General features: G+C 42.0%; 1 protein-coding gene and 1 long non-coding RNA gene across 2 annotated transcripts; one reads left to right on the top strand and one right to left on the bottom strand.

Annotated features, from left to right (window-relative positions):
• Nucleotides 1–144,430: 144,430 nt before the first annotated feature.
• LOC117355475 (desmocollin-2-like) lies at nt 144,431–244,393 on the bottom strand. The gene is made up of 16 exons (XM_033934103.1): nt 243,620–244,393; nt 234,704–234,785; nt 214,360–214,556; nt 205,143–205,262; nt 202,466–202,621; nt 201,721–201,865; nt 186,283–186,449; nt 182,303–182,437; nt 179,068–179,253; nt 165,599–165,852; nt 163,515–163,657; nt 161,930–162,157; nt 161,115–161,351; nt 153,569–153,693; nt 149,308–149,520; nt 144,431–147,016 (listed from the first exon to the last, which is right to left on the bottom strand). The coding sequence occupies exons 1-16, from the start codon at nt 243,665–243,667 to the stop codon at nt 146,816–146,818; spliced, it is 2,637 nt and encodes an 878-aa protein (XP_033789994.1). The 5' UTR covers nt 243,668–244,393; the 3' UTR covers nt 144,431–146,815.
• Nucleotides 244,394–250,780: 6,387 nt separating this feature from the next.
• Nucleotides 250,781–256,546, top strand: LOC117355476. Its single transcript, XR_004538378.1, has 3 exons — nt 250,781–250,917; nt 252,390–252,522; nt 256,419–256,546. It is a non-coding gene; the product is annotated as an uncharacterized LOC117355476 (long non-coding RNA).
• Nucleotides 256,547–288,358: the final 31,812 nt, after the last annotated feature.

The raw sequence follows: 288,358 nt of genomic DNA, 5'->3' as shown, positions 1-288,358 counted from the left end.
AGGTGTGTTTAGGGGAGGAGTTGGCCTTAGGCATCACTAAACACTACTAGGCACGATTCTATGACAAATCTAGATGCCGTAAATGTAGGATTTTAAAACCCTGGCCTACATTACCAGTTCGTCATTAAGTGCCGGCAGCCCCGATTCTCTAAGTGGCGCCTGAACATTATTAACAAGCGGCAGACACCATTTTTCTAGGTGCCTGCCATTTCAGGCACCATTTATAGAATCAGCCTCTGTGTGCCGTGTTAAAAACAAATTCTTTTTGTAAACATATGAGAACAATATCCTTGAAATCTATTTAGGAACTTGATGGAAGGTACACCATCGAAGAGTGCTTGAGCTGACTGCTGATATTTCAATTACTGCTAACCAACAACCAACTGGAGGCAAAGAGAAATAACAGCTGGTAGCTTATTAGAAATAAGAACAATTCATAGCTTCCTAAAAATAGAAGACTGCACTAGAGCAATGCCTCTAGTAATTGAATGAGGATGTTGGTTTTAAGGGAACAAGAGATGAATCATAGTACTAGCTGGTGAGATTGCTTCTTCCACTGATATTTTCATATATGATTATATATTTTGAGGACAATGTAAAATATGCTGGAAATCTCAGTATAATGGTGTTTTGTATGTCAAAATCTGGCATGATGTAGTAGATATTTATACATTTTTGTGTTTATGATTTCAGTACGTATGTATATATATATATATATATATATATATATATATATATATATATATATAAGTGTGATTTCCTGCCAAACTTCTCAATAGTGCGTTTTGGTTTTTCATTTTTGATTATTCTGTAATATTTGTAATCCAGTTTGGGAAAAAGCAGAAGAAAAATAAAGTATAAACTACATATAAACAAGCATTATGTGGGGTTTTAGCATGTGAAATGCTATTTGCAAATTTTTTTTGCCTTTGCAGTGGTAAAATGTCAGGAGCAGCTTTTCACATATGAAACTGCAGTCAAATCGATAGTTATTGAATTCTAAATACAAAATCATGCAAATCAACTCATTAATTTATGTATATAATATTTTGTAAACCGTCTAGGTTTAAGATGGTATAGAAATTTGTAAAATAAAAAATTAATACATTAAAAAAATTAAATATTACTACTTAAACTACAGGCAAAATTAACATTGCAAAGCTCATGACTCAAAAATAATAGCTACACCTTAATGAGGGATAGCAGTATTTTTGACTAAAAGTTTTGCAAAATTTCAGGTGTTACTTTTCTTCCTTTAATTTGTAACTCTAATTTACTTGCAAGTAAATTCCTATGAAAACAATAGGGTGCAAAGTGTTAACTGCTGCTTGCAAAACTGCATTGTTTGGTATATCAGTATCTCCTTTTTTATTTGTATTCAATAGCTATCGTTTAATTATTTCAGAGATTTAAAGAAAATTCTACTGAGAATGAAAATGCTAAACATCCCATATGTTTGAACCTTGAGGAAAAACACCCAGTTGAGCCCTATATGCAAGAAACACACATGAAGGACAATTCTACTGTATAACTGTGCTCCTTTATAAAGATGTCGAAGGGAACCTGATTGGCACATATTCTATAGGGCAATGTTTATTGAATGGGTCCTAGAGTACCCCCTTGCCAGACAGGTTTTTAAGATATTCCAAATGAAGAGGCATGAAATTGGTTTGCATACATTGCCTCCACTGTATGCAAATCTTTTCAATACATATTCATTGTGGATATCCTGAAAACTTGACTGGCAAGGGGATACTCCAGGATCAACTTGTGAAACACTACTATAGAGCAGTGGTCTCCAATGTGTAAGCCCTAGTGGAAAAATGTGGCCCCCGAAATCCTCTGTGGTGACCCTCAAACATTTGGCTGAAACGTTTCTCAAGTCCTGCAAATTCATAAACTACTTCTCCCACCCCAAACATTTCCTACGAAAATATGAACATGCAGAAACTTTTTTAAAATCATTATAGAATCATGCTTATAGGAGTATTTTCAAAACACTTTGAGGTTCATAATCGAAACAGAAATGCTTCTAAAAATCTGCCTAAATCGACACTTGGATGACCTAAAAGACAGGTTGTCCAAGTGCTGATAATCGAAATGGGTTTTTAGGCGGACCTAGAGGCATTTTAGACCTCTGCCTGCTGCTGTGCGTCCAGAGCAAAAAGTAGCATTTTTGAAGGAGTGGTTAGGGTGGGAGGTGGGCGGGATATGGGCCGACCTAGACTTAGTCGTCCTGCAGGGATAATTGAAAGTTTAATGAGACTGCTAGATGGAACTTGTAATAAGACTGCCTAGACCAGTGGTCTCAAACTCAAACCCTTTGCAGGGTCACATTTTGGATTTGAAGGTACTTGGAGGGCTGCAGAAAAAATAGTTAATGTCTTATTAAAAAATGACAATTTTGCATGAGGTAAAACTCTTTACAGTATATAAATCTTCCTTTTAAATGTTAAAGGAAAGATTTATATATCTATTGTCATTTCTTTAATAAGACATTAACTATTTTTTTTCTGTGGCCCTCCAAGTACCCTATTTTCTCTGCGGCTCTCACAGTTAAAGTTTAACATCTTTACTTTTTCAAAACTGACACATTTCAAACACTATATTATAAATAAAATCATTTTCCCTACCTTTGTTGTCTGGTGACTTTATTTTTCTGTGCTTTTAACTATGTTTACAGGGCCTCCTTGTCCATTGACTGTTCTTCTCTCCATCTTCACTTTCTGCCTTGCATCCATCTTTAATAATATAATAAAGAAAAAACTGACTTATAATGAATGCCACCTCCAGAGAAGTGATTATGCTTTTAAATACGCTCAGAGAAGTGAAATTCTAAAGAGAGAGACAAGCTCCCTCTTGGACAAGAGTTTACCGTCCAGTCATAGCATACTCAATCTTGAATGAATCACTCTCTGGAAGATGGAAACTTCATTTCTTGCTTTTGAAAAAAGATATTATAATTCCAATATGTAGGTTCTTATGTTATAATTTTGTTAAAGTGAGTGTCACTGGGACATTTATACGATATCACTTATCTTGTGAGGAAAATCCTAAAGGGTTCCAACACGGCCTGTTTCGTTATCTGCTTCAGGAGACCCAGCTGTATCAATGCCCCACAAATTTGCATGCAATGAAAAAAATGTACTTTATTTATCGAGATTTGATTGTTTTATACATATATGATATACACTCACGTATTATTAAACTTTAAAACAATGTTTTAAAAAAACCCTCCTTTTTTATGCAAAAAGCAATGGCCATTCATTATAAGCAATGGCCACTCATTATAATTAAATACTCATTAAATACCAATCATCTTGTGCAAATTAAAACAGATCTACTACTACGACGTTTTCTACTACCATTACTACTATTACATCTACTCTCTCGTTATCTGCGAGAAAAAATCAACAGTGCTGGGCTGTATAGTGAATATAAATGTTAATTTTTATCTGACCCTCACGCTCCCCCTGAAACCCATCCATGGACCCCCAAGTTAAGAACCCCTGATTTAATGTGAACCCACTAGGACAGATAGGGACAAATGCTTAAGTTATACACCAAAAAGGTCTTTGCGTTCTGAGAATTTAGCTTTACTGTGAACCCTAGACTTGTTGAGACCAGTAAAATGACTTTCTGCTGTGCAGGAGTTAAGTTATGGAACTCCTTGGTGGATTAGATACAAAATTGCTGTGAAAAAGGCAGGTTTGGAAAACTCCTTAAGACGCAGCTATTCGTAGATGCCTTTTTTAGCCATTTCTGGCAAAGTCAATGAACTATCCATGCTCTTTATTGTCTACATTATGGTATTTTTCTGAGGATTGTTTGTATGTCCATTTTATCACATTTATTTTATTATAAACTTGTTTATTAGGTGTTTATTTTAAATATTGTGCATGTAAATTATGTAAACCGTTTAGTGTGGTGGAGAGGAAAATGGTGATGGAGTTCAAAAAAGCATGGGATGAACACAGAGAATCTAGAATCAGAAAATAATAGTAAATATTGAAGAATTAAGGCCAGTATTGGGCAGACTTGCATGGTCTGTGTCTGTATATGGCCGAGCTGGGGATGGGCTGGGGAGGGCTTCAATGGCTGGGAGGGTGTAGATAGACTGGAGTGAGCTTTGACAGAGACTTCAGTAGATGGAACCTAAGAACAGTATCGGGTAGAGCTTTGGATTCTTGCCCAGAAATAGCTAAGAAGAAAAAAAGGAAAAAAAAACCCAACAAATTTTTAGATTGAATCAGGTTGGGCAGACTAGATGGACCATTCTGGTCTTTATCTGCCATCATCTACTATCTTAGTATGTTACTATGTATGTAAATTTTTAAAATAAATAATAAATACCTGAATGTAAACCACTTGGGTTATAAGTGGTATATAAATACTGAAATAAATAAAATAAATCATACTATAATAATCAACAGGTATAAAATAAATTTGTTAATGTAAATGAGACAATAAATTAAAAGTATGTATATTTGAAATATACTCCCCCCCCCCCTTTTACTAAGCCACGGTAGAGGTTTCAACTGTGGCCCAGAGCACTCAATGCTTTCATACTGCTCCGACGCTCATAGAATTACTATCAGGTTCGGAGTAGCATTGAAGCATTTAGCACCCTGGTTCACAATAGAAACCTCTATCATCCAAACAGACAGACAAGACAAGATAATTAAGGGCCTCCCCCTCCCGCTTTCCCCAATGCGAGAGACTAATGGTAGGTGAAGAAATGCTGTCCGCAAGGCTTTATAGGCCTGGATATCAGTATTCAGGGTAGATTTGTAATAACATAATTCAAAGCGGGCCACCTCCACCATTTGATGAATCCATGGCTCAACAGGCACATCCCCCATCCTGCGTCCAATATTGCAAGATGGTGCATGATTGTTGGTGCCCTCCTGGCTGGACATGCAGACCAGCGAGGTTTGGGGATATAATGCGCAAAAAATATAAAATAAGGAATTGAGGGGATTGGATCGAATCTCGTTGTGCGCTGCTTGTGCAGCTTTTCTTACTTGCTTGGCCGGGAGCTTGTGACACTTACCACTCTGTATTGTGCTTCGCACCACATGCCTGCGAGGACACGTTCTCTGACATGGACTGCTATTCCTCTCGTCTGTATTCTATTGCATTGGTTGTAAGCTGTTATGCCTTGTTTATTCCTACCCATTCCCTGATTCCCGAATAAAAATAATAATAATAATTTAAAAAAAAAAGAAACCGCTACTGTGGATTAGTAAAAGAGGGCCATAGTAATTTAGATAAAATTACACACAACAAAATCTAAATTCCAAAAGTAGTTAGTACATATAAATGTTAATTAATATAAAAGTATGAATACAAAGAAACCAATCATTGCTACAGTACACAGTATATAAATATGTAGTAATAAAAATGCTGAAGAAGAAACCACAACCTACCCAAGTGGTATATTCAATCCACATATGTGTTTGAATAGGCTACAGTAGGATTTGTAGAAACGGTATTCATGCTTTAAACAATGATGTCCCAGCAATCATTTTGTCATTAAAATAAGATAAGAGTTAATTTCACATTATTTTGGCACTTTTGAATTTTCATGATTTTGAACACATTGGGCTCCTTTTACTAATGTGCGCTAGCGTTTTTTTAGCGCGGGCTACATTGCTGCGCACTAAAAACTAACGCCTGCTTAATGGAGGCATTAGCGTCTAGCACGTGTGGCAATTTAGCGTGCACTAAGTGCGTGCTAAAACCGCTAGCGCAGCTTAGTAAAAGGAGCCCATTGTGAATTTTCAAAGTGTTTCAGAGAGTTTTTTTTTTTTTTAGGCAGTGAAGTGATTACCTTATCTAGTCTGGAGATTTAACAGTTCATCTCTGATTGGGTTTTATGTTTTATGATAAAGTATTTAATATTTTCAAAATAATCTACTCATATTTTGTGCAACTTTTTTTGATGTGTGATTTGGATTTTTGTTTCACAGTCCTTTACTTTCTTTTTTCTTTTTGATTATTTTTATTCATAATAGATCCCTAAGGAAGTCTAACTGGGATTCATGGATACCAATGAGGAGATCGACTATGAAATATGACAAAATTAAAACAATTTCTATTTTGCTAATGATAAAATAAGAACATTGAAACATGCTGTAGGGGATCTTATGAGATGAAATATTCTCAATTATTTCAAAACACAAGCACAATAAATCATACCTCTAAAACATTACTTGGTAGCCTTCCTGACCAGGGAAAGTACAAAGTGGGAGATGTCAGCTGTGTGGTGGCAGTGTATGTTATAGAGCATCTGACAAGTTGCCTTTCAGATCTGCAGTAGTCTGTAAGGATGAGGGTGTGGGGGAGCCAAGATACGTGCCTATGTGAATGCAGATGTCTCAGCTCTCATTACAATTACAATTTACAATTTATTATTTCTAGTCTGCCTTTGTCCAAGGTGGATTACAAAATACATGCATAATAAATTAGTAAAAATACATGCAAACATACTCACAAAACATGCATTTAAATTCATGTAGGTTTGTCAGACATCTTAAATACACAGGCAGCTTATTCCACTCTGACAGTCCTACACATGAGAACATACTGTTTCTTATAGACTGATAATGCAAACTTTTCTGAGAGGGAACAGCCAAGCCTGCCTGTGTAGAAGATTTCATCCCCTCCCTGGTGGAGACTATAAGGTCCATGATCTTGTGGATGTGCTTAAAGGCCAGCAGTAGATCATATTCCAAAGGGATCAAATTGCTGTTGGATTTCTCACTTCCACTGTGGTTCTAGGGATTCAGGGTCATCACCATGGGTAAAGGGGAGCTACTGGCTCAAGGGGGCATCAGCTGCAGGGGTAACCAAGGCTAGCAAGTCTTTGGACTGGCCCCTACAGTTGATGTCCTCCTGGCTCCCCTGCAGGATCTGATGGAGATAAGCTCCAGGCCCAGCATCAGTCCCACACCACCCATTGCCCCTGCATCCCCATTTCCCTTCTCCTTTTCATCGTCACTGCTCTCCTTAGTGCACGACACTGGCTCTTGAGGTGAAAGAGACCCAAAAAAAGGGTTATAACAACTTAGTAGGGTGTTCTAGGACTCCCCATTGGTACCAGGGTGCAGTGGCTCCCAGCCTTTCTTCTTCTTCATATTCCTTCTCTTCCTTCAGAAGGGTTTCCAGCCCCTCTTCCAACAGCTTATACACAGCCAGGTGCCCTGTGGGAGGACGGAATTGCAATTAGTCTCAGCCATAGGGTACTTTTACATTACAGGCAGGTGAAAATTCAATGGACAATAATGGACAGCTTCAAAATACTTAATCATACCTCTGGAAATACCTCCTCAAAATCCTTTCCTAGAGGTATTCATATGCTGCTACTACTACTCAGAGGTCATGCTTCCTTAAAAGAAAGTTGCATTCTGAGGTTTAAATTGTAGTGAGCTGTATTAAATGCATTTGCAGGTTTTGAATCTAATTACTATGTAATCCGTAGTGACTTAAATATCACTACAGTAGGGCAAGACAAGCTATGTTAGTGCCTTTTAAGCTACATTAAGGGGCATATAGTGTGACTCAAGGCCCTAATAACTTTCCCACAGAATATTGTCACTAACCAGGTAACTTCTAGTTCCACCTTTGACATCCCAACACTTCCTGGATCATTCTGAGGTAGTCTGACTTGATATTCAGTGGCATTATCTGGAAAATATTGCTGAAAATCCAATTATGGACCCAGTCATTGCGGCTTTTCAGGTAGGTGACATTCCTACCAGGATAAGTCCCACTGAATATGGAGGAGTAGCTTAATGGTGAGTACAGTGGCTTGAGATCCAGATGTGGGTTTGATTTCCACAGTAGTTCTTTGTGACTCAGTTCAAGTTGTTTAACCCTCCATTGACCCAGAAACAAAATAAATACCTGAATATAATAAGCAAACCACTATGGCCTAGATTCACTAAACTTACCAATCTGGATTGTTGGGCGATTCGTAGCCGATTTTTGCCGAGCAACCAATTCACTACAGATTCTTCATGCAAATGATCTGATCGGATGCATGCCCTACAGCGATCCCACAGATTGCTGTAGAATGATTGAGACACATGCGCAGATTATCCTTGTTGGTTGTAGATGCGATTTGCGCATGTGCTGGCTCTTCGCACAAGCGAAGTCAAAATAAAGGGAGAGGGATGGCTGCAGTTTACTTGCTGGCCTACGAGTGGACATTTTGAAAGGAATCATTTCAATTTGTGCAGCCAGATTATGGAACAGAACACGCTTTAAACTCACGGGTTAGAACCGTAGGTTAAAACCACAGGCTCGCACTGCGCTTTTTGCAGAATATATAAAAAGGGAGTTCGTATGCATATGTACAGTTTTATTTTTTATTTTGATGGTTGTTTTGTAACCTCGATACTGGGATTTCAGGGCGGCAGAGAGCAGGAGAGTCGGCAAGGGCAGTAAGCGACTGGTCCTCAGCAAACCCAATCGGTGTTTCTTCTTCTGCTTAGTGAATCGATGGCTTCCTACTTATGCAAGCCATTTCCCCTCATTTGCATGAGCAGATCAGATCGGGTGGGAGATTGATTGGGCAGAAGGTTAGCGAATCGGGTCGGGGAACGATCGCAAACTGGTCGAGACACGATTGGTGAGTTTAGTGAATCTGAGGGCCTGTTTTACAAAAACGCGTTAGCAGCTGCTGTGCGGTAACGGCCCCGAAGCCCATAGCTAGCGCGGCTTTGTAAAACAGACCCTAAATCTTGGATTGTAACTACGGAAAGGCAGTATATGAAATCTCATCCCCCTTTGTAATTCTCAATACTTTTCTACATACTGTTGATTAGCTTAATCCTCTCCGGTTTATATTTTCCAGATCCTGCCAAAAAAATTAGAAAAAATAACCCCTCTAGGTAATTACTTAACAGAAGTTTAATCAGCAGTACCATTTCCAACAAATTAAGCTACCACTAGCCTATAAAAATCCCTATGAGCTCATGGTAATGGCAACAGTCTAGAATATGTGACTAATGCAGGCACCAGGTTATTTGAACTTGCTTTTCACAATGAATGGTGTGAATCCTGTATTGAAAAGAAAGAATTTGCACCTCTACATATGACAATGCCCAGAATAGTTCCTGTTTCTGTCTAATTACACTGTTCTGCTTGAATAATGGGGAAAAAAAAAGTAATATAAAAAAATTCTATGAAACTAACATGCCCCAGGACAGGTTCTGTTGGATGTAATTACCTGTGCTTCACTAGTTGGAGCAATGTGCTGAAAGAAAGGCTTTTAAGGTGACAGAAGTTAATTGCACAGGTTTTAGGTCTAAAGGAAAGAGAGGGGAAAGGGCACGGATGCTGGGGAGGGGAGGGGGGTAGTTATATGTCTGAAAAGTAAGAGATCAAGGGCATTGTTAAATTATAAATGCCTATCTTCCTCCTCCTTCCACGCTGCATCATGTAGAGAAAATAAAAAGGAAAATTATACTTCCTGTATTTGGAAATCATTGCATCTCTAAAACTTCTGTCAGATATATTGTTCTTGTTATATGTCTGAATGCAAAACACAAAAGGCAGACTATAATATTTTTCTCAGTGGCCCTGGCCTGAAAGGCAGCATGGTTTAAAAATGTTTAACAAAAGGAGATAGTTTTCTATAAAATCTCTAGAGACAATATCTAACAGATCTAGCATCCAGGACCATTTACTGGAAGGCAGTGTCCTATTCTCATGTCAGAAAGCACACAGTTGTAAAAAAGGAATGGATGGAGTTTCAGTAAATAAATGTAATGGTGTCAGTTGATTATTAAGAAATGAAAAAAAAAATATTCAGAGATTAGGGTCATGAAAGTGAATTTAAAAAAAATGTTCAGACTAACGGTGGATGCATTTTTTAAGTCAAAATAGCGTATTAACATAAGAGCTGCCATACTGGGACAGACCACAGGCCCAGTGTCCTGTTTCCAACAGTGGCCAACCTAGGTCACAAGTACATAACAAGATCCCAAAGAGTAAAACATATATTATCCTAGGGCTCTCTATTCTAAAGCTATCTATGATATGTTACTCTGAATTCTCCGTGTGCATGAAATGTTCGTTTCTTATTAGTATTTAGGAGGCCAATTTTTAAAAAGAGTTCCAGAGGAGATCCAGGAAATTACAGACCAGTAAGCCTGATTTCAGTGCCAGGAAAATAGTGGAAACAATTCTAAAAAATAAAATTATGGAAACATAAGAACATAAGAATTGCCACTCCTGAGTCAGACCAGTGGTCCATCATGCCCAGCAGTCCGCTCACGCGGTGGTCCTCTGGTCTCAGACCAGCACCCTAACTGAGACTCGCCCTACCAGCACACGTTTTTGTTCAGCAGAAACTTGTCTAACTTTGTCTTGAATCCTTGGAGGATGTTTTCCCCATAACAGCCTCTAGAAGAGCATTCCAGCTTTCTACCACTCTCTGGGTGAAGAAGAACTTCCTTACTTTTGTACGGAATCTATCCCTTTTCAACTTTAGAGAGTGCCCTCTTGTTCTCCCTACCTTGGAGAGGGTGATTTAATGGGACAGAGTCAGCACAGGTTCAGCCAAGGGAGGTCTTGCCTCAGCAATTTGTTTGACTTCTTTGAAAGTATGAATAAACATGTGGATAGGTAAGCCGGTTGATATAGTGTATCCAGATTTTCAAAAAATATTTGACAAAGTTCCTCAGAAAATTTGACAAAGTTCACGAGAAAATTCAAGAGTCACAGGATAGAAAGCAATGTTTAGTTGTGAATGAGGAATTTGTTATTGAACAGAAAACAGAAGTTAGGGTTAAATGGCCATTTTTATTAATGGAAGAGGGTAAATAGTGGAGTGGTACATAGATCTGTATTTGAACTAGTGCTGTTTAACATATTTATAAATGATCTGGAAATTGGAACGAGAAATGAGGTGATTAAATTTTACACATGACACAATGTTGTTAAAACACATGAAGACTATGAAAAAATGCAGGAGGGTCTTAGGATATTTGGAAGACTAGGAGCTTCTTTTATTAAGATGTGCTAGCGTGTTTAGCGCGTGCTATATTGCCATGCGCAGTAACCCCATGCTACGCGCCAAAAACTAACACCAGCTCAATGGAGGCGTTAGCCTCTAGCGCATGCAGCATTGTAGCGTGCCCTAAAATCTTAGTAAAAAGAGCCCCTTGTATCCAAATGGGAGATGAAATTTAATGTGGACAAATGTAAAGTGATACATATTGGGAAGAATAATCCAAATCATAGTTACCTGATTTGTGTGTTCTTGTAGACGCTATGAGGTGCATAATCAAAATGGAAATACATCTAAAAACCTGCCTAAATTGCTATTTGGAGGACCTAAAAGACAGGTCGTCCAAGTGCCAACAATCGAAGTGGGCTTTAGATGTATCTAGAGGCATCTTAGGCCTTTACACTGCTGCTCTGCGCCCAGAGTGAAAAGAGACCTTTTTGGAGAAGTGGTTAGGGTGGGAGGTAGGCCGATGTGGGCCAACCTAGTCTTAGTTGTCCTGCAGTGATAATCGAAAGTTTAACGAGACTGCTTAGACGGAATTTATACATTATGACTTAGGCGATCTAAAAACAGGTATAAGTGCCCAGAAAGTATCCAAAGTGACCAGATAACAACTGCAGGGACAAAGTAGCGACCTGCACACACTCCCCCAGTGATCACTGATCCGCACACCCCCACCCCACCATAAAAATTGGAATAAAAACATACATACCTGCCTCCAGAATATCAGCACCTGGCATAGGAAAGCCTAGTAGAGCTGCACAGAGGTGGTTTAAGTATTCTAGGGGGTGGGCTAGTGAATCATAGAAAGGAGAACCCAAGCCCATAAACCACTCTAATCACTGCATTCATGATGAAACATGTGCACCCACCAAAACCCCCCAAAACCCTATTGAACTGCCATATAGGTGGCACCTGCAGCCATAAGGGCTATTGGGGTAGTAGACAGGTGAGTCTAGTAGGTTTTGGAGGGTTCAGAGGGAACGTGCTACTGATGTGGAGGGCGGCCTGTGAGGTTAGCTACAGCCGGCCGGCAAACCTCAGCAGGCTGCTTTGTTGAAGAAGAACAGCAGCTGCGGCAGCGGTTCATGCCAGTGGCCCAAAGACACCAGGAACCATGGATGGAGGGAGGGGTAAGAACGGGAGGGGAGGAAACAGAAGGAAGCCATGGAGCAGGCAGGCATGGCACAACAGGGGACCAGAAGCCATGGAGCAGGCAGGCATGGCACAACAGGGGACCAGGGGGGAGAGGGAAAGGGGGCTGCTTTGGGGGGAGGGGTATGCTGGGGGCAGACAGCAATCATGGGGAGAAACAGAAGGTGGCCACAGAGCAGGCAGGCATGGCACAACAGGGGAGAGGGAAAGGGGGATGCTTTGGGGGAGGGGTGTGCTGGGGGGGCAGACAGCAATCATGCTTTGCTCTGGGAGGGGTGGGCAACAGAAGGGGGCCACGGAGCAGGCAAGCATGGCACAACAGGAGGCAGGGGGAGTGGGAAAGGGATAGGGGGCTGCTTTGGGAGGAGGGGTGTGCTGGGGGCCAGACAGCAATCATGCTTTGCTCTGGGAGGGGGGGAACAGAAGGGGGCCACGGAGTAGGCAGGCATGGCACAACAGGGGAAAGGGGGCTGCTTTGGAGGGAGGGGTGTACTGGGGCACCCAGCAATCATGTGTACCATGCTGGTAAGAAGAGGAGGGGGAGATGGAAAGGGGGCTGCTTTGGGGGGAGGGGTGTGCTGGGGGGGCAGACAGCAAAAATGCTTTGCTCTGGGAGGGGGGAAACAGAAGGTGGCCACGGAGAGACAGGCAAGCATGGCGAAACAGAGAAATACAGGCAGGCAGGGGTGCCAGGGAGAAAGAAAGACAGACAGGGGGCCAGGGAGAGACACAGACAGAAAGAATGACAGACAGACAGACTGACAGCATCCAAGGAGAGAGAGACAAAGAAAAAAACCAGACAAACAGATATCTACTCTAGCACCCGTTAATGTAATGGGCTTAAACACTAGTGTACTTTTATAAGGGCATAGAAGCAAGTACATCACTTTTACCTATAGTGCTGCAGTTACATACGCTGGATTTTACTAAATGGTGTTAGAAGTTTTTAGTGTAGTGAATGTTCCAATGCTCACAGCGAGGTAAATGTTCCAATGATCACAGGAATTCTATGAGTAAGCAGCATTTACCTTGTCAGCTTGCGCTGAAAAACTCTAGCATCATTTTGTAAAAGAAGCCCATAATGAGTACATTTTTTTAAGGTACAGAAGTGAGTGTATCACTTCTTTATGTCTATAGTGCTACAGTTACATAGCGAGTATACTACTTCTGGTTTTAGTAAAGCTGTTACTGCCACCTCTAAAGTATGATTGATTATATTTGTTTTGTAGAATCTATCACTTAGGTGATATAATATTCATATACCATGTGAGGGGTGAGGGATGCACCATGGGCAGAAGGGCCTGGGTCCCTCTGCCCATATTTGAGGGGGTAGGGGGTTTGGGATGCGTCTTCGGCAGGAAGGCTTGGGATCCTTCCTGCCAGTATTCGTGGGGGGGAGGGGGGAGTTATGCCTTCCGGCAGGAGGGCTTGGGATCCCTCCTGCCGGCAATTGGAGTTTTGTCGTGGGGATCGCAATTGTGGCAGGAAAGATTAGGCATCTCTCCTGCCGCAAATATTGCAGTGCGGTACGGCAGCCACGATCAGCTCAGCGGCCCCTATTCGGAACTTATACCTGTTTTGACTTGGTCTAAGTCAAAACGTATAAGTTCCAACTGGGCAACCTCGTTAAATTTTTGGTTATACTTGCTGTACGACTAAGTCTAGGTCGGCCCACCTCCTGCCCTTTCCCCTCCTCAAAAAACGTCTCTTTTTGCTCTGAGGCAGGGGAAAGGCCTAAGTTGGTTTTAGATATGTCTAAAACCAGCTTTGATAATTGGTATTTGGACAATCTGTCTTTTTGATCGTTCAAGTACCGATTTAGGCCACTTTTTGAACTGATTAAAAAAATTATAGGCTATAGGGAAATTAGGTCATATTAGGCTTTGCTATATAGCTGTCCAGACAAGGCTTCAACTGTATTTTATTAGGAGATGATATTCTAAAGAATATTGCAACATAAAGTTGGATTGTTTATTCTAGGTAAAATCATGGGACAGAAGAACCATGGTGCAGGGTGTCACAGTGTCACCCCTATGCTGGTAAAGGAAACCCTGCAGTGCACAAGAAACAGGGATGGAGGCACAAACTGGACTGTAGGAGATGCAATACCTGTCCACAGAGTTAGTACCAGCAGAATCCTTTACCCACCAGTTCTAAAACTAAGTTCTAATCTCCCTAAAAGGCTAACAGGGAAAGAGCATGGACTACCAGTCCCAGAATGCCCCAGGGTTGGAGCAAGTGTTTTCCCTAAGCAGCAAATAAAAAGGAAAAGGCAGGAACTACCAGTCCCAGCATGCCCCAGGGTTGAAGCAAGGTGAACCAGGGCTGGAAGGGTTAGCTCAATCAGCTCAGATGCAAGCAGTTGTAATCAGGCCAAAACAACCCAGAGAGTGAATAGCCTGAGCCAGGGGAGCTCAGGTGATGGGAATGCTAATCAATCCCAGAGAACTGAAAAGGGAATGGTTAGGAGAAAGCAAGAAGTTTACCAAGGGAGCTCATCCCAGCTCCTAACTATAGACTGAAGGATCATGAAGGAAGTTTATTCCAGCACAGGGCTGGAAAGCAGCAAGCGGCCACCCCACCAAAGGCTCAAGTACAGTCCTTTAATTTTGATCCTGGTTTTTGTTATGAGGATAATATAATGGAGCCAGAAGTTGGGGAATCCCCAGAAACCTGCAGCATGGAGTTTGCAGAATGTAGGGAAGGGGTGAACCTAGGAGATACGGAAGTCACCTAAATGCTGCCAATGCTGGAATAGAGCTTGCTGAATAGAGAAATAAGTTGGATTGTTTTTTCAGCTAAATTTTTTGTGGAACTGATTAAGATCCAGATATTGGTTTTGGTTTTGAACTGTGGTTTTCTTCTGTTTGTAAATCTCAGGCTTGGGGAAGAGTTTCTGTTCTTCCTATATTAATTGGACACTGGGCACAGCAGCTGAATTACAAGCCATCAGTGGCGTACCTAGCATATGTGACACCCGGGGCCCATCATTTTTTGGCACCCCCCCCCCCATCTGTATGAAAAACATGATTTTTAATAACAAGCCACATGTCATACATGAATATCTAGGAAAAGGTAGCATCTTATATATGCAGTGAGCAGTGCAACATCAATATACCCATTGTAAAACTAAACAAGCCAGACTAGTACAGATCAATCCTGCAGTCAATCCTAACAGAAAACCATGTCTTTCGAACACATAGAACACAGAAAACACCTTCGCCTAGTATGAAATATGTCATCACAAACTAACCCCTCCCCCTTTTACAAAACTGTAGTGTGAATTTTAGCCAAGGTGGTAACAGCTCTGAAGCTCATAGAATTCTGAGCATCAGAGCTGCTACCACCACGGCTGGCACTAAAAAACGCTCTACAGTTTTGTAAAAGGTGGGATAAAATAGAAATACATAGACAAAGGTTAAATTGAAACAGCAAGAAGTTGGACTCTGCATACAATGCAACACCACAGAAACTGACACATGTCTCCTAAAGCAATAAATAAATAGAACATTTTTTTCTACCTTTGTCTTCTCTGGTTTCTGCTTTCCTCATCTTCTTGTTACTCTCTTGCTTCCATCCACTATCTGCCATCTCTCTGCCCCTATATGGAATCTTCTCTCCTTCTATGCCCCTTCCATCTCCCCTTTCACCCCCATTGGTCTGGCATCTCTCTCCTCTCCTTCCCTCTCCCACACCTCTCTTCTGCATTCCCTTTCTTCCCTCATTTTCCTTTTCAATTTATTTTCTGCATCCATCTAGATTACATTCTTACTACCCTCTCATCAATTTCCTTTTTTACTGTCTACCTACAGTTCGCTACCTCTTTCCCTCACCCCCTCCAGTATTTCCCTAACTCAATCATTTTCCCCCATCATGTGCCCTCCTTTTATTTATCCCCTCCTTCCATCATGTGCTCTCTTTCTCTACCCCTTCCATCTAGTACCTTCTCCTCTCTCTGTCCATTTCAATCATCTGCTCTCCTCTTTCTCTCCTCCCATTTCCTTCCTGCATTTGCTCCCTTATCTCTCCCATCTGCACTTCCATCCAGCATAGGCTCCCCAATAAAGCACTTTTTCTTTTTTCAATTTAAACACCTGTGTGTTGGCTGCCTTTATTCCTCTTCACCTACTCCAGGTCTCGCCTTACCGCTCGGCCGAGGCCCGTGTGCTCCAGGTGAGGCCCCAGCTAAGGCCACGCCCAGTCACAAAGGTCATAAGGGTCATAATGATCATGAGCAATTATGCCCACCCATGAAGGTAATCGCAGGGTTAGTACAACCGACTGCAGTCACTCAGATTTATCAGAAATAAGTAATAGAAGCAGTAATTACAGAATTATCTTATTATTCACTCAGTTGTATAAAATTCTGTACTCGCAGACTGTCTTCACCAGCGCTCAAGGCAAATAACCAAGGTTAAAGAGAAAAGAAAAATCACCAAATTCAAAAGTATTACAAGTAATTTGTCAGCTACGGCTGACAAACCACAGATTTTATTTTCACCAGAGCACCTGGGGTTAAACAGCCTCAAAGCCCTACAGGTAAATTTTTTAAAAAAAAATTAACCTTGGTTACATTAACATAAATTTTTATTTATATATCGCATAAGCCTTGTGGTTTATGTGGTTTAGAAAAGATAAAAAAACTGACCAGTGTCATTGAGCTACAGTAAGACTTGGGAAGGAGATTAGCAGTGGAGTTACAAAGGTGGTTAACAGTATGTATTTACAAAGAGGTAGAAAGATTAAAGACAAGGCTGCTATATAACTTGGCAACAGCGGTAAGCTATATGGTTCAGAGGTAGGCAGTTGAGTGTTACAAAGGAGGTGCAACAGCTCGGTATCAGTGAGCTATGTCATAAGTGACAAGCTAGGTTAGCATTTGAAGTAGCTTCCGAGAAGGACTGAGAGTATCTAAGAAGCTTATAACGGATTTGATATCCAGACTGCCCATGTTCTGTTCTAATTCTTTTCCTGAGAAAGCCTACTGTAAATGTACACACTGGCTTATACAGTACATACCTTTTAGGTATAACCTATTTTTGTAAGTCTATTTACACTCCTAAAAAAGTGCTTTTGTTGTGAAAATTGTTCATTAAATTAGCCTCCATGTGCAAATCATTACCATGCTTTAATAAACAGGCCCCATTTCTTCTATGAATTAATTTTGATACTTACCAAGGAATATACTCTGGCTTTTACACAGCTATGGTAGAGATTTCTACGTGGGCCCTTGAGGTAAATGCTCCAACGTTCATAGGAATTGAATGAGTGTTGGATCATTTAACTTTGCTGGCCCATGGTAAAAAGCTCTTCTGTGGTTTAGTAAAAGGAGCCCATATTTAAATTCATGAAACAGAAAAAGAGGCTGAACACTATATCGGTGGTACTCCATATCTTTATTAAGCATGTATATCAATTCAAGCAAAACATTAGCAACTAAATTGCAAACGTTATTTTTTTTATGAAATAAGGTAGATCAACTAGGATATATAAATGATAGATTTTTCATTGGATTGTATCTTCAGGCATCACATTTATAAAAGTCCCACTCTTCATTGCTATATTTCTTTCTATTGATACATAAAATGCATTTGATAGGGTTGAAAGGTCCTATCTAGATTTTGCCCTCAATCAGTTTGGTTTGATATTGGATTTAGAAAAAGAATGAGAACCTTACAAGCAAAATTTCTAGTTGCTATTATCACATATCAACTGGTCTTAGAATATTTCCCATTAGAGAGGAGTAAGATAGAGCTGACTGCTTTCTCCTTTACTCACAGCAATTGTAATTGAACCTTAGGCTATTTCTGTCAGACCAAATTTACAATTTGAAGGTAGTCATGCAGAGGCTAGGGTTCATAAACTGTTTATATGGATGGTATGATACTCTGCTTCTCCTACACAATGTAGATAAGATAGTTAATCATATCCTGGAGATGGCAAATGAGCTTGGATGCGTCTCGGGATTTAAAATCAGTTGACTATAATTGAATTATATTCCAATAAAAGGTAATCCAATTTCAAACCGTTCAATCAATTGTTCTGTTACGACATTCAAAGAAAAACTAAAATATCAGTATATGTACAGGGCATTTCAAAAGCCTTCATATCTTTCTACATTTTACACATTCTGCTGTGTAAAAATATAATTCACAGTACATTAAAATAGAAGCTTGCATCACTGATCTAAATAACATGCACTGTACTTTCAATACAAAAAAAAAAGATTTATAGAACTATTGGAAAAATAACTAAGAATAAGATTTTCCTTGCACTGTCACAAACGAGCGAGCTGTCACTGACAACTAAGTTTGAACTCATCCTAGAAAAAGTATTAAATACCTCATTGGTGAATATCGCTACAGTCACTTTAGAAGTACTTCCTTTGGGAATCTATGCAATGACGCCAGCACCTAGTCCACCCTTCAAAGCAATTTTTGAACCCTTTTTCTGGAACGCCCATCAGCTGTCGTCGTATTACCTTTGATGTCCTGAATATTATCATAATGTCTTCCTCTCAATATTTCCTTTATCGTCGGGTAAAGAAAAAAGTAATTGAGGGCCAGATCAGGTGAGTAGGGAGGGCGTTCCAATACAGTTTGTTTTTCTGGCTAAAATCTCCCTCACAGACAGTGCTGTGTAAGCTGGTGATTTGTTGAGATGCAAGAGTCATGAGTTATTGGTGAAAAGTTCAGGTTGTTCTCACGTAGCCTTTTCAGCACTTCTAAATAGTAAACTTGGTTAACTGTTTGTCCAGTTGGTACAAATTGATAATGAACAATCTCTCTGATATCAAAAAAGGTTAGCAACATTGTTTGACTCTTGATTTGGACTGGTGGAACTTTTTTTGGTCGCAGAAAATTAGCTGACTTCTATTGTGCATTTTGACGCTTTGTTTCAGGATCATATTGGTACACCCATGTTTCATCACCAGTGATGAGACAATGTTCCTGAAATGGACTTTACTGAGAATATCAAAGTTCCAAAAGTACAATTAAGTAATCCACATAAAAATCTAAAGGACCTAGTCCTCTGAAAGCGTAGGACCCAAAACGGTCTGTGTTTTGACAAGATAGTCTTCTTCAGGGGTCTCTGAAAGGCCTATGGTAGTAGAAACGTGGAGTAACTAGTGTGTGCAGAATCGTGAGGAAAGTGATGCTTATTCAGTGGACTAGGTCCTTTAGGTTTTTATGTAGATTACTTAATTGTACTTTTGGAACTTTGATATTCTCAATAAAGTCCATTTCAGGAACATCGTCACTCCACAATGTTTTTTGGTTTCTCTTGGACTTTCTTCTCTGTGGATTTCTTAGGGTCTTTTTTTTTTTGTTTTCTCTTGATTTAATCACCAGTAATAACATGGCCCAAAACATTGCCTTGCCTCTCCAGAAGGTCTTGGAAAACTTCGACTCTCCTTTGCTTTTGTTCATCGGTGAGCTCCATCGGAACCTTTTTGCGCACATCTTTCTCATGCAAAGATTTTCAGTTAAGATTTTCCTGTTTCTGTGTATCAATATTTACTTGGTCTGCTATGCTTCTCATAGTCAGCCGATGATTCTGATGCACAATTCGACAATTTTTGCAGTTTTCATCACTTCTGCTTCCTATTGGCCACCCTGACCTTCATCAGTGCTGCTATCTCTCGCTTCAGAAAAGCATTTAATCCATTTTTACTTTGCTATTTTCTTCTTGGCAGTGTACCCTTAAACTTAGACTATCATGTGCCTGATTTTACTTCCACTCTTGCCAAGTTTAACAAGAAATTTAATATTTGTTGCTCTAATTCAAGCTCTGACATTCTTGTGACAGTATGCAATAACAATAATGAATGCCACTCAGCAAGACAACATCACATATCAACATGAACACAGCTGTGAGACACTGATATACCTAAGTTATGAAACCTTACCGAGTTTGTACAGTACTGCCAATGTAAGCGCACGGAGGCAAATTTGCGAACTTAATTGTCAGACCTTGAATGTATTGATATGTATGATTTTCTTTTATTGAGGTTGTTGTGTCAAAACCACCAGATTATGTGACTCCTGGTGCAGGTGGTGGTTTTTTGTTTTTTGTTTTTTTTGTTCTTTTTTTTTTAAACACAGACCTGTGTCATGTCCATGGCTTATCTGTTGAATACAGAGCACAAGAACATTTGTTTATTTGAGAGATCCTTTCTCTTCTGTTGGATATGCAGCCCGAGTTCATTTATCCCCAAATTTTGTATATAGCAACTTACTGCATAGAGCTGATTAGCACAAACCAACTTAAATATTTAATAGATGGTGGAAGCTATGATCAAAGACGGTATTTGCGAACACATCGAGAGATATGGCCTACTGAGAACAAGCCAGCATGGATTCTGTAAGGGAAGGTCATGCTTAACGAACCTTCTGTACTTCTTTGAGGGAATAAGCAGTCGGGTGGACAATGGGGAACCTATACACATCATTTACCTTGATTTTCAAAAGGCTTTCGACAAGGTGCCACATGAAAGGCTGCTTAGGAAGCTGTGGAACCATGGGGTGGGAGGGGATGTGCACAGATGGATCGAGCACTGGTTGTCGGGTAGACTGCAGAGGGTCGGAGTAAAGGGACAATACTCTGACTGGCGGGGAGTCACGAGCGGTGTGCCACAGGGATCGGTGCTGGGGCCGTTACTTTTCAACATATTTATCAATGACCTGGAAAAGGAGGCAAAGTGCGAGGTTATAAAATTTGCAGACGATACCAAACTGTGCGGCAGAGTTAGGTCCAGGGAGGAGTGTGAGGACCTGCAAAGGGACCTGGACAAGCTGGAAGACTGGGCAAACAAATGGCAAATGCGCTTTAACGTGGAAAAATGCAAGGTCATGCATATAGGGAAAAAGAACCCGTTGTTCAACTACAAATTGGGAGGGGCATTGTTGGGAGACAGCAGTCTTGAGAGAGACTTGGGTGTGCTGGTGGATGCATCACTGAAGCCATCTGCACAGTGCGCAGCAGCCTCGAAAAAAGCCAACAGGATGCTGGGCATCATAAAGAGGGGCATAACAATCAGGACGCGGGAAGTCATCATGCCATTGTATCGAGCGATGGTGCATCCACATCTGGAATACTGCGTTCAATATTGGTCGCCGTACCTCAAGAAGGACATGGCGGTACTTGAGAGAGTCCAAAGGAGAGCAACGAAACTGGTAAGAGGGCTGGAACACTGCCCATACGCCGAGAGGTTGGATAGGCTGGGGCTCTTCTCTCTGGAAAAAAGGAGGCTCAGGGGAGATATGATAGAGACCTTCAAGATCATGAGGGGCATAGAGAGGGTGGATAGGGACAGATTCTTCAGGCTGAAGGGGTCAACAGGCACGAGGGGGCATTCGGAAAAACTGAAGGGAGATAGGTTCAGAACAAATGCAAGGAAGTTTTTTTTCACACAAAGGGTCGTGGACACTTGGAATGCGCTACCGGAGGAAGTGATCAGACAGAGTACGGTACAAGGATTCAAACAGGGATTGGACGGATTCCTGAGGGATAGAGGGATCGTGGGATACTGAGAGAGGTGCTGGGATGTAACACAGGTATAGAAAGCTAACCAGGTAATAAGTATAGAAATCCAACCAGGTCGTGCATGTGCAAGACCGGAGGGTTAGGACTTCGATGTGAAGATAGGACTCAATGGGAAACCAAGGTGGCAAGGGGGCCCCTTCTGGTGACTCAGACAGGCCGTGACCTGTTCGGGCCGCCGCGGGAGCGGACTGCTGGGCGGGATGGACCTATGGTCTGACCCGGCGGAGGCACTGCTTATGTTCTTATGTTCTTATGTAATAAGACTAATCAGCACCAATAATTGGGAATTAACACCTTGTAATTCACACAAATTGGCACTAATTAAAAGTTACACGCACAACTTGGAAAGTAAGATTCTATAAATAGTATGTGATTTGGAGTCGTCTTCGATTCTGACCTCTCATTTTCTACATACGTCCAACAAACTGCTAAGGCCTGTCATTTCTATCTCTACAATATCACCAAAATTTGTCCCTTCCTCTCTGAGCATACTACCCGGACCCTTGTCCACACTCTCGTAGCCTCACGCTTAGATTACTGCAGGGGTGTCAAAGTCCCTCCTCAAGGGCCGCAATCCAGTCGGGTTTTCAGGATTTCCCTAATGAATATGCATGAGATCTATTTGCATGCACTGCTTTCATTGTATGCTAATAGATCTCATGCATATTCATTGGGGAAATCCTGAAAACCCGACTGGATTGTGGCCCTCGAGGAGGGACTTTGACACTCCTGGATTACAGCAACTGGTCTCCTGCAGTGTCGCCTCTCCCCTTTCCAATCTGTGCAAACTCTGCTGCATTACTTATCTTCTACCAACATCACTACACTGATGTCACCCCCTCCTTAAATCACTTTACTGGCTCCCTATCTGCCTTCGCATACAGTTCAAGCTCCTATTGTTGACCTATAAGTGTATTCATTCTGCTACCCCTCTTTCTCTCCTCTCTTCTCTCTCCTTATACATCTCCCAAAGAACTCTGTTTCTCAGATAAGCCGCTCTTAGCTATACCCTTCTCCTCCACTGCCAATTCCAGACTTCATTCCTTTTATCTAGCTGCCCCCTATACTTGGAATAAATTACCCGAGTTTGTCCACCAAGCCCCTTCCCTTACTTTGTTTAAAAGCAGACTGGAAACCCACCTTTTTGATATAGCCTTCAATCCATAACACTACTCCTCTGCCTACCAAGCCAGCCAGCCAGCCAGCTGATTAACCGTTCCCCTTAACTGTATCCTTGACATCATGTTTGTCTGATTAGATTGTAAGCTCTTTCAAGCAGGGACTGTCTTCTTTGTGATTCTGTACAGCGCTGCGGTAAAAGCTCCAAAGCTCATGGGAATTCTGTGAGCGTCAGAGCTTTAACTGCCGCTGACTGATATAAAACCCTTATGCAGTTTGATAAAAGGGGGGCCTATATTTTTGTTGCATGATCATTTTATGGCTCTATCATTGGCCTATTTATGCACCCTTCTTTTTAAGGGATTAGTTAAAAAGGTGCAGTAAAAGTTGGGCTTAACATAAGCTTTTCATTGGCAATATTTGGAATTAAAATATTTTAAAAGTAGAGCAATTCTAATTTTAAATTTTGAAGCAAGGATTAACATTTTAAGAGATCTCTTTTCTAGTTCACTCATTATGGATAAACAGATTAATGCATTAGTCAAAAAAGTTGTTTTTACTATTGAGAAAACTAAGAAGTATTCAAGGGATTTTAGATTTCTCAATTCTTTACCCGGTGGTGCAATCTCTTGTTTTGACTTCCTTAGATTATTGTAAGGTACACTATGCAGGTTGTCAAAAAAATTTACTAAATAAACTTCAAACAATTCAAAACACAGCAACCCAACTAATTTTCTCTGTTCATAAATATGAGAGAATTACCCAGTTGTTTATTCAATTGCTACAACTTCCTGTAGAGACTAGAATTCAATTTAAATTGTATATTATGGCTTTTAAAATCTTGCATGGTTTTGGCATCTGACTATTTAATATGTTTTCCTATGCAAAATAGACTACTCCAGGACTCGATGTTTTTAAAGTATCCAACTTCGAAGGTCAACGTTCCAAAACTTTTTTTCTATCAGACAGCTTCAGCATGGAATGTGCTTCCATTAGATATCATTCAGAAACCCTTTAAAAACTTTTTTATTTAAAAATATATCTTAAAGGAAGGATTCTGGATTTTATAAGTTATATAAGGACAATAGAATTTTGATGTACACATGGAAGACATTAAAGTGTGTCAATAATTTAACACCCATTCCGGTATATAAATCCACTTGTCAGTCCCTATGGCTGAACTCCAAGATTCAAATTGGTGAGTTTAAGGTCATCTGGAAGCATTAGATGAAGGCAGGTATATGCACTTTGGATGATGTAATATCAGACGGTAAGCTGCTTGACTTTTCACAATTGCAACACACATTTGGTCTTAATCACAAAATTCTAGATAGTTTCATACGCTGAAAGATTAGAGAGACTGGGGCTTTTTTCACTGGAGAAGCGGAGACTTAGAGGGGATATGATAGACTTATAAGATCACGAAGGGCATAGAGAAAGTGGAGAGGGACAGATTCTTCAAACTTTCGACAACTACAAGTACGAGAGGGCATTCCGAAAAATTAAAAGGAGACAGATTCAGAACCAATGCTAGGAAGTTCTTCTTCACCCAACGGGTGGTGGGCACCTGGAATGCGCTTCCAGAGGAAGTGGTAGGACAGGGTACTGTATTGGAGTTCAAGAAGGGATTGGACAGTTTTCTGAAGGAGAAGGGTATAGATAGAGGGCTAGTATACAGGTCCTGGACCTGATAGGCTGCCGCGTGAGCAGACTGCTGGGCATGATGGTCTTCAGGTCTGACCCAGCAGAGGCACTGCTTATGTTCTTATGTTGTTCTTATGCAGTTGAAGCAGGCCATTCAGGAGGGGTTCCCTGATTGAAAAAATTTTAAAAATCAATATAGCTTGCCGGTCTTATGTTTTCAGACAGACTTCTTGGGACTTCAGTGGTATAAATTAATATCAGGATTTGCACTATGGTAGTTTGGAAATTTAATAAAGATTTAAAAAAAAAAAAGTTATTATTCTGTCATAAGGAGTTTTTTGTTATATTAATGGGGTTTCTGTAGTTTTTTAATTAAATTTTTAAATATTGGTTCTTTCTTTGGGATCCTTTTACTAAACTGCGGTAAGCACTAGCACATGCGTACTGCACATTAAAAAGGCTTATGGAGAGATGTATGCTGTCATCCAATGGTACGTAAATGTGCATGTTTGCATGTGTACACTGCACGCTAAAACAGTTTTCTTAATTTTCTCCTAGGAGATGTGTTTGGGATTAGAGAGTGGGTGTGACAGCACTAACCAGTTAGCACATGAGGCATGGGCAAATGATGATATAAACAACATGCTCAGTATTGCAATTGCTACTAAAATTTAGATTATATGTCTTTCTTGTGCGTGGGTGTGTAAAAGTTGTAACGCTCATTGAATGCTTGCAGACTGAGCATGACGTGCAAGGTTGATGTCCTGTGTGATGATGCTGAACATTTGGAGCTGTCGGGAGTGCGGAAGGCACTAGTTTGTCTCTAAGATTTGTGTTGCGTGCTAGGGCAATCATGGGTATCTTGCCTCTAAAACACGGATGTAATTCCAATATACGCCAGTGATCTTTAATGATGCGTGATACTTTTCCAGAGAGATGTGAATGTTTCAGGACACAGGTAAAGTCTGGTGGTTTCCGTATTTTATTACCTGTCCGAAGTAAGTTTTCCCGGTGTTGTAATTGTGATCGTTGGTAGCATTGAGAAACTTCAGTAGGAGGATAGCCTCTTTGGACAAATCTTTGTGCCATATGTGGGACTTGTCTTTCAAATTCGTCCTGTGTAGTGCATAACCGTTTGAGTCTGAGAAATTGACTGTATGGTAGATTCTTTTTGAGAGTATGCTGGTGGAAACTTGAGTAGTGTAAGTAATTATTCTTATCCGTAGGTTTCTTGTAGATAGTGGTGTGGAATCCATAACGTGTTTTTGAAATCATAATATCTAAAAATGCAATGTGATCTTCATGAAATGTCATTTTAAACTTCAGATTTCGATCACAAGTATTTAACCATTCTAGGAATGAATGAAGTTTTGGAATACTACCTTTCCATAGAATGAAAATATCGTCTATGTATCTTTTATAGAGTCTAACCTCATTTTGGTATTCATATTCGGTGAAGAATTTCTCTTCGAAATCGGCCACATATAGATTAGCAATATCAGGGGCCATAGAGGCACCCATGGCTGTTCCTTTGGTTTGACAATAAAATTGTCCTAAAAAACAGAAATAGTTTTGTGTAAGTGCTATTGTGGCAACAGTTATAATAAACCTATTCGGTATACGTTCTAAAGTATTCCTATTGCTCAGTGTTTTGTTGATAATGCTTATTGCCTCAATTTGAGGGATATTCGTATAAAGCGATTCTATGTCAAGTGTAACAAGGATAACATCTTCGAAATCTCCATCAAAGTTGTCTAAGATATTAATCATATGTGCTGAGTCTCGAATGTACGAGGGTATTTGTGGTACGTGTGGTCGAAGAAAAAAATCTGTAAAATCTGACAGAGGTTCCAAAACAGATCCAATAGCTGAAATAATCGGCCTACCAGGAGGATCTACAAGGGTTTTGTGAATTTTGGGCAATATATATATAGTAGGTATGACAGGATGTTCATTAATTAGGAAATGCTTCTCTTTAGAGGTAATATAGCCTGCACTGTAAGCTGTTTCTACCAATTCTTTAATTTCTTCCATAAGTAGGGGCGTAGGATCATGGTCCAGGGGGGTGTAATAAGAAATATTAGTAATTTGTCTATGTATCTCATTTACATACTTATCCCTATCCATGATAACTATACCTCCACCCTTATCTGCAGGTTTGATGACTATATCTGTGTTTTGTTTAAGTTCATTGAAAGCCCTAAGTTCTAAGGGATCCATATTTGGTTTGTATTTTATAAATTTGTGATCTTCTTCCATCTTAGCTATATCTCTAAGGACACACTCATAAAAGGTGGTAATAACTGGATCACATGTGCCTTGAGGGATCCATTTAGACTTCTTTCTAAGAATGGAATTATCTATATATGTATTAATTAGGTGATCTTTGTTAAAGAAATTATGAATTTGTAACTTCCTCCTGAACTTGTAGAGATCAATACGTGTCTGAAAAGCATCATAGCGGGTGGTGGGAACAAAAGACAGGCCTTTCTGTAGGACATTAATTTGTGTAGCTGATAGGGGATAGGTAGATAGATTCATGACAGGTATCTCCTCTATCGATCCCTATATTGATGGTTGAATTGTCCCCTCCCTCTGTAAGGGCCTCTGTAGCCGCCCCTGTATGGCGCCCTGTATTGGTCTGTGTCTCTCTGATAACCTCTGTTTCGACCACCATGATTGTATACATTGCCCGGAGTTTTGTGTTGTTGTATGCCTTGATTTGTTGAACCCCAAAGGAGTTCTAAAAAATGGTTACTGTTATTTTGTAAGGGTCTATGTAATGGAATATCTTGAGGCGGACTGGAGATTATTGGTATATTGGCATTAATAGGACTCGTTACCGTTGATGTATATTCTTCATCAGAACAATTTCTGACTCTCTTTCTACCACGGTCTACAACTTGTGGTTGAGTTGAAACTTTAGAACGAAACTTATTATCTTTGTTAGATCTAGTTTGTGATCTAGAGTTATAGGAACGAGATCTATTTGTTGATCTTTTTCTTTGATATATTCTAGACTTACCCCATGGTTATATATTACCATTCTGGTAATCTAAAGTATCACGTTTCAATTTATCTAGTTTATTAACTTTAATGTCTTTTCTATATTCTGTCATTTTGTTATCTACATCCTGTATTATAAGATCAAAATTTGAATCTTCCTTCTTTACGTACTCCAATTTGTCTTCAATTTTAGACCTAATGGTCTCAGACTTCTGTTTTGAAGTTTCGATTAAGAGGATCATCAAATCTAATGAACACTTATTAAGAATACAACACCATTTGTCTAAAAAAGCCTGATCATCATTGTACATTGTAGGTCCTTTCATAATGCGCAAGCCTCTGGGAATCATCTGTTTGCGGCAGTATTCCAAAAGAAAGGCAAAGTGAAGATCAGCTCTAATAATTTCTCTGTTCATGAAAATGATGTCTTTCCAAGTGTCCAATAAGGATATTGAATTATCTTCCTCCTCCTCGATGGGAGGTTGTTCTTCCAATAGGTTAGTGAGTCTTTCTTCTGGATAGCTCAAGATATGATCCCAGGCTGGAAAGGCCATGTTGGAACCAAGGAAAGCACAAAGCAACAAAACAAAAAGAAAAGTTCCAACCTAAACTGCAGTAAAGGAACAACCAAGAGCAAACAAGACAAAACTGCAGATCTGTACAAGACGCAGGCAAAATTTATTTGTGACAAAAAATAAAAAATTAAAACCCTTTACCAATCAGGGGACCCGACCCGACATTTACCAAAATGTGATTAATATTACCTGCATTTATGGTTTAGTGTTGTGCCGATACATCCCCACTTTTATTCTGTCTGGTCCTCACACAAGTTTTATAATATGTTTTAAAATATGTTCACTATTATAATTCTTTTTATTTCTATTTAGATTTATAATTGTGTGATGTATTGATTTTTATTAATCAATATTTATTTGTGCATTAATCCTTGTATGTAAAGTTGTCTTAAATATGTTTTAATTTCTTTAGTTATTTTATAATATGATTGTGGTCTTTTATTCTTACCTCATGATATATATAGTCTTCTTAGGATTTCTAAGAACTTATAGTACACGGTTGTTGTTTATGTATATTATTTTATACTCTTATGACTATTTCGCTTTTTTATCTTTATTTTTTATTCTATAGCTGCCACTATACAGTTTTTTTGTGACTTTTTGTTTTTTCCCTCTATTTTATCCATGGTATGTACCTTATTACTTTTTATTTATGGTCATAGTATTTATGTTTTCTTTCTCTTTCTTATTCCTCTTGCTCTATTGTCCTTTTCCTATGGGTCACGCTTTCTTTGTGTGTCAATCCTTGCCTTTAACACATATCTTTTCATATATTTTTGGTATATTTTTATAGTTTATTAATGTCACTTATTTGATTTTTGCATGTATTTTATCTCCACGTTTGTTCTTTTTATTTATATATTTTTCTTCTTGTGCACATGCGTACTTTTGTCATACTTTTCACAAACTTTGGTATAAGTTTGTTCGATACACCATCCTTTTGTTATAATGAATTCTCAGTTATTTGTTATGTATTTTTTAATTATAATAAATTTTATGTTATATTTGTACTCTATTAGGACCCCTGACGAAGGTTTGTCCGAAACACGGACCGTGTCGGGTCCCCTGATTGGTAAAGGGTTTTAATTTTTTATTTTTTGTCACAAATAAATTTTGCCTGCGTCTTGTACAGATCTGCAGTTTTGTCTTGTTTGCTCGAAGTTAAAATCAAACCACTAAACCACAGGGTGTCCAACCTTTTGGCTTCCCTGGGCCACATTGGCCCAAAAAAATGTTTCTGGGGCCGCACAAATGAGCAAACGCTGCAGCAAGACAGAGGAGGGAGCCGGCAAGATGGTAAACACCCAGGGGCAGCAGAGGAAAACACTGCATCGCCCTCGACCAGGGCCACACAAAATCCTTCATGGGGCCGCAGGTTGGACACCCCTGCACTAAACTTTTGTTCCATTTCCCTGCCTGAAAGGATAGGGTCCTATCAAGAAATCTTTTATATAAGCAACCTTTTGTTGAAGGGAAGGTAAACAAAGTAATACTATGTGTAAGACAGTTAGGGCTCCTTTTACTAAGGTGCGTTAACGCGTGGAATAGCGCTCGCTAAATTGCCCCGCGCGCTAGACCTTAACGCCAGCATTGAGCTGGCGTTATTCTAGAAGCGTACTGCACTGTGTAGCGCACGGTAATTTCATGCATGCGCTAAAAACGCTACCGCACCTTAGTAAAAGGAGCCCTTAACTGTCTGCTAAATCAAAATGATTTATAAGCTAACAGAGCAAAGCCAAACAATTCCCCTCCTTTATTAACGTGTAGCGCGGATTTTAGCACCGGCAGCGGTAGTAACTGCTCCGACACTCATAGGAATTCTATGAGCGTCGGAGCAGTTACCGCCGCTGCCAGCGCTAAAGCCCACGCTACACATTAGTAAAGGAGGGGGAATGTTTATAACATAGACAAGCAAATTAGAAAATTATTCTCGCCTCAACTAGAAGCTAATGCAACTTTTGATAATAAGATGTCCGATTTTTTTCAGATTGAAAATTAAATGCACTGCCGTATTTAGAATAATTTGTCCTCTTAATATTTTTTTTGTAAGAACCTAGTCTAATGTACAATAGTCTAATGTCCCTAAAACTAAAGATTGCACTATCTAAAAAACGAAAAATCAAAATATGATTTTATGGTATGAAGCTTCCACAGTGTGGGAACTTTTTTTTAAACTAAAGTGTCAAGTTGAGCATCGAAGGACTGAGTCTGCTTTAAATAGACTCCTAAGTTATTACATATCACTGAATACCATATTTCATAATGCAAAACAAATGCTGTTTTAGCATTTGCTTAAATTCCTGCAGGTCTTTCAAATGCATGGAATACAGTGGCAAAATAACACTTAGCATTTAGGAAAATTGTTTGGTTGGGCTGAGAACTTTTCAGCATCCCCTTGTAAGGTGACTTTTGCTGCGGCTTTAATAAAAGTTGCCATGTGTAATTTATCCCCTCTTTTACAAAACTATATTGTGATTTTTAGCACAAGCCACAGCGGTAACAGCTCCAATGCTCATAGAATTCCTAGGAGCGTTGGAGTTGTTACCGTCATAGCCGGTGCTAAAAATACACTACAGTTTTGTAAAAGGGGGGGGGGGGTTAATCTAATACAAATATTATATTTCCCAATGTGTACTTGAATTTCTCTTATTGTTATTCACAAAGAACCCTAACAAGCTTTTGTGGAATACAAGAATAATTATATTATATTAATTAAACATGGGAGTCACCAGTCTGTGGTAGCTCAGTACCACAGGCTACTGACTCCCATAGTATTTTTATGTTTTATGCTTGAATTATGTGAATTGCTTTGATATCACAGATTTGTGGTATATTAAATAAAGTTGAACCTTGAACCTGCTTATGAGCCACCTTGCACATTATATCTACTGGGTAACTGTGAGAAAACAAGTCACGCGATCCACCATGGAATAAATTGTTAGACAGTCTGGAGATACTGTCAGATTTATTCAAGGTGCTCCCAGCAACAGTGCCTGACATATTTCACCAAACAAGGTTGCTTCAGGGGCATTTAACTAGGCGGGATCAGAAACAGATGCCACAAGAAAAGAAAGCCAGCTGATGCAAAAGAACAGTTTACTCCAAATATGCAATGAGTCTACCGATTTGTTTTACTCCACTGGATAACTTACATTGTCATTAGATAGATAGATAGTTAATCTTACAATCTGCCTGTCCTTTCTGAATGAAACCTCCCACCTCCACCCCACTCCCACTGGCAGATGAAGCAGCCAGGAGTGCAGTGGTATTCTCATCCATGATGAATATATCTACATTGGTATGATATACAGGCCTCCTTCACAGATGGAAGAAGTGGATAAAGATTTAATAGTAGACATTTAGGCCCTGATTCTGCAAAGTGCCGTTCCGATTTTAGGCAGCTGTAGGCGTCCTACAGCTGTCTAATCAGCCAATCGGGATGCACATTTTTTAACAAAATGCTCCCCAGCAGTGGCGTACCTAGGGTATGTGGCACCCGGGGCCCATCAATTTTTGACATCCCCCCCCCCCCCCCATGTAAAAAATTTTTTTTTTTTTTTTTTTGCAATAACCATGAAATGGAATAAATGGTCAGAATAGAAACAGGCAGTGAAAATTTTCTTTTATTGAACCTCATATATGTAACCATTATTCCAAACATAACATAACATAAATTATGTCTAAATTGTCATGACATTAGAAGTACATATGGAGTAGTTGCAGGTGATGCTTGGGACAGTTCTGATTGTGTTAGTTCGGTTTTATGTGTTTTTTGAATAGAAGGGTTTTTATTTCTTTTTGAAGGTTTTGCAGTCTGTGGTTGATATCAATTGGTTGTAGAGTTGGGGGTCGAGTGTTGCAGCTCGAATGGCTAGGAGGTTGTCGAACTGTTTTTTTTCTTTTGACGTTTTTGGTTGGAGGGTGTGTGAATGGTGCACAAGTTCTCCTATGTCTGTTTGAAGTGGATTGAATTATTTAGCTGAAGAAATTAGTTACCCCCCCATTCCACACACATTAATTCTCTTCCATTTTTGTTCCCATTATAAAAACACTGATAAGTTCCCAGAAAAAAAATACATTAAAATAAGAAGTGAAAACAAAGGCCCCTACAGATGAGAACATAACATAAGAATAGCCTAACTGGGTCAGACCAATGGTCCATCATGCCCAGTAGCCCATTCTCATGGTAGCCAATCCAGGACACTAATACCTGGTCAAAACCCAAAGAGTAGCAACATTCCATGCTACCGATCCAGGGCAAGCAGACACTTCCCCCATGTCTTAATAACAGATTATGGACTTTTCCTCCAGGAATTTGTCCAAATCTTTCTTAAAACCAGCTACACTATCTGCTTTTACCATAACTTCTGGCCACTTCATTTTTAAGTTTAGATCTTTCCTTTCAAACAGAGACCTTGCTAGATGTCAAATACAGCACAAGGTAACTTCACATGGACTTAGCTGTGCAGGAAATGTGAATCTCCTCATACACCCACCATATAGTGCAAAAATGTGCAAAGGTCTGTTTTTTTCTTTCGATCACTACATAGCCTAATGCCACACAAGCAGCGCTGTTACAAACATATTCTGTAGGTCAATGCTAAGGATAACAAAGTTTCCTTCCTTGGACCAGAAGGAGATAAACCACTGGAAGAGATCCCAAAACAACACCCAAAGACCCACTCAGTGTGTGAATCAGTTGAGTGGAGTGGACTAACTGGGGGGTGGAAATGGGCCCGGAGTTTGCTCAGCAGAATTTCCCAGACCACCTCTTCCTCTCAACACATTGACACGCTGCCACCATCACCACTAGGAACACCTCACTGGGTAGGCCAGCTATGCTATAAACTTTATAAAACACATTATTATATTTTCTTATAAAGCACATATTTTAACTGACCTCTCTGACATCCTCAGCCTTTCCATTCACAAAAATAGAAGGAAGAAAAGTTCCCATTTCCTGCTGTCTCATGTCCCCGGCCTATACAATATTTTTTTTTCTGCATACCCTTCAAAAGTCTGACCAAATCCTCGTTTCACTTGCATTATAAAGTACTGAGGATGCCATCTCTCCCCAATCCCAGGTCCTAAAGTCTAAGACAGTAGCGCAAACTAATGCTGCCAGATACAGGAAAAAAAAATTTTGATTCGATTCAGCCCTATTGAATTGGTTTTTCAATTCGATTTTCCTGCCCAGTTGGGTGATTTTTTTTCAAAACTCCTGGTGGGTTTTATAGCTTTTTCACCCCCTTTGGCTTCTCCTAACCACACTGGCGCTGTGGTGTAAATAAAATAAAGAAACAAAAAGGACTTTTCCTCTTTCTGTTAAATCCTAGCTCACGTTTGCAGTCCAACACCAGCTCTGGCAGGATACACATTTCAAATCTGACATGTTATAATCACAAAACAGAAAATAAAATTAATTTTTCTACCTTTTGTTGTCTGGTTATATTTCAAATCTTGTTGGTCCAAGGCTCTGGTTTTCTTCTGATAACTTGCTTGCCAGGGTCTCCTTCTTTCTGCATGCTAACCCTCCATCTGCCAACTCTGTCCTCCCTTTCCATTTCCCTTCCCTTCCCAGGAAGTCTGGTATCTTTCCTTTTTTTCATCTCCCTCCACAGATCCACCTTTTCTTAAATACCCTTTCATCCGGCATCTCTCCCTCCTTCCCCACCATCCCAGAGTCCACCATCTCTCCGTTTCTTTTCCTAATTACCCTCCTATCCAGTATCTCTATCCCTCCTCCACACCATCCCTTGTGTCCAATTTCTCTCCCTTTCTGTTCCTTCCCTCCCTAAATCCCATGGTCCATCATCTCTCTCCCTCTCCTCTATTTTCAGACCCATTATTTCTTCCCCCCCCCAAAGTTTGGCATATGCATGTCTCTTTGAACACCCCCTTCCCTCCGTGTACTTCTAAATCATGGTCCCCCCCCAAAGGCCTGTCCCCCCTTAAAGGTCTGCCTGTCCCACCTTGAAGGCCTGCACCCCCCTTGAAGGCCTGTCCCTTCCCCTTGTAGGCCTGTCCCCCCCTTGAAGGCCTGCCTGCCTGTCCCCCCCTTGAAGGTCTGCACCCCCCGACGGCCTGCACCCCCCCGAAGGCCTGTCCCCCACTTGAAGGCCTGTCCCACCCCCTTGTAGCTTCTCCCCCCCCCCCTTGTAGGCCTGTCCCCCCCTTGAAGGCCTGCCTGCCTGCCTTTCCCCCCTTGAAGGCCTGCCCCCCCTTGAAGGCCTGCACCCCCTTGAAGGCCTGCACCACCCCCCTCGAAGGCCTGCACTCCCTTGAAGGTCTGCACCCCCCCCCCGAAGGCCTGTCCCCCCCCTTGAAGGCCTGCACCCCCCCCTTTAAGCCTGTCCCCCCCCCTTGTAGGCCTGTCCCCCCCCCTTGTAGGCCTGTCCCCCCCCCTTGTAGGCCTGTCCCCCCCCTTGAAGGCCTGCCTGCCTTTCCCCCCCTTGAAGGCCTGTTCCCCCCCTTGAAGGCCTGCACCCCCTTGAAGGTCTGCACCCCCCCAAAGGCCTACACCCCCCCCGAAGGCCTGCACCCCCCTGAAGGCCTGCCTGCCCCCCTTGAAGGCCTGCACCCCTTGAAGGTCTGCACCCCCCCCCGAAGGCCTGTCCCCCCTTGAAGGCCTGCCTGCCTGCCTGCCTGTCACCCCCTCCCCCTTGAAAGCCTGCTTGCCTGCCCGCCCGCCCCACCCTGAAGGCCTGATGCCCCGACCCACCCCGAAGGACCGCTCGCCCCCCTGGCCTCCCCGCACCACCTATGAACAGCCGCAGCAGGATCGCGAAGTCAGCGTCAGCGATCCCTGCGCTGCTTCCTGCGCCACGGTCCCGCCCCTCCTCTGACGTCAGAGGAGGGGCGGGATCGCGGCACAGGAAGCAGCGCAGGGATGCTGACGCTGACTTCGCGATCCTGCTGCGGGCTGCTTCACAGGTGGTGCAGGAAGGTCAGTGGGGCGAGCGGTCCTTCGGGGGTGGCGGGGGACTGAACGGCAAGGCCGGGAACACCCCCTTAGGGCTGGCACCCGGGGCGGACCGCCCCCCCCCCCCCCCCCCCCTAGGTACGCCACTGCTCCCCAGGCAGGCCGCCTATATTGAAGGTGCCTCCAGGAATCTAGGGAAGCCCGCAAGACGCCTAAGCTCACCTAAGGGCCTTAGGTGAACCTAGGTGGCCTTACGCGTCTCCCTAGTAGAGGAAGAGACGCTTAAAATGTAGGCCAGCAAAATGCTGGCCTACATTGTAAGTAGACGCGGCCGCTATACTTATCGCGGCAAAGGATCTCCCTGCCGCAATAAGTATAGCGGCTGCCTGTCTGATCATCGGCAGGAGGGTGCCGAACCCCCCCAAACTCCCAATCGCCGGCAGGAGGGTGCCCAACCCCTCCTGCTGGAAAGCCGCCCCTACCCCCGAAACTGTAGATCGCCGACAGGAGGGTGCCAAACCCCTCCTGCTGGAACCCCCCTTCAAACTCCCAATCGCCGGCAGGAGGGTGCCCAACCCCTCCTGCCGGAAAGCCGGACCCCCAATGCTAACAACCTCCCCCCCCCCAGATGACTCCCCTAACCTCCCCCCCCCCCAACTAACCTTTAAATTTTGGCCGGCTGGACGGGTCTTCCTGCCGTCCAACCAACAGGCCCGCCTTGTCGAAATGAGACTGGCCCGCCCCTTCTCGGCCCATCCCCGCTAAGTCTAAGGCCTGATTGGCCCAGGTTCTAGAAGCCTGGACCAATCAGGCCTTAGGCATAGCGGGTCCGCCCATCCTCACTAATCCTAAGGCCTGATTGGCCCAGGTGCCAACGAGCCTGGGCCAATCACACCTTAGGATTAGTGAGGATGGGTGGACCCACATGCAAAAAAGCTCTTACTATGAGACGAGTTAATCTAGCAGACCTATTAGCTGGGAACCAGAAAATGAATGCTCATATTTGTCTTCTCCCACTGGTTCTCAGCATGATCCTGGGCAAATAACTTTATCTCTCCATTGTCTTGACTATCAACTCAAACTGCAAGATCATTGGGGGAGGTATTTTATGAGGTTATTCCATGCTACCTATCCCAGGGCAAGCAGTGGCTTCTCCCAAATCTGTCTCAATAGCAGACTATGAACTTTTCCTCCAGGAACTTCTCAAACCTTTTTTTAAACCCAGATACATAATCCGCTGCATACATCTGGTAGCGCTATAGAAATACAGTGGAACCTTGGTTTACAAGTTTCAAGTTTATTAGGATTTTATATACCGCCTATCAAGGTTATCTAAGCGGTTTTACAATCAGGTACTCAAGCATTTTCCCTCTCTGTCCCGGTGGGCTCACAATCTAGCTAATGTACCTGGGGCTATGGAGGACTGAGTGACTTGCCCAGGGTCACAAGGAGCAGCGCGGGGTTTGAACCCACAACCCCAGGGTGCTGAGGCTGTAGATCCAACCACTGCGCCACACACTCCTTAATTAATAGTAGTATTAGTAGTAATCACTAAACTATTCTTCCACTCAAGAGTATGAAATGTCTATTTGCTTAACCTTAGGACTAAGCCTCTCCTGAAAATCTGCTCACATTTCCATTCAAAAAAAGAGCCCCCATGCTTTTAATAGCAGCTTTTGCATGGGGAAAGGTATTTAGGGGCTGATTCTGTAAGCGGTGAATGCTATGTGTCAGTCAAAAACCGATGCTACTTACAGAGGACCCTAGGCAATGGAAATGTACGCCAGGGTTTTATAGGCCTACATTTCTGGCACCTAGGGTCCTTGAAGAATCATAACCAGTGGCGCCTAGTGACGCCAAAGTCCAGAGCTGCCCCTAAACATGCCCATTTCTGGGTTTCGGTATCACTAAGTACCATGGACCCAGGCATCAGTCCCAGAAGGCGCCTAATTTCTTTTCAAAATGAGTTTTTAATTAGTTTTTAATGGCACAACCAATTATCATGCACCTAAAACACTTAAGTTAGGCGTCAGTAGATGCAATCTATGCGCATACCGGCACCTAGCTTTGGTGAATTTTTTTTGAGAAACCACTCCTCAGTGTTTGTAAACAGCAGCAGGGTATGAACAATTACTTTTATGTAGCTTTAGCTAATTAGATTTCCTATTTTCCTATAACAGGAAAAATAAATGTCAACGGTGACTACGGTGAACATAGAAACATAGAAGATGATGGCAGAAAAGGGCTACAGCCCATCAAGTCTGCCCACTCTGCTTACCCACCCCCTGTCTATGCCCTAATGACCCAATTTCCTTATCTTGACCCTCGTAGGGATCCCACATGGGTATCCCATTTATTCTTATAGAAACATAGAAGATAGTGTGTATCAATAATACTACTTTGGCTAGGAAATATTTTAGCTTGAAGCAGGATAAATATAGTTGAGTTTAAAGCATAAAGAAAATAAATGAAAACTGCATATGTGTGTGGGTGAATAGGTGTTTGTGAATAGGTCCACGGGCAGAACAATTTGCATAAGTAAACCACTGTAAAGTGGTCCAGTAGCAGGAAAATCAACTGGAAGCACAGTCCTTCACCTCCTCTGCTCAACCTTCTAAGAACTGCAGTAACCAGAAATGGGATTAGAATCCCCACGAGCAACTGGTGACACTGCTATGGGAAGGAATTTGGCTCACACCTTTTTCAATAGTTGTAGTCAGGAAGTTTTTCTTTACACAACGTGTGGTGGACACTAGAGAGCTGCACGGGAACGGGGACGACGGGAATCCCGCGGGACCCGCGGGCATCCCGTGGGTTCCCCCTTCGGGTCACGGGGATCCCGTGGGGATGCCCCTAGGGTCACGGGGATCCCGTGGGGACGCCCCCTAGGGTCGCGGGGATCCCATGGGGACGCCTCCGAGGGTCGCGGGGCTCCTGCGGGGCTGGATGTACTCAGTCACGCGGCTCTTCTTCTCCCTACCTTCTCTGCTTGCAGCACAGAGCCGAACGGAAGTCTTCCCGACGTCAGCGCTGACGTCGGAGGGGAGGGAGGGCTTAAACAAAGCTTAAACAAAGCCCTCCCTCCCTCCGACGTCAGCGCTGACGTCGGGAAGATTTCCGTTCGGCTCTGTGCTGCAGGCAGGGCAGGTAAGGAGAAGGAGAGTAGCCTCAAGGTTCGAGTGGCTACCAAGGGAGGGGGGCGGTCCGCCCCTCCCCGCCCCGGTTGCAGCACAGCCGGCCAGGTCCCCTTACTTTTGTGGCACTTCCCCGACCGACCGATAACAGCCCGGGTCCGACAATCCTCCCTGCCCTGTAGCCGCGAATCTAAATTACCTTCTTACAGCAGCTGTAAGAAGGTAATTTAGATTCGCGGTTAAGGGCAGGGAGGTTTGTCAGACCGGGGCTGTTGTCGGTTGGTCGGGGAAGTGCCACAAAAGTAAGGGGACCTGGCCGGCTGTGCTGCACCCGGGGCGGTAGAGAAGGAGGGGGGGGAGAAGGACGCTGAAAGGCCATGGTGAAGACAGGAGGAGGGGGGAAGGACTCTGAAAGCACTTGAAGACAGAGGAGGGAGAAGGACGCTGAAAGCACATGGGGGAATACAAAGGGGTGGAGAAGGACGCTGAAAGGCCATGGGAAGGGCGGGGGGGAAGGACTCTGAAAGCACTTGTGGAAGACAGAGGGGGGAGAAGGATGCTGAAAGCACATGGGGAAGACAAAGGGGTGGAGAAGGACGCTGAAAGGCCATGGGGAAGACAGAGAGGGAGAAGGACGCTGAAAGGACATGGGGAAGATGGGGGGAGAAGGACACTGAAAGGAAATGAGGAAGAGAGAGAAGGGAGAAGATGCTGGCAGGGAAGAAGACAGATGCCAGACTATGGGGGGAGCGGAGCGAAGAAGATGGGTGCCAGACCAATTTGGAAGGGGGAAGAAAGGGAGAGGCACAGTAACAGAGCAAATGGAAGATGCAGAAGGAAGAGAGACAGTGGATGGAAGGAATTGAATGAGAACATGAGGAAAGCAGAAACCAGGCAACAAAGGTAGGAAAAGAATTCAATTTCTTTTTTTCTTTTTTTTTGCTTCAGGATAAAGTAGTATATTAGTTGTGTTGATAAAAATTTATAAACATTAGAGGCTCTGTTAGAAACCCGTTTACAAAGTATGTATTCTTCCCAATTAATATTTTCAAATTAATAAAGTCTTTTTGCTTATTTGTAAATGGGTTTCTACCAGAGCCTTTAATTCAGTAGCATAATTAAATGAAATAACTATTTCTGAAGTTTATAGAGACGGGCGGGGATGGAGGGGATTCCTCGCGGGGACGGGTGGGGACGGAGGGGATTCCTCGCGGGGACGGGTGGGGACGGAGGGATTCCTCACGGGGATGGGTGGGGATGGGTGAGATTCCTCGCGGGGACGGGTGGGGACGGGTGGGACTTTGGCGGGGACGGGTGGGGACGGGTGGGATTTCTGTCCCCGCGCAACTCTCTAGTGGACACCTGGAATGCACTTCCAGAGGACGTTATAGGGCAGAGTACAGTACTGGGGTTTAAGAAAGGATTGGACAAATTCCGGCTGGAAAACGGGATAGAGGGATATAGATAGAGGTTTACTGCACAGGTCCTGGACCTGTTGGGCTGCCGCGTGAGCGGACTGCTGGGCGCGATGGACCTCAGGTCTGACCCAGCGGAGGCATTTCTTATGTGACCATTTATTCTTTTCATCAAAACGGAACATCTATTAATTTTCAGACCTGCCCCAGCCCCGCCCCCAATTTCTTCCCAATTTTTAAAACACAAAGCACACTGTACACAGAGAAAATGTTAATTATCATTTACAAGTTTCGGTTTTTTTTCAAAGATGTCAAAGCAGATGACTTTAAAATATGCAATGTCACCTCAGTAACTATAGAAAAATAGACAAATATAGTGCAAAATATAGACAGCAGATATAAATTCTCAAAACGGACACATTTTGATCACTAAATTGAAAATCAAATTATTTTTCCTACCTTTGTTGTCTGGTGATTTCATGAGTCTCTGGTTACACTTCCTTCTGACTGTGCATCCAATCTTTCTTTCATTCTTTCTTTTATCCAGCCCCATCCCCTTTGGGTCCAGGTTTCTCTCTCTTTTCCCCCTGTTACCCTCCCCAGATCCACAGTGGTAAAATCTCCAACACTCATTGAAAGGAGGGTGTAGTGCTGTGGTTAGATCAACAACCTCAGCAGCCTGAGGTTGTGGGTTCAAACCTCATGCTGTTCCCTGAGACCCCGGCAGATCACTTAATTCTCCACTGCCCCAGGTTCATTAGATAGATTGTGAACCCATCGGGACAGATAGGGAAAATGCTTGAAGTACCTGTGATATGTAAACCACTGAGAACTCGGTAAGATTCAGCGGTATATCAAAATTGAATAAACATATGAGCGTCATAACTTTTACCGCTGCAGCCGGCGATAAAAAAATGCTACTGCGGCTTCATAAAAGGGAGGAGTAAGTTTGTACCTGAGATAAAGGAAGGTTAAGTGATTTATTCAAGATCATATGAAGAAGCAATAGGATTTGAACCTGGTTTTCTTGGTTCTTAGTCTGATGCTCTGCCATTAGGCTACTCGCCCACTTTGTTTCAACGGCTGTATTATTTGTTTATGTACATATTTTCTTCATTTACTGCTTTTTAAAGAAATTCCACCCGACATGCTGTACAGCAAAGTGGCTTGTCAAAAGAAGAAAAAAAAATTGAAATCTTTCATTAATGTTTGCATCGTCTTTGACAGCACTGTGTTAGTCACTAGCTCCATGCTAGTCCAAATATGCTGGGAAAGAGTAACATTTTTCTCTCTTCACTGACTCAAACATGTAGATGAGAACCCCCTGGGCAGCCGGTCCCTAATGAACACGGTGTTGATGTTAAACTTTTAAGATGTGACAGTATGACAGACAAAAGCATACAGAGCTTGAAGCAGTTTTGCTACCTTTCACAACAAACTGGTAGCGATGAATGAATAATTGAAAAGAAGGGAGAGTTGTGCAATGGAAAAAAAAAGTCATCTGAATTCTTGTTGTCTCACATCTCTATAAGAATTCTGTTTAGCAACACTTGAAAATCACACATGGATAATAGTTTGCTGCACAATGACTCACTAATACTATATACAGTATAGTGCTCAAAACTGAGTGCATAAATTTGGGTGTGCACCAATGTTCCCTCTAAGGATTGATGAGGTGTGTGCAAAAAAAAAATATGCATGAGCGACAAATTACATACTCCACAAATTTATGAGCAGGTGCGGAGGACGCATTTTTAAACAAATGTAGTTTATCCTTGTACTCCTTATGTATTTTTAATCATCTATGGATATATTTGTATGTTTATTGTTCAAATGGTTTTATTTATTTCCCCAAATTTATTTTTGTTATACGCATTGAAAATATTTGATATTGCGTTTAAATCAAAATCTCAATAAACTTGAAACGAGTGCCCGTGAGATTGTGGAAGGGTTAAATACTCAAAACTTAGAAGAATAACAATTTACTTAAAGTTTTTGCTTCGCCAGCTTTCTGGTATCTTTACATACAGTGGCATACCTAGCATATGTAACACCCGGGGCCCATCATTTTTTGGCACCCCCCCCCCATCTGTACGAAAAACATGATTTTTAGTAACAAGCTACGTCACACATGAGTACCTAGGAAAAGGCAGCATCTTACATATTGCAGTGAGCAGTACATCAATACACCCATTGTAAAACTAAACAAGCCAGACCAGCACAGATCAATCCTACACCATCAATCCTAACAGAAAACCATGTCTTTCGAACACACAGAACACAGAAAACACCTTCACCTAGTATGGAATATGTCATCACAAACTAACCCCTCCTCCTTTTACAAAACTGTAGTTTAGCTACGGAGGTAACAGCGCTGACGCTCATAGAATTCTGAGCATCAGAGCTGCTACCACCACGGCTGGCGCTAAAAAACGCTCCACAGTTTTGTAAAAGGGGGGATAAAATACAAATACACAGCTTCAACGCTCTAGCTCAGGGTTGCCCAAACTTTTTGGGCTTGCGAGCTACTTTAAAATGACCAAGTAAAAATGATCTACCAACAATAAAATTAAAAAACACAAAGCACACTATACGCTGAGAAAATGTTAATTATCATTCCTATTCTGGGTTTTTTTTCAAAGAGGTCAAAGCAGATGACTCTATGCATTGTCACCTCAGTAACAACCATACAAAAATAGACAAATATACCTCCCTTCCTTTTTATTAAACCACAATAGCAGTTTTTAACGCAGGGAACTGCGCTAAATGCCCAGCGCTGCTCTCGACGCTCATAGGCTCCCTGCGCTAAAAAACACTATTGCGGTTTAGTAAAAGGGGGCCATAGTACAAAATATAGACAGCATATATAAATTCAGCCACATTTTGATCACTAAATTTAAAATAAAATCATTTTTCCTACCTTGTCTGGTGATTTCATGAGTCTCTGGTTGCACTTTCATCTTCTGACTGTGCATCCAATCTTTCTTCCCTTCTTTCAGCCTGTATGCTTCCTCTCCTCCAGACCTCATTCCCTCCCCCAACTTTTTCTTCCTCTCTCCTTGCCCTTTCTTTCTTTTTTTTCCTCTTGATGCCCCCTTTCTTTTTTTCTGTTTCCCTTCTGTCTCCCTGCCTGCCCCCTTTCTTGCTCCCTACCCTCCACAAAGCCACTGCTGCCATCATCGGGGGGAAACAGGCCCCAAAGCCACCGCCGCAACCATCGGGGGGAAACAGGCCCCAAAGCCACCGCCGCAACCATCGGGGAAAACAGGCCCCAAAACCACCGCCGCAACCATCGGGGGGAAACAGGCCCCCAAAGCCACCGCCGCGGCTGCCCCAAGCTCTCTCTGCTTCCCCCGACGTCAATTCTGCCGTCGGAGAGGAAGTTCCGCCCAGAAAGGCAGCGATTGGCTGGCCCGAACTTCCTCTCCGACTACAGCCTTAGGGGATGTGCACAGCCGGAGCGGACCGCCCCCCCCCCCCCCTTGGTAGCCACTGAAGACGTGGCAGCGGCTTCTCTCACGAAGTCCGATGCAGTCGGGGATCTTGAGAGGAGCCGCCACTGCATCTTTCAACTTTGGAAAATACAGGCCGCTGCCGCCGCTTCCTCTCACCTCCCTCGAATGAGCGACAGGGGAAAGCGTATGAGCGATGCCACTGAAAATAGTGAGCGATCGCTCATGCGCTCACCTTAGAGGGAACACTGGTGTGCACTCAAATAGTGCATGCGATGGCATAGCAAGAGTTGGAGACACCTGCGGTGGAGGTGGCCCCTGCTCTTTCTCTGCCTCCCACACCACACTCATGCCCTCCCTTCCCCCATACCTCTTTAAATCTTTGCCAGTGCGAGCAGCTTCTTTGGCCTGCTACTAGTGCTGGCGTTAGCTTTCCCTCTGATGTCACTTCCTGGCTCCGCGACCAGGAAGTGATTTTAGAAGGAAGCCAGGCCAGTGTGAGCAGCAGACCAAAGTAGCTGCTTGTGCTAGTGAAGATTTAAAGAGGTATGGGGGGAAGGGAAGGTGTGAGCGAGGTGTTGGGGGGGGGAAGAGATGATGTGCACCCACCAAGATAGCACCTGCGACTATCTGTTCCCCACCCCCGTCACTATACCACTGAGTTCATGCAATTCAAAAATGCTTAATGAGTTAATTAGCACAAAAAATTGGGTTCTATAATCAATTATTGATGCTAATTAGAAATTATGTGTGCATATTTATAGTCCCTATTCTATAGAGATGTGTATGTATTTTTTCTGCATGGATCTAAAAAGGGAGGGGCATGCCTTGGGAGGGGCATGAGCAGGTTGGGACATTTCTGGAATTTGCATGCAGTGTTATAACATTTGTGTGGATTTAACCAGGGATCTGTTGGTGTAAATCTTCATACCCAAAACTCAGCATTGTGACAGAGAGTCCTGTCATGCTGGAAGAAACCCTGCAGTGCTCTAAAACTATCCCTAAATCTGCTCCTAGAAGCAGACAGGTTCAGGAAACTGCCCTGCAGAATTTATCCCCAGTGAAAGGCAGCCTAAAAGTGACCCGATTATACTTGCCTAGTTCTAGTGTAAGGAATGCTAAAGGCAAAGAACTACAAGTACCAGCAGGCACCAGGCCGGTGATAGAAAAACCCACAAAGGGATTAACTCCAGCAATCAGCTCTGCTGGGGGCAGGGCTAGTCAGCAGGGAAGCTATCCAGACTCATTAGCAAAACATCAGAGAACCACAGGTGAACCCAGAGACAATCAGCACAGGGCTAGAGAAAATGGTGTGCTCTCTAGGCCAGAGAGGCAGTCACCAACCTTCAGCCTGCCTGAACCCTTGGACAGAGACAGACCAGTGCAATCCAGGGGACATAAGCCACAAGCCAGCATTTCCCACAGGAAACAGGGAGAAAATCTCAGGATTGAATCTTGTAAGCAGTCTTCTGAAGGTAACACTGTTTTGGATGTAGAAATGTCAGAAGAAATGTATACAAGTGATTATGAAATGGAACCTGTAGAATCCTGTTTGCCTGAAGCCATGCTTACTGATTAAAAGCTTGGGGACATCATATGCTGTTTCTAGAAAGGTGGAATTGCCTCACATACCCTATTAAAAGAAGGGTAGAGAATCCCTGCTTCTGGTTAAATTGAAGTTAACAGAAGAGTTGGAATAATTGTGTCCTGAATTTGCACAAACACAGAAGTACTGTAAAAGAACCGAGCTGAGCAGTCCCAGCACTGTGATACTGAAAGTTTGGCTTTCTGTTTTTGTAATAAGGACTAGCAGAGCAGAGCCTGTTGAAAGCACATGTTTGTAGAAAATTGCCAGATTGTGAACTGTACAACTGTGGAGCCTGGTTGGGCTAACAAACTGTTTAGCCCCAGAGCAAGTTTGTGGTTTGTTTGTTTTTTTTCTTTCACCAAAGTAAAAGCCAGAAAATAAAGACATAATAATTCACACTAAACACCTTTTTTATTTAATGCAGACACCCCTCTACTCTCTATGCCTCATTCAACCGCTCGGCTGAGGCTTGGATGACCCAGGTCAGGACTCTGGCTAATCCAGTCCAGGTCTTACCCGGCCACAGCATGGATCGCAGCAATATGTTTCCTAAATGGTGCCCAACTTTGAGTGCCATTTTTAGAATTGCACTCAGTGTGCATTTTCTTTGATACCCAGTTGAGCCCCATTTACAGAACTGAGGGACAGATTCTCAAAACTAAGATCTACTTTTTAACATGCTCACTAAACCGGTTCCAGCCGGTTTACTGTGCATGTATTTTAGGGGCGGATTATCAAAATGGCTTACCAAGATCTTTTCTGAGTTTTCTAGAAGTCTCCGATACTGCCATGCAAATGTAGTACAACGAGGTCATTAATATTAAAATGATCACTCCAATAATTCTCTATAATCGCCGAGTGATTCTCTAACCACACTGTGCTACATTTGTGGCAAAAATTTGCCAATAGGTCTGAGCTATCATTGCCTTACTTTCTGATCAGTGCCTAAGCACTGACACCCGCATGCAAATTTTTTAAAAAAATTGACGATCAGAAGGAGAGATGCCCTCTCTTGCCTGCTATGTTGCACAATCACGCGACACTGCTAACTCCGCCCCACATGCAGTGAGAAAGATGCCCACTCTCTCCTACCACCAACATCAAGTGCCCCCCTACCTGACACCCTCCCGACAGCAGGAGAGATGCCCATTCCCTCCTACTACCACACAATATCTCCCGACAACCCCCTGCCCCTTCCCCCTTACCTTGCTTATGATGGCTGGCCGGAGGGTTGCCTATTCCCTCCAGCCAGTGCATCCCTCCTAAAAAACCTGGGCCAGGATGTACTGGGGAGGGGAAGGCCCACCATTTTGAAGAGGTGGGGCCTCCTGGCCAGAGGGAGTAGGCATCTCTCTTGCCATCTATTATAAAGAAGGTAAGAGGGAGGGGTTGGGGGTCATCAGGGGCATGGGGGTTATCAGAGGGGTTATGTGGCTATGGGAGGGAGTGGGCATCTCTCCCACTGCCAGGGGGAGTGTCGGCTGGTGCATTGTTTGTCAGCGGGAAGGAGTGGGCATCTCTCCTGCTGCCAGGAGGGGAGGGTTGGGGATTACTTGATGGCAGTGGGAGGGAGTGGGCATCTCTCCAACTGTAGGGGGGGTATTGAGGTGCTTTTCTTGGTGGTAGGAGGAAGTGGGCATCTCTCTCATTGCTGGGGGGAATTGCTAGCAGTGTCAGGTGATTGTGTGATGTGGCAGGAGAGAGTGGGGGGGTTGTTGACTCTGTATGGCTGGGAAACATTGTGTCAACAAAGTTGTTGCAGCTTTGGTCTCTGTGCAGACAATGTTACCCAGCATAGGGAGTGGTCCCATGTGCAAGCTATCTTCAGAATGAATCCCTCATGAAGGAAGTAAAGGAACTGAGAGGAGGTGGCAAGACTGAGTAGCATCCATGAGAATTAGAGGTACACCGATGAAGTGCTTCATGAGGCATCAACAATTTCCAGCAGTGGGGAAGAAGAGACCATGCTGAGGGAGGATAATTGGACTCAGATTATGGGACCCTGTGATTCCATCTGTCCTTGAACTGAAGTACTGGTATGCAGCCCTGGAAATGGTGGAGATGAGAGCATCAAAACAACAAAAAAAATTGTGGAACAGAAGATCGGATGTGCCTGTTTGTAGTTTAATAAGCGTCCAAATAACTTAAAAACAATAATCATAAAAACAATCCACAAAGGATGTATACAGTCACAAGTGACCCACAGGATAGAAATCAAATAATGTATACAATAAAAATGACCCAACACGGGCTGTGTTTTGGCAAAACAAAAATGGATTCCTTACGGGTCCTAAAGGGTCCTTGGCTGTTTTAAATATAAAAGTCACAAAAATCCAAGTAGTTAAAAGGCTACAAAGCAGCAAAGTTCACAAGACTACGATGTAAATGAGAGTATTCCAGGGAGAGGAAAGACCAAAGCTTGAAATCTCCAAAGTTGCTAGATCCGTGACCACTAGGAGGTGAAAGGATGTGGTGATTGGTGATTTCCTTCTGAGGAGTACAGAAGCATCCATCTACAGAATAGACATGATGTCCCGGGAAGTGTGGTCTGCCTGATACCAAAATCCAAGATGTTATGGAGAGCTTGCCAAGATTTATCAGGCCTAATGATGCTGCTCATCCATGTTGGCACTAATGATATTTCTGTGTATCCCTCCAAATGTATCAAAAATGATTTTGTGGCTCTGGGAAAGAAGGTGAAGCAGTCAAATGTGCAGGTGATATTTTCATCAATCCTCCCAGTCAAGAGTAAAGGCCAAGGCAGAGAAGCTTGCATCCTGGAGATGAATGTGTAGCTGAGTAGATGGTGTCATTCAGATCATTTCGGCTTCCTGGACCATGGGATGATTTTCCAAGGGCTGCTGGACAGGGATGGTGTACATCTATTAAAAAAAGGAAGAAGTGCCTTCAGCAGCAGACTAGGCTAACCTACTGAAGAGGGCTGTAAACTAGAACTATTGAGGCAGGGTGTCAAGCAGCCAGATAAGCTTGTAAGCCCTCAAGTGAATGACTAAATAGCTCTACACAAATGGGATAAAGGGGGCAATGTCTGGAAAACAATATATACCAATGCTCAAAGTATGGGAAACAAGGTTCTTGATCTAGAGGCTGTGTTGGTAGAGGCTAAGTTGGGTTTAGTGGTGATCACAGAGACATATCTCATGGAGAACCATGACTGGGAAATAGTTATACCGAGCTATAATCTGTTCAGGAAAGAGAAGGAGCATTTTGTGATTCTACCGTACTTGACTCCCTTGGGTGCTAGCTCCATATCTGAGGCTTTTCCTACCTCAAACAAAGGAATCGGTATCATTATATGTTAAAGATTATATTAAAGCCATACACTTTGTGACAGGGAAGCTCCTGTTACATCTAAAAGGACTGCTAGCAAAAGTATGGAGATCAAACAAGTTTCAAGTTTCAAGTTTATTATGGGACTTGATAAATCGCTTAATCGGATATTCTAAGCGATTTACATTTAAAATTTACAATATAAAAACGAAGAACAATAACAATGCAATACATTACAATACATACAATTTAAATAATGGCTAAAAAACTCTAAATTTGAACATTGTTAAACAAAGGGAAAGGAGGGATGAAATACAATTTTAAAGTAAAGAAGAAACATTGAGGGAAAATACAAAAGGGATATAGTTAAAACAGGTTTAACCAAATAAATAACCATGTCTTCTTAAAAATTTGCCTGTACAGCCTGCCAAAAGCCCAGCTTTCATACAACCAGGGAATAAGGAGAAAAGGCAGGTGATGTCACAGCCAGGAATTCAGGCAGGGAGGGCACAGAAAACACAGTCTATCCCCTATTATTCATTTCCCAGAGCTATGGAGAAACATAAGATCAACCCAGAGGGGAGTGGAGTTAGCCATGGAGTTCTGTAGTCACATAAGCCTCAAGCAGGAGGACTGCAAGTGAATAAATTACTTCCAGCTGACTTATCGGGAGAAGCAGAATAAGGCACAGGGAGGGCAGTTTCCAAAGTTCTCCTACCCACCATAAAAAGGGGCTTTCTCCAGGCCCACAAGGAAGGGCAGGAAGCCTGGCTCCAGAAAGATACTTTAGCTACCCAGTTGAGGGTGATCACAGAGACATATCTCATGGAGAACCATGACTGGGAAATAATTATACCGAGCTATAATCTGTTCAGGAAAGAGAAGGAGCATTTTGTGATTCTACCGTACTTGACTCCCTTGGGTGCTAGCTCCATATCTGAGGCTTTTCCTACCTCAAACAAAGGAATCAGTATCATTATATGTTAAAGATTATATTAAAGCCATACACTTTGTGACAGGGAAGCTCCTGTTACATCTAAAAGGACTGCTAGCAAAAGTATGGAGATCAAACTATGTCTTCCTAAAAATTAGCCTGTACAGCCTGTCAAAAGCCCAGCTTTCATACAACCAGGGAATAAGGAGAAAAGGCAGGTGATGTCACAGCCAGGAATTCAGGCAGGGAGGGCACAGAAAACACAGTCTATCCCCTATTATTCCTTTCCCAGAGCTATGGAGAAACATAAGATCAACCCAGAGGGGAGTGGAGTTAGCCATGGAGTTCTGTAGTCACATAAGCCTCAAGCAGGAGGACTGCAAGTGAATAAATTACTTCCAGCTGACTTATCGGGAGAAGCAGAACAAGGTACAGGGAGGGCAGTTTCCAAAGTTCTCCTACCCACCATAAAAAGGGGCTTTCTCCAGGCCCACAAGGAAGGGCAGGAAGCCTGGCTCCAGAAAGATACTGTAGCTACCCAGTTGAGGTAGGGCTAGAAGTTTGCTCAGACCAGGAAGAATCCTGCTTTGAAACTGTCCCAAACATTCAGGGAGGGGTCTGGGAGGTGGAGAGTGAAACAGGAGAACTAATGGACTTTAGCTCAAGTCCAATAGTTTTTATTCTTTGAGGACCTTGCTAGTAAGGCTACAAATGTTTTCCACTTCAGACACTGCTGCCTTGCCACTTCCTGCAGCTTTAATTATACCTCCCCCTGTAGGGGGAGGTATAATGAGGCTGAACCAAAATTCTGTGTGCTCGAGGATGGCATGGAGATATGATTTGAAAGTAACAAATTACTACCTTCCTCCAAGAAAAGTCAAGCCTCTTCCCAGAGATGCCGGAGCCTAATTAAAGCTGCAGGAAGTGGCAAGGCAGCAGTGTCTGAAGTGGAAAACATTTGTAGCCTTACTAGCAAGGTCCTCAAAGAATAAAAACTATTGGACTTTGGGGAAAATTGGGAGGGTCTGAACAGCTGAAATCAAAGGGAGGCTTGCTTCCACATAGCCTGCAAAGCAGGGCTGTGAAAGTCCTTATAGTGGACAAAGTGCTAGTGAGAAAGAACAGTGGCAGAGAAAACATGTTTTGTTTTTTTTTCCTCTGTGTGTGAAAAGTGTTTGGAAGAAGGGCTGGCACCAGCAGTGCTCAGCCAGTGCAGGCAAGAACTGTTGCTAGTAGAAGCCAGCAGCCCTAAGGAGGGAGACTTGGGGAATTTGAGAGACTGAAAAGCATGTTTTGATTTTGGTTCGCATTTTGCTGACAAGGACTGTCCAGTCCATGAACTAAATTACTGATAACTTACACTGGACCTAAATGGAAGGAACTGTATAAGTGGTGACTGTGAGAAACTACATTATGTTTTGGAATTTTTCTTTTGCCTTATAATAAAATAAACCCAGTGAAGTTTATTTACATTAAATCCGGTGTCTGGGTTTTTCCTTACACCAGCCATATAAAAGGCGCATTGAAAATCTTACCTGTGCTCTGAGCCGGGTTTCCCCACTCACTCGGGGCCTGGCCCTGCCACAACTTAAAGGATCTACAGGCACTGTGGTTCAATCAGGAAAGATGGAATGAAAATGTATTTATATTGGTGTGATATACAAGCTCACTTGACAGACAGAAGTGGACAGAGATTTAATAGTAGACATTCAAAATATAACTGAAAAATGGAAAGTACTACTAATAGATGATTTGAATATGCCAGATGTTGATCAGGATATCCCTATTGCAGGGTCTCCTAGAAGTAGAGAGATCCTGGATTCTCTACAAGGAGTACTGATCCAGCAGTTGATAATGGAACCCACATGGAATGGGGCCATATTGGACTTAGTGCTTACAAACAGGGAAAGTATTTCTGATGTTATTGTGGGTGATCATCTGGCATCCAGTGATTACCACATGGTACAATTTAATATTAACTCCTACTACTAGCCAAACCACCAAAGTTTATTGAAAAAACACTAATTCACCCCACTGTAGCCTCCATTTAAATAGCCGCTGTGTCGGTTGGTGGAGGAGGGGCTCTGAGGCTTTTCCTACCTTGATAAATATATACTGGAATAAAGGCTGTTTGTGTGCTGGCCCCTGATTTTGAAATAACTCCATGCTTTTTGCTTTCTCCGGAGGGTTGGGCTGCTCATCGGGAATATATGTTTACTGTGCGTTGATATTTTGAGAGTGTTGTTCATTGTATTTACTCAATAAACTTGGGTGGTTTGAAAATGTAATATTAAGACAGGTATAGAGAAGGCTCATTTTACAGTGAAGGTTCTAGACTTTAAAAAAATATGTCACGGAATTACCTGGATGGGAACATATGGAAGAAGTAGGAAAGCAGTTGGCAAAATTGAAAAGAGCTATTGTAAGGGCAGCAAACCATTTTGTAAGGAAAGAAAGTAAAAGTAAGGGGAAAAGAAGGCCTTTTTGTTTCTCAAAAGTAGTAGCTGAGAAGGTAAGGAAAAGACATTTGCTTTTATAAATTACAAAAATTCACAGAAAGAGGAAGACAGGCAAAAATATATGGAAAAGTTAAAAGAGGCTAGTCAAGTAGTCAGGAAAGCGAAGATACAAATGGAAGAAAAAATAGCCAGCATGGTAAAACAGGGGAACAAGACATTTTATAGATAAGAAGAAGTACAAAAGTGGCATTGTAAGAATCAAAGCTGAAGGGGAGAAATATGTACAGTAGAAGCAGGCTTAATTGCTTAACCAACATTTCTATTCTGTATTCACAGTTGAAGCACCGGGAGTGGGACCATAGAAGATAAATGCAAATAGGAGTGGAGGGGTGGTAGACTCTGATTGATTTTCAGAGGATTGTGTTCATGAGGGGCTAGCTAAACTAAATGTGGACTTAGGCCATCTTTTACTAAGGTGCACTAACTGATTAACGGGCGCTAATCAATTTAGTGTGCGCTAAACGCTAATGTGTGCATGTTAATCTATGGATGCATTAGTGTTTAGTGCACGCTAATTCGATTAGCACTTGCTATTCAGTTAGCGTACCTTAGTAAAAGAGGGGGTAGGTGATGGGGCCAGATGGTGTACATCTGAAGGTACTGATGGAACTTAGAGAAGCTCTGGCGGCTCCACTGGCTGACCTTTTCAATGCTTCTCTAGAGTCAGAAGTGGTACCAGAAGACTGGAAAAGGGTAAATGTGGTCCCTCTCCACAAAAGTGGAAGAAAGAAGTAGGAAGCTACAGGCTAGTAAGTCTGATTTCTGTGGTAAGTAAATTAAAGGAAACACTTTTAAAAATGGTGACATTCCATTGGACTACAGGACCTAAGGCAACATGGATTCACTAAAAGCAGGTCTTGTCAGATAAATCTATTCAATTTCTTTGAATGGGTGACAAAAGAATTGGATAGAGGGAGAGCACTAGATGTGGTGTATTTAGATTTTAGCATCTAATAAATAAACAGAGTGCCCTTATGATGGACTCCAAAGTAATGGACTGGAACTGGTTGAGTGGAAGGCGACAGAGGGTAGTGATTAATAGAGCTCATTCTGAGAAAAGGGATGTTACCAGTGGTGTGACTCAAGGTTAAGTTCTTAGGCCTGTTCTTTTTAATATTTTTGTAAGTGATATTGCTGAAGGGCGGTCAAGTAAGATTTGCCACTTTGTGGATGATACCAAAATCTACTATAGAGCAGACACCCATGATGTGAATAACATGAAGAAGGAAGGACCTAGCAAAGCTTGAGGAATGTTCTGAAATTTGGCATCTAAGATTTAATGCTAAGAAATGCAAGGTCATGCATTTGGGCCACATAAACCCAAACTGTACAGTTTAGGGGGTGAAGAAAGAGGAGCGAAAGGATATGATGATCTTAAGGTAGCCAACAGGTTGAAAGGGTGACGGCAAAATCTAGAAGGATGCTAGGGTGCATAGGGAAAGGTATGGCCAGTAGGAAAAATGAGGTATTGATGCCCCTGTATAAGACTTTGGTGAGACCTTATTTAGAATATTGTGTACAATTCTAGAGATCGGACCTTCATAAAGATATAAACAAGATGGAGTTGGTCTGGAGGAAGGCTACTAAAATTGTCAGTGATCTTCGTTATAAAGCATATGGGGACAGATTTAAAGATCTGAAAATGTATACCTTGAAGGAAAGGCAGAAGAGGAGATATATGATAGAATACCTATGTGGCATAAATGTGTATGAGACAAGTCTCTTTCATCTGAAAGGAAGCTCCGGACTGAAAGGGCATAGGATTACGTAATCTAAGGAAATACTTTTTTACAGAAAGGGTGGTAGATGTGTTAAACAGTCTCCTGGTAGAGATAGTGGAGAAAAAGACTGCATCTGACTTCAAGAAAGCATGGGACAGGCAGGTGGGATCTCTTCAGGAGAGGAGGAGATAGAAGATGCTACAGATGGGCAGACTGGATGGGCCATTTGGCCTTTATCTGCTATCATATTTTTATGGTTCTGTTTCTATATCTATTCTACTTCCTGGGTAACTGACCCAACCTCTTGTAATATAATCTGATCTTGAACTTTATAGGTAAAAGCAGAATTAAAAAAACCTGAATACCATAACATAAATTCAAATTTTTGCCAATTAGCACTGATAATTGATTAATTAAATTGCACATGCAAATTGGGCATGTGCCCAAATTTGTATGTGTAATTTTGATCACCATATATAAAATTAGGAGGCATATGTCTCTCTATTACACACCTCACCATCTCTCTACAATCCCTCCCCCATCCTTGAACCATTATCACCATGACATTAATGCAGTTGCCACATAGCATTTTATAATGCAAGAGTTATTGAGAGGTGTCGATTTAAAATTGCTATTTGGACCAAAAAATGTCAAATCTTTACATTACTGTGAACCCCCTGCAATACTTTCAGCTTGCAATTCTCACAGTGTCCTAGCTTCAGTGGAATGGGGGTCTCCATCCTGGAGTATAGGAAATTAGTTTAGAAGGGTCTGCATACCTGCCAATAACATTGAGCTGATGATGAAACCAATGTAGAGGTTCTGGTCTTTCACTTTGTGTTCCAAAGCTGAAGAAATAAACCCTAAGGAGAAAAAAGATGGCTCTTCAAGCCTTGCTGAAGCAACTATCTTCACTCCTATAAGGCTGGCAGCTTCACTTTTTTCCTTACCTTTTTAGTTGCTAATTTTGAGAATTAAACCAGCCTTCTTTTCTTCTTATTTTTACTTCCCTTACAAAATGGTTGCCACTGCAGTATCTTTTTTTCAGTTTTGCCCAATGCTTTCCTACTTCTTCCAGATGTTTCCATGCAAACAACATTCCTTAGCATAATTAGATGCGGGGACAAATCCCCATGGCTCTCTCCCCGTCCCTACCCCATCCCCACAAACTCAGTCCCAATCCCTGCCCCATCCCCACGATACTATCTAGGCATAAGAACATAAGAATTCATAGTATTCTTACTAAATTTATTTGGCTGGGTAAAACTGTGAGAATTGCTTTAGTATCTTTACAAAAACCAATTGAGATGGGTGGGGTAAATTTTCCCAATTTTTATAGGTACCATCAGGCCTATATACTGCGTCAGGGTATTTATTGGATCCTTCCTGAGCTCATGGAACATCTCTCTGATTGGCTTTACTTAGAATGGCAAGTCATGTCTCCAATGCGATTGTGTCATCTTTTAAGTATCAAGTTACCCAGATATGTTAAGGACAATAGTATTTTATTTGACACCTGGAAAACTTTGAAATTTATTAACAACTTAACAGATGTTCCAGTAGAGAAGTCTACATGTCAGTCCTTATGAATAAACTCCAAGATTCAAATTGGCGAGACTCTAAGATCTTCTGGAAGCACTGAATGCAGGCAGGTATACGTACACTAGATGATGTTTTATCAGATGGGAAAATGCCTGATTTTTCACGACTGCAACAATCATTTGGCATAGCAAAGTCTCAAGTTTATAAATGGTTGCAGTTGAAGCAAGCCATTCAGAAGGGGTTCCCTGATTGGCAAAATCTTAAAAATCAGTATAGCTTGACGGTCCTATGATTCCAGATGGATTTCCTAGGACATCAGGCTGCCCAGTGGTATAAATTAATATCTGGTTATATGAATAAGAAACCAAAAACTAGTCTTAGAGACATTTAGGGCTCCTTTTATCAAGTCATGTTAGCGGGGTTAGCGCGTGCAACTTTTAATCACACACTAACCCCCGCGCTGGCCAAAAAACTACCGCCTGCTCAAGGCAGACGTTGGCGGCTAGCACGGCTGGTGATTTAACGCACGCTATTACGCGCATTAAACCACTAGTGCGGCTTGATAAAAGGAGCCCTTAGAGTTTTGAGATAAACCAGCAGATTGCTGCGTCTCAATGGTCACGAATTTGGTCTTGGAGGATGAGATGTACAGCGTCGGCATTTATGAGACAAACGTGGTTTTTTGTTTTTTTTTGTTACCTAGATCTTTTTGGACCCCTGTTAGGTTACAAAAAGTAGATAGTTCTAGGTCAAATAGATGTTGGCACTGTCATTTCAATGTAGGGACAATAGATCATCTGCTTTTTTTTTTTTTTTGTCCCTTGATACTTGAATTTTGGGATCCATTTGGGATTAAATAAATAGAATTCTGGAAAATCTAGTGGCATTGTCATATGATACAGTGCTATTTGGCACGTTAATGAGGGCTAAAAGCCCAATAACTTCCCATAACAACAAACTTCTCTTTATCATGACAGGAGTTGCCATACAACTTATTTTGAAGAACTGGAAAAACTGGGACAGATTAAATTATAATTTCTGGTGGGAATCTTTATTCCACATTTTTAAAATGGAATGTATGATTGCCATACAGTGGGGACAATACAGGAAATTTAAGGATGTTTGGGAACCATTGACAAAATTCTGTAAGGAGTGATTTTTGGATTTAGCCCTTTGATTATACACGTCAAGGGCAGGTGGGGGGGGGGTGGGGAAATACCTTTAATTTATTTTCTTGTTGATTTGCAATTTTGTGTGTATAAAAGGGGTGGGAAGGGTCATGTATTTGTTATGAAATATAATTTGATTGAATTTAAATGCTGTTTAAAGTGTAAAATGTGTGTATAATATGATGCACTTATTGTTAACTTTAAAATGAATAAAGATATTTAAAAAAGAACATAAGAATTGCCATACTGAGATAGAGTGAAGGTCCATGAAGCCCAGTATCCTGTTTCCAACAATGGCCAACCCAGGTTCCAAGTACCTAGCTAGATCCCAAGTAGTAAAACAGGTTATAATAAAATCATCCATAATCACATAAAATCAAATATATACAATATTCAGTACACTATAAAATAATAGTCATAGCTATTCGATAAAGGGCATCTATTTTTTAGCTACCATTTATAGAATCAGGGCCATTATGCCACCTAGTGATCTTAATTTTTATTATTTGCTGAATTATAATTTATGTAATATGCAGCGAGTTTCTATATGTTGCCTACAAGGTGCAGTCTATGCCCAGTCCCCATTCCAAGATAACACAAATATTGTAGCATGATATGATTAATTTTTGTTGGATTTAAAGTGTAAGTTTATTGTCTGAGCTAACAAATAATTGGATTTTAGTGAATTTAAAATAAAGTGTATTTCTAAGTTGTCTTCTCAGAGACTGAGGCATCAGTCAGTGTTAAGTACAGTTAAGAACATAACATAAGAACATAAGCAATGCCTCCACTGGGTCAGACCTGAGGTCCATCATGCCCAGCAGTCCGCTCTCGCGGCTGCCCAACAGGTCCAGGACCTGTGCAGTAAACCCTTCTATCCCCTTTTCCAGCAGGAAATTGTCCAATCCTTTCTTAAACCCAAGTACTGTACTCTGCCCTATAACGTCCTCTGGAAGTGCATTCCAGGTATCCACCACACGTTGGGTAAAGAAGAACTTCCTAGCATTAGTTTTGAATCTGTCCCCTTTCAACTTTTCCGAATGTCCTCTTGTTTTTTTATTTTCTGAAAATTTGAAGAATCTGTCCCTCTCTACTCTCTCTATGCCCTTCATGATCTTATAAGTCTCTATCATATCCCCTCTAAGTCTCCTCTTCTCCAGGGAAAAGAGACCCAGTTTCTCCAATCTCTCAGCGTATGAGAGGTTTTCCATCCCTTTTATCAAACGTGTCGCTCTCCTCTGAACCCTCTCGAGTAACACCATATCCTTCTTAAGGTACGGCGACCAATATTGGACGCAGTATTCCAGATGCGGGCGCACCATCGCCCGATACAATGGCAGGATAACTTCTACCGTCCTTGTTGTAATACCCTTCTTGATTATGCCTAGCATTCTATTTGCTTTCTTAGCGGCCGCTGCGCACTGTGCCGTCGGCTTCATTGTCATGTCCACCATTACCCCCCAGTCCCTTTCTTGGCTACTCTCATTCAAAAATATCCCTCCCATTGTATAGTTGTACCTCGGGTTTCCGCTTCCCACATACAATACTTTACATTTCTCAACGTTGAACTTCATCTGCCATCTCGCCGCCCATTCCCCCAGTTTGTTCAAGTCCCTTTGCAATTCTTCACATTCCTCTTTAGTCCCAGCTCCACTAAATAGTTTTGTATCGTCCACAAATTTTATTATCTCACACTTCGTGCCTGTTTCTAGATCATTTATGAATATATTAAATAGCAGCGGCCCGAGCACCGAGCCCTGCGGAACACCACTCGTGACCCTCATCCAGTCCAAGTAGTGGCCCTTTACCCCTACCCTCTGTTTCCTACCCACCAACCAGTTTCTGATCCATCTATGTACATCTCCATCCACTCCATGGTTCTTCAGTTTCCGGGGTAGAAGCTCGTGAGGCACCTTGTCAAAGGCTTTTTGGAAATCAAGGTATATGATGTCTATGGGGTCTCCTCTGTCCATCCGTTTGTTAATTCCTTCGAAGAAGTGCAATAAGTTCGTTAGGCATGATCTCCCCCTGCAGAAACCATGTTGGCTTGTTATCAGAAGTTCGTTTCTTTCCAAATGTTCATCGATGTGTTCTTTAATCAGTGCTTCCGCCATTTTCCCCGGAACCGAGGTCAGACTCACTGGTCTGTAGTTTCCCGGGTCACCTCTTGATCCCTTTTTAAAGATGGGTGTGACGTTGGCTATCTTCCAATCCTCTGGGATCACGCTTGTTTTCAAGGATAGGTTGCAAATTTGCTGCAGTAGTTCCGCTATCTCTTCCTTTAATTCCTTCAGAACCCTTGGATGGATTCCGTCTGGACCCGGGGATTTGTCAGTTTTAAGTTTTTCTATCTGCCTGTGTACATCATCAAGGCTCACTTCCATGGATGTTAATTTTTCTGCTTGATTTCCATTGAAGTTTTGCTCAGGTATGTTGGTTGTGTCTTCGTTTGTAAATACAGACGAGAAGAACATGTTGAGTCTTTCTGTGACTTTTCTCCTCCTTCACCGCTCCCTTCCTGTCTCCTTCGTCCAGCGGTCCTACCTCCTCCCTAGCTGGCTGTTTCCCTTTAACATATCTGAAGAATGGTTTGAAATTTCGTGCCTCCCTGGCTAGCCTCTCTTCATACTCTCTTTTGGCTTTTCGAACCACACGGTGACATTCTTTTTGATACTTCCAGTGCTCCTTCTGGTTCCCTTCAGTTTTGTCCTTTTTCCATTTCCTGAATGAATTTTTCTTATTGCCTATCGCTTCCTTCACTATTTTAGTCATCCATATCAGGTCTTTTGTTCGACTCTTTTTGCACCCCTTTCTGAATCTGGGGATGTGCAGATTTTGCGCCTCGCTCACCGTGTCCTTGAAAAAAGACCAGGCATGTTCTACTGTTTGCCATTTTTTGGAAGTGTTCCTAAGTTTCTTCCTTACCATTTCCCTCATTGCTTCATAGTTTCCTTTCCTGAAGTTGAATGTTGTTGCTATGGTTCTCTTTCCGTTCGGTATTCCTACTTCAACCTTGAACTTGATCATGTTATGATCGCTGTTTCCCAACGGTCCCACTAATTTCACTTCCTTTGCAGGTCCCCTTAGTCCATTTAGGATTAGATCCAGAGTGGCATTTCCTCTCGTCGGTTCTCTAACAAGCTGCTCCATGAAGCAATCTTGTATAGCCTCCAGGAATTCTGTCTCCCTAGCGCATCTTGAGCTTCCAAGACTCCAGTCTATCCCAGGGTAGTTGAAGTCTCCCATAACAACTGTGTAGCCGCTTTTGCATTCTCGCTTCATCTCGGCATCCATTTCTTTATCGCTATCTCCGGTTTGCCCGGGTGGACGATAGTATAGTCCCATCTTTATTTCATGCCCTTTCCTACCCATTATTTTAACCCATAGCGATTCCAGTTTGTTGGTCGTCTCCGCTGTGTCCATTCTTGTCGATTGTATGCTTTCTTTTACGTATAGGGCTATTCCTCCTCCTTTCTGTCCTGACCTGTCCTGGCGATAGAGCTTGTACCCCGGCAGTGCCGTATCCCATTTGTTTTCCTCATTCCACCACGTTTCAGTGATTCCAATGATGTCTATGTCCTCGCTATTGGCCATGGCTTCTAGTTCCCCCATTTTGTTTCTTAGGCTCCTTGCATTAGTATATATGCAGTTTAGATCCTGGCATTTTGTGGTCTTCATTTCTTTTCCCTGTGCTTCGGTCTTTGGTGTCTTCTCTTTTGCTACAATCTTTCTAACCTCCTCTTCTGGGTTAGTTGACTCCTGTAATTTGTCCCTTGTTTCTTCCCAGCCTTTTTTCCCCTCAGTATCTTCACTGGATACCTTCTTCCGAATCATCGACGCTAGGTCGACTGTCGGCTTTCCCCTTTCTCTTAGTTTAAAGCCTGTTCTAGTCCTCTCTTGATGTTGTTTGCTAGAAGTCTTGTTCCCGCCGTGCTCAGGTGCAGTCCATCTCTCCTGTAGAGCTTGCTCTTGCCCCAGAACATTGTCCACTTTCTCACGAAGAGGAACCCTTCTTCCTCACACCATCTCCTCATCCACGCATTTATTGATTGTAGTTCTTCATGCCTTTTCACAGTTATTCAGGGGATGACAACGGAATGGTCAGGTGCAGCTCACTATCTTCTCAGACCAATCAACAAAGCAACAGTGTGACTAATAAGACAATATATAGCAGAACCTAAGCCTCAGAACTCAGGCAAAATTCAATCAGATGACATTATACACTGAGAAACAGAGGGAAAAGCTGGAATTGAAATACTGCTCTGTGATTGGATGCAATGCCAGCCTCAAGGAGTAGATATAGCCCCCGAGTTCCTGCCTTGGGATTGGACAATTGCTTCTCGGTTCATGACTCATTGGACGAAATTTCAATTCACAAACATCCATAAAACTAAAAGATTCACCCGTGCTCTTTCTCTTCCCTTTTGGACCATCGCTGGAACATGTGCTGTGCTCTGGACAAACAACATACCATGTGCTCTTGAACTTTTCAACCAGCAGGGCCTGTATCATTATGAGTAACTTTTGAACCCAGCTAAATTAATCATTCTGCTTTAGCAATATTTTATTTTGTGGCAATTTCCCTTGTTTTTAAAGATCATATTTGTAGCTGCATCTACTGCATTGCCTGTTTAATTTTATAATTAATGCTAAGATGACCATTCTATAAATAGGAGCCTACTATTAAGCATCAGGATGCTGCCTACTTTGAACATCTTCTATAAAGAAAATCAGGCATCTACTTTTCTTTACAGAATAATAGCATGAGTGGGTATATACATCTGTATATTTTTAAGCACAAGCACTTATGCCAGACAAAGAGCTGATGTAAATGCGTGCATGTAGATTGGAAAGATCCATGACTAAATCTTAGCATTCTATAATTTGCATATGTGCCCATGCGCCACCCAGACTCCACCCATTTGATCCATCTTCAGGGCTCAGACCATAAATGTCTGCCCTGCACTAGCCCTACTTAGAAACATAGATACATGACAGCAGATAAAGGCCAAATATCCCATCCACGCCTCTTTTACAAAGCCGCGCGGCAACAGTCCTGAAGCCCTTTAAATCTCTATGGGCTTTGGGGCCGTTAGTGCAGCGCAGCCGCTAGCACGGCTTTGTAAAAGAGGCCGCCAGTCTGTCCATCCACAGCATCCACTATCCCCTCCTTTCCCTAAGAGATCCCAGCTACCAAGCTACCATCAAAGCCTACTCCAGCCCATCCTTCTCCATCTTGCCACATATGGGAAACAGACCGTAGAATTGGCTTCACTTCCCTGTGAGTCCATCTTCAGCATTAACTGTTATCATAGTAGTGCCCCAACTGTTAGCTAGCACTAATCCTCATATTGAATACTTAAAAGACCCCCATAATGTTGTTAAAGAAATTTGCTGTTTCAGTTTAGATGAATGAATAATATCTTTGTGTTACAGTATCTTAGTTTGATATGTGGTATGTTTTGTTTGGATACTGGAGAGTGATTCTGAAATCCACAAAATAGCAAATGGTGAGGCCCTTGTAGGAAATTGTTAAATACAGTATATCCTCCCAAAAAAGTAGAGCTTTTAATATACTAATACCATAAGACAATTAACGTCACCATAACTATGTTCAAAAAACTACCTCAATTGTGATGTGAATACATACATATAGATAGATTTGAGGAAAAAATCTTTATAAAATACTATAAGTATAATTTAATAAGGAGTTCTATACATCACAGAAATTTATTTTTTTACTTTTTCATGTCTCAATTTCTTCCATGTTAATATTTCCAATGTATTCTGCTTTTCCAGGTGGCTGATGCAATGAAATGACTACAAATAATTATTAAACTGCTCAAGTACAGTACAGAAAAATAAAGCTCACATAATATATATGTGTTCACTGAAAAAAAAATGTATTTTCCTGGCTAGATTAGCTTCAACACAATATCTCATCAAAACTAATGCACTTTGTGGATAAATTGCTTTACTAGACTTATAATTCTAACAGCATGATTAAACTATGCTCTCCTATCATTTTGAACATGACTAATTTTAAAGTATTCAGAGTTTTCTAGGTTTTGAAATGAGAAAACAAATTTATCCATTATACAAAATATAAGATATAGATGTCCCCAATTACACTAGGATAATAACACAACTGCAGTAGTTGTTTCTATGTTAATTAAGTGGTGATATAGAGCCACCTTGTGGCAATGTGTTTTATAAATGTCTAGTTCAGACAGCATCTCATATAGGTTACTGATTCCAAACACACCTTGAAGTCAAAGCAGCTATTAAACAAGATTAGATGTATTATAATGTGAGGTTGATAAAGTTCAATGTTAGCTGCATTTCTGACTTGGAGCTCTTCATAATTTACATGTAAATCAGTGCTATGTATATCAGAAACTGCTTACTGTAACTATGGAAAAGATTATTCTATTCTACCCTAAACCTCATACATATCCATATTACCCAACGAATGAACCCTAAGAAGCTTACTTTCATGTAGAATAAATCAGTAGAGTATAGTAAAGAGCATCAAAAATAATGTAAATGAAGCCAAATGTGTCCTTACTCATTCACAACTCTCACCAGGGAAGAGTGATGAAAATGATAAAAGGGATGGAACTCCTCTCATGTGAAGAAAGGTTAAAGGGAAAGGGATTGGAACTTGTATACCATCTTTAAAGAGCTCTTCAACTTGGTAAAGAGATGGCTGACGACATAGGCAGCGGAACGCTTTTTTTGTTTAAAGTGGGGCCCAAAAGCTCCGCCCCAGACCTGCCCAAACTCCGCCCCACATATTAAGAGTTCTTGTAAATGCCATTTCTTACATTCATTTTTCATATAATGTACACACAATATAATCCTATTAACAATACATAATAGTAACCACAAAATTAAACTGCACAAGGCACAGTCATTTTCCCCTCCCCACCCCTGCACAGCATTTCTTCCTCTCTCCTCCACCCCCATATGCAACATCTCCCTCTCTTTCACTGTCCATCATCTCTTTTTCATTCCCTCCCTTGCTGCAAAAGGAATAGGGAGAGAGAGAGGGAGGGTTCCAAAGTGCCTTTCTCCAACTCCCTTTACTGCCACATTCAACATTTCTCCCTCTCATATCCCCCAAACTGTGTGCAACATTTTTTTGCCCCTGCCCACCAGCTCCATGCCCATCATTTCTCCTTCTATCACCCCTCTCCAGTACCATGCCACATTTTTCCTCCATTCCCTCCACCACCATTCATGTCCAATATTCCTCCCTCATGCATCCCTTTCCATCTGTCCCACTGTTCCCTCTCCACCACAACCAACATTTCTCTGACTCAACCTCACTCCTTTCCCACCACCATGTCCAACAATTCTCCTCTTTCTTCCTTTCCCCATGTACACCATCTCTTTTCCTCTCACACTCATGTTCAACAATTTTCACTTTCTATTCCCTCCCCAACTTCAGCATCTTTTTCCCTCCCTCCCGCCATCCAATGTCTCAAGGTCATGCCCCTCCCTCCCTCCCTTGTCCCAAATTTGGCCCCCCTCTCTCCCTTCTATGCCCCAAGTTCATGCCCCTCCCTCCTTTGTCATAAGTTCACACTCCCTTCCTTGTCTCAATGTGCCCTTTCCCTCCCTTCTGTATCCCAGAGCATCCCTCTCCCTTTATCCCTCCCTTTTGAGACCCAACACACCTCTCTTCCTCCCTTGTCCGAAGTTCATGCCCCCGCCCAAGAGTGTGTACCTGTGTTCTGGCTTACTCTAAGACATTCAAGTAGGCCTCCTCCTCCTCCTTCCAGCCGCACTTCTTTCTTCACAAAGCCACAGCAGCAGCAGAGTATGGCCAGAGGTCCTGGTGTGCTGGCTGTGTGCCCCGCTTCCAAAAGGTGTGGGGTCACGCAGCTTAGAGGGAACATTGCTTTATTCCTTTTCACTTTTTATCTAATCAAATTTTTATCTCCTTCTCTCACCCCTAGCTTTCACATTTCTCATCCTCCTATTCCCTTTTACCACATTTCTATCCAAATATACTCATTCTGCTCATTCATCTCCTTGACAACTCTCCCACATGGATCCACCATTTCTAGCATCTCCCCTCCTTGTTGCTTACTCCACCCTTGTAATCCAGCATTTCCTTCCTCTCTTTCTTTCTCTCTCCCTCCCACAAGTCCAACATCTCTTGTTTCTGTCCTTCCACTCCCTCTTCCCAAGTGTGACATCTCTCCTCCCGACCCCCAGTCCATATCCCCTCTGCTTTCCCTGTCCATCTCTCCTCTTCCTCTTCTGCTCTCCCTGAATAGTCCATCTTTCCTCTCCCTTCTGCTTCCTCCCCTTACCACATTTTGCCCTCTCCACCAAATCCATTTCTCCATTTTACCCCCATATCCATCTCTCCCTCTCCTTCACCCCCTTTTACCATCTCTCCCTGATCCCCTCTCCCTTCCCCATGTCCTTCTCTCCCTCTCTTGCTCCCTCTGTCATCCTCCAAATCCATGTCCCATTGTACCACTTCTACCCCCCCCTCTGCCACCTCTCCCTGTGATCCTTCTATCCTCTCTGCTGTCCCTGTCCATCTCTCCCTGTCCCTCTAAATATGACATCTTTCCCTCTTCACCCTATTCCTGAGTGTCACATCTCTCCCACCTTCCCTCATTTGAATCCAACATCTCTCCCTCCCCCAAGTCCTATATTGCTTCCTCATTATCTTCTACCCCTCCCCCAAATCTGGCGGCACCAGGAAGCACTCTTGTGAAAGCGGCATCTTTCTGCCGGCCAGCTTACCTGCTGCTCGGCTCTCTCTGCCGCAAACCATTCCCCACCATCTATTCTTTCTCACCCCCCACCCACATCTACTTTACATTTCTTGCAAATGTTGCTAGGCAGAGGAAATGATTCTCAACGCCACCTTGCAGGAAGATGCCACTCCCAGGAGTGCCACATATGTAGCTTTACCGTCGGCCCTGTTGCCACCAGCAATTTTGGGGGAAGCCATGGCCCCTGAGCTCCCACCCCCTTCCAGCACCTATGGCTGACGATGAGATTTGACTGAGATCTGCAAAATCCCGAGTAGAATGGGTACAAGTAAATCAAATTTTACTCTTTCAAAAAGTACAAGACCAGATGACACTCTAAAGGAAGTTATATGGAAATACCTTTAAAAGTAATAGAAGAAAATATTTTGTCATTCAAAGAATAGTTAAGCTCTGGAACTCATAGACAAAGGATATGATAACAGCGGTTAATGTAGCTGGGTTTAAAAAATGTTTGTATAAGTTCCTGGAGGCAGGGAAAATTAAAGGGTAGGCCAAGTAGGCATGTGCCTCAGGCCCAAAGAGTTCAGGAATGCTGACTTCAAGAGGCCACAGGCAGAGGTTCCTCCACTCTGCTTGCGTCTGACCTGGAAGTCTTTCCTCTGATGCTGGGATTTTGCATCTGAGAGAAGGCTTCCTGGTCAGCCGTGGACAGCATGTAGAATCCACTGCCTATGGTCTTTTGAAGACTGTGAGTGTGGCTGCACTGATTAATTAAGAAAGAAGGAAAAACAGCTACTTGGACTTCTGGAGCAGGGCCTCACAGGAGAGGAAACATGATGGGGGGCAGGGGGGCGGGAGGGCCCAGTGTACCTGGGTGCCTAAGGTCCACTGAAGAATTAATCCTGCCCTGCCTGGAAGAAAAGTCCATAGTCTGCTATTGAGCAGACATAGGGGAAATCATTGCTAACCCAGGGATCCATAGCATGGAATGTTGCTACTATTTGGGTTTCTGCCAGGTACTTGTGACCTGGATTGACCACTGAGGGAACAGGATAGTTGGATAGGTAGACCACTGGTCTGACCCAGTATGACTATTCTTATGTTCTTATATCACACAACTACATTCCCTCACGAAGGGTCTGTGTGACCATTTTTATACAAATGATGCCAGACGTTTATGTGACTGGTTGTTTTTTGTGGGGGGTTTTTTTTGGGGGGGGTTGCTTTGGACATTTTATTTTGAACATTTTCAGTACAAGAAAGTCCTTCTCACATATCTTCTAACAGGAAATCCCATTTTCCCTGTTTGAAAATGACTGTGAAATGGACTGTGTTTTGCACGTTATAAGCAGGACATCCCAATTCTGACATGGACATTCCTTTGAAAAATGCCTCTCCAACATGTTCCACTTCTCCCCTTTGTTATGTATTGTTCTAATATGTACTGTGTTGACAGAGTGGAAGAGTAGCGTCCAAACTAAGTGGTTAATGAGCGTTAAACAGGACTTAGGCACCCTTTAGCTGCCCTTTATAGAATCAGGGCCTAGGTGTGTAAATTTATTCAAGGGACTCACTCCTAAACTTTACACATAAAATGGAGAGATCATGTGAGGATCAGGTGCATTCTTTTAAGTTACTTGCAGAATTACAGAATAAGGGCATGCTTTTGTCAGTAGAAATGACCACACCTAAAGTTAGGCACGGTTCCCTGGCATAAGCACTATTCTAAAAACTGTGCCTAACTTTAAGCGTGATTTATAAAATAGCGCTTTTTTTCAGCACCAATTTTTTAGGCACCATAGAATTTACCCCTAATTGCCTTTCAGCTTTCAGGCATTATCTGTATTTCTTTACTTTCTTGTGGGAGTGTGTGATGCAGTGGTTAGAGCTACAACCTTGGCACCCTGAGGTTGTGGGTTCAAATCCAACACTGCTCGCTGTGACCCTGGGCAAGTCACTTAATCTCCATTGCCCCAAGTACATTAGATAGAGTTGGAGCCCACCAGGACAGTTAGAGAATAATGCTTGAATACCTGAATAATTGTAGGATATGTGGAATATAAATTATTTTTTTTAAGGCAGTAAATAATAATATTGAATGATGTTTCAATACCAGTATCAGAATTTTAAATTGGATTATCCAGACAATGGAGAGCCAGTGCAACTCGTAAAAGACAGTAGAGCAGGACGCCAGTATGTGTGCAACTGTGTTTTGAACTACTTCTAGAATAAACAACTTAGAGGCCATTATCTGCAACCTACAGTAGTTTTTTGCATATGTAAGCACCACTTATGTTATGGGCTAAAAATATAAAATTTAATTTTTAGCACTGGGGGCGTATATGGGAGAAGAGAGTGGGCATGGCACTGCTAATCGGATAACACATGAACATTGCCACACCCTAACTGATTAGCACAGGATTACCTCATGAGCCCATAGGCCCAGTTTCCATAAACAGCGCCTCTCTTGGTAGGCGCCTTGAAAAGCATCATCTACTACACTTCAATCAAAGTTAAGGGCCAGATTCTGTAACCCGCACCGATATCGGTGGCAGCCTTAAAAACAGCTGATGAACACGTGTCAATCACTCATTGGAGTTGGTTTCAGAAGCACGCCTACGGGAAAGATATACACTGGAAATATAGGCCCTACATTTCCGGAGTCTATCTTTGCATGAATCATGCCTTTGTAGGCACTTTAGGCCACCTAATGCCATTTCTAGCATTGGCCATGGCTACTTTGGTATTCGGCAGCCTAAAGTGCCTACATAGGTGTGATTCCGGTACCTTTTATTTAGACACCAGTAGGTGCTTCAACCTCACCATTTTTTGCCGTTTCTATTCAGGTGAGAATCAACCAGTACATCATAACCTTTTACTGATAGGGTTATCAAATAGCCCAATCATTAACCTTAAATTGGGTGGGAAAAGTGGGGTTATTTTCTTATCCACATATAGAACTTCATTTCTTTTTAAGATATTCAGTGTTAATGTGATGAAATATCCAATTCCTGGTGGTCCAAATACAAATATAGTTTAAAGCATAATTGAGAGATCTATGAATTGTAATTTAAAAAAAAAAACCAAAACTTGATGTCATTGGTACAGTGAACAGTTTACAAATCAGTGCTAAGCAGAGGTTATAAAGCAGTGCAGAAAATGCAGATTCCTGTGGAATACCTATTGGTAAGGAGAATCAGGAAAAACTGCTATTCTCAATCTTAATTTGTGACTTCCATTTAATAAGGAATAATTTGAACCAATCTATTGATCCCAATTTAATTCCAATAAGAAATCATGGTTAACCCTTTCAGGACCAAGGGACATATTTGTCCCATAACTTTAAAATCCTATAAATTTTGATTGGGATAGTCTACAGTTCTAAATTTGATATGTACGGATTCCATATGATACTGCCTTTATGTAAACAAACTGGTTCCGACATTCATTCATTAGCGTCGTTGCCAGATTGACGAGAAGATTCACTTGCCACACTGTCCATAAGCCAGAAGTTTGATTTAAAAAAAAAAAAAATAATGATATTTCACAAAAAAAAATCAATTTTTTGGCATCTGCAAGCCCTTTTTTACCATAAAAATGTCATCAAAACCACAAAAATTGGCCTACGATCCTTATGGTCCTGAAAGGGTTAAGCATATCAGAAGTGACAGTAATATTAAGTAGCACTAGTATACAATGCAGTATAATACAACTTCTTGTATCCCCCCATTTTCAACAGAGAATCAATGCGACTCACAGCAAGATGATTTTACATTAGTGACTCAAGGTTAGAGATAAGAGAATTTAACACCCTGCTCAAATCCTGACAGAAACAGTCAAATGTAGTCAATAATGTTTCAGTCCCATGACTGAAGTGAAAACCAAAGTGATATGTTTTTTGGTCTTAAGACATTCTTCAAGCTAAACTAGCTCCCTTCCTATACAAAGCCACACTCTCATTTTTAGCACTGGCTACCATGGCAACAGCTCCAACACTCATAGAATTCCTATGAGCGTCCGAGCTGTTACCGCCATGGCCGGCGCTAAGAACGCTAGCACGGCTTTGTAAAGGACAAGGTAGGGCTAATTTTTCAAGTACCTTTGCTTAAAAAAAGACAAGGAAGAAATTGGACATTAGTTAAGGGGTCAGTCATCCATTGATAAATCTTCAAAGATAGGATGAATGCTTCATTTATTTAATTCTGCAGGATTAAACTCTGATAAGGATTTACTAGCAAAAGTTCTTACAACCTCACATAGAGCCTCATTCGAAGATTTAAAGGCACTAAAGTCCAAATTCTATAAATGGCATCCCGATTGGCGGTAGGCATCCTACCATTGTCTAACCAGCCTATTGGGACGCACTGTAGGCGTTTTTGTGAGCCTAGAGAGACACGAAGGGCCGCTTAAGCTTACCAAAGGCAAGGTATGGGTGTGGTTTCACCCAGAAGTGGCCTTAGGCAAGCTTAGGCAGCCTTAAGCATCTCCCTAGGGCCATGATAGGCACCTGAAAAGTAGGCCAGCAAAATGCTGGTCTACACTTCAAATAGACACGGCCGCTGAGCTAATCGTGGCAATGGAATCTCCCTGCTGTGATCAGTTTAGCGGCCACAGCAGGGAACCTGTCTCCCCCCTCGCAAAGTCAGCCAGCAGCAGGGATAACCACTCCCTCCTGCTGGAACCCCAAAGCCCACCACCACCACAAAATGTCCACGGAAGGAGGAATGCCCAATTCCTCCTGCCACAACAGCACAGTGGTTAAAGCTACAGCCTCAGCACCCTGAGGTTGTGGGTTCAAACCCACGCTGCTTCTTGTGACACTTAATCCCCCCATTGCCCCAGGTACATTAGATAGATTGTGAACCCACCGGGACAGACAGCAAAAAATGCTTGAGTACCTGAATAAATGCATGTAAAATGTTCTGAGCTCCCCTGGGAGAATGGTATAGAAAATTGAATAAATAAATAAATAAAACACAGTCCAAGTCAGTAGGGATGCCCACTCCATCTTGCTGCTGGCTCCAGCATCCCCGAACCCCCAGCAAACACTCCCCTACTCTACCCTGACACTCCCTGACTCCACCCCTGACATTCCCAACACCCCAACATCGCCAGGTGGAGTCAGTGAGTGTTGGGGGGATGTTGGGGTGTCCGGGAGTTCCAGGGTGTACAGTCAGTACGTGTTGGAGTGGAGGGGGAGTGTTTGCTGGGGTTCAGGGGATGATGGGATCAACGGCAGGAGGGAGTGGTCATCCCTCCTGCTTCAGACTGTGCCGTGAGGGTTCGCCATTGCGGTAGGAGGAATTTGGCACTACTCCTGCCGCAGACATTCAGGGAGGATTTGAGGGTTCCAACCAGAGGGAGTAGGATCCCTTCTTCCAGTTGACTTTGCGGGGAGGATGGGTTCCCTGCTATGGCCGCTAAACTGATCGTGGCAGAGAGATTATCTTGCCGAAATTAGCTCAGCAGCAACGCATTTCTCTAACCGGTGCCTGTGACATGGATGCCAGTGAGAATTGGGGGGGGGGGGGGTTAGGCGGGGTTAGGTATTTGTCCATCAGGACAGACGTGATTCTTAGGTAGCTGCTGAGACCGGGCATCCTATACAGAATCAGGCCCCAACTGCACAAGATTCCAAAGGATTAAAAGTACAATTCAGTGAAGAACTCATCATTATAACTTGTTCCACAGAGACAAAAGTGAATGTGTTCTATGAAAGGTCATTTATACCAGACATTGCCTTTGTCTTGACATTTGAAAACTAGAGTTAATGTGGTATATGTTATCCTGTATCAAATCAGCAAACATTTGAGATCAAATCATGCTAGATTCTGATTATTTGGTTCTCTAGTGAATCCATATACAATTAAAGACAGATTAGTAAATTTAGCTGAAATAATTAAATCATGATAGGACATCAAAGCATCGTAATATTGTGCTTGAATAAACGAATCAGGAATAGAATACTAACATCTCTTATTCTGATGTAATGTTTACGAAATTTTAATTGATGTATCTGATGAAGCTTGGTAGTGTCTGTTAATCTTTAAGGCCCGGATTTTATAAACTGCGTCCCAATTGTAGGCAGCTGTAGGCATCCTACAGCTGTCTAACCAGCCAATCGGGATGCACTTTAAAAAAAAATAAAATAAATACTCCCTAAGCATGCCGCCTGCATTGGAGGTGCCTATGGGAGCCTAGGGAGGACCACATGTCCACCTAAGTTCGCCTAAGGCTAGCCGTGGACATGGTTTGTCCCGGAAGTCACCTTAGGCAAACCTAGGCAGCCATACACATCTCCCTAGAAGAGTGGGAGACGCTTACAATGTAGACGCAGGCGATATAGTTATCGCGGCAAGGAATCGCCCTGCCACAATAAGCATAGCAGCCGCAGATGCAGCTGCCAATCCCCCCACCCCATCCCCACTCCGAACGAATGAGGCAGGAGGGATCCGAATCCCTCCTCCTTGGAGGACCCCCAACTCGGCTGACGATCGCCGGCAGGAGGGTGCACAATCCCTACTGCCGGAAGACACCCCCTCCCCCAAAGATTGCTGGCAGGAGGGAGCCCAAACCCTCCTGCTGGAAAGCCTCCCGTGACCCAATGTTTATGTTAACTTATATACTGAACCTGTGTCACTTCATAAAATGCCTTCGTGACACATATTATCTAATATGTGTTATGAAGGCATTTTATCCATATTATCCAATATGTGTCACGAAGGCATTTTACGAAGTGACACAGGTTCATTATATAAGTTAGCATAAACATTGAGTCACTGGATTGTAACATAAAAACAAATTTAAAAAACCCCCAGAAAACACACCATAACCTCATTCTTAACTCCCCCATGCCACTCGCTCAATGTCTCTCTCACACACTCACTGTCTCTCTCTCTCTCTCTCTCTCTCACTCACTGACTGTCTCTCTCTCACTCAGTCTCACTCACACACACCATAACCTCATTCTTAACTCCCCATGCCACATGCTCACTGTCTCTCTCTCTCTCTCTCTCTCTCACTCACTGACTGTCTCTCTCTCACTCAGTCTCACTCACACACACCATAACCTCATTCTTAACTCCCCATGCCACATGCTCACTGTCTCTCTCTCTCTCACTCAGTCTCACTCACACACACCATAATCTCTTTCTTAACTCCCCATGCCACACGCTCACTGACTATCTCTCTCTCTCACTTATAGTCTCACTCACTCACACACACACCATAACCTCATTCTTAACTCCCCATACCACATGCTCACCGTCTCTTTCTCTCTCTCTCACTCACTGACTGTCTCTCTGTCTCACTCACTGTCTCACTCACTCACTCACACACACACCATAACCTCATTCTTAACTCCCCTATGCCACACGCTTACTGTCTCTCTCTCTCTCTCTTTCTCACTTACATACAACCCATACAATCACACCTTTGTGTAATGCTTAAAGATTACTATCTTATCTTATCTTCATTAAACGTTCTTGGTGTTTTTTTGCTAATATGTCTGCTATGGAGAGAGGTGTTAAATCACTTTGTCTATGCTTCTAGCATTGCGAGTATAAAAATATCCAGCATAATGGTATAATTCACTCTAATCATGAATGAGGGAATCATCACTGAAGAGCACATATTAGCAAATAGTCCATTTGCTTAAAAGAAGACCTGTAAAAGCAGATTTTAAGAAGTTTGTTATTAGATCTATTGTATAGATATAGATCACCAGAAAGCAATGTGAGTTGTTGTTATTTTGGGGGGAGGGAGTCACATTTGGTCTACATTAATTTTTCAGTATCGATGTCATTTTACAGACTAAGGGCTCCTTTTACAAAGGTGCGCTAGCGTTTTTAGGGCACGCACCGGATTAGCGTGCGCTATCGTGTGCGCTACCTGAAAAACTACCGCTTGCTCAAGAGGAGGCGGTAGCAGCTAGCGTGAGTGGCATTTTAGCACGCGCTATTCCGCGCTTTAAGGCCCTAATGCACTTTTGTAAAAGGAGCCCTAAATGTTCCCTATAATTTGTGTTGACACTAATACACAGTAGTAGTTAGCAGTTACGGTATTCTATAAATTGCGCACATAAATTCCAGAACATGTTTGGTATATGTGGTAATCGCACATGCAGATTATAAAATACAAAACTACTTGTCTAAAATAAAGCTGTTCTAAACTACACAGACCTCAGTAGTGCAGCCCAGGAACCAATTTATCGCTGGGTACGTAGGCACTCGCTTCTTCATCAGTCTCTAATATTTTATCATTTTGTTATCAAAATGCCCAAATTTCAAAACTTTACCAAAATCTTTTATAACATTGTTATTACTTAAACACTGATCTTCAATGCACTTAGCTTTATGTCAGCAGAGGCACCTTCTGACATGTTTCACCATCAGGCTTTTTCAAGGAAACACCCCCTGCAGAAGAAAACAGTATCATTAACAGAATTAAAAGTTCCCAAACTGATATCAAGGTTTTAACTTATATTCTTACCCTATTTCACCTGCTTGTCTTTTTGAGCACGTTTCTTCTTTTAATCAAACATGGCAGCGGTGTTTTTTTTACCCTGATTTAAAGGGCTAATCATATGCCAATTGGTGCACAGAATCCATGGACTGTATAGGATCGTAGCCCATTCAGTCTCAAGATTTAAAGCATTTGGCTGAATGGAGTTTATTTGAAAAATCCAATTTTGTTCTTTAAAGTTTAATAATTGATTATAATCACCACCCTCCCACTCGACTGATACCTTATCAATAATTCACCATTTTAAATCTTGCACCAAGTGGCCTTTCTTCAACTTGTGCTGAAATAATGGTGCCTCACTATTCTTGATTTATGCTCAGTTAGTTTTAATTTCAACAGATGTTTACTGCACCCTACATATATTAAAGAACAAGGGTGTAATATCGTGTACCATATTTTTCATTCTGCACCCTGTCCCCCCACCCTGCCAGGCTCTGTACCCTGTCCCCATTCTGGTGGTCAGTGGTAGGCCGGGACAGGGCAGGCAGGGACAGGGCAGGCAGGCCTATTGGCTGGCAGGCAGGTAGGAACAGGGCACAGGGCAGGCAGGCCTAGCGGTTGGCAGGCTGATAGGGGCAGGGGACAGGGCTGGCAGGCAGGCAGGCAGGTCCCGGCATCTCCCCTCTCCACCCCTCTGGGTACCTATTTTTTCCCAGGCCCGGCCCCCGGTACCTTTTAAAATTCTGGCACTCTCCCTCGCTGGACACGGCTGCCTCTCTTCCAGCCCCTAATGGCTGCCAACCTTCTCCCCACGAGAACTGACGGCTGACACGGCTGCCTCCTCTTCTCTAGCTGCCTGCCTGGTCTTACGCCACTTTCCGCAAGAGAGGCAGCCGCGTCCAGCGAGGGAGGGCGCCAGAATTAAAATAAGGTAACAGCGGGGGGCAGGTGATCGAGGTTGGGTATTCGCTTCATAAGACGTACCCTCATTTCCACTCACTTTTGTGGGGATAAAAGTGTGTCTTATGGAGCACTAAATACAGTAGATCACTTAAGAATTATCATAGGTAGTAGCCATTTTAGAATAATATTTAAATCCCATAGAGAGACACATCAATTCTTTCTCTGAGATTGTGAGCGTGCACCATTGACAATGTCCACATGGTTCATGATTGAGCATTGTTGCTGCTTATAAAATACCTGCAGTTATCCAGCTAACTGCCTCCAATATTGTGGGAAAAAGAGCAGCAATGGATATTTAAATGACAGACCGTTATACACCATGGGGTCTCAATAAAGAGGTAGATTGGTCAGCTTTATTACACCATTAGAGGGCTTTTTTTTATTTACTTTTCCAGTGGCTGTTTTTGTATCTTTTTGTATTATTGGAGCCGAGAGTCGTCTCTCTCCCCCCCCACCCCCACCCCTTTCCTCTGTACTGTCTTCTGAGATCTATACAAAGACATGATCCTATAGTGTTTGGATCAGTTTTTTTGAATTTCCTGGGTTAATGATGTCATTTCCGGAAAGGTATATAAATGAATACCGGGTGTAGATGGCATCTGACTGTATGAAGAGTGAAGGAAGATGAAGAAATTGAGGTAGCCTGCAATCTTTTGTTAAGAAGCATATTTTGAAGAGATTGATTTTGAAGTTTGAGTGAGTGTTTTTACTTATTACGTTCATTTATTTTTTATAGACCAGCACATTTGAGAAGATAGTGGATATTGGGTTCTTTGAAGCAACTTGTCCTGAAACACGTCAGAACCCACAACATGTTCACTTTAATAGCACTTTTTTGATGAAGCAAGAATGGAATCACTGGTTATCACTAAAAAAAAATTCTAAGTGCAATGATTGGAAAAGGTGAGACTTTGGGGTTAAAACTCCAGTCTGGTCTCTTCTATACTTTTTCTGAGTGCTGTGAAGTAAACATAAATAATTAGTGTTATATTTTCCGGGGTTTCTCTGATAAATCATACAACAATTAACCCGGGTGCAAATAAATTTTGACCCCTTGTATTGTTGGGTATCCAATATGGTGCAAACATTTACCCTTATTATTTGGCTAGCAAAAGAGCTTGCACCTTAAGTTAAGAGCATAAATGTGAACTTGTGCTAGTATTCTATATAACAGCATCATCAAAAAAGTGCTTTTAAAGTGAACTTATCTTGTTGTTTTATCTATGTGGTTTATAACAAATTCTTAGCGGGTTCTGACATGTTTCGTGATAAGCTGCATCAGAGAACCCAATATCTGCATCCTGGCATCCAAATTAAGGTGACTTTAGGAAAATTACCCCCTAGGAGAGTGTGGTACATTGGTTAGAGCTAGAGTTATTTCATTGTCCTTCTCCTTTTTAGTTCAGTACTCTGCTTTTACAGCAAAGTCGGTTTAGGCAATAGTGTAGCCTTTAGAGCAGGGGTGTCCAACCTGCGGCCCTGTGAAGTATTTTGTGCGGCCCCGGTCGAGGGCGATGCAGTATTTTCCTCTGCTGCCCCCGGGTGTTTACAGTCTTGCCGGCTCCCTCCTCTGTCTTGCTGCAGCGTTTGCGTGTTTGTGCGGCCCCAGAAAAATTTTTTTTCAGCTAATGCGGCCCAGGGAAGCCAAAAGGTTGCACACCCCTGCTTTAGAGTCTAGATTAGTATTTTATGTTGCATTTCAGAGCATAAGATCAGATTAAGGCACAGATAGCAGTTGAGGACAGTCTTGTTTAATGTTTAACTCCCACTCACCCTCCCCTGCTTCTACCCACTCCTGGTCCTTTCTCTGATTTATAGTTCCTTGAACCAATTAGAAGGCTACAAACATAATTAGCTAGTAATTAGCTCTTAAGAAATTGTCTGAGAAATCCTTAGAGCCTGTGGGTTCAAACCCCGCGCTGCTCCCTGTGACTCTCGGCAAGTCACTTAATCCTCTACTACTCCACGTACAATGAGAGGCTAGAGAAACTGGGCCTCTTTTTCCTTGAAAAGAGGAGACTGAGGGCTCCTTTTACTAAGGTACACTAGTGTTTTTAGCGCACACACAAGATTAGATTGTGAGCCCACCAGGACAGATAAGGAAAATGCTTGAAGTACCTGTATGTAAACTGCTTTGAGAGTGGTTGTATAACGACAACAAGGTTGTATACAAATCCCTCTTCCCCCCCCCCCCATTATGTCCTGTTAAAATCTAGTGCCTGCTGTAAAATTATACACTTTAACATAATGGTGCATAAATGGCCAGTAGGTGTGTACAAGGGTGGAGTTTGGGCAAAAGATGGTCAAAGCATACATGTATCTGCATAGATTATACTATTTATTTAAAAAATTTCTTACCTGCTTAAACCTAAGCAGCTTACAAAATAAGATCATAATTATAAAAACATACATATATAAAAAAACCAACATGGTTACAATATCCTCATAAAAATATCACTGCTCATTCAATTAAAAGCCTTCAGAAATTTAAGAAAATATACTAATCTATACACATACACAAGAAACAGAGGGCAGACATAAGTCCAATGCATGTATTTGATTTTCATGCTGAAATTGTCTTATTAGTGCACCCATATTATTAAAATTGCCTTATCTTCATTTAAAGCTATCTTATTGCTAACTCAAAATATGTATTTCATATTTGAGGACCTTACTCCAACTATCTTGTTGCTAACCTATATTATGTGTGTAAACTTGTAACCCATTCTGGGCTCTTTTGGGAGGACAGACTAGAAAAATTGAATAAAAGAGGTTTAAAAAAAGGCTTGGATAGTTTCCTAAAAGAGAAGTCCATAGGCCATTATTGAGATGGCTTGGAGAAATCCACCGCTTATTCCTAGGATAAGCAGCACAAAATCTGTTTCACTACTTGGAATCTAGCTAGGTTCAAGTTTCAAGTTTATTCGTTATTTGATTGATCGCCTATCACAGTTACTAAGCGATGTACATAAACTATAAATATAAGGTAAACAATAACAAGAATATATAAAAAAATATAAAAATCTTTTAAAAATAGACAGATTACAACAGGAAACACTAGGATAGAAGGGAACGAAATACATTTTATGATAGGTAAGGAAGAACATTTAAGGGTAATATACAAAGGGAAAGGGAAAACAAAATAGTTTATTGGGAGTATAATACACAATTGAACAAAATGAACGGCAGTTATAAAGAGCAATTGGCATTTCAATTAGATATTGAAAGCGTCTTTAAAAAGAAAGCTCTTAAGTTGGCTTTTAAATTTATCAAAATTTTTCTCCTGTCTTAAGTAAAGTGGGAGAGAGTTCCAAGTTTGTGGTGCTGTAACGGTAAAAATATATTGCCTTCGTGTATTAATCATTTTAAGGGTGGGAATAACCAATAAAAGTTGTTCATTCGATCTTAAAGTTTTTTGAGAAGAATATGGAATTAAAACTTTGTAAATAAATGATGAAGTTTTGTATAGCAATGATTTAAAGGTGAGTAAAGATAATTTATAAAGAATGCGGTGTGCCACAGGGAGCCAATGTGCCTTTTGAAGTAACGGGGTGACATGATCAAACTTTTTGGCCCCCATAATTAATTTAATGGAAGTGTTTTGGATAATTTGTAATCTTCTAATTTCTTTTTGGGCCATTCCTTTGAATAAAGCATTACAGTAGTCAATTTTTGAAATAATCAATGAATGAATTAATGTATTTAAAGATTTGGGACAGAGGAATTTTGAAATAGAGCGGATTTGACGTAACCTGTAGAAAGTATTCTTGACCACATAGCTAATGTGGTCATGATAAGTAAGATTTTCATCTAAAATGATACCTAGTATCCGGATTTTATTTACTTGTTTGAGCGTAATTCCTTGTATATTAATAGAAACCGCTATTTTGTGATTTTCTTTCCAGGGAAAGAGTAAAGTGTTGGTTTTATTAATGTTTAAGGACAATCTGTTTTGGTCCAGCCATAGATGAATCTGTTTAAGTTTTTCATTAATGGTGGCAATTTCTGACGGATTATTAGGGTCAAGGGGGTGTAAGAGTTGTACATCATCAGCATAAGCGAATACTGAGAAACCAATAGATTGACAGAGAGTCATAAGGGGAGAGAGGAAAATATTGAACAGGAGAGAAGAAATTTGGGTCCTGGGTCAGCTACTGTTGGAAACAAGGTACTGGGCTTGGCAGACCTTCAGTTTGTCCAAGTATGGCAGTTCTTATGTTCTTAAATAAATAAATTATGTGTTCATACCCACAATGTAGGCATATTTCAGCTACTTATAAAGATAAGAAGGTGCTTACTTGTCTTGATAAAACTGATTTAAAATAGGTACCTGAATATCAGCTTAAACTAGGGTCCCCTTTAAAATTACTCTATAAAAATTCATAAATGCTGTAATAGTGTTGCAGGCTTCATAGACAAAGGGGAATGGGCCAACAATACGGCCTGATCAATTAGTAGCTAAAGTGATATGCTTATCCTAACCAACCAATGACCAGGTGATAAGATCGGTCCCACCAATCAATGACTAAAGTGCAGGTTCAATCCAGCAAATCAGCAGATGAGAAGCAGGTTTAGTCAACCACTGTGCTTAGAATTTTTCCCCACTGCCACTGTTCAAATTCTGAAGATTCACAGGAAAAAGGGTAAGGAAGAAAACAACTGTCAAGTAATTGTTCAAGAATTTTTTGTTTAAATCCTTATCATGTTTTCAAGTTTAATACAAGACTCATTTAGTAATGTTCACTTTAGTTTTTACAGATAGTACCCTAAAGCAAGTACTGTACTATTTATCATTTGTGAAGTCTGTAGACACTTCATTTGGTTTTCCAGAGCCAGCAAATATGCAAAATATAGTTTCTAATGAGCAGTTTATACATTATCCTCCCCCAGTGACTCTGACGTTGGTGCCAGGCAAAATGGCAGAGACTATTATAAAGAACAAAATGACAGTGCAGTGCAGTGGAAGCAGCCTGCACTTTTGAAGGAGCTGATTAAATTGTTTTTGAGATAGACGTCACTTTTAAAATCTTTATTTGAATCTTGCATATCGGTTCCCTGACGTAGGAACGAAACAGGCCACGTTGGAACCCTCGATAAAAGATAATTCTTTTGTTATAATTCAACTAATTACATATATCATCATTTAGACTGCATAAGCAACGAAGAAAGTACGTTTTTTAAAGTTTGCTCAAATATATGCAATGATTGGGTGGTGAGATGACATTCTTGGGGTTCACCCCTTGTTTTTGCCTCTATGTCTCTGAGCATATTTTTGACTACATATGAAGATATCTCTAGCATTTTAAGGAGTTTGAATGTCTTATAGGAGAGTGATTTTTTTTTTTTTTGCAGTTTTCAGATACCTTTCTTCAATCACTCCCAGTGATACTAGAACAAATGTTTTTGGTTTCCCTAGTATTGTTAGAACATATACATAAGCATGGATTAGTGAGAGAAAGCCAACATGGATTTAGTCAAGAGAAATCTTGCCTCACTAATCTACTCCATTTCTTTGCAGGGGTGAATGAACATGTGGGTAATGGTGAGCCAGTTGATATTGTGTATTTGGATTTTCAAAGGGCATTTGACAAAGTACCTCATGAAAGATCATGAAAGAATTCTGAGGAAATTAGTGAGTCATGGGATAGAAGGTAATGAGGTGATACTCAAAGGGGTTTACGAGGGCTGGAGAGACTCTTGCCTACTTAAACCCTGCTCAGCAGGCTGGGAAGGGACATTTGGTGGCACTTAACTATGCAATGCTGCTGAATATCCACTCTGACTGCCAAGCCATGGCACTGTCCAGTTTATGGAGATGGTGAAGCTGGCAGGTATGCAAGATCTGGTCATATTCAATGTTGATGCCTGCATAGCTAGCCAGGCATATATGTAACCCTGGATCCACTCAAAAAGTCAATTAAGTGGTAGTTTCCTTTAGATTCCCTCACAGTTAGGACTAGATTCATGAACCTGGCCAGTCGGGCCCGATCTGGGTCTGATCCGGGCAGGTCCGATGAATTCTGCAAACAAGAATATGCAGATGGGGGCGATCGGAGGAACGCCCCTATCTGCCTGCCCGGATCGCTCTATAGCGATCCCAGCGCATGCACAGACCATCTGTAGATGGTCTGTGCATGCGCTAGACCTCTGAGCCAGTAGAGGTTTTTTTTTTTTCTTTTTTTTTCACTTCTTTTGGAGCCCGTGGTTTTAACCCGCTTAAGCCCGCGGGATAAAACCATGGGCTAGCACTGCGGGGAAGGGTGTGAGAGTCAGGGCAGGCAGGAGATCCAGGGCAGCAGGAGAGTCGGGGCATTCCACACAACCACCACCCTTTCCAGAGAGAACTCCACGGGGCAGTTGAATGGGGAACCGCGGGAGAGTCGGGACAGCGGGAGGCATTCGGGGCAGGCAGATCAGGGTTGCAGGAGGCATTTGGGGCAGCAGGAGATCGGGGCTGACAGGGCAGAGAGCAGGGAGACAGAAGGCAGGGCAGTCGGAAAGGGCTTGAGCAACTGGTCCTCAGCAGTTGCTTGTTTGTGATCGGCCTGCCCAGTTGGTGTTGCAGGGTTTTGCTTTGTGAATCAAGTCCCTGCCTACTTTGCATGCCGTTGCCCTCATTTGCATGCGCGGATCGGAGGATGGTCGGCAGAGAAGTTAGTGAATAGTGCAGGAGGGAAATCTGGTCACAAACCGATCGGTACACGATGGGTTTGCTTTGTGAATCTAGCCCTTAGATGCTTCTATGGTTTAGGGGTTAGGACTGAGGTACAGCAATACAAGAGTTTTTTTTTGGGGGGGGGGGTTGAGACCCACTGTTGATGTTTGTAGGGGCTGTATTTGTTTTTTGCCCTAGCTGCTGATAGATGCTAGATATGAGTGCCTAGCATGTTGTGCTTTTTTTGGATTGCTTACTGCTGGTGGGCAAATGTCTTTCCCTTTCCCCCAAGCTGTACCATATCATCTCATTGTTAGTGGTTGGTGGGGTTGCAGACACATTGAAGGCAGGGTAGCTGTGCACTGAGGACCTGATAGGGGGGGACAGGGGAGGTTGCAGGAGTGCTTTGTGTGGGGTACTTATGTTCCGTCTTGAGGCAGTGTCTTGCACACCGGATGAGATTGGGATCCTTATGGTGCACATGCCTAGAGCAGTGCCACAGTGACTTCTTGCATCCCAAAGTACCTGCAAGAAACAAGTTGTTGGAGAATGGGATCAGGTGATGGGTAAGTTTACCAGATTTTACGGAAGTAAAATCCGGACCCATGGCCATGCCCCCCAGCCCTGCCTTGTTCTGCCTGAGTGATGCCCTAGCCCCACTCCCTCAACCTGTTCACTTGTTCAGAGCGGCATTTGGAGGGCATCTGCGTATGCGCAGATATGACGCGACTTCACATGCATGCATGCGCGTGATGTCACCGCATTGCATCCGCTCATGCGCAGATGCTCTTCCGACACTTCTCCCAGCTGAAAGCTTTTCAAAACCCGGACAAAGTACCGGGTTTTGAAAAGCCATCCGGATGCCCAGACCTAATCTAATCTAATCTAATCCTTCAGTTTGTATACCGCATCATCTCCACGTTCGTAGAGCTCGGCGTGGTTTACAGTAGAAGAAATAGGAAGGAACTACAACAAAGGGTTAGAGGTCAAAGTATGAAGAGTTTTTGAGGACTTGAGATACCAAAGTTGGAGAGAGGCTTACATTTTTGAGAAAAGCCAGGTTTTCAGATGTTTGCGGAAAACTTGGAGAGAGCTCAAGTTCCGAAGAGGGGAGGTAAGGTTGTTCCAGACATGTCCGGGTAAATCCAGACATCTGGTAACTCTTGTCATGGGCCTTCTTGGCTTCACATACATGATTGTTTGTTGGGACATTCTGTGCAATGCTCCTCACATGGCGTGGGACCGATGACAACAGGCTGCTTGCAGGGAAGGCTGATGGGGAATGGTTAACACAGCCCAAGTAGGGTGTAAGCTGAGGTAAGTCTGGTGCCTGAGGGTGGCGTGGTAGCCTTTGTGTGCAGCATTTGCACTGTTGGTGGTAAGTGGGATGGACATTGTGGACGGGCAGGTGTGGTTTAGGATGGCTCACTGTACTTTAGTGAGCTGCCCCCAACATTATTATGACAATATAGGCATGCGACAGGAGGGGGAAGGAAGGGGGTCTTACATCTGTGGGGCCCTTCATGTTATCAGGGCGCAGGTGGGGCAGGGGGTCCCACGATCTATAAAAAGGTGGTGCTTGTGCACAACAAATATTTTGTTTGTTTAAACATTTGCCTGCATCTTCTACAGTGGTCTACAGTTCTGTTTTGTTTTGCATCGTTTGTGCATTGGAGTCGCACGCTGCCCGTGTCTGGCGCTTGCACACGAGTATTTCGGCGATCCTGGAGGACATAGTTTCATACTAATCTAATCTAATCTTCTATTTGTGCATCGCGCATACCTGTTTAGGCTCAAGGCGACATCAAGAGAGGAAGGATCGGGAGAAGAGGGGAGGAGAGGGAGGGGGAAGGCAGAAGGGTGGAGAAGAAGAGGGGGGAGGTAGGCTGCTGGGAATGGCTCGCCAAGCCTTCATGGACAAACTAAGGGGGGGGGGCAGATGATGGTGATATTTAAATATGTGCCTCCTGTAGCAGAGACATAGTCTCCCTGGGGAAGTAATTGGGCTTCCTCCTTATGGACATGCTTCAATCTCTCCTCTCTCTTGTTCCTTTCTCTATCTTCTATCTCTCCTTCTCTCTCCTCTCACACTCTTACACACACTCTCTCATACACACACACAAACTCTCTCTCTTTCACATTTTCTCCTCTCTCTCTTTCTTCTCGCTATCTCTATCCTCTGATTCCTCCTCTATCCTCTCACTCCCACAAAGAATCATTTTTCCACATATAATGTTCAGCATGTCAAGAGAATGTCATTTTGCTAACGTGGTAATGTGTTGACATCAAAACTGACATTCGCTGTGCACGTTAATACTGCAGATGTTTTCCATGGTGTATTTTCAACTTGCAGTGACGTTTATCTATGAACAGTGATACTGTCCCTAGATATCAAATTTGCAGCCATTTATCTCACCAATTTTTCAAACACAACAGACGTTTCAGGTGTTTTTTGATTATAGATGTTAAATTTGGATATCCTCCAGTAGACATCTCTTCCCATTATATCAAAAATGCCCCTCCACATGTCTCATCATCTTAGTTTGAAGCAGGATTTTTTTGTTTTTGTTTTTTTGTGATCTATAGAACCGTGCTGAAATTTAATAAGTTCATGTTCCAATTTATTTAATATACCACCTATTTAATAAAAATTTAAGCAGTTTACAGAGATCATGAAAAAATAGGGAGGGGGGATTAAGGAGTGTCTGGGAGCATTAGGTCCTCAGCAAGTTGCCTTTGTTTATATCTACCTGCTTTTCATTTTTGTTATTTTTTTCCTGTTTGATTGTCATTGTGCTGTGAACGATGGAGATGGACTGTTATCACAATGCCATGTGGTTCTGTACAAGTGGATCCAGACAGAATATTTGACTATTAAAGCATGATCTGTAATTAAAGATGACTGTTCTGAATGTTTTGTCTCTTAACATTAAAGAGCTCAGTTATCCTATTAAGAGAAAGAAATGTTCTGTTTTTGTTTTAATGTATTGTAAGAAGTTCAAACCTACTGTAGTGTTCTTACAGGTGACACATTTGTCAGCTTATGACTCAGTGAAATTTAAACATGCCTTAATTAATACGCCATTTAGTATAGCTAACAAGAGAGACTTGGTACCGTGCTGATGTCTAAAGCCTGACTGATGACTGTGAAGTAAGTGGTTTTTTTCTCAACAAAATTAGGCAATTGTTCTAAAACAGCTCTTTCTAACACCTTGGATAGTTTTGACAGATTGTAAATAGGGCAAAAATTTAAATTACTATCATATGTGCTTTTTTTCCTTCTTCAAGATTAGTGTGATAACAGCCTCTTTCAGTTTATCAGGAAAAGTTCCTCTTTCAAGAGACACAGTAGATTAGCAGTGGTTGGATCTACAGCCTCAGCACCCTGGGGTTGTGGGTTCAAACCCCGCGCTGCTCCTTGTGACCCTGGGCAAGTCACTTAATTCTCTATAGCCCCAGGTACGTTAGATAGATTGTGAGCCCACCGGGACAGATAGGGAAAATGCTTGAGTACCTGATTGTAAAACCGCTTAGATAACCTTGATAGGCGGTATATAAAATCCTAATAAACTTGATTTAAACTGATTTAACTTGATTTAAACTTGATTTAAACTTGATTTAAACTTGATTAAGCCAAAAAATAATAGAAATGCTTTGCTATATGAGTCAAAAGAGAAAATGGGATCCAATTGAGCATGGGGGAGAATGTGATGCAGTGATTAAAGCTACGGCCTCGGCAACCTAAGTTGGTGGTGAGTTTAAATCCATGCTGCTCCTTGTGACCTGGGTACATTAGATTACATTAGAGATTTCTATTCTGCCATTGCCTTGCAGTTCAAGGCGGATTGCAAAAGAATCACAAAAACGTATTACAAGAAGAAGATATCTGGTAATTTCTAGAGGAGATAAAGAGTAGATGAGGTTGCTTTGGGGAATCAGGAAGGTATTGGGAAGTGGGAAGGAGCTAGCGGTATTAAGTCGTTTGCAGGAATTTCTTGAAAAGTAGAGTCTTTATTTCTTTTCTGAATGTTTTGTAGTCTGGGGTCATAATTAGTAGATTGGAGATTTGGTTGTCGAGTTTTGCTGCTTGTGTGGCTAGGAGGCCATCATATAGTTTTTTCCATTTGACTTCTTTGATAGGAGGGTATGTGAATGGAGTATGGGTTTTCCTATGTTTAATTCAGGGGTAGGCAATTCCGGTCCTTGAGAGCTGGAGCCAGGTCAGGTTTTCAGGATATCCACAATGAATATGTATGAGATGGATTTGCATGCACTGCCTCCTTGAGATGCAAATCTATCTCATGCATATTTATTGTGGATATCCTGAAAACCAGACTTGGCTCTGGCTCTCGAGGACTGGAATTTTCCTACCCCTGGTCTAGTTCATGCAGTTTGGATGAGGCGGTTGTTCAGGTAGGTTGGGCTGTCGCCATTTATGGTTTTAAATAGTAGATAGTCGAATTTGAATAGTATTCTTGCCGGAATTGGAAGCTAGTGTGAGTTGAGGTATGCCTTTGTGATGTGGTTGTGTTTCCTCAATGAATAGATAAGTCTCAGTGATGTGTTTTGGATTGTTTGTAGTTGTTTTATCATTGTTGCTGGGTAGGGAAGATAGAGAATGTTGCAATAGTCTAAAAGACCTAGGACTAGGGATTGTACTGAGAGCCGGAATTGTGTTCTATAGAAGAATTTTTGAACTTGTCTTAAGTTTCTCATAACTGCAAATGATTTCTGTATTGTTTTATTGATTTGTGGTTGCATGGTGCAGCATCTATCTATCATCATTCCTAGTAGTTTTAGGGTGGGTTGAATGGGGTAACAGATTGTAAGCCTGCCCGGACAAACAGGGAAAAATGCTTGAGTACCCAAATAAATCCATGTAAACCATTCTGAGCTCCCCTGGGAGAACAGTATAGAAAATTGAACAAATAAAAGAAATTGCAGAGGAATTGAAGGTTTGAAGATGTCTCAAAACAGCTGAATCGATCATAACTTGAAATTGATCCTACAAATCATCAGACAAAATAAGGGCTCCTTTTACTAAGGTGCGTTAGGGCATTGACGCGTGGAATAGCGTGCGCTGAATTGCCGCACGTGCTAGACCTTAACGCCAACATTGAGCTGGCGTTCTAGGCGCGTAGCGCACGGTAATATCCTGCGTGTGCTAAAAACGCTAGCGCACCTTTGTAAAAGGAACCCTAAGTAGTTGCTACATAATTGATGTTTAGTAGCTGTATGTTTGTATTTGTGTAACAACTACTTTATATATATTTTATTGTAACCTTCATAGGTTTGAGATGGACTAGAAATTTTTAAATAACTAAAATAAATCAATAGCATTATTATTACACCTATCTAATTTTGAAGGAGTTTGGGTTTGCTGTTTTACTTTCAAAACAATCGGCAAATCCTGAACAAATTAATGATTCATCATAAGAAACAAACAAAATGAACTGAGATCATGTAATATCTTAAAGAACCAATGAGGATTGTTATCAACTTCAGATAACTAAATCACGAAAGCGGTTATTAGTGCAGGGAGCCATGCTTAATGCTCCGCGCTGCTCCCGACGCTCATAGAGTTCCTATGAACGTCGAGAACAGCGTAGAGCATTCAGCATGGCTCCCTGCGCTAATAACCGCTATTGTGGTTTAGTAAAAGTTGGGGGGGGGAGTTAATTCATTTTATTTAGAACTTCAGGGTAACAAAATTTATTCATAGCTTTACATTTCTTTTTAGCTCTTCAGATGGAGGTTTTCACCATCTGTGCTCTAATTATTGCATTTGGCACCTCAAAAGTGATAAACTTTAATGATACCACTGATTTCTAAAAGAAAAAGATCAAGATTCTTTTGAAATTTCAATAGCTCATGAGCTGCAACATTGAGTAATTAAAACTACCTATGAAGTCTTCCTAATTTCCCTCCCCCCCCTCCTCCTTTTATAAAGCCACGCTAGTGGCTGCTGCACTGCAAAAGCCCTGAAACCCCTTAAATCCCTTAGGGCTTCAGGGCAGTTACCACAGTGGCCTGTGCTATTGGGCTTTGTAAAAGAGGGGTTGATGAAGATGGAATAAAGGAAGTAGCAGCATCATTCAAATCAGTATCAATTAATTATTTCTTCAACCTAACTTTCTTAATCTTTTTCTCCAAATCAATTTTTGGAAAATTTGTCTGAACCTTAATGATTTAATAATAAAATGATAATCTGACCAAGTCAGAGGACATATAAAAGAGCATTTTCAAAAAACAAAAACAAAAACCAAGTAAGAAAAAAAAAAATCCTGTTCATAATGTTAAAAAAATAGCCATCTCACAGCCATAATCAAAAAGGTTTTATGTTCTCTTAAGCTTCCTCGGCTGGCATCATGCTTATTGCAGTATGCCAGGTCTCGCCCCGTCTGGTTAGGCAGAACCGATGTTTCAACCATCATTCTGTGGCTTTCTTAAGGGTATGCTGTAAGGTGTACAATTTGTCTTTATATATAGTGGGTCCTTAAACTCAGTTGGTTGAGGCTTGAGGTGAATGAGGCAAGAAAAACCGCTAGTCAACAATTTGAATTTTGGTGGGAAAGTCCATTGGTCACAAATTTAAATTTTGGTCGGAAAATCTGCTAGTCTCTTTTTCCCGTAGAATGGAAAATTCACTGGTAAATTTAAAGATATTCTCCTCATGAAGCTGGGTTTTATGTTCTTCTCATCCACACTTAAATCACTGAAAATCAGCCGGATGATTTCCTTCCAGCAGGAAAGAATGGAAACTACAGTATGTGGCAAAAGCAAGGCTGCTTAAACTCCTCTAAAAAGGAATAAATCTATTCAGCATAGTAGTCTTAGGAGGCAAATAAAAGTAGTGAATAATGTTATGTTATGTTATGTTATATCCTGCTGAATCCTCACAAATTGGAATTCTGGATACTGGGCTTGATGGATGGGTTACAAGCTGGATACTGGGCTAGGTGGGTTCCAAGCAGCAGCCTTAGGCCCCTCCCCTGCCTGGTGCATTCTGGGATAGGGAGGGATCATAAGCACCTGAGCCAATCAGGGCCTTAAGCCCCCTCCTAGCGCATCCTAGGATGCACTGGAAATGTGAAGGCCCGCCATTTTGAAGAAATGGGCTTGCTGGCTAGAGGGAGAGGGCATCCCTTCGGCCGGCCTTTGACATAAAGATACAAGGTGGAAGGGGGATGTTGGGGGACCCCATTGTCCTGCCAGTAAGAGGGAGAGAGCATCTCTCTTGCCATCCTTCAATTTAAAGGTACAGGGGCATAGGGCTGTCATGGAATTGTCAAGGTGAGGGCAGGGGCTCCAGCAGCAGGAGGAAGTGGGCATCCTTCCTGCCAAGGCATGGAGCTGTGTGTGGAGGTCCAGGCAGGTTTGAGTAGTGGCAACTGAGGCAGGAGGGAGTGGGTATCTATAAGTTTGCAAAGTATACAGTATAGCTAATGAGTTAGGTGTAGGGGGGATCTATGTTTGAGGCAGTCATCGATGAGCAGTCTGTCATTTTTATCTGAATTATGAACATCTTCCATATCTGGTTTGTCTACCCAATCACATCTGAGTAAAATTTGCATTTGTGTTGCTTTATTTATACGTTATAATGTGCATATTTTTTCCTCCATTTGTCGCTATGCAATTGATCTGACTTCCTCCAAGCTCTTTCGAGTTTTCGGCATTCTCTTTTTAAGCTTCTCAGTTCTGCTAATTACCATAGAGGGTGGAGCCAAAGGTAAAGAAGAATCAAGAACTCTTAATATAATTACTTTAAACTATTCTGAAATAGTTTTAAGTATCTTCAAACAGCATGAGCAGCAGTCAAATATCCCATTTTGTCAACTGAAGGTTTGTTTGTTTATTTCTCCCCCGCCCTTATCCAGGGCGAGTTACATATTAACATAAAAAATAAGACATTACCATTTGCTGTACAAATCAATACAAAAACACACTATTACAAATTACACACTTATATAAAAGTCAAATTGCATATGACATATACATCACATCAACGACTAACATCATTTAAGGCAAAGGTATTTGGAAAAACTTGCTCTACTGAGTCAAAAATCTCTAGGGGGAAGAGAACCCTTTTTTTTTAAGCTCAAATTTGATTGCATCCATTTTCCACTGATGATATATAATTTAGCTATTTATTTAAATATAGCTGTTCTCCTAGCTGAAACAAATTGTGATGGATAAGGCACCAAAGTGATTTTCAGGCTGGCTGCAGACAGGGAACATATCCTGATGATTGGATTAGACTCAGCTATACTGTATTGTATAGGCACAAGTTTTACAAAACAGAGTTAAAACTTCCAGAGTGTTGGCTTGCTGCTTTCAATAACACATGTTCTGTCCTAAAGTCCTCTGATCTTTGAAACACTTTGAGTCTAGGCCCCTGAATCAATTAGAAGGCTAAAAAGTAATTAGCTAATCTCTGTTAACTAGTAATTGGCTCTTAAGAAATCTTTGGAGGGTAACCCACCAATTACAACATTACAAAATAATAATAAAAATTAAACATTACCATAGCCTAACATATAACTAGCAATCTTAGGGGACCTTCGTGTACATATTCCAACCCCTATAGCAACTTAACAAAGAAATCACCAATATTAAAATGAAGGCAGCAATCCAGCAGCAAGATGGGGGTCATCCAGTCCTTTGCACTGAGTGTCACATGTTTATCTCGCAGTTGGTGAAAAGTCTTTTGTGTATGCTCAGTGCAAAGAGCTTCTAGCACTCAAGGAACGGATCCGATCTCTTGAGGCTAGAGAAGCAGACTTGGAGGAGTTGAGGGAGACAGATTGTCCTTGGTGAAGTAGGGGGCAATCCTGTAGCCTGGACTTGCCCACCAGGGAATGCAATGTCCTCTCACACCAAGGATGTGTCTCCAGGGGCTTCTGCCCAGGAGGAAAGGTTAGGATGGCTGTTATAGTGGAAGATTCGATCTTTAGGCATGTAGATAGGTGGGTGGCTGGTGGAGATGAGGATCACTTGGTTACTTGTCTGCCTGGTGCGAAGGTGGCTGACCTCACGCATCACCTTCATAAGATTTTAGACAGTGCTGGGGAGGAGTATGCTGTCTTGGTACATGTGGGTACCAATGACATAGGGAAATGTGGTAGAGAGGTTCTGGAAGTCAAATTTAGGCTCTTAGGTAGGAAGTTAAAATCCAGAACCTCCAGGGTAGCATTTTCATAAGTGCTCCCTGTTTTATGCGCCTACCGACCCAAGAGACAGGCAGAGCTCCAGAGTCTCAATGCGTGGTACAGAGAGGAGGGTTTTAGATTTGTTAGGAACTAGGCGACATACTTGGGAAGGGGAAGCCTATTCTGCAAAGATGGACTCCACCTTAATCTGGGTGGAACCAGGCTGCTGGTGTAAACATTTAAAAAGGAGATAGAGCAGCTTTTAAACTAGAAACTCAAAAAGGCATGGTTCAAAGCAAGGTATCTTTAAAGATATCATCATAAAATGGAAGACAGAGCATCCCAATAGCGAGATTATAATACAAACCAGAGTATACCATATTTCCTTAAATATAGAGCAGGCTAATTTTAAAGATTGCAAAATATCCATGCCAACTACTGGGTAAATAGATATGACATACATTGTTTGAAAGCAAAGGCCATAAGCCTAAGAAACAAGATGCTCCTTGTGACCCTGGGCAAGTCACTTAATCCCCCCCCCCCCCCATTGCCCTAGGTACATTAGATAGATTGTGAGCCCACCAGGACACAGGGAAAAATGCTTGAGCACCTGAATAAATCCATGTAAACTATTCTGAGCTCCCTTGAGAGAATAGTATAGATAAATGTTACAAAGGTGACACAGGATAGGAGAATTTCTTATGAGAGATGAAGTAAAAAAAAAAAAAAAAAGGTGGTACTTTTCTATTAGCAAACCCGTGCAAATGTACTGCTCACTCCTTAGAAACAAATATATTTTTCCTACCAGAGCAACTGAGATCTTTCTTGGACTTAAAAAATCTCTCCAGAAATTGAAAGTTTTTTTTTAATGTATATTGCAATGGAGGTAGTCAATTGAAGGCCTGTTCTTCTTGAATTCATACTTTCTTTTTTCTCCCTAGTCAAATATGCCTCTTAACTTTGTGGTCTAAGGAAGGCTAAATTTAATTCTTTATTATTGTTTAATTGCCTGGTGATAAGTGATGGTCTGTATTTCTGGATCAAGTGTTATTATTTGTATTATATTATTGTTAAACTAGTATTTAAGCCCGTTAGGAATAGATGTGTGTGTCTATCTTTCCTTCTCTTTCTCTCTGCTTGGCTGCTTTCTGCCTGTCTTTCTTTCTGTCTCTCTCTTTCCTTGGCTGTCCACCACCACCCCTTGCCTGCTCCCCATGTTCAGCAGTAGCCCTTCTCCTTTCCTTTTACCTCCCCCATGTCCAGCAGCACCCCTTACATGCTCTCCCTGTCCAGCAGCAGCCCTTCTCCCTTCCTTTTACCTCTCCCCGTCTAGCAGCACCTCTTCCCTGTTCCCCCTGTCCAGCAGTAGGCCTTCTCCCTTCCTTTTACTTCCCCTCCCCCCCCACTGTCTAACAGCACCTCTTCCATGTTCCCTGTCCAGCAGTAGGCCTCCCTTCCTGTTATCCCCTCCCCCCTGTCCAGCAGCAGCCCTTCTCCCTTCCTTTTACCTCCCCCCCTACTGTCTAACAGCACCTCTTCCCTGTTCCCCCTGTCCAGCAGTAGGCCTTCTCCCTTCCTTTTACCTCCCCCCATATCTAGCAGCACCTCTTCCCTGTTTCCCCTGTCCAGCAGTAGGCCTTCCTTCCTGTTATCTCCCCCCTGCTCCCCCTATCCAGCAGCACACCTTACCTGCTCCTCCTGTTCAGCATTTGGCTTCCTGGTCATTTGTGTCTGCCCTCCAAAAGCCTACTGAGGATTGCAGCCGGCTGTAGCAAACCTCGCAGGCGCTATACACCTCGGTAGCATGTTCCCTCTGACACGATCCGGTGTGTCAGAGGGAACGTGTTACTGAGGTTCAGAGCAGCCTGCGAGGTTCACTACTTCCGGCCGCTATCCTCAGTAGACTTTTATGAAGAAGAGGGCAGACAGAAGAGCCACTTCAGTGGACTGGATAGAGGACTGCCGCTCGATGCCTGGAGGAGCTGGAGACAGTGGCGTACCTAGGGTATGTGGCAACCGGGGCCCATCATTTTTTGACACCCCCCCCCCATGTAAAAAATATTTTTTTGTAATGACCATGAAACGGAATAAATGGTCAGAATAGAAACAGGCAGTGAAAATTTTCTTATATTCCAAACATAACATAACATAAATTATGTCTGAATTGCCATGACATCAGAAGTACATATGGAGTCGTTGCAGGTGATGCTTGGGACAGTTCTGATTGTGTTAGTTCGGTTTTATGTGTTTTTTGAATAGAAGGGTTTTTATTTCTTTTTGAAGGTTTTGCAGTCTGTGGTCGATGTCAATTGGTTGTAGAGTTGGGGGTCGAGTGTTGCAGCTCGAATGGCTAGGAGGTTGTCGAACAGTTTTTTTCTTTTGACGTTTTTGGTTGGAGGGTGTGTGAATGGTGCGTGAGTTCTCCTATGTCTGTTTGAAGTGGATTGAATTATTTAGCTGAAGAAATTAGTTACCCCCTCATCCCACACACATTAATTCTCTTCCATTTTTGTTCCCATTATAAAAAACACTGATAAGTTCCCAGAAAAAAAATACATTAAAATAAGAAGTGAAAACAAAGGCCCCTACAGATGAGAACATAACATAAGAATAGCCTAACTGGGTCAGACCAATGGTCCATCATGCCCAGTAGCCCATTCTCATGGTAGCCAATCCAGGTCACTAGTACCTGGTCAAAACCCAAAGAGTAGCAACATTCCATGCTACCGATCCAGGGCAAGCAGACACTTCCCCCATGTTTTAATAACAGATTATGGACTTTTCCTCTAGGAATTTGTCCAAATCTTTCTTAAAACCAGCTACACTATCTGCTTTTACCATAACTTCTGGCCACTTCATTTTTAAGTTTAGATCTTTCCTTTCAAACAGAGACCTTGCTAGATGTTAAATACAGCACAAGGTAACTTCACATGGACTTAGCTGTGCAGGAAATGTGAATCTCCTCATACACCCACCATATAGTGCAAAAATGTGCAAAGGTCTGTTTTTTTCTTTCGATCACTACATAGCCTAATGCCACACAAGCAGCGCTGTTACAAACATATTCTGTAGGTCAATGCTAAGGATAACAAAGTTTCCTTCCTTGGACCAGAAGGAGATAAACCACTGGAAGAGATCCCAAAAGAACACCCAAAGACCCACTCAGTGTGTGAACCAGTTGAGTGGAGTGGACTAACTGGGGGGTAGAAATGGGCCCGGAGTTTGCTCAGCAGAATTTCCCAGACCACCTCTTCCTCTCAACACATTGACACGCTGCCACCACCACCACTAGGAACACCTCACTGGGTAGGCCAGCTATGCTATAAACTTTATAAAACACATTATTATATTTTCTTATAAAGCACATATTTTAACTGAACTCTCTGACATCCTCAGCCTTTCCATTCACAAAAATAGAAGGAAGAAAAGTTCCCATTTCCTGCTGTCTCATGTCCCCGGTCTATACAATATTTTTTTTCTGCAGACCCTTCAAAAGTCTGACCAAATCCTCGTTTCACTTGCATTATAAAGTACTGAGGATGCCATCTCTCCCCAATCCCAGGTCCTAAAGTCTAAGACAGTAGCGCAAACTAATGCTGCCAGATACAGGAAAAAAAATTTTGATTCGATTCAGCCTATTGAATTGGTTTTTCAATTCGATTTTCCTGCCCAGTTGGGTGATTTTTTTTCAAAACTCCTGGTGGGTTTTATCCTTTTTCACCCCCTTTGGCTTCTCCTAATCACACTGGCGCTGTGGTGTAAATAAAATAAAGAAACAAAAAGGACTTTTCCTCTCTCTGTTAAATCCTAGCTCACGTTTGCAGTCCAACACCAGCTCTGGCAGGATACACATTTCAAATCTGACATATTATAATCACAAAACAGAAAATAAAATTAATTTTTCTACCTTTTGTTGTCTGGTTATATTTCAAATCTTGTTGGTCCAAGGCTCTGGTTTTCTTCTGATAACTTGGGGTCTCCTTCTTTCTTCTTTCTGCATGCTAACCATCCATCTGCCAACTCTGTCCTCCCTTTCCATTTCCCTTCCCTCCCCAGGAAGTCTGGTATCTTTCCTTTTTTTCATCTCCCTCCACAGATCCACCTTTTCTTAACTACCCTTTCATCCGGCATCTCTCCCTCTTTCCCCACCACCCGAGTCCACCATCTCTCCCTTTCTTTTCCCAATTACCCTCCTATCCAGTATCTCTATCCCTCCTCCACATCATCCCTTGTGTCCAATTTCTCTCCCTTTCTGTTCCTTCCCTCCCTAAATCCCATGGTCCATCATCTCTCTCCCTCTCCTCTATTTTCAGACCCATTATTTCTTCCTCCCCCCAAAGTTTGGCATATGCACGTCTCTTTGAACACCCCCTTCCCTCCGTGTACTTCTAAACCAGGGTCCCCCCCAAAGGCCTGTCCCCCCTTAAAGGTCTGCCTGTCCCCCCTTGAAGGCCTGCACCCCCCCTTGAAGGCCTGTCCCCCCCTTGAAGGTCTGCACCCCCCCCCGAAGGCCTGCACCCCCCCAGAAGGCATGTCCTCCCCCCTTGTAGGCCTGTCCCCCCCTTGTAGGCCTGCCTTCCTGTCCCCCCCTTGAAGGTCTGCACCCCCCCTCGAAGGCCTGCACCCCCCTGAAGGCCTGTCCCCCCTTGAAGGCCTGCACCCCCTTGAAGGTCTGCACCCCCCCCCGAAGGCCTGCACCCCCCCTTGAAGGCCTGTCCCACCCCCTTGTAGGCCTGTCCCCCCTTGAAGGCCTGCACCCCCCCCCCGAAGGCCTGCACCCCCCCAAGGCTTGTTCCCCCCTTGAAGGCCTGTCCCACCCCCTTGTAGGCCTGTCCCACCCCCTTGTAGCCCTGTCCCCCCCCTGAAGGCCTGCCTGCCCCCCCTTGAAGGCCTGCCCCTCCCCCTTGAAGGTCTGCACACACCCCCAAAGGCCTGTCCCCCCCCCTTGAAGGCCTGTCCCCCCTTGAAGGCCTTCCTGCCTGTCTGTCACCCCCCCTCCTCCTTGAAAGCCTGCCTGCCCGCCCCACCCCGAAGGACCGCTCGCCCCCTGGCCTCCCCGCACCACTATGAAGCAGCACTACCTATGCTCCCGGCCTTGCCATTCAGTTCCCATCCCCACCCCCACCCCCGAAGGACCGCTCGCCCCACTGACCTTCCTGCACCACCTATGAAGCAGCCGCAGCAGGATCCCGACGTCAGCGATCTCTGCGCTGCTTAGTTGCTGCTTCCTGCGCCGCGTTCCCGCCCCTCCTCTGACGTCAGAGGAGGGGCGGGACCGCGGCGCAGGAAGCAGCGCCCAAGCAGCTCAGGTATCGCTGAAGTCGCGATCCTGCTGCGGGCTGCTTCACAGATGGTGCAGGAAGGTCAGTGGAGCGAGCGGTCCTTCGGGGGTGGTGGGGGGGGGAATGAACGGCAAGGCCGGGAACACCCCCTCATGGCTGGCACCCGGGGCGGACCGCCCCTCCCGCCCCCCCCCCTTTAGTACGCCACTGGCTGGAGAGCAGGGAGGTCGGCGCTTTACAATTTATCTGCCAGTAACGAGCATGCACACTCCTGCCTGCCACGGACATACGGATCACGGATTACACAGGTAGGAGTGCGCATGCGCCCTTAGCGTTTTATTACTATAGATAATAAAGAAATAAAATAAATCCTCAGCTCAATGTGTGGTGGCAGCTAAAAAAGCAAATAGAAAGTTAGGAATTATTAGGAAAGGAATGGAAAACAAAAATGAAAATGTTATAATGCCCTTGTATCGCTCTATGGTAAGGCCGTACCTCAAATACTGTGTGCAATTCTGGTTGTCGTATCTCGAAAAAGATATAGCCAAATTAGAAATGGTACAGAGAAGGACAACAAACATGATAAAAGACATGTGACAAATTCCCTATAAGGAATGGCTAAAGCAGCTAGAGGTCTTCAGCTTGAAGAGATGACTCTTCAAGCTGAAGACCTGACTTGAAGGCCTGACTTGAAGAGATGACTTGAAGAGAAGATGTGAAATACTGAGTGAAGTGGAAAGGGTAGATGTGACTTATGTACTCTTTCCATAAAATACTAGGACTTGGAGGCATGTGATGAAGCTATTAAGTAGTAGATTTAAAACAAACGGGAGAAAATATTTCTTCACATAACATGTAATTAAATTCTGGAGTTCTTTGTTGGATAATGTGGTAAAATCAGTTAGCTTAGTAGGGTTTTGAAAAGGCTTGGATAATTTCCTACAAGAGAAGTCCATAGGCCATTATTGAGATGGCTTAGGGAAATCCATTGCTTATTCCTAGGATAAGTAGCATAAAATCTGTTTTACTACTTGGGATCTAGCTATACTGTCTACTTGGGACCTGGACTGGCCACTGTTGGAAATAGGATACTGGGCTTGATGGACCTTTGGTCTCTCCCAGTATAGCAAATCTTATGTTCTTATGTTATGTTCTTATAAGCGAGAATGGCTGAATTAGTATTACCGTAAATGTTCTCAGTGCAAGAAGTTGGCATCCTGAATCTGACCAGGATATATGATGAAAATGTGTTGTTTTTTTGGCTTTCCTGTACTGGTAGATTAGAATTTGCATGCCTGCTTTCTGAATGTCAGGCTTCTTGTTCAGATTTCATGCATAAGTTAGATCAGTTTACAAGACAGAAAGATAAGACAGGAGTTTGAAGACCCTCGGGAGAGATGGAGCTCATCTGCATGTATTCCTGCATTTCCCCTGAACGTGATATATTCCAATTTTTGTTCTAGCAGTGCAGCATGAGACAAAATGGTGAAGTTCACTCTCTGATCATCTTTTCTGCTGTATTTAAATGTATCGCTCCCCTGTCCTCCCCCAGCTACAAGCTCAGATGTGCATAAGAAATAGGTGTTGCCTTGATTTCTGGACTCAGATCAAGAACAGTCCTTTATCGTTTTCTTTTATGCTTTTATTTATCTCTTGCCTATGAAATGTGTCAGTGTTTGAAAAGAGGTTTGATCTGTGATGTGATGGCTCAAAGAGATTTAGAAATAGGCTCATTGCTAGATCTGTGACTTCTGGATGGAAGGGAAAGGGCAGAATCTGATGCAAAAGCCGCACAAAGAAAATGCATTAACCTTCAGCATCATAAACATTTGAAAATGCATTATTCATTTTTTATTCTTGTGCAACAAATACCTAAGGATTAAAAAAAAAAATAGCCTAGAAGGAAGCTTTTATAACTCTTTGTATTTATTTAGTAAACATGAATTTCTTAACAAATAGGATTCAAGAAGGTTGGCTTTCTTTATAAAGAATCAGTTTTAAGAACTGGTGTGCTTCACAGTCCCTAAAGCTATATTAATAGCTACAACTTTGGGTTCAGTTCTCATTAGCTCAGTATTGCTACTGACCTGTTCCTCCATTAAAGAGAGAGGGAGGGAGAGTCCACTGCTCTTTAAATGACTGCAAGTCAAAGGTTACAGCTATCTGTGTACCATGGTGACTGTTTCTAGAGCATTCCATCTAAACTAAGATGAATCTCTCAAGTAAACAAAACACTTTTCTGCTCTGTATTTTCCTACAGCCAAGGCCAATGTATCTTTCTTTCATTCTTTAGATGCCTATTACTAGAAATTAAAATATATTTTATTTTTTCTTCTGTGACATTAAAAATGCATGGTAGTGAATAATATAACAGGGTTGCATATAATCCTAAATTTTCAATAGCCATTTTAAGTGTTTGTTCTTCAGTATAATCTCTCCGAAGACATCGCATTAAAAGGTGAAGTAATTTAACTTTATATCTGAGGCATTAGTGGCAAATAAAGGACAAAAGTAAGTTTTGAAGCTGAAACTGGGGATAAAATATATTTTGCATGAGAAAACGCTGCATCCAAACTGACCGTCTGGCAATACATATTTAGTATTCAGAGCAAGGAAAGAAAGAGACTGAGAAACTAGCAGTAAAAACAAAGTCTTGCTTAAGTCATATGAAGCAAACACTTCCAAAATTCATACCGGGATGGTTTTGCATAGGAAGCAGAGTCAAGCTGTTATGGAAAATGAGGATGCGGGTGCATGCGACATGCAGTACCACTTTTTTATAATATCAGCCCCTAAGTACCTATGACTGCCTGCTAAAACTTAGCCACCCAAATTTGCATTTGAATTGCCTCAAATCCAAGTTGTCTAGATTTAGCAGCCTAGATTTAGGACCCCCTTTTGTGCACTGCAAGTCAGCAGTTAAACTTTTATAAGCTTATTTGCATGTAAAGGGATGAGAATTTAAATCTTTTCATTTTGTTTTTCCTATCGTTCCCATATTTATAGAACATATTGTTTTGGTTTAACAAGTTTTTTGTTTTGGTTATTTTTCTTAGCACAACCGCGTTAGCGGTTTAATGCGCGTAATAGCGCATACTAAACTGCCGGCCACGCTAGTTCCTAATGCCAGCATTGAGCTGGCGTTAGTTCTAGCCACGTAGCGCGGGTTTAGCATGCGCTAAAAAGCTGCATGTGCTAAATGCTAACGCGGCTTCGTAAAAGGAGCCCTAAGTAGAAATAGCATGCACCGATGGCATAGCTGCAGGGAAGTCTGGGGCTTAGGCACCCAACCTTGGGCTCAGGCCCCCTTCCAAACTATGGCATCGTCTTTGCTACAGTGGAAGAATTTCTTCTCAAGTGCCAGAAATTCTCCAATGTTGGCATGCAGAGACACTTTCCATGGACCGCCTTATTGTCACCCCCACCAATGTTCCCTCTAAGGATTGGCTGGGTGCATCCACATTTTTTTCCATATGAGCAACAAATTCTAAAAGCCAATAATTTTCCAGATTTGCAAGTATTTTTGTGAGCAACCATGTAAAATCTGTGAGCGATGCTCCTAGAATGTTTCAGCTAGTCCAATGTTGGTCTTAAAACTTAATCTGCCCAATGCTACGTGAGTTTTTAAGGATTAAGGGAAGGGAAGGAGGATATGGTATAGATCAGTGGTTCCCAACCCTGTCCTGGAGGACCACCAGGCCAATCGGGTTTTCAGGCTAGCCCTAATGAATATGCATGAGAGATATTTGCATATAATGGAAGTGACAGGCATGCAAATCTGCTCCATGCATATTCATTAGGGCTATCCTGAAAACCCGATTGGCCTGGTGGTCCTCCAGGACAGGGTTGGGAACCAGTAGTATAGATGATTATACATTGAGAATAGAATGTGGACTTGGGATAACATATGTTATGCGAGGTCCTTTGCACTGAGAATCACCAATAATATATGATATACCTTCCTCCTAGTATATCAACTAAGATATTAAGAAATATTTTATCTTCAATAAGGGTAAGTTAGGATTAAAAATGGAATAATTAAATTGATTTATAAATTGATAGGCATGTGGAGGCCAATTTTGATTATATAACAGATTATTTAACATCCGGTAACCCTATTAGCTTAGTAACAAAAACTGTGACAGACCCAGCAAAGGGAAAGGAAAGGGCTATCTAGACACATTAAAGAGGAGAGGTAGGGGGAGTTTATGGACACCTTGGGGGGGCTTAAAAAATAAGAGATGCTAAATATATTGGCAGGAGAGAAAATGAGGAAATGCTGAATATCTCTAAGGGAGGGGCTATGAAATGGGGGAGATGCTTAACACATTGCGGGGGGGAGAAAAGAGGGGAGATGCTGGACACTTCAAGTGGGAAGATGCTGTACACCTCCTGTTCCAAGCAAAGCAATCTGTAAGAATATGTTTGTTACAGAGAAATGATCAGAATTTAAAAGCAACTTCAAAGAAATGACTTTCTAATTGCAAAAGTTTATTTTGAAAAGTAATAAAATTATATATTGTCATACAATATTCCTTATTCACAGCAGGAAATGGCTGTGGGCTTGGAAAGAAGAAGAAAAGGCATGGAGCCCATTTTTCCCATTAGGATTCTATGGTATATTTCTATGTGACATACCAATGTTCAAGATGGAAGTGACTAAACCTTTTCTTAAAATTTCATTTAGCCATAGATTAAACAGGAGAATGAGACAGGGTCTGGATGGACAGAAAACATATTATGAAATGTAACTTTGTAAACATTAAAGTACTTTGAAAATAGTTGCATTCCTCGAGGATTACTGATAGGGAAGTTCTGAATCCCATATGACATGCTGCAAAGCTCCCTCACATACTCAGTCTTACCATTCAATGCTTTCCAACCGTATTAGCCCTCTTGTGTTTGGAATTGCACTAGAAAATGGTGTAGATATCTGATTAAAAAAAAAAAAGGAAATCCACACATCTTTGAGTACCTGAAAAAGTGACTGTATACTTTTGTTGAGAAACCTGCTTAAACTCATTCATCCTTGTAGCGTTCTGGGGTTTGGTCTTTTACTCTGTCACAAAGGAACAATTTTACTGGTGCTATTCATTATCTGCCTTGTGTTTTAGATGCCATAACAATTATTCATCAGGACCTGGGAGAATATGAAAATAGTTATGGAAAAATATTAAAACATTGACGCATCAAATCTTGTCTAGTACACAATTATAGATACATGGGTCCTTTGATGGCTGTTTTCAAAATATTCCATTCCACAGAGTCAGCAGGGATTTTCCCTGAAAGAGCAGGTTTTACACAAGCACTGTAATATAAAGCAGTAGGAATTCTCTGGTTTAGAAGTGACTGATTGATGCTTTAATACCAGTCATTCAAGCACACAATGCAGCTTCATAAATGACAAACATCTACGGGGGGGCTTTTCAATACATTTGCTCTCTTTTGCTTTAAATTTTCCGGTAACACAGAATTATGCACAACATGGCACTGTTTGTTTTCCCATGGTCAGTTTTTGCTGATTTACATGTAAATAGAATACCATGCAGAAAGCACTTTGTAGGTCACCGTTAAGTCGCTATGTAACAATCGTCAAACAGTGGAATAAGTTCCAAATGGTTGATTCTTTAAAGTTCAAGGCAGAATGGCTGCGGTGATAATAAATTGATCATCCCTTTGTGGCAGAAGTTTTGAGTCATGGTGGTGTCAGACTAATCCACAGCACCACCTTCTGTCTGCAAATGGCAAGATTATGTGAGGGAGTGTCTTGCTGGGCAAAATGATAGTTCAATGCAAGCAGTTTCATGCAGATCACAAATCCTGTTTTCATAAAAACCCAATAACCCCAAAGATTGCGGAACAGCCTCACTAGATAAGTGCATATCATATGAATGACAACTACAAGTTCAATGGCCTTTTCATGTATCATTCAATTGCTTGGAATTGTATTATTTATTAAGATTTATTAAGTGCCTTTTAGAGGAGATTTACCCAAAGAGGTATATATTAGGTTTAGGTGGAGACAGATAGATGGATAAAACCCATCAGAACAGAACTTTTTTTAAAGGGTAGGAAAAACCTCAGACTAGGGGGTCATATGAACTTCCAGACCCTCCCCTTTTCAAAAATGGGCTCAAAACCTCCCTTAGTCCATTTTTAATTTTTCTTTTCATACAGAACACCAATTTTGGTTGCAGCAAAATAGATTAATATGAAGAAAATTTCTTCACTTATCTTTGAAAATCAGAAGCGGCTCTCTGCACTCCAGGCAATCTCTCTGGTACCTAAAAAGCAGAACAAAGTAATATGACATGGCCAACATTTCATGCCAATTCAGCTGCTCCAACAGGACAATTAGAGTTCAGCTGCTTTTATACTGAAAATAAATGCAAATATTGGTTAGATATATACCGGTCTCTGTTCTGGGAAAGCGTCTTATAAGATACAAGATATGCCAGTGCAACATTCTTTTGACATTTATCGATTCTGCTTTAAAAATGGCAACTCAATTTTAAATAGATGCTAGCAGACAAGAACTGTCCAATAAACATGTGCCATGTACAGAGCAGTCATTAGTATGTACTGTAGATTACTCATTCAGACCAGTAAAAAATGATGCCATTCAATGCTTGTATTTATTTTTTTGTTTAATTCTTTATTGATTTTCAAATTTTGACAGTACAATACAACTATATTAAACATGAGCATTATACATAATGCACTTAAAATACACAAAATTAATACATTACCAATCCATTCCTCCCTCCCTTCCTCACATAACTATTATACTGCATATGCATATATTATTGCAATATTATAGATAAATACCTTTAGCAATCCCAAATACCTTCCCACTCCACCCCCCACCCCGGATGTGTAAGGAATCTGTAAAAAGGGAGATACCTGACATTCATTGCAATGCTTGTATTTAAATCATCTGGTTCAACTGACTGCAATAAGTAAATACAACGCTGTTCCTGCTGAACAAGCAATTTTTTTAGAGTCCCCTCCGCTGCTGCTCGCAAGTCCGAAACATCATGACAACAATGAACACAGTGTTTAACTATAGGGGTTCCCAAGTTCTTTTGTTAATATTGCTCTTGTGCTCAGAAAGTCTATATTTAGTCTCTGTGAAGACTGTCAAACATAAATCTTGTTACCCAGACATCTAAGGCTATAGACAACATAATCAGACCTACAGGTGGTGGTCTTCCTCAGATGATACATCCGTTGATCTTTACGATTTATTTTGTTTTCTCTTTAAGTGGCAATAACCTAGTTAACACCACACAGTGCATACTACTGTAAAGTGTAAATTAAAATGTGCCCATTTTTACAGAATTCTTGCTAGGGCAGACACCCGTTAAATCAAAAATGCAATTTATTTTGTCTATTATTATTTTATTATTTATTTATGTAAAGCTAAGTGGTTTACATTCAGGTACTTTATCATATTTCCCTATCTGTCCCGGTGGGCTCATACTCTGTCTAGTGTACCTGGAGCAGTGAGGGCCCATAAAAAGGGCACTGAGTTTATTAGTTGTGCATGCAGAACCATGTCAAAGGCTTTGTGAAACTCTAAGTACACCAAGTCTAACACTCACCCTCGATCCAACTTTCTGATCGACCAGTCAAAGAAATTGAACAGATTTGTCTGACAAGACTCATCTCTAGTGAAACCATGTTGCCTCGGGTCCTGTAATCCATTGGATTGCAGAAACTTCACTATTCTCTGTTTTAAAAGTCTTTTCGTTAATTTACTTATCACAAAAATCAGTTTTACAGGACTGCAATTTTCAACGTCTTCCTTACTTCTGCTTTTGTGAAGAGGGATCACATCTGCTCTTCTCCAGTCCTCGAGGACTACTCTCAACTCTAGAGAATTATTGTAAATGCCAGCCAGTGAAGCCACTAGAACATTCCTAAGTTCCTTCAGTACCCAATTTTAGAAAGCCAGCATTTGTACATGCAAATCATGAATATGTATAAATGGCAAGAGGATGTAGTTTGGGCATGGTTTGGTCAAGACTAGGATAGGACTAGAGTTAGGTCAAAATGTGCACATGTGTTTTGCATTTCAGAAGGGGAATGCCAGTCTATAAGCACCAATATCTGTTAGGATTTACACCTATTCCAGGGCACATCTAGGTTTCATAAAAGTGATTGCCCCTTAATGCCCCTGCTTTTGTTTCTCCCATGAATGCAATAGTGTTGCATAATTACAGCCTCTGTACGTAATTGGGTAAACATAGAAGTCTAGGTTTCCAAAATGACAGACATACATTGTGTTGGCATACCAAACATACACATATAAGTGTCAACACTTAGATGTATATTGCCTAGTTGAATTTGTTGATGTTTTCGACATTAACATTTGTAAAATGGGTGCAGCCGCCAAACATAGCTGGCACATACATGCTAACAGATTGACGTACCCCAATCTGGTTGTCTCAATACCGAATTGTACGTTCATTCTAAAATCTGCCTTAAAGCTAGATTTCCATATGGAAATGACTTTTTATAAAATTTACATGTGTAATATATACAAATACCTATAGGACTTTATGCCATTAGGCACATACTGGATGTAGGTATGCCTTGGCACAAAAATGAATAGAGTGGAAGAAAAGTAGCAACTTAAGGACTATTTATTTTTTGTAAATCTGAACATAAGAGTTGCTATACGGGACAGATCAAATGTCCATTAAGTCCAGTATCCTGTTTCCAACAGTGGCCAATCCAGATCATAAGTACCTGGCAAGATCTCTAAAAAGTAAAACAGATTTTATGCAGTTTATCCTGGAAATAAGCAGTGACTTTTCCTTGGTCCATCTTAATAATAGCTTATGGACTTTTCATTTAGGGATATTAAGGGCTCCTTTTATCAAGCCACACTAGCGGTTTAATGCGCGTAATAGCGCGTGTTAAACCATCGGCCGCGCTAGCTGCTACCGCCTCCTCTTGAGCAGGCGGTAGTTTTTGGCCAGCACAGGGTTTAGCGCGTGATGAAATGTTGCGCGTGTTAGCCCCGCTAGCGCAGCTTGATAAAAGGAGCCCTAAGTCCCATTTGATCTAGTCAGAGTAGCTTAGTCTTATCAGCATTCAGTTTAAACCCATGTGCTATATTTAAAGTTTCTAATTTCCTTATGCATGATAAAATCTGATCTAATGATAACTGTAGTATTTCATGGATAGTTAGTAGTAAAAGCATGTTGTCAGCGTATGATAAAAATATAGTCCCAAATGAAGAAAATTGATCACAGAAGGATGACATATATGTTAAATAGAATCGGAGACAATGGTGAGCCCTGAAGATCTCCACAGGGTGGTTCTCCAGCTTAAAGAAATCTGATCTAACATTTTAACTCTATAGTGTCTAAGCATAAGAAATCTTTCTATCCAAGTTAAAACCTTCCTTATGATCCCTAATGTGTTCAACTTATATAATAATATACTACGATCTACTGCAGTAAGATCAAATTATAAAAGAATAGCAGCTTTATCATGCACATATATATATATATATATATATATATATATATATATATATATATATATATATATATATATATATATATATATATATATATATATATATATATACAAACATCTGAAAACCTGGCTTTTCTCAAAAAATGTAAGTCTCCCTCCAACTTAGGAATCAAGGAAACTCTTATATCTTGGTATCCTAAGTCCTCTAAATTTTCTTCACACTTCTACCTCTAACCCTCTGTTGTAGTTCCTTCTTATTTCTCCTACTGTAAACCGCGGCGAGCTCTACGAATGTGGAGATGATGCGGTATAGAAACCTAAGGATTAGATTAGATTAGATTAAGAACTGAATCCAAATTATAAAGAATGTAGACAATCAAACTTATAAAATCTGATAAGAATTCTGCTACAGAAGGCTCTATTAATTTCACAACCAATAGTATATATTTGCCACCAGCCTGTAACTTGATGTAAGACTTTTTTAATACATTTTTAATAAGTGGAGTCAAAATGATACCCCCTAAAGATTCATTCATTCAATTATCTAAACTGTTATCCTAAGGGAGCCCAGAATGGTTTACATGAATTTATTCAGTTACTCAAGCATTTTTCCCTGTCTGTCCCGGTGGGCTCACAATCTATCTCATGTACCTGGGACAAACGGGGAATTAAGTGACTTGCCCAGGATCACAAAGATCAGCATGGGTTTGAACCCACAACCTCAGGGTGCTGAGGCTGTAGCTTTAACCACTGCACCACACTTGAAGAAAAATATTTTGAATGACTATAAGCCATCGGATTATACAGGCTAGAGGACAACTGTCCAGAATACAAAATTTTAATAAGTTTTTTAAAATAATAACTTGACTGTATTACATGTAATCAGTGGAAATGATGACCAACATCTATCAGCAAGGACTGGCTCAGAATCAATATGATTAGAAAGATTAATGATAGTCTCCAGATTAGGAGGAATTGAAAATCTTACTTTCTTGATCTTATCAGAAAAATATTGAGCTGAATCTCCAGCTGAAGGACATGAAATATGTGGATTCTCTCTAATGAAGTGGTTGTTAATGAATGGAAATGCTTAAACAATTTTCTTTGATTCAGATGAGTATCCTCAATCTGTAAAGCATAGAGTTTTTGTTCAGCTGAGTGAATTGCTAATTTATATCTTTTAAATGTAGACTTCCCTTATATTTTTGTATCAATATCATGAAATTGCTTCTAAACATATTCTAATTTCCAACAAGATTTTTTTCAATTCTGCTAAATCTTTATTTTACCATTGTACTTGATGTCTTATCAATTGTTAAAGAGAGAACTCTATGCCATGTATCCAGATGATTTGTAATATTTCCGAAATCTACTTGTTTAAGAGCCTCATCTGAAAAACAAGCAGAATCAATTCTTTGTCTAATCTTAGTAACAACCTTAGGGCTTCTTTTACAAAGTCGCAGTAGAGGTTTCTACCCCAGGCCAATGAGGTAAATGCACCAACGCTCATAGGAATTCTATGAGCGTCGGAGCATTTGCCTCACCAGCCAAGGTATAAATCTCTACTGTGGCTTTGTAAAAGCTGGCATTAATAGTAGAAGACAAGGACATAGAAAGAGAGGACGCATTCTGCTAAATAATGATCAGTCCAAAAAAAAACTCTTTCCAAATTAAATGATCTGCATATGTTATGAAACAATCTAATGAATGTCTTTTCCCATGAATAGGTTTAATAGTAGGTAAGGAAAGAGAGAGTTCAGCATTGAAAAAGAAGTCAATAATATCCTCTAAATGAAGATTCACATCCACTAATAATACCAGAGAAACTGATCTAATAATATGCTGTGATTAAAAAAAAAAATATCAATAAATGAGTGCTGCACCTCTTTCCAGGGATTTGAGGGGGTCTATAACTTACAATCTAATAATTTACAATAAATAATTTCCAACCCAGAGTTAATCAGAGGGTAAAAAATCTTCTAAAAACTAAGACTACACCACCACCCTTCCTCCACATCCTAAGAACAATTAAAACCTTATACCTTGATGGGTATCAATCATTCAAAACAAATGAGTCAGCTTCCGTAAGGCATATTTCAGTAATAAAAGCAAATTCTACCTGAGATCCCTCAATTAATTCTCTAACTATAATGCTCGTATTACATACTGATTTGGTATTGAGATATAGATACGGTTCAGGAAATGTTGAACAATCTTTCAGGCTTGGTACTCGTAAAGGGTACTGAAGAAATCTAACATTTCTTTAAGGACTCGTTTTATGAAGACGCATTAGGGCCCTAACGCGTGGAATAGCAAGCACTAAAATTCTGTGCGCACTAGCCGCTACCGCTTCCTTTAGAGCAGGCGGTAGATTTTCGGCTAGCGTGAGCTAATCCGGTGCGTGCGCTAAAAACGCTAGCGCACCTTCGGAAAAGGAGCCCTAAATGTAACTGTCTTCCTATTTCTAATATATGGTCAGTGTCCTATAATCATCTATATTGATTTAAAAATAGAAAAGCTATGTTGTAGTAAATTGTAAGATGGTGGTATTCCGTGCGTTAAACCCCCTACCGCACCTTGATAAAAGGAGCCCATAGAATTTTGTTTCTGCAAATCAGCATTTAATGAAATAAGATAACACTCTTTTCAGCTACAGTGGCAAAGTAACGCTCAGAATTTAGGAAGTTGGTTGATTGGGCTGAGAACCTTTCAGCACCCCCTCATAATGGTGCTGTTGTGTAAGCCTGGGTCCCTAAGGTCCAAAAATGCAAGGGTCATTATTTCAACAAGCATTTAAGGAGAAAGTTTTCAAGCTATGTTAGGATTTTAAATCACAACTTAATGGGCCCTAGGGCAGCTTGACTTCTGTTGCAGTACTTAGGTAACTGCAAGTTCTATAATAATGAGATGCAATACATGATTTCACTAGAGGCAGGTCTTATCAGACAAATCTGATCAATTTCTTTGAATAAGTAACCAGAGAGTTGAATACAGCGAGAGCGCTAGATGTGGTACATTTTAGATTTTAGCAAAGCCTTTGACACTGCTCCACACAGATATCCAATAAAATCACTAAGTGTCCTTGGTATGGACCCTAAAGTAACAGATTGTTAGGAACTGATAGTGGATAGTGGTAAATGGAGATCACTCCAAGGAAAGGAATGTTAACAGTGATGTGCCACAAAGTTCAGTTCTTGGGCCTGCTCTTTTTAACATTATTGCAAGTAATATTGCTGAAGGGATGTCTGGTGAGGTTTGCCTCTTTACAGATGATACCAAAATCTGCAATAGAGTAGACACCCCTGATGGTAGGGATGACATGAGGAGGACCTTGCGATGCTTAAAGAATGGTCCGAAATTTGGCAACTAAAGGTTAATGCTAAAAAAATGCAGGGTAATGCATTTGGGCTGCAAAAACCCGAGAGAACAGTACAGTGGAGAACCTTTGTACATGAAAGAAGAGCAGGATTTGGGTGTGATCATATGTGAAGATTTTAAGGTGGCCAAACAGGTAGGAAAGGCAACAGTGAAAGCTAGAAGGATAATTGGGTGCATAGGAAGAGGAATGTCCAGTAGGAAAAAGGAAGTAATGATGCCTCTGTATAAGACTGGTGTGACCTCATTTATAATATTTTATTGATTCAGGAAACCACAAAAAGATATAAATAGGATGAAGTCAGTGCAGAGGAAGGCTACTAAAATGTTTGGTGGTTTTCGTCATAAAGCATATGTGAACAAACTTAAAGATCTCAATATGTATACGCTGGAGGAAAGGTGAGATGTTTAAATACCAACATTGTATAAATGTACATGAGGTGAGTCTCAGCTGAAAAGAAACACTGGAATGAGGGGGCATAGCATGAAGGTGAAAGGGAATAGACTAAGAAGTAACCTCGGAAAATACTTTTTCACGGAAAGGTTAGTGAATGTGTCGCATGACCTCCCGGTGGAGGTGGTAGAAATTAAAAATGTATCTGAATTCAAAAAAGCTTGGGATAAGTTCATTGGATCTCTAGGGGAGAGGAAGAGAAGTAGATGGCATGGTTAGCCATGTGGAGAGGCATAATCGAAAGGAACGTCTAAGTGTGTTTTCGTCTAAGCCACAAGTTGTCCAAAGTAAAAAAAACAGCCTAGGACAAATTTTTGAAAAATACGTCCAAAATTTTTTTTGTTTCGAAAATCGTCTAATTATAAGTCCTGCTGATCTGATCGTCCAAGTCTATCTTTATACCACATTTTCGTCCAACTTTTCATCCAAATCAAAAACGCCTAGAACAAGCCCTGTTGGACGTGGGAGGGGTCTGCAAAGTGATGGACTGAACACCCAGACATGGCACCTAAATAGTGGGGTACCTTACAAGGCACTGCTGTGAACTTCACAAAAAGGGTGCCATGTCTTTTCCTCACTACAGCTCCCTTATAGGTCATGGTGAGCCTCCCCCCCCCAAACCAACTACAGAATCCCCTAGACCCACTTATCTACCACCCTAATAGCCCTTATGGCTGCAGGAGCCACTTATATGCCAATAAAAAAGGGTTTTGGGGGTTTATAGAGGAGTGCACATGGTTAAGTATCAATGCAGTGATTACAGGGGCTTATGGGCATGGGTTCTCCTCTCCATGAGTCCCTAATCCACCCCCAAGATGGCTTAAGCTGCCTCTGTGCTGGACAACTAAGCTTTCCTATGCCAGGTGATGATAGTCTGGAGGCAGAATTTTAAAGGTGTGATTATGATTTTTAAGGGGGGGGGGCAGTCGGTGATCACTGGGGTAGTGTGTGGGGGTCTGTATTATATGTTTGCAGTGCATATTTGGTGACTTTAGGTGTTTTTTTTGTGACTTAGACCATGTTTTAAATGGTCTAAATCACAATGTCCAAGTTCCATCAATCCTGGGCTGTATATCTTTCGGTTATACTTGCTGTATGACTAAGTCTAAGCTGGCCCACGTCCCGCCCAACTCCCGTCCTCAACACTCCTCCTGAACCGTCCCGTTTAACGATGGTCGTTCAGCGGCACTATGGAGGCATAGGTCGTTTAGAAATACGTCCAAAACCCATTTTTATTATCGGCACATGGATGTGTTTCGTTTATGATTGTCCAAGTGCCGACTTAGGCCGGTTTTTGGACTTTTTTCCTTTCGATTATGAGCCCCATAGTATTTATCTGCCTTCATTTTTCTCTATTTCACATGTAAAATGCATTTAAAGCATCTCATTCCTTCGTAAATTCTGAAACATGGCTTTCCGTGTGTACTGGTGCATACCACAAGTTGTCTAATCACCATTAAAGGCAAAGGGTACAGAATATTCTTTTCTTGATGTAGCCATATTGATTTAACCTTTGGATTCTCATAACCAAACCATAGGGCTCCTGATCTTAGTATAATTCACTTTGGGTACCATGATAAACTTGATGGTCTCAAGTCTACTCCACCATAATAGAAATAAAGGGGGGTCTTTTACTAAGGTGCGCTAGCCGATTTAGTGCATGCTAAATATTAGTGCATACTAAATGCTAACGCATCCATAGAATATAATGGGCGCGTTAGCATTTAGCGTGCTAATATTTAGTGTGCACTAAATCAGCTAGTGCGCCTAAGTAAAAGACCCCCAAAGAGTACTATTTAGATACACCATTTAGATATATTTATGCATTGAAAATGCTATGCAATTCATGTCTGCTTTTGGCTATAGTAGCTTCCAAAGTAGTGCTAAACCAGGCACACAAATATTTTATTAATCCTTATGTCCATCTAAAAAGAATCAAATGATTATTTTCTTGGTGGTATATTTGATTAGAGGTAAGATTTTAATTTTTTCCCCAGTTTAACTTGTAACCTGAGAACAAAGAGAAGTTTACAACAAATGTCAGCAGGCAAAGGATGGAGTTGACCATGATAAAGGACATGATGTCATCAGCATATATCAAAATCTTATAGTGTACCTAGAATGCATGAAGTTCCCTTCTCTTTTTATCTCTCCAAACAGCAATTGCCAACAGTTCTAGAGCAATGCTAAATAAGAGTAAGGACAGGGGACAACTTTATCTCATACCTTATTGCAAGAAAAATCAGTTAGACTGGAGGCCATTAACAGCAATTCAGGCTGGGGTTATTTTATCATGCTTGTTGCATAAGGCCTCAAAGCTGCAGCCTGGTACTCCCAGGCCCCATCTGACAGAACTATTAGAGATCCTCAGACCCTGACACACATCCATGATCCATGACATAAGAACATAGGAACATAAGAATTGCCACTGCTGGGCCAGACCAGTGGTCCATTGTGCCCAGCAGTCCGCTCACGTGGTGGCCACCAGGTCAAAGACCAGTGTTCTAAATGAGCCCAGCCTTACCTGCATACGTTCCAGTTTAGCAGGAACTTGTCCAACTTTGCCATGAATCCCTGGAGGGTGTTTTCCCCTATAACAGACTCCGGAAGAGCATTCCAGTTTTCTACCACTTTCTGGGTGAAGAAGAACTTCCTTACGTTTGTACGGAATATATCCCCTTTTAATTTTAGAGAGTGCCCTCTCGTTCTCCCTACCTTGGAGAGGGTGAACAACCTGTCCTTATCTACTAAGTCTATTCCCTTCAGTATTTTGAATGTTTTGATCATGTCCCCTCTCAGTCTCCTCTTTTCAAGGGAGAAGAGGCCCAGTTTCTCTAATCTCTCACTGTAAGGCAACTCCTCCATCCCCTTAACCATTTTAGTCGCTCTTCTCTGGACCCTTTCGAGTAGTACCGTGTCTTTCTTCATATACGGCGAACAGTGCTGGACGCTGTATTCCAGGTCAGGGAGAACCATGGCCCGGTACAGCAGCATGATAACCTTCTCCGATCTGTTCGTGATCCCCTTCTTTATCATTCCTAGCGTTCTGTTTGCCCTTTACCCCTAATCCAAGACCAAACTCCCTAAACAAACCCCCACCCCCCATCCAAGCCTCACCCTAGTTTAAGCCCCAGTCTCCCTAAAGGGACCCCACTCTAGAGTTACCAGATGTCTGGCTTTCCCCAGACATGTCCTCCTTTTCGAGGTCAAGTCCAGGGATCTGGAAGGCTTTTCAAAACCTAGCACTTTGTCTGGGTTTTGAAAAGCTTTCCAGGTAGCAGCAATGTAGGGGCAGCATCTGTGCATGCACAGATGCAATGCGGTGATGTTGAATGCATGCAACATCACGTAATGCATGCAACATCATTACGTTAGAACAGTGCATGCGCAGATGCCCTCCTGACAAGCAACCGGATTGAGGGGGTTGGGGCTTGAGGCGAGGCTGGGGTCAGAAGGGGGTTTGACTCAGGTGGAACAGGGCAAGATTCGGCAGAATGGGGCGGGCCTGGGAGCTAGACCATGGGTCCGCATTTTCATTTCTGAAAATCTGGTAGCCCTACCCCCCCCCCTAAAAGGACCTACCAAGAGATTCTCTGGTGGTCAAGTGGTGATTGGGCAGAAGTGATCCCCAGTATCTCCTGTCCTGGCTGACACTATCATCTCAAAAAATGGTGCCCCTAGCAGTAGTCATATTTGAATCAGAAAGTAGGGGGAAGCTCTGATGGCCATGTCAAATGTGGCCTGGGAGCTTTGAGGCTCGATGTTCCTGGGCTGCTGGAATAATGCTACTTGCAAAGTGGTTCTGACTTCCATGGTAAATCAAGATGCAACAAAAGCTTACCATTCACCATGCCTTATAACCTCCCCCTTTACTATTTCACAATCTTCTTTAGATCAGGAGGAGCTTCTTTCATGAAGAATGCCCATTAGGAATAACAGAACTGTCAGGGTAAACAAACATTCCATTTTATGGAAGCTGCAATAGAAAAAAATGGATTTAGACCATTTCACAGCTGATTTTGGCAGTTTTAAAAATATTTCTGAATTGCAGTCCAAGTTTGATCTTTCATCAAAATGTTAATCTTAACACTTACAACTAATCTACTTTCTTAAAGCTGGCACGCTTAATCCTGAAAAGCTCATGGATAACAGGACACTCAGCCTCCTTGTTTTAATGACACTATTGAACATACTAGTTAAGCTATGGTGCACATTATTGTGCGATAGCATGCTTTATTGCTATGCTCCCAAATCAGAAGAAAATTTTAAAACCCCGAAATGAAACAAAAGATCCTGCAAATGACAAGGGAAACTAAACACCCCTAGAGGCTACCTCATCTGTATCAGTATTGCCTTATGCTAACATCTACCAGATAAATGTTCCATTACTATAAAGTTATCAAATGATGCATTGAAATTATTTATTTATTCAATTTTCTATACCATTCTCCCAGGGGCGCTCAGAATGGTTTACATGGATTAATTCAGGTATTCAAGCATTTTTCCCTGTCTGTCCTGGTAGGCTCACAATCTAATATGCCTGGGCATTGGGGGGCCAAGTCAGTAGCGTACCAAGGGTGGGGCGGGGGGTGAGGACTGCCCCGGGTGCCAGCCCAAGGGGGGAGCACAGGCGGCTGGATCCGGAACCTCCTATGCTGCTCTAAATGGCACCTGCACCTCATCGCGACTGCCATTCTTATTCTGAAGCAGAGTTGGCAGCTGCGCTGAAGTGCAGGAAGGTCCCACGATGACTGCTTCTGCTGCCTCTGCTCTGGAAAGACGTAAGTGACGTCGGAGGGGGTAGACCGGCAGCCACAGTCATCGCGGGACCTTGCCACAACTCCCTGCGTGTGTTGGCCCACCCCCTCCAACATCACTTACGTCTTCTGGAGCAGAGGCAGCAGAAACAGTAATCGCGGGACCTTGCTGGTTTGGAGGGAGAGAGGAGTATAGAAGGGTGGTGGAGGGAGAGAAAGGGGGTCAGAGTGGTATGGAAGGGTGGTGGAGTGAGAGAAAGGGAGTCAGGGTGTTATGGAAGGGTGCGGGAGGAAGAGAAAGGGGCAGGGTGGTATGGAAGGGTGGTGGAAGGAGAGAAAGGAGGCAGATGCTGATGGAATTGGTATGCAGGGAAAGGAGTGAGAGACATAAGGGGGAAGGATACTGGATGGAATTGTGTTGGAGGGAAAGAAAGGGGGAAGATGCTGATGGAAGTGGGGGGAAGGGAGAGGAGAAAGTGAAATGCTAGACCATGGAGGTTTGAAAGAAAGAAAGAGAGGAGAGAGATGCCAGACCATTGGAGGAGGGAAGGGAAGAAGATGGATGCCAGACCAATGGGGGTGAAGGGAGAGATGGAAGGGGGAGGCATAAAGTTTCTGTAAGGGGAATAGAAGAAGAGAAAATGCCATATAGAAGGGGCAGAGAGAAGGTAGACAGTGGATGAAAGGAAGAGAATGACAAGAAGATAAGGAAAGCAGAAACCAGAGAAGACAAGGTAGGAAAAAATTCTACTTATTTATTTTTTTGCTTTAGGGAAGATGCATCGCTGTTTCTGTGGTGTTGCATTGTATGCAGAGTTCAGCTTCTTGGTGGTTCAATTTACCCTTTGTCTACGTATTTCTATTTTATCCACCGTTTTACAAAACTGTAAAGTGTTTTTTAGCGCTGGCCATGGAGGTAACAGCTCTGATGCTCAGAATTCTATGAGAGTCTGAGCTGTTACCACCATGGCTAAAAACCACACTACAGTTTTGTAAAAGGGGGAGGGTTAGTTTGTGATCACATATTCCATACTAGACGAAGGTGTTTTCTGTGTTCTGTGTGTTCGAAAGACATGGTTTTCTGTTAGGATTGACTATGCAGGATTGATCTGTACTAGTCTGGCTTGTTTAGTTTTACAATGGGTGTACTGATGTTCTACTGCTCACTGCAGTATGCCTTTTCCTAGGTACACTCTTGTGTGATGTGTGGATTGTTACTAAAAATCATATTTTTTCATACAGATGGGGGGGGGGATCAAAAAATGATGGGCCCCGGGTGTAATATATGCTAGGTATGCCACTGGGCCAAGTGACCCATCCAGGGTCACAAGGAGCAGTGCGCGTCAGAACCCACAACCTCAGGGTGCTAGGCTATAGTTCCAACATCTGTGCCACACTCTCAGACATAGTATGGTAGGAGATAGCATGGCAAATATTGTCTGAAAGGGATGTCAAAACATAGTTAACAAAGCATGGTAAAACATAATATGACAAACATGGTATGGTGAAAAATAGTATGGTGAGCCTAGGATTACAAAGCATGGGAAACACAGAATGACATGATTTGGCAAAATTAGTAAGGCAAGCGTGTGTGATGAAACATATCATAGAAGACATGGAACAGTAAACACTGTGTGGCAGACATGGCATGAGAGATTGAAGCATGGTAGACACCCCCAATCCCCCCACCTTTAAATCGGTGGCCGGACGGACGGGTGCCAAGCCCGTCTGTCCGGCAGGCCAGCCATCCGTTGAATGGCTGGCCTTAGGGCCTGATTGGCCCAGGCGGCTCAAACCCCGCCCACAGGTGGGGCCTGAGGCGCCTGGACCAACCAGAATAGACCCAGTAGGCTTAGTCCCCTCCTCTGTGCATTTAGAGGTAGGGGAAAGGTCTAAGCTGGTTTTAGATACTTCTAAAACCAGCTTTGATTATGGGTACTTGGACGATCAGGCTTTTTGATCGTCCAAGTACCCATTTAGGCCACTTTTTAGACGTTGTTTTTTTTTTTTTTTTATTATGAGCCCCATAGCTTTTTAGATTTGAGACAGTGGAAGATCAGGCACTTTGTCAGAAGGTTTGAGAAATATGATTGGTGCACTTTCATAGAGGGGCAGAGGAAGAGGTGAGTTTTTATTGCCTTCCTGAAGTTCAGTAGGCCTTCTAACGATCTTATGCACGTAGGTAGTTTGTTCCAGAGGCATGGTAAGTAGCGCTAGTGAGATCTTTTTTGGGCATTCTCAAGGCAGAGGGCTCGTCCCATGGGCACACATAATCACTTTTCATCTTGCGAGCAACGCAGTCGATTCAGGGTATAGGGCAGAAGGTTGTAGGCCATGTAGGCCATTACTAGGCCTTTGAATATACATCATTTGTCGATCGGCAGCAGGGTTTATTTATTTTTATTATTTAATCTAATCATTTGGGGTCTGATTTTATAAGAGAATGCCTATGTGAGGGGTTGAAAAAGGTGCCTATTTTATAAAATTACTTTCTAGATTCAGCCTTTACAGCAGAAGTGCTGACTCATACCTTTACGGGGTTCATAGTCAGTGGTGCGCAAGACATCAGCACGCCGACAATCCAGCACTGACAATTCAGCGCAAGAATGAAGCGCGCGGGGGAAAAACTAATTTTTAAAGAGTTCCGATGGGGGGGTTATTGCATAGTGTTTGTGCTGCTGTTGGAGGGGGTTTTGGGGGGTTGGAACCCTCCATTACAGAGAAAATGGAACTTTTTCCGATTTTGGGGGGAAAAGTTCCATTTTCTCTATAATGTGGGGGGTTTCATCCCCCACACCTCCCCCCCGCAATGGCAGCGTGAACACTATGTATTAGAGTGGGGGGATTCCCCCCACACCCCCTTTCGGAGCTCTTTAAAAATTAGTTTTTCCCCCTCGCGCTTCTGTCCTTGCGCCAAATTTCAGCGCTGGATTGTCGGCGTGCTGGCGTCTGGTGTCCGATTATCCCATCACCCCTTTCCGGTGTGAGTTCTACACAGGTATTGGCATGTTTTATAAAATACATAAGTGCATATCTCACATCCACCCCTGCCACAAATATATAAACACTGTTTCCTCTAAGGCAGGGGTCTCAAAGTCCCTCCTTGAGGGTCGCAATCCAGTCGGGTTTTCAGGATTTCCCCAATGAATATGCATGAGATCTATGTGCATGCATTGCTTTCAATGCATATTCATTGGGGAAATCCTGAAAAGCCGACTGGATTGCGGCCCTTAAGGAGCGACTTTGAGATCCCTGCTCTAAGGGGAGTAAGAGGTCTCCATCTATAGTCCTGCCAGCAGAGAGTGCTGTTTCACTATTACATTTTCAATAGGGAGAGACAGGCAAGCTCTGCAGAAATCCAGGGAACCTGTTCGTCGCTAGTGAGGGAAGACACAATGTTGAAGCACTGCCCCCACAGGCAACAATGCAGTTGGAAGACATCCATCCAGCTTAAGGGGAACAGTGATTATAAAAGGCCTTTTTTTTTGGCATGTAAAGCACGCTTTGCATGCAGAAACATCTTTATGAAGTTAATCACCTAACAGCAGATTCAGTATTGTTGTCCTTTTGTGTTATACAGAAATTTCAGAAGTGCTTAGGCTGTGAAGCTGAACAAGCCATGCAAGCAAAAGATTACAATCTACAATCATGCGTGCATCCTGGCAGTGACCACAGAATCTCATCTCAAGCTGGTCCCAAGCATTTGAACCTAGCCCTTTCCTTGATAATGTTTCTTTTCTTACCTACATTAGCTTGTGCTTCCCCCTTAATGACCTGACTTCAGTATAATAACAGCTTTTCTTAGAACATGCTCTCAAATTGACATGATAATATGGGTACAGTACAGATAGAACAATAGGTTGGCAGATGCACTTTACAAGGCTGTAATTCTACTGAAGGGTTCTGGTGACACAATCATCTTCAAGAACAAAGATCAGATGTCGCTGGAATTCTGAAATGGATCCAAACAAGAATTTTGTAGAATCTATCTGAATTGTTAATTAATTTATTTTTTTTTTTACATTTAATTTATACAGCTAATTATTCTCATTTGTTGCTACTCGTAAAATATTCTAGATGGTTTTGTAAATAATGCTATGCTCTAGATGGGATTGTTGCATATAATTGCTATAAATTACTTAATGTGAGCTATTCTAAGGGAATCATTTCCTTAACTGTCAGACGCCTGACCTGAACAATAAACTGGGACCATTATCTTACATTAATATCTGCCATAAAGGTCACAAGAGAGAGAGTGGGCTTATGAAGAGAAACACTGCATACATAGATATTCAAGTTTTCCCAGCTATTCATTATCATCAAAAAAGTGATTCAGGACAGTCTGAAAAATATATTTATGGTTGACTGGAGAAAAAAATGCACATAGATAAGGAAAATCAACTAATGCAATGTTTCCCATTGGTATTTTAAGGTGAGTTACAATCAGATACACTAGTTGGGACTTTAGGACTGTTGCAATGAATATGCAAGAGATTGATTTGAATTGCATTCAATTTCCAAATAAGAAAATTTATTTCTTCCATATTCATTATGGAGATTCTGAAAACCAGACTGTGGGTCCTTTTATCAAGCTGCAGTAGGGGTTTAAAGCGCATAATACCGCGTGTTAAACCTCCTGCAGCGCTAGCTGCTAACGCCTGCATTGAGCAGGCGTTAGTTTTTTAGCCGGCCGCAGGAGTTAGCGCGTGATAAAATGTCCGACGCGCTAACCCCGCTAGCGCGGATTGATAAAAGGACCGCTTTGTATGAGGGGCTGCTTGAAAGTTTTCAGCCCAGCCAACAAAGTTGGGGCAGCCTCCATCGGAGGCTATACACTTAGTCCAATCATGGTTCCACTTTTTTCATTATGTTGGAAAAATATGGAACAAAAAAAATGGAATATCACTGGACTAAGGGGTCCTTTTATCAAGCCGCGCTAGTGGGATTAGCGAGTTGGACATTTCATCACGCGCTAACCCCCGCGGCCGGCTAAAAAATTAACGCCTGCTCGATGCAGGTGTTAGCGGCTAGCGCGGCAGGCAGTTTAACGTGCGTTAAACCCCTACCGCAGCTTGATAAAAGGACCCCTAAGTGTATAGCTCTCAATGGAGTTTGCCCCAACTTTGGTTGGTTGGGCTGAGAACTTTTCAGTGGCCCCTCAAAGGTGTGCTTCCGGGATAAGTTTGTAACATACTGCCTTCCATTCCTCTTGATTATATATTTACTCCTGCTGTTTGCAGTAGCACTCTATATGCTCTTCGGCTCTCAACTAAGAATAATATTAACACATTTATTTTATCATGGATTTTCAAAGATACATGAATATAATAGGACTGTGATATACAGTGCAGAAACCTGACCAGTAATGAAAACTACAAAATAGATTAGATCGTTTTGATTCACAAAGTATGAGAAGAATTATGCATATCGGGTAGCAAGATAAGGTTAAAGCCAAAGTGATAAGAGAGACAACTAAACAGCTATCGGTTAATAAGATACCACAGCTCTGGCAACTTAGATTTATTTATTAATTCAATTTTCTATACTGTTCTCCCAAGTGAGCTCAGAATGGTTTACATTAATTTATTCAGGTATGCAAACATTTTTCCCTATCTGTCCTGATGGGCTCACAATCTATTTAATATACCTGGGGCAATGGGGAGATTAAGTGACATGCCCAGGGTCACAAGGAGTAGCATGGGTTTGATCCCACAACCTCAGGGTGCTGAAGCTGTAGCTTTAACCACTGCACCACATTCTCCCACTAGATGGTTTAGGCACCTAGACAGAATGGATGTATAGTGCATACAATACCAAGGCAAACTATGAACTGGAAATCAGAAGGGAAAAGAGGCCCAGGAAGGCCAAGAAAGGCATGGCATCAGGCAGTTGAAAAGAACCTCATTGATCTGGATATCTGTTGGCCAGAAGAAGTTGATGACACACAAGACCAACAAGTATGAAAGTAACCTTATATGCTGATTAGCTCAAGATGATATAAGAAGAAGTCCAAACTGAAGGCAAATTACGATCAAGAACACTAGATGAAGGGACACATTATAATACACTAAATGATGACAGAAAGATACTTTTTCTATTATCTCTGTCTGCCCAATTATCTCTGTCCAGCCATAGAATGTGGTGAGTGATAGGATAGTACTCCTTAATAATAATAATGACTTTATTTTGTATACCGCAATACCACAAGCAGTTCAGAGCGGTTTACAGAGGAAGAGACTGTATACATACAGCGATGTTACAAAAAATATTGTCAAGTACATTGGTAACAAATTTCAATTACATTAGTAAGCCAAGAAAGGTTAGGTATAACCAGAAATATGTCAGAGATACAGCAGGTATTTCAGTGATATAACAAGGTAGAAAGGAATCAGATAAATTTATCAAAGAGATAGGTTTTAATTGATTTCCTGAAGGATTGGTAGGAGGGTGCACTTGAAATGAGGGTGGTTAGACATTTATTCCATTTCCCAGCTTGTTCTATCAAGGAATCTCTTGTAGACATAACCCTTCAGGGAGGGGAAGGCAAACAGATAGGTACTGCATGTGCAAGTGGTGCCTGGAAATACAAAATGGCGTGACAAGTAAATCGAGGATGAGCCCGTTAAGATTTTGAAGCAAAGGCAGGCGAACTTGAAGATGACCCTTGCCTCCATTGGCAACTAGCGAAGTATTTTGTAGAATGGGCTTACATGATCTGACTTTTTGAGGCCATAAATGAGATGGATGGCAGTATTATGAATGATTCTCAGACATTTGATGGTTTTCTTGAAGGATCCCAAATATATGATATTGCAGTAATCTAAGGTAATCAAGTTTGTTTTTGTCTTCTTTCTCCTCTATGCTTCCCTCTACAGGGTAGATGAGCAAGCAGGATTCTCTAGTTAGTTCTAACTTAGAATTCCTCTTATGACTAACAAAACTTTATTACAATTCAAACTGTTCCAGTATCAATACATCTGCTGCCCAAACAGCTTGCCTTCTAGGTCTTCATGGCCTTTTAATCAAGCTGTCACTCTGAGTCAAAACAAGGATTGTATAGACGGGCAGACAAAGCTTTACTAAGATGCTTTACTAAGATGTTGAAATATTACTGTAATTGCATCCTGTCAAACAGACCCGGCTTTACAAAATAGTGATGTACAGTGCTCCCCCACGAATTTGCGATCTGCGATTCGCTGTCCCAGTCATTTGCGGTATTTTCTGACCGCAAATGACCGGGCAGGAGAGGGCAGCCGGAGCGCCAGCGAGTGAAGGAAATCACTCGCGGTATGCTCTGACCGCCTCTTCCTGTACTAAAGTTGGGCCTCGCCATATGAAGTAAAACAGTGGAACATAAAATCTGATGGTAACAGGTGGTGAAAGACTCCTGTAGTCGCGGCTTCTCAGTGTAATACTGTCTTAGGCATCTGAACCAATCAGAGCCTTTTGACCCCTCCCTATGCATCACATTATGCACCGGGGACGGAAAGGCCCATCATTTAGATCTGGCAGCCCGAAGCAGGAGCCACATAGCAGGCTTCCTGCTTCTAATTTTTTTAAAAGGTATGGGGAGGTTTGGGGGGAGCTTCGGAGGAGTGTGGGGGGACGTCCAGTGGCAGGAGGGAGTGGGCATCCCTCCTGCCATTTTGGGTGGACAGTGGATTGGGGGGGCCTGGTGCAGCGAGGGCCTAGCGCAGGGGTGTTCTGCATGGCAGGAGGCAGTGGCATCCTTTCTGCCTATTTTTGGGTAAGGGGAGGAGATTGATTCAGGGCAGTTGGTGGTGTGGGGTAGGGGGTCAGTGTGGGGGGGAAACTTTTTTTTTAATGGGTCAGATTGTGTATGTGTAACACACACACAATATCTGTACCATTAAAAAAGAAGCCCTAACAGCAGTGACAAGAGGCTACTTCCCTTATCACTGCTGTTAGGGCTCTGTGCATGTGTCAATCGCTCACTGATCAATTGATCAGTCGTGTTTGCATTATGATTTTTATTCACTTTTCACAATAAAAATTCAAATAAAAGTCTGAATTAGTAAAACACATATGATTGGTTTTGCGCGCCACTCTGCTTGTCTCAAGCCATTTTCAGGTTTTATGCTCAAAGACACGTACATTGTTTTGCTCATATTTTTATCTTTGAACCCTACATCATCAGGACCCCTGAGGAAGGCGGTCTCGCCGAAACACGGATCATGTGGGGTCCGTCAGGACAATCATACGTGTTTTACTAATTCAGACTTTTATTTGTATTTTTATTGTGAAGAGCGAATAAAAATCATCTTTCAGAACATCCACAGCCACAGTCTGTTGTTTTGATCTTTGGATTGTTTTTACTGTGGAACACTGGGTCTCCCTTTTTGTTTTGTTGCGTTGCACTAAGTCCTAACCCAACCATGTAAAGCATCCATATCAGTTTGTCATTCTCTCTATAGTCCCCTACCCTATCAGCCTCATCATCTCCCTGTTGGTCCCTACCTGGGCTGCATGTATAGATTCACTTTTGCTCCTGTGTGTCTATTATAATTAGATTGTAAGCTCTTTCAAGCAGGGACTGTCTCTTTCATGTTTCATCTACAGCGCTGTGTGCATCTGGTAGTGCTATAGAAATAATAAATAGTAGTAGTAGGAAGGCCTGGTACAGCCAGAGGAAGCCTCTGAATAAGTCTGCAGTACAGAAGACTTGCATACTGAAAAGGTGCAACAAAAAGCAAATGGCAATAAAGGGTTCAGCAAGATAAATGAAACAGAAAACCAACAAAAATTGTGGAACAGGTGATTGGATGTACCAGTTTGCAGTTTAATAAGCATCCAAATAACATAAGAGCAATCCATGGCAGGCATGTAAATTTAGGGGGGCAGTCCTTGATACAGTCAATGAGCAAAACTTGATATCATGTTGAGGGTCCCACAGACTTTCTTTTGAACACCTAAAGATGAGTATTTTGTATCAAGTTTCAAGTTTATTATCTTTTTAATATACCGACCATCAACAGGTATCTGGCCGGTTAACAATAAAATTTTAAGAAAGAGGAAAAAGTCATAAATATTTAAAGATGATATGAGTGAACATCAAAAACATTAACTGGACAGACATGAAAGTGAGGGGAAAAGGGAAAGGAGGGGAAAAGTTACATGTTTTGAGAAGAGAAGGAGAAAGTGGGAGTGGGGTAAAACATATTGGGTGGGGTCGCTTTTTTAAAGCGGTTGGTTAAATAAGAGAGGAACAGAAGAGTGAAGGAGAGAGAAAAAAGAAAAGAAAAAGGTAGCTCTAAGCACAGGCGAAAGCGTCACGGAATAAAAAAGTCTTCAGGCTAATCTTGAATTTATCTAGATGTTGTTCGTCTCGGAGTTGTTATGGCAGGGCATTCCACAAAGTTGGGGCGACTACTGTAAAATTTATTTTCCGGGTGTAATAGGAATCTTTTATATACTGTATAAATTTCTTCTCTAACGTTTAAGGAGTGAAATGAGCAATAAATGTATTTAAAACAGACTGATGAAGAGTTTGTCGTACTAACAGTTCAGTTTGGATGACACCAGCTGAAGGTAGCCACTGAGGTCCGTGGTGACATACTAATTGATTTACTGAGGTGTTAAATTTGTATGTGAATTAAGGTATGAGAAAAGGGACGGCACTGCATGCAACATTTCAAAAGAAGGAATAAAAAGTCGGTACATGAAACCTATGCAAAATTGAAACAGTGTGAGTGCAATATACTTATAAGTGCAAATTCATATCACACTGTGTTTTAATGTAAAATAAATGATCTTAAGAAAACTAAATGCCACCCAAAGCTAACTGAATGTTGCTGTGACCTGACATATTCAAAAGAAAGTAATAAAAACGAATGCCCAAAAGTGCCTGAATATGCATTAGCTAATTTAAACCTAAAAAACAAAATGAGAGGTTCAGCTAGCTGAGAAAGTAGCAATGGGGTCTCAAGGAAAAAGTTAAAGTAATACTATACCCCAAGGGAAACGATCAAAATGCAAAGTAAACTTAAGCTAAATAGAATTATAGAAAGAAGCAAGATCACAGCAAATAAGAAGCTGCACACAAGCAGCACTAGACTAGAATTTAGTAAAATCTTAATTAAATGTTAAGACCACCCCTCTTCCTCCCTTTTATGAAACCGTGTTAGGCTTTCTTTATTGCTGGTCGTGGCAGCATTAGCTCCAACACTCATAGGAATTCTATGAGCATCGGAGCTAATACCACCTGTCACAGGGGAGAAGGGTGGTAAGAAAACGCCTGTGCTTAGGGTTAGGCAAAGGAAAGTACTGTCCCAAAGTAGAAGAACCCTACCAACTCCTCAACCCAGAACTAGACCCAGCCAGGGAAGGTTTAGTCATGAGCAGGAAAATACCTATTTGTTTTCACCTGACTTAAGAAAGGGGGAACAATATGCGGGTGGAACTAATAGTACTGAGAACAGTGTTCCTAGGGGGAATGTTTACAAGACAACTCACAACATTCATGGAGGGCCCAATTCAAGGCGACACCAAGAACATTCTAGTCTCCACTTTATCCAGGAACAAGCAACACCTGTAGCTCATTATCCTGAGGCTTATAAGGACCAGCAGCAGTGCTCAGGGAGGAGGCAACCACTGAACCAACCCACACTGGAGAGGAAACATTGTAGTGAAGGAAGACCAGTTCCTAGGACCCGAAGTAGCATACCTCAACAGAATACACTGGTCAGATCTAACCATATTGATTCTGAAATGTTATAAGATTTTGTGAGTGAAGCTTCTGATAATGAAGAGTATTTAGACCCTGAAGAAGTCATGGACTTTAATGAGAGAAATATTGAAAGTGACCTGTGGGACATGGAGACTGATTGTGTTTAAATTGAGGTCATGCTGGAACTTTGCCAAATAGCAAACTTAGAAGTTAAAATGGTTTGCTAGTTTGTTGGGGAAGTAAAGGGGCTGGCTGCCCCAGTAAACTCAAGTTTGGGGAAAGTTTACTGTAAAGCTTAAGTCCTTGCAGTGGTGTACCTAGCATATGTGACACCCGGGGCCAATCATTTTTTGACACCCCCCCATCTGTACAAAAAACATGATTTTTAGTAACATGTCACACATGAGTACCTAGGAAAAGGCAGCACCTTACATACTGCAGTGAGCAGTACAACATCGATACACCCATTGTAAAACTAAACAAGCCAGACTAGTACAGATCAATCCTGCAGTCAATCCTAACAAAAAACCATGTCTTTCGAACACACAGAACACAGAAAACACCTTCGCCTAGTATGGAATATGTAATCACAAACTAACCCCTCCCTCTTTTACAAAACTGTAGTGTGGATTTTAGTCACGGTGGTAACAGCTCTGACGCTCATAGAATTCTGAGCATCAGAGCTGCTACCACCACGGCTGGCGCTAAAAAACGCTCCACAGTTTTGTAAAAGGGCGGGATAAAATAGAAATACATAGACAAAGGTTAAATTGAACCAGTAAGAAGCTGGACTCTGCATACAGTGCACCTAAATCAATAAATAAATAGAAAATTTTTTTCTACCTTTGTCTTCTGTGGTTTCTGCTTTCCTCCTCTTCCTTCCATCCACTGTCTGCCATCTCTCTTCCCCTATATGGCATCTTCTCTCCTTCTATGCCCCTTCCAGAAACTGTATGCCTCCCCCTTCCATCTCTCCTTTCACCCCCATTACTCTGGCATCTCTCTCCTCTCCTTCCCTCTCCCACACCTCTCCTCTGCAATCCCTTTCCCTTTTTTCCCTCATTTTCTTTTTCAATTTATTTTCTGCATCTGTCTAGATTACGTTCTTACTACCCTCTCATCAATGTCCTTTTTTACTGTCTACCTAAAGCTTTCCACCTCTTTCCCTCACCCCTCCAGTGTTTCCCTAACTCAATCCTATTTTCCCCATCATGTGCCCTCCTTTTATTTATCCCCTCCTTCCATCATGTACCCTCTTTCTCCAACCCTTCCATCTAGTACCTTCTCTCTCTGTCCACTTCCATGCAGCGTCTGCTCCCCTCTTTCTCTCCTCCCATTTCCTTCCTGCATTTGCTCCCTTATCTCTCCCATCTGCACTTCCATCCAGCATAGGCTCCCCACTACCATCCAATGTCTGCCCTTTCTCTCGCCATCCACCCCTCTTCAATCAGCATCTGCCCCCTTTCTTCCCCTCCAATATCTTTCCCCCTTATGTCTCTCCCCTTTCTCTGTACATCAATTCTATCAGCACCACCCTTCCATACCACCCTACCCCCTTTCTTTACCTCCACCTCTCTTCCATTCCAGCAATCTTGCTCCTTTCTCTCCCTTCATTCAGCAAGTTTCCACGATGACAGTAGCTGCCGGCTGCCAGTCCACCCCACTCTGACGTATTTGCTCTGGAGTGGACTCAGCAGCCGCATGCTGGAAGGTCCCGTGATGACTCGTCTGCTGGCTCTGCTCCAGAAGAAGTAAGTTACATCGGAGGGGGTGGACCTGGCAGACGCAGGGAGTTGTGGCAAAGTCCCGCAATGACTGCGTCTGCCGGGTCCACCCCTTCCGATGTAACTTCTTCCAGAGCAGAGCCGGCAGATGATTCATCACGGAACCTTCCTGCACCTCAGCGCAGCTGCCGACTCTGCTGCAGAAAAATAAGTCAGAAGTAACGTGACCATTTATTTTTTTTCATCAAAAGGGGACATCTATTAATTGACTGTGTATCCTTTCTTTCATTTCTTTCTTTCTGCACTCAGGCCCAATTGTCCCTTTCTAATCCCTCCCTCCTTCTTTCCCATGTCCTTAGTGCCCCCAGTGCCTCCTTCCTGTATCCATAGTGCCCCCAGTGCCTCCTTCCTGTATCCATAGTGCCCCCAGTGCCTCCTTCCTGTGTCCATAGTGCCCCCAGTGCCTCCTTCCTGTGTCCATGGTGCCCCCACTGCCTCCTTCCTGTGTCCATAGTGCGCCGAGTGCCCCATCCTGTGTGCATAGTGCCCCCAGTGCTTCCTTCCTGTGTGCATAGTGCCCCCAGTGCTTCCTTCCTGTGTCCTTAGTGCTCCCAGTGCCTCCTTCCTGTGTCCATGGTGCCCCCAGTGCCTCCTTCCCGTGCCCCCAGTGCTTCCTTATGTCCCCCCCATTGCCTTCCAGATTTTCTCCACCCCCAAAGCAAGCCTGTCTGTTTGCCTACCTATCTCCCTCTCTTCCTGCTGCGCTAAAGCCAGCAAGCTTGCCTGCCTACATCCTGCACTACCTACCGCAAAAAAAAAAAAAAAAGTGTTTCTCCCCTTACTTTCTCCCGGTCCGTGCCTGCAATCTTACCTCCACCCGCCGACAAGAAGTCTTTCCGATGTCAATTCCAACGTCAGAGAGGATGTTCCGGGCCAGCCAATCACTGCCTGGCTGGCCCGTAACGTCCTCTCCAATGTCTGAATTGACGTCAGAAAGATTTCTTGTCGGCGGGGGAGGTAGGATTGTAGCGGCGCAGCCGGGGGAAAGGAAGGGCTGGAGAACCTGGCCGGCTGTGCACCCCCCTTTGGTACGCATTGAGGCCTTGTGAAGGTTCCTACAACCTTCTTTTGAAAGAACTGGAGTTTTTCTAGGCTGTGTGTTTTTTCTTTTAGACTGGATTGTGGGTCCGTGTGCTCTCGGCTCTCTCAGCCATATCCGCTTGGGCGCGGCCCAGCCTGGTGACGCACAGTGAAACACCACAACCAGCGATAAAAAAGCCTAACACAGCTTCATAAATGGGGGGGGGGGGGTGTAAATGAGTCAAGGTACATCTAACTTCCAGAAGCAGTACTTGAACCTCAAGGTAAAAGTGCAAGTGTAACATGAACTGAAATGGTAGAAATATTAAAAACAGCAGGAGAGATGCCCACTCTCTCCTGCTGCAAATAAAAAAATAATTTTAAAAAAAAATCCTGCCTGACCTGACTGGAGCGGCCTCCCCCATCTCCGCTGCACCCCTTCCCCCTTACCTGAACAGATGAGCTAGCAGGACGGAGACGGACATCCTCATTGTAGCTTCTGCTGTGTCATCTAAACTGGGTATTTCCATCCCCGGTGCATCTTGGGATGCTCCGGGGAAGGACCTGAGGCTTGAGGAAGGGGAGGGAAAGTCCTGTAAGCTCAGGTGAAGACCCCCGAGAATTTCCCTGTCACAGCAGTAGCAGGCCAAAGCAAGGCCAGTACAGCTAAGACCTAAAATGGTTGCTGAAAAAGCAAATAGGCTCCTGACTAGAAATTGTCAACTCTGAGAGCAGCTGTGAACTGTGAAAGACACTTCTGCTTTTTCCTAGAAACAAAAGGCGTAGTTATAGAGAAAAAATAATTCTGGTGAAAAACATAAGCAACATGATAACTTTCACCAGAGGAAAGACGAACCACGGACATAAATATACAAGAAGGCTAACCACAGAGCTAAAAAACAGGCCCAGGTGCTCAAAAGAGGAACTTGGTATATTAACAGGACATTAAAAGGGGAAGTAAGGGAGGAGCAAATGGAAAAAGGCGTGACACAGAATCACTCAATTATTAACCAATCCATAGCTTAATATATGAAATAATGAATATGATTAACCAATGAAAGTGTGAAATGTAACATGCACCAATGTGGGCCAGAGCTGCCAGAATCATATAAAAGAAAGCTCCCTGAACCATGGTTTCAGAACTCATCAGAGGTTCTCCATCAGTCTGGCCAGTCTGGTATATGCTCTATCACTCTGTATGCTGTGTGATTTGTTCCTGTAAGCTATTACTATTTGATTATTAAACCTTATATTATTTGTATCAGCATAAAGAGAGTTGAGTGGTCTATCTGTGAAGGCCTAGGGTCTTCAGGCTCTAATTGGCCCAGGGTTTTTAAGGCCCCTCCTATGAGGTATCTGGGCTAATCAGAGTCCTGATTGGTCTAAGATGTCTAAGGCTCCTCCCATACGAGGGGCCTTAAACACCCTGGGCCAATCAGAGCCTCAGGCCCCTCCCTGGTGCATCCCAAGATGCACTGGGGAGGGGAATACTCAGTTTAGATGACGCAGCAGCATGAGGATGTCCATGTCCGTCCTGCCAGCTCATCTGTTCAGGTAAGGGGGCGATGTTCAGCGGAGATGGGGGTGGGGGGGTCACTACTAGCAGGATAGACTGGGCATCTCTCCTGCTGTGGGGGGAGGGTGTTCTGGTCAGATCGGTAGGGGGTGTTGTGATGCAGCGGAGAGAATGGGCAGTTCTCTCACTCCATCACAACAAAGGGGTAGCAGGTGAGTATATTTTCATTGTTACAGGTTTTTTTCTGCGCATATGCCCATCAGTGATGGGCACATGCAAATGTAGGAAACCTTCGCTGCTGTCCGGCGATCTTATTTGCATGCACAATTTTTAAAGAATGTCTCAGGTTTTTAGATTCGGTATCATAACAGCTGCTTTAGCAGACTGTTGCGTTTTAATGCGGGTTTTTGAAAATCCTGGCCTTAGAGAACATTGTAAAAATGAATTCATCCCACGTGCTTTAAGAGTTAGTTTAGAGCCAAAACTTTTTGTTGATGAAGATTTTGTCACAAAATGGCACCAAATTTTTAAGTACTCACTGAATTTAATAGTGTTGATGATTCAGAGAACTACTGTATAAGTGGACTTTATTAAGAAAGAGATAAATGACTGTATACAGTAGATAAAAACAGAAATTAGTACTAAGGATCTTGATGCCCAAGTGGATGAATATAAGAAAAGGTTGAGAGAGAAAGAGATAATGGTTACTGCGGATGGGCAGACTAGATGGTCCATTTGCCTTTATCTGTCATCATGTTTCTATGTTTGTTTTCAAAAGATATTTGGGAGATTAAGGGTCTGTTTTACAAATCCGCACTAGCGGCTGCCACGTGGCAATAGCCCCGAAGCCCATAGAGATTTAAAGGGCTTCAGGGCTGTTGACGTGCGGCTTTGTAAAACAGGCCCTAAGTTGAAGAAGTTAAAAAGAGATGAGGATGATTATGCCAACAATAGAATGTATTCTTGGAAAAAGAAAATGTGAAATGAGAATTGATACTCAATAGATAAAGAGAAGAAAAGAGTGGCTTTTGAGGCTTCTTCAGGTACCTCCGATTAGCATGAATTCAGTGATGGCGGTGCAAGTGTACCATTTTTATCAAGAGGATGGGGACAACGAGGAAGACAGAGACCAACTCCATGGAAACAAGGTCCCAATCTCATCAACAAAAGAGGTGAGATCTTGAACTAGTAGAGCTGGTGTTACCAACTTATCTTCAATACAAATTTCTTGTTGAAGAGAATGTGTTTTCTAGAGGTTTGTCATTTGTTAATACACTGAAATATGTTGCTTTTCAATCCTGGGTTAATGTGGAATCGTTTGTTGTTTTTTTTTCAGAAAATTATGTTTGAGATTTTTTTTTTCCAATCAAAAGACATCATTTACCTCGACTTCCAAAAGGCTTTGACAAGATACCCCATGAGCGGCTACTTAGGAAGCTATGGAATCACGGGGTGGAAGGGGAAGTACACAGATGGGTCAAACACTGGTTGGCAGGCAGAAGGCAGAGGGTTGGAGTGAAAGGTCACTACTCAGGCGGGATGAGGGTAACGAGCGGAGTTCCGCAGGGGTCAGTACTCGGACCGCTGCTATTCAATGTATTTATTAATGACCTGGAAACGGGGACGAAGTGTGAAGTTATAAAATTTGCGGATGACACTAAACTCTGTAGCAGGGTTAGAATTGCCGAAGAGTGTGAGGAACTACAAAGGGACCTAAACAAACTGGAGGAGTGGGCGACTAAATGGCAGATGAACTTCAATGTAGGGAAATGCAAGGTCATGCATATAGGGAAAAAGAACCGGATGTTCAGCTACCAAATGGGGGGATTAGTATTAGAGGGAAGTAGCCTTGAAAGAGACTTGGGCGTACTGGTGGACACAACAATGAAGTCAACGGCACAATGCGCAGCAGCCTCAAAGAAGACAAACAGAATGTTGGGTATTATCAAGAAGGGTATTACAACCAGAACGAAAGAAGTCATCCTTCCGTTGTATCGAGCAATGGTGCGCCCACACCTGGAGTACTGTGTCCAGTATTGGTCACCGTATCTTAAGAAGGATATGGCAATACTTGAGAGGGTTCAGAGGAGAGCGACACGAATGATTAAGGGCATGGAAAACCTTTCATACACTGAAAGATTGGAGAGACTGGGGCTCTTCTCCCTGGAAAAGCGGAGACTTAGAGGGGACATGATAGAAACCTACAAGATCATGAAGGGCGTAGAGAGAGTAGAGAGGGACAGATTCTTCAAACTTTCAGAACATAGAAGAACAAGAGGGCATTCGGAAAAGCTGAAAGGGGACAGATTCAAAACAAATGCTAGGAAGTTTTTCTTTACCCAGCGTGTTGTGGACATCTGGAATGCACTTCCAGAGGGCGTAATAGGGCAGAGCACGGTACTGGGGTTCAAGAAAGGATTGGACAATTTCCTACTGGAAAAAGGGATAGAGGGGTATAGATAGAGGGCTACTGCACAGGCCCTGGACCTGTTGGGCCATCGCGTGGGCGGACTGCTGGGCATGATGGATCTCTGGTCTGACCCAGTAGAGGCATTTCTTATGTTCTTATGTTCTTCATCTATTTTTAAATCTCATTCAACATGGTTTCCCCCATCCCCCCCAATCCCCTTTTTCTTGTATTCAAAACTTTAGTTTTGTGTGGCATTTCTAAGATAGAACACATGGGGAGCGGTGGAGTTCAGCATCATTTTTATTAATGATTTAGAACTGCTGGCTTAGGTTCCGAGTGATCAACAAGAGGCTTTTGCTAAAGTAAATGGTTGTGCATGATTGAGGCTTGGCTGCATGCAAAATGCCTGTATAGGTTGATTAACTCCTTTTTAAAATACTTGCACGTATAGCTGTTTCTATATACTTTTATACTGCCTTGGATTTTTTTTTGTGTATTCTACTTTCAGTTTCTGTGAGCCACTTTGAGGCAGTTTGTTAAATGTAATAAAATGACATGAAATGTAAATGAACTATTCTTGCTTTCTATTCTACATAACCACTGTCCACCGGGAGTGTGTGGCGCAGTGGTTAAAAGCTACAGCCTCAGGATCCTGGGGTTGTAGGCACACAAGTACACTGAGCCCCCTGCCCCACCGCACCCCACCATGTGCATAGGCGGAAACAGGAAGCTGCATCAGAGGGAAGCTTTGGGCAAGCAGCACCGCTTCACAATTACAGTTACCGTTGCCTTTCTTACCCGCGTTGCTTGCTTGTCTTACTTTCTGTTGATGGGGAGGGCTGCATTGCCGATCGGGGTGGGGCTCGCGTTGCTGGAGGGGTCCTTCGCCGTTTGGAAAAACAATGTTGATGCCCTCGTTCATCAGGCCCCCCTGACCATTTCGGGCCCTAGGCTCATGCCTACTTGGCCTATTGGTTAATCCTGCCCTGGTTATAAGAACATAAGAACATAAGAACATAAGCAGTGCCTCCACCGGGTCAGACCATAGGTCCATCCTGCCCGGCAGTCCGCTCCCGCGGCGGCCCGAACAGGTCACGGCCTGTCTGAGTCACCAGAAGGGGCCCCCTTGCCACCTTGGTTTCCCATTGAGTTCTATCTTCCCATCGAAGTCCTAACCCTCCGGTCTTGCACATGCACGACCAGAGCAGGCCGCGACCCCTGGTTAGCTTTCTATACCTGTGTTACATCTCAGCACCTCTCTCAGTATCCCACGATCCCCCTATCCCTCAGGAATCCGTCCAATCCCTGTTTGAATCCTTGTACCGTACTCTGCCTGATCACTTCCTCCGGTAGCGCATTCCAAGTGTCCACGACCCTTTGGGTGAAAAAAAACTTCCTTGCATTTGTTCTGAACCTATCTCCCTTCAGTTTCTCCGAATGCCCCCTCGTGCCTGTTGACCCCTTCAGCCTGAAGAATCTGTCCCTATCCACCCTCTCTATGCCCCTCATGATCTTGAAGGTCTCTATCATATCTCCCCTGAGCCTCCTTTTTTCCAGAGAGAAGAGCCCCAGTCTATCCAACCTCTCGGCGTACGGGCAGTGTTCCAGCCCTCTTACCAGCTTCGTTGCTCTCCTTTGGACTCTCTCAAGTACCGCCATGTCCTTCTTGAGGTACGGCGACCAATATTGAACACAGTATTCCAGATGTGGACGCACCATCGCTCGATACAATGGCATGATGACTTCCCGCGTCCTGGTTGTTATGCCCCTCTTTATGATGCCCAGCATTCTGTTGGCTTTTTTCGAGGCTGCTGCGCACTGTGCAGATGGCTTCAGTGATGCATCCACCAGCACACCCAAGTCTCTCTCAAGACTGCTGTCTCCCAACATTGCCCCCCCCCAATTTGTAGTTGAACAACGGGTTCTTTTTCCCTATATGCATGACCTTGCATTTTTCCACGTTAAAGCTCATTTGCCATTTGTTTGCCCAGTCTTCCAGCTTGTCCAGGTCCCTTTGCAGGTCCTCACACTCCTCCCTGGACCTAACTCTGCCGCACAGTTTGGTATCGTCTGCAAATTTTATAACCTCGCACTTTGCCTCCTTTTCCAGGTCATTGATAAATATGTTGAAGAGTAACGGCCCCAGCACCGATCCCTGTGGCACACCGCTCGTGACTCCCCGCCAGTCAGAGTATTGTCCCTTTACTCCGACCCTCTGCAGTCTACCCGACAACCAGTGCTCGATCCATCTGTGCACATCCCCTCCCACCCCGTGGTTCCACAGCTTCCTAAGCAGCCTTTCATGTGGCACCTTGTCGAAAGCCTTTTGAAAATCAAGGTAAATGATGTCTATAGGTTCCCCATTGTCCACCCGACTGCTTATTCCCTCAAAGAAGTACAGAAGGTTCGTTAAGCATGACCTTCCCTTACAGAATCCATGCTGGCTTGTTCTCAGTAGGCCATGTCTCTCGATGTGCTCGCAAATACCGTCCTTGATCATAGCTTCCACCATCTTCCCTATAATTGAAGTCAGGCTTACCGGCCTGTAGTTCCCGGGGTCACCCCTCGATCCCTTCTTGAAGATAGGTGTGACATTCGCCAATTTCCAGTCCTCTGGTACCTCTCCAGTTTTCAAGGATAGGTTGCAAACATGCTGGATTGTGCCCGCTATTTCTTGTCTTAGTTCTTTCAGAACCCTTGGGTGGATCCCGTCCGGGCCCGGCGATTTGCCGCATTTTAACCTGTCTATCTGCTTGAGGACATCCTCCTTACTTACCTCTATGTGTTCTAATTTTTCAGCCTGTTCCCCACTCATGAGCTCCTCTGAGTCCGGTATATTAGATGTGTCTTCTCTCGTGAAAACCGACGAGAAGAACGTGTTCAACCTCTCAGCTACCTCTTTATCCTCCTTAATCACTCCCTTCCTATCCCCATCGTCCAACGGCCCCACCTCCTCTCTCGCTGGTCGCTTCCCCTTTACGTAACTGAAGAATGCCTTGAAGTTTTTCGCCTCTCTGGCCAGCCCCTCTTCGTATTTCCCTTTTGCTTTTCTAACCTCTCGGTGGCATTCCTTTTGGCATTTCCTGTGCGCCTGGTGATTTTCCTCCGTTGGGTCCTTTTTCCATCTCCGGAAGGACACTTTCTTGTCATTTATTGCCCTCTTTACTTCTGTTGAGATCCAAACCGGGTCCTTTGACCGCTTGTTCATGCCGCCTTTCCTGAAACTTGGGACGTACATTCTTTGTGCTTCCTGCAGGGTGTCCCTGAATAGGGTCCAGGCGCTTCCTACAGTCTCCATCCTAAGGATGTTTTTGAGCTTCCTCCCCACCATTTCCCTCATAGCAACATAGTTCCCTTTCCTGAAGTTGAGCGCAGTTGTTGCGGTCCTCCTTACTGTGGGTGTCCCCCTTTCTAATGTGAATCGGAGCGCGTTGTGGTCACTGTTGCCTAGTGGTCCTCGTTGTGGTTGTGGGTTCAAACCCACGCTGTTCCTTGTGACCCTGGACAAGTCACTAAATCCCCCCCCCCCATTGCCCCAGGTACATTAGATAGATTGTAAGCCCACCGGGACACACGGGGAAAATGCTTGAGTACCTGAATAAATTAATGTAAACCATTCTGAGCTCCCTTGGGAGAATGGTATAGAAAATTGAATAAATAAATATCATATTAATACTGGCAGATATCTTCTATTGTTGGCCCAAACATTGTTTGATGCTGGGATCCAGCATTCTTACCTTTTCAGGAATCTATTCAGATTTTTTAGGCTCTATTTGACTGATTTGAATCAACCCTGACATTTTTAGAATTCCAATTACAAACATAAGACATTAGTCAGACAGGTAGCTCCTCAAGCAGCTGCTGTGCTGGTCATTTATGCACATGTGTGAATACATTCATACATACATGGCAATAGTCTAGCTCAGGGGTGGGCAACGAAGGCTGGAATCCAGTCGGGTTTGTAGCATAATATAATATAACTTTATTTTTCTATACCGCCACAATCAGACGATTTCTGAGCGGTTTACACTGAAGAGAGCTGGACAATCAGCGAAGTACAAAATACAAATATCAAGAATACAATTTCCTAAGAGTAGTTGGAGTAGAATTATTGTTATTAATATAACTTCTATTTAGGAAATGAATTTATCAAACAGTACAGTCTTAATTTCTTTCCAAAATGCGCCGTAAGACAGCCTGGCTCCACCAATATAATTACCTAACCAGGACTGCTGCTTACTTGCTTGAAACGAAAAAGTCCTATCCAAAAAAGACCTGTATCTACAACCAGTAATTTTTGGATAGGCAAATAAATTGTGATTTCTGGTTATCCTTGTCAGATTGTATAGCACAAAATGAGACAAAAGATAGGTAGGTGCGAATGAATATGCATGAAATCTATTTGCATGCACTGCCTCTCATTGTATGCATATTCATTGGGAAAATCCTAAAAATTCAACTGGATTCCGGCCCTCGTTGCCCACCCCTGGTCTAGCTACATGCTATTCTGTAAACTAGGCACCTGTTATGAAGCAATCAGTTAATCAACAATTGATGATAAGAGAACATTCATAGTGTCTAAGAGGACATGCATTGTACAATAAATAAATACCAAATGGACAAAATAAGAAAAGTAAAATTTAAAACATTTCAACACAAAACTTTAGCCAAAATTAATTAGCTTATAAACAAGTGTAAAATCATCATCATAGATCTCCCCAGGATAATATGTTCAATAAAGTGCAAAAATATTTTTTTTAAATAAAAAATATCACAAAGTCCAATTCCCTGTTAAGTATTTAGTCCAGCTTAGCTGAATCAGTATAATGTTCATGAGCACATCCATGTCACTACTCACAGTCCACTTGTTGATTGGATTGTTTAATTTATTTTATATACAGCAGTTGCCGTACAGTGAAAGATTAGAGAAACTGGGCCTTTTCTCCCTCGAACAGAGGAGATTGAGAGGGGCCATGATCGAAACATTCAAGGTACTGAAGGGAATAGACTTAGTAGATAAATGCAGGTTGTTCACCCTTTCCAAGGTAGGAAACGAGGGGGCACTCTCTAAAATTGAAAGGGGATAGATTTCGTACGAACGTAAGAAAGTTCTTCTTCACCCAGAGAGTGGTAGAAAACTGGAACGCTCTTCCGGAGTCTGTCATAGGGGAAAACACCATCCAGGGATTCAAGACAAAGTTAGACAAGTTCCTGCTGAACAAGGACGTACGCTGGTAGAGCTGGTCTCAGTTAGGGCGCTGGTCTTTGACCAGAGGGCCGCCGCGTGAGCAGACTGCCTGGCACGATGGACCACTGGTCTGACCCAGCAGAGGCAATTCTTATGTTCTTATGTTCTATTCAGTATTCTGTGCAACCTTTGCTTTTGTTTAAGTAGTATTTTTTTTATTTTGTTGATATTCCTGAATATCTATCCACTATGATTTCCTTTCTGATCCCAGACTGGGTAAATGAAGCTCTTGTGGAAAGTGCTCATCTGCTGAAAATGTTGATATATAGTTTGCCTGTCATTTCACTTTTGATATTTTATGGCAAAGAATGAAAACTCTGCCAAACACAGAGGTTGCAAACACCTTAGCACTGAGAGGGTAATCGGAATCCTTATTGTTTTACAAACAAGTTATATAAATCAGTGGGGTTTTTTTTTTTTTTGGGGGGGGGGGGTTCCCACAGTAGACTGTGGGGCTAATGACCAGCTGAAGCTGCCCCCAGATGAAAGATACAGGGATGAATTGCTATGAGGATTGGGAACTTGAGAGGGTTGGTGTGATTAAGAGAGGATACGAGGGAGAGGTGTCAGGAAGTGTTAGTAACAGAGAGGGGGAAGAGGATTGGTTACATAGCAAGGGGTGGAAGGAAACATGGAGAAGGTAATTGGATGGTTTTTGGGTAGGAGTAGGAGGCAGATGGTAGTAGATTAGGACTTTGGGGGTGGGGTGAATTTCCCTCTCTCCCTCCTTGTGTGGACTTGGGGGTGGACATATTACATTTGTGATGTTGGTTCCTTAGGGGTTGGGGGGTAATTAGAGTCAGGAGTAGGGGGTGGGTTAAGAGGTATGGTTTTAGACCCATATGTAGCTCGAATATTGTGAAGTTTTTGACACAGGAGCAGATGGTAACAGCACTGTCATAAATAAAGGTGAGGTCCTGCGTCACTGTGGGTCTCGCTGAATTGATGTTGCATCGGAGAGGTTGTAATTTTGAAGGAGCTAGGTTCATCACGGACTAGCCCTAGTTGATTGGGGAATGCTACATTTGGGTAATACCATTGTTTTATTATTGATGGAAATTGCTGTAATCTGTTGTACTATTAACGTTGTGGCCAAATATTTTGCCACTAGCAAATTGGTTTTACTGTTTATTCAGTTGGTTGAATAGTTTGATTTGAGCACAATGAAAGGTGAAGTGATTGGGGGCTGATGTGAATGTCAATGTTATGTTTCTATATTCGAGATATTGACTCAAATGTTCTACTTTCCTATCTCAAGAAGAAATAGAATAATTTATACTCTCTCACTGTAAATGCCTAATCTACATCTTAAGCATCTTTGAGGTGATTGTCTTTTTGTTCATTTCTAAATACCTTGAACAATAATTTCATCTGAATTAAAATTATAACTAAATTGACTCATGTTACAAAGCAATGCTGCTTTTATTTTCACTGCAGGATCATTTGAAAGGTTAGCGCTGAGTGAATGTAAATATGCAAGAAGCTTAACGATGGCAAACCAGGGTAAATACTTTAAATGAGTTTTGAATATTCAGTGATTGAAATCTGATTACTTTGTTTAACTGCCCCGGATTTGTAGGCAATTTAACATTGTAGGCAGTATGTAATACTAGAATGTTAATCAATGGCTTTGAAACTCTTAAACAAAATGTTCTAGAATGCTCTTTGTCAGAGTAAAGCGATTAGCTTTCATTCATTTTAATTATTTTGCCCATTTCTAGTTCAGGTGGCATCCAAAATGCTAGCCAACCTCTGCCTTGCTACCCGAGTATCCCAAAGAATATTTGATTTTGGATTTGGATATAATTACTTGCCTTTTCAAATCCCAGCTCAAGACGAGTTAGTCAGCTACAGTTGATATTTTCCCAGCACAAAGTGCTTACATGCAGTGTTATTTTACTACACAAATGACAGAATTCACTAATCTAGATTACTCCAGTAGTGTAGCTTAATGAATCCTACAGTAAGTTTTGCATTGCTTCAGCCAGGATCACTGTAGATTCCCTGACATAGTAAAGCACAATAATGAGCCCCAACTCAGCCTGCTATCTTTTAAATTTGCCTTAAGTTTGAAAAAAAAAAATAAAAATCCACTCCAAAATTACCCCTCCCCCCCACACACTCAGGTAGTGCCTAGATTAGGGGTCTCAAAGTCCCTCCTTGAGGGCCGCAATCCAGTCAGGTTTTCAGGATTTCCCCAATGAATATGCATGAGATCTATGTGCATGCACTGCTTTCAATGCATATTCATTGGGGAAATCCTGAAAACCCGACTGGATTGCAGCCCTCAAGGAGGGACTTTGAAATCCCTGGCCTAGATGCTTCAAAAAATAATTGCCTCCTACAAAAAGCTCCCTCCACATCCTCTGACTCCCCAATGCAAATTATCTGCCCTTTACAGATAACACATCTTAAAAGTGGCTCACATTGACAATTGCTCCCCCCTTTATTCTTTTTCATGGTGGAGTCTATGATGGTGAGCTGGCCAGGTCCTGCTACAGCAAAGCATTCCCAAACCATGACACTTCCACCTCCAAGCTTCACAGTTGCTTTGAGGTTCTTTTCCTGAAATGCTGTATTTGATATACACCAAACATGTCCTCTTTTCTGGTGTCCAAATAATTCAATTTTAGACTCATCTGTCCATAGAACCCTATTCCAGAAGTCCTGCTGTTTGTCTATGTTCTCTCTGGCAAACTTTAGTCTGGCCTTGATGTTTCTCTTAGAGAGCAAAGGTTTCCTCCTTGCATACCTCCCATGCAAGTTAAATTTGTGCAGTCTTTCTGATTGTAGAGGCATGCACTTTCACTTCAACAGTAGCAAGAGCCTGCTATGGGTCCTGTGCATTTTAGGGTTTTTGGAGACTTCTTGTAGCATCTTGTGGTCTGCTCTGGGGGGTGAACTTGCTTGGCATATTGGCAGTTGTTTGGAAAGTCTTCCACTTGTACACTATTTTCCGAATGTGGAATGGCTAATATCAAATTCTTTCAAGATCTTTTTAAATCTCTTACCAGACTTATAAACTGCTACAATCGTCTTTCTGAAGGCCATGGTGTTCGCTCTCACCGCAGCAGTCATGAGCACACTAAATGTCTGAAGTTTAAGTAGGGCAAACTTCCTTCAAAATGCTGAGTAACGATGTTCTAATCATGTGCACCTGATGATACATCTGTGTGTGATTTGAGCCATTTTAAGTGGGAGGAGATATGGGGTGTCCTAATTTATTCCTGTTAGAATATACATTTTTGTGGATATTTTTTGTTTCATGAGTAAATGAAGGGAAATTTTTGTTGTTTACCCACAATTACATCACTTTCTTTTAAAGAGATAAATAAAAGATTTGACATCGATGTGTGAACATTTCTTAAGAAAGAACTGAATATTTCATGGGGTGTCCTAATTTTTTTCACATGACTGTAGGTCCCAAGCACTTAGCTAGTTCCCAAGTAGCAAAACAGATTCTATGTTGCTTATCCTAGGAATAAGCAGTGGATTTCCCCAAGCCATGTCCATAACAGCTGATGGACTTCTCTTTTAGCAAATTATCCAAACCCTTTTTTAACCCCACTAAGCTAATTGATTTCACCATATTCTCTGGCAACGAATTCCAGAGTTTAATTACATGTTATGTAAAGAAATATTTTCTCTGGTTTGTTTTAAATCTACTACTTAGTAGCTTCATCGCATAACCCTAGTTCTAGTATTTTTGGAAAGAGTGAACAAGTGATTCGCATCTACCTTTTCCACTCCACTCATTTTATAGACCTCTATCATATCACCCCTGATATCTTGCTCTGATAGTAAAACACTCATATTAAGGTGCCAGGGAAAGGTGAATGACTACAAGTGCATACCACAAAGCCAGGAGGAAGAGGACACAGCCGGCTGAGTGACCAAATGCATTTCCTGCAAAGACTTAGAAATAAGATCTGGCAAAGTCACAGAATGAAATAAGCACAGAACTGTTGGATTGTCCCCAGGTCTGAGAGTCCCTGAAGGAGCCAAAGATCCAGCATACAGTCCCTGGTCCCTTGCCCTTAGAAGTGCTGCACCTTGAAATAAGGAGTCAGCAAGCCAGCCGGTCATCAGCATAAAGATCAGGATCGGGCAGATCAGAAACAGTGGCTGACTGAGGCAAGAATATGCCCAGAGAAGCTATTGGGAGATGCAGCGGATGTGGATCGGGACTGCGCAGAGGAAAAACGCCTGCTATGATTTATTTTTTCACAACTAGTAAGAAACTCTAAAAAAAGTCTCTGGCTCCTGGGGCTCAAAGTCACCCTCTGATGACTTAACCATGTATTTCATAGGCTGCTGAAGGACCGCAATCATGCCGAATTCCAAAAATAAAGAAGGTTGCTCCACCGGGCTAGCCAAGCATTTTGTCAACTGCTTGAACAGGGAAGAGACTAAGCTTTGCACTGCTGCCCCTCTCAGCTGCATTTGAACATTTGCTGGGGCCTGTACTGCAGCAGGGTGCCATATCCCAGCTTTATGGCTGCTTGAATACTAGACAGGGGGGGGCTCCTTTGAAATATATAGTAGCTTGGGAAGCAGATCTTGAGAGACCCCTCTTTTTGCAGCAGTGGGGGTTGTCTGGGGGTCATGGCTATCCCATTGGTGGAAAATGGCTATAAGGTTCTTTTCCACTGGTATCTCATGCCCGAACCTTTAGTAAATGAAGAGGGGGAGGGGCCCAGGGTAATTGCTGATGGGGCTGTGGTGGAGTTGTGCATTGCTAACCCCATTTTTGGAGTTCCATCTTAAGACTTCTATCTGAAATATTGATCAGGCCTGTCTCTCCCTCTGGAGAAATGACTCTTCTTCATGTGTATGACCCTGACTGGAGGGAGGGAGAAATTGCTTTTGCTAAATTGCTATTCACTGCAGCCCAATTGGTTGTGGCCCGGTTCTGGCCATTTTGGAGACATTTCGGAGTCAGTCATCACTTGGCTAGTTAAGTGCACAAGATAACTGCATAAATAGGACTATATAAAGTCAAACCTATTTTTTTAAGAGGTTCAGTGCTAAATATCACTTTACTGGCTATGTTTTATTCAGCTCTGAAAATTCAGAAATTCAATGCCAGAGCCCAGACATGGCTTGGCATTGAATCTTCGGGCATAACACCAATGACAATCAACAAAACATTGATCACCAGCTGAATATTGACCCCTTCATATTTTGAGATTGGCCAAGTCAAAGTTGCAACCTTATTTCTATCGACATTTTATGGCAAGTCAATGAAGCCGTCCGTGCAATGTGAGGCGGCGGCGAAAAGGGCAAACAGAATGCTAGGAATGATAAAGAAGGGGATCACGAACAGATCGGAGAAGGTTATCATGCCGCTGTACTGGGCCATGGTGCGCCCTCACCTGGAGTACTGCGTCTAGCACTGGTCGCCGTACATGAAGGACACGGTACTACTCGAAAGGGTCCAGAGAAGAGCGACTAAGATGGTTAAGGGGCTGGAGGAGTTGCCGTACAGCGAAAGATTAGAGAAACTGGGCCTTTTCCCTCGAACAGAGATTGCGAGGGGACATGATCGAAACATTTCAAGGTACTGAAGGGAATAGACTTAGTAGATAAGGGCAGGTTGTTCACCCTCTCCAAGGTAGGGAGAACGAGAGGGCACCCTCTAAAATTGAAAGGGGATAGATTCCGTACGAATGTAAGGAAGTTCTTCTTCACCCAGAGAGTGGTAGAAAACTGGAATGCTCTGCCGGAGTCTGTCACAGGGGAAAACACCCTCCAAGGATTCAAGACAAAGTTAGACAAGTTCCTGCTGAACCAGAACGTACACAGGTAGGGCTAGTCTCAGTTAGGACGCTGGTCTTTGACCAGAGGGCCACCATGTGAGCGAACTGTTGGGCACGATGGACCACGGGTCTGACCCAGCAGCAGCAATTCTTATGTTCTTAGTGAGATTGGCAAGCAACAAACCTATCAAATGTCACAGAATTGAAACATTTCTGTATGGAAGAATAAAGCAAAATTCCTAAGGGTGATGCGAGATATGATCGACAGTTAAAGGAAATAGTCGAAGGAGTGGCTATTTTTTTTTAAACAGGATACTTGTTCAATAAATAAGCAAACACCCTTTTTGTCAAAGTTATTTATTTGATGAAGTTTTCTTGCTTAACAGGGTTTAGTTTAGGATTTAAATTCCGAGTACAAATTATTCTAAAATAAAAACTATTCTACAGGGTTCCAGCTTTAAAAATATTCCTAAATATTAAAGTCACTGGGTCTGATTCTATAAATGGCAACTAAATTGTATGCACTGCTCCATGCAGTTGTTAATCAGCCATTAGTTCAAGTTCAAGTTTATTTGTTCTTGATGAATCGCCTATTTAAATTGCTAGGCGATGTACAACATAATAAAATATACAAATAAAATATACAAATAAAATGTTAGTATTAAAATAACTTTTGTTTTGAGTTAAAACTTAACATACTAAACACGTACATTTAAAGTAATTTTTTGTGTTAAAACTTACAAGAATTGTGAGGGTAAGAGGGGAAAAGTTACAATGTTTGGATAGAAGAGAGGAAAAAAACATAAAAGGTAAGAACAAAAAGGAGGGTAATGTTAGCTGCTTTAAAAAAAAAATCGATATTTAATATACTAGGAGTCATAAGCATCCTTAAAAAGAAATGTTTTATAGATACCTAGCAGCACCAAGGAATGCTTAGGTGTTGCCATGGTTTTCCTGGCCTAATTTACCGGTGCCTAACTATATCTAGCGACACCTAAGTCAACCAAGCCTATTCTCTGCCCCTAACCACGCCTACTTTTCAGGTAGGTGGCGTTAGGCATCAGAGGGCGCCCCAACTTAGGTGTCACTAGGGGCCGTGGAGATATCACACGCAACTTAAACTGATAATTGAAATGTTTAATTGTTTTTTAATGCTGTATTTAAACCGATTTAAAAAAATAATTAAGTTTCGTGTGGAACTACCCCCCCCCCCCTTTTTTTACAAAACCATAGTGCAGTATAAGCATAGGAGCTGTTACCACAGCTGGCGCTAAAAACCATACTTCAGTTTGGTAAAAAAGGGGGGAGGGGGTAAGTTAGAGATCACTTTTACAAAGTTAGGGCTCCTTTTACGAAGCCGCGTTAGCGGCTTTATCGCACGCGACTTTTTATCACACACTAACCGAAAAACTACCGCCTGCTCAAGAGGAGTCAGTAGTGGCTAGCGCAGCCGGAACATTAGTGCGCGCTATTACGAGCATTAAACCGCTAACGCGGCTTCGTTAAATGAGCCCTAGGTGTTCTTGATTAGGGCGCCCAATCTAGGCACCGTTTATAGAATGAGGCCTACAATATTTATGTATTGTTCATCTTCTTTACTCCTGATGAAATTTCATCATTTGCAATACCTATCCTGCACATTTATCAAACATTCACAGCAGTACTCTTACTAACATCAAACTAAATACCTAAAATACACAGGCAATGCCTTGGAACAGATACATTTTACAAATACTGTAAACAATTTATAAAAGTTGTATTAGGAGAAAAGATCTGTGTAAAGGCATGTGTAGAGAATATGTGCATATGGTTTTAATTTTCAGTAAAATCTAGTTGAGCATTATCAAACCTATTGTTTTGCTTTGTGAAAATAGTTATAATTAAATCAAAAGCTGTGCAATTATTATAGCTATTCACAAGGGGACCCTTTTACAAAGGTACACTAATGGATTCAGAACACAATAATGAATTTGTGTGTAACGCATTAAGTGCCATATAACCCATTCTATACCTATACAAAATCTGGGGCTTATTGGAGGTTACTGAACAGGCTCCTTAATTCATGTTTTCATCCACAAAAAGTAACATTTTATAAAAACCGAGCAACAAAAATTATAGCAGATTTGGCCCTATTCAATGTATTTTCTCCTGATTTATAAGCTAGAGACAAAAATAAAGTGTAACTTTAAAATGATTTCTGCTTCTTATACATATACATAATATTCTTAAAAAAAATAAATGGAAGCCAATTTGAACGCATACAATGACCACCTTCTTCAGTCTTCAATTTCATGAATCTGATTCTGTGAAATTTGTAAATGTGCATGCAAATGCCGCAGGGCAAACATCAGTCCATATTCAGCCACTTACACAGGACTTAGGCAACTGCTGTGCCAAAATGTATAGATTCCACTTGAAAATGGATTTCAGTGCCCCTGTACTGGTGCTGGGCTCTTTTCTCCCTTTCAGCCCCCATGCTTCCTACTTTCTTCTGTCCCCTATCTCCCCCCCTCCCCCCTAGGAAAAAAAAATACTGAATCAAACTAGCCACATGGCTTGCTGGCTAGTATATCCAGATGCTACCCAGGCACAGAAGGCAGGAGATTCCAATGACATGTACCCTGATGTCTGGATCGATCTCATATTTTGATGGCAGGGCTACAGGAAACGTAGAGGGAAAAGCAGGCATCAAACTTTACCCTTCAGCTTCAGCTCAGCAGCCTTATTTGACCTACACTGCCCACGCCTTTTACATCTAGACTCCCTGGAGAGAAATGCAGAAGCCTCTTGGCTTGTATCCAGGGGCTGCTAATTTACCTGGATACAGGTTCAGGGGAAGTTTCACAGGATGAAAATTCCTCTCTTAAGCAGTAAAAGAAGAGCTTCCCGTCCTGATATGAAAAATTGGACACAAAACACTACAGACTTTAAAACAAAATCTTTGAGATTTATTTTAATAAATGCAAAGTAAATAACAAATTATAAAGTAGTTATGTGTTCAATTGGGAGGGATAAGAAACTTGCATTACTTCTCCTGTTCAAATCCCTTCAACAAAATCTAGTCAAAGCTATACATTTTATCCTTTCTCTGACATTAACATACAATAGTTTTGACGTGTAAGCTTCCTAAACATGTATATCCTGAGGAGCCTAGTTCATTTACAAAAACATATTTTCCCCCAAATAATTATCCAAATTAACCCTTGATATTCTGAACTAAAGATAAATTTCCAATGTAAAAGATAGACCATTAATTGCTCATCACATCCAACAGATGTCAGTGTTGCTCCTTTTCTCCATATAACAACTGACATTTGTAACCTGTTAAACATTTCTACTTCCTGCTTTATAAGGACAGACTTTCCAGATACTTCCTAACATCTGTGTAAACTTTTAATTAACTTTTGTGTTCGCTACCTATAAGAAACAGTGGCTTTCACAAAGCATTCACATGATTATGTGTAAGTCTATATACAAAGACAGTTTTCCTGTTTTCTCTAAAATCTTTCTTTCACTTCCATGATTATTTAAACAATGTTATATAAATTTACTTATGTCTTAGAAGTCACAAGTCAAAACTTTTGAACTTCCTTAGCATTAGCTAAAATGTAGAATCAGCAATTTAAACCTTTCAATCCTTAATTACAATTGCCTCAGACTGTCACTATAGATCTCTCATCTGAGTCCCCAAATCTTTAATAGACACCTTATTTTAATTCATTCTCAACCTCAATTTTCAGTGACACCTTATCCCTCGTACCTGTAAGTTTCAGAAATTCCTCAACACTTGCTTGGCAAGGATTTTTTTATGGAGCAGTAACAAGATTTGTCATTTTTAATATACTTTGCAATTATACTATACTCCTATCATAGTGAGATGTTTAAATCCAATTCATAGGGGAGAGTGCCTAGAAAGACTTAGAGTTGAAAACTATGACAGGGATACCCTTGGTAACAAATAGGAGGAAGAACCATGAGATATAGTAGTAAATGGGCCTGGCCAAGAAGGCACTCATATGTTAGCTAACTGTGGACCAGTAGTCTGTGTGCATCAGATAAGGCGCCACAAAAGATTTTCACTATTGAATACGATGTGGTGAAGTGTGCTATTAAAAAACACTAAACAATGGGCAAATTGTCTCCAATGCTCCTTTTGTGGGGAGCAGGGAAAGTAACTAAACCATAGATGGGCTTGAGCACCCAGATTATTAAATGCCCCCCCCCAAAAAAAAAAAAAAAGGAAAGGCTACAGACAATATTAGCCATTCTAACAATAAAATTTTTTATGTCCTGGTGTACGTCCTTGAAGTTAAAGGTGGTAGCAAACAAGATTGAGAGACGTTATGTGCCCATTGTAGTTCAGACATGAGACCATAGTGAAGGAGATTTCTTGGTATTCTGATAAACATGCTTATTTTTTTTATAACAGAAACCATATTTGGTATTCCTAATATCTCAATGTCTGGAGTTAGTCAATTCAGCATCAAGTTAATGCCTCCACCATGATCTCCCCAATGAAAAAAATACTGGCAATATAAGCTAAGAAAATGACATTATCTATACTGTAAAGAAAAATATAGATTTAAAAAAATCTAAGACACACAGAAGTTAGGTCAGTTTTAAACCTAGTTAAAAAAACCCCAAAAAATACCAGCCCTCAGTGTTCAGTGCAATAATTTGGGTAACAATACCTTTTAAAACAGGGATCTCAAAGTCCCTCCTTGAGGGCCGCAATCCAGTCGAGTTTTCAGGATTTCCCCAATGAATATGCACTGAAAGCAGTGCATGCACATAGATCTCATGCATATTCATTGGGGAAATCCTGAAAACCCGACTGGATTGCGGCCCTCAAGGAGGGACTTTGAGACCCCTGCTTTAAACATAGTATGCCTATTGGTTTATGATTCCCATAAAAATCAATAAGCTGATGCATTCACAATTCAAAGTTTTCTACATCATCCCAAACTTCATACTTTAATATACAAAAAATTACCGTTTCTTTCACTTGCCCAAGCATAAGAATCCAAAAGTACATTATGACCTATTATGGGATGCATAATTTATGACTTTAGTGTCTAACTTTCTTGCGTTATTTCCCATGTTAAAAAGTGTTTAAATTTTGCTCCGTTATAAGACCAGGAGCTGAAACTTAACCAAAACAAAATTGAGGCAGGCATTTTAAGATGGTCCCAAGTCTTTCAATAAGTCACTGCTCCAATAATGTTCTTTGTTCCTGCTACGTGACTGGAACCAGTCTGCACACTGCTAAAACAATTTACAGTATTCAAAAAAAGTGGAACGGATGTATCTATTTCTTGGTACAAACTACGGCTAATGTCCTAAATTTGGGTTCCAGCTGATTTAAAAAGTCAAGCCTATCGTCTTCCCCTCGTAGTTCACTACAGCAGCCCACTGAGCCAGCCATAGAACCTCTTCCTTCATAGTTGTAGGGAACTACATAATCGTCAGCATGCTGATGTTCTTCATCTTGCCCACACCGATACACCTTCTGCAGAGGGCAAAAGCAAGATTAGAGCAGTCTTTTTTTTATTTTTTAAAAGGTGCCCATACTCAATGAGAAATTTTATACAGAAATAATGGAAGTCTACTTTCTGGAACACACATGTGCATCTGCATATTTATGTCAACACCCTCAAGATATTGTCCTACAAATCTAGTACAGATATGGCATCAAATAAAATTTGCTAGTGGGTACAGAGGGGAAGCTAAACACACATGTACATACATACAGATATGGAGATATATGTTATGTTATGTGCAATCTTATATCCTGCAGTGCTCAGTCGTTTTATTGTATAATAAGACTCAACACAATCGTGTTTCGGCTGATAAGGGACAAGTGTTCTTTGCCGTCAAGTGCACTTGCCAATCAATTATAATTTCAAAGCAGTTATCAGATATATTCTCAAGTAGACGCTTTCAGCTCACTGGAGAGAAAACAATGACGTACACTATGTCAAAGATATTGATTGTTTCAAACAGTTTCTCTTAACTACTCTATCACCATTCAGACTCCTGAGGCAGGCCCTTTCGGCCGAAAGACGATCGTGTCGAGTCTTATTATACAATAAAGCAACTGAGCACCAAGGATCACCTTTGCTATTTTTTGTTTTCCTAATTGGGGAAGGTGCACATAAGAATAGCCTTACTAGGTCAGACCAATGGTCCATCAAGCCCTTGGCCAATCTAGGTCACCAATACCTGGCCAAAACCCAAAAAGAGTAGCAACATTCCATGCTACCGTTCCAGGGCAAGCAGTGGCTTCCCTTATGTCTTTCTCAATAAACAGTCTATAGACTTTTCCTCCAGGAAATTGTCCAAATCTTTCTTAAAACCAGTTACACTATCTGCTCTTATCACAACCTCTGGCAATGCTTCACAGAGATTAACTATTCTCAGAGTTATGTAGGCACCAGTAATATTTAGTGCCACATAGCTAACTGTTCATGTTGAACTGCTTAAAATAAACAAGTGTCCTAACTATGCCCAGTTAGTTAGGCGGAATGATACTGCATAATCAGCTGTACTTAGCCAGCTTCCAGGTATCACCAAATCCTAGATATTTAGCATTAGTGCCCAGATAAGAATGCTACAGTCAGCATTTAAAGAAATGCTAACTGCTGCCAGTTGAAGATTTCTTCTTATGCTTCTAATTTATTCATTGAAATATTAAGTCATTTAAGGGGGGAGGGAGGAATTCATCAAAGGGCACTAAACGCATTAATGCACACTAAACACATCCATTATATCCCTATGGGAGTCTTTAGTGTTTAGTGCAAGCTAATGCGATTAGCGCCCTTTGATGAATTCCTCCCTAAGGTATTTAGGGACAGATTCACCAACCTGCCCAATCGGGCCTGATCCAGGCAGGTCCGACAAAGTCAGCAAATTCCAACATGCAGATGAGGGCGATTGGAGGAATGCCCCCTTCTGCAGGCATGGATCGCTCTATAGCAATCCCCACGCATGCGCAGACCATCTGTAGATGGTCTGAGCATGCGCTGGACCTCTGGGCCGTCAGAGGTTTGTTGTTTTTTTTTCTTCAATTTTTTTAATGGAAGGTGGATCTGCTTGTTAAACCACTGAGCGCAGCCAGGAAACCAGGGCCAGCATAGATTTTTTTAAAATAGGCGATCGAGGAACTTTTTGGAGCCTGTGGTTTTAACCCACTTAAGCCCGCGGGTTAAAACCACGGGCTTGCAGTGCGGAGAAGGGTAGGAGAGTCGGGGCTTGAAGGCAGGCGTGTTCGGGGCTGCAGGAGGCATTCGGGGCAGCAGGAGATCGGGGCTGACAGGGCAGAGAGCAGGGTGGCAGAAGGCAGGGCATTTGGAAAAGGCTTCAGTGACTGGTCCTCAGCAGTTGCTTTTTTTTTGATCAGCCAGCCCAGTCGGTGTTGCAGGGTTTTGTTTAGTGAATCGCATCCCTGCCTACTTTGCATGCCGTTGCCCTCATTTGCATGCACGGATCGGAGGATGGTCAGAAGAGAGGTAAATGAATCAGGCTGGGGTTGCTAAGGGGTCACAAACCAATCGGTACACGATCTGTTTGCTTTGTGAATCTAGCCCTTTATTTCTCAGAACAATGGTTCTCAATCCAGTCCTCATGGCACACCTAGCCACTCAAGTTCTCAGTACCCTATGGTTTACACGCTCAACTTGCTTGGCACATATAAGCAAGTGGGGCTATAACAGCAGCACCCAGTTATAGCACTGCAACCAAATTACAATATTTATTCATCCCTATTTTGTTTGTTCAGCAAAAAGAAAAAGAAATACTTACTTCATCAATATGAGACTGCATGAAATTCTGCCATTCTGAATACGTATATCTTCCTGGGTCTAATGCTTGCGGCCCTGATCTGAAATCCAAAGTGTGTTGTTGCCGTTCCCTAACATATTCTGCAGTTTGATGTGCTCCAGGTTTTATGACCTGCTGTCCATCAATTGAGGCTGCTTTTCCACTACAATTAGAGTTTATCATCTGGATTGGAATCTTTAAATTTTAAAGTAAAAAAAAAAAAAGTTTCAAATGAACATTCTTCTTCAAGTTAATCCTAAGCATAAAACAACAAAGACATTATTATATGGGCAACACAATGATAACAAGGCAATCAATCAGTATACTAAGCTCTTCCTTTTAAATGCAAATCTCCTGTTTTCCACATGAGCTCTATTTGGTCCACTTATCTTCAAGTCTTAACAAGTTTATTTATATTAGATTTATTAACTAAAAATCACTGAAAGTGCAACAAAAGATTCAATGAAGAATAGATCATTTTTCACAAAATATTAAAAACAGGATACTGAAATTTTAAAAAAGGTATAGCAACATATTAACAAAAAAATGTATGCCTTTTAAAAATGGCTATTGGCTCATGTGAAAAGGCTTTTTGAAAACTGTCCACTCGTATATGGGTAAAAGCATTTGCATTTTTGTGGAGGTATTTCCAGAGTAGAGTTAGGATAGGAGAAGCAACAATGCGTGTACATTTGGGATTTGAAAAACTATACATGCTCTTTTCAGAAAAAGGTTTCCTCATTGAAAGAATCAAATTCTCTGGAGTTCCCTCTTCCCTTTTTAATCTTGAGCATTTTTCAAAAAAAGAAAGTAAGCACATTATTTTCTTTTTGAGAATTGATGCAAAAGCACCTATTACCTACAGACTTTACATCTGCCCACACCGAATAGTACCCCAAGCTTAGTACCGAGTGCCTTAACATAGCCAAGCTAACCCTTCCCACCCCCTTTTTCTTTTATTTACTTATTTAACTGTTTGATGGGGGACATTGAGTTTGGGTGAGAACTAAGGGTATGCCAAGACCGTTGATTTGGCAGTACTATGTTCAGAGCTGATTGGAGCTGTGAATTCCATGCAGCCAATCAGTTCTGAACAATTGAACCCCGAGACCAAGAAAATTTTCTAAGAAGCATTCTCCTGTTCCGAGGCCAAACAAGAGGGAGGGACATAAGAACATAAGCACAAGCACATAAGAATTGTCATACTTGGACAGACTGAAGGTCCATCAAGCCCAGTATCCAACAGTGGCCAACTCAGGTCCCAGGTAGTAAAATAGACTTTATGCTGCTTATCTTAGTAATAAGCAGTGGATTTCCCCAAGCACTCTCAATAATGGCCTGTAGCCTTCTCTTTAGAAAATTATTCAAAACTATTAAACCCTGCAGCTCACTGGTAGAGCTGCTGTCCCTGCACCCAGAGGTTGTGAGATCAAACTCCAGTGCTGCTCCTTGTGACCCTGGGCGTGTCCCTTAATTCTCCAGTGCCCACTGCATTGAATGTAAGCTTTGAAATGGAAAAGCCACAAAAAGGCGGTATACAAGTTCCCTTCCCTTTGCACTAACTGATTTCACCACATTCTCTGGCAGTGAATTCTAGATCTCAATTTCATGTTGTGCGAAGAAATATTTTCTCCAGTTTGTTTTAAATCTGCTAATTAGTAGTTTCATCTCATGCTCCCTAGTCCTAATATTTTGGGAAAGAATAAACAAGCGATTCATATTAGAGAATGACACGGTGAAAAAATTGGTCCCCGTCACCGCCCCGTCCCCGTCTCACCATCCCCGTCACCGCCCCGTCCCCGTCTCACCATCCCCGTCTCACCATCCTCTTCACCGCCCCGTCACCGCCACTGCCACCCCATTCACCGCCCCGTCACCGCCACTGCAATCCCATTCACTTTTCTTTATTTACGTATAAAGGAAACATTCTTTAAAACTTTAAAACTTAGTTAAATATTAGTTAATAACTATACAAAAACAAAACACGCAGAGAAAAAATTAATTAATATAAATTCTCAAAACTGACACATTTTGATCACTAAATTTAAAATAGTTATTTTTCATACAGTTTTTCAATCACTAATCTTCCACCACCCCTGGGGCTAGCAATGCAAAAACAAACACGACATGTACTTTAAATGCTTACAATGTTAGCCTATATGGTAATTAGACGCGGCCGCTGTACCTAATCGCGGCAAAGATCTCCCTGCCGTGATTAGCATAGTGACCGCGGCTACGGCTGCAAGTCTCCCCCAACGGCCCTCCCGACAATCGCAGCAGAAGGGTACCCAACCCCTCCTGCCGGTCCTCCCAATGGCCTCCCCTAAGATCGCCGGCAGGAGGGTACCCAACCCCTCCTGCTGGACCCCCCCCCCAACGAACCCTCCCACCCCGGAACCCCCTTAGTCTTACTTTCCAAGTTGGACCGGACGGCTCCTCACACGTATGGCCAGCAGGCTTGCCTCCGTCCAAATGAGGCGGGCCCGCCCCTACCCTGCCCAACCCACAGGATCCTAGGGCCTGATTGGTCTAGGCACCTAAAGCCACTCCCGCTTAGGTGCGGTCGGTGAATGGCCTTGTCCCCGTCACCGCAGCGACTGCTAGTTTTCTTCCCCGTTTTCGGCGGTGACCCGCGGCTTAAATGCGGTGGCCGCGGGTAAACCGTCACCGTGTCATTCTCTAATTCATATCTACCCTTTCCACTCCATTCAGTATTTTATAGACCTCTATCATATCACTCATGAGCCATCTCTTCTCCAAGCTGATGAGCCCTAGCTTCCTCACAGGGAACTCGTCTCATCCCTTTTATCATTTTTGTCCCCCTTCTCTGTATCTTTTTTTTAAATTACGCTATATATATTTTTGGAGATATGACTACCAGAATTGCACACAGTATTCGAGGTGCAGCCATATCATAGAGTGATACAAGGGCATTATAACATTTTTCATCTTTGTTTTTCATTCCTTTCCTGATAATTCTTAACATTCTATTTGCTTTCTTAGCCACCACCACCGCACATTGAGCCGAGGGTTTCAACGTATCCTCAACGATGACACCTAGATCCTTTTCCTGGGCAGTGACTCCTAATGTGAAACTTGCATCATGTAGCTTTTATGTGGGTTCCTTTTTTCTATATGCATCACTTTGCACTTGCTCACATTAAAGGTAATCTACCATTTTGACACCCAGTCTCCCAAGGTCCTCTTGCAATTTTTCACAATCCTCTTATGATTTAACAACTTTGAACAACTTTGTGTCATCAGCAAATTTAAATAATCTCACTAGTTACTCCCATCTCCAGATCATTAATAAATATATTTAAAAGCAAAGACCCCTGCGGAACCCTACTATTTACTCTTCTCCATTGAGAATATTGACCATTTAAACCTGCTCTCTGTTTTCTGTCTTTCAACCATAATAGAACATTACCTCCTATCCCATGATTTTCTAATTTACTCAGGAGTCATTTATAAAGTACTTTGTAAAATGCCTATTGAAAATACAGATACACAATATTTACCAACTCACCATTATCCACATGTTCATTCACCCCCTTCAAAGAAATGCAGTATATTGGTGAGGCAAGATTTCCCTTGACTAAATCCATGTTGGCTTTGTCTCATTAATCCATGCTTATGTATATGTTCTATCAATTTGTTCTCTATAATAGTCTCTACATGATTACCCCATCCCTCCCCACCCTGTTCTTGTGTTGATTTTCTGCAACTGTTAGGTTCGATAGAGAGGAGGTTATGTTGCAGCTGTGTCAGGTATTTTGAAGGGAATTTTTCAAGTATTGTACCTCGAGTGAGGAGCAGTGGGCCCACATATGACACTGTGATGGGTATATTGGTGGGGTCAATACCTGGTTTGGTAGCTCCGCATTCCAAGCAGGCATGAAGATATCCAGAAAGGAATTTATCTCCATCATTGTATAGCTTATCACCAACTAGCTGGATGATTTTGTGGACGGTTATGGAATTAAAAATGTACCAGTGCATTAAAACTAATTGCTAGTTACGTATTTGAACAGGCCACTGTTAGAATGTAGAAATCTTGGTTCACTTATTGTTAATAAAGCTGCAGCTACTTTATGTCACACAGGTTATAGTGTTTGTCTACTGATTTTGGGGTATGTGGAGGGAGAGTTATGTGCGAGTGCCAATGTTACATTTTGAAAACTGCCACCTATCCCCAGAGGGCTTACATTTTTATGAAGCTCTAGAAGAGTAAAACACATACCGTTCGGTCCTCTCCTGGTGCCTCAGTATTCGATACGATTAAGTTCTCTTGAGCCAAGTCATCAGGAAAGCCAGCTTTGCCATGTTTATTTGCAGCAGTACCAGACAGACAGGCAAGCAAGGCACCTGGAATACATACACAAGAATAATTTTGTTTTTAAAAAGCTAATACATGGTCTTAATGATACTAATGCCTTTTAAAGCAACAAAAGGAACAAAAGAAAAGTTTCACAGCTTATCAAAACCGTCTAACGAAAAGAACCAGTCAGGAAAGGTGTGAAATCGCAACAATTTATCATAAAGATGACCCAACATTGCTCTGTTTTGACAGATTGTGCCTGTGTCAGCAGTCCAAATTCTAATAAGAGAAGTATTTAAAGAATAAATTTTATTTAATCAACAAGAAGCATGTCCCAATGATGATGGAGGTCTAAAATCGGTAGTCCGTTAGCCTTCTCACAAACAGCATATTGGATATGTCAGTGCTGTTTCATTTACATTTTCTAGATTTTTAAACCTTTTGTATTTATTTAAAAGGTTTTGTTTCCAGTCTTGCTTCCAGGTACAATATAATAAATTTGGAAAAGGACAGGCTTCCCTTGCTACAAAAGCATGGCTGTCAAAATGCTGCCATTGGGACCTTTATATATATCTATTTTCGCATTGGAACACCACCACATAAATGTGATTTTACTTTTTGAATACTTGTATAAAAAGATTGGCTTGTGATTAACATTAAAGTATTGAAGGAGTGGTAGATTTTTATAATTTAAGTTTCTTTTGAAGATAAATACTAGTTGGGGGTCACACAAGTCAACCCTTGGACATAAACACCGTTGATCAGGTGGTGCTGGATATACCGGGGGCTTTTGGATCCTTGCCCAGGGAAGCTCGTTGGCTGTGTCGTAAGGTGTGTCTCCTGGCTCGCAGGTGTATTATGCAGCAATGGACCTCATCCAATCCTCTGTCTTTTTGGCATTGGAGGGCTCATCTCCATGCATTAGTTCTGTGGGAGGCGCGTGAGGTGGGGGGGCTCCCTTAAACGTCGTCGGAGCTTTTTGCTTCTTTGGGACCCCTATTTACGTTCCTTGTTCCCTAGGGGACGCAGCCTTCTTCTTAATACCCTAGCTTAATGGTGCGCTCTCCTGGCCGGTTCTGGATCCCGGCATCTCTCTGCTCTGGGGGGGGGGGGAATAGGTTTTGGGGGGGATTGTTTTTGGAGGGGTTGCCTTGTTCATTTAGGTGCCCTGGGGTCATCAGAGTCCAGACCCTGGGGGGAATTTGGTCTGTGGTTTTTCTTATTCAAACCCTTGCATTCCTCTCCATTTCAAGAAGGGGGGGGGGGAAGGGGGAGATGGTGAGTGTGACTTGCGGGTTGGGGGAAACAAGGGGGGGATCAGGGGTTTATGGGTGGATATAATTGACACATGTTTGGTCATGCTGTACTTTGTTATGCAGATTTTTGCCTCTGTTCATTATGTTCTGCTACTTGTTATTTTCTTTGTTCTGTTGGTGTTTTCATGTCAATAAAAATTGTTTACAATCTAAAAAAACAGCTCAATTTTGCAGCTGTGTTAATATGCAAACTAATAAAAATACATTGCATATCTGCATCATGTACAGTACAACAAAGTAAATCACCCCAAGAACCTCCAACAGAATTTTGGGGTCCTTTTACTAAGCTGCGTTAGGCACTGTTACTGTGTTGGGAAATTTCTGTGCTAATCAGTTAACACATCTACATTACATTACTAAATTAGTGCAAGAGCCCTTGATGGATGGATTATACCACTGAATCAGCCACTGACTCATGGCAATGTGCACAGTGAGGAATCCACCCTGTGATGTTTCACGGTAGAATGCAGGAGTGGTTTGCCACTCCCTTCTCCCGCATAGTGAACGGCTCCACTACGTCGCTGCTGCCCAACACAGGGCCCCCTCAGCCTACAGCACCTGGCATTCCCAGGTAGTCTCCCATCCAGGTACTAGCCAGGCCTGACCCTGCTTAGCTTCCGATAGTAAAAGTAGACTTATTCAAGGCAGCCAGGCTGTAGATGCATGAGCCCTTACCACCTACAAAATGGGTGGCAGTAACTGCCTTTTACAGAAGACCCATCTTAGCATTGGTTTCCCCTGTTCCTAACTTTGGGTGCCATTTACTGAATTCCCCTCTTAATTCTATTCTAGCATATAGTTTTTCAATCTAAATCTCCAAGAGGCACTTTTATTAAGCTGTGGTAAAAAGCAGCCTTGGTGTGCCCTTAATGGGTCTCTCTCATACAGAGTGCCCTTTGCTCAAATTTTAGCTAAGGCAAATTTTGCGCGTAACTTTGGGTGCCGGCATTTATGTCTGTCAAAACCTTGTGTAAATGCAGGTACCCAATTTTATGGCAGTTGGGTATGCAATTGACCCAACATCACACCTAACATCTGGGAATGCCCCTGATCTGCCCATACCCCTCCCAAGGCCAAGCCCTTTTTGAGTTGCATGCTAGGAAATTTAGGTGTGGGTGTTACAGAATAGTGCCTAGGGCAGATTCATGCATAAATCCAAATTGATGTCAATGTTAATTATTGATTGTTGACACCACATTAGTTAATTTGCTTGCAGATCTGCCCTTAGCACCTGAATTTGTGCGCCCAATTTTGGGAAACCTGAATAGAATCTAGTGGTGACAGATTGTATAACTAATGGGTTGATAACCTATTATCCAGATTACTAGTACTCACTGGGCCAAAATCATTGGCAGACTAAGTCTCAGCAAAATCAGAAGGAATATATCTATTTAAAAATGCCCCCTGAAGAAAAAAATCCAAATCATGTTGTAAATTTGGATCTCTTCTTTTCCTGTTTTGACTAAGTATTTCCTCATTTTCCTCTGAAGTGCCTATACTCTCTCACTCTTTTTTAGTCCTCACTGCCAATGTTTTGTTGCTCCTTTCATGTCTAATCTCTCCCCTCTCATTTCTCACACTCAACTTCCCTCTTCCTTTCCTGATCAATTCTCTATCCTCTTTCAGATTGTTCTTCTTCACATACCATCTCTTCCCTTTCACTTTCATTTCCTTATCTTTCCATTGTTTTATACAGCTCTAAGTGTAAAAGGACACCACCGTCACATTGCATTTAGTACAAAACTGTTTTCTCCTCCTGTTACTTTCAATACTATGCCTTCAACACGCTTCTCCTTCCTCACTGCTACCTTTGGCACTGAAGGAGTAGAAGAAAGGAGAAAGAAAAAAACAAAACAAGCAAGATGGTCTATTGATTGAGCAGAAGGAAAAAGTTTCCTGGCACAGGAGGGTGGAAGAGAAAAGAGTTAAACAGCTGAGACCAGGCAATTGGTAGAAATAACTGACATGACCTGATGAGTGAAGTTGCCCAGGAGGGGAAAGGAAGGCTGAATAAGTGAGGTAAATGGTCCTGTGGTGTGTAGAGCTACAAATGAGGTGAGAAGGGGTGAAAAAGTGACCATGGTAGAGGGCAAGGGATGGTAAGCACTAGTGGGACACAAATGCACAGATTGACGAGTACAGTGGAACCTTGGTTTACGAGCTTAATTCGTTCCAGAAGCATGCTCATAAACCAATTTACTCGTATATCAAAGCAAGTTTCCCCATAGAAAGTAAGGGAAACTCGCTTGATTCTTTCCACCTCCCCTCCCCCAGCCACCGGTGCTGCTCTACCCCACCACATCCCCAAAAGACCCCCCCCCACACACACACACACATCCCCAAAGCCACTGGTGTGCTTCCACATCCCCCCGTGAACCAGCATCGCCTCCCCCACCAGCAAACAAGCCCCCCCCACGAACCGGCATTGCCCATCCTCGTGAACACTCACCACCCCCTAAGAATCTTGGAGAGAAGTGGGAGCCAGAAGGCCTTGAGCATGCGTAGATGCTCAAGGTCCAGTCAGGGGAGAGGCACGATCTTCAGGCACCGGCACCTCCTGTGGGTTGGTGCTGCATGCTGGTGCCACAATGGGGGGTAAGCATTCATTTTAGGTGGGGGGGGCAGCAATTGCGGGCAGGGGGACTCGCAAATCGAGTCAATGCTCGGTTTGCAAGTCACGATTTGCGAGAATGTTTTGCGTGTCTTGCAAACCGCGGCACTCGTAAACCAAGGTTTGACTGTACTATAATTCTTTGAAAAATGGTTGCCTGAGGTTTAAGGTAAGCACTTTAGGGATAAAGTCTTCTAGAAACTTAATATGGTCAGTCCCCTCAGCACCCTCTGGAAGACCCAGCAGTCTGATGTTCTTTCTTCTGCCCTGTTATTCAAATCTTCCAGATCTCTGGTCAGATGCAGTATGGTCTTGTGGTCTGACTGGCACTGCACTAAACAAGTTTCAGTGGCAGTTACCTGATTTTCTAAAGCCTCCATGTGTGTGTTAAAGATCTGCACTTGATTTGTCAGATTAACCACCTCCTCTTGAACTGCTGCAAGGACATTTGAATTTTCTTGCAGCTTTTTTGAATTGTCTTTCAGCATGTCTTTAATACTCCTCATCTCCATCATCAGCTGCTCTAAGAGTTCAGCAGAGTCTTTGGGGAGTGGCACCTTAGAAGGTGTGGGAGGATAAGGCTTAGATAGTTTGACTGATCCAGAAGCTGCAAATGCAGTCTCCGACTTGGTTTGCCTCACTGCTGCCATAGTATACCAGTTTCCAATATTTTGGGGAAGAAACAGCCCTTGAAATTACTGATAAATAATCTGTAGTTGCCTCAGAGGGGACAGCAGAGCAGTTAAACAGCCATTCGCATCGCAGCCAAGTTCCATCACAAGGAAAGAGCAGGCAGAGTGGCCCAAGACCCTTAATTTTTAGGATGCTTAGATTTCCTCAAGCCTTGGAGATACTTAGGGCTGCTAAGGAGTGTAGGAATCTGAAATGGCAGGAGTCAAAGATTTTATATTTACTGGACTTTGCAGTTTCTTCAACTCTGCCCACAGTTGAGACAATTGGGAGCCAGATATGGGTTGTTTTACCCACCTATTATGAAGGTTACCCATAATAATAAAACCGCCCACTACGAGGTCCCAGGCAAGCTCCAGGAATATCTAAATCAATTCCTGGATATGATGACATAGTATGTGAGGTTTGAATTTTTATTTTTGGACTTCAGTTTTAATTTATTTCATGTTAAGGCTCATCTTGGTGAGTACACTTATTTTTGGGAAATTTGTGTTTCGTTTGCAAGGGCGATTGTTATGCTGTTGTTTTTTTGGAGTTTGGCCTCAGACTCGCTTGGAAAATTCATTGGAAAACGAGTTGAATTAAATTCTATTTAATGCTAACAGTTAACTCGAACGCCGGTAAAAAATAAAGCAATGGAACATCAGACTGAGGCTTGGAACGCTTTAGAAGTGGAATGAGAATACTGTCAGACAACCGGAATTTGCGAGGAAGAGGACGGAATACAGAAGAGCTGAAGCTAATGGTTGCCGTTGGTGATATCAAAGATGAGTCTGGGCTTTCCCTATTCTTTACTAATCCACTCCTGCTTTCTTGGCCACTTTTCCTATCCCCTTCAATACCGCCCTGTATATGGACACCTCTGTTGAGGCAGTACCTATAAGGGCCAGGCCCGTTCTGACTCCTCCGGGCTCGCCACTGTCTTTAAACCTTGTATGACTACATTGATAAATATAACATTTAATTAGATTCTATAGCAGGAGGGGCCTTAGGCACCTGGGTCAATCAGGCCTTAGGATCCTGTGGGTTGGGCAGGGGAGGGGCGGGCCCGCCTCATTTGGATGGAGGCAGGCCTGCTGGTCGGACGGTGCGAGGACCCGTCTGGCCAACTTGCAGGTAAGCCCGAGGGGGGGTTCCGGGGTGGGTGTTTCATTTGGGGGGTCCGGCAGGAGAGGCTGGGCACCCTCCTGCCGGTGATCTTCGGGGGGCTGTTCAGGGGTCTGGCAGGAGGGGTTCGGCACCCTCCTGCCAGCGATCTTCATGGAGGCCAAAGGGGGGGGTCTGGGGAGGGCGGTTGGGGCATGTCGTTGGGGGGGGGGGGGGGGTAAGGTACCCTCCTGCCGGCGATCTTCAGGGGGGCGGGTTCTGTTGGCAGGAGGGGTTGGGCACCCTCCTGCCACGAATGTCGTAGAGGGGTTGGAGAGGGGAGACTTGCGGCCGCTATGCTAATCGCGGCAGGGAGATCCCTTGCCACAATTAAGTATAGCAGCCATGTCTACTTACCATGTAGGCCAGCATTTTGCTAGCCTACATTGTAAGTGTCTCCCGCTCTGCTAGGTAGACGCTTAGGGCCGCCTAGGTTTGCCTAAGGTTACCGCCTAGCCTTAGGCAAGCTTAGGCAGGATTGCGGGCCTCCCTAGGCTCTCAGAGGTACCTTCAATATAGGCGGCCTGCCTGGGGAGCATTTTTTTTTAAAAACGTGCTTCCCGATTGGCTGATTAGACAGCTGTAGGACGCCTACAGCTGCCTACAATCGGGATGCACTTTGTAGAATCAGGGCCTAAGAGCCCGATTCTTGACATGCCAGTTTTTTAAAAAAATTGTTCGAGGAAGGACGCCTAAAGAGATGCATAGGGACACTTAGACACGCTCAAAGCAGGGCGTGGTTTCGCCCAGAAGTGGCCTCGGGCATGCTTAAGCATCCCTAGGCATCTCCGTAGGTACAAGACAGACACCTTAAATGTAGGCCTGCAAAATGTTGGCCTACATGTAAAGAATCTGTTCAGCAACGTAGACACAATTCTCTTTAGGGCACTGATGCGTGACTGACACACAATCGGCGGCCAAAAAGAGAAGCAGGAAAGCATAAAAGCATTTCAGGGATAGGAAGAGGGACTGCTTCCATGTTTTCCTTATATATACTGATAATTGTCAACATTTGCTTATTTCTGATCAGAAGAAGGATTACCCTTCGAAAACTCATCATAAAATGCATTTAGTCCAATAAAAAAAGGTTATCTTACTTCCTTCATTTTTTGTTTTTCTTTACACTACCTTGGAAAGTGGACTAACATGGCCACCACACCATTTTACTATATATACAGACAAAAAGGGTACGATTCTATAAGTGGTGCTTAGATTGGGGACACCTAGCCGAGTTCCACACAGAGTTCAAAATTTATTGGCTAATTGGCACGGTAATTGGCCACACCATTAAAAGTTTTTTTTGGTTTTTTTTATTTAATAAAGTAAGCATTTCTTACAGAACTCGGAGCAATGCCTAACGATGCCTACCTGAAAAGTAAGCACGGTTAGGAGGTGGTGAATAGGCATGGTAAGACTTAGATGCTGGTAAATTAGGCCAGGAAAACCCTAGTCTAATATACTGGCGCATAATACAAGGATGCCTACTGGCGCCGAAGTGAAGTTAGGTGCCTATAAGCATTATTCTATAAAAGGCACCTAGAGGTTGACTGACAACCACACTGAGCGGCACCTAGGAGTTAGGTTCTGCTAGGTGCTGTTTATAGAATCAGGCCCAAAATTATGATATAAACACAAAGATTTCTCAGGAATACATAAACATCATCGTATACATAGAAGGAAGGCGCACACACACACATTAACTTACACAGGAGTGCTAAGAGTACTAACGCTGCTAGTATCATCGCAAGGATAGCCCAAACACCCAGGCTAGCATTTCCTGTTGCACGACGACCACTAGCACAATTGAGGCCATCAGGGCATTCGCATACATCAATTTTAACAGAGTGAGTTCTTCCATTGCCTTGTTGATCAACTATATGTATAGGAACGTCATATATTGTACTTGGAAGGTCAACCATTTTTATAAGACGCATGGATGTGTCTAGGGACAAAACACAGAAGCGTCAGTATGGCTATTTCTGCTTTACTACTACTAATTTGCTAAAATATATCAAAACAATCACACATTGACAATCACAAAACAGACAAAAATGTTTTTGTGCATGCGTATCATATTTTTCCACTCTTTGAGTTGAAAAATGGAGAACTCTGCAACAAATATTTATTTGCAGTTACAAGCAAATGCTTGCACCATATAGCATAGAAAATGAAATTCACATTATATTGTTTTCTAATAAAACATTATGCACATCAAAATGTAGCATAAAACCAAACTCAAATTTATTGACATGCTCTGTGTTTTCATTGGTTGTGACACCAACATATTAAAATAATAATTCCATGATTTCTTACAGAAATTCTAATTTTAGCTTTTTAATGAAAACACTTGATTACCGAAACATCTACTTAGCTCACTTTTTTCCCCATGGGATTTAGTAATGCTAAGAACATTTGGTCCCTAAAAACACTTCTGCAAAGTGAATAGATTAATATAGCATAAGCTAAACACAAAACTCTAATCAAAATCAAGTTTTCCCGGTAGGTACTCACAATACGTACCATTCAGCTGTTGTATCTGCCACTCTTTTTTAATATCTGGATTAATGGTGGCATCCAAAGTAAATTTTAAAGGGACACAATTGGGAGACGTATCAGCATCCATTGCATGTATTTCTGCATATTTTTTACCAATCATACAGACAAATCCATCATTCTGTGTAATCTCTGGCTGATTGTCATTGATATCCAGCAGCTGGATGATCAGTGTTCCAGTTCCTGTCTTTCCACCTGCAAAAGGAAAATAAATCCGTTTTATTGCATTTATATCCATCATGGTAAAAAGACCTAGAAACTGCCTGCAAGACAAACATGTAAAATTGCTTAAACCAGTGTTCTTCACTGCAAGGCTGGGAGGGGGAGGGAAGCAGCAGCACACATTGACCCTTAGTGTAGCTCCCTTGACTCCTCATATACATTCTCCCTCCGTCCTATCTTTTAAGATTTGCGTCTGGCGCTGCACCCACAACAGTTCTTCTGTTTTCTACCTGCTCTGAAAGTTTGAACTCTATTCTTCTCAAGCTCCCACACTTTTCTCATGAGACTAAAAGAGTGGTGAAGGAATCCGGGTACCATACAGATCAAACTAACCAAAGAGCCATGTGATGCTAGAAGAAATTAGAATACTTTTGTCCAGAAGCCTTTAGGGGGCACTAGAGTAATGGCCAGCTTGAAGGTGGTGAAGGTAAACTCAGGATGGTGAAAGTTAACTGATGGGAATGGGAACTAAGACTGGCTGAGGTTCGGTTGTGCAGAGGAACTGTGGAGAACAGGTGGAGAAAACAGGTGGGAGACATGGATACAGAATGTGTGTGTGTGGGGGGGGGATTAGATTTTGATTTCATTACACAAGTCTCTCTAAAGATGTGTAATTGGCTAGTCTGGCCACATAATCAAAAAGAGAAGTCATTAGGCTAGCTGGAATTCCCCCATGCCTGTTTACTTTGCCCAAGGACAAATCAAGACTCATACTGAGGTTTACTTTCTGTCCCAACATGGCCCTCACTAGAAAAATAGATTAAACATCTAAACCAGATATCTTCACTATTTGGATATAGATCTGCTCATTCATCTTTCCAAATCTGAGTTTAAAACAAGATATATTTAGACAAGGCAGATACTCTGCTGTCCAAGAAGGCTTACAATCCAAGGGACTCATTTACTTATGTGTGTTTACTAGGTAACACACACACAAAAAAGTTTGATGGCACCTGTTTACTAACCACACCACTTTATCCACAGTAAGCAAAAATGCCTTGGTATGAATTAAATATTGAGATTTAGCTTGCAAAACTATGGGCTCCTTTTACTAAGCTGCGTTAGGGCTTTAACGCGCGGAATAACGCGCGCTACAATGCTGCGCGTGCTAGACGCTAATGCCAGCATTGAGCTGGTGTTAGTCCTAGCCGCGTAGCGTGGGGATTAGCGCGCGCTAATCTGCTGCGTGCGCTATAAACGCTAGCGCACCTTAGTAAAAGGAGCCCTAAAGGTCCTGCTAAGTATGAATTGAAACATGTTAATTGATTATTCCACATCAGTAAATGAAGCCTTAATTTTTGTACCTCAAAAGACGGAGGAACAAACTTACTGTCATCAGCTGCAATCACTGTAACATTGTAGTAATCATTTTGTACTTCTCCTGATTCTCTGTCCAGAACTTTATTAGTAGTTATCTTGCCAGTGGTTTCAGCAATGGTAATCCATGAGTACACATCTGCTATTTTCTGATACCTACACATTAAAGAGTGAAGCTAGCTTTAAATCATCATACAATTCCATACACTGTACATTATTGTAGAATAGGAAACTATCAATTTATAAATAATTCATAACTCTTTTTCTAATATCCTTTAATACAAAATCTTGAGTTAGTAGTACAGCATACTTTAACATTTCCCAGTCATTAATGCCTTCATTTTGCCTAGAATTTACAACCAAGACATGAATTTCTTTCCATAAGTTCATAATATTTGAATTAGAACAAAAACGTCTTTAAAAAACTTATTGATAGGCTTTTAAAAAAGTACAACACAACAAAGCAGATCATTTGAAAAGAAGCTTTTTCTAAGTGCGTTAGCATTTTTAGCGCACGCACCGGATTAGTGTGCGCTAGCCGAAAACCTACCGCCTGCTCAAGAGGAGGCGGTAGCGGCTAGCACGCACTATTCCGCGCGTTAAGGCCCTAACGCACCTTTGTAAAAGGAGCCCTAAATGACCACGCAGCAATCTAGCAAGTTTCCAGTTTTTTCATAAGCTACTTTTCCTTCGATATGAAAAAACTGGAAACTCGCTTGACTTACGAGCTGATTCTATAAAGGGTGCCTAACTTAATTAGCAAAATGCTCTTAACAGCCTCAATAATTGGTTTAAAAAATTGAATTGGGCGATAGGAGCCTATCTGATACTATAAAAGATAGGCCCCTATCACAGTGTACTTAGTGGTGCCTGTCAGCATAGCTATCACTACCATTCAGCATTTTTAGTTGGCATTACTTATGTCAGCGAAGGCCTATGGGAAATTATATCAATCTGACTCTGGCATGTGAATGCAGATAGACCCCGAGGGCAGGGAGATGGTTTTAAGTATCCCTGATATGTTTCAAGTAGCCCTGATTGAATCATGACTAGCTAAAAGGTGTTAATGTCTGATTAAGAGGGTGCTTAGGACAATGGGTCCAGGTGCACATCAAGAAGATAGACGGCTTGAATGGAACAAAGAAGCCAGAGACTAATCCCATCTAGCATGTCTGCAAGTACCACCCTCCTTAGCAATTAAATTAAGCATTGTTTCAAACAGTTTACAAATTCTAAACAGAAAGATACTGGGACATACAATAGTTTCTATATTCAGAATAAGATTCCAAGCTATAAAAGCCTACAAATATCTATCAATATATCTATCTATCTCTTGGCTCTTGGCACTCTGGTCCTCTCTTCTATCTCTTGAGCTCTCTCTTTCTCTGTCTATCTTTCTCTTTATCTATGGAACACGAAGCATCACCCCATCCCCCTTTTCTCTCTCTCTCTGCCTTTCCCTGGAACTTCACACTTCCTTCTGGACTCTGTAAGGCAGGGAAACTGCTTTGCTCTCTACTTAATTGTAATGCTCAATTGTTGTAATGCTTATGAATATTGCTGAATGGTAGCGATAGCTATGCTGACAGTGCCTAACACCTAAGTGGATATTTCTATGGGTGGAGCGTGAGTTAAGAACCACTAAGCGTGACTCTCTAAAAGCTTAGGCACCTGAAATGAGGCAAGGGTTGTAAAGGCCTACATTACAGACGCCCCAAGTTCTACCTAAGTGCCGCTAGCTACGATGCTGTAAATGGCACCTAAGCGTGACTGACACATAGCTGGCACCTTTTTTAGGCACAGGCTGATTTAGGCGTTGTTTATAGAATCAGTCCCTAACTGCATAGTCCTTGCTGGAGACTACATTGTTTAACTTGCTTTTTTACCAAACTTTTCAAACCACCCTCGTATACTGATACAGAAATGTTCCTTTTGCTCACATTTGAAAATAGCAGGAAAAGAGGCTTTTAATATCATGCTTGTACACATGCTTACATGTTACTCCTTGATTTAAAAACAGCTATTCACCAGAGGAGAGTTGCACTGCACACAAATTTCTACATATATCACATAAAATTATATGCCAAGAATCTATACCTTATGTACGTGTTTTTATTCTCTGGATCCTTCGCAGTGTATTCACCTACTTCTGTTCCAGCTGGCAAGCCTTCCTGAATACGCATATGTTTGATTTGAGGCTGGAATTCTGGCCCTTCATCTACATCCTTCACTATAACCGTGACAGGAATTGTGTTCATTGTTGTCTGTTTTGAGGGCAATTTCACAAAGGCTGCTTGGTTAACAACTCCAATTCGCAAATCAATTTTGTGCATCTCTTCGTAATTCAATGACTGAAAAAAAAAAAAAAAAAAAAATTTTACTTTCATAAAAAACGGTGAAACACCTTTTTGGTATATAGAAAAAAAAAAAAGAAACTGCTATATAAATGAAATATAAATGAAATCAATAACTAACTATAAACCATGGATTCTGAAAAAAGACAAAGTCAGACACTTCTATCTGGATAGGATAGCTATTGAAAAATTAGTCTCAATATAATCCAATCGAAAAGTTACCTTTACTCGCCCACTCCCATGATAATGGTAAACCCACATTTTAGAAAATGGATAACACCCTACAATAATGCAAAATACTGGTCATATTTTATGAGATGAGAATTGTTTGAATTTTATTGTTGCAATTACTATTTTATTATGTTTTCTATGTTTTTATGTAATCCACTTTGGTCAAAAGCAGAATATAGATGAAATAAGAAAATAACTGCCACAATAGGTTAGACCAGGGGTAGGGCACTCCACTCCTCGAAAGCCGTATTCTAGTCGGGTTTTCAGGATTTCCCTAATGAATATGCATGAGATCTATTTGCACGCACTGCTTTCAATACATATTCATTGGGGAAATCCTGAAAACCCGACTGGAATACGTCTCTCGAGGACCAGAGTTCCCTACCCCTGGTTTAGATCAATGGTCCATTCTAGCCCACTGTTTCCAACAGTGGCCAATCTAGGTCACTAGTGTCTGGCAGAATCCCAGACTTCAGGGATAAGTTTATGGACTTCCTTCATGAATTTGTCCTAATCTCTTAAATTCAGGTACATTGCTTTTACTACATCTTCTGGCAGCAAGTTCCAGAGTTTATTTTTTCACTCAATGTAGAGTTATTCTCTCATATTTGTTTTAAAAGTATTTCCATGTTAACTCCATAGTAGAGAATGACACGGGGAAAAAATATGTCCCCGTCACTGCACCGTCCCCGGCCCACCATCCTCTGCACCGCCCAGTCACCACCATTCCCTTAACCGCCCCGTCACCGTTACCGCCATCCCTTTCACCGCCCCGTCACCGCCACTGCCATCCCATTCACTGCCCCGTCACCGTCCCCGCAGCATCCATATAAGCCTCAGTACTGCGAAACACCATGAAGACAGAAGAGAGTCCTGCCACTACTACTACTGCACTGAGAATCTGTTTCAGTGCCTCTGCCCTGTAGTAAAAACAGAACATAAAATAAATCAATTGACTTGTCCTCCCTTGCAATGACGTGTCCCCCATGTTCACCTATAGCTCGAATCAGGTCAATTGTGCACACTAAAAATGCAGGAGGATCTGGAACGTGAGCGCAGGCAGGCAGTGATACAAAAACAGCAGACACCCGACCGATTGCAGTGTTCCGCCATCTCTCTCCCTCCATCTCACCTTAGATGTAGAGTATGCCGGCTTTCTTTTTCGCCCAGCCGCACTTGTGGGTGCTCATTTGTTCAATATTCTCCTCTGACGCAACCGGAAACAGGAAGTTGTAAGAGAGAAGATTGATCAACTCGAGCAGCCGCGCAAGCGCAGCTTTTTGAACGCGTGCGGCTGGGCGGAAAAGAAAGCCGGCATACTCTACATCAGTGTTTTTCAACCTTTTTACACCCGTGAACCGGAAGAAATAAAAGAATTATTTTGTGGACCGGCAAACTACTAGGACTAAAATTTTAAAACCCTGTTTCCGCCCCATCTCAGCAAGCTCGGTCACTTCAGTAACTATAGAAAAATAGACAAATATAGTGCAAAATATAGACAGCAGATATAACTTCTCAAAACTGACACATTTTGATCACTAAATTGAAAATAAAATCATTTTTCCTACCTTTGCTGTCTGGTGATTGATTTCATGAGTCTCTGGTTGCGTTTCCTTCTGTCTGTGTATCCTTTCTTTCTTTCCTCAGGCCCAAGAATTGTCCCTTTCTATTCCCTCCCTCTTTCCTTCCTATGTCCTTAGTGCCCCTGGTGCCTCCTTCCCATGTCCTTAGTGCCCCTTCCTGTCTTTAGTGCCCCTGGTGCCTCCTTCCCATGTCCTTAGTGCCCCCAGTGCCTCCTTCCCATGTCTTTAGTGCCCCAGTGCCTCCTTCCCATGTCCTTAGTGCCCCTTCCTGTCTTTAGTGCCCCCAGTGCCTCCTTCCATGTCTTTAGTGCCCCCAGTGCCTCCATCCCATGTCCTTAGTGCCCCTTCCTGTCTTTAGTGCCCCCAGTGCCTCCTTCCATGTCTTTAGTGCCCCCAGTGCCTCCATCCCATGTCCTTAGTGCCCCTTCCTGTCTTTAGTGCCCCCAGTGCCTCCTTCCCATGTCTTTAGTGCCCCAGTGCCTCCTTCCCATGTTCTTAGTGCCCCTTCCTGTCTTTAGTGCCCCAGTGCCTCCTTCCCATGTCTTTAGTGCCCCTTTCTGTCTTTAGTGCCCCAGTGCCTCCTTCCCATGTCCTTAGTTCCCCTTCCTGTTTTTAGTGCCCCCAGTGCCTCCTTCCCATGTCTTTAGTGCCCCAGTGCCTCCTTCCCATGTCCTTAGTGCCCCTTCCTGTCTTTAGTGCCCTCAGTGCCACCTTCCCATGTCTTTAGTGCCCCTAGTGCCTCCTTCCTATGTCCCTCTCACTGCCTTCCACACTTTGTCCCACCCCCACCCCCGAATCTTGCCTGCCTACCTTTCTCCCTCCCTAGCCAAAGCCAGCCTGCTGCCTCTTTGCCGCTCAAAAAAAAAAGCCTCCTTCCTTTTCCCCTGCTCTTACCGCCATGCTCATGTTGCAGCTACTAAAGCCAACAGGAAGTTTTTCCGACTCAATTCTGAAGTCAGAGAGGACGTTCTGGGCCAGCCAGGCAGCGACTGGCTGGCCCAGAACGTACTCTCCGACGTCAGAATTGACGTCGGAAAGACTTCCTGTCGGCTTTAGTAGCTGCAGCATGAGCATGGCAGTAAGAGCAGGGGAAAAGGAAGGAGGCTTTTTTTTTTTTGCGCGGACCGACAGAAATTCAACCGGTGGTAAGGAGGGAGGGAGGGAGGGAGATGGTGGGGACTGCACGATCCTTGATTGCCTCACTGCGAGGACAAGTCCATTAATCGCTCCACGGGGTGGTGAATGGCCTTGTCCCCATCCTGCAGAGGCCACTATTTTTTCTTTTCCGTTTCGGCGGGTTACCGTGTCATTCTCTACTCCGTAGTCTTTGGACTTTTTGAAAGAGTAAACAATGGATTCATATTTACCTGTTCTATTCCACTCAGGATTTTGCAGACCCCTTATCATCAGCCATCTCTACAATAAGCTGAAGAGCCTTAACCTCTTAAGTCTTCTCTCATATGACAGAGTTCCATCTCTAATCATTTTGATCACTTTTCTTTCTACCTTTTCTAATTTGGCTATATATTTTTAAAGATGTAGCGACCAGAAATGCACACAATGCACAAGATGAGGTAGTACTATGGAGGCATTATAATATTCTCTGTTTTATTTTAGATTCTTTTCCTAATAATTCCTAACGTTTGCTTTTTTTGGCTCCCGACACACACTGAGAAAAAGATTTTAAGGTGGATGTTCACGATGATACCTAGATCTTTTTCTTGGATGGTACCTCCTAAGGTGAATCCTAGCACATTACATTTCATCTGCCATTTTGATGCCCAGTCTTCCGATCTCCGAGGGTCTTCCAGCAATTTCTCACAGGCCGCATGCGATTTAATTTGGAATAGTTTCATGTCATCTACAAATTTAATCATCATTCCCATTTCCAGATTATTTATAAATACATTAAAAAGTATTGGACCTACAGTAGATCCTTTTGAACCTCTACTATTCACCTTCAATGTATTTAGAGAATTTGCCACTTAAACCTATTCTCTCTTTTCTATCTTTTAAACCAGCTCCCAAGCCACAACAGAATATTGCATCCTATCCTGTAGCTTTTTAATTTTCTCAGGAGTCTGTCATAAGGGACTTTGTCAAAAGCTTTCTGAAAATCTAGATACACTATGGTGGTTATTGTAGCAGTTCTGTTTTGGATGCCAGAAAACTGTCCATATTGCATTAAAGTCCAAATCCTGATATGGATATCTAAATTTGTAGTTTATCCATATAGCAAGAGGACATGTTCTGAGCATGCCTTTGGTAGGAATAGGAAGGGGCTAAAAGATGGAGTCCAACTCTAATTACACAAGGGGAACGGAGTCTATGTCCAAAAAGATAGATGTCCTTATTTCAACCTGGTACTTGGCATTTCCCATTCTTCCTCCAGTGGAGTGTCACATTAGGTATTTTTCTGTCCTCGTAAGGCTCACAATTTAAAGAAGAAAAGAAAGAACTGAAATTCACAAAGAGCTACAACCTCTCATCCTCTGCTATGGTATGTCTATTCCTCCAGTGGACAACTGTGTAGCCATTTTACAATAGGGACGCTCCTATGTGGCCACAGTCCTACATGTCCCTTGTTTGGCAACTTCCATCTGGACGTTTCAGTTTGTGGAAAAAATAAATAAATAAATATTCATACTGGATATACCCAGCACTTGAATTTCTATTTCTCATGTATTTTAGAACAGGTTGTATTATTGGCATTTCCTTTACTAAAAATACATGAGAAATGGGTGCCCATATCTAATGCACAGACTTGAACAACCATATTCTAAGTTGAATGCCCTTTCTACAATTCCACTCCATGTCAACCAGTTCACTTTTATCCACGTTTATCTACACCTTCAAAAAAAAAAATATATAGCAACCTTAGCGAGGCAAGTTTCCCTTCCTGTAAGTTCGGCAATTGTGTTTTTTATAATAGTGTCTATCATTTTGCCCAGCACTGAAGTCAGGCTCACCAGTATGTAATTTCCTGTATCACTGTTAGAACCTTTATAAATATTGGAATTAAGGTAGCCATCTGCCAGTCTTCAGATACCATGGACAATTTTAGTGACAGGTCACTGATAGTAGATTAGCAATTTCATTTTTGAGCTCTTTCAGTAACCTGAGGTGTATAAAGCAATGTTACTTACCGTAACAGTTGTTATCCAGGGACAGCAGGCAGCTATTCTCACTAGTGGGCGATGTCATCCGACAGAGCCCCGACACGGATGTCTCGCAAGCATGTCTTGCTTGAAGAAACTCAGAAGTTTCGAGATGCCCGCACTGCGCATGCGCCAGTGCCTTCCCACCCGATGCTCCGGGCGTGTCTCCTCAGTTCAGGTAGCTAGCAGAGAAGCCAACCCAGGGGAGGTGGGTGGGATGTGAGAATAGCTGCCTGCTGTCCCTGGATAACAACTGTTACGGTAAGTAACATTGCTTTATCTCAGGACAAGCAGGCAGGTATTCTCACTAGTGGGTGACCTCCAAGCTAACCTCAATGGGATGGAGGGAGAGTTGGCAACTTAGGAGAACAAATTTTGTAACACAGTTTGGCCAAACTGCCCATCCCGTCTGGAGAAAGTATCCAGACAATAATGAGAGGTGAACGTATGAACCGAGGACCAAGTGGCAGCCCTACAAATCTCCTCAATCGGTGTCGATCTGAGGAAGGCTACAGAGGCTGCCATTGCTCTGACCCTATGTGCTGTGACCTTACAGGGAAGGGGTAATCCAGCCTGGGCATAGCAGAAAGAGATACAAGCCGCCATCCAGTTGGAGATGGTGCGCTTCGATACAGGTCGTCCCAACTTGTTTGGATCAAAGGAGACGAAAAGTTGAGGAGCAGTTCTGTGTGGTTTGGTGCGATCCAAGTAGAAAGCCAAAGCACGTTTACAGTCCAGAGTGTGAAGAGCTGATTCTCCAGGATGAGAATGAGGCTTTGGAAAGAACACTGGAAGCACAATGGATTGGTTGAGGTGAAATTCAGAGACCACTTTAGGCAGGAATTTCGGGTGAGTGTGGAGGACCACCTTGTCATGATGGAATACTGTGAAAGGTGGGTCCGCCACCAAGGCCTGAAGCTCACTGACCCTGCGAGCAGATGAGAGGGCCACCAGAAAAACCACTTTCCAAGTGAGAAACTTTAGTGGAGCCTTGCTCAGAGGCTCAAAAGGAGGTTTCATAAGCTGAGAAAGGACAACATTTAGATCCCAAACCACTGGAGGCGGTTTGAGAGGAGGATTGACATGAAAAAGTCCTTTCATAAATCTGGAAACCACAGGATGAGAAGAGAGAGGTTTCCCTTGTAGAGGCTGATGGAAAGCCGCAATAGCACTCAGGTGGACTCGTATAGATGTCGACTTGGGACCAGACTGAGACAGGTGTAGAAGGTAGTCCAACACAGAGGATAGGGAGGCTCGCTGAGGCTCCTTAGAATTGGAAATACACCATGAAGAAAATCTAGTCCATTTTTGGGAGTAGCATTGACGAGTAGCAGGCTTCCTGGAAGCCTCCAAGACATCCCTCACCGCCTGGGAAAACTGGTGGGGAGTTACGTTGAGAGGAACCAAGCTGTCAGGTGGAGAGAAAGCAGGTTGGGATGAAGCAGAGACCCCTGATGCTGAGTAAGCAGTGAAGGAAACATTGGAAGTAGGTACGGTTCCCTGCTGCTGAGTTGAAGTAGAAGGGAGAACCAAGGTTGCCTGGGCCACCGAGGGGCTATCAGAATCATGGTGGCATGTTCGGACTTCAGTTTGACTAGAGTCTTTTGAATGAGAGGGAATGGCGGAAACGCATACAGAAAGCGATTCCCCCAATCCAGCAGAAAAGCATCTGCCTCGAGGCGATGAGGAGCGTAGATCCTGGAGCAAAATTGAGGCAGCTTGAAATTGTGGGGAGCCGCAAAGAGGTCTATCTGAGGCGTTCCCCACTGAGCAAAGATCTGATGAAGGGGCTTGGAGTGGAGTGTCCATTCGTGAGGCTGGAGAAGACGACTCAGTTTGTCCACCAAGACATTGTCCCTCCCCTGAATGTAGACAGCTTTGAGGAAGGTGTTGTGACGAACCGCCCAATCCCAGACTCTGAGAGCTTCCTGGCAGAGGGAGGCCGAGCCCGTGCCCCCTTGCTTGTTGACATAATACATGGCGACTTGATTGTCGGTGCGAATGAGGACCACCATGTCGTGAAGCAGATGTTGAAAAGCTTGAAGAGCATTGAAGATGGCTCTGAGCTCCAGAAGATTGATTTGATGGAGTCGGTCCACACAGGTCCAGAATCCCTGAGTGCGAAGCCCATCCAGATGAGCCCCCCAGGCATAGGTCGAGGAATCGGTTGTGAGAACCTTCTGATGAGGAGGAGTGTGAAACAGCAAACCTCTGGATAGATTCGAAGAGGTCATCCACCAAAGTAGAGACCGCCGAAGAGCAGGAGTGACTATGATGTGTCGAATCAACGGGTCTGACACTTGAGTCCATTGAGAAGCTAGGGTCCACTGAGGAATTCTGAGATGGAGCCTGGCCAAGGGTGTCACATGAACTGTAGAGGCCATGTGGCCCAGGAGGACCATCATGTGTCTCGCTGAGATGGACTGGCGAGAAGATACAGACTGGCAGAGACGAAGAAGAGCATCCATGCGCTGAGGAGGAAGGAATGCTCGAAGCTGAATGGTGTCCAGTACCGCCCCGATGAAGGGAAGGGACTGGGTAGGCTGCAGATGAGATTTGGGAAAATTGATCTCGAAGCCTAGGCTCTGCAGGAAGCAGATCGTGGTCAAGGTCGCCGAAATGACCTTTGGAGCTGACGGGGCCTTGATGAGCCAGTCGTCGAGGTATGGAAATACCTGAAGACCCCTGTTCCGGAGTGCAGCGGCCATCACCACCAGGCACTTCGTGAAGACTCTGGGAGACGAGGACAGGCCGAATGGAAGCACTCGATACTGCAGATGTAGATGTCCCACCCGAAATCTGAGGAACTTGCGGGAGGCCGGATGAATGGGAATGTGAGTGTAGGCCTCCTTGAGATCCAGAGAGCATAACCAGTCGTTCTGCTCGAGGAGAGGGTAGAGAGAAGCAAGAGTCAGCATGCGAAACCTCTCCTTGACTAGGAATTTGTTGAGGGCCCTGAGGTCCAAAATGGGTCGCAGGTCGCCTGTCTTCTTTGGAACAAGGAAGTACCGGGAGTAAAACCCCTGGTTCAGTTGGTCCGACGGGACCGGCTCCACGGCACGAAGCCGGAGCAAAGCCTGAGCTTCCTGGAGAAGAAGGGCGGTCTGAGTCAAGTTGGAAGGATACTCTCTTGGAGGGTGGTCCGGAGGGACCCGATGGAAATGAAGAGAGTATCCTTCCCTGATGATAGTAAGGACCCAGAGGTCGGTTGTTATGGCCTCCCAGCGATGATAAAAGTGATGGAGGCGCCCTCCGATGGGAAAAACAGGGGGAGGCAGAACGAGTTTGGTTATGCCCTCGACAAGACAGTCAAAAAGGCTGAGTGGTCTTAGGGACAGCAGGCGACTGAGACTTAGGCTGACCCTTCTGGGGAGGCTGGCGCTTCGCCGGTTGCCTCGCAGGTGGAGTTTGCCTTGGCTGATAATGCCGCTGATAAATCAACGGCGGACGAGAAGGTCGAGACTGCTGAGGCTTAGGCTTCGGCCTAAGGATAGATTGGAAGGACTTATCGTGGTCAGACAACTTCTTCGTAACAGTCTCGATGGATTCGTCAAAAAGATCCGCCCCAGCACACGGGACGTTCGCCAGGCGGTCCTGAAGATTCGGGTCCATATCAATGGTCCGCAACCAGGCCAACCGGCGCATCGCCACCGAGCAGGCCGCCGCTCGGGCTGAGAGCTCGAACACATCATAGGCATATTGCATTAACTGAAGCCGAAGTTGGGACAGCGAACAACCACTTCCTCAAACTCAAACCTAGCCTGGGACTCGATGTAGGGTGTGAACTTCCGAAGCACAGGTAGAAAAAATTCCAAGTAGGCTGCAAAGTGGAAATTGTAATTCAGGACTCGAGACGCCATCATCAAATTCTGATAGATGCGTCGACCAAACTTATCCATGGTTCTGCCCTCGCGGCCCGGAGGCACTGAAGCATAGACCTGGCCAGGATGAGACCGCTTGAGCGAGGATTCGACCAGGAGGAACTGGTGAGAAAGCTGAGGACCTTCGAAGCCTTTATGATGCACCGTGCAGTACCGCGCATCCAATTTGCCAGGGACCGCCGGGATAGAGTAAGGAGACTCGAAGCATCGCATGAAGGTCTGGTCGAGGAGCTTGTGCAGGGGAAGTCGCAAGGACTCCGCCGGAGGACGAGGCAAGTGCATGGTATCGAGGTATTCCTTGGAGTATCGAGACCCAGCATCGAGAGTAATGTCCATGTCATCTGCCATCTGCCTGAGGAACAACGAAAAGGACAGTTGGTCTGCCGTTGCCGGTCTGCGAGACGGACTAGAAGAAGAAGAGGCTTCAGGCTCCAGAGAGGCCTGCGAGCAACAGGATGAGTAGAAAACCTCAGGGTCCTCGAACTCCGGGCCCGGAGGAGGAGACCCAGTCGAAGCAGCATACCCCAACCGAGGCAATTTCTTCTGAGGCGAGACGGTCGAGTGCCGAGGGGAATGCTTCGAAGAATGTCTGGATCGATGCCCCTCCCGATGCCTGGAAGGGGATCGAGCCCGCCTGTGAGAAACTGGTTCAGACGCCGCCAGGGAGCAGATTGGACTCGATGCCGTCGATCGCAGAGGCGGAAGAGTCGGCGCCTCCCCCGACGACGCCCAGGTTTGATAGGGGGTTCTGAAGAACTCGTCCTGCTTCCTGCTATGCCCAGGACTGGGTGGCCCCGAAAGTGGACGCCACACAGAGTCATGGGGCGGAGTAATCGGTTCCAAGGGAGGCAGGTCACTAAACGAGGCTTTCCTCGAGGGGATGGGCTCCAAGGGAGTCACTAAGGGAGGCCCTCCTCGAGGGAATCGGTTCCAAAGGAGGTACAGCGCTAACGGAGGACCTCCTCGAGGACCTGGACACCGCTCGCCGCTCCTCCTCACCGAGCAACGAGGTCGTGCGGCGAGGAGGAGGGGGCGGTCCGCCCCTCGAAGCCGAAGCTGGAAGGTCACCCTGGATGGTGGCAATCAGCCGAGGCCCCATGGTCTGCATGAGCTCCACGAACTGAGCCTCCAGAAGGGACCGCAACGAAGCCGATATGGAGAGATCCGCACCAAAAGGGGGCCCTTCCGCACGGTCTCCGCGCTCCTTCGGTGCTGCGTGCTTTTGCTTGCCAGTCTTCGGCACCTTGAGCACCACCAGTGAAACTGTCGGGGTCGATACCTGCTCCGAGGAGACGGAGGAAGGCACCGGCGCCGAAGCCGGGGCCGAAACCGGTGTGAACGATGCCGGTTTCAGGAGGCCCGAAGCAGCCGGGGAGGCAGAGGGCTTCGCGGAAGGAGTCGAAGCACCCGTCGATGTCGATGTCGAAGCTGCAGGATCCGATGAAGCTTCCATCTTGAACATGGACTCCCACAGCGGCGCTTAAATGCTCTCGCCGTCAAAGTGGAGCAAGGCCGGCACGATTTCGGGAAGTGATCCGGTCCCAGACACTGTAAGCAACGTCGATGAGGGTCCGTGAGCGAAATCGCGCGCTGGCACTTGCTACACTTTTTAAAACCGGTAATCGGCCGGGACATAGGCCGGAAAAGCTCCGCCGCAAGGTCAAAGGCGCGGGGCCCCAGCCACGCGGCCGACCCGGTATCGGAAGGAAAAATTTTTTTTTTTTTTTTGAAAAAAGAAATCAAAGAAAGAAAGAAATGCACAGGAGAGCCAAAAGAACTCAACCCGCGGCAAAATAGAAGGCAAAAAAAAGATTCAATGGGCGCAAATTGAAGATAGACTTCTCAGCTCCGCGGAAGAAAAAGAACTGAGGAGACACGCCCGGAGCATTAGGCGGGAAGGCACTGGCGCATGCGCGGTGCGGGCATCTCAAAACTTCTGAGTTTCTTCAAGCAAGACATGCTTGCAAGATGTCCGTATCGGGGCTCTGTAGGATGACATCACCCACTAGTGAGAATACCTGCCTGCTTGTCCTGGGATAACATCTGGTCCAGGTGATTTGCTTCTCATTAACTTATTTGTTTGGCTCAATATTTTTTCCAGGTTCACCAATTTTGTTTCAGTTCTTCTATATTGGCACCCTTCAATATCATTTGTGACACAGACATCTTTTGCATCTTACTCGGTAAAGACCCAAATAATTCATTTAGTCTCTCCACTATGGCCTGGTCTTCCCTAAGTGGCACTTTTACCCCTTGATGATCTAATGGTCCCATCGACTCTTTCAAAGGTATTCTGCTTCCAATATAAGTGAAAACATTTTATTATGAGATTTGCCTTTATGGTTAGCTTCTTTTTAAATCAATGCTTTACAACTAAAATTGCCAGTGCTTATTCTTCCTATTTTCTTCATTCAGATCCCTATTTTTCTTTTGAAAGATATTCTTTCAACTTCTAATGGCTTCTTTCACCTCACCTTTTAACCATGGCTGCTCTCATTTGTCTTTCTTTCCACCTTTTTAATATGTAGAATACACTTCTGGTCTAGGCTTCCAGGATGATACTTTAAACCAGGGGTAGGGAACTCCGGTCCTCGAGAGCCGTATTTCAGTCGGGTTTTCAGGATTTCCCCAATGAATATGCATGAGATCTATTTGCATGCACTGCTTTCAATGCATATTCATTGGGGAAATCCTGAAAACCCAACTGGAATATGGCTCTCAAGGACCGGAGTTCCCTACCCCTGCTTTAAACAATAGCCATGCTTGATTTAAACATCTAACTTTTGCAGCTACTCAGCTTTTCTTTTCTTTTTTAAAATCATTTTCCTTATTTCATAGATTGCCTTTCAAAAGTAAAATGCTCTGTAAAAATAACTCATGCCAGACACTTTTAGAAAATAACAATTTATGCATGGATTTGTGCAAAAGAACCCTAAGAAAGGTTTAAAGCAGAAAAGAACAGCAGTTGCTTGTCAATTAAACAATGTAAAATAAACCATCCAAGTTTAGTGACAATAAGGCCCCGATTCTGCAAAGTGTGTTCCGATTGTAGGCAGTTGTAGGCGTCCTACAGCTCTCTAATCGGCCAATCGGGAGGTTTTCTAAAAAATGCTCCCCAGGCAGGTCGCCTATATTGAAGGTGCCTCCGGGAGCCTTGGCAGGCCCGTAAGCCCGCCTAAGGCTAGGCGGTAGACCTTAGGCGAACCTATGCGGCCCTATGCGACTCCATAGTAGAGCGGGAGACGCTTACAATGTAGGCTTGCAAAATGCTGGCCATACATGGTACGTAGACACGGCTGCTATACTTAATCGCGGCAAGGTGCTCAACCCTTCCTGCCAGTAGGCCCCGCCCCCCCAAAGATCGCCGGCAGGAGGGTACCCAACCCTTCCTGCCGGACCTCCCCCAATGACACTCCATCCTATTGAGGGAGGGGCCTTAGGTGCCTGGGTCAATCAGGCCCTAGGATCCTGTGGGTTGGGCAGGGGAGGGGCGGGCCCGCCTCATCTGGACAGAGACAGGCCTGCTGGCCAGATGGTGCGAGGACCGGTCCGGCCAACTTGCAGGTAAGCCCGAGGGGGGGTTCTGGGGTGGGGGATTTCATTGGTGGGGGTCTAGGGAGGTGGGGTTGAACATTTTGATGGAGAGTTTGTTGGGGGGGTCCAGCAGGAGGAGTTGGGTACCCTCCTGCTGGCGATCTTCAGGGGAGCGGGGCCTACTGGCAGGAAGGGTTGAGCACCTTCCTGCTGGCGATTGTGGGTTCTGTGGGCAGGAGGGGTTGGGCACCCTCCTGCCACGATCGCCGAGGGGGGGGGAAGAGACGGGAGACTGGCGTTCGTAGCTGCGGCTGCTATACTAATCGCGGCAGGGAGATCCCTTGCCACGATTAAGTATAGCGGCCACGTCTAAACAAACCCGATTCTGTAACCGTCATCTGCAAAATGGACGTCGGTTACAGAATCGGGTTTAGTTTGGGCGGGTGTAGGCCCGATTCTGTATAATCTGGGCCTAAGTGTCTCTTGTTAAGAAGTCTGGCATATTTGTTCTATCATTTTCCTCCATGCAGAATCATGTTATCTCAATTTAACTCCAATGTTTATCAGTATGAACTTCCAGAATAACCTTCTGGGGAAAGTGGTATATATAGCAGTCCCTTTTATATTTACTCTAGTTATTTTTAAATTTGCTTGGTATTGGTTTTCTAAATAAACAATCTGGTCAATATTCAGCCCACAACAGTCAGTGTATTTTTAAACACTGACTGCTGTGGCAAGAATTAATCCCCATTGAATATCCAAAGCTAATTTTACCAAAGGCAAACTAATTACATTTTTTTTAAATATATTTGCATTTATGCTTACCCTAACAACACTTAAGATTCCTTCATTGGTTGATGGATCAGTTCGAATGCTGAAATTTCCTTCTTCATTTCCTTGTATAATGCTAAAGTTGGCCCTCCAGTTTTCAGTGTTAACCAAATCTTTGTCTTTTACAGGAATTCTCAGAATATCTATGCCACATTCATTTTCATTAACTTCAGCTCGGTACTAGATTTAAAAAGAGACAAAAATAATGCGATTTAAAAATTCTCATATAAAAGGAGGTTAGTATATTGGAAACACACATATTTGAAGCAACAAAAACAGACAAAAAAAAAAATTATTCCGAGTTCCAAAAAATATATTTTCAGGCAGTAAGATAGATAGAGTTCTCAGGCAATAACTTATTTGCAATTTTTTTTTCAGCCCTAATTTAAAAAGGAAATTCTTTGGGACAATTTCCTATAAAAACCTAGGTCCACTAGGCACAACTTAGGTGGTTTAAAAAATATCTCTTATGTTCAAAGCTTTAGAAATAAATAGTGTAATATTGAGAGTTGTTGTCCAACTAAGGAGGACCCTTATCAAGATTTGTGTAAAGCACAAATCTGTTACTTGCCCTTTAATACATGGTGTAGGCCAGGGGTGCCCAATACGTCGATCGCGATCGACAGGTCGCTCGCTCAGGCAACCCCAGTCGATCGCAGAGCGGGTTCCCTTTTCCCCTTCTCTTTTTTCCCCTCCTGACTGGTCCGCCTATTGAAGAACGCCAGCCAATCAGAGTGCTGGCAGGGTGGGGTGAATGTCAGTGATGTACCAATGGGGGGACGGTCCGCCCCGGGTGCACAGCCGGTCAGGTCCAGGTCCTCCTGCCCTTCCTTTCCCCCAGTCCGCGCTCGGGGCTCACGCCTGCCTGGTCCTGTGCCGCCGCCCAAATGGTGCTATTGGTTCTCATGAGACTCACGGGAGTTGACTGCACCATTCAAGCAGCGGTGCGGGACCAGGCAGATGCGCTCCGGACTCGCGTCTGGATTTCACTTCCAGCGCAGAAGGGGAAGCCAGCCGAGCTGACACCATTCGGGCAGCACAAGACCAGGCAGGCGCTCTCGGGGCTCACACCTGCCTATTACCACCGCGGCAGATGGGGACTTGGGTGGCTGTCCAGCAGGGAAGGCTGCCGATGCAGCGCTGGACCGCCAGGATTGCATCAAGGTACTGGGGGGTGAGGGGATGTTTAAAATATCAGGATAGCCATCTAGGGAGGGAGGGAAGGAGGGATTTTAAAAAGTACAGGGGGTATGATTAAAAAAGGTACTGGGGGTACGTAGGGAGATGATTTAAGGTACTGGGGGCATGGGGGATGGTTTAGGGTACGAGAGGGGTATGGGGCCTGTCACTAGGCCTGCCTGCCTGCCCTGTGCCCTGTCCCTGCCTAGCGGCAGTGGTTTGGGGGAGGGCAGGGAGACAGAAGGAAAGAAGGGAAACAGAAAAAAGAAAGGGTGCATGAAGAGAGAAAAAAAGAAAGGGAAGGGAGAGAGGAAGAAAAAGTTGGGAGAGGGAATGAGGTCTGGAGGAGAGGAAGCATACAGGCTGAAAGAAGGGAAGGAAGATTGGATGCACAGTCAGAAGAAGAAAGTGCAACCAGAGACTCATGAATACCAGACAACAAGGTAGGAAAAATTATTTTATTTTAAATTTAGTGATCAAAATGTGTCTGAATTTATATCTGCTGTCTATATTTTGCACTATGGCCCCCTATTACTAAACCGCAATAGCGTTTTTTAGCACAGGAAGCCTATGAGTGTTGAGAGCAGCGCTGGGCATTCAGTGCAGCTCCCTGCGCTAAAAACTGCTATTGTGGTTTAGTAAAAAGGGTGGGGGTGGGTATATTTGTCTATTTTTGTATGGTTGTTACTGAGGTGACAGTGCATAGAGTCATCTACCTTGACCTCTTTGAAAAAACCCCGGAATAGGAATGATAATTAACATTTTCTCAGTGTACAGTGTGCTTTGTGGTTTTTTAAAAAAAAATGTATTGTTGGTAGATCATTTTGACTTGGTCATTTTAAAAGTAGCTCACAAGCCCAAAAAGTGTGGGCACCCCTGGTGCAAGCTCTAACATTGGTTACAGTGCCCTAATGCAATGATAATTAGTTCACCCCTATAGTAATGAGATACAAAAAATGCAAATGCATGTAAAGCATCTCATTATTATATAAATACTGTACCACAGTTTGAGGCATACACTGCAAGCCGCATTAAGACTGGTAAAATAATCTCAGCTAAAACTGAGGTTATTTTACTGCAAAGCCACAGCCCAATGTTTCTGAGCCATCGCTTAAATGGGCCAGCACCCTTCCTCAATAGCATCTACATCTTTATATTGACACATAACCCCATTAATGATAGTACCATGAGACTACAGCTAGGGGTTGCCATCCCCATAGTGTAAAGAAGACACTAGTGAGGAAAGGAGTGACTGGGGATCACTCCTGCCTGCATTACTACATGCCAGGGATTTAAGACTGAGGGGGGCCTTCAGGCGGTTGGTGGGATAGGGCTAGTCAATAGTTGAGAGGCATTTTGGGTTGGGAGATTCTGTTTGGATGGCATAATGGGGGATCTGGTTATCGCTATTGAGAAAGGGTACTGGGCCCTTTAACATGAGGCCTGGGAGCTTTTGGGCAGCCAAATAAAATACTGGTTGCGAATTGGCTCACAAGTAGTTATTTTTTCACCACGAGAGTTAGCAACATGCTGTACTGAGATACCACAGGTCGGTGACTGCCATGGAAAATCAAGGTGCAACAGAAGCCCATCTTTTACTGTACCTTGATTACTTCCCCCCCCTAAATATTGCTTTATTTATTTATTTTTAAAATTTATTCACTGCCTAAATGCCTAGGCGTTTAACAAGGCGCCATACATAATGAAACAAACATATAAAAACAATCAATCAATCAACCTGACAAAAACAAGTCACCCTTAAACTCTAGCCTCAAAATTTTAAAAAGTTATAGCCAAAAACCAACGGAGGCCAAACAATTACATTCTTTTGGAATTGTCCTTTTTCTTTGCACCATAAATAATATTATTTATCTGTCTCCTGCTTCTTCTCACAAGGCTTCAGGCTTAATTTCTGCGTCTCATTTTTCAAAATATCATGCCCAGACACTCCATGAGTCGCAGTAATATTCCTACTTCCCAATTTTATACTTACTAAAGCATTTCATCTCATGAAAAAAAAAACCCAAACTAATTGTCAAAATGAACTTACAGATTGTGCAAGAAAAGTTGGTGCATGGTCATTTTCATCTGTTACTGTAATGACCACGCTTCCCGTAGAAGTCAGACCATAATGATTGCCATCCATATCACGTACTTGAATTAAAAGTTTATAAGTATCCAGGACCTCGAAAAACAAAACAAAGCAAATTTAATTTGAATTTATAACACAAAAAAATAAGGTCAGAGCATGAGATCTGTGAATGCTACCAAGAAGGCCTTTGCACACAAGTTGTGTGGCAAAAGTCTAGTAACAAAGGCCCTGAATTGACTGACTAGCTTAGATGATTGTAAGTCAGTCAATTCATAGATTGTAAACTCCATACATTATTAATTAACCATTGCTTGTCCCCTATCATCCTTGAAATTATGAGTAAGTCACTTAACCTTTCATTACACTTAACAAAATCTAAGAGGTCCTTTTTTTTTTTTTTTTACCACAGCTATTTTTGTCTTAGCACACCCAAAAGCATGATTTTACCATGCGCTAAGGCAATTTTTACAGCAGCATTTTCCATGTTTGCAATTAATGGGCACTTGCTAATGCTGCCATTTAAAAAAAAATTTGTGCATGAGCCGTTTACCGCCACCTATTTTGTAGGCAGTAAGGGCTCATGCACTAATCCTGCACTAATAAGTTAGTATGCTGTAGTATACATGTGCAAACTAATTAGCACAGAAATGTCCACTCATTGGCCCCTCTGTGGAAAAAAATGAAAATATATTTTAGCACAAGGTTTGCAGGTGTAGATTCAAAAATCACCACAGGATGCCTAAGCACGCATCCTTTTAAACTACAGTAAGCATGCAATAGCACTTACCGCAGCTTAGTAAAAGGACCCCTAAGTTTTCTATGTCAACTTATATCTGTTGTACACTGCCTTGGGCAAATCTCTTCGTAAAGGCAGTTAATAAACTAAAAAAGCTCTAAATCAAGTAAAAATTAAAAGATCAACTGAAAAGAAAATGAAGGTGGCTCATTCAACAATTAAGCAAAATCATGAGCTTAACCGTTTTTAAATTTCAGGAATGCTCCAACGACCTAGAGTTATGGATATGCGAATGGACAATGCAATCAAAGAAAACAAAATTAAGTCCAAGGGAGTCAGATGTTATCAGATCAAGACTGTGAAGCAACCCAGCAACAGGACAATGCACAGATTTTTCAATGTTGGACTTTGATCATAATCAGAATACACAGAAGCAATGATCTGCAAGCACTTATACAGATAAAGGTGAAAAACACGGAGCAGACCAACAGTACCAGGAAAGTTGTGCTTTATTAAACAAAACCCAACATGACCACATTTCGCCTTCTGGCTGTGTCGGGGATAGATACTAGGATACAATTAAAAATAATAATGAACATATAAAAAACAGACATACAAATATTCAAATATAGGTCCCATTTTATCAAGCCACGTTAGGGATTTTTTTTAATGCTTGCTGCTGCAGTAAAAGCTGCAATGCTCATAATCCACCCCTATTTACGCCCACTGGATATGAAGCATAACACTTTGTGCTATGTGTCTACCAAGTTGTGCGCACGCTGCTTTTGAGTCCAATTAGCATTGGAGGTGTTAATTGCCAATTAATCAACATCATTTAGGCCTATTAATCAATTAAGTTCTTTGCGTACATTGGCTATGTGCACCAATGTCAGTACATAACTTTAGGCACCATATACAGAATTTGGAACTAATTGTATGTTATGGAAAACAACAGAACACCATTTTGTAGACACTGCTAAGAGCAGTATCTATGCAGGGGGAGGTGGGGGGGGCAGACTGCCATCTTAGTGGGGGCACCAGCACCTCTCTGCCACCTCACATCCTCCCTTCCCCCTCCCCGTACCCATTTAAATCTTCGCCAGCACAAGCAAATTCTCCAGCCTGCCGCTCATGCTGGCCTTCCTCTAAAATCACCTCTGGATCGCAGTGTCAGAAGTAACAGCAGAGGGAAAGCCAATGCCGGCGTAGAGTAGAAGGTCGGAGAAGTTGCTCATGCTGGTGAAGATTTAAAGAGGTATGGGGATGGAAAGCATGGCGCAAATGTTGGGTGGGGGAAGGAGCAAGGGGCACGCAGAAGGAGCAAGAGCAGAAAGGAGGGCATGGAGGGGTGCCTCCTACCCTCGCTACGCCACTGGCTGTAGAATGCTCACTGAACATGCAGGAATGATGAGTTTGAGGAAAATGAAAAGTGATTTCTCCTCCAATTGAAAACCATATCTATCCTTCCAGATAGGTATGCTGAAGAATTACTTGGGTCTTTTCACATTGACCTGTTTGTCTTTTATTGCATTATACATCAAGTTGAATACAAGGGCCATTTTTGATAGGACATCAATTTTTTTCTCCTCCCAAAAATTGCCTAATTGGACGTCTTGGCCATCAGGACATCCAACCTTAGGATGTTTAACTTTTTTGACCACAAAAATTTCCAAGTTCAAAACATCCAAATCCAGACCATTTGGACGTAGGAGGAGCTAGATTGTAATGGACTGGCCATACAGACATGTCAGAGCAGTTGGGCACCTTAGAGGGCACTGCTGTGAACTTAACATAAAGGCTGTCAGATGTACATCTCACCAGAACTCCCTTATAATGTATGTTGAGCCCTCCAAAACTCCCCCAAAGTATACCCACCTGTCTACCACCCTATTAGCCCTTCTGGATGCAGGTGGCACATATGGCAGTAAGATTTTGGTGAGCTCGCACTTTCTGCCAAACGTGTACTGCTTAGGGTGGCATATGGGCCTGGGTCCCCTTCTCTGCAGTTGACCGTACTGCCCACAAGAGATCGGTTTGCAGCTCTAAGACTAGCCAAAGTATCTGCAGTTGTCAGAGACAGATATGTACTGTTTCATGCAGATTTTTGAGGGGTGAGAGGGGGGTTAGTGACCACTGGGGGAGTGTGTGTGTGTGTGTGTGTCTCTCCAGTGGACATTCTGTTCCATTTGGGTACCTTTTGGGCACTTAGATGCTTTTAAAATAGGTCTAGCCTTGGACATCTAAGTTCCATCCTGGACGTCTTGGGAAATATTCGATCATCAGTGCATGACATCCAAATGCTAAACCCACCCAAAGCCTACCCATATCATACCTCCAATATGCTCCTTCAAATTTTAGATGCACAGCAGCTGAAAAGCCTAGCTAGACATTCAGAAAGTCAGCTTTGAAAATCAGCATTTGGATATTTTGGCGATAAAAACGTCTGCAAGTACCAATTTATTTATTTTTAAATTTCCATTCCACTTAAAACCAAAGTGGATTCCAGTAAAAACTACTACATACAAACTTCATAACAATAACAGCAATATATCAGCTCTCTCATCATCTTTCTCCTACTTTCAATTATCTAGTTGCACAGATTTCATGTAAAAACATTCCACTCTAATAAAATGCTAGAACAAATAAATGAATTTTCAATTCTTTCTTAAAAGACCACAAATCCTTACACATCCTCAAGAAACCTGGCAAACAATTCCAAAGTTGTGGACCTGCTACTGAAATTGCCGTTGCTTGCATTCTCTTGTAATGAATTTCCCCTACTGACTCATTGACAGTCTCATTGCTGACTCTGATCTCAGTGAACATAACGACATATACCTCCTCAGTGCCTGTGCCAGACACCAAGGTGCCACTCCATAGATTGCCTGATAAACAATTGTCAGAACTTTGTATTCAATCCTAAAATTCATTGGACGTCTTAGTGTTTTGAAAATGCCCCAGTATATGAGTTATTCATGTTGGTCTGTCAAAGGACCCGAAGGAAAGGGGACCTGTTTAGCTGCAGATGTACTAGGATTTGGCTTTAAATGGTTCTCTCAATCTTTTATTATTGAAAACTTTCTTCATACTATTACAAGAAAGGCTACAGAAATTTTTCTTGATCAGGAGGATCCAGTATGTTTCTTTTTGTGACTGTACATCTACAGTTAATGAGCGAAGAGACCTTCTTCAGATAAATTACCTCTCTGTCCAGCCCCTCTATGGTTGTGATGATAACACCTGTGTAGGGATGCATATCAAACATTTTAGGTTGTCCTGGAATCTGTGAAATAATAGAGTATTTCAGTTTTGTATTGATAGTGCCAGGTTCATCTCGATCTGTAGCATTTACTCTGCCCACTATTGTACCTGCATGAAACAAAGATAGGTAAAATGTAACGTAATTATATTCTATAAAGCATATAAAATTATAAAGATCACTTATAAATGCAAAATTACTGGGCACGTCTGATGCCCCAATGCTAGTGAAATGCACAAACAAGCAACTGAACGAGGCTTCATTACTAAACCTTATAGGGCTCATAATCAAAAAATAAAAGTCTAAAAAGTGGCCTAAATGGCTACTTGGACGATCAAAAAGCCTGATCGTCCAAGTACCCATAATCAAAGCTGGTTTTAGACGTATCTAAAACCAGCTTGGGCCTTTCCCCTACCTCTAAACGCACAGAGAGAAAAGAGGTGTTTTTAGAGGAGGGGAAAGGGCGGGCGGAGGGCGGGAGGTGGGCCGACCTAGCCCTAGGCGTGCAGTAGGTATAACCAAAACTTTAGGCAGGTTGCCTAGTCGACACTTATACATTTTGACTTAGACCAAGTCAAAACAGGTATAAGTGCCGAAAAGGGGCTGCTGAGCTGATCGTGGCTGCGATCAACTCAGCGGCCCCAGCAACCTGCCTACCCCCGTTGGTGGGACGGACGGGTGCTAAGCCTGTCTGTCCGACAGGCCAGCCATCTCCGAATGGCTGGCCTTAGGGCCTGATTGGCCCAGGCGGCTCAAACCCCTTATAACCATAACCAGTATATACCTATTTTATTCCAAATCAAATGCTTCCCCTGAATACTTGAAATGAGGGTTCTAGTCTTAAAAGATTAGGCAGCTTATTCTAAAATGAGGAAACAAACTGCCAGATTTTATCCTGGTAGATATGCCTAAATGAAGGGATCACATGGAGATTTTGCTGTGTTAATTGTAAAGCCCTAGATGACAAATAGGGATCAATAAACAAGATTTTAAGAAAGAGGGCAAACCCTGAAAGCCCAATAAATTAATAAATAGACTACTGTAATGCCTTGTGTATACTGATCAAACCAGAAAGAGGTGGTATCAGCTCCAACCAGTTCAGAATGCTGCAGCATTAACTGATAGAAAGCTGAAAAGGGCGTCACCACACCACACGCCTTCCTGCAAAATACTATACTAGCTAATAGTACCTCACATTGCTTAAAACTCTATTGTTGATTTTCAAGGTCCTCAGACAAAATAGGCCAGAGTACTTAAAAGAATAAGTTAGCCCTTTACACTCCTTGGAGACCTATGGTCCTCTCAAGGAGCATCACTATCTTTACCCTCATCAAAAGAAATTGTATGATGTGATATCCATCAACAAGTCTTCTCAGGAATAGCCCCCCATGCTCTCAAACTTACTCCCAAAGGAACTACATCTAATGCAAGACTACCTCCACTTCAGGAAACAAAGAAACATGACAGCAGATAAAGGTCAAATGGCCCATCCAGTCTGCCCATCCGCAGAATCAATTATCTTCTCCACTTCCTAAGAGATCACATGTGCCTGTCCCAAACAGGTGGAAGCCTCGCTCCTCTTCCAAGCCATTAATAAATATGGTGACAGAATATATTCTCATTCCACACCCGGCTAGCTTACTACACAAACTGAAACTGTAGAGTTAAAGAAGATATGAGGAACTGATCTGAGAACTTGTCTTGAGTTTAGCCAACTATCTATTTATCCAAACTGAGTACTATGACCCTTTGCCTAAATAGTAATGGGCGTGGCTTGGCTGCAGAGCAAGATGGACGGGTGATCTTACAGCTCTTCCCTCAGCAGCATTATTCAGTTAAGCTATCAGTGAAAGGGTTCAAATTTTCTCTCTAAAACTGAATAATTTACTTAATAACTCTTTTAGCAAGCTATGGCATCTGGGAGGCAAACCAGATTGGATACAACGTTTGCAGCAGGAGGCACAGGCAAACGGATCCACCAACACCCTCAAAAGTGCCTCTCCTTAAGGACTCAGCTGAAATCTTACATCAAATGATGTTGGAGTTACGATCTATAAAAAAATGCTCCAGGAAAACTCAGCGAAACTAAATACTGTACAAGAAGTCTGTAATCTCTCTCAGCAGATGATGGTATGTAATGCCAGGACTGAGCAGTTAGAACGTCATGTTTCAGAGGCTAAAGGTAATTTGAGTCAGTGTAAAACTGATCATCAAGTACTGGCTCGTTTAACAAAAGAACTGGAGGATGCCAATAACCGAAGTAGAAGAAATAACATCAGGTTATTGGGTCTTCCAGAAGGGGTAGAGGGCTCTAATTCAATTACTTTCTTAGAAGGGTTCTTACCTAAATTGCTGTCCCTCAAACTGAAATTTCCATTGGAAATAGAGAGAGCACACCACATTCCATCATGTGCAGCAAACAGACAAAACGGTCCCAGGCCCTTGCTTTTCAGGGTACTTCGATTTCAACAAGTGTTAGATATTTTAACAACTGCTAAACAAGTAAAGTCACTGAAATGGCAAAAAACAAAAATTCTGCTTTTGCCTGATTTCGCTAAAGCAACTGCTAATCTAAGGAAACAGTTTCTGCTTCTCTGACATCAGTTGCGGCAGTTGGGAGCTACATACGGGCTATTATACCCTGCAGTCATGAAGATCATTCACAATAATAAAACAAGTCATTACGAGGATCCGAATAAAATGCAGGAGTAAATTAGTCAGCATTTGGATCCAATGAGTTAATGAACTCATGTTGAAAGCTAGATTTATTTTTATTTAATTTTAACATTCTTTAATTCTAATTTTTGTGTGTGTAAAATTCTGGTCATGGCATTGTTTCTGAATTTGATAGAACTAAGTTCTATTTTTATTTTTCAACGAAAGTGTCTGTGGTGGAAATGATATTAGTTTTCCATGGGAGTCTATGGAATAACGCGATAGTAAAGTAGTGGGTTGAACTTCAAGGATTCTGACAAATGCAGGAGAGAGATGGCCGAGAGGACAACAGTGAGCCAAATCCAAGAAGATTTTGTGGACTTGAGCATTGACACAGATTCAAGCACAGGACCAAATGGTGCTATAATTCACTACAAACAGACACTGAGTGCCTGGGGTACTACTGGGATTGCACTTTTTGCAGGTTCCTTTTTGTGAGTGGTAGGACATTCAGACTTCTATCCTGGAATGTTTGTGGAATAACATCCCCAGTAAAACACACAAAGATTCTTAACAGATTAAAACATCACAAGGTTGACCTCACTTGCATACAGGAGACTCGCCTGACTAGAGTAGAACATACCAAATTGCAAAGGGGATGGGTTGATCAGGTCCTTTTTGATTCTTCCCCCCCACAAGCGGGTGGGTGCGCACATTCTCAAGGCCCAGCACAGGAGGCAGATCTTCGGGCACCGGCACCAGCACAGGACATGCTGGTGCCGGTGCGGAAGCTACATCAAAGTAAGAAGAGGGTTCGGGTGGGTTGGGAGGACCTCAGGTCGCAGCGGGGGGGTGCCGGATGGCGGCGGGAGGGTGCCGGATAACAGGGGGGGGCGCTTGCAAATCGAGGCGCGCTCGGTTTACGAGGCACCAAGTTTGTAAATGTTTTGCTCGTCTTGCAACTCTTAAACCGAGGTACCACTGTATTCTTTTTTTTACTACTTATTTTCCCTCGATTAATTCCTCCAACATTGGTCCTCTTTCCGTTTCAGATCATTGTCCAATATGGACTGATGTTCTTTTGGGGGATTCTCCTCCTTCTATGGGGGGGGGGGCGTTTTCCCGCGTACTTGGTTGACAACCCTGACTTTGTTAAATATATTACTGAAAAATGGGAGGATTATCTTTGATTTAACGCATAACATCGGGAGATGCCATTCTTGTTTTGGGAGGTGGCGAAATCTGTCCTCCTTGGGGACCTAATTTCCTATGTGGTGGCCTATAGAAAACGAGTGGCTCAGGGAATTATACGTTTAGAGCGGGAATGCATTGCATTAAAGAAACAATACAAGCACAGCCAACGGTTTGGTCTCAAGAACTACTAGTTTCTGCACAGGCTGCTCTTAATATTTTAATACATGAGCGCACTAAAAAAATCTTTGTGTTACACTAAGTTTCATTAGTACAAAAAGAGGAATAAGCCTGGACAGTTATTGGCTGCTCTAACTAAATCTCGGAGGCCTAACTGCTATATTCCTTGTTTACACCTACCTGACAGCTTTACTGTGACCAAAACAGTGGATATTGCACATTGCTTTTTCTGCCACTATAGGCAATTTTATTCCTCGGTGGAGGGGGATCGGGGTCCAGATGCTAGTTATCACCTGGAAGATGCAGGGATACCACGATTATCATCCCCTATGCGTTCTCTGAATAAGCCGATCCAGGGAAAAGAACAATTGGCGGTTAAATAGCTCAAGAGCCGTTCTGCACCGGGACCCTATGTGTTTTCTCCCGAGTTTTATAAATGATTGTTTCCACACCTGTGGCCCTTTGGTGGCTTATTATACAGCGGCGTTATCTGAGGGCAATTTTCCAGAGGGTTCTAATCAGGCATTCATTACATTGATCCCAAAACCAGGTAAGCCGGTTACTAACATCGATTACTATCATCCCATATCCTTCATCGACGTAGACATCATAATTCTAGATAAGATCTTGGCTAATCGCTTAGCATCCTTTTTACCTCAATTAATAGTATCCGAACAGGTGGGATTTGTACAACAGAGGCATTCGGTTTTGAATGTCTGTAGATTGATAAACGCTATTCAGAGAGCTCAAGTCACACGTATTGCAGGCAGGCATACTCATTAGCCTTGATGCCACCAAGGCTTTTGACCAGGTCAACTGGACCTACCTTTTCACCGTTCTTACCCATATGGGTATAACAGGCTAGCTTCAAGAAATGGTTCACTTGTTGTAAATGTACCCTACTGCTTATACGGTACGTGAACCTTGTCTTTTCCGATAGCGAGGGGGACGAGATAGGGCAATCCTCTCTCCCCCCTGCTATGTTTGCTCTATTTGGACCCATTTTTGTGCACACTTAAGAGGGATGATAAATTGCAGGGTCTCCCGGAAGGTGATGTGCACTGCGTGTCTTAGCGTTTGCAGACAATATGCTGTTGACTTTAGCAGATCCACAATCATCCTTGATTAAGGCCCTGGCTATCTAGGATGAGTATGGTATGTAGTTGGGATTGGTTCTCAATTTTTAAAAATCTAAGGTATTGCCCTTATCACCGGACATACCTCATAATTGGAGGGGGGATTTTCCCTTACGTTGGGCTTCAGACCACTAGACCTATTTGGGAATTAAGATACCAATGGACCTTAAGCATCATTATCATTTGAATGTCCTGCCACTCCTGACCCTTACTAAACAAAAACTGCATGTTTGAAGGGAATATCCACTGTCCTTGATGAGAAAAATAGCATTGTATAATATGGTTTTAGTACCTCAATGGACTTATGTCTTTCAGATGTTTCCCACATTGCTCTCTGCTAAACATGATAAAGAAGTTGGAAAATGCTTGAGTTCATATTTGTGGAACGGGAGACGTGCTAGGATATCTTTGTCAGCATTGATGAGTCCCAGGGATCAGGGGGGATTGGGGCTTCACAATCTAAAGTTGTTTTCACAGGCTTGCCAAATGAGACATTTAAACGACTGGTTCCGGTGCAAACATCACTTTTCAGCTACTACTTTTCTGTGAACCATAACAGTTCAGCTACATTTTACAAACACAGCATCTTCCCGGCCACCCATCTCCAATGGGTGACCTATTTTTTAAGCTGCTCGGTCAGGTTTGGAGGAGCTTATGCAAACATTTACACATCCTACACACAGCAACGGCTTATCTGCCCTCCTTGGATAACAAAGATTTTCCATCAGGGACTGCCTGATTTCCTTCTTCGGTGTGGAGAACCACGAATACACAATATTTTAATGTGGTTACCTCACAGGGTACCATGCCATTGTTTGCTGTGATGCAATCTGACTTCAATTGGACATCTAATGACTGGCTGGCGTATTCACAGATGGTCTTCTATATGCAGTCTGTTCCCCGATCGGTCTTACTAACAAAAGCCAGGAAGCCCTTTTGGAAGTGTTATGCCTTTCTGCTCAGACTCAGAACCCATTGAAGTTTCACCATAGGTTTCTTTGAGAGAGCTTGGGAACACTTTCTTATGATTTTTATGCAGCCAAGTGGTTTGCGGACTTATCCTGTGTGGTTACAGGTTTGACCATTCAGAAAGGACTTAAGCGCACATCTAGCATCACTTCTCAGTTGACATTAATTGAAATGAACTACAAGTTTCTGCTCAGACTCCACCATTACCCAACTTACCTTCACCGAGCAAAAACGAGTCTTACTGATAATTGTCTTAAATGTAATCACCAAATGGCTACATGGGGTCATCAGTTCTGGGCTTGTCCTTTGGTGCAGGTTTTCTGAATTCAGCTACGACAACACATTACCACCATGGGCAGCATGGCTATAACAGATGTCCAGAGATGCTCTTCACTTTGCTTGCTGATTCAAAATTTCTTGAGGAAATTCAGTTAAAAATGAATGTTCCTTTGTTTTTCTGTATTGTTTTTTGAAAACTCTAATAAATATTATTGAATTTAAAAAAAAAAAATGAATGAGTTTTTCCAGTTTAATACTTCGGACAAGATATCTTTGGAAACTCTGTGGGATGCCTTCAAGGCAACATTAAGAGGGCAGATTATATTCTATTCGGCTCATGTTAGGAAATTACTGAGAATGGAGTTTTCCAATTTAGAAAATATTATTTCTGATTTAGAATCAAAATTGGCTTTAAAACGGGATCAAGAAACTTCCCTGATGAAAGCTAAATACAAATATAATGAGATAAGCTCACAATTGTCTAGGAAAGATTTGTTTCTTCAGCAAGCGGTGTATTATGGAAACTCAATTAAAGCGGGAAGAGTATTGGCAAATTATCTCAAAGCTAAAAAGCGAAGAGAAAAGATTGTGGCTATTAAAAATGAAAAGGGCAAGATTTATACCCATATATCTGATGTTTTAATCCAATTTCTGGACTATTATAAAGCTTTATACTCTTCTGAGCTAAATTCAAATAATGGGAATGAAGGAGGAGACTTCTTGAAGTCTATTCTTGGGCCCCAAATTCTAGAGCATATAAAAGATTCTCTTGATGCGCCTATATCTTTTTTTAGAACAATCAGCATTGAAGTTTCTTAGAGCAGGATCCACTCCGGGTAGTGACTGATTTACAGTGGAGTTTTACAAATCTTTTCAAACTATATTGTTACCTCATCTTTTTCAATTATATCAATCACAATTGGCAAAAGGTCAAATATCAGGTACAATGGCTGAGGATCTTACAATTGTTTTGCCAAAGCCAAACAAAGATCCTATGTTGGTAGCGAATTACAGGCCAATCTCTTTAATTAATGTGGGTGGGAAAATATTGGCTAAGCTATTGGCTCTGAGGTTAGCTAAGGCTCTCCCATATATTATTGGAATGCACCAAACTGGTTTTGTTGCTCGAAGACATTCTGCAAATACTAGATTGGCACTTCATATGCTCAATTTGGCAAAAACGATAGATGACCCAGCCTTTGACCACATAGAATGGTCTTTCATGTACCAAGCAATGAATTGGTTTGGGATTGGCTCAGGATTTATTCAAATGATTCAAGCCTTGTATAGTTCTCCCTCAGCCAGAATTTATATTAATACATTCTCGGAGCATTTTTGTTTACAGAGGGGTGTTCGGCAAGATGTCCCTTATCTCCTTTGCTTTTTTATATTATTTTGGAACCCTTGTTGTTAGCTATTCAGCAGACAGAGGAGATACAGGGAATTCCATATGCAGGTCGAGAAAGATTATAAAGTCTCGGCTTATGAGATGATATATTGCTTCAATTGATGAATCCTGTTATGGAAAATTTTCTGGATATAAGATAAATTGGAGTACATCAAAGGTTCTTCCATTGAATGTTTACTGTGTAAAGAGATAATTTGACTCTTTTCCATTCCTTTAGAAGAAAGAGGGGATAAAATACTTAGGGATAATGATTCAAAAGGCACTGGAAAATACAATGTTGGTGAATGAAAGATCTTTCTTGGTGGGAGAGAGTCCAAACTATCAAAATGATGATTTTGCCTGTAATTTGTTACCAAATGAGTATGTTACTAATCTATTTTCACTTATCTTTTTATAAAAAACTAAATAGGATTCTTTCAAATTTTCTTTAGCTTGGTAAAACTCCTAGAATAGCCTTAATATTTTAGTCTCAATCGATGGGATGGGTAAATTTTCCAAATTTTTACAGATATCATCAAGCTTATATCTTGTGTCAGGGTATGTATTGGATCCTTCCTGTACTCATGAAGAACCTGCCAGATTGGTTGATTCTTGAAAGTCATCTTATGGCCCCACTTCATCTTAATCACGAGTTGAGTATTAAGCTTCCCAGAATTTATAAGAATAATATGATTTTTTATTCAACTTGTAATATGCTTAAATTTTTTGATCATTTAACTCCAGTCCCGATACATACAACCAAATGTCAATCTCTATGGCTAAATTGTAAAATATTGATAGGCAATTCTAAAATCCTATGGAAGCATTGGGTAAAGGCAGGCATTCGAACACTAAGGGCTCCTTTTACTAAGCTGCGCTAGCACTAGACACTAACGCCAGCATTGAGCTGGTGTAAGTTCTTGGCACATAGCACAGGGTTAGTGCACGCGGCAATGCAGCGCGTGCTAAAAACGCTAGCGCACCTTAGTAAAAGGAGCCCTAAATGATGTACTTTTGAATGACAAAATGGCTTCTTTACTGCAACTACAACAATTGTTTGGTATTTTGAAATCTCAAGGATATAAATGGTTGCAGTTATGGCAGGCCATTCAGAAAGGGTTCTCCGAGTGGCGTGCTTTAGTAAGTCAGCATAGTCTGCCAGCCATATTTTTCCAAGTGGGGGTTCAAGGACACCAGGCCTCTAAATGATATAAATTAATATGTGAATATCTCTCAAAAAAAACAAAAACAAGCTTGAGAGATATTTGATGTATGGAAACAACAAAATATTTCTGTTACTCAATGGCCTCGGGTTTGGACTCGGAGAATGTGTTACACTGCGTCGACATCTATGAGACAAACTTTGTTTTTTCTATTATATAGGATATTTTGGACGTCAGTCAGATTGCAAAAACTGGATAACACAAAATCAAATAGATGCTGGTACTGTCATCTTGAAGTGGGAACACTGGATATCTTTTATTTTATTGTCCATTGATATTTAATTTTTGGACATCAATTTCGGGTAAAATTAATTTTGTCTTAGGTGTTGCTATTCTGCTGTCATATGATGTGATTTTATTTGGGACATTGTTACAATCTAAAAGTCCAACTGACAAAAATAAGGGTAGACATTATTATTATGAATGGGGTAGCAATACAAGTGGAGGGGCATAATCGAAAGGGATATCTAAGTCCATTTATGTCCAACTTGCAGGTCGTCCAAAGTAAAAAAACAGCTTAAGACACATTTTCGAAAAATGCGTCCAACTTTTTTTTCGTTTCAAAAATTGTCTAATTATACGTCCTGCTGATCTGATTGTCCAAGCTGCTAAATCGTCCATCTTTATACCACATTTTCATCCAAGTCCAAAACACCTAGAACAAGCCGTTGGACGTGGGAGAAGTCTGCAAAGTGATGGACTGCACACCCAGACATGCCACCTAAATAGTGGGGTACCTTACAGGGCACTGCTGTGAACTTCACAAAAAGGGTGCCATGTCTTCTCCTCTCTATAGCTCCCTTATAGGTCATGGTGAGGCCCCCAAACCATCTCCCAGAATCCCCTAGACCCACTTATCTACCACCAATAGCCCTTATTGCTGCAGGAGCCACTTATTTGCCAGTACAAAAGGGTTTTGGGGGTGTATAGGGGAGTGCACATGTTTAAGTATCAATGCAGTGATTACAGAGGCTTATGGGCATGGGTCCTCCTCTCTATGGGTCCCTAACCCACCCCCAAGACGACTTAAGCTGCCTCTGGGCTGGACGACTAGCCTTTCCTAGGCCAGGCGATGATGGTCTAGAAGCGGAATTTTAAAGATATGATTAATAATTTTATGGGGGTGGAGGGTCGGTGATCACTGGGATAGTGTGTGGGGGTCTGTTTTATGTGTTTGAAGTGCTTATCTGGTGAGTTTAGGTGGGTTTTTGTGACTTAGATCATGTTTTACATGGTCTAAGTCACAACGTCCCAAGTTCCGTCGATCGTGAGCTGTATAACTTTCGGTTATACATGCTGTACAACTAAGTCTAAGCCGGCCCACGTCCAGCCCAACTCCCGCCCTCGACACTCCTCCCGAAACGCCCCGTTTAACTTTGGTCGTTCAGCAGCACTATGAAGGCCTAGGTCGTTTAGAAATATGTCCAAAACCTATTTTTTGTATCGGCACTTGGACTTTTTTGAGAAATGTTCGTCCAAGTGCCGACTTAGGCCGGTTTTTGGACGTATTTCTCTTTCGATTATGAGCCCCCTAATCACCAGAAACTGGAAAAATTGGGATAGGCTGAATTTTTCTTTTTGGTGGGAAACACTGTTATGAAATAGTGTTAGCTGAGTAATCTGGGCAATTTAGGAAATTTAAAGAAATTTGGAGTCCATTGGAGTCATTTGTTAATTACCTAAATGATTAGTATCACCTGCCAGGTTTGATTTTAATTCCATGCATGTCCAGGAAGGGAGGGAGGGGGGATGGGTAAAGAGATTTCAGTAATTTGCAAGTATGTAAGTGCTGTTTTTGAATTTCTGAATGTACATGTGTTGCACTTTTGATATGTTTAATAAAATCAATAAAGATTTAAAAAAAAAAAATAAAAAAAAAGATATATTGGTGATATGAAGAAGTGCAAAATTGGCATTGTTAGACTCAAAAGGTAAAAGGGAAGAATATCTAGCTGATAAAAATAAGACTAAATTACTTAACAAATATTTATGTTATGTGTTCACAGCTGAAGTGCTGGGAGCTGCACCGCAGAAAACAAAGGCAAATAGGGCTGGAGGTATAGTAGACTCTGATCGATTTTTAGAGGATTATGTTCGTGAGGAGCTCGTTAACTAAAGATAGATGGATGGTGTACATTCAAGGGTAGTTCTGGCGATTCCATTGGCTGACGTTTTCAATGCTTCTCTAGAGTTGGGAGAGATAGCGGAGGACTGGAGGGCGGACAGTTGTGTTCTCTCTCCACAAAAGTGAAAGTAAGGAAGACATAAGGAACTATAGCTGGTAAGTCTAACTTCTGTGATAAGTAAATTAAAGGAAATGCTTTTAAAAGAGAGAACAGTGCAGTTTCTGGAATCCAGTGAATTACAGGACACGAAGCAAGAATAATTCACTTCCCCCTTTAGACTATTAGTGCAATCTTTGATTCTCAGCACTTTGGATCATTGTGATATCATTTATTATGCAGGTCTTCAAAAAATCTTTTTAGATTGCTTACGATTCAAAACACTGTAAGATTAATTTTCAATTTAAGAAAGTCAGATCTTGTAACACCTTATTACCACAAGTTGCATTGGCTTCCAATTGAAGCTAGAGTGATATTTAAATTTGGGTCAACAAGGTGTTATAAGGTGCTACGTGGTCTCGTAGCAGATTATCTGGTGGATCATTTTATATTTGCCAACTCTAGACGTTCTTAACATTCTCTTGCATTTTTTTGCCTTCCCTTCAGTCAAGGACTGTCAGTACAAAAAATACTTTCATAGATTACTTTCATTTCAAGAAGCAAAATGAAATAAGGAGTTTAGTCATTTAATTGTTAATACTGCATCCTATCACCATTTTAGGAAATTGTTGAAAACTTACTTATACGATAAATTTTTGTAAGAATAAGATTTGTACTTCACTAAATTTGCGCAGTCTCTGAATTGTGAACCACACAGAACTGGAAGGTATTGCAGTATATAAATAAAATTTTATGTTATGTTAAGAGGTAGATCTTGTTAGACAAATCAGATCAACTTCTTTGAATGGGTGACTAGAGAAATGGATAGAGGTAGAGTGCTTGATGTGGTGTATTTAGATTTTAGAAAGCCTTTAACAGTGTTCCACACAGAATTCTAATAAATAAATTGAGTGCCCTCGGTATGGGCCCCAAGGTGACGGACTGGGTTAGGAACTGGTCGAGTGGAAGGCAACAGAGGGTAGTGATCAGTGGAGATCGCTCAGAGGAAAGGAATATCATCAGTGGTGTGCCTCAAGGGCATGTTCTTATTAGCATTTTTGTAAGTGATATTGCTGAAGGGCTGGACTGGTAAGATTTGCCTCTTTGCAGAAGATACCAAAATCTACAATACAGTAGATACCCCTGATGGGTGTAGAAAATATGAAGAAGGACATATCAAAGCTTTAAAATGGTCTGAAATTTGGCAGCTAAGATTTAATGCTAAGAAATGCAAGATCATGCATTTGGGCTGCAGAAACCCGAAAACACGATACAGTTTATGAAGAATTTTTGTGCACAAAAAGGAGTGGGAATTTGGTATGATATATGATGATCTTAAGTTGGCCAAACAGGTTGAAAATATGATGGCAAAAGCTAGAAAGATGCATGGGTGCATTGGGAGAGGAATGGCCAGTAGATATAAACAGGATGAGTTGGTCCAGAAGAAGGCAACTAAAATGGTTGATGGTCTACATCATATGGCGTACAGGGACAGACTTAAGATCTCAATCTGTATACTTTGGAAGAAAGGTGGGTGAGGGGAAATATGATAGAAATGTTTAAATACCTATATGGCATAAATACACAAGGCAAGTCTCTTTCAATTGAAAGGAAACTCCAGAGTGAGATAACATAGAATGAGATAAGAAGGTAATAGGCTCAGGAGTAATCTAAGGAAATACTTTTTTTACAGAAAGGGTGGTAGATGTGTGGAATAGTCTCCCAGTAGAAGTGGAGACAAAATCTATGTCTGAATTCAAGAAAGTGTGTGACAAGCATATGGGATCTCTTAGGAAAGAGGAGATAGTGGATGCTGTGGATGGGCAAGATGGATGAGCCATTTGGCCTTTATCTGCCATCATAGTTACCAGATGTTAAAATCCTCCTTCAGCGTCAGCATCCAAGAAAAAGATCTGGATGTCATTGTAGTCAATATGCTGACTACAATGTACGGTGGTGGCCAAAAAAGCAAACAAGATGCTGGGAATTATTAGAAAAGTGATAGTAAATAAGACTAAGAATGCTATAATACCTTTGTATCACTTCATGGTTCAACCTCACCTTGAGCATTACGTTCAATTCTGGTCTCCTTATCTCAAAAAAGATATAATAGAACTAGAAAAAAGTTCAAAGAAGAGTGACCAAGATAATAAAGGGTATGAAACTCTTCTTATATGAGGAAAAACTAAATAGGTTAGGGCACTTCAGAACCTTGAGGCACACCACTGGTAACATCCCTTTCCTCAGAGCAATCTCCACTGATCACTATCCACTGTCACCCTACACTTCTTGAACTAGCCCATCACTTTGGGACCCATCCCGAGGGCACTCAGTTTATTTATTAGACTTCTGTGTGCAACACTGTCAAAGGCTTTGCTAAAATCTAACTACATCACATCTAGTGCACTCCCTTTATCCAATTCTCTGGTCACCCAGTCAAAAAAATTATCAGTATTTATGGTATCTCTAGTCCTAAAATCTACAGGATTCCAGAAACTTGACCATTTTCTGTTTTAAAAGTGTTTCCATTAATTTGCTTACCACAGAAGTCAGACATACCAGCCTGCAATTCCCTACTTCTTCCTTACTTCCACTTTTGTGGAGAGGGACTACATCCACCCTTCTCCAGTCCTCCGGTACCACTCCCAAATCTAGACTCATTGAAAAAGTCAGTCAGCGTAGCCACCAGAACTTCCCTAAGTTCCTTCAGCACATCCAGCCCCATCACTTTGTCTACTTTTATTTTAGCTAGCTCCTCACAAACACAACCCTCTGAAAATCGATCAGGGTCTTCCACTCCTCCATCTCTATTCATGTTTGACTTCTATGGTCCTGCTCCCACACAAAACAAATATTTGTTAAGCAATTCAGCTTTTTATCAGCTTCTACATATTTCTCCCCTTCACCTTTGAGTTTCAGAATGCCACTTTTGCACTTCTTCCTACCACTAATATATCTAAAAAATGTCTTGTCTCTCCATTTTACCTTGTCAGCTATTTTTTCTTCTAGCCTCTCAGCTTTTCCAGATATTTTTGCCTGTCTCTTTATGTGTTCTTTTGTAGTTTACGAAAGCTAACCTCTTATTCTTTACCTTCTCAGCTGCTACTTTTGAGAACCAAAGCGGCCTCCTTTTCCTCTTACTTTTACTTACTTGCCTCAGAAAAAGGTTTGTTGCTCTTACAATTACTCCTTTCAGTTTTGCCCACTGCATTTCCACTCTTTCCAGATGCTCCCATCCAGATAATTCCTTGACTTAATCCCCCCATCCTGGAGGAAAAGTCCATAGTCTGCTATTCACAGACATGGGGGAAGCCGCTTCTTGCTATGGATAGGTAGCATGGAATGTTGCTACTATTTGGGGTTTTGCCAGGTACTAGTGTCCTGCATTAGTCACCATGAAGACAAAATATTGGGCAAGATTGATCTGATCCAGTAAGACTATTATGTTCTTAAGTTATTTGACTATACTAATGTGTGCTTTTTAGGTGTTTCATTGGTATTACACTGACCTTGTGTAATATCTACGTTATTTGAATGTTCTCCCATGCCACCTATTATGGCATTGTTTGTACTATACTGACATTTATCATATTTCTATTATACGGTTATTATGCAGTGTTAAATGTTTATTTTAAAAAAATTATAGTCCACTTAAAACTAAGCAAATCCCAAAATACATTCAAAATTATGACATAAAGATGAACAATCTAAAACATATAAAACCAAAGCAAAGCAAATACATTAAACAGTATAAAAAAACAAGCTAAGTCGTATTAGTTTTAAATTTGTTGTTTCTAAGTTCACCTATTTGTTTGTATCTGTGTTTATATTTAGTCATTTTATTATTGTTAGGCTGTTAAGAAAGCTAAGAGCTCCTTTTACGAAGCCGCGTTAGCGGTTTAACATGTGTAATAGCGTGCGCTAATTTTCCGGCCGCGCTAGCCGCTACCGCCTCCTCTTGAGCAGGCAGTAGTTTTTTGGCTAGCGCGGGGGTTAGCACATGCTAAAAAGGTGCGTGCGATAAAGCCACTAACGCGGCTTTGTAAAAAGAGCCCTAAGTTTTATGTTCAACTATATCTACTGTACATTTTAATTCACTAACAAATCTCAAGTTATGCTTACAAATCAAATGCTTTTACCAGCTTTGCTGTTTTCTTGTATATTCATACAGAAAGTGCCTTCTGTGAATTCTGGAGCGTTATCATTCTGATCCTCAATTTTGATTATTATTTCAAGTTGCTCTTCTGGTGAATATCCTTCAATAGTTGTTGCACGTCCTATTAGCTTCAAGAGAAAAAGAAAGTCACATGAATCAACCAAACCTCACCTAACACATAGCTATTCTTTGGAAGTTTTGTTTTTAAGCCATTTTTTATGCGAGTGTAGGTTTTAATATATATATAGCCCATTTTAAGCACTTCAAGGACATGATCCCCATGATGAATTGCTCCAAAGGCCAATTGGTATCTTGGATTGAGAACAAACCTGCTGGAGAAGACGACTGCACTAGAAGTTAATAAATGTTCAGTTTGCTAATAAGAAAAAAAAACCACAAAATCAAGACAAAGGGCTTGATTTCACCCAGTTTCTTGATTCAGATAGATAAAGTAGCTCTCAAATGTGAAACAGTCAGTGGCAAAGGGAAGCCTTGAACTCATGTCCAAAAGATGGCGGCTTACTTATAATGAATGCAAAGCTCTAATTAATAGACTATGACAGGTTTTTACAAAAGTATGCTGCCGAGTAGCAAATGCTAAATGTCGAGTTGCCCCTAGGAATAGATTACATGTGTATTTCTTTCCCATGCCCACTGAGTTACAAGTTGCATGGAGACAAGAGGTAATATCCATTAAAAAAAAGAAGCTAGTTATTGATGACCCTTACTTTAAATTGTGGATACTCCTCACGATCGATAGTCCTCGTAACAGAGATTTCTCCTGTCTTTTCATCGATGAAAAACAATTGAAGTGGTGGTACATCGACACCCTCTCCAGAAATGGAATAGCGAATAGTATAATTTTCCTGAGTATCAGACTGGATCTGTAAACAAAATCAAAAAAATAGTAGTTTAAAACAGATCACTTAGATACTTTACGCACATTGGCCTACCTGTTCTGCGTTTCTTAGAAGCATGAGGGCATAATAATTTTAAAAAAAAAACCACACACACACACATTTTTTTGGCCTAAGGCTTTAAGCGCCCAAAGTAGGCAGCAGGGAAATGTCTGGCCTACCTATACATTCAGGCATTTCATCGCCCAGACCGCCACTATGTCTACCTTTAAGTCCTATTTCCCCAAAAATATTTTGGCCAAGTCACAAATGCCCAAAACAAGACCTTTTAGGCGAGGGAGGGACCAGTCCTTCGCCTAAAACCACAATTCTGTAACAGGCGTCTGTTATAAGCACTGGTTAGAGAATCGTGGAACAGTCCTACCCCCCACCCCCAACAAAAAATGCAATACAAGTTACATACAAATAATAATAATCAAATAAACACTTATAAACAATCAGAATCTATACAAAAGATAAAAATTCCCTCCCCCATCCATCATTACCATAAGGAATAATACCAAAACAAAAAATATACCCCCTCCCGCTCCGCCCCCTCCCCCCCCCCCCGGATGTGTGGGTGCAATACAATGGAAAATAGAGATAAAGGGCAACTATAACAAATCTACAAAAGATGTCAATGATTCCACCAACAAGAGCAAATTTGGCCATATTTCGCCACTCTTGCTACAACTCCACTGGCTCTCAGTAATTACCAGAATCTACTTTAATTGTGCCTGTTTAACTTTCAAAATCCTTCATTGCCTTCTTTCCCTTTTAATTCCTCTGTCTTGAAATGCTGCGAGACTTGACATTACCAGATCTATTCAAAAGCTCAAATTATCTTTCTCCTCACTAAAAGACATTACTTACATTGGAAAGCTAGGGAAATCTCTTCACTGCAAAACTACAGAGCTCTGGAATAATTTCACCGCCCAACTGCGCAACCTGGGCTCTTTCCAACTATTTTGTAGACACCTGAAAACTTGGCTATTTTCAAAAATGTAAATTTCCGTGTCCCCCTACCACTGTACTTCCCTTTTAACTTTTGTAAACCGTGCCGAGATCTATATTTATAGAGAAGATGCAATATATAAGCTTAAAGTTTTGTTTAGTCTCTACAATCTACAAGGACAAGATGGGTATTTAAAGCTAGCCAAAGCATCTTAAAAATTGCCTTGTTGTTATATCAGTGGCAATTTGCCACTGATATAACCATGGCGTAAGGCACAATACTTCAATTTTAAAATCACAAGCAAAAGCGGACTGCAGAAGAAGCTGAACTGGGCTCTCTTGCCTTCTTTTATCCCCAGACTCTTCCACCTGCCTCAACTCCCCTTCCTTCCCCAATACCTGGAGCTATCCCTTCCTCCCATCTTTCAAAGCAGCAGAATACTTCTTAATACCAAACTTCCTCTGCCAGCCAGATTCAGTCTCACAATATAACACACATGGTGCCTTGTAATCTTGTATGATTGGCCCGCACTACACAATTCAACTCATTAGACCAGGGGTAGGCAATTACGGTCCTTGAAAGCCACAGGCAGATCAGGTTTTCAGGATATCCACAATAAATAGGCATGAGATAGATTTGCATCTCAAGGAGGCAGTGCATGCAAATCCATCTCATACATATTCATTGGGGATACTCTGAAAACCTGACCTGCCTGTTGCTCTCAAGGACCATAATTGCCTACCCCTGATCTAAGCTGAACCTGACCAACAAGAGGCTCATATATATATGTGAAAGCTGTTCTCCTGCCAGCAGATTATAGGACAAAGATTTCAAGATCATGAGGGGGAGGGGGAGGAGCATCAGGAGAGCATGGATATTAATCCCAGCACCTAAATTTTGGTACCAACCATTATATCCAAGCAAATTGGTTCAGGTCTGCCCCACAATATTTTGATACATGGTCTGCACGTTTTCTGGGACATATGGACAAAAACACTGAGGGCACCTTTTACAAAGGCGCGCTAGGGCCTTAACGAGTGGAATAGCGCTCGCTAAATTGCTGCACACGCTAGCCGCTACCGCCTCCTTTTGAGCAGGCAGATTTTTGGCCAGCGCATGCTATAGCACGTGCTAATCCGGTGCGTGCGTTAAAAACGCTAGCGCACCTTTGTAAAAGGAGCCCTGAATGTAAAAAAACTGAAATGCACTACTGCACCTATAAATGTTCTAAGATCAAAAATCTCCTGCAGAGTTTGCTTGAAAAAGTATAAAAACTGAACCTACATTAAAAATTAAGCAGTAACTTAATTTTCAGTGGCACAAGAGACGGTATTATTTTTGGGCACCATTAAATTTGACATTTGTTAAAGTCTTATGATACGTCTATTGTGTCAATAATGATTTCCATATATGCCTCATACATAAGCCAAAATGCTTATCCTCATAACTATTCAGTAAGAAAGAAATTGTAGCATTCATAATACAGTGTTAAGCAATGCTCAGCACACAATACTTAGTAAAAGTACTAAGACAAGTATGAACTACATGACCTACCTGCTGAACAGGCTGTGGAAAAGGAGGCATTAAATTCTCCATGATGGAAAATGGAAGTGGACGCCATTTTCTTTTAGTACGTTTAAGAATTGCTTCCCTGGCATATCTCTTCTTTGATTCCTGAATTTTGAAAAAAAAAAAAAAAAAAAAAATTAATGGATAATTGAAAACCCTGTTAAACAGTAACATTTTGTGGTATGTCACTACACTGATGTCTCAGGAATTAGCTCCGCCTCTGCTAGCCCTTTAATGAAGGCTTCTGAAATACCCATGTTCCTAGTAAAAGTTGTAAAGTGGTTATGATTGTCACATATGTTTTTTTTCACATTAGGAATGTGGGAGGAAATACTCAGGTGTATTTAAAAAAAGAAACCCTGGTCAGGATGAACTTTTCATCTTGTCTTGAAACATCTTATGTTACTCTAAGAGCATAAGGGTGTGTAAAAGTTGAGTACCTAGATTTCTGGCAGTATGGCCCTGAATACCAAACTAGTTATATCTCCCTATTCCAAGAGAACAGTTCATGGAGTCTCCGGACTACGATATTTAGGCCAGCAGACCTAGGGGTCATAAGAATGATAATGGTGGACTTTACATAAGTTTTTCCTACCTCTGAAAAACTTACTGGAGGATAGTGTGTCTAGACTTCCAAAAGAGGATCCTGAGTGTCAGAGAGAGGCATTTTCGATAGGACGTCTTAAGTCTGAATTTGGATGTTTTGGGAAAGCCATCCTGAAATCCAGTAGTGAAAATGTCCATTTTCAAAATAGCAAAACATTTTTTTAAAATGACCCATCTAGACATTTTGTCCCTTAGTGTGTATCTTTTTAGGCTATTTTTGAATACAAAGACGTCCAAATGAAAAATGCACAAAAACAAGCTTTGGGATGTCCAAGCTGCCAGCACTCTTCGCAAACTGGCCACAGACAGCTTAACACAGCAGAGCAGAGCATAGGGGCACTCTAGAGGATACTGTAATGAAATGTCACATTAAAAAGTCCCAGGTACACATCACTATAACCTACTTATATTGTACGGTGAGCAATCCAAAACCCAAAGCTTACTGTACACCACAATAGCTATGTCTGCAGGTGTTATCTTTATATAGGTATAGTAGATTATAGGTGAAGTTTGGAGGGCTCACAATCAGTGTTCCCTCTAAGCGGGCGGGTGTTGTGAGCAAACTTTTTTCACTGTGAGCTAAAAATATCGGGCGCCAGCAAGTTATGAGCCAAATAAATATGTTGCTTTCTACCACAGAACTTCCTTATGTTTGTATGGAATCTATCCCCTTTCAACTTTAGAGAGTGCCCTCTCGTTCTCCCTGCCTTAGCTACTAAGTCTATTCCCTTCAGTACCTTGAATGTTTCTATCATGTCCCCTCTCAATCTCCTCTGCTCAAGGGAGAAGAGGCCCAGTTTCTCTAATCTTTCGCTGTACGGCAACTCCTCCAGCCCCTTAACCATTTTAGTTGCTCTTCTCTGGATCCTTTCGAGTAGTACCGTGTCCTTCTTAAAGTACCAGTGCTGGACGCAGTACTCCAGGTGAGGGCGTACCATGGCCCGGTACAGCAGCATGATAACCTTCTCTGTCTCTTCAGTCCAGCATCTGCCCCTTCCATTCACTGTCTGTCTTTCCCTGCCATCTCTCCTCCTGCCCCCCCCCCCACCCCCCAATTTGGTCTAGCATCCATCATCTTCCTTCTGTTCCCCTCATGGTCTGGCATCTCTATCCTTCCCTCCCCCCTGTGGTTTTTAGCATATCTCTCTTCTCATTTCCTCCACTCAGATCTGATCATTCTCTGCTCTCTCTTCCCTTTTCTTCTCTGGTCTTCCTTCTCTATTTTCTGCCTCCATCTAAATTAAATTCTTTCTTACTATTTAGTCCCGTTTCCCTCTTTTCACTGTGTCTACACACAGCTTGTCACCCCTTTCCCTCACCCCTCCATTATCTTACTATTTTCTTCCCCCTTTATTTATCTCCTCCTTCCATCCAGTATGTGTTCTTTCCCCACTTCCATTCAGCATCTGCTCTCCCTTCTCAACTGACATCCATCTGCCTTCTGCTCTCTCTCCCTTCTTCTCACTTCCATCATCTGTCCCCTTCTCTCTCTCTCTCATCTCCTCTATTCCATCATCTGCCCCTTCTCTCTCTCTCTCTCTCTCCCCCCCCCCCAACTTCCATCATCTGCCCCCCTTCCCCTCACCTTTGTGGGTCACTTTCTTTCCCCTGAGGGTGGCTCATGTCACAGGGGAAGCTTTGGCCGAGCAGAACCGCTTGATTGACAGTGGAACTTACTTGATTGATGTCGATGCTGGGGCCCGTTGCCGTTTGAAGGAAAAAAAAAAAGGTGGAAAAAAGGAACCTGTAAAGGCGAGAGGAAGGGAAACCTCCAGGACAGCTGCTTTTTGCCCTCCTTCAGCGGCCCAAGAGTTCAGACCAGCAGCGGCAGCTCTGTATGCTTTTAACTTCGGCACAGAGCTGCCCCTAATCAATAGTTTAGCGCGGTTTCATGAGGCAGCCTCGGGGCCTTTGATAGCCGGCCCGCTTCGATGATGCGATGTGGGCCGGCCTAGCAAAGGCCCCGAGGCTGCCTTATGAAACCGCGCTAAACTATTGATTAGGGGCAGCTCTGTGCCGAAGTTAAAAGCATACACAGCTGCCGCTGCTGGTCTGGAGGTGCGGAGACAAGGCAGGAGGCAAACGCGGTGGAAGGCAGGAGTCCCGGCGAAGGCAGGAGTCCCGGCACAGCGACTGCAACAGGAAGTTGCAAGTCAGCTGACGCCGGCCTTTCGTTGCGGCGGGGACCGAATCCTTCGCGGACCGGCAAGATTTTGTTTGCGGACCGGCGGTTGAAGAACTGTGCTCTACACTGTGTGCGCTGTGACGAGAAACATGTGCGCTGCGAGGTAATATTTTGTGCGCCAACGCACCCCAGCGCAGCTTAGCGGGAACACTGCAGTCACAATACAATATTAGCAGGTTATAGTGACATGTGTTGATGTATACCTGAGACATATATGACATTCAATAAAGTATCCCTTAGAATGCCCCTCTGCTCTGCTGTGCTGAGCTGTCTGTGGCCATCTGAAGCTGTAATACAGGCTAGAATTATCTTTGGGTGGTGGGAGGGTGTTGATCACTAGGGGAGTAAAAGGGAAGGGGGGGGTCATGCCTTATGGTTATCTGGTCTGTTTGGACACTTTTTTGACCCTTGTTTTTAAAACAGGTCTAGTCCCAAACATCTAAATGGTTCCCTGGTCATTTTGTTAAGTTTGATTATCTCTGAAGAATGTGCAAGTCCTAAGCCCTTCCAAAACACACGTCTAAACACGCCCCCTTAAGATTTAGAAGCACTGGAGACAAAACAACTAGAAAGACGTCTAGAAAGTCAGTTTCAAAAATGTCCATTTGGATATTTTGACTAGTAAGACATCCACGTGCCAGTTTATGCTATCATCTATCTTTTTGAAAATGAGCCTCAAAGTGCCAATGGACTGACAAGAAGGCAATTCTAACTTGGGGGGGTCTGGATCCCACATTTACTAGTGCCTCAAAGTTCCTATGAAATGTGTTTCCCCTAATGAAGTAAGTAGTGAAACAAGGCCCCTTGTTTGGTTGAAAAAAATTGCGTCTTGGTGACTTGGATTTGAAAGGAGATGTATAGTTCCAAACAACAGGTGACTAACAAGTTGACTGAAGGAGAGATTGTCTTGTTGCTATAGACACAAAAATAGAAGTGAAAATTAACATTATTAAACAACTTTCATGGAGGTGGGAAAGATGATCTTGAGCTTTGGAAAAAACTGAAAAGCTAAGGAGATCACTGCATGCAGGAACAGTCATGCACATTCAGAACTTTACAATAAAAATTCTGAGCTCTAGGGAAACAGTTCAATTCCAGAACTATCAGATGTTGGCAGACACTTCTGTCAGATCAATCCTTTTTTCTATGGAAAGCTCCTATTAAAAAGGTGAGCAACATTGCTATCCATACTGGCAGAGAGCTGTGTCTACTTAATATGTGTAATCACTTTTCTGAAATTACCGTATTGCGATTATACGTAGTATTAACATTTTGTACAGTATGTTTCTTAGAGATACTTTAGGGCAAATTTTTATTAAACATAAATTTCAAAATTGTACTAAAAAGTTAATTTCTCTGCTTCATCCCAGTTTGTCAAAGTTCCAGAGAATATAAACGAACAAAATGTTTATAATAAAACGGGTTTATCTGTAATTCTTACTATTTTTCTCAACAAAATAAAAAAAATTGAGATGTTTTTGATTTTCACTTCAGAAGCACAACTACCGTATATCTGGAAGAAATTTAAAAGAAAATTGATTTTATTCAAGAAATATTTAAATGAAAATTGTACTACATCACTCACAGTTGACAATATTCCCAATGCATTCTTCTTGGGGCTTCTGTATCTGTTTTACAAAATTAATACTGGCAAATAACTGTACCAGATCCTACCTTTCAACCATATGTATCTAGTCACCAGTAGCTTTCAAGGCTAAATTTAAAACTCTTTTGTTTGATTTTCAAGGTCCTCAGACAAAATGGGTCAGAATTAAATAAATAAATATTAAAAGAATCAGCTAACCCTTTACACATCTTTGAGACCTCTAAAGTCTTCTCAAGAAGCATCACTATCTGTACCCTCATTATGCTATACACACCAGCGAGTCTTTTCAGGAGCAGCCCCCACGGTTTGGAATTTACTACCAGAGGGGCTATGTCTTGTTTGGTCTAAATAACTACATGATCAGGCTACAAACCCCTCAGATATCTCCTCTATTTTCAGAGGAGGCCAAGGAAAAAAAATGTAAGACACAAAAGTGTAGTTTAAACATTCAAGGCCTTGGGAGCGTTTGTCATCCTTCAACAGGTATAACAGCATCCAGAAAGGCTCAGCCAAATACAAATGGCTGGACATTTTATTGGGATAATCTAATCTAATCTAATCCTTAGGTTTGTATACCGCATCATCTCCACGTTCGTAGAGCTCGACGCGGTTTACAGTAGGAGAAATAGGAAGGAACTACAACAGAGGGTTAGAGGTAGAAGTGTGAAGAAAATTTAGAGGACTTGGGATGCCAAGATAAGAGTTTCCTTGATTCCTAAATTGGAGGGAGACTTACATTTTTTGAGAAAAGCCAGGTTTTCAGATGTTTGCGGAAAACTTGGAGAGAGCTCAAGTTCCGAAGAGGGGAAGTAAGGTTGTTCCAGAGCTCAGTGATTTTGAAGTGGAGGGAGGTCCCTAGCTTTCCTGTGTGGGAAATGCCTTTTAGCGAGGGGAAGAATAGTTTTAATTTGTGGGAGGATATGGTGGTATTAGGGTTTGAGGAATTCCAAGAAAGAGGGATAAAGGGAGGGAGGATACCATATAGGATTTTGAAAGTTAAACAGGCGCATTTATAGTGGATCCTGGCGATTATCGGAAGCCAGTGGAGCTTGGCCAGGAGCGGGGAGACATGGTCAAATTTACTTTTAGCAAAGATGAGCTTGGCTGCGGCATTCTGAGTCTGCTGTGGAGTCTGTGGAGGTTTTTCTTAGTTAGGTTTAAGTAGATAGAGTTGCAATAGTCCAATCTGGAAAGGATGATGGATTGGACAAGGAGGGTAAAATGTTTTTGATGGAAGCAGGATCTAACTTTCCTCAGCATGTGAAGGCTGAAAAAGCATTTTTTTACCAAGGATTGGAGGTGGTCATTGAAGGACAATGTGGAATCAATGATGATGCCCAAGACCTTGCTCGAGAACTCAAGCTGCAGAGAGGAGCCAGAGGGTAGTGGGATGGAGGTGGGTAGGTGATCTAGTTTTGGACCGAGCAAAAGAAGTCTTGTTTTGGACTCATTCAATTTCATTTGCAAAGTGTGGGCAAAGTGTGGGCCCAAGAGGATATGTTCTTAGACAGGTCAGTGAGGTTCGAATCGGTCTCGAGGAGGACGAGGATGTCGTCTGCATAAGTGTAAATTGTTTCAAGGGGGGATAGGTGGAGGAGTTTTAGGGAGGACATATAAATGTTGAAAAGGATAGGGGATAGTGGAGAGCCTTGCGGGACTCCACAATTCGGTTTCCAGGGGGAGGATGAGGTGCCATTCATGTTAACAATGTAAGAACGAGAGCGGAGGAATTTAGAGAACCAACCTAGGACTGTGGAGTTGATACCTATCTCAGAGAGTTGGTAAACAAGAATATCATGGTGAACAATTCATTCATTATTAAACATATGTAGTTGGTACATCTTCCAATTATAATCCAATTACAAATTACATACTTCAGCAATATTCTATTGGTTCTATTCAAGTCATATTTCTGATTAATCATACTTCATTAGTAATATCCCTTAGCAACTATAATAATTCAGTAATCACATGCTATTGGTTTCACCCCTGTCAGCAATAGAAGGGGGTGAACAACATGCTCATCGAAGACATGCTGACCTTGTTGACATGCTCTATTCTATTGCAAATATCTATTTTATAAAAACTTTTAACATTTGCTAGACAATATACTTCTGTAGACTACAATCACATGGTTACAGTCACATGATTTCCCCTAACTCTACAAGTGACAAATATGTTAGTTCTTATTAAGTGAAAAATATTTTAGGTCAATTCAACCACCAGTTATGCTTTGTTATTTCTAAGTTATGTTATGACTTCAGCATCTTGTGTTCCAGACATTAAACCACTGGTAACAGAAATCAATATGTACTCTGCATGCTGTTTATATTATGATGTCACAAATCTTTGAAGCATTTTTATCATTCAGGTACATCTTCATATATACATATTAGTCTTTTCATGTCCCACATAAGGGGTGTCACATACATATAGGATTACGCCCCCCCCCTTTATATCCTGCTTAATACAATTAGCGCCATCAATCTAACTCCCAGACTACGTCTATTTCAGGAAATAGGTGAAAGTCTGGCTCTTCATTCAAGCTTTTAATACATAGGGTGATGGACTATACACTCATTCTGTACCAGGACTAGCTTTATATCTTCTTTGACTGTAATCAACTTGCCTGATTTTAGCTTCCCATTTGTTTATCCCAATGGACTCTGTACCACCCATCTTATCCCCATCTAATAAGTGCACTTGGCCCACGGGTTATAGGATAAGCTGTATTGTAGAAAAGCACTAGCGTCATATCTACATTATTTGAATGTTCTGATGTGCACTTGTTTCATAAGCATTACACTGATGTTGTATTATATCTCTCTCATTTGAATTTCAATACTGTTATATTTTTGAAACTGTTTCTTGGTATCCTATCATTAAGTTTCAATTTGCTTGTTTTGAGTTTATCTCACTCATTGTATTTGTTTATATTTGGTCTTTTTACTACCGTTATGCTGTTAACAAAATGGTAAGTTTTATATTGAATTGTACTTGCTGTACACCACCTTGGGTGAATCTCTTCTTAAAGGCAGTTAATAAATTCAAAAAACAATCAATCAATACAAACTGCATATCCATTCTAGTTAGATTCAGCTTTATTTCAGGTGAGGACTATAAAGGGAAAACAAAGTTGCTTACCTGTAACAGGTGTTCTCTGTAGACAGCAAGGGAATGCAGCCATACTTGCTGTTGAAATCCTGTGACTGAGCCTGCCTGCCGGTGTTCTCCCCAGATTCAGAATTTTTTTTCTACTGAGCATGTGCAGGATGCCTTGCCTCTGGGAGCCCGCCTCTTAGCTGTCAGTTATATCACTAGCTTAGAAAAGTATCCAGTAAAGAGGGTATGGTGGGCAAGTGTGGCTGCATTCCCCTGCTGTCTACGGAGAACACTTGTTACAGGTAAGCAACTTTGCTTTCTCCGGAGACAAGCAGGTAAGGGCGCAACTCAGCCATTCTGGATCCATATGTTAAGGAATATGCCAGCCTGCTATCTTAATTAGCAAATGCTGTTATGTGCCTAGGTGTAATTTTTGGCTCAGTTCATCCAGCCCCTGGTCTAGCCCAGACTGAGGTTGCTGTAAGGTAACATTCATAGCTCCAGGAAGGAAGGGGTGGACGAGTCCGTAGGAGTACTTTATTGGGGAAAAATTAAAGACATGGAGCATACGAGATGACTAATGCCTGCAATTCATTAACTCTTCCTGCTGAGGTAAGAGCTACTAAAAAGGCTCCATGATAAGAACTGCAGTTTAGTAGATCCCAACGGTTCAAAAGGATCTTTCATCAGCTGGTCTAAAACAAGGTTGAGGTCCCAGGCTGATGGTGGAGTGCTTAGTGGAGGACGGAGGTTGTTGAGACGTCGTAGAAATCGAGAAATCAAAGGATCTTGTGAAACTGGTTTGCTATCTACTAAATGATGATACGCAGAGATGGCTGAACGATGAAAAAGTACAGAATTAGTATTAAGGCCTGAATCTGATAAGTGTAGTAAGTCAATCAAAATGTGATTAATTGGGCACCGAAGTGGATCTTGAGCTTATGAGCATGCCCATATGGAAAATCATTTCCACTTCAGCTGATAAGACTTTCTTGTCGATTGTTTCCTTGCTACAAGAAGGACTGTCTTTACTGGTGAAGAGAGTTGGATGTCATCAAGGACTGTCTTTCAATTTCCATGCTGTAAGGCTGAGGCTGTGAAGATTGGGTTGTAATAGGTGATCGGAGTGGGGGAGCATCAATGAGGTCCAGCAGTATGAGGTACTAGATTTGTCTGGGGCTTCATTTCTCATGACTTTCTGAAAAATTTTGGAAATTAGCAGAATTGGTAGGAAAGCGTACAGCAGACCGGGATGCCATGGAGTTGAAAAAGCATCTCTTGTGATTGCACAAGGGGCAGGTCGTAGGCAGCAATCTGCACACAGCGCTGTGTAAACATGCAAGAGACAGTCTCTTCCTGATAGAACTTGCAATCTAATTATACTGTTAGCACCACTTGAAACAGTCTGTCTCTATTTGAATTTATTTTTATTAGGCTGTGAGGAAGAAACAAACCGAGCTACTTCTGTGGCAGTTCCCGATTAGACTTGATTTCAATTTCTGTCACATAAGTACATAAGTATTAACATTAATGGATAACATTTCCAATCCTATTGCAAAATGAAGCACTTTAAGCTTACTGAAGAACTGAAGTGGGAATGTTTTTTTTTTAACCCTATACCTTTAATCATACTTCCTGTTTATGTTTTCAGGGTTTTTGTATCTTTTTGAATGTAGACAGTCCTTTAAAAAGAGTTTGCTTACCATCTTATGGGGCACCAAGACAACATGCAGCTTCCTTTTATGCAACGTTTCCATGTCCTGAATTACTATGGTAACTTTTCTTTTTGAAGGTAAAGTCATAGCATGTCTTGTGTACACTACATCTCGAATAATACTGAAGTCTGCATCCACTGAAATGGCAACAATGCTGTTGGACTTCACACAGTCCTCCAAATTCACTGTATTGAAAAAAATCAATGAAAAGATAAAATATCTACAAGTAAAAGTGTTAAAAGAAAAAAAAAAAAAAAACATTTTTAAAATAGATGAACATGATAAATTTTGCTGCACAACTTTTTGTACTAAGGTGCTCCTACCACAGACAAATATTGCTTAGTTCGAAAAAAATATGAAAGAGCACTTAATTATATAGACAAATACACATCTCTAAAGATCTTACTTGGGATCATTGCTAGCTTTAAAAAAAATTAAGAGCCCAAGTGCGGGTCTTGATGGGTGACCATAACCATGGGCTGGATGGCCCGAGTTGGTCGACCATGAAGTTCTGGCAGGGCTGTGAAGTGGGGCTAAGCGGGGTTAAGGCAGCAGCGGGCAAGCTTGAGGGTAACTCAGCTTCCCACCGGTAAGGTTGAAAATGATTGTCAGTGAAGGGAAGCAGGGAATCATGGGAAGGGTGGCTATAAAGACCCTTACCTCAAAGGAACGTCTCCTTCCCTGAACCTCTGAGGCAACTTTCCCTCCCTCCCACCCCTTGGGGTTAGGGTTTTAGATTGGGGCGATGCTGGGGCTTCGGTTGTCACAGCTACAGTAATCCTGAGTAGAGAATGACACGGTGACAAAATTCATCACCGTTCCCGTCCCCGCAGATAACCGCGGGAAACCATCTTCATGTCATTCTTTAAGGAGAGAGGAAAGAATCAGAGTATGAATGGCCACAACCACTGCCCCGCAAGCTTTGCTTTGAATAATGCTGGTGTAGAAGGACTGAGGTTGAAATAGAACACTAGAAAAACTGTCTCTTATAACTCCCAGCCCCGAACCTCCACTCAACCTACCTACAACAGATACAGAAGGTTCAAGAGCCGACTTGTCCTGGACCTCCTTTGAAAATCCTGACTGGAATCTATTCCTCAAACTTTATTCTAAATACGCCAACTCCAACTGCCTATTAGACACCTGTCCTCCCACCATCATGAAATCCGCCCCCCCCCCCCTCATTCAAAGCAGAACTCTTCAACTGGGTATCTCTATGCCTATCCACTGGACACTTCCTGACTGAACTTGGCCACATCCTCATCTCCCCTATCCCTAAACACTCCAAGGAACCAATCTCTTCCACCACCAACTACAGACCCATCGCCAACATACCACTCTTCCAAAAACTCATGGAAGGCCTTGTCAACAACGACCTCACGAAATACCTTGACAAGTACAACATTCTTCACGACTCCCAGTCCGGTTTCAGACTAAACCATAGCACAGAAACAGTCTTAACTGCCCTGACAAGCTACCTCCTCCACCTGTTCTCATGGGGCAATAGCGCCCTGATACTTCAATTCGATCTGAGCAGCGTCTTCGACCTAGTTGACCACGACATTATGCTCCGGTGCCTTGACTCCATCGGCATCTCTGGACAAGTAATAGACTGGTTCACAGGTTTCCTAACTAACCGTACCTACCAGGTCCACAGTAATGGAGCCTTCTCCCACCATTGGCGTAACCCTTGTGGAGTCCCACAAGGCTCTCCTCTTTCCCCCTCCCTATTCAATATTTACCTGGCCCCTCTGGCACGATCCCTAGCTGACTCAACCTAAATTCGTTCATATATGCAGACGACATCACCATCATTGTTCCCATCACCTCACTCACTCTAGAAACGGAACAACTCATCTCTTCTATCCTCACCAAGTTAGAACTATGGACCTCCAAATTCAAATTAAAACTGAACCCTGAAAAAACCAAAATTTTCCTAGTGAGTCCCAACCATAAATTAACAAACACCTCCCTCAAACTGAATGGACTAGATTACCCTATCCTACCCACCATAAAAATTCTTGGAGTCATCCTGGACCGCACCCTAACCTTCGATGACCATACCAGTGCCTAGGTGAAAAAATGTTTCTGCACCCTCTAGAAACTGCGCACCATCAAACGTTACTTCGACCACCAAGCCTTCCGACTACTCGTTCAATCTCTGGTGCTAAGCATATTAGACTACTGCAACATTATTTACCTCGGAACATATAAAAATACCATCAAACGTCTATTAGTCCAAAATGCAGCCGTCCGCCTCATTTTCGATCTCAAAAAATATGACCATGTCAGCCCCTACTACACCAAACTCCACTGGCTCCCAGTTGAGGCAAGGATCATCTTTAAGTTCGCCTGCCTATGTTTCAAAACTCTAACTGGCTCCTCCCCAATTTACCTGTCTGAGCATCTTGAAATAGCAGGCCCCTCTCGCACATGAAACGCTCACTTATTCACCTTTCCCTCCCTAAAAGGCTGCCTCTATAAGAGATTCATTGATAGAACCCTAGCATTCCAAGCGGGCAAATGGAACAATTGCCTAACTGACCTCATCTCCAACTCCCCGCCTTATCACCTGTTCAGGAAGTCACTAAAAACCTACCTCTTCAACAAATTCCGCTAACTCTGCCTTCCCTGCTCCCTCCCTACCTCGATATGGCCACTCTTACCTAATCTCGGTTTTGATCTAATGGCCCCTCAGGCCTCCATAGCATATGCCTTTTCACTGCCATATATTCAACATCGCTGTAATTGTAAAAACGCTGTAATATGTAACTTCACTGTAATTGCATGTAACTTCGCTGTTAATTTTCACTGCCATATATGTAACATTGCTGTAAATGTAACAACGCTGTAATATGTAACGTCGCTGTAAATGTACAGTCTCTTCTATTGTTAACCGCATTGAACTTCCATGGTATTGCGGTATACAAGAATAAAGTTATTATTATTATTATTATTATTCCCACGGTTATCCGCAGGGACAGGAACGGTGATGAATTTTGTTACCGTGTCATTCTCTAATCCTGAGCTAAAGCGTTCTAGGCTCATCAGGTGATATTACAGTATTTAGATGTGAGCTCAGGTGAGCAGATTTCTTCTGGTCAGGTGACTGGGAAAAGCGGGCAAGGAGATCCCTGCCTACCCCCAGGCTCTTGCTGACATGGCAGGGCCAGGGGACTATAATTAAGTATTTGCCACGTTGCACTATGTTTGTAGCTCGGGAGGTGTTGTATTGTTGTTTAATTGCATTGCCTTTTCCCAATGAACAAAGCTGCAATATAGTGTCTGGTGCCTAATTACCGTAGCCATTATTGTGGAGGTTCACAAAAGTTATTTGCCAAGCAAAGATGAGCATAGTTGGTAAAGGGTAAGAGAGGGGAGAAAGTTTGGTAAAGGCGCAACTCAGCCATTCCGGATCCATATGTTAAGGAATATGCCAGCCTGCTATCTTAATTAGCAAATGCTGTTATGTGCCTAGGTGTAATTTTTGGCTCAGCCCATCCAGCCCCTGGTCTAGCCCAGACTGAGGTTGCTGCAAGGTAAAATTCATAGCTCCAGGAAGGAAGGGGGTGGAGGAGAGGAAGAAATATATATTTTTTTTAAATTATTTATTCATTTTTAAAACTGAAAAAAGTGCCAAGTATACATACATATAATATCATAAAAACACAGCACTTGTTTGTACATAAATATATTAGAAAATCACTTAATCCCACCCCACCCCTCCCATTTCCCACCCTCCTCCCTGGATGTGTGTAGCAATCAGAAACCTTAAATAAAGAACAATCTATTGTCTAACATAAACCTCTAATGGACTCCAAACGGTTTAAAATCTTTTACTAGTCCCCAATTGCTCTGATAACATCCTTTCATACCTGTAACTTTGACAAAGGGTTTCCCACCAAAACACAAGATTTAGTCTGTCCCAATTCTTCCAGTTTTTAAATATTAGCTGCATGGCCACTCCCGTCATGACAAGAAAAAGTCTATTTTTATTTATATCAATTGGACTTTTAGGTTTTGAAAATGTCCCAAAAAGGACCACGTCATTTGATAATGGTATGGAAACGCTTAGTACCATAATAATTTTCCCCCATATACATGTCCAAAAATTGAGTATTAAAGGACAATAGAACAACAGATGATCCAGTGTCCCAATTTCAAGATGACAGTGCCAGCATCTATTAGACTTTGAACTATCTAACTCAGTGATTCCCAACCCTCTCCTGGAGGACCTCAGGCCAGTCGGGTTTTCAGGATAGCCCTAATGAATATGCATGAGAGAGATCTGAATATAATGGAGGTGCCAGGCATGCAAATCTGCTCCATGCATATTCATTAGGGTTATCCTGAAAACTCAACTGGCCTGGGGGTCCCTCCAGGACAGGGTTGGGAACCACTGATCTAACTTTTGCAAACGAACAGGGGTCCAAAAAATTCTATACAACAGAAAAAACCAAGTTTGTCTCATAGATGCTGGCGCTGTACATCTCATTTTCCAAGTCCAAATCCGTGGCCATTGAGTAGCAGAAATCTGTTGCTTTGTCTCAGTGCTCCAAATATCCCTTAGGCTTGTTTTTGGTTTCTTTCTCAAATATTCCAATATTAATTTATACCACTTGGCGGCCTGATGCCCTAGGAAATCTGTCTGGAAACATAGGCCCGGTAAGCTATACTGATTGTTTAATTACGACAATCAGGGAACCCTATCTGAATGGCCTGTTTCAGCTGCAACCATTTAAAAGCTTGAGACTTTTAGATACCGAATGATTGTTGCAATTGTGGTAAATTTAGCATTTTCCCATTAGAGATTACATCATCTAAAATACGTATGCCTGCCTGCAGCCAATGTTTCCAGAGGATCTTAGACTCGCCAATTTGAATCTTGGAGTTTAATCATAGAGATTGACACATGGATTGTTGTATTGGAATAGATGTTAAATTATTAATACATTTTAGGGTATTCCAGGTGGCACAAAGAATATTATTGTCCTTGTAAATTCTAGGTAACTTAATACTCAAGATATGGCACAAACCCAATGGGGACAATAGATGAGTTTCTAATATCAGCCAGTCCGGAAACTGTTCCATGAGTTCAGGAAGGATCCAATACATACCCTGATGCAGAATGAATGCTTGATATCTATAAAAATTTGGAAAATTTATCCCCCCCCCCATGCCAATTCTGATTTTTGTAAAGATACTATAGCTATTCTAGCAGTTTTACCCAGCCAAATAAATTTTGTAAGAATCCCATTTAATTTCTTATAAAATGAACTTTGAAAATAAACCGGTAACAAACTAAAGGTAAAATCATTATTTTGATGGTTTGGACTCTCCCCCACCAAGAAAGATGTAATGGGTTCTAACACTTACACATTTCTTTGACTTTCAATAATAAGGATTTTTCATTTACTGTCATTGTATCTTCCAATGTTCTTTGGATCATAATACCCAAATATTTTATTCCCTCTTCCTTCCAAAGGAATGGGAATGGATCAAATAAGCCTTTTACACAATGCACATTTAATGGAAGAACCTCTGATTTGCTCCAATTTATCTTATACCTGGAAAATTTACCAAATCGATCAATCAATTTCAATAAATGCGGGATGATAGATTCAGGATTCTTCAAATGAAGCAAGATATCATCTGCATAAGCAGAGACCTTATATTCCCAACCTGCACATGGAATTCCCTGTATCTCCTTTCCCTGCTGAATGGCTAACAACAAGGGTTCCAAAACAATATAAAAAAGCAAAGGAAATAAGAAACATCCTTGTCTAACTCCCCTCTTCAGACAAAAACGCTCTGAAAAAGTAATATTAATATATAATCTGGCAGAAGGGGAACTATACAAGGTTTGAATCATTTGAATAAATCCGGATCCTATACCAAACCAATCCATTACCGTATTTTCGCGGATATAACGCGCGCGTTATACGTGATTTTACGTACCGCGCATACCCCTCGCGCGTTATATGCCTGAGCGCGGTATACAAAAGTTTTTAAACATAGTTCCCACCCCGCCCGACGCCCGATTCACCCCCCCAGCAGGACCGCTCGCACCCCCACCCCGAACGACCGCTCGCACGCGCTCCCACCCGCACCCGCATCCACGATCGGAGCAAGAGGGAGCCCAAGCCCTCTTGCCCGGCCGACTCCCCGACGTCCGATACATCCCCCCCCCCCCCCGGCAGGACCACTCGCACCCTCACCCCGAAGGACCGCCGACTCCCCAACAATATCGGGCCAGGAGGGAGCCCAAACCCTCCTGGCCACGGCGACCCCCTAACCCCACCCCGCACTACATTACGGGCAGGAGGGATCCCAGGCCCTCCTGCCCTCGACGCAAACCCCCCTCCCTCCAACGACCGCCCCCCCCCAAGAACCTCCGCCCGTCCCCCAGCCGACCCGCGACCCCCCTGGCCGACCCCCACGACACCCCCACCCGCCTTCCCCGTACCTTTGTGTAGTTGGGCCAGAAGGGAGCCCAAACCCTCCTGGCCACGGCGACCCCCTAACCCCACCCCGCACTACATTACGGGCAGGAGGGATTCCAGGCCCTCCTGCCCTCGACGCAAACCCTCCTCCCCCCCAGCCGACCCGCGACCCCCCTGGCCGACCCCCACGACCCCCCCACCCCCCTTCCCCGTACCTTTGGAAGTTGGCCGGACAGACGGGAGCCAAACCCGCCTGTCCGGCAGGCAGCCAACGAAGGAATGAGGCCGGATTGGCCCATCCGTCCTAAAGCTCCGCCTACTGGTGGGGCCTAAGGCGCGTGGGCCAATCAGAATAGGCCCTGGAGCCTTAGGTCCCACCTGGGGGCGCGGCCTGAGGCACATGGGCCAAACCCGACCATGTGTCTCAGGCCGCGCCCCCAGGTGGGACCTAAGGCTCCAGGGCCTATTCTGATTGGCCCACGCGCCTTAGGCCCCACCAGTAGGCGGAGCTTTAGGACGGATGGGCCAATCCGGCCTCATTCCTTCGTTGGCTGCCTGCCGGACAGGCGGGTTTGGCTCCCGTCTGTCCGGCCAACTTCCAAAGGTACGGGGAAGGGGGGTGGGGGGGTCGTGGGGGTCGGCCAGGGGGGTCGCAGGTCGGCTGGGGGGGAGGGGGGTTTGCGTCGAGGGCAGGAGGGCCTGGGATCCCTCCTGCCCGTAATGTAGTGCGGGGTGGGGTTAGGGGGTCGCAGTGGCCAGGAGGGTTTGGGCTCCCTTCTGGCCCAACTACACAAAGGTACGGGGAAGGCGGGTGGGGGTGTCGTGGGGGTCGGCCAGGGGGGTCGCGGGTCGGCTGGGGGACGGGCGGAGGTTCTTGGGGGGGGGGCGGTCGTTGGGGGGAGGGGGTTTGCGTCGAGGGCAGGAGGGCCTGGGATCCCTCCTGCCCGTAATGTAGTGCGGGGTGGGGTTAGGGGGTCGCCGTGGCCAGGAGGGTTTGGGCTCCCTCCTGGCCCGATATTGTTGGGGAGTCGGCGGTCCTTCGGGGTGAGGGTGCGAGTGGTCCTGCGGGGGGGGGGGGGATGTATCGGACGTCGGGGGGGGCATCAGGCTTTCAGGATGGGGACAGACCTTCAAGGGGGGACAGGACTTCAAGGGAGGACAGTGCACGGACGTCAGGGGGGGTGAACGGAGAGTCGGGACAGCGCACGGAAAGTCAGGGCGGGCGAAAGGAGAGTCGGGCAGCATGCGCGTTATATGCCTGAGCGCGGTATAGAAAAGTTTTTGTACATATCATCGTGATTTCTGCGCGCTATACCCCTGTGCGCGTTTTACAATGGTGCGCGTTATATCCGCGAAAATACGGTACTTGATACATGAAAGTCCATTCTACAAGATCAAAGGCCTTCTCTGCATCCAAAGAAACAGAGAAGGCCGGATCGTCCATTGTTTTGCTAAATTTAGCATATGAAATGCCAATCTGGTATTATTTGAAGAATGTCTTTGAGCAACAAAACCCGATTTGTGCATACCGATCATATAAGGGAGAGCCTTGGCTAGTCTTAGAGCCAATAACTTAGCCAGGAGTTTTCCATCTACATTAATTAATTAAATAGGTCTGTAATTTGAAACCAACATGGGATCTCTATTTGGCTTTGGCAAAGCAATAGTTAATGATTCCGCCATAGTACCTGATATACAACCCTTAGTCAGTTGTGATTCATATAAATTTAAAAGATGAGGTAATAGTAAATTTTGAAAAGATTTTAAAAACTCCACAGTGAAACCATCACTACCCGGGGCAGATCCAGCCCCCTCCCTCCCTCCCCCTTACCTTCGTGGCCAAGTCAAAATGATCTACCAACAATAAAATTTTAAAAACACAAAGCACACTGTACGCATAGAAAATGTTAATTATCATTTATATTCCGCGGGTTTTCAAAGAAGTCAAGGCAGATGACTTTATGCAATGTCATTTCAGTAACAACTATACAAAAATAGACAAATATACCCCCTCCCTTTTTACTAAACTGCGATAGCAGTTTTTAGTGCAGGGAGCTGCGCTGAATGCCCCATGCTGCCCTCAAAACTCATAGGCTCCCTGCACTAAAAAACGCTATTGTGGTTTAGTAAAAGGGGGCCCATAGTGCAAAATATAGACAGCATATATAAATTCTCAAAACGGACACATTTTGATCACTAAATTGAAAATAAAATCATTTTTCCTACCTTTGTTTGGTAATTTCATCAGTCTCTGGTTGCACTTTATTCTTCTGACTGTGCATCCAATATTTCTTCCCTTCTTTCAGCCTCCTATATGCTTCCTCTCCTCCAGACCTCATTCCCTCCCCCAACTTTTTCTTTCTTTCAGCCTGCCCCCTTCTTTCTTTCTCTCTCCATGCCCTCTTTCTTTCTCTCTGTCTGTCTCTCTCTCTCCGTGCCCCATTTTTTCTTTTTCTTTGTTTCACCCTGCCCCCTTTCTTTCTGGCTCCCTGTCCCCCCGTCCCCTTCTTTATCCCTCCCCTCCCCTATGCCACCGCCATTGCGAAAATGCTGCCACCGCCACTGGGGAATAGGCTGCCACTGCCGCCATCAGGAACAGGCCGGCTCCAAGTTCGCCCTGCTTCTCTTCCCCGCGGGGCCGACCAATTCTTTGCTGTCCGAAGTCAATTCTAAAGTCGGAGAGGACGTTCCGGGCCAGCCAGGCAGTGATTGGCTGGCCCAGAATGTCCTCTCCGACGTCAGAATTGACGTCGGGCAGCGAGAGTTGGTCGGCCCTGCAGGGAAGAAAAGAAGGGAGAACTCGGCCAGCTTGTTCCCGATGATGGCAGTGGAAGCCTTTCCCGGCGGCAGCCTATTCCCCAGTGGGTGGCCAGCTGTACACCCCCTTGGGGTGTGCACCCGGGGCGGACGGCCCCCCCCTTGGTACGGATACCGGTATTTTTATTCCTCATTGGCCCACATACTTTTATTGCAGTTATTTAGGTAAACTTTTTTTAAACTTTTTAACTTTTTTTATCCACCATAATCTTTTTAGAAGTTTCCTTGAGATTATTCTATTTAAACATATTCAAATAAATTGTATACTTAGCTTAGTATGCTTCTGGGTTACCTGATCCGACATGTTTCGCAACGATTTAAGAACATAAGAACATAAGCATCGCCTCTGCCGAGTCAGACCGTGGGTCCATCGTGCCCGGCAGTCCGCTCTTGCGGCGGCCCCTCAGGTGAATGACCTGTAAGTGATCTGTTATTTAACATTTTGCCTTGTATGGTATCCCTCTAGTTATACCCTTCAATCCCCTTTGCCTTCAGGAACATGTCCAATTGGATATATCCAATTTTGAATATATCCCTTTTTGAATCCCAAAATCGTACTCTGCTCCACCACCTCCTCTGGAAGCACATTCCAGGTGTCCACCACCCTCTGAGTGAAGAAGAACTTCCTAGCATTTGTTCTGAATCTGTCTCCTTTCAATTTTTTTGAGTGCCTTCTTGTTTTTGTTGCCCCTGCCAGTCTGAAGAATCTGTCCCTCTCTACCTTCTCCATACCCTTCATGATCTTATAAGTTTCTATCATGTCCCCTCTAAGTCTCCGCTTTTCCAGGGAAAAGAGCCCCAGCCTCTCAGCATATGAAAGGTTTTCCATGCCCTTAATCATTTTTGTTGCTCTTCTCTGGACCCTCTCGAGTACTGCCATGTCCTTCCTAAGGTACGGCGACCAGTACTGAACGCAGTACTCCAGATGTGGGTGCACCATCGCCCGATACAGTGGCAGGATAACTTCCTTGGTTCTGGTGGTGATGCCTTTTTTGATAATGCCCAACATTCTGTTCGCCTTTTTTGAGGCCACTGCGCATTGTGCCGCCGGCTTCATTGTTCTATCTACCAAAACCCCCAAATCCTTTTCTAGGCTGTATTCCCCCAATACCATCCCCCCCATCGTGTAGTTGTACATCGGGTTTCCTTTCCCTATGTGCAAGACTTTACATTTCTCTACATTGAAGCTCATCTGCCATGCAAAAAAACTCTGAGTAAGATGGTGGACATAATGGCTCTGGGGGATCCTTGATAAAGCAAATTGTTGCAAAACATGTCGGATCATGTAACCCAGAAGCATACTAAGCTAAGTATACAATTTATTTGAATATGTTTAAATAGAATAATCTCAAGGAAACTTCTAAAAAGATTATGGTGGATAAAAAAGTTAAAAAGTTTACCTAAATAACTGCAATAAAAGAATGTGGGCCAATGAGGAATAAAAACACCGGTATCCCTACCGCTATTGAACATTACTAAGGGTGGAGGAGGTGTTCCTGAGGCCACATTTTGCCAGATCTGAAATATGAGAGCATGTAGAACAACTTGTAATTTTGTGGAGAGGGATGTTGGATACTGTGGAGGTTGGGTGAAGTATTGTATAACTCCCAACCATTAATGAAACAGAGTTAAATAGTGCCATCTTTAGTGTGAATGCTCTATATTAAAAATGACATCTAAACATTAAAATTTGCCTAAATTCCTATATCTTTATGGAAACATTGAAAATAATCTAGTGTTGAACTTCAGCTATCATCGAGCACTCTGTAATCACTATGAACATGACTGCAGAACTCTATCTGAGCATCATTAATTTCAACAAAGTAGTACAAAGCTGGACAGGTACAGAAACAGCCTCTTTCTTGCTCCAAAAATATTGAGCTTCATGGTAAGGCTTGCATGATAGCCATACTGCAGTAATGCGTTATGTAGTTTTGGTTGACTTATGTTTATATTTATGTTTAATCTTTTTCACTGTCCAACCACAGCAAACAGCTCATTCTAGCAATACAAGCAAAGAACTTTGCATAACATGAAAATCTAATGTCATTCAGACAGATATATTTTGACATCTTTGTTTTCAATTTTGTTAGTACAGCAGTAAAAACATAGAAGCCATCTTCCTCTCACATTGCCTGCAAACCCTCTTGTTAAATTATTAATATATATTTCTTTTCAAACGTTATAACACTCTCAAAACTGAAAGAGACCAACACTGTGTATGAAGTAGTCATTCACTCCCTACTTGCCACCTCATCACCCACTATCTTACCCTTCCCTCCCTGTCTGCCTACTAAGTTATAATAAGCTGGTTATCAGGATGACAACCAGACCTGCATTTTTGTGGCCCCCAGCCACCCCCTTGTTATGTGTGGCATATGCCTAAGCTATAAGTGTATCCCTACCTAGGGTTACCATATGGCTCCAGAAAAAGGAGGATGATTGAGACATTCAGGTTTTACTTTCATGGTAACCCTATTCCTACCCCCAACATTTGATACCACATGAATTCCTGGTGCACTGTTCCTAATGACTACTATCCTGTAGGATGCCACCTATATCTCCCTTGGAAGCCATCCAAGATCATACCACACACTTTGGGGGGTCAATCTCTGGAGGTTATCAACCCTAGATATTTTTTTTTTAAATGCCTTCTGTCTTTAAGTGCCTTTTTAACACTCAAAGAATCCCACTTTAACATTGATACATTTCCCCCCCCCCCCACTATATATGCTTTACTTAAAAATAGTGTTAAGCTATAACCTTTTATAGCATGTTGTCTTAGGGTTGTTAGTTCTTTTATGTTTATAATTATGATATAAGCAGTATATAAAAAAATTTAAATACATAAGATTATTTTATACAGTAGTTTTCCTGGGTGTATTCCAGCTTTGACCTTTTGGGAAAAGTGGCACAGAGATTTTACTGACAAAGAGATAATGTGAATGAATGTGGAATTTTATTTTCCACCATTATCTGACATGCTTTTTGTTTTTTAAACGGTCTGCCACAGAGTTTTCAAAGGGAGTGACAAGAACATGTTGACTGGTCAAATACTGCCACCTTCTGGATGCAGGAACCAATTGTGCAAAATGTGTTTCAAAAAATGAAGAACTGAATATTGTTCATTACTGTATACTTTCATGGTATATCCCAAATTGCAGCAGCTACTATAAACTCATATTCGATTCCACCATTACACTCTTATAATTCCATGTTGGTTCAGAGATATGCTGACTGGAACTATTTGTGGAAATAATCCTATGGACCCAATCGTATTAGCAGCTGCTTAGAAGTTAACAGAAAACATTGCTGCTCAACTAAAAAATACTGTTAAAAGCCAAAATTGAAATACAGAAACATGAAATGAATGGCCTAAATAGTGGGCCTTATCTCCAAGTACAAAAAGATATATGATCAGGGACTTTAATGTGTCAGCAGCAGTAAAGCAAACAGCGATATCAATATCCAAGCACAGGGCAGGACAAGATTACATTACATTACATTAGGGATTTCTATTCCGCCATTACCTTGCAGTTCAAGGCGGATTACAAAAGAATTATCCAAGATGTATTACAACAAGAACTTACAAAAAAAAATTTGTCATTTTCAAAAAGAGTGAGAAATGGGTAAGGTTATTTGTTTGGGGTAGTTGGATTTAGTGAGAGGTGGAGTTTGAGACTTGCGGTATTATTTCTTTTTTCAGAGTTTTCTTGAAGAGTATGGTCTTTATTTCTTTTCTAAAAGTCTTGTAGTCGAAGGATGCCATCAGTAGATTGGCGATTTGGTTGTCTAGTTTGGCTGCTTGAGTGGCCAGGAGGCCATCATATAGTTTTTTTCCGTTTGACCTCCTTAATTGGGGAGTATGAGAATGGGGTGTGAGTTTTCCTATGTCTAGTTGCAGTGTTGTGGATGAGGCAGTTATTCAGGTAGTTTGGACTGTCTCCGTATAAAGTCTTAAATAGTAGGCAGTAGAATTTAAATTGTATTCTTGCTGGGATCAGAAGCCAGTGCAATTGGAGATATGCTTCTGTAATGTGATCATGTTTCTTTAATGAGTCTTAGTGCTGTGTTTTGGATAGTTTGTAGTTGTTTTGTTATGGTTGTAGGGCATGGGAGGTAGAGGATATTACAGTAGTTAAGTAGGCCTAGTATTAAGGACTGAACTATGAGCTGGAACTGAGTTTTCTCGAAGAATTTCCAAACTTGTCTTAAGTTTCTCATGACTAAGAATGACTTTTGTATTGTTTTATTGATTTGCGGTTGCATGGTGCAGCATCTGTCGAAAGTTATTCCTAGCAGTTTTAGGGTGGTTTGTATGGGGTAGTTGATTGCGTTGATTTCAATGACAATTGCTTCTACAAAAACAAATACCGTCAAATCAATTTGGCTCAATAAGTGATAGAAATGGTGTTATCCAGAACTAGGACTGTAACTGAGGTACTAAATAGTAGATGATAAAATAGCCATATCATTATTTAGTAAACTGAAGTAGTCTGTATTCATCTTCTATTTGTGTTTTTTATATCTACTATAATAAAACCCTAAGCAAACATGTGCACTCTTACCGGCGTGTTCCCTGATCTGCAGGTCCGTGACCGGCAAGAGTGCGCATGCGCGCTAGAAGACACTAGCACTCCTCCTCCCGAGCACCAGCCATGCTGAACAGCTTTGGCCCCATGGGCCTCTCATGGAGCCCACCTTCCCGCCCAGCATGGATGGTGACGGTGGCAGCGATGCCGGGGGCGGGCCAGTACCAGGGCGACTTGAGGCGGCTGTCAGATTGAAGTGTGCACAGCAGCTGTCAGCACGTGCAGGCCGCTCTTGGCGCGTGCAGGCAGTTGAGCTGTGGCGAAGTCGGATGCTGGATAGGGGGAGCAGGTAATGGGTGTTGCTGGACAAGGAGAGCATGAAAGAGGTGCTGCTGGACAGGGGAGGAGGTAAAACGAATGGAGAAGGGCTGCTGCTGGATAGGGGAAGCAGTGAAGGAGTGGTGGTGGGCACAGGGTAGGTAAAAGGAAGGGAGAAAGGCTACTGATGGACAGGGGGAGCAGGCAAGGGGTGGTGGTGGACAGCCAAGGAAAGAGAGAGACAGAAAGAAAGAAAGACAGATAGACATATATTCTAGCACCCGTTAATGTAACAGGCTATAAGACTAGTAAAAACATAATACACTTCCCCCTCCGTATTCACGGTTTCCATCTACGAATTCACTTGCGATTTTAAACCTAAAATTCTTTTTTTGGGCTATTTTAAGCCCTGTAAGCCCTCCCTCTCAATCCTTAAGCCTTACCTGGTGGTCTAGCGGGTTTTCAGGGCAGGAGCAATCTTCCCACGCTCCTGCCCCATACAGATTGCTCACAGGAAATGGCTTGAGAGACTACGGGAGCTCAAGGCAGCCATTTCATGTGAGCGATCTGCACGGGCAGGAGCGTAGGAAGATCGCTCCTGCCTGAAAACCCACTAGACCACCAGGTAAGGCTTAAGAGGGGACTTTCAGGGCTTAAATATCTGGGGGAAGCAGGGGTTAGGGGCAGAACCGGCCTGAATATTATTTGCGTTTTTTTAATATTTGCGGGCCGGCTCTGCCCCTAGCCATCGCGAATTTGGAGGGGGAAGTGTAGATGATGGCAGATAAAGAACTATACAGTCCATCAAGTCTGCCTAATAAAATAAAACTCATAACATAAGGTAAGAAGCAATACTACATATTTGTCCTTGCCATTTTCAGGGAAGACTGTAGAAGTCTACCCGGAATTAGCCTCGTTCTCCATCTACTGAAGCTGTCAAAGCCCCACACCAGACCTTCCAAATCTTTCTAGCCATGAAAAGAGCAGGGTAGAGTTTAAAGAAGGTTTGGATAAACTCCTAAAAGGGAAGGCCATAGGCCATTATTGAGATGGCATGGGGAAATCCACTGCTTATTCTTAGGATAAGCAGCATAAAATCTGTTTTAATACTTGGGATCTAGGAATCTAGCTGGGTTTGGTCACTGTTGGAAACTGGACTTGATCGACTTTCGGTCTGTCCCAATATGGCAATTCTTATGTTATTATGAGTATTTAATGTGGCATGTTGCTCTGGACTCAGTATATAAATATTCTTTTTGTTTTCCATTGTGAATGTTGGCTTGTAACCCGTTCTGAGCTACTGTGAGGACGGGATAGAAATCGAAATAAATAAATAAATAAAATCCCTCCTGTTGTCTAGTGCATCAACAGTTAATGGGAGGTTCTGGGGGTGTGGGTGTGGGGGGCATCCGGTGGCAGGAAGGCGTAGGCATCCCTCCTGCCGATTTTTTTTTTTTTTTTTTTAGGGAGTGGAAGGGGTCATTTCAGGGGGGTGCGCGGTGGCAAGGGGGAATGGGCATCCCTCCTGCTGATTTTGGCTGGCGTAGGGGAGGGGATTCCGGTGGCGGCAGGAGGGAGTGGGAATCCCTCCTGCTTATTTTTTGGTACCAGGGTCATTGAAGGGGTGTCATCGCAGGGGGCCGGTACGGCACAGCACTGCTGCTTTAGGAAGACCTGCAGACTCAGCTGATCGGGAATTCCCTTGCCGTGATCAGCTGATGGCAAGAGATCCCTGATCAGGCAGGTGCAATTTTGTATCGGTGTGCGATTCTCAGCCGCTTTGTAGGTGGCTGCCGAGACCGGCATCCTATACAGAATTAGGCCCATATAGCTTTTTGGGAAAAAACCCATTCGCCTACTGTTGTCAATTAGCAGTCAAGAAATACTCATTTTAAAAACAAACATTGTATTTTCCAGGGGAGAAATGCACTATTTTCAATCTAAGACTTGCAGTTTAGAAAGCAGCACACAGAAGAAAAAAAACAAACAAACCTAAAAACTCAAGGCTCCACAAAAGCCAAACTTGCTTTCTCTGGAATGTACCATATTTTTACATGCATAATGTACCCAGATTGTGAGTCTGTGCAAAAATAAGCTGGTATAACATGCCCACACATGCAGTGTTCTCCCTAGCGTGTTTTAGCCGGGCGCTCTGCCCGGCTAATTTAGGTGAGCGCTCGGCTGTCATCTTGCATCCGCACCACCAGCATCAAAGCCACGCTCCAATCCTCTTCCCTGTCCCTACTCCAGGGGTGCCCAATCCGCAGCCCAACAAGGAGTTTTGTGCGGCCCAGCTTCTCCCTCCCTCCGGCGGGTGGTTTTCTGGCCGGCTCCCTTCTGCAGTCGGCTGCGGGTGGCATTGGCTCCTCACGCGCGATCTGTGGCTGTGTCAGAAGCGTTCCCTCTGACTTCACGACATCAGAGAGAAGGCTTCCGAATCAGCCATGAATCGCGCAGGCGAGGAGCCGACGCCACCCGCAGCCGACTGCAGAAGGGAGCCATCCAGTAAACTACCGCCGGAGGGAGAGAGAAGCTGGGCCGCACAAAACTCCTTGTCGGGCCGCGGGTTGGACACACCTGGAGTAGAGACAGGGAAGAGGATTGGTGCGCGGCTTGCAAAAAAAAAAAAATGTGTCACAAGAACCAAAGTGACTTTAGGAGTCCTGAGACTCTGACTGGAGTTTCTGAATTATTAATTGGTGAGTATTTTGGGATATTTCATATATGTGGTCTTGAATAAACTCAGAACTTTGTATAAGGGATTGAAACCTTCATATACAGTACAAAATGGGAACAGACCAAAATAACTTGACCCATTTCTTTAAATTTATTTCTAATTTCTGCACTGGCAGCTATGACTGTTTGAATGACAATCACTCTATCCAAAAGAAAGAAGACTAAAAATTATTCCCAGAGGATAGTTCCTCATGTAGAAGGATAAAAGTTCACTGCACACAGCTGGTGGAAATGCCCAAAACCAGGTGCTCTAGAGCAGTGTTCTTCAACCCCCAGTCCGTGGACCGGTGCCAGTATGCAGAAATTTTCTGCCAGTTCACAGGACCGGCACGTCCATCGGGCCCAAAACAGCATTCTTCAGCCGCCAGTCCACAGTGTGATCAATGCGGCTTCTTCGGGCCAGCTTCCTGAGTGCTGCAGTGCACAAAGCCATGGGAAAAGGCTCCTCCACGCGGCCTGCGCTTGATCCGGAAGCCTTCTCTCTGACATCGCAACGTCAGAGGGAAGGCTTCCAGATGAGGCGCGGGATGCATGCAAGGAGCTGCTGCCCACAACTTTGTGCAATGCAGCACTCAGGGAGCCGGCCTGAAGATGCTGCATTGATCGCAAAGTGGACCGGCCCAAAGATAACACCGGGGGGCAGGCCAGAAGGAAAGGCACATGGAGGGAGAGAGACAACAATGGTAGGGGAAATGCTTTTATTTTTTTTATTTAGTGATTGATTTGTCTGGTTTTTTTAAATTTAATTATTGATTTGTCTGTTCAGGAAGAAATGCATTTGTTTCTTTTTATCTGGGGTTGTACTGCTTACAGAGTCTTGCATCTTAGGGTTTGTTTGTAAATATTAGTACTTTTAGTTTTTGGTCCTGCATTTGCATGGGGTTATCTGTTTTAGGAATGAATATTAAAAAGCATACGGTGTGCTTTGTGTATTTTAATTTTGTGGTTAAGCATTATGTGTTGTTAATACAATTATATTATATGTTTATACGAAAAATGAATGGAACAAATGGTGTTACAATTAGTACTATTATGGGAGCGAGGTTTGGGGCAGAGATTGAGTGGAGATGGGCATGACTTAGCCCAGTGTTCTTCAACTGCCGGTCCGTGGACTGGTGCCGGTCCACAAATAATTATTTTATTTCCGCCGGTCCATAGGTGTCAAAAGGTTGAGGAACACTGCTCTAGAGATCCAGATCAATTGTAGATACATTTTATAACTCTTCAAAAGCATTCTAGAAATGGTCTAGTTCATCTTACCTGCATAATCCCGATACCCTGCACAGAATTTATAGCATTGGTGTGGAGGAAGAGGGAAAAAGATATTTGAAGGGAGAACTGTTGGGAAGAGAAAGGAAGAAATGGTGGACCTGGGGAAGGGAGGCAGGCAGGCAGGGGGAGAGATGGGATGGGGTCAGTTGGGAAGAGAAAGGGAGAGAAGTTGGATCTTGGGATGGGAAGGAGGGAGAAATGTTAGGTCTGTGGATGGAAGGCAGAGATGCAGCATCTCTCTTTTTTTCCCCTCCATTTCATTGTTCAGCATCAAAGGGGGAGGGAAGAAGAAAACAGAAAAGAGAGGGAGCAAAATGTTGGACCATGGAGATAGAGGAGGAGAGATGGACCCATGGGAGGGCAGGAGGGAAGAGAGCTGGGATAAGAAGATGCTAGGCAGGAGATGGAAAGAAAGGGACAGGGAGTTACAGCCTGACCAGTGGAGAGAGGGAGGGGGATCCTGAAAGTGGTGAGCCATGTGGATGAGGTCAAAAGGGAAATGACAAGATGAGTGAGAGAGCAGTGAGTACAGTGGTAGAAATGTGGTAATGGGGAGTAGATAGAAGGAAATAGGAGGCTGGGAAAGGAGTGAGATGGGAAATGGGAGAGCTAGGGACTGAGAGAAGATGGAGAATTGAGAGGTAGCTGAACATTTATAAAGAAGGGTGAGAAAGAAGGCAAGATTTGAGTGGACAGAGGCAAAAAAGAGAAAAAGTTAAGAAGGCTGAAAGGTAAAAATCAATACGTTGGAGACAGGTATAAGGAAAGAATGAAACAGTATTGAGAAGAGGAGAAAAACTGGACACCAGACATTGGAAAGAGAATTGGTAGAAGATCGACAAAAAGCAGAAAGAGAAACTGGGACCAAGATGATGGAAAAACAAAACATCCAGACAATAAATTGTTTTATTATGAATTTATTAACTGGAATATGTTAGCTTTGGGATATGTGCATCACTATTATTTTTGTATTCAGTGGCGTAGTCATATACAGCTGATTTGGGGAGGGACTGGAGCCCAAAATTAGTGGAGGGGCACCAAAGTTTCTCCCTGCCTGAGTGCAATTTATAAATACTTGAACTAGTGGAGATTCCCAAGCCCTGCCAACTGAAGAAATCTTCCTCCAGTCTGGCAACTCAAAATCTCCAAGCTTTGCAGCCAAAGGCAATATCCTCAAGCTGCCCCTGCTTTCATGCATACATGAAAACCAAGGGGGGGGGCAGGGAGAAGGCCCAAAAAAGCAGTAATATTTACCCTGATTAAACGATCCTCCACGTGCGCTGCTGACAGCTGATTCAGCATCCCCGCTCTGATGAGGCTCTCTTCTGAAGAGGCTCACCATAGCTGTAATAGAAGTGAATGGGAGAACCAGGAACGCGCATCCCTGCTCATCAGAGTGGGGATGCAGAAGCCTGTGGCTGCTCCCACTGTCAGCGGTGTACGTGGAGGATCACTCAGTCAGGGTAAGAATTACTGCTTTTTTGGGTTCCTCTCCACAGTGTCCCTTTAAAAAAGGTTTATTATTAGATACGTACATCTTCTATATTAGTGATTGCAAATTTGGGACCTGCTCAGCCTTTTTTTTGCTCATCAGCTAGTGTTATTGTTGGTGTTTGTGCAGCCCCAGAAAATGTTTTTGTCCAATATGGCCCAGGGAAGCCAAAAGGTTGGACACCCCTACCCTACTCCTTCACCGTGAGCAGGGAGGGGTAACTTTCATAGCATTCCAGGTCGTGGGCCAACCCTCTTCCTCACTCCTACTCCTTCACTGTAAGCAGGGAGGGTTAATTTGCACAGCATCAAATTTGCACCAACATATTTCACCGTCCCGTCCGGCTATTTTTTCGTGCCACCCGGATAGAAAAAATTTCTGGGGAGAACACTGAACATGCATTATACCGGTTTATTTTTCTAGGATGTGCTAATTGCCAAACTAACACATTTGTTATTAAAAGAGGTTTTTTTAAGATTCTTGAAGGAACAAAACCTAAAAAAAGGCAAAAAGAAAAAGCCTTAAAAACAAATGCGCTAATTTTGACATTAAGCATGCAGAGATCTGCGCGTTTTACAAAATTGCATAACTCATTCTATGCGTGAAAATGCTAAATCTCTGTCCAACAGATGTATACTGACTGGCGAGGCCCAATTCAAGCACTACACTGGTAATAACCATTCCGATAAATCAAGGATTGAAATGAGCTCCTTATTTCTCACCTCTCCCAACCAACTGTTCAGCTTCCAGTTCAGAAGGAACATTCAGTTTCACTTTGCAAACTTCACCAGATGTGATTAACACCTATAGAAAAGGTAAGGTTAGATACTCAGGTTAGATACTCAGAATCATCATACATCACACTGCCTAACCAACATAATATTGGGAAACATTTATCGAGCTTCACACAAGGGGGATATTTTCTAAACATAAAGTCAAAAAATGTACTAAAAATCAAAGCATATCACTATAAATAAAACACTTTTAAAGTATCCTTAAAATATATTAGTTTTAAAGGTGGTAGTGGAAGATATATCCTTATCGCTTATAGAAGTCGCCGAGTTAAGAACAAATTACATTTTTAAAACTGTTCTTAAGTCAGATTTGTATGTAACTCAGAACATGTGAGAATCTGTGTGTATTTTCAGGTACTGTATGTTTTTATCAGTCCTCAGAGAGCTTAGTATATTTATATCTGAGGCAAGGGAGGATTAAGGGGCAATAGTGTAGCTAGACCAGTCTGGTCTCTAGAATAAGCTCTGTTATTGTCTACTGTAACCGATTTGTTGTCATGACTAGTCTGTTTTCAAACAATTGTGAGTGTGTACTTGGAACCCGTTCTGAGCTTCTGGGAGAACGGGATAGATATCGAAATAAATAAATAGACACCCAATTTTAGGCTGGCTGGGCCCAAAGTATATACAGCTTTTCAGTAGCCCTATATTGGCACAAACATAGCATGGAACACTGATAGGAAGCTATTCAGAGAAAGAAATGGCTTTCATATTTGCAGTAGATACAAGTAGGAAAAAAAATACTTTTTATAGGAACGTGCAAGATGGAGGCACACAGATAAGCCACATATTTACTAGAGTGTTTTCGTCTCTTGGCTTCTCCTTTGGAAGTACCTCACAAAAGGGAGTACAACAGAGAGCTCGGGCAGTCTCCTCTCTGAATCTGAGCCAGCCAAAGATCATTGGCTTTCGTCAGCCTCAGCCACAATGGCTTCTCTGGGTGTGGGTCTTGCTCCATGGATCTCCTTCAGTCTAGCTAAAAGTAAGAGTGTAGCTAGACACCCAATTTTAGGCTGGCCTGGGTCCAAAGTACGTGGGCATGACAACTCCACCCCCCAAATCTTTTCCTCTCTCTCTACCAGACAATTGGGTATCTCAACTCCATTACCCCATCCTTCTAGTATCTTTTAAAACCTTCAGTTCTTCATCAACAGTGAAGCCTGAGGTTGGCCCTTTCCTCTTCCGCGTTTGCCTAAAGAAGCGACATCACAGGAAGCAGACGCGGTAGAGGAAAGGACCCAATGGGGCTGACCTCGGCTTCCTGTTTACAGTGGTTCTCCTGTCAGCCAGCCATTGCCACTTTGGGAAGGCCGCAGAGAGGGGAGGAACGGAGATGCTGAACAATAAACGGGAGAGGGTGGCGTTCATAAGTACAAGTCCAATGTAAGCCAGACGTTTGTAACACAGGGATTGCCTGAATTTAATGATAAAAAATGATTCAAACTACAACAAAGAAAGAAAAAAAATTACTACATTGCTACAATGCAATATTAACATATACTTGATAAGACTCTTGAGCCAGTCTGCAAATAAAAACAGTGTCCGATGTCAGCCTGGATCGTCAACATTCTTTATGAAGTCAATCTGCCTCCTGTGCAAATTAATTTAATAAGACTTAAACACTGCCATGTTGGTCTGTGTTTAACAATTTTCTGCACCTATATTTAAAAGTTGGTGGCAGCCCTCCTTTCAGCAGATATTTTCAATAAATACAGGATGGGAGAAAAATCCTGCTGGCTGTTTATCTTAAAGTAAGCCAGAGAGTGTAATGACAAGCATCAAATAACTATTTCTTTTCAGGAATATCAGAAAGTTGAGCATAGAATGGGCATGTGCTCCTTTGCTGTACATACAAAACTCTAAGGACCATTAATATTCTTTATTCAATATATATTATATACATTATCTTCTTGTAGTTTTGAAAAATAAATGACACTTTCACCATGAGGTTTCTTTTATATTTTAGAACTCTGCAGTATATAAAAACAAAGCTAAATTTTAAAATATTTGGTTTTACTTTTTCAGAAGTTGCTGGGTGACTGAACAGCAAGGTACAGGAAAGCAGATGAGGACCAACTGGCCCATCTAGTGTGCCTAGTGGTCATGATCAAATCCCTGCAAACCATTTGTTTTCAAACATTCTATGATGTCATCAGCAAGCATCCAAGTACTGTATTTCTTTTGAGGGGTACTGTGATTTGGTGAATAGTTATAAAACTTATTTTAAAAATGTATTGGGGAAAAATGTTACCAGATATCAAAGCTTTTTTTTTTTATCTGTATCAGTGTACAAAATACTTCAACACAGATTCTCTTGTGTAATATCTAAATTTTACCAGCTTACATGTTAAAATTAAATTTATTAAGCATATTCACTATACATATTATTACACAGAGAAAATGTATATATGAAAAATGAATGGAAAAAAATGGTGTTACAATTAGTACTATTATAGGGGCGGGGTCTGGGGACGGAGATTGGGTAGAGATGGGCGATGTATGGCCCTTGACTTAGCCCAATGCTCTTCAACAGCCGGTTCGTGGCTCGGTGCCGGTCCACAAAATAATTATTTAATTTCCACTGGTCCATAGATGTCAAAAGGTTGAAGAACACTGAACTTCAGAACCTCTCCCCTTGCTGTTAGTAAGCTGTTGATTCCAATGCAGATCTTCTCCCCTGATATTTGCTGGACTTGCCCAACTTAATATCCTACATTTGTTTTAGAACTCACAGCAGAGAAAGATTTGGTATCTTATTGTACATTTGTCAGGGAAATACTACTTAACCCTTTCCATACTTGCCCCCCTTTTGTTTTTCCTATATCAACATAATTCATACAACAGTCCCAATATGATCACTAAAATATGCCTTCACCTAACTCTACAGAAACATTTTTGGGAGTTACAGAGGAGCACTTTTGAAAGAACCTCCAAATCAGAATGGGATGACCTGCTCATATCATCCAAAAACAACATCTCACACAACCATTTCTGAACAAGAAAAAAAAAAAAAAGAAAAGTCAGATTTCCTGTTTGAAAATACATCCAAAATCCAACAGCCATTTCCCAAAATGAAGCACCCAAAATAAGAACACCAAAAAAAGCAGGCATGAAAATGTCTGCGTGGCATCATTTGTACAAAAATTACCATACAGACATTCCTACAGGGTAGAGGGGCAGTCTAATGGTCAGTGGAATGGACTTTAAAAACAGGATCCAGGCACAAATTCCACTTTAATTCCTTTATATGTTATTGTAAGTGACCAAGGAAGAGATAAAAGCCTACTGTACCTAAAGACATACCACTGTAATAGCCATCAAGCTTGCAGGTATCTTATAAATTCAGGTTAAGCAGGTACTTCTGTGTTCCAGGAGAGCTCCCGTATTTGTATAGAAATAAGAGTTAAAGTGGGAGTTACACTTAGCTCCCCTTGTTCCAAGTCCACTGCACTGACCACTAGGCTACTCTTTACACTCGCTTGCTGCTCTAAAGGAATGGCCATATCTGAAGCTGTCGTCATAAAGCCTGGTGTCCACGTCACTTTCGTTTCTGGGGTGGGGGGCGGGAGGGGGATTGGTAACTACTGGGAGATGAAGGAGAGTTCATGTCATCATCCCTCCAGTGGTCTGCTGCTCTATTAGATCACCTTTATGTATCCTGGACGTATTTGAAACAGGTAAATAAAAACATCTCTCTTTGCTGCCTTGAACATTTTCTTACTGTTCCATTAAATCAGGGGTGTCAAACTCAATCACATAAGGGGGCCGAAATCTGAAAAAAAGGCTAAGTCGCAGGCCAAATTTTTTTTATTTTTAGATAGTTAGGGGTCATTTTATTAAGGTACACTAACCGATTTAGCGCGCACTAAATGTGCACCTTAATAAAGAGACCCCTTAGTCTTTCAGAAGTTTAGGGTTACAACCTCTCCAACCCCACGCTGGCTCTGTGATGTAAACAAAATAAATAAAAAAAACTTTTCCTCTCTTTTAGGTCCTAGACAGGCATGGGGGGGGCGTCAAATTTTGGATTAGGCAGTCTGTTCTGATTTTGTGTGTATGGTATGTGTGTGCTCTTGTTGAGGCGGGGGTGAATGAGAGGGTGTTGTGTATTATTATTCAATAATATAACTGCAGGGGCCTCGTTGCAAGGGAGTAGAGGTGGGGATAAGGGCAGAGAAGGTTGAGAAGCATGCAGGCAGGCGAGTGTTGAAATAATAAAAACTGTTCCCTGGAATGCATGAGGCCTCCTGGACACACCATTGTAATAAATGAATAGAAAATGGAATGTGGGCCTCCTTGATCTCTCTCCTTCTCTTTAGGAAACCCCCAAAATACCTTTCCTCAGCTGCAGGTCTGCTTGGGACCTGACTCTGCAGGTTCACGCGGCATCATCTGTAGGTTCACGCGGCCTGCAGAGGATCGCTGGTCAGCAGTAGCGATCCTAACAGGCCGCTGTAGCCTCAGCTGCACTTTCCTTCTGGCGAAGTCCCGCCCGCGGTTCCGTACATCAGAGGAGGGGCTGGACCGTGCTAGAGGGAACGTGCAGCTGAGGCCACGGCAGCCTGCAAGGATTGCTACTGCTGACCAGCGATCCTCTGCAGGCCGCGTGAGCCTACAAATGATGCGGCAGTTGTAACGGCAGGCCAGCTTTAGGGAAGATTGGAATTTGGATGGCGGGCCAAATTTCAGTACACCACGGGCCAGATTTGGCCCACGGGCCAGAGTTTGACATGTCTGCATTAATTGGTGAATGGTCTGCCCAAAACATGTCTCCCAAAATGTCCCCTTGCTATTTGGATGAACTACAGTATAAAATGGCCTAATTCTACCTTTCAAAAATCATGATTTGGATGGTTTTGGCAGATGACCATTTCATGGCCATTTTGAGATATCCATCTGCTTCAAAGATAAGCACCATGAAGCCTTGTAAAAGTATTCACAGCTCTGCTCGTCTATAATATTCAGCTGTCATTAAAAAACAAAACACTAAAGTAAACAATGTCTAGTATAGGTGCATTACCCCCCAATTTTGGGGGGAGGGAGGGGTTTTCTTTTTATATAAAGTTTTTTGACTATACAACTCCTTTAGTCGAGCCAAAATATGAGGGTGAATCAAAAATTAAAAGCAATTGTTAAATTACATGATAACTGGAAAAGAGCTATTACATGATAACTGGAAAAGAGCTAGTGAAATACAATGTATATACTCATACACTGCCTGCACAGTGCAGTACTCAGCCTCTGGTTGTGTGGCAGCCATGAAGTCAGAAACATGGATGCTCCGTTGCAAGATTGCACCATCTAAGAACGTGTAGTAGTGCGTTTTCTTTGGGCAGAGGAGGTAAAACCTGTAGAAATTCACTGTCGGACATTGACTCAGTATGGACATAGCCCCATGTCTCAATGAAAGATTTATGAGTGGATAAAAAGGTTTAAAGCGGGAAGAACAGAGGTAACCTAAGAAGGTCGTTCTGGTTGCCCATCAACATCACGTACACAAGAGCACATTGACAGGGCGGATGCCTTGATTAGAGAAGACCGACGGATAATGGTGTCTCAACTGGCTGCAAGTTTGGATATCAGCTATGAATCTGCATTTGCCATAATGCACGATGACTTGGAGAAAAGTCTGTGCACGATGGGTCACGAAACAGCTTACTGATCTGCATAAGTTCCTGGGAAGGTATGAAGATCCGAATATTCAGGAGAGAACTGTCACTGGCGACGAGACATGGGTGCCTCACATCCAAACCAGAAAGCAAAAGACAAAGCTCACCTGGCTTCCTGAGCAGCCAAAAACTTTCTCTGCTGGAATGCAGAAGCTAGTTGAACGAAACAACAAATATGTCGTCTTGCATGGGGTCTATGTAGAAAAGTGATGTGTTCAATTGCTCACAGTTACTTTTATTAAAGCTATATTTTGCCTTTACTTTTTAATTTACCCTTGTATCTGGCAGGTTCCGACCCTTTTTGAGGGAACTAAACTTAGAAGCTAAACAGGATCAGCTGAGGTTGATGTTTGGAAAAGAGACAGGTTTATAACAGACTATCAAAAATTTTATTTAAATTGTTTGCAAGCAGATGCGTCAGACCCATGAGGGTAGGGGGGACATCAGAACAAAAGGATGAGAAAGAGAAATGACCAAGAAAATGCCATGGGGACAGGTTTTCTCCATCCCCGTGGGGATCTCTCTGTCCCCATCTCATCCCCACGCCAAGCTTGTGTAGTTAGGGCAGAGCTTGCAGGAATGGGACAGAACAGAACTCACAAGGACGAGGATAAATTTGTCCCCATGTCCAATGAGGGTGGAAGGGGCACTGAAGCAATTTGAGCCTACCATGATTAAGGCACTCAAAAGAAAAAGAAAAAAAAAAGGCAGGGAATCAACTTTAATGTTATTTGTTTTTTTTTTTAAACCAAATAAATTGCCACTGCTCATGCCTTGGGACTCTTTTTCCCTTCTTCCCTTCCCTGCCTTGGGTTGCATCTGAATGGTCTTGGGCAAGTTGCTTCTTGCCAATAAGGTTTGATCCAGGGGATCTTAAAAAGACTATGATTCAACTTTAGGATTTTTTGTTTTGGGGTTGTTGTTTTTTTTTTAATAAGGCCCTTCTCAGCATATAGTACTCTTTCCCTCCCTGCCTTGGACTGCCTCTGGGCAGGTTAATTCTTGCCAGTAAAGTCTGATCCTTAGAATACGGAGTAGATTCTCTAAATCTGAATTTTTATTTTTTTTTTAAACCTAACAATAAGAAAGGAGGGGAAAAAAACACTCTATGAAATATTTGATAGTCTTTGAAAAAAGGTCTCCCATCCAGATACCAGCTTTTGCTGATGCTGCATAAGTTTTCAGGCTGAGCCCAAAAATATTAGACATTTCAACTTTTGAATTCTCTTTTAACCTGACTAAATTAAGTCTGTTATCCAGGCATTGCATAACCAAAAACAAAACCCAAAAATCATATTAAAAAGAAAGGGAATTTTTTTTAGGTGGGGGAGGGGGGGTAACCATGCAGAGGTGTGAACATTTTTATAAATCACTAATCCCAAACTTGTTTGATTATGTACAGTTAATCATTTCATGACCCTTGTATTCTGACACAAGGAAACCAAAAGGCGGCAGGGATGGAAAAGGTTAAGATACTAACTTTGCTGGTTTAACATATAGACCAGGGGTGCCCAAATGGTCGATCGCGATCGACCTGTAGATCGCAAAGGCAACGCGAGTCGATCGCGTTGCCTTTGGGATCGTTTTCACCCTGCTGCTTCCCCAAGCCAGGCTTGGCGGGTACAAAACTTCATCTCCGACGTCAATTCTGATGTCGGAGAGGAAGTTCTGGACCAGCCAATCGCTGCCTGGCTGGCCTGGAACTTCCTCCCCGATGTTAGAATTGACGTCGGAAGAGAAGACTTGTGGGCCTGGCGCTTGTACGCGCCAGGCCTGGCTCGGGGAAGCAGCAGGGAGAAATCGTGTCGGTGGCTTGGGGGTAAGGAAAGAATCGGGGAAGTGGAGAAATCGGCACGATGGTTTGGGGGGGCAGGGGAAGAGAGAAAGAAAGGCAGAAAGAAAAGGGGGCCAGAGGGAGAGACAAAGAAAGGCAGAAAGAAAGGGGGGGGGCAGGGGGAGAGAGAAAGAAAGGCAGAAACAAAGAGGGGGGGGGCCAGAGGGAGAGAGAAAGAAAGGCAGAAAGAAAGAGGGGGGCAGGGGGAGGCAGAAAGAAAGAAATATTGGCTTTACAGAATAAGGAAGTGCAACCAGAGACTCATGAAATCACCAGACAAAAAGGTAGAAAAAATTATTTTTCCAATTTAGTGATCAAAATGTGTCCGTTTTGAGAATTTATATCTGCTATCTATATTTTGCACTATGGCCCCCTTTTACTAAACCGCAATAGCGGTTTTTAGAACATGGAGCCTATGAGCATCGAGAGTAGCGCAGGGCATTCAGTGCAGCTTCCTGCGCTAAAAACTGCTATCGCGGTTTAGTAAAAGGGGAGGGGGTATATTTGTTTATTTTTGTATAGTTGTTACAGAGGTGACATTGCATATTTTAAAGTCATCTGCCTTGACCTCTGATTTTAAAAAAAACCCCGAATACAAATGATAATTAACATTTTCTCTGCATACAGTGTGTTTTGTGATTTTTAAAATTTTATTGTTGGTAGATCATTTTGACTTGGTCATTTTAAAAGTAGCTCACACGCCAAAAAAGTGTGGGCACCCCTGATATAGACAAACACTTTCTGCAAAACTCACTCAGCAGTACACAACAGTAAAGAGAAAAGGAAAAGGGATGAAATGTAATACACCGTCTTCCTGTAGTTATAATCAGAGCGGTTTACACATATCATATACCGGTACTTATTTTGTACCCAAGGAAATGGGAGTGTTAAGTGACTTGCCCAGAGCAACAATAAGCTGCAATGGAAATTGAACCACTAGTTACCCTAATTAATAACTTAATTTTGTTAGACTGGGTAGGGGGGGGGGGGGACAAAATCAGGACAGCAATACCAGAGAGTATTTCAGCAGTGCCCAAAAAAACATTCCTGTGCTGCAAGTTCTAAAACAAATGTGCTGTATTAGCTGGGTTTCTGTTAGAGGGGAAGTAATACATTATAATCAACAGCTTGATAACAGTATGTGGAATGAACTGCAGAGCCTATCTCACAATGTTGACAGTGAAAACATCGGCAGGCATTGCAACTTTAAAAAGAAGCAGTCAAAACAATTGCCAATTAAGGAGCTAACAGTGCAAAGCATGAAACTAATGCTAGTAAAGGTGATAACCCTTAAGACCCCCTCCTCCCAGTGCTAGAAAAAGGGACAGTGAGTGAACTCACCTTGAGGACGAGAAGGCAGGCGAGAACGGTGCGGTGCGTCGGTGACATCCTGCTGGGAACTGCTTGGTCCCCCTCCGGGTTCTGGCCGAGCCGTTAGCTCGCGCTGTACGTAGAGGTTAGGATCACGTAGAATGGCAGCGGGCGCACGAGACCCGCCCACTGCAGGTGTGTGGCGAAGCGAACGCTCTCTGCTTTCAATCCCCTCTCAATTGATCTGGTCGCTTCTTCCTCGCCCTACTACAAGGGGAGTTATGGCACTGGGTGTTCGCCTCACTCACAACAGTGCCTGGGGGATTTCAGAAAGGGTTCTTCCCCCTCCCCCCAAACTCCTTGTCTGTTCCGCTTAGCCTGTCAAGAAGATTTAACTTTTTTTATACTGGTTGTGGCCGCAGTGAGTCGTAACTAAAATATAATATGAATAACACAGTGGTGTTCTCCCAGAAACTTTTAAATGTGACTTTCTTTCCTCCCCTCCTCCGGTAGACGAGAAGTAATTCCTTCTGCAAACTCCTCCCCCTTTCCTTTTCTGCTCGTTTCATACCCTGCTCATTAACCTGTCTGCCCAGCCTTTATTGAGACAGAAAGAATAGGGCCCAAGTTAGGTGTTACAACCCCCTTCAAGCGCGGTCATGCACATGCCCAGACTCGGCTAGTTTCTTGCTTCCGTTTCTCTCTACCTCACCCAGGTCAAGACGAGAGTTATGGCTTTTCACAGGCACACTGCCAGATTCTCTTCAGATAGCCACTCCTCCTGGGTCTCTCTGTACTCTCTGGTACAACCTATTACAGCTTTCTCTGTGTGTCTTTCTCTGACGTGCACTGTCCCGAGGCTCTCTGAAAGTGAAAAAAAAAAAGAGAAAGAGATGGTGGATCTATGAAAATGTTTAAATAAGGTACAGTCAAGTGCACCAGTTTGCGAGTGTTTTGCAAGATGAGCAAAACATTTGCAAAATCAGCACCCAGAAACTGAGTTTGACTCAATTCATGAGCGCCACCCCCTGCGATCCGGCATCCCCCCCTCCCCCCGAGCACTGAAATAATGTAATGTAATGTAATTTATTTCTTATATACCGCTACATCCGTTAAGTTCTAAGCGGTTTACAGAAAATATACATTAAAATTATAAGAAAGAAAGGTACTTAGAAATTTCCCTTACTGTCCCGAAGGCTCACAATCTAACTAAAGTACCTAAAGAGTAATAGAGAAGTGAGAAGTAGATATAGAGGAAAATTAATCAAGTAAACTTTCTAACAAGACTATTTTGAACTAAGTACAGAATTCTGGTGAATTTTAAATAATAGAAATAGAACAAAACAAAAACAAGTGGCAAAACAATGAATAAGATTAAAAATAATTCATAAACTGGAAAAAATAAAACATTATTTTCAATCCATTGTTTCAACTTCGGTGATGAAGTGGAGCAAGTAAGATTTGGAGGTTCCCAAAGAAAGGACTTCTTTAGGGAAGAGGCTTGGTTTATAGACCCAGGATGTCCACGTCTCCTCCTCTGCGATGGTCTCCTTCATGCAATCCTCCCCTTGTCACATTGCTCGTGCTCCAGCTGCCATCCTGAACGGCTGCTTCAAGGAGACTGTTCCAGATGAGGCCTGTGGTGATTGCCAAAGTTCCTCTTCTGTGGAAATGCTGCCCGTTGTCGATCTCGGTGTGCGTTGGTGCTGGTCTCGCTCTCTCCGAGATCAGAATCTCGGAGAGAGCGAGACCTTAAGGCCTTCAGCATGCACAAATGCTCAAGGTCCAGTCCAGCCCAGCACAGGCAAGAGGGAGGATCTCCGACGCACAGCCCAGCCCAGCCAAGAGGGAGGATCTTCAGGCACCGGCACATCCTGTGCGTTGGTGCTGGTGCCGGTGCCAAATCGGGGTAAGGGATATTATTTTGGTGCTCGCGGGAGGGGATGTAGGATCATGGGGGAGGGGGGCGATGCGAGTGGGGTGAGGATGCTAGTTCGCCGGGGAGGATACCGGATCGCGGGGGGGGGGGGGGTTATGGGGCAGCGCCGGTGGCCTCAAGGGGGGGAATGGAGCAGCGCCGGTAGACTTGGGGGGAGGGGAGAGGAACAGGTGGAACGAATCAAAGCGAGTTTCCCTTACTTCCTATGGGGAAACTCACTTTGATATACGAGCAATTTGGTTTCCGAGCATACTTCTGGAACGAATTATGCTCGTAAACCAAGGTTCCACTGTATATGAGTTTTATTGCAGGGATGGAATTCCTGCTTTAGGAACAGGACTGTGGTTTCAGCCAGTAGCGTACCGGGGGGGGGGGGCGGTCCGCCCTGGGTGCACGCCCCAAGGGGGTGCATAGGAGAGAGCTGAGTGTTCTCCCTAGGGCAGGGGTGCCCAATTCGACAGGTAGCTCGCCAAGGCAAAGTGAGTCGATCACCCAGGACTCACTTTGCCTTGGCGATCTATCGGGCCGATCAGTCTTCCTCTCCCCGACATCAATTCTGCCGTCGGAGAGGAAGTTCCGCCCAGCCAGGCAGCGATTGGCTGGCCCGAACTTCCTCTCCGACAGCAGAATTGACATCGGGGAGAGGAATGCTGGTCGGCCCGAAGCAGGGAGAGCATGGGCGGCGGCGGTGGCTTTGGGGCCTGTTATCCATTGGTGGCGGTTTGGGTCCTGATCCCCGATGGCAGTGGCAGTGGCAGTGGCTTGGGGAAGGGCAGGGAGAAAGAAAGAAAGGGGGCAGGCAGGGAGACAGAAGGAAAGAAGAGAAACAGAAAAAAAAAGGGGGCATGAAGAGAGAAAGAAAGGTCAGGGAGAGAGGAAGAAAAAGTTGGGGGAGGGAATGAGGTGAGGAGAGGAAGCATACAGGCTGAAAGAAAGATTGGATGCACAGTCAGAAGAAGAAAGTGCAACTAGAGACTCATGAAATAATAATAATAATTTTATTTCTTATATACCGCTATACCCTAAGTTCGAAGCGGTTTTCACTAGACAAGGTAGGAAAAATGATTTTATTTTAAATTTAGTGATCAAAATGTGTCTGAATTTATATCTGCTGTCTATATTTTACAATATGGTCCCTTTTACTAAACCGCAGTAGTGGTTTTTAGCACAGGGAGCCTATGAGCGTTGAGAGCAGCGCTGGGCATTCAGCGCAGCTCTCTGCGCTAAAAACTGCTATTGTGGTTTAGTAAAAATGGAGGGGGGTGGGTATTTGTCTATTTTTGTATGGTTGTTACTGAGGTGACAGTGCATAGAGTCATCTGCTTTGACCTCTTTGAAAAAACCCCGGAATAGGAATGATAATTAACAATTCTACGCGTACAGTGTGCGTTGTGTTTTTTTTAAATTTTATTGTTGGTAGATCATTTTGACTTGGCCAGAAAGGTAAGGGGGAGGGAGGGAGGGGAGCTGCTGAAAGACATCTAGTAATCCTTGCAGGCTTGACTGTGCAGGGAATTATTTTTGTAAAATCATGTTTTGTTATGTGACTGGCATTATATAGACTTTAATTTCTATGAATGAATAGAAATTGCTTGTTTTTATGTGCGTGCGCTGAAGGAAAGTGGAGAGAGAGTGGGCTGAGGACGCTGAAGGGAAGTGGGGAAGAGAGAGTGGGGAGAAGACGCTGATTTATAAATTGACAATTGTACAGAATATTGTTTCTTTTTATACTTTAATATAAACAATTCAAAGTTTGTGTGGATGGAATCGGGTGGTTTGCGGGGATGGGGACTGCTTAGTCCAATAAAATGGTATTTTTTTATTTCTCATTATTTGTTTTATTTTTATTTGTTAATTTGTAAAGTGGTGATTGTTATGTATCAGTTTTTTCAAATTTACATCTACTGTCTTTATATTTTGCACTGTATTAGAGGACATGTGTTACTGTTTTTGTGGTGTTGCATTGTATCCAGGGTCTGGTTTCTTGGCGGTTCAGTTTAACTTTTGTCTGCATATTTCTATTTTTAGTTTGTGATTATTCCATATTGGGTGAGGGTGTATCTCTGTTCTGTGTGTATGAAAAGAACATAGTTTTCAGTTGGCATTGACTACGGGATCTGGCTTGTTTAGTTTTACAATGTATGTGTTGGTGTTCTAGTGCTCACTGCAGTGTTTAAGATGCTGCCTTTTCCTAGGTACACTCTTGTGCGATATGTGGATTGTTACTAAAAGTCATATTTTTCATATAGATGGAGGGGGTATCAAAAAATGATGGGCCCCGGGTGCCACATACCCTAGGTACGCCACTGGTTTCAGCTGTACACTGTAAAACCGCATAGCGAGTAACACCATGCAGAAAGAGCAGCCTGAAACTTGGGAGTAACAGTATATCAAAATTTCAGTCATCTAAGAACATAAGAATTTCCGCTGCTGGGTCAGACCAGTGGTCCGCTCACGCGGTGGCCCTCTGGTCTAAGACCAGCGCCATAGCTGAGACTAGCCCTATCAGCATATGTCCTTGTTCAGCAGGAACTTATCTAACTTTGTCTTGAATCCTTGGTTTTGGTGGATGAATGAAGCAGGAACAGAATTCACTTCTCCTTTCTTCTCTTGTTTTATAAAAGATATTTTCTTACTGAGAACCAAAGATGGAGCAAATCCCGAGTTGTATGGTCTTTTTAGTACTATCAGGTGAGAACTCTTTCCCACCTTAATCCCTTCACTGATCTCACCTAAACTCTATCTTTACTCCAACACATTCTGTCCTCAAGACCAAACTTTAGTATGTGAACTGCAATTTACTTTAGGCCTTCAAAAGGAACCAAAACTTTGTTAATAGCATAAGTTGTTAAAATACTAGTCTAATTTACTCCTTTCTTTCGCTCTGTCCTTCCCCCTTTCTAGCTTCCTTTCAAGTTTCATTAATTTTAATATACCGATCATCGACGTGCACCTGGCCGGTTTACAATGCTAAAAATGAAAGGTTAAAATACATTTTTGTAGGGGGGGAAATGTGAACATTAAATAGACAAATTGCAAATACGAACATGAGCTTGAGGGGAAAGGGGGAGGGGAAAGTTAATAATTACATCATTAAAAACAAATTAATTAAAGGGAAGGGGGGCAAGGATAAAACACCAGAAATGGGGATCGCTTTTTAAAAGCGGTTCGTATTTATTTTGCTAGCTGTTGGAAAGGAAATATTTAGACGCTATGGCCTCCCTCTAATCTCATATTCCTCTAATCTCCTTTCTCTATTCCCTGCTCCTTTGCTCTGTTTCTTTGCCCCCCTGACTATGGAATTGCTGAGATCTTATTTTCTACCAGCATTCAAGGAACACCATGTGGATTTAGCAACTTAGGAAAGTCTGCCATGGGTTCAAATCCCACGCTGCTCCTTGTGACCCTGGGCAAGTCACTTAATTCTCCACTACCCCAGGTACATTAGAAAGTAAGAAAATATACTGAAGGGGTTACTAACTCAACCACTAAATGAATACAGTGGAGTGACTGAAGGAAAATGTTTGAAAAGAGAAAAAAGTCACTACTTGAAAAGGTCACTTCATGAAGATGTAATCATGAACCTTTGTACATATTCTTGTACCATAAACTCTGCTCAGAGATATGAAGGCATAATATTCCGTCTCACCCACCAATCATTGCAGGTCTGTGAATACGTGAATACAGCAGGGGAGTATCAGTCACAATGGATGCAACTGTGGATATATGAAATCGTGTATTGGGAACGCGTGAATAATGATAATAATAATAACTTTATTTTTATATACCGCAATACCATAAACAGTTCAGAGCTGTTTACAGAGGAAGAGACTGTATACAAACAGCGATATTACAAAAAACTTCTGAAATTACATTAGCATGTTAAGATTAATCAAATTTATCTGGAAGTGTTTTAAAAATATATCAAGGCAGAAATGGAGTCAGAGAAATTTATCAAAGAGATAAGTTTTAATTGACTTCCTAAAAGTTTGATAAGAAAATGTGTTTGAAATAAAGTTGGTTAAACATTTATTCCATATCCAGCATATGGATTGTTCTAAATTTCAATTGAAAAAAATATCTTTAAATATACAAAATACAGCTGCTTGATTGTTAGAGCGCTCAAAACAGATAGAGTGACACCTATAGATTGTTACATTGGCTACCTATAAAAGCATATATTCATTTTAAATTATGTTATGATTTTTAATATTTTTTTATAGAGATACTCCTTACATGATGGAGTTGATCAGATTCCCTTCTTGAATTAAAGCTGCTGTATCTAGAGACCCCTTACTATTACAATTTCTAAGCCCAAAGGGTCTCTGAGACTATTTTTGCATTTTCTTTTGCTTATTTTGGAGCGCAGATTTGGAACAACCTCCCTATTCAAACAAGGACACTCGGTAAATATGGTTTATTTAAAAAGCATTTGAAGGCCTTCCTTTTTCAAAACTTTTTGAATTAATACTTAATTGAATTGAAAATAATTTGATTATTTTTTTATTGATGTTTTTCTCCAGTGATTGTCTGAGTCTATTTGTAAAATCATTATCTGCATAGAACTTAATTGACTTTTGCAGAATATAAAAGCACATTGGAATTGGTATCTGTAATTTGTGGTACATTATTACATATTAAGCCTACTTTAGATAAGTATAAAAGTCGCCTTTTCCTGATTATGACGGGAATAGCTGTTCAATTGATTACACAAAATTGGAAAAATCATGATAGGATCATTTTCACATTTTGGTGGGTAAATGTGTGTACCATAAATAAGTATGAAAGGATGATGGCGGAAAGTTTGGGGGCTAGGTAAATCCTTTAATGATGTATGGAGTCCATTGACTAATTTTATTGCATTATAATAAGGGTCATGTTTCTTTTTTTATCATTAGATTTCCTTACACATCCAGGGAGGGTGGGGGAGTGGGGGTGGGTGGGAAATGTATTTTGAATAGTTAAATTATTTATTTATAATTTGTAATCACATCATATGTATTATTATATTAAGAATGAAGATGAGAATGGGAGAAAATGATTGTTTAATGTAATAATTGTATAGTGAATAGTGTGCTTTGTGCAGTTTTTCTGATTTACCATTTGTATTGCACTATCGAAGTTTGAAAATCAATAAAGTAAAAAAAAAAAAAAAAAGTTATTGGTATCTGTTCTCTATATTATTCACCTTCATAGATTTTAATAGTGTCACTTTCTAAATATTTTTTCCCTGTGTTATTCATTTCCATAGAGTTCAGCGGCATCACCATTTTCAATATCAGTCACAAAACTTATTCACCAATTGCTCAGCAGATTCAAAGCTGTTTATTTTCTTTTGTTTCCAAGCTGCCATGCAGTGAAGTCAGATATGCTAGTGCCAGCTCATCAGGTATGTTTTCAGGGTGAGTGGAGAGGAGTGAAAGGAGATTAAGGAAGTTTCTTGTTTTCTCAGTAGCTATTTGTGAGTCATTTTTATGTAGTCTCCTAAGTCAAGTAAAATGTAGAAATTCCTGTAAAGCCAATTTTGTGTTGACTCAGATTTCATTTTAGTATCTCATTCAAAAAGCAACAGCCTCAGGAGTATCGGATTTCTCAATCTCAAGTGACAGGGGTTTAGTATTGGCTAGAAAGGGTGCCACTTATGGATTCTCAGTACCTCATCTAAAGCACTGAGTGGTCTAAGGAAGTTTCCCATCTATATGCTCAACTGATTCATCCTCACATAGGGGAAAGTTAGGCACATGAGCTACCAATAAGATATGTTATTGTACTGTTAACTCCAGTTATCAGTAACTAACAGATCCTTTTACTAAGCTGCAGTATAAGTTGTGTGGTCTTACATGGGGTTTTCCTGTGCAACAAGGCCATTTTTATGCAGCCAGAAAATGGCCAATATTCTACTTTTTCTATTAATGGCCATTCACAAATGTTATCACTTTATATACGTAATATACACAGTCTATCAATCGTACCCCCACTACTAAACTCAGTTTTTCAAAAACACTCTTCAGAAAAGCTTTTCAAATACTCTTATCAAAAAAACTTTACAGAAAGACTAAAAGTATAATCTTAGAGGACTGTATTTAAATAAAGAACCACATATGTTTTTGGAGGATATGGAGTTTAACATAAGAACATAAGAAACGCCTTCACTGAATCAGACCTTTGGTCCATCCAGTCCGGTGACCCGCACACGCAGAGACCAAGCCAGGTGTTCCCCGATGAAGACCTGTTTATCCGTATCCATCAATGAGATTTGCAAGAAGGTGTGCATCCAACTTGCCCTTGAAACCCAGAATGGTGGTTTCTGTCACAACCTCCTCCGGGAGAGCATTCCAAGTGTCCACCACACGCTGCATGAAACAGAACTTCCTGGAATTTGTCCTGAGCCTGTCGCCTCTCAACTTCAGTCCATGACCTCTTGTCTGATTCACATATGTCTGATTTAACAATAAATGGATAGCTATTCTGAACAAGTATTCTTTAAACCTAATGGTTCTAATTATTGATAAAACTAGGAATATGAAATTCTCCCTTAAAGAATTAGAAAAGAAAGTAAAGAAAATTAGAGAGCTGGTATCTGATAGTGAGTTCAAGAATGTACTAGAAAAAAAATATTCAAATTAGTGTGGGGTCCATTGGTGTCTTTTGTAGAATTGTTGTTTTATTTTTGCTGATATATAGTATTTGCACATCCAGGGGTGGGAGGTTGGGTATATGTTTATATGATCCCTTGTTCTTTTCTTTGATGGTTGGGAGGGGAGGGGGGTATTTTTGGGTATTGATAAACTGTTTCTGAATGTTTATAAGTGCTTAATTGTTATGGTTATGACATGTATGTTATGATGCACTTTTTGTAAGATCTGAAAATTGAATAAAGATTTATAAAATAAGAATGTACAAGAAGAAATGAAGAAGAAAGTGGATTCCTTCCGCCACGAAATCCAAAAGAAGATTAAAAAATTTAAAGGCGATGAAGCAGATTATATCCAAGGTAAGGTGTATCCTTGGATGAGAACAGAACAGGGGGAAAAGGTGAATTTTGAAGGTCTTTCAGATACAAGCAATAGTTCTGGTTCAGAAGCAGACTCAGTTTCTTGTTTTAGAAGGAAAACAACAAAGATGTCAGAAGAGCAGAGGGAAACAAAACAACAAAAGCCTGGAGTCCACAAATTGTCCATGGACAATGTTGCAGAGAAAATACCAGTAATTAATTTATCAAAATACATATGTATTGACAAATGTAGAATTGAAGATTTGGTCTAAAGGTTTGACTTTTATACTAACTTAAATATATGATGCTTTTAAGTAGAGAATGATATGGGGACAAATTTTTCCCTGTACCTTTAGGAACCCATTTTCCTGTCCCGTCCCCAAGAGTTCTTTTCCTGTCCCTGCTCCGTTCTTGCAAGCTCCGACCTCATCTGTACAATGTTTATGTTTATGTTGATTAAGAACTTTATATATCGCATAACAGCCTAAAAGGATCTAAGCGGTTTACAATATACAATTCATATTCATCAAGAAAAGAACTCCATTAAAAATAGAAAAGGAAAGATTAAGAACCAAAGTTAAAAATTTATTATTTCTTTAAATAAAACATCATAGCAAATATCTCAACAGTAACAATTCTAATAGTAAAGCAATAAAACACAGATCACAGTCCTCAACTCTGTTCTAATTTGAGAAAGCTAATTGGAAAAAATGTGTTTTTAAAATGTCTTTTAAAATTTATATACGATTCTTCTTTTCTCAAGTCTATGGGCAGATTATTCCATAACCATGGAACTAAATAAGTGTTTGAGGCTTATGCTTTTCACGCAGAACATTACTGTTCTCATTTCCTTCCCCCAAAGGATGCAAATTCAAAAAATTCCTCAACAGGACACTCTCCTTTCAAGCAGGGAACTCTCTAACATACCATTCTTTCAGAAAATCACTAAAAACCCACCTATTCGACAAATTTACCTGATCCCCCAAATCTGCGCTACACCACCTCATCTTACACGTTCCTTCCTCCTACCCTATGCCACCCCATCTCATAACTGTCTATCTATCCCTTCCCTAATCTAATTGATGTTACCTCATTGTCCTTACAGCACCTTTTATTGTACACTGGCTTGAATTGTAATGATGGGATATAATTAAAGCTATTATTATTATTAAGGCAGACCTTACAGGAATGGGGTAGGGACAGGGATAGCAACAAAACTCGCGGGAACGGGACAAAAAAATTGAGTTCCTGCAGGGTTGGGGATAAATTTGTCCCTGTGTCATTCTCTGCTTTTAAGACAAGGGCAGATCTGGAGAAGTTTGTTCGTACATTACAAGTGAAACAATCTTTTTTGATAAAGAAGATATACTTGACCAAGATATTGTGATTCAGAAGATTCCTTTTAAATATTCATAAGAACATAAGAATAGCCATACTGGGTCAGTCCAATGGTCCATCAAGCCCAGTAACCTATTCTCATGGCTGCCAATCCAGGTCACTAGTACCTGGCCAAAACCCAAAGAGTAGCAACATTCTATGCTTCCGATCCAGGGCAAGCAGAGGCTTCCCTTTTAAAGCTTTCTGGTAACTTGGCTTACAAGATATTGAGGCAATGGAATTGAATATATGGAGAAGGAGATAAAATCTGCCTAAGCCCTTAGAACCTTACGGGATAAAACACATATAGCGATTCAAAGAGTGGATAAGGGAGGACCCATTGTGATACAAGATCATTCAGCCTATAAGAAGGCATATTTCTGCATCTCAATGGCCATGAATTTGGACTTGGAGGATGAGATGTACAGCATCAGCATCTATGAGACAAATATGGTTTGTTTTGTTACATAGAAGTTTCTGGACCCCTGTTCATTTACAAAAATTAGACAGTTCTAAATCTAATAGATGCTGGCACTGTCATCTTGATGTAGGGACACTGGATCATCAGCTGTTTTATTGAGCTTTGATACTTAACTTTTGGAAGTCAATATGGGGACAGATTAATACCATACTGGAGGCATCAATTCCATTGACATATGAGGAACGTTATTGCATATTAAGCCCCCCATGAACCGCTATAAATGCCGGCTTTTCCTAATTATGACCGGGATAGCCATGCAAATGATTACTAGCAATTGAAAGAATTGGGATCGTCTTAGTTTTCCTTTCTGGTGGGCAAGCTTATGCTTAACTTATAAGTATGAGAAAATGAGTGCTGACTTGCTGGGGCATAATAAGATATTCAAATTGGTTTGGGGTCCATTGACGTCTTTTGTAGATTTGTTATAGTTGCCCTTTATCTTTATCTTCCCTTCTATTGCACCTACACATCTGGGGAGGGTAGGAGCGGAAGGGGGGTATATCTTTTGTTTTGGTATTATTTCTGATGGTAATGATGGATGGGGGGAGGGAATTTTTATCTTTTGTATAGATTCCGATTGTTTATAAGAGCTTATTTGATTATTATTATTTGTATGTAAATTGTATTGCACTTTTTGTTGGCATTTAAAAACTAAATAGTTAAAAAAAAGAAAATCAACTTTTCATCCAGAGGGACTATAAGATTCTTAATGTGGACCCTACATTTGAGTTATAAAAGTGATTCAAGACTTGATTGAGGAAGCTTTGCGAAAAGGTTTTCTGACTAGAAGGGAATTTAATTTCCCTATCTCTACAAAGAGTTTTTTCTTGTATAATGATAAGATTTATCAACAGACTTCAGGTATAGCTATGGGGATTACTACGGCCCCTTCAATTGTCAATTTGTTTATGGTAGATTTTGAATCCAAATGGGTATATTCATCAGATTTTTTCAGAGTGTAGCCCTCTAGATTCATTTTCTAGATGACATTTTCTTTTTATGAAGGAGTACCATAGACAGTTTGAATGGATTTGAACATTGGCTTAATTCTCGCCATGAAAAAATTGATTTCACAATGACATGGAACGGGACTTCCCTGACTTTTCTTGATGTTTAATTATGTTATGTGAGGAGGGTTGTTTTTTTACAATTGTACATAAGGATACTGACAAAAACACACTATTACATTAGCAGAATTTTCATCCTGAATCTTTAAAAAAAAATCCTCCATTTTCACAATTTCTTAAGGTCTCGTGGGATTTGCTCTTCAGATAATGCCTATAAACAGGAAGCACCTCCTTTGATAGATAGATTCTGTAATCAGGGTTACCCATGAAATTTAGTTGTGCATGCTTACAAGAGAGAATTTTATAACAACACATTTTCAAAAATAAAAAAATAAATTTTATCTTTTGGTACACAAGCAGCACATGCAAGAACTACCGCAAGATACCTGCATGCCCTGCGTTAGTGCATTTTTATCTGCAGTAAATACGTATTAGTGCCTATTGCAACTTAGGGCTCCTTTTACTATGGTGCGCTAGCGTTTTTAGTGCACGCACAAGATTAGCGCACATTATAGCACGCACTAGTCAAAAAATTACCGCCTGCTTAAAAGGAGGCGGTAGCGGCTAGCGTGACTTTGTAAAAGGAGCCCTTAGTAAAAAGGCCCCTAAGGCAATTACAAAGTGGAATCTTACTGTGGCATTATTGCTTCCTGGATATATACTGCTACATAATAAATGCGTACCCAGTGATATTTACTTAGGGCTCCTTTTATAAAGCTACAATAGAGGTTTCTATTGCAGGCCAGCAAGGTAAATACTCCGACAGTCATCGGAATTCTATGAGCGTTGGAGTATTTACCTTGCCGGCCTGTGGTACAAATCTCTACCGTGGTTTAGTAAAATCCAGTGTTAATATGTAACAATAAATTTTGATTATTTGCTAAAAAAAAACTTGTGCATAATTATCTTTAGCTTGTACCTAATCTAATTTTTTTCTTTACACTCATTGCACTAACCACATTTTTTTTTAGTCTCTGGGAGTTCTTCCTATCTGTAACCTGAATGTGATGATTTAGTAATACCATGAGGTGGTTGAATGGACATGAACAAAAGCTGAAACAATGGTATGGCCATTACTGCTGACAGGTTTCATACTGGTGCTGACTCAACCACTTTTCTGCATTTTTACAGAAGAAAACTAAGCACTGGCTGAGCAAAGTGCCCAAGATTTCCTGTAATAAATTGTCAATCACTCATTAAATTATTGTCTTCTGTGGCTTAGGATATTAAAAAGCTTTCAATAAGTAAAAGATTTATTTTTCAAGAGAATATAATTCTATAAATCTCACTTCTAATCAGGGCTTGTTTAACCATTAGGCAGACTAGATCAGCAGCTTCTTGGAGACAGGAGACCCAGAAAACTGATGGAAAACACCAGTTTAACAGCAATTTTAAAGTGCCAGGTGATGTTCAACACTAACAGCGTGCAAACTACATGCACCCTATTAGTGTTGAGTATTGGCGGTAAAAGGGGGAAGAACATGCCTGGCATCTGCACACAAGAGTTGAGCAGTCAGTGCATCTCTTGTGCACAGGCCCAGTAGAGTATACAGTAGAGTGGTCAGTTTTGGGATTGGCATTGTCCTTGGGCCTCCACTATTTCTAAATGATTATTTTGTTCGCTGACTATAGTTTTCCAATATTTGAATTTTTTCTTTTGTTACAGTCAAGTCAGTTAGTATTTCTTTACACTGGGAAGGAATTTGTTGGATTTGGGTCCATAAGGCCAGTTGTAGCGCTCCTATCGCGTCCCAAATAGTATCCAAGTTTACCACAGCCGGTTTCAGTAATAAAGTTAATAGGGCTTGTGAACCCAAACACTCTCTACTCACAGAGTTCATATTTGAAAAAGTAGCAAGTAGGTTCTCCTTCCGATCTTCCCCCGATGTTGAGCCATTCCTCTCCGATTCCATAGATGGTAATAGAGGCTCTGCTGGAGCCGCGGAATCCTTCCGTTGGCCACTACCACCAGGCAAATACTCCTCGCTCTCGCTCCCCGGTGCCTGATCAGGTGACGAGTGCAATTGCAGCTGCATCGGAGGGCTTTGAACTTCAGGAGAGAAGCTGATAGCTTCGAATGAGGCTAGGCAATCCTCCGTCTGGATCCCTTCTCGCGCCGAAGCATTTTCCTCCTGAACTGTTGAGGGTCCACGTTCCACAAAGCGGTCCATTGGGCCAGGTAAATTTTCCAACCCGGGATTAGATGGAAACACCCGGGTCTTTGACTTTCTTTTCACCATACTTCAGTAGTTGGTACAACGGCGTTATCACGGAGACATCAAGGCGCCATCTTGCCTAAGCTCCTCCCCCTAGGAGACATAAATCTTTTGTGATCTGCCATAGGGCTCAATGTAGTCAAAGGCAGAGTGTCAAGGTTAATGAATCAAAAAATGAATAAAGTAAGTTTCTAAAAATGCTACTCTCCTACTAAAGAGTCAGGCAGCTGCCATGTTTATCCTTATGAGAACTCTACACATATATCATACTGATGAATGCAAAGCATTCATGCAGCATAAACACATAGAGAATGAAATGCAAAACCACTGAATAACATTTTTATTTTCATTGGAGGCATGACCATGATACAAGATACAAACTTTTCATTCTACATTAATACAAAAAATGTAAGAACTAAATCATCCAAGTCCAGAAAGCAAGCAATATTGTAAATCATGCCAGATGGTTTTTCCAGAAAGGTGAGCAAACAGAAGGAAGCAGAACCTGAAAACAAGCAACTTTCTAGTTTAAGATCTAACTAATACAGTGGTGTCAAGTTATGGTAGCTTTGAACTTATTTGCCCTGCAAAAAATTGTTATGAATTACTAGAAAGCTCTTATGCTCAGTTTTTTCCAATAGTTGGCATTGTTATAAATTTTAATTATGGGTGCAGCATTAACCATAACCCATTTTTTATACTGTATTAGATCATACATATAGTAACTGGATACTACAAGGAGTTGCAGAGCAAGTTCAGTAGATTGCTACCACTAGTTTGACAGATGTAATTACAGTCAAGTATACAATAGAACTGGCACTCATGATACAAGAGTTGGATCAGGTATTAAAGAGCAAAGAGCCTAGATCCTCCTGGAGATAAGATGAAATTTAGCTGGTAAGTTCTCAGAGATGTAAATGAGTACAGTTTAGGCACTGTACATTGGCAGGAAAAAATAATATCCATTTATAAGATTATTTTTAAGCTGCAATAATATTCTGGCATTTTCTAAAATGGCTCTGAGGTTGCCAAACGATAGAGAAAGTGTGGGGAAAGGGCATAAATCAAGTCACTAAGAGTGTTTATGTCCCCATCACTCACTTAAAGTTATTATATTGTTTATAAAGCAGATGTAATAATAGAGGAAGGGATTTTGTTTATGCCTTTTTCAATTGTAGCTCCAAGCAAGATGTTTTCCTGCCCATGGAGGGCTCATAGTCTAAGGACTCCTTTTACAAAGGTGTGTTAGGGTCTTAACGCGCGGAATAGCACACGCTAAAATGCCGCATGCCCTAGCCGCTACCGCCTCCTCTTAAGCAGGCGATAGTTTTTCGGGTAGCATGCGTTATAGCGCATGCTAATCCAGTGCGTCCGCTAAAAACACTAGCGCACCTTTGTAAAAGGAGTCCTAAGTTTGTTCCCAAGGCACTGGAGGGTTAAGTGATTTATCCAAGGTTATAAAGATCTGGAGTGGGATTCAAACATGCTTCCTTATTTCTCAGCCTACTGTTCTAACCATTAGATTGCAAGTTGTACAGAGCAATACTTCTCAACTCTCTCCTTAGGTCACACCTTGCCAGTCAGGTTTTCAGGATCACCACAATAATGCATGAGAGAAATGTGCACATAATGAGTCTCTGTTATATGCAAATTTATCTTATGCATATTCATTTTGGAAATCCTGAAAACCAAACTGACTAGGTGTGCCTCCTGGAGAGGGTTGAGAGAACTAGAGTAAGAGGGTAAGAAGGCACCTTCTTAGCTGTTTTATAAAGAACAGAAGTCCCCTACTTTTCTTTATAACATAATAGTGTAAGTAACAGATGCAGACATTTACATCAATTCTAGAGCAGATATAAATGTGCTATTTGTCTTGTGCATGAATAATTTATAGTGCTTTATAATTTATACACATGGTTATATGCACTGTCCAAACTCCACCCCTGTGCATGCCCACTGGCAAAAAATATACCGTCATTTCATAATGAATATATTTTAATTAGTTGGGGTTATTTACACATGTATGTTGCCACATCTGCTTGTAAATGATTAAAATACCAACTCTAAAAGCAGAGGTAGTTTATATAACGGAAAGTCCATATAAATAAACTAAAAAGGTATAATGAAAGAGATCAAAAATAATGTGTTTCTCCTAAAAGGTTAAGGAATTTCCATGAGATAAAACTCACCATCAAATCCAACCTCACAGTAGAAATTCAATAATATGCCCAAACTTTTTGTGCACAGTGCATTAAAAAAAATAAAATCCATATTTATCATAATAAAGATTCTGGGCAGATGTTGTTCAGATAAGTACTAAAAGGGGAATTCATCAAGCAGTATTTAGTGCCCCAGGCCACGGTAAAAACCTCTATTACGGCTTAGTTAAAGAGGGCCTTAATGCACTGGCTGGCAAATTCTATATAGACTGCCGAAAGTTAAGCACCTACCTCGGTCCGCCTAGCTGATAAAAACGTATAATTTGATTAATAGGAGGAAGTGATAGGGAAGGAGGAGTCAGGGAAACAGCTACCAGGAAGTATAAGAGACAGGGCCAGAGCTAGGTTAAAGAGGCCCAGAGGGAGAAGGAGGAGGAAGAAGTGGCCCCAGCATACTTCTTAATTACTACTACTAGATGTTCTGCTTGGCTGAGGTAAGCCAAATCTTTGTGCTGAATATTTGGGAACCTGACTTTTAGGTCTGGCTAGGACCAAACCTTGTTACCAGGCTTAAGGAAGACTGTTATAAGACTGTGTTTGGGGTGTGACAGTTATAAACCAAGGTCCTTGTCGTGGGTCTTGTCAGCCACAGGCCCATCTCAGGACTTTTGAACCTGGCCCTGTGAAGTAACAGGGTGCAGGATTTTCCTTTTGAGTTAATAAAGAATTTTTATTTACCTTCTGTAGTTGTGTCTAGCTGTTTGTGACCAGAAACTTGTTTTATAAAAAACAAAAATTTTTAAAGGGATACCAACCAAAAGCTCATATACCAACCAAAAGCTCATATAGAGCATACCCACTAATAAATCAATTAAATTATCACCTTTTATGCACTTTTACTCCCAGATTTTACAGATGGCACTCAAATTTATACATTTCAATTTGGGTGTGATCCTGAGATGCACACACAATTAAAATGGGTGACAAGCCAACTAATGTCAATAATTGGGTGCTAGAGAGAGGAGGGGATAGTTGATAGCATAGCATGGTTAGGCAGACTAGATAGGCCATATGGTCTTTATCTGCTTTCTTTTTTCTACGTTTCCATGTTTCTATTGATGTTACTTGGCACAAATTTGGGTTTGCATGTGCATTATTCTATAAACCCCAAACCAAAACCAAGGAAGGACTGGAGTAATCAAAATACAAAATTCAAAAAAACCTCTGGTAACTATACAACTACCAATATGTACTTAAACTGAAGGAAAAAGCCTCAGAAGTTACCAGGAAATCATCCTGAGAAAGCAGCGAGGAGAAGAATAACCCTGATGCCAAGGCTAAAGTGCCGCAAAACGATGGCCACCATTAGATAAAGACGTGGGATCTATAATTACTCCTGTGAACTGAGATAAGAAATTTGCAGTTACTTCCTTCAAATGTATTTTTTTGGCTTTTTGAATCACGGATAATTAGTGCATTTTACTGCAGTCTTAGCAATATTTCACTGAATGAGGTACACCATTATTACTAGTGACCTGTGAAACAGCCTTCTGATTAGTTCAGTAAATAGAATCCAGTTATGAGATTGAATTGAAGCCTCTGTAACCTTGCAGAATCATAAAATCCTATGAGGTTGTTCCTTTTGAGCTATGACTGATAATCAGAGTACACTAAATTGAGCATTAGAGTCTTTGCTCAACGACAGATCAGATATAGTTTTGATATAGAGAGACAGATGTAAGTAATTGCCACTTTTGAAAATTAATAACATTATGTCTTTTTGCTCTTGAATTGAACCAAAAGTAATCTTTTCTAGTGTTTGTTGACTTTAAAAGTGAAAACCCCTCTTCTGTTTTTGGAGAAACTGAACTGTGTTTCATTTTCTTGTTTATATACTTTCCACATTTCCTCCAAGTAAAGCAATCCCCCTGGGAAAAAGCCAGCCATTGTGTGGGGAGATCAGGTTAATCGTTCTACTTAGTACTACATTCATCAAGTGGAGATCCAATTTTCTATAGGCTGGGGAAGAGAATTGTTTTATTATAAGTACTTCTGCAATTTTCTCTTGGTTCAATGTGGATTACAAAATTAACAGAACATCTAACTGAGAAGAAGTTACAAAAATAACATGATTAATAAGACAAGAAAGACTTAGAGCTCGTATATCTTAACTATCATCTGATGTAAACAAATAAGTTTCAATTTCTTTCTAAATTGAGTGTAAGAGTTAATTTGTATAATTCACAAAGGTAGCTTGTCCCAGACAAAAACTACCTGGTGAGCAAGTGTAAATTCATGAAAATGTTTTTGGTATATACAGTATTTTGCACTGATGGAAAGTTAAGTTTAAAACAATTACTACTAGAAGAAGTAAAGAATGATTTAGAAATGTTCAAACTATGAACTAATGTTTTCAATGTTAAACAATATAAAGATTTAAAAACAAACAAGCCTTGCTCTAATTGGCAGCCAGTATAATTTCAACAACAAAGAAGATGCCCTTCAAATTTACTAATTTGAAAAATAAGTCTGGCTGGAGTGTTTTGCAAAAATTGGATTCTTCTAAGTCAGTCCTTGAAGAAGCTTAAAAAAATATTGTAAGGCCTCTTCTGGCAAGTTTAGAGTAGTTTTTGGCTCATATTCCCATGTTTGAACTTTGGCTGTCTGAACTGTATACAGTATATGCTCCCTGCTCCTGCTGTTTTCTGGCAAGGGAAGGGAAATTTTCTCCAAACTGTGAGGAAGATAATATAACTGACCATGTGCAGAGTTGCATCAGAATCATCACTACCATGCATACTGATGAAGACACATCAAATTCAGAGGAAGCATGTAGTAATGTTTCCCAATTCAGAAAAAAAAAATTCAATTCGATTCGATTCAGCCTGTTGAATTGATTTTTCGATTCGATTTTCCTGCCCAATTGGGTGCTTGGTTTTGTTTTGTTGTTTTTTTTTTTTTCAAACATCCTGGTGGGTTTATTTTATAAAAAAAATAGTGTAAAATACCACTTATATAGAACAATACACAGCTGTGTATTGTTCTATATAAGTGGTATTTTACACTATTTTTTTGTGATTGGGACATATACCAATTCTTGTTATTCTTGTCATCAGCATAAAGAAACTCCAACCCCAGAAAATGTAACAATCAAAAGAAAGGGTTCAAAACCCACCACTGTGCACTGATTTATAAAGATCAAAGGAAATTTTCATTTAGCTCAAAACAATTGGCTTTTAGTGCTCCTGTTACTGTGTTTCTACCGTCTTCTCTCTTCTGTCTACACAGAATCGGCAAGCAGCTAACATTGCAATGAAAACACCATCAAACAAACTCCAACAAGGCCTTATTTCACCATACTCGGCTGCTTCAGGGATTTTCAGGTGCACAGTGAGGTATGGGAAGATTTACACTTCACTTCTTCAAAATGGGTGAAAGCACTCCAATTGTTCTTACATGGACCTCTTAGTCTTCTGTCTTCTATGCCAAGTTGGTTTCAAAAATTTAATATTGAAAACTTCTTCTCAGCATCCTATGAACTGGGAAGTTCTTTGAAACATGCTCCCTGAAATTTCTTTTAAAAACTAAAACTAACCAGGAGAGGGATCATGGGGCCTCTTATAGCACACAGCTATTTCAGAACCCACTTCACCAATCCCAGTTCTTTAATCATTTGTTCCAACCTCCCTATTTCCAAATTTTATTTGTTAAACACTTCTTATAAATTAATTAAATATGAAAAATTCCATAGAACCAAATACACTAATAACGTGTGAAACTGCACTTATCTATCCCTCAGGATTCGAGTGCTGACTGTATTTTCACTCCTGACGCCCGGGTACAGCTAACATACTGTCCCCTTTGGCATTTTGGTTCTTAAACCTTCATCAGGGGATTCCTCAGCACACACGTCCAAAACAAAGCAAAATAGTATAAAACACTGCAAACCCATGACATCACCAAAAGCCCCCAACCACAGGTTCAAACACAGCAACTCATTAGAACCTCACCGCTGGGTTGTATGATTTTGGGTTTATTTTATAGCCTCTTCACTCCTTTTATAGCTTCTTCACCCCCTTTGACTTCTCCTAACCACACTGGCACTGTGGTGTAAACAAAATAAACAAACAAAAAAGACTTTTCCTCTCTCTGTTAAATCCTAGCTCCTGTTTGCGGTCTAATACCAGCTCTGGCAGGATGCACATTTCAAATCTGACATTGTAATCACAAAACAGAAAATAAAATTTTTTTTTCTACCTTTTGTTGTCTGGTCATTATTCAATTCTTGTTCGTCCCCTGCTCTGGTTGTCTTCTGATAATTTGCTTGCTAGGGTCTCCTTCTTTCTTCTTTCTCCGTGCTAACCATCCATCTTCTATCTCTGTCTTCCCCTTCCTTTCCCTTCCCTCCCCCGGAGGTCTGGCATCTTTCCTTTTTTTCATTTCCATCCACAGATCCACCTTTTCTCAACTACCCTTTCATCCAGCATTTCCAATTGCTCTCTCCTGCCTCTCCAGCTGTCCTCTCCTGGTCAGCGTTTCACGGTCAGAAATACCGCAAATGACCAGGACCGCGAACCACTGACCGCGAATGACTGGGGGAACACTGTACCCCATTCTCATCCAAAAAATCATCCAAGTCAAAAGCACCTAGAACAAGGCCTTTTGGACGTGGGCAGGGTCAGCAAAGTGATGGATTGGACACCCAGACATGGCACCAGAGTAGCGGGGCACCTTACAGGGCACTGCTGCGAACTTCACAAAAAGGGTGCCACATAAACATCTCACCACAACTCCCTTATAGGTCATGGTGAGCCCCCAAAAACCTACTAGACCCATCTGTCTACCACCCCAATAACCCTTATGGCTGCAGGTGCCACCTATATGGCAGTACAATAGTGTTTCAGGGAGTTTGGGGGGTGCACAAGTTTCACCATGAATGCTGTGGTTAGAGTGGCTTATGGGCCTGGGTCCTCCTCTCTATGGTTCACTAGCCCACTCCCCAGACCACTTAAGCCACATCTGTGCAGCTCTACTAGACTTTCCTATGCTAGGTGCTGATATTCTGGAGACAGATATGTATGTTTTTAATCTGATTTTTATGGCAGTGGAGGGTGAGGGTCAGTGATCACTGGGGGAGTGGGGGGGGGGTCTGTACTTTGTCCTTGCAATGGTTATCTAGTCACTTTGGCTACCTTTTTGCCACTTAGACCTGTTTTTAGATGGCCTAAGTCACAACATATAAGCTCCGTCTAGGCAGTCTGGTTAAACTTTCGGTTATATTTGCAATACAACTAAGTCTAGGTCGGCCCACATCCCGCCCAAATCCTGCCCTTGCCACTCCTCCTGAAATGCCCCTTTCAACTCTGGGCGTACAGCAGCACTGGAAAGGCTTAAGCTGTTTTTAGGTACATCTAAAACCTGTTCCAATCATCGGCACTTAGACGACTTGTATTTCATATCGTCCAAGTACTGATGTAGGCGGGTTTTTAGACGTACTTGTTTTTTTATTATGAGCTCCGTAATATTTATAATAATTTGTTAATAGGGGAGTATCCTTGAAAAATCTTCCGGCGAAACATGTTGGATACCAATCTCCCAAAGTGCTGAATCACTAAGATCTGAAGTTAAGTAATGAATATTTTACAGTGAAAGTATTTTATTAATTGTGAAATTCAAGAATACATAAAATTAATAGAGTATTTGTAAAGATTACATATACTGTAGATGTTTAAGGACCAGTAATAAGATGGCACATAAAGCGTACCACTATGAAATTGTTTGAGCGATATGTGGTGTCACTGAAGCTCTAATACAAATTGGATCTTATCACCATTACAGTGGACATGAGATTCTTGGGGGCAGTATCTCCAAATACAATACCATGACAATAATGGACCTCACTCTAAAGCCAAGTTATGTGGAACATGATCTCAGTCTCTCAAATGTCTGCTAACACTTCATCATACCAAAGAAAACTTCCTTCTGGAGTTCACTGTGGAAAAGAAAGTGGTTCTTCAGTTTGAGTGCTGAAATTGCACTCGCAGTAGCACTGAGTTGCCAAAAACGTAACCATTTGTTCTTTCAGAGTCTTCTTAAAAAGAAGCTATGTAACAAAGAAAATAAGTCATGATTAAAGTCACTCTGATTCACCTAATTAATGCACCTGACTATGGAGGAGATATTGTACAGTAAGTATTGCCTTAGTGGAGAAATCAGAATCATAAGCAGTAACATGGAGTGGCATTTTAGAAAGGACATCCACTCAGAATAATAATGTTAGTATGTCATATATGGATGTCCAATTAGAACAGGATCTGCAGGCATACAGTCTGTTCTAAAATTCATGAGAAATAGATGTCCAAGTGTTGACTGTGTCCAGCATGAACATCTATTATACAAACTGAAATGGCCAAACTATGAATGGGACAAAATGAGGGACATGGATATCAGTGTCACTTCAAAGGAATATCTACTGTATATTATAAAATGACCACTAGGGTATTCCCAAAAAATTAATTAACACATTTTGTTTGTCCACAAGGCTAGTTTTATTCCTTTTATATAAAAATGAAAAACACAAAATTTCATTTAAAACAAACAAAGTTTAGGGGTTCCCCACCTCACTATTTTTTTAAAAATACCGCTAAGCTTAACAGTATATTGCAATTCTTGTGCACTCGACAAATAACCAACAGACTATGACATAAGAGCTGCCTTTGATGCAGAAGGAAACTTCTTTCAGTGGCTGGCCATTAGCCAAAGAACGAAATGCCCCCGTTCTTCATCTTTTGTCAAAGTATCATTGTATTTTTCAATGAGGCCTTCAATGAAGGCATAAAGCCTTAGATGGCTCACGGAAAAAATTCCAAGTGCACAAAGTGAGCTATAACATATCAGCTCTACTCCGAACCATCCATCATTGGCACAAAAAACATGAGCAACATATTTTAATCAGTCAGTGAGATATACAGTATAAATTGTAATAAATAAGTCGCTTATATAAGTGGTAGAACAGCATAACTCCTCTTAAGTAACAACTTTCACTTAGGGCTCCTTTTATCAAGCCGCGCTAGTGGTTTAACGCGCATAATAGCGTGCGCTAAACCGCCAGCCACGTTAGCTGCTACCACCTCCTCTTGAGCAGGTGGTAGTTTTAGGCCAGCGCGAGGGTTAATGCGTGATGAAAAGTCACGCATGTTAACCCCGCTAGCGCAGCATGATAAAAGGAGCCCTTAATGATGATGAATTTTGGCCAGCCAGTATCTTGAAAATAATTCAAGCATATTTGAATTTGGTCCTGTAGTGTACCATTAGCCAGTGCAGCTCACGCGATGTAGAGGTTATTCTTTCAAATCTTTTTAGCCCATTAATCAGTCTGGCTGCCGTATTTTGCAAAAGCTCTATTCTGTTCTGAAGTTTCTTTGTGATGCTCTCATATAGGGCTCCTTTCACAAAGCCGGGGTAGATGTTTCTACTGTGGGCTGGCGAGGTAAATGCTCTGATGCTCATTCTATGAGCTTCAAGACATTTACCATACCAGCCCACGATAGAATCCTCATACCACAGCTTTATAAAGCCAATGATAGTGAGTTACAGTAGTCAATTAGAGGCAACAATATTGATTGAGTTATGATGTGAAAGCTAGTGTGGTCTAAAGATGCTTTAATACTTTGTAATGGGCGTAACCTATGGAATATCTTCCTAACAAGGAAATTTACCTGATTCTTCCTAGTTCAACCTGCATCAATGACACTTAATACATGGGAATTATTTTCAATTTGGAGACTTTCACCATTTAAACATTTGCCAGGAATGACTTTGTAATTGCCGAACCAGATGTTTAGTTATTTGCTTATTTAATTTGGGGAAATTATCTGTCAACCTTTGATAAAGATTCAAGCGTGTCATTCTCTAACCCATACACTATTAACATCGCCTCCATAGGGAAATAAAGACCCTGTTGTTTTTTTGTAATTTTGTAAAGACAAGTTAATGCCATACCAAGTATCTCATATTTCGGACAATGTCATAGTCGTGTAACAAGTACCTGAACCTGTACTTCTCCTGGAAATGTCCAACTTACCTATTTTGTAATCTGCCTAGAACTGCAAGGTTAAGGAGGAATAAAAGTCACCAGTGTAATGTAATAACATATACTAGAAGAGGAAAGTGGGATTTGTATCTGGGTCAACTGCACTGACCAATGCGCTGCCTCTCTGCTCTGCAGTCTATATGCCATTTTTATACCAAAGATTCCAGACAGAAGTTTCTGTGCCTGATTTTTTGACATTCATTTTTTGGATGTTTCATCTTGGAAAATGTCTTCATTTTTTCATGCTTTCAGTGCAAGAATAACCTTCTCATATATTTTCAAACAGGAAATCCTGACATTTTTCTTGTTAGAAAATTGGCTGTGAGATGGATGAGGTTTTTCTGGACATAATGAGCAAGGTTTCCGAATTCTGACTTAAGAACATAAGAATTGCCGCTGCTGGGACAGATCAGTGATCCATTGTGCCCAGCAGTCCGCTCACGCAGCGGCCCTCTGGTCAAAGACCAGCGCTCTAACTGAGACTAGCCCTACCTGTGTACGTTTCGGTTCAGCAGGAACTTGTCTAACTTTGTCTTGAATCCCTGGAGGGTGTTTTCCCCTATGACAGCCTCCAGAAGAGCGGTCCAATTTTCTACCACTCTCTGGAAGAATTTCCTTATGTTTGTACGGAATCTATCCCCTTTCAACTTTAGAGAGTGTCCTCTTGTTCTCCCTACCTTGGAGAGAGTGAACAGTCTGTCTTTCTCTACTTTCCCTTCAGTATTTTGAATGTTTCGATCATGTCCCCTCGCAGTCTCCTCTTTTCAAGGGAGAAGAGGCCCAGTTTCTCTAATCTCTCGCTGTACGGCAACTCCTCCAGCCCCTTAACCATTTTAGTCTCTCTTCTCTGGACCCTTTCAAGTAGTACCGTGTCCTTCTTCATGTACGGCGACCAGTGCTGGACACAGTACTCTAGGTGAGGGCGCACCCATGGCCCAGTACAGCGGCATGATAACCTTCTCAGATCTGTTCATGATCCCCTTCTTGATTATTCCTAGCATTCTGTTTGCCCTTTTCGCCACCGCAGCACATTGTGCAGAAGGCTTCATGGACTTGTCGATCAGATCTCCCAAGTCCCTTTCCTGGGAGGTTTCTCCAAGTACCGCCCCGGACATCCTGTATTCATGCATGAGATTTTTGTTCCCGACATGCATCACTTTGCAGTTATCCACATTGAACCTCATTTGCCATGTCGATGCCCATTTCTCGAGCTTGATTATGTCACTTTGCAGATCTACGCAATCCCCCTGTGTCTTCACTACTCTGTATAACTTTGTGTCGTCCGCAAATTTAATCACCTCGCTCATGGTACCAATGTCCAGATCGTTTATAAAGATGTTGAAGAGCACAGGTCCAAGCACTGAGCCCTGCGGCACCCCGCTGGTGACACTCTTCCATTCTTAGAATTGTCCATTTATCCCCAATCTCTGTTTCCTATGCTCCAGCCAGTTTTTAATCCACATGAGTATTTCACCCTCGATTCTATGGCATGCAATTTTCCGAAGTAGTCGTTCATGTGGAACTTTGTCGAACATCTTCTGAAAATCCAGATATACAATGTCAACTGGCTCGCCCTTATCTATCTGCCTGTTTACTCCCTCAAAGAAGTGCAGCAAGTTCGTCAGGCAAGATCTGCCTTTACTGAAACCGTGCTGGCTGGTCCTCATCAGATCGTGTCCGTCAAGGTGATCAGTGAAGTCCTTTATCAGCGCCTATACCATCTTTGCCGTTACCGAGGTCAGACTCATCGGTCTGTAGTTTCCCGGATCTCCCCTCGAACATTTTTTGAAGATCGGCGTAACATTTGCCACCTTCCAGTCTTCTGGAATCTTTCCCAATTTGATCGACAGATTGGCTATTAGTTGAACCAGTTCAGCTATAGTTCCTTTTAGTTCCTTGATGACCCTCGGATGGAAACCATCCAGTCCCAAGGATTTATCGCTCTTAAGCCTATCAATCTGCCTGCATACCTCTTCTAGACTGACCGTTAACCCTGTCAGTTTCTCATCTTTGTTTCCAGCATATAGCCTGATGGGTTCTGGTATGCTGTCTATATTCTCTTCGGTAAATACAGGCGCAAAAAATGTGTTCAGTCTGTCGGCGATTGCTTTGTCCTCCTTTAGTGCTCCCTTTATTCCTTGGTCATCTAACGGTCACACCGCTTCCTTCGCAGGTCATTTCCCCTTAATATATCGAAAGAATGGCCTGAAGTTTTTCACCTCCTTGGCTATTTTTTCCTCATAGTCTTTTTTGGCCTTTTTTACTGCCTTAGGGCACCTGCTTTGATATTGTTAGTACTTATTCCAGTTTTTATCAGTTTTTGACCTTTTCCATTCCTTAAACAAAGTTTTTTGTCTCTGATCGCTTCCTTTACCTCTACAGTGATCCATGCCGTTTTTTTTGTTATTTTTCTTCTTTGATCCCTTGTTGATACGCAGTATATATAGATTTTGAACCTCGGTGACCATATCCTTTAAAAGGGGCCAAGCTTGCTCTAGTGTTTTTACAGTGTTCATCCTCTTCTTAATCTTCTTCCCCACCATGCGTCTCTTCCCTTCGTAATTCCCTTTTCGGAAGTTCAGTGCTATGGCCATGGTGCTGGATCGATGTTTCGCCCCTGCGTTCAGGTCGAAGCGGATCATATTGTGATCGCTGTTTCCCAGCGTCCCTTTTACTTCTACACCTTGTGCCGGTCCTCGCAGTCCATTTAGAATTAAGTCCGGAATTGAGATTCCTCTTGTATTTTCCTTGACAAGTTTTCCAGGAAGCAATCGCCTACAGCATCCAAGAACTTGGTCTCTCTAGTGCAGCTGGAGGTACCTAGGTTCCAGTCTGTCCCTGGATAGTTGAAGTCACCCATGATAACTGTGTTGTCTCCCTTGCAATTGCGTTTAATCTCATCTGTCATTTCTCCATCAATTTCCTCGGACTGCCCTTAGGGTCGGTAGTAGATGCCAATCCTCATTTCCGGTCCATTTGTTCCTGGAATTTTGACCCATAGAGACTCTAACTTATCTGTCTGTTGTGGCATGTTCTCTCCAGTAGATTCGATTCCCTCTTTGACGTATATGGCAATGTCCCCACCGTTTTGAGCCACTCTGTCTCTGTGGTATAGTTTGAATCCCGGTAACACAGTGTCCCAGACGTTTTCCTCAGTCCACCATGTTTCCTTGATGCCTATGATGTCAACGTTATCTTTTTGTGCCATAGCTTCTGATTCGCCCATCTTATTCCTTAGGCCCCTTGCGTTCGTGTACGTACACTTGAGTTTGTGGCCTGTTCCTTTTTTGCATTTCCTTCCCTCTTGTGTCCATTTCAATTTATCTTGCCTGTGATCTTGTGAGTCTTCCCCTCTATCTTTCTGCATGGTATCCTCTGGGTATACCGGTTCCCAAACCATTGACTCTCTCTCTCGGTCGGCTGTTGGCTTTTATTTCAAAAATATTCCTCCACAGATGACATAAAACTGTAATGTAAGCAGAGTACTGTGTGAAAAGTTACTGAATGAAGAAAAGCATGGAATATTCTTAAGGGAATATATACTTATTCATTCTCACATACCAAAACAAAGCTTCTGAAAATTAGAACAATTCCATGGGGAGCTAATTAATTATAACCATACTATCTCCTTTTATTACTGTCTTAACAAGTATTTTATTACTGTCCTAACATATATTTAATATTTTCCAAAATGATCTGTAAAAGAATTATGCCCCTGGATCTTTCCAAGCTGCAACAACATATTGCATATTGAAAACCATTCCTGTCATAGGAGTGCATTTATCAACCCAAGGCATGCATTAATAAGAGTTATTTATTTACTAGTAATATGTATTAAACTTTTCAGAGGTTGATAAATAGAGCTCTATAATTTGCTGCATACATGATAGGACCCAATGTAGACCTTTGTCAGAGTGTTCATTTGAATTTTGTTAAAGCATTATGAAGTTTTAATAAAATTTATGCTGTGTGTAGGAAACAAACTAAAACCATTTGGCATTCATTATTTACAATTGCATTTTCTAACTTTATGGGAAAATTAAATTAAACATTTTCATCCTGTATTTTTCATGTCACAATCAAATGATTTGGTGTGAGTACATGTGAAGTAGCAAGGTATCTTCAGGGGCTGCATATCCTTCAGGAATGTTAGTCTGGACTGCTCTTGCTATATTTGTGTGAATCAGTAGAATGAATCCCTATTGGCTCTGATTGTATTATGTCTATGTTTACTGAAAGCTTCTATACCACAACTAATGACTGGATGAGTCAATTCAGAGCAGTTTACATGAGCTTTTGCAAAGGTGTTACAGTACATGAGCTTCTGTAGAGGTGTTAAAATATAGAATTAAGAGTGTTCTGTGATTTTTTCGGCATAGCACTCCTTTGAGTTTTGGTGTGTTTAGGCATCATGGTGTGGTGCATTTACATATCTTTTGCATTTAGGATTTTGGACTGCTTTTACAGTATTTATACACTATCCTATGCATTTACATTGTTGCACTATTGTATATTTATACTGTTTACATACATCCTATATAATTCTAGCAAATAATATATGATGTTCAGAATTACAGTTAACCATTCTAACTTAGTTTACTATATTTACAATGTTCTCCAAAGCTTACTATAATAATAATAATAATAACAGTTTATATACTGCAGGACCGTGAAGTTCTATGCAGTTTACAATGATTAGAAATGTTACAGATTAGGAATGTTACAGATTAAATGGAATAAACAAAGTATAGACTTAGTTATTGATAGTTCTAACAATCATTTGCTGAGGACTGAGATTGTATAGGTTGCTTTCCTAAGTATTTCAGGAACAGATGTGTTTTTAGGTGTTTCCTGAATTCCCCATAGGTAGTGGGCACAAGCAATTGTTCAAGGTCTTTACCCCATAATGCTGCTTGATGTGCGAGAAGATGTTGGTGATGACTCTTAAATTTACAACCTTTAACCGGTAGAGAAACGAAGTTCAGGTTTGAGCTTCGTTTGTGTCTGTTGGTTGTGAAAGAGAAAAGGTCTGTTATATATTTAGGGGCTAGGCTGTAAAGCACCTTGAAGCAGAAACAACCAAACTTGAATTTCACACGTGCCTCCATCGGCAGCCAGTGTAAAAGTCGATAGGAAGGTGTTAGGTGATCAAACTTTTTCAGTCCGCAGAGGAGTCTGATCGCTGCTTTTTGAACTATTTGCAATCGCCACATATACTTCTGGGGGAGGGCCAAGTAGGCGATGTTACAATAATCTAGTTGACTCAGTATAAGGGATTGTACCAGAATTCAGAATGATGAGCCATCGAAGTAAGCTCTGATGGACCGAAGCTTCCAAAGGATGTAAAAGAGTTTTCTGATCAAGGAGTCTACCTGGTTTTTCATGGTCAGGTTCTGGTCTAGTGTTACTCATCTTTATGTAGGTACAATAGGTTTTAGAGGGCTCACCATACAATATAGCAAAGTTACTTATCGTAACAGGTGTTATCCAGGGACAGCAGGCAGATATTCTCATGTATGGGTGATGTCACCGACGGATCCACGATAAGGACTACTTTAAAAGTGCATCGCCAAGGGCAGAAGGGGTGCTAAATCATAGGGTGATGGGGGAGAGAACAGCAGGAAAGAAAGGGGAAGCAATCTTTGACCCTGAGGGGGAGGGAAAAGAGAGGTGGTGAGATGATTAATCATGGATAGAGGAACAGAAGGAAATAGAGATGGGATAGGAAGATAGTGAAGGAAAAAGGACAGGGATATGTCGGGAGAGGAGATGCTGGAATGGAGGGAGGGATATGCTGGAAATTGTAGAATTGTGGGACCGACCAAGGGACGGGGTTGGCAAGGACATGAATGAGAGGACGATAACCTCTAGCCCCTCACCCCTCTTATCTCCCTCCCTCCACCCCAGGCAATTCACTGAGGAGGGCAGGATAACTGATGGAATTGCCTGGGGTGGAGAGAGAGAGAAAAGGGGGCAGATGATGGAAGCGGGGAGAACTTATGCCGTCAGCTTCAGGCGCATATGGGAAAGCTAGAAAAAACAAGGAAGGCAACCAAGTCACATCAAGGTCTGTGAGGGGGAAGCTCAAAGTGCCTAACTTGGCTCACAACTTGCAAACCAAATATAGTGTAATATGTCAAAGAACATGTCACATTATATGATGTTATAGGGCGCTCTCAGTGTGAACCCTCAGTGATAGGAGCACAGTTGCATATGGGAAAGCAGCAGCAGCGGTGAGGAGGTGAGGGGCCCTCACCTCCTCACCATTGCTGCTGCTTTCCCACATGCTGAATGGGGGGAAGGAAACAGAGTTAGTGAGATAGAGGAGGGATGAAGGAAAGGGGTGGCAAGCTGTGAGTAGACACAGTGAAAAGAGGGAAACTGAGGACTGAATAGTAAGAAAAAATTGAATTTAGACGGAAGCAGAAAATAGAGAAGGAAGAAAAGGGAAGAGAGAAGAGAATTCCCAGAAACAGGGGAGACAGATATCAGATCTGAGTGGAGGAAATGAGAAGAGAGAGACACTAAAAACCACAGGGGGGAGAGAAGGAGAGATGGAATGAGAGAGATGTCAGACCATGGGGGGAACAGAGGGAAGATGATGGATGCTAGACCAAAGAGGGGCGGGGGAGCAGAAGGAGAGATGGCAGAGGGAGGTAAAGATTTTCTGGAAGGGGCAGACACTTGGTAGAAGGAAGCGAATGACAAGAAGATGAGGAAAGCAGAAACCACATTACAGAGGTAGAAAAAAAAGTCTATTTTTTATTTTATTGCTTTAGGATAAAGTAGTATTTTAGCTGTGTTGATAAATGTTTAGAAATAGAAATGGTGATCCTTTTATTGGACTAATTTTAATATATTTTTCGCTAACTTTCAGAGACCAAATTCTTCCTCAGGTCAGGACAGGATACTGTAACAGCAGTATACTTTACTGACCTAAGGAAAGAGGGTTTGACCTCTGAAAGCTAATTAAAAAATGTATTAGTCCAATAAAATGGTTTCTTATTTTCCATATTTTGTTTTATTTTTATTTGTTAATTTGTAAAGTGATTTGTTATTTCTCTTTTTTCAAATTTACATCTGCTACCTTTATATTTTGTTCAGTATTGGGGGATGTGCACCACTGTTTCTTTACCCCTAAACTGTACCGCTCCGTCGGTTTATAACACAAGGCAGCATGTTGAATTTATCCAGATATCTTAACCCAACCCTTCTCCCTCCTCCTAGATAAATTCTCCCCCAAAACTTCCACTTAAATAATCTCTTCCTCCCCAAAACACCAACCAAGTATTCAGATCCCTGAAATGTAACGTAATCTTATTTGTACTCTAACAGTAATCTATTTGTTATATCACACAGTAACATACAGTCAATTTAATATCCAATTTGCAAGTTCTTCCGGAATTAATCCAGCTACCTCTCCTCCCTTGTAACCAAAAAAAACCAAAAACAAAACTGTTGTAACTTCATTGGAAATGTCCAGTTAGCTCTTTTGTAATCCGCCTTGAACTACAAGGTATAGGCGGAATAGAAGTCCCTAATGTAATGTAATGTAATGAATGCTTTGCACTGCTCCGATGGTCACAGAATTCCTATGATCGTCAGAACAGCACAGAACATTCAGCCCGCCAGCCAGCGCAAAATAACCTCTTCCGTGTTTTTGTAAAAAGGAGGGGGGGGGGTTAGTTTGTGATTACTTATTCCATACTGGGTGAGGGTGGTTCTGTGTCCTGTTTGTATGAAAGACATGGTTTTCTATTAACATTGACCAGCCTTGTTTGGCGAAATGCTTCAGGCATGGTTCCTGGGAGCACCTTGAATATACCTGATTTGTATCTCCTTATTGGCTGCCGATCTTCTTTTGTTCCACATTGGATTCTTTGATGGACCGCTTGCCTTGTTGTTTTGTTACAAATTAGCATACATGGAGTGAAACATACTAGAGTAGTTACCCATATGTATGTATTTTTATACATACATATGGTTTACAGTTGGACGACATAGAGTGAGGCAGTTGAGAGGAGTTGCAAACTTGGTTATTAATATAGACTTATGTTTCAGATAGTATTACTGCTTTACAATGCATTTGAACACTTTTATATACTTATGGAAAGGGTTTACAGTTAAAGTCCTGGGCAAATAGGTGGGAAGAGAAGGTAGGGGGGTTTTGTTCAGAGATGTTTGGGGCTTGCATAGAACTAAAACTGTACACTGGCACTGGTATGGTAATCTTTGTTATTTGTTTTGAATTGTATAATAAAAGAAAAAGGAAATACAAGTGGAAATAAAGAAGTAAATAAGAAAACGGGTGAATAAATGTGGGCAGGGAAGGGTGTTGGGTGTGGGTGAGATGTGGGATGTGGGCGGGGCAGGGCTAGGGGCCCTCAATGAATTAATCCTGCCCTGGATAGGATGACTTCCCTATAAGGAGAGGCTAAAGCAGCTAGGGCTCTTCAGCTTGGAGAAGAGATGGCTCAGGGCGTAGTTGGTTTTAAGAAAGATTTGGACAAGTTCCTGGAAGAAAAGTCCATAGTCTGCCATTGAGAAAGACATGGGAGAAGCCACTGCTTGCCCTGGATCGGTAGCATGGGATATTGCTACTTCTTCGGTTTTGGCCAGGTACTAGTGACCATGATTGGCCACTGTGAGAACGGGCTACTGGGCATGATGGATCATTGATCTGACCCAGTAAGGGTATTCTTATGTGACATGATAGAGGTTTATAAAATACTGAGTGGAGTGGAAAAGGTAGATGTAAATTGCGTGTTCACTCTTTCCAAAATTACTATGACTAGGGGGCATGCAATGAAGCTACTAAGTAGTAGAGTTAAAACAAACTGGAGAAAATATTTCTTCACATAACATGTAATTAAACTCTGGAATTCATTGCTGGAGAATGTGGTGAAATCAGTTAGATTAGCGGGGTTTAAAAACGACTTGAATAATTTCCTAAAAGAGAAGTCAATAGGCCATTATTGAGATGGCTTAGGGAAATTCACTGCTTATTCCTAGGATAAGCAGCATGAAATCTGTTTTATTACTTGGGATCTAGCTAGGTACTTGGGACCTGAGTTGGCCACTGTTGGAAACAGGATACTGGGCTTGACGGACCTTTGGTCTGTTCCAGTGACAAAAGCCATTGTGAAATCTAGCAATACTAATGCCGAGGTGAATCTCCTGTTGCAGGTTCTGTGACAATCAGCTAGTAGGGATACAAGGACCATCTCAGTTCCACAACTGGGTCTGAATCCTGATTGGCCTGGAGCTACCCAGCTTCTCTCTTCTAGCCAATCAGTATGCTGAACACAGACTGTTCTATAAGTTTCCTAGAAATGGGATATTAGATGCTTTAGTTTTAAGTTTTATTTGATAATTTTGCACCTGCGAAAACATTTGTTTTGCTTTTTTATTGGATAATTTTGTATTTGTCTTATAGTTGACAATGTAAACTACTGTACTGTCTGTGTTTTTCATTTTAATTTAGTAATTGTGTTATGTTTAGTTACATTCTATGTAAACCGCTGTGATGTCTTTGTGACCGCCAACGGTATATCAAATCCAAATAAAGATACCTAAGATCACAAGGAATGTCAGTGGGATTTGAACCTGTCCTCCCTGGATCTCAGCCTACTGCTCTGTTAGGTTACCCCCTCCACACCAATGCAATTCTGGTTGTCATGGATGCTTATCAGACTTATATAATACAACTGGGTAATTGAATAAATTGAATATTGTTCCAAAGGAAATGTAGCACAAACAGCAAAAAAGGAACAATAATAGTTATTAATACAGTTTCAAAAATGGCGTTTAGAATCCAAAAGTAGAGTAAAATAACTCAGCATACGGAAAAACCCTTTTATAAATTTTCATAGAATCAATCATTGCACCATCTTGTTAGAATAAATGATTTTTAAATAACTTCATAGATTCATAAGTAATTCTTAAATTTCCATAATGTGAAAATAAAGTCCAAAGTCCAAAGTTTTGTGAAAAGCTAATATAAGTAAACAGATTTAGTTTCAATGTCTCTGCAGCGGTGACCCAGCGGGGTTCTGACGCGTTTCACCGTCCTGGCTTCCTCAGAGAACCCGCTAATGCTGTGTGTGATCTTAAAAAATAAATCCTTCTTTAATAAGAAACAACAAGAAAGATACATAGTAACATTTTACAAAGAGAACTTTTAACAAAGAAAACTTTTAACCAAACACTCACAGACTTGTCAGTTGGGTACCTTATTCAAAAGGGAAAAGAAACTTCCTCGTGTTCTATGACATGAATGCTCTGCTGAGCACCCTGTACTTATGAAGTGTGAGGCTGTCTATCATCTGTGAAGAAACGCCCACCATTCTACTTCACGGTTTAACCCAGCAGGGGTGACTGTCTTCCAATGATAAATCCATCTCTGCTCTCTTTTCCACAACCAAGCTTGGACATTTCCTCCTCTCTTTAGCTGAGCCACTTCTAGTACTATGAACTGAAGATCAGAAAGCTGATGTGAAGCAGTGTGCCAATGCTGCACTAATGGAGCCTTTAAATTATCAGACTTGCCAGCAACTCATGGTTCAAGGTGATGTACAATTTGAGTAAGGCAGAGAAGTGAGAGAGGAGAGGAGCAGTGACTGGAAAAGGAGAGGAAGGGTGGAAGGTCTTCTAAAATGAGGTAGAGAGGAGAAATTAGCAGAACATTTTACATTGAAGAAATTGAAATCTCAGTCCAGGGCACTAAATACTCTGATGTCCATAGAATTCTATGAGCATCAGAGCAGCATAAACCTCTACCGCGGCTTAGTAAAAGGAGGGATAGAGAGGTTCCTAGTTTAACCTACACCATTAATGTATTGATTTTGGGAAAGTAAATTATTGTAGGCTATTTTCAAACTAAATAGTTCTAATATATGAAAAGGAATATTATCTCAACTAATTTGGAATGAACATGATGATACTTTTCAAAGGGAGCTAACTGGTTAGATAAGTAGCCACCTGGTTAGAACCCCTGACTGAGATTGACTCACTCATAATTGGTAAATATAACCATTTATGGGATCTTATACTAATCTGAGTTAAGCCACTAACATGGATTTTACCAGGCATTAGATATTAGCATGCACTCATGGGCAAAGTCCCAGTGCAGCAAAATATCCATGTTACTTGCTTAATATGGAGAGTGTGGTGCAGTGGTTAAAGCTACAGCCTCAGCACCCTGGGGTTGTGGGTTCAAACCCATGCTTTTCCTTGTGACCCTTGTCACTTAATTCCCCCCCCCCCCCATTGCCCCAGGTACATTAGATAGATAGATTGTGAGCCTGCCAGGACAGACAGGGAAAAACACTTGAGTATCTAAATAAATTCATGTACACTGTTCTGAGTTCTCCTGGGAGAACGGTCTAGAAAACTAAATAAATAAGCGTCTCATTTTATGAAGGAAAAATTCTCTATAGAGATCAGTAATACCACTCAATCCAGTCAGACTTAATTGATTTAAATTTCAAATATCTCAAGAGCTCTCAGAAGTGGTACTTTAAGTACACAAAGTACTAAAACATATAGAATGTTTGCCGCAATGCTTCCTCTTCGGCTCATATACTGTACATATATACTATATATAATTTTTCAAAAAGATTTTCATATGTTTCTTATATAAATTACTACTTTAGTTGTTAGTTTGAAACTTATCTGAAATATTATGATGTGGCATATAGCTAACGACTACTAGTAGGTACTAGATTGCACCATAGGTGACGGTGTAATCTTCAATAGCAGTAACCATCAATATAAACTAATCACAAACTAAATGGTACTACTAACCATTGCTGTTATATTCTTGGGCTGTCAGGTGGTATGTATATGCCAGACTTGAACCCAATCTTCCATTTTCAATTTATCGGGTGTTAGTCACATCATCATTGGTCCTTTTAAATAATCAAGCTACCTATAGTAGATTTTTTCTTAAATTTTAAACATCTTAAATAGCACTTATCTGAATAAAGTCAAATTCTGCAGTATAAAGATATCTTTTCTGTAAGGATGCTCAATCACTCCCCTATGCTTACGACATAGCACTATGTTTCGCCAGAGGACGATGCATCAGGAAAGCTCCATCCAAAAAGATTTCTCGGACAACTTCTTCCACCTCCATTTATCATATAATACTAGTATACACCATTTCTTACTTTATCATTCAGCATACATTTTTTATAGATGCCGACTTTAGCTCAGCTCAGTCAAACATGGCTCCCAGCTTCTGACGTAGACTTTTAAAAAACAGCAGCCAAACAAATCAAGGGCTATATAAATCTGATTAAATAAGTCCTTCATTCAGTCCATCTTTGTTCTTTGTAATTAAGGATTTTATTATAATTATTACCCTCCTACCCACTTTGTACAAAAATCAGCTCTCCATCGTATTTCAGAGATCTGATGATGGATGCTAGTGTTGAGCCAATGGAGCCGCAAAGTTGCAAGATTAATTTGGGATTTATGCTCGTTCAGCCTTATTTTTATAGATCACGAAGTCTACCCAATGTAAATTTTTTTACATGGGCATATATAGCATAAATAAACAAATCCGAATTGCAATCATTATTATATCCTGATATAATAACGACCTCCCTATTAGGGACTGACCACTCATGTCCTTCAATAGTTTGCACCATTTGCATCCTTCAAAGCATGAATGTTTAAAATATCTACTGGCCTGAATGTCTTGAAAAATCTTCTTTTGTAATTCCCCAAAGTTCTTCTGTCTCTTATGAGCTACAATCGGGAATTCTGGAACCACTGATAACATACTAAGAACAGGCTAATGATGATATATGGTTTTCACAATATTAGGGGGCAAAGGCTCAGATTTCTGTGGGTGCTCTTTTCTTGATTTATTGCCAATTCCAGACTTCGTTCCTTTCATCTAGCGCCCTATGCCTGGAATAAATTACCCAAGTATGTCCACCAAGCCCCTTCCCTTACCTTGTTTAATAGCAGACTGAAAACCCACCTTTTTGATGTAGCCTTCAATCTATAACCCTACTCTCCAGTGCCCTCCAACCCAGCCAACAGACTAACCGTTCCCCTTAACTGTATCCATGACATCCTATTTGTCTTGTCTGTTTAGATTGTAAGCTCTTTTGAGCAGGGACTGTTTTCTTTGTGACTCTGTACAGCACTGCGTATGTCTGGTAGCGCTATAGAAATAATTCATAGGTAGTAGTAAAGTTGAAAATGGCAAAGCCAGCACCAAACAATCCTGTTGTTCCAGATTGTTGTCTCTGTTATACTGTAGTGAAAAAGTAATTGACATTGTGCAAACTTAGCTCTAAGGTAAGCTTTTCTAATGGTATACTTTGGATAACCTCTTTCCAGTAACCACTGTTTCAACATTTTCGCAAAGATCTTATATAAATCAAGGGTGGAACAAATCCTCCATACTCGTAAGAATTGTGCTATTGGCAAACTTTCTTTTAGTTTATGTGAATGAAAACTTTAAAAACGCAGAAGTGTTTTACAATCAGAACTCTTCAGGAAAAGGTGATTTCTACTTCATCAGCTGTTTTATGTAACCTTACATCTAAAAATTCAATAGCAGAACAACTGTTTGTCCAAGGTGGCTCACAGTATCACATACATCTCATATATATTGAGATCTTTAAGAGATGCCTTAAGATGAAGAACTTGCACCATTTTAATAGCCTTCCTCTGGACTGACTCCATCCTTTTTATATCTTTTTGAGGTACGGCCACCAGAATTGCACACAATATTCTAATGAGGTCTCACCAGAGTCTTATACAGGGACATCAATACTTCCTTTTTCCTACTAGCCCTACCTCTCCCTATGCACCCTAGCATCCTTCTAGCTTTTGCTATCAACTTTTCAACCTGCTTGGCCATCTTAAGATCATCACATACAATCACACCCAAGTCCTGCTCTTCTGTCGTGCACATAAGTTCTTCACCCCCTAAATTGTACCATTCCCTCGGGTTTTTGCAGCCCAAATGCATAACTTTGCATTTCTTAGCATTAAATTTTAGCTGCCAAATTTCAGACCATTCTTCAAGCTTTGCTAGGTCTTTCTTCATGTTATTCACACCATCAGGGGTGTCTACTCTATTGCAGATTTTGGTATCATCTACAAAGAGACAAATCTTATCCAACAGCCCTTCAGCAATATTGTTTATAAAAATAGTAAAAAAGAAAGACCCAAGAGCAGATCCTTGAGGCACACCACTGGTAGCATCCCTTTCCTCAGAGCGATCTCCATTGACCACAACCCTCTGTCACCTTCCACTCAACCAGTTCCTGACATAGCCCATCACTTTGGGACCCATCCTGAGGGCACTTCGTTTATTTATTAGACTCCTGTGTAGAACACCTGTCAAAGTTTTTGCTGAAATCTAAATACACCACATCTAGCATACTCTCTCTATCCAATTCTCTGGTCACCCAGTCAAAGAAATTGATCAGATTTCTCTGACAAGACTTAACTGTAGTGAATCCATGTTGCCTCAGGTCCTGTAATCCACTGGATGCCAGAAACTTCACCATTCTTTTTTTTTTTCCCCAAAGTTTTTAAAATTCTTTATTCATTTTAAAACATACACAAAGTTCATCAAAATATACAACAAATGGTACAATAAAACAGCACTTATAACTAACAAATAATAATAGAAATATCTTTTTCCCCCCTCCCCACCCTTCCGCCCATTCCGGATGTATGCAAAACTCTATTAAAAATTGAAGGCTTATACGAGTGAGTGGTTGTTACAAAATGGGCCCCAAATCTCATTAAATTTTTTATAATGACCATTTAGTTCTGAAATCATAAGTTCATATCAATAGAATAAACACAGGGATTTCCACCAAAAGGTATGATTCAGTCTATCCCAATTTTTCTAATTTTTGTAATCATCTGTATAGCAATCCCAGTCATAACCAGAAGTAATCTATTCCTATTTGCAGAAACTGGAAACTTGGATTGTAATATAATTCCAAATAGAACAATATCATATGATATTGGAATGGAAGTTTCCAGTATCCTATTAATTGTAACCCATATTGACTTCCAGAAGCTAAGTATTAAGGGACAATAGTACAACAGGTGATCCATTGTCCCTATTTCAAGATGATAATGCCAACATCTATTAGACTTTGAACTATCTAACTTTTGCAAACAAACAGGGGTACAAAAAATTCTATACAACAGAAAAAAACAAGTTTGTCTCATAGATGCTGACGCTGTACATCTCATCCTCCAAGACCAAATCCATGGCCATTGAGTAGCCGGAATCTCTTGCTTTGTCTCAATGCTCCAAATGTCCCTTAGGCTCACTTTTGGTTTCTTATTCAAATATTCTGCTATTAATTTATACCACTTGGCGGCGTGATGTCCTAGGAAACATAGGCCCGGTAAGCTATACTGATTAGTTAAATTACGCCAGTCAAGGAACCCTTTCTGAATGGCCTGTTTCAACTGCAGCCATTTAAAAGCTTGAGACTTTTAAATACCAAATGATTGTTGCAGTTCTGATAAATTTAGCATTTTCTCATTAGAGATCACATCATCTAAAGTACATATGCCTGCCTGCAGCCAATGTTTCCAGAAGATCTTAGACTCGCCAATTTGAATCTTGGAGTTCAACCATAAGGATTGACACGTGGATTGTTGTACTAGTATAGATGTTAATAAATTTTAAGGTTTTCCAGGTGGCAAAAAAAAATATTATTGTCCTTGTAAATACGGGGTAATTTGATACCCAAAATGTGACGCAACTGTAATGGGGACATGAGTCACCCTTCTAAAATCAGCCAGTCTGGATGATGCTCCAAGACTTCAGGAAGGATCCAATATATACCCTGACACATAATGAAAGCTTGATGGTATCTGTAGAAATTTGGAAATTTTGCCCCCCCCCCCCACCCCTCCCTGCTGATTGTGGTTTTTGCAAAGATACTAAGGCTATTCTAGAAGTTTTATCCAGCCAAATAAATTTTGTAAGAATCCCATTCAATTTCTTATAAAAGGACCCTTCAGAATAAATTGGCAACATACTCTTTTGATAATAAACTATAGGCAAAATCATCATTTTGATGACTTGGACTCTCCCCCACCAAGAAAGATGTAATGGGTTCCAATGCTCACACATTTCTTTGACTTTCAGCAATAATGACTTTTCATTTACTGTCATTGTATTTTCCAAAGTTTTTTGAATCATGATACCCAAATATTTTATTCCCTCTTCTTTCCAAAGGAATGGATCAAATAATCCTTTTACACAATGTACATTTAATGGAAACTTCATCATTCTTTATTTTAAAAGTGATTCCATTGATTTACTTACCACAGAAGTCAGGCCTATACTTCACTACTTCTTCCTTACTTCCACTTTTGTGGAGAGGGACCACATCCGCCCTTCTCCAATCCTCCAGTACCACTCCCATCTGTAGAGAAGCATTGAAAAGGTTAGTCAGCAGAGCTTCCAGAACTTCCCTAAGTTCCTTCAGCACCCTCAGAGGCACACCATCCGGCCCCATCGCTTTGTCTAGCTTTAATTTAGCTAGCTCCTCATGAACACAACCCTCTGAAAATTGATTAGGGTCAAGTCAAATACTGGGAAACATATTTGTGGTGTGTATTATATGTTGAATATTAATGGAAAATAAATCAAACTAGTTGGAACCAATTAGAGATGAAGAGCCTGTTTGTTTAAGTCCAGAGGTAGAGCATTTCACAGATATTACCAGACAGCTACCTGAGGTCAGTTATAGATCTCTTAACTTTGAGCTCTTCAGGAACTCCCCAGACAACAAAATACAGTGCATATTCTGTGTCTTCATACAAAGGCACTTCACATTTGCCTGCAAATTCTAGCAAGTAGGTGTGGAGAACACATGTAGGCACTTGTTCTTATGCCTGTAACAATAAATCCATTATACACAGAGCAGGATGAGTCTGCTAGGTGAATTCAAAATATGTGTACTTTTTTATTTTTAGTAATAAGGATCAACAAGTTAGAACATAAGACATACAAGTTGCCATGCTGGGACAGATCAAAGGTCGATCATGCTCAGTATCCTGTTTCCAACTGTGGCCAATCCAGGTCACAAGTACCTGGCAAGATCCCAAAAAAGTAAAACAGATTTTATGCTGCTTTTCTTAGAAATAAGTGGTGGATTTTCTCAAGTCCATCTTAATAATGGCTTTTGAGCTTTTCTTTTAGGAAGTTATCCAAACCTTTCACCACATTCTCTAGCAACAAGTTTCAGTTTAATTACACACTGAGCAAAGAAATATTTTCTTCTGTTTGTTTTAAGTTTACTTAGTAGTTTCATTGCAAGACCTCTAGTCCTAGTTGTTTTGGGAAGCGTCAACAAGTGATTCATATCTACCCGTTCCACTCCATTCAGAATTTTATAGTTAAAGAATTATGCCTTGCAAATTCATGAAATTAACTGCCTCTTTTACAAAGCTGCACTAGCGGCTGCCGCGCAGCAATGGCCCCGAAGCCCTTTAAATCTCTATGAGCTTCAGGGCCATTAGCGCAGAGCAGCTGCTAGCGCGGCTTTGTAAAAGAGGCCGTAAATGTTTATAACTGATTCAAGTGGCAAAATCTTTACAATTCCTGGTTTTTGGAAGATTCCGATTTTACATCTTTCATAGTTCAGAAGAAGCAAATGTGTCAGATTTTAGGTGGTTCTCCTCTTTAACTGCTCTTCAGGCCATGAAGTAAACTGGGATGCAGTTGTATACGTCCTGACTGAAGCCCAATGGAGACTTCCATTTTTACATGTGAAATCTGAATACTGTACACATGGAAGGAGGAATGAAACCAAAAGAGATGTCAGAGTCCAGAAACCGGCAAGCTGATATTCTAAAAAACTGAGCAACTACAGCTGCTCTACGGAGGAATTCTATAAAGTGGCTCCTAAATGGAAATGCAACAAAGGGACATGCTTAGCACCAACTCCTATAATGAAATGTGTAACCCATTATAAGAACATAAGAATAGCCTTACTGGTTCAGACCAATGGTCCATCAAGCCCAGTAGCCTGTTTTCATGGTGGCCAATCTAGGTCACTAGTACCTAGCTAAAACCTAAGGAATAGCAGTATTCCATGCTACCAATCAAAGGCAAGCAATGGCTTCCCCCATGTCTTTCTCAATAACTTTTCCTCCAGGAATTTGTCCAAACCTTTCTTAAAACCAGCTACGTTATCCGCTCTTACCACATCCTCTGGCAACACGTTCCAGAGCTTAACTATTCTCTGAGTGAAAAAAAATTTCCTCCTATTGATTTTAAAAGTATTTCCTTGTAACTTCATCAAGTGTCCCCTAGTCTTTGTAATTTTTTTTTTTAAAGTTCTTTATTGATTTTTTAATCATAAACAGTGTCATACAAATGACAGAACAGTAGGTATTACATACATTACACTAAAATCCTTACAGATAACATAAATATTCAATAATTTCAGTTTTTACATATAATAATAGCAGAATATATCCTAATAGCTAATACAAATGAAGAATAAAGTTACCCAAATGTCGCTATCAATATTTATTCCCCACCTTCCATCCCCCCCTCCCCCGGATGTGTAAAATAAATGAACCAAAGAAAAGATATGATAAATATATTATTATATTTTTACAAATTTAGTCAATGGGCTCCAAACTTTATTAAAAACTTCACTAAAACCCTTACACTCTGCATTAATTCATTCATATCTGTACGTAGTGCACACATTCACCCACCAAAAAGTATAATTTATTCTATCATGGGTTTTCCAATTACTGATAATCAGTTGAATGGCTATTCCTGTTAGGATCATAAATAGACGACTCTTATATTTATCTAGAGTGGGTTTCACATGTAAAATTGTTCCACAAATTATAGCCTCATATGATAGTGGAACATTTGAATCCAAAACTAGATTTATTTGTCCCCAAATTGACTTCCAAAATATATTTATAAACGGACAAAAAAATATCAGATGATCCAAAGTCCCTATATCCATATGACAATGCCGGCATCTATTAGACTTAGAACTATCAATTTTATTTAATCGAACTGGGGTCTAGAAAATCCTATGTAACAAAAATAACCATGTTTGCCTCATAGATGCTGACGCTGTACACTCATCTCCAAGTCCAAATTCGTGGCCAATGAGATACAGAAATATACTGTTTTATCTCGATACTCCAAATGTCTCTAAGACTATTTTTTGGCTTTTTATTCAAAAATCCAGAAATCAATTTGTACCACTGGGCAGCCTGATGTCCTACTAGATCGGTTTGATAGCAAAGGATCTGCAGACTGAAATAAGTTTTTTTTAATATTTTTCCATTCAGGGAACCCACTCTGAATAGCCTGCTTCAACTGCAACCACCTATATTATTGATATTTTAAAATTCCAAATGACTGTTGCAGTTCTGAAAAATCAAGCAGATTTCCATTAGACATAACATCATCTAATGTCCGTATACCCGCCTGTATCCAATTATTCCAAGCAATTCCAACACCGCCTATTTGAATCTTGGAGTTTAACCATATGGACTGTAAAGTAGATTTCATTATAGGAACCTCCGTTAATTTATCAATAAATTTGATTGTTTTCCACGTGTCCAATAAAATCACATTTTCCTTAGCATAACTAGGTATTCTGATATTTAATATATGAGAAAGTCGTATCGGGGACATGATTTTCCACTCCAGATATAACCAATCTGGTTGATGTTCCAAAAGCTCAGGGAGGATCCAATACATACCTTGATGCATTATATTGGCTTGATGATACCTATAAAAGTTGGGAAAATTTACCCCACCCTCTGCAATTGGCTTTTGTAGAGATATTAAAGCAATTCTTGCTTTTTTCCCAAGCCAAATAAATTTTGTCAAAATAACATTTAGCTTTTTGTAAAATGACTCCTGAAAATAATTTGGTTATATATAGTTTGTTAACCATAGTTTGTTACCCGAGGAAATAACGGAAGGGGCTCAGGAGAATACCCAGCACATAACCTTGAATCCAGGGCTCACGGATCGGCCCCCCCAGAAGGAACGAAGAAAGGTGGTCATTGGGGCATGCTAAGGGGCACCGAGGGACCAATTTGCAGGCCCAATTTGCAGTCAAGAGAGGTCTGCTGTCTCCCCGGGGCCAGGATCCGGGATGTCACCACCAGCCTAAACAAACTTTTAAAACCCAATGATCATTTTCCCATGTTTCTCATCCATGTAGGCACAAATGACACTGCCAGGAGTACCACGGAGAACATTCCCAAAGACTTTGGAGCCCTGGGAAAGAAGCTGAAGCAGATAGGAGCACAAGTGGTTTTCTCATCGATTCTCCCAGTAAGAAACAAAGGCAGAGCTAGAGAATAGCGTATCCAACGGACTAGTGAATGGTGTATAGAAATGAACTTTGGATTCCTAGACCACGGTGAGACGCTCCAGGGACTAC

Source organism: Geotrypetes seraphini, chromosome 2, assembly GCF_902459505.1.
Source record: "Geotrypetes seraphini chromosome 2, aGeoSer1.1, whole genome shotgun sequence".
Classification (NCBI taxonomy): Eukaryota; Metazoa; Chordata; class Amphibia; order Gymnophiona; family Dermophiidae; genus Geotrypetes; species Geotrypetes seraphini.
The sequence above is the reverse complement of the archived record's forward strand: the minus strand, read 5'-3'. Positions and strand labels throughout refer to the sequence as shown.

Bases quoted from the DNA above. Each gene is read 5' to 3' on its own strand.
- LOC117355475 (XM_033934103.1), bottom strand. From the start codon at position 243,667: ATGTCACCGACGCACCGCACCGTTCTCGCCTGCCTTCTCGTCCTCAAG. The intron at 186,450-201,720 runs GTAAAAGCATTT...TGTTTCATGCAG, and splicing joins ACAAGAAAACAGCAAAGCTG to GTACAATAGTGGGCAGAGTA. The intron at 182,438-186,282 runs GTAATTTATCTG...TTGTTTTTCGAG, and splicing joins TAGAGGGGCTGGACAGAGAG to GTCCTGGATACTTATAAACT.